Source organism: Globicephala melas, chromosome 12, assembly GCF_963455315.2.
Source record: "Globicephala melas chromosome 12, mGloMel1.2, whole genome shotgun sequence".
Lineage (NCBI taxonomy): Eukaryota > Metazoa > Chordata > Mammalia > Artiodactyla > Delphinidae > Globicephala > Globicephala melas.
In genome coordinates, this window is record NC_083325.1 from 34,904,293 (window position 1) to 35,192,650 (window position 288,358).

General features: G+C 42.6%; 2 protein-coding genes, 1 long non-coding RNA gene and 1 other non-coding gene across 8 annotated transcripts; 2 read left to right on the forward strand and 2 right to left on the reverse strand.

Annotated features, from left to right (window-relative positions):
• The first annotated feature begins 34,173 nt into the window (after window positions 1–34,173).
• Window positions 34,174–158,178, forward strand: SPRED2 (sprouty related EVH1 domain containing 2). Of its 2 annotated transcripts, XM_030877401.3 has the most exons (7): window positions 34,174–34,292; window positions 36,888–37,551; window positions 123,440–123,617; window positions 131,268–131,436; window positions 133,833–133,897; window positions 152,303–152,452; window positions 154,910–158,178. In XM_030877401.3, exons 2-7 carry the CDS (start codon window positions 37,526–37,528, stop codon window positions 155,573–155,575), a joined length of 1,254 nt encoding a protein of 417 aa, XP_030733261.1. In that variant the 5' UTR covers window positions 34,174–34,292; window positions 36,888–37,525; the 3' UTR covers window positions 155,576–158,178. The 2 variants fall into 2 exon arrangements, with proteins under 2 accessions (XP_030733261.1, XP_030733262.1); XM_030877402.2 differs by lacking the exons at window positions 34,174–34,292; window positions 36,888–37,551 and adding an exon at window positions 103,373–103,527.
• Window positions 142,910–142,982, forward strand: TRNAG-GCC (transfer RNA glycine (anticodon GCC)). The gene has a single exon. It is a non-coding gene; the product is annotated as a tRNA-Gly (tRNA).
• On the reverse strand, window positions 150,957–156,192 carry LOC138842915 (uncharacterized). Of its 2 annotated transcripts, none has more exons than XR_011377899.1 (4): window positions 155,811–156,192; window positions 154,392–154,430; window positions 153,018–153,096; window positions 150,957–151,059 (listed from the first exon to the last, which is right to left on the reverse strand). It is a non-coding gene; the product is annotated as an uncharacterized lncRNA (long non-coding RNA). The 2 variants fall into 2 exon arrangements; XR_011377900.1 differs by lacking the exon at window positions 150,957–151,059 and adding an exon at window positions 152,643–152,758.
• Window positions 158,179–213,734: 55,556 nt separating the features above from the next.
• On the reverse strand, window positions 213,735–249,227 carry ACTR2 (actin related protein 2). Of its 3 annotated transcripts, XM_060309291.2 has the most exons (10): window positions 249,034–249,227; window positions 241,742–241,852; window positions 239,670–239,684; window positions 236,008–236,223; window positions 232,276–232,348; window positions 228,956–229,092; window positions 227,460–227,609; window positions 223,668–223,813; window positions 219,465–219,597; window positions 213,735–216,473 (listed from the first exon to the last, which is right to left on the reverse strand). In XM_060309291.2, the coding sequence occupies exons 1-10, from the start codon at window positions 249,079–249,081 to the stop codon at window positions 216,303–216,305; spliced, it is 1,200 nt and encodes a 399-aa protein (XP_060165274.1). In that variant the 5' UTR covers window positions 249,082–249,227; the 3' UTR covers window positions 213,735–216,302. The 3 variants fall into 3 exon arrangements, with proteins under 3 accessions (XP_060165274.1, XP_030733258.1, XP_060165275.1); XM_030877398.3 differs by lacking the exon at window positions 239,670–239,684 and having other exon boundaries at window positions 249,034–249,225; XM_060309292.1 differs by lacking the exon at window positions 249,034–249,227 and having other exon boundaries at window positions 239,670–239,687.
• Window positions 249,228–288,358: the final 39,131 nt, after the last annotated feature.

The following is a 288,358-nucleotide window of genomic DNA, read 5'->3' on the forward strand; positions in this document are numbered from 1 at the left end:
CCAAAAAAAAAAAACAAAAAAACTTTAGTCAGGATCCTGATCTGTGCACTTCCTTGTAAAATCCAGTTTGGGCAAGAACCCTGCTAAGTCAGTTTAACCAGAACCCCCCCACCCTCGATATCTGATCAGTTTCATCATCTTCCACCATCCCCAAGTGATGTCTGGTCACCCTGGTCTGTCTTCAGCAAGAATCCTGTGAGGTCAATTTAGCCAGAACCCCCCTTACCCTTGATGTTTCCTCTTAGTAATATTTCGGCCCTGACCTCCATCCTCCTCCTTGGCTATAAATTCCCATTTGCCCATGCTGTATTCTGAGTTGAGCCCAATCTCTCTCCGCCGCTATAAAACCCAGTTGCAGTGGTCCCTATAGCTATTGTGATGGTTCTGAATAAAGCCTGCCTCACCATCTTTAACAAGCATCACTGAGTATTTTTTTTCTTTAACAATCTCCTCCTAGATCCCCGGGCTGAGCATCTGTCCCAGGAACGGTGAGCAAGGAATGAGGTTCTGCTCCTTTGGAGACACCAAGTGAACAAACTACCTCCCTACAAACTAGTTCTTCTTCAGTGAGATGACCTGTGTGTCGAACCCCACACCATGACTGACTCTAGGAGTTCATTCTTCAGCATAGGAATCTCACTCAGCAAGGCTCAAAGCTGCCATATAGGCAATTTCCCTTTTCTCTGGTGAAAATGCCCCCCACACTGGTTTTTTTTTTGTTTTTTTGTTTTTTTTTTTTTTGGTGGTACGCAGGCCTCTCACTGTTGTGGCCTCTCCCGTTGCAGAGCGCAGGCTCTGGACGCGCAGGCTCAGCGGCCATGGCTCACGGGCCCAGCTGCTCCGCGGCATGTGGGATCTTCCCGGACCGGGGCACGAACCCGTGTCCCCTGCATTGGCAGGCAGACTCTCAACCACTGTGCCACCAGGGAAGTCCCCCCACACTGGTTTTAAAGGTATATCAAGAACCCCAGCCCCTTCAACCCAAGTGTTAATGCTAAATGTTTACCAGGACCTCATATGTTACAGAAACATGTCAGCCTTTACATGGGGGTAGCACTGAATATAGACGATTCTGTGCAACGTCTGAATGAGGTAAAAAGGCCCTCATTGCCTGGATGTGAACCCGAAAAACTGGCAGGTTCCTCCCCCTAAATTTCTAAATGTACTTCTTTGAATTACTTCTAAGAAAGACTATGAACAGCTAACATCTTTTGAGGCTTTACTCTCTGCCAGGCCCTGTGCTCAGCCTTTAAAGAGATCATTTCATTTAATCCCTCCATGTACAGGCGTGGCTGGGGACTAAAGCTGTAATAGGGTCATGAAACGTTCCACAGCCCCTCAAGCTTCACCAGGAAGAGGTGGAGCTGGGATTCAAGCACCCATCTCTCTAGCTTTGAGTCCAGGTCTCTTAACCACAATTTCCAGAAAGGCACTTGTTGAGATGCAAGCGGTCCAGGGTGGCAAGTGCACAAGAATAGACATTGGAAGACGTGTGCTTGAACCTCTAGGTCGCCTCCGAACTTTTTGTATGATTGTGAGGAATAGTACAACCTCTCTGGGCCTCAGAGATGAAAAAAGGAAATAATGGTATTAGGTCAGCCTCCTTCACAAGAGTGGTGGATGGGATGGGTTTTACTGCTAATCTCTAAAGGGAGACAGAAAGGAGATAGGGAAACACAGGAGGAAGTTATCAAGGTTCCTCAGGCTTGCGATGGAAGCTTCGTAGAAAGTATCCCAGAAAGCATCCCGCGTCCCCACGGGGCTCCCTCTCTGGATGGTATCTGGAAGACAGACCCTCCCCGCAGCCTTCCTCGGGTTCAGTAGACACAAAGGGAGTTTGGGGGAAAACAACAAACTTGAAATGGGCAACTTTAGGTGTCTGGGTCTCAGAGGTTTCATTTACATATCAAGGGAAGTCACAATGGGCCCCCTTTCTGGGTGCTGGAAGCATTAAAGAGGAAAGGACTTTTTAAGGCCTGGCAACATAGTCATTTTCATTGAAATAGTACAAACAGATAAACGTCTGAGGCAGATCCTGAAGAGGCCCGATAACTGGCATCACATTTCTTTGATATTTGATCTATATCTTTTATTTATTTATTGGCTGTGTTGGGTCTTCGTTGCTGAGTACCAGCTTTCTCTAGTTGTGGCGAGCGGGGGCTACTCTTTGTTGCGGTGCGTGGGCTTCTCAATGCGGTGGCTTCTCTTGTTGCGGAGCACGGGCTCTAGGCGCGTGGGCTTCATTAGTTGTGGCCCACGGGCTCAGTAGTTGCGGCTCGTGGGCTTTAGCACACAGGCTCGGTAGTTGTGGTGTACAGGCTTAGCTGCTCCGCGGCATGTGGGATCTACCTGGACCAGGGCTCGAACCCGTGTCCCCTACATAGGCAGGCGGATTCTTAACCACTGCGCCACCAGGGAAGTCCATATTTGATCTATATCTTTTTAAATATATGCAATGTTTTCGTTCTAGTCCCCTGCATGCCCATTTATTTTAATAAAAATATACTTTTAATTACTTAGTCAAATTACTTATCTTTCCCCCCTGAAACCTTGAGTAATAAATTAGAGTTAATTATTGAGCACAGTGCTAGAAAATTTTCAGACATCATCTCATTTAAGCCTGACAGTAACCCTAATGGGGAGGTGCTATTACCCCTCCCCCTGCACAGATGGGGAAACGGTTCTCCATTTCACCGCTGCCAGCACCATGCAGAGATGTTTAGCCTGTGGTTTCTCTCTCCTTGGTGTTAGGGATGAGTGCCCTCCCCTCTTTAAGGTCATATGAAAGAGTCTTTATAATTGTCATCTTCGAAGTATAAAAGGATATATAGGAAATATTATGGTAATCATAATTTCCTCAAACTATCCACTTCTCTAAGACTAAGAAGCCCCTCCCACTCCTTCAAAAGACCTGAAACAGAAAATTCCCTCTTGTATTGCATTATTTCAGATAAAGATTCAGTTTAATGTGGTGATTAAGCTGCTTGGACTTAAAGCATGGGCTTAGGAGTTACAAATCCCCACCAAGCCACTTCCCCCTTGTGTGCTCTTGGGCTAATCATTTACTCTCAGCTTCAGTTACTCACCCATAAATTGGGGATAATAATAGGACCCACCCATGGGTTGTTGGGAGGATTCAATGAGCTAATGCACATACAGCGTGTCACAAAGTAAGTGATCGATAAATGTGAAATGTTTTTCTTATTACAGAGATTTTGGATGGAGATTGCTTTCAGCAATGCCTATTAGTCAACAATGCCTGAAAGCACACTTCCAAGATTGGGAAATATACTGCCATTGATTTCAAATTCATCCTCAGATATCAGACTGGATCTGCTGACATTCGGCTGTGAAAATGGGATTCCTGAAGCGGCGTCTCGAATTATGAGCGTGGGAGTGGCTGTGAGGGTAAAGTCTACTGACTCCTGCCACCCAACTGAATTGCTTTAGAAATCTGAAAGCCATTTACAGGGAAGGACGAATCCATAAGGGGATCAGTTAGCTAGCATGGGGTGATCCCTCTGAGACCATGTCAGCACTTGCAGATATAATGAGATCACAGCTGCCTTGCCTCAGGGGGCGGCCCTAATCGCCCTCAGCTCAGGCTGAGCTGATGGTGTCTGCCCCCAGCTGCCCTCCAGCCCGTATTCTCATCTCTCTGGTGCACTGAGAACTCACAGAGACAGGGCCAGGCAGGCTTCAGATCTGCATACCCACCCTTGGCACACGGTACCTGTCATGTAAATCCTTTCAGAATGAATTCATGGGAGGCTGTCAAATTCTCTCCACTCTTCTCTAGGGTATATCTGTGTAACCAGGGCCAGTGCTATGGCCTGTACCTATGGGTCAAAACAAGAGCCTTACAGCCCTTGCAATCTTCTTTTCCCAGACCTGGTACATACGGCTGCCCTTCAGCTAAGTGTAACCTCAGAAAGAGTCAGGTCATTCAGGCACAATCTTTATATTCTTTATATTTTAATTGCATAAGTATCTTAGTCTCCTGGGTATCATCTTTCCCAAAGATTTCTGAAGCTGGACTACTTAGGCCAATGAAAGAGCTAATCTGTTTTACGTTAATTCCGTTAGCTTTCTTGACCTAGTTTCTGAATTAGGAGAAAGATGGGGAAGGGGGCACCCTTCCACAGTCTTCTAAACCCCACCTAAGGAGAGGACTTGGGAGCTTTGGCTACTCTCCCACTCTGTCATTTGAGTGTGTGCTTGTCTCCCAACCCTGATCCTATATACGAAGATAGGAGAGAAGTAACATACTGGACAAACTTAATAAGAGCTTCCCTCCATGGACTTCATGGAGCCTGAATCCCCCACCCATAAAGAGATTAGTCTAGTGTCCTGACAAGGACCCTGGATTTATCATCATTGGCTCTGCCTCTTGCTGGCTGTGACATTTTGGATAATCATTTAACTTCCCTAGACTTCAATTCTTCATTTATAAAAGCAGGAGCAGCCTACGATATTTTTTTTTTTTTTTTTTTTTGCGGTACGCGGGCCTCTCACTGCTGTGGCCTCTCCCGTTGCAGAGCACAGGCTCCGGACGCACAGGCTCAGCGGCCATGGCTCACGGGCCCAGCCGCTCCGCGGCATGTGGGATCCTCCCAGACCGGGGCACGAACCCGTGTCCCCTGCATCGCCAAGCGGACTCCCAACCACTGCGCCACCAGGGAAGCCCCAGCCTACGATATTTTTAATGTTCTCTGTAGTACTAAAGACTAGATAGCCCTCTACAAATTCGAGGAATGATTAGTCTCCCTGGAAAATGCCTTCTTTCCCCGCAACATGAGCTGGTGGAAGGTTCTGAGAACAAAGGCCCCTAGGGAAAGAGAGAAGTTGCCAGCAAGTCACACTCAGAACAAAAAAAAAGAGAGGCTGCAGAACTCCCCAGGTTATCTCCCCAAACCTTTGTGGAGACATGAGAATCTCTCTCTGGAAGTTGCCTTTCCCATGGGAATGAATAGAAGCAGCGATTGTCCTGAAGACACATCAGTGGAAATCTTTGCCTTGAACCAGAAGCTCCTAATATATTAACTGAGGTAGTGACTGGCCCTTTTAGAGGGCAGAATACATCAAGACTTGCCTAAAGAACTAACCTGTGCTCTATAGTCCAAGGCTATTTTGGGTCTTAGAAACTATAAGTGCAATTAAAAAAAAAAATCAGTGCTCTCATCAACGGAAAGTCATTCCAGTTACTCAAAACTTCTCTCCACATATGTAGCCATGGACACTCCTGGAGTCTGGCTACAGCGTTCGAGCCTTGTGCAGACACCAAACTACTCAGCCAGCAGACAAAACATAGGGAGCTCCAATCATCCAATCAAGAGACCATGAAAATATGGGCCATAACTCTCTGGCTCTGCCACTGCTCACCAAAGACAAAGTCTGGCCACCTTCTGACCTTGCTGACGGTAGCTTCAGGGAGTTGGGATGGCCCAGGGTCCTCTTCCCCTCCTCTTTCTCTTAGTTGTACCCTAAGATTGTGGTGCACAAATAGAGAACTTTTGTTTTCTTACAAGAAAGGTATCTGTTTTCCCCAAAGTTACCTGAGAAGTTTTTACCAGTTTAGCACCTCAGCCTCAGCTTTAATCCTGAAAACTTTCCATCTCCGGACTCTCTATGCCTTTGGCCACAAGCAGGCTCTCGAGGTCGCCCCTGTAAGCCCTGCCCCAGCCCTCTGGAGCTGTGAGAGTCAGAGGACAGAAGAGCAGGGTCTGCCCCGAACCCAAGCTCACCATGGGCCTGTCCTGTGGCTGGGGCATCTTGCGGTGACCTGGCGGGGCATGAGGAGGAGGTTGTGTTCTCCTCAGGAGTTGACGGTAGGATGCTCCAGGTCCCTCAGGCTCCATCCTGGCACCACTGGGTCTGAGAGGATCGATAGCTCAGCACCAATTTCAGAAGACCAATAGGGAAGCTCTGCTGTAGACCCTCTGCCCTCTAACCCATGGTTTCCTCATCTGCAAAATGGGAGAGTAACAGCAACCACACTGAGTGGTTGACCCCATGAGATTATTATGGAGGCAAAGTGCCCAGTACAGTGCCTGACACACAGCAGGCATTCACCACTCCTGGTGCTTTTTCCTTGCCTCCACCTCCATGCTGAAGTCCCCTGCTGAGGCTGGTAAAACCATCTGATTTTCCAACTCTTGAGTGGTATGATCTATCAGTAGCCTTGCAGAAAACTAGGATGAAGAGTACCTTTCAGCGTTGCTTCCTTTGTTTTTTTTTTTTTTTTGCCAGTGTTGGGTCTTCGTTGCTGTGCGCGGGCTTTCCCTAGTTGCAGCGAGTGGAGGCTACTCTTTGTTTCACCGCATGGGCCTCTCATTGTGGTGGCTTCTCTTGTTGCGGAGCACGGGCTCTAGGCACGTGGGCTTCAGTAGTTGCAGCACACGGGCTCAGTAGTTGCGGCGCTTGGGCTCTAGGGCGCTTGGGCTCTAGGGCGCCGCCCGGGCTTCAGTAGTTGTGGTGCATGGGCTTAGTTGCTCTGCAGAACGTGGGATCTTCCCAGACCAGGGATCGAGCCCATGTCCCCTGCATTGGCAGGTGGATTCTTAACCACTGCACCACCAGGGAAGTCCCTCAGCATTTCTTCTATTAAGAAAAAAAATTATCCACTAACACAATACAGTAAGTCCCCTACATATGAACCTTCAAGTTGCAAACTTTCAAAGATGCAAACGTGCATTCACATGTCCAATCACGTAAGTTAGTTTGCGTGTTTGGCGTACATTGTCACGTGCGTGCATCCTCTACAAGTAGTTGCGCTTTTGTGTATTTTACTGTACAGTAGTGTATAGAGTACAGTAGTACGGTATCTTTATTTCATGCCCAGGATGTCCAGAAGCAAGTGTAAAAGCAGCAGTGATGTAGCTGGTACTGCTAAGAAGTGTCAGGCTGCCTGGGACAACTTCAGTCTTCTAGCTAAGAAGACTCTGGTCTCGGGTGGGAAGGGTGCAAAATAGGTGAAGGGGATTAGGAGGTATAAACCTCCAGTTATAAAATAAAAAGTCACGGGAGTGTAATATACAGCATAAGAAATATGGTCGATAATATTGTAATAACTTTGTATGGTGACAGTTACTAGACTTATCATTGTGGTCATTCCATAATGTATGCACACATAATATCACTATGCAGTACACCTGAAACTACAATAATATTTTATGTCAACTATATCTCAATAAAATAAAAAATAGGGAATTCCCTAGTGGTCCAGTGGTTAGGACTCCACACTTCCACTGCAGGGGGCACAGGTTGGATCCCTGGTCGAACTAAGATCCCACATGCTGTGCAGCCAAATAAATAAATAAATATAGAGAAAAAAATAACTTAAAAAACCGAACTCATAGAAACAAATAAACAAAAACCTCAAAGAAAACAAAAACAAAAAAAGAAGACTGGTCTCCACCGGCTGACACTTTTTTTTTAAATACGTTTATTTGTTTATTTTTGGCTGCACTGGGTCTTTGCTGCTGCGCGTGGGCTTTCTCTAGTCGCGGTCTCCGTTGCGGTGTGTGGGCTTCTCATTGCGGTGGCTTCTCTTGTTTCCGAGCACGGCCTCTAGGGCGCTGGCTTCAGTAGTTGTGGTGCACGGGCTTAGTTGCTCCGTGGCACGTGGAATCTTCCCGGACCAGGGCTCGAACCCACGTTCCCTGCATTGGCAGGCGGATTCTTAAGCACTGCGCCACCAAGGAAGCCCCCAGCTGACACTTTTTTTAAGTGTCTTAAAGATCCCAGGCCCACCTGTCTGTCCTGCTCTGTCTCCCCCAGGTTACTGGTTATGGCTCATTTCCCACAACTCTCAAAGTGCCTCATGACGGTGGCCTTGTATCTCCGGAGGCAAGGGGCGGTAAGCCAAGGTAGATGAGGCCTGATCCAGGAGACACCCGCCATCCTTCTCAGACCTACCTTCCTGGCTCCCACACCTTCATAACACTGAGGTCAATGCCTTCCAAGTTCTGGGGCCTAAGAACTGAGTTCCTCGTCAGGGCACTGGTACTGATGTGAGAGATGACTGATTAAGTGATTAACCGGGATGGTAGAAATACAAACCTGAGGCTAGTTATACATCTGCTAGTTTTTCATGTGGTTATACGCCAAACGCTTTCAAAAAGTCTGGCCCATTCATGATCCATTTACAAACTGCTACACAGACAATAAAAGCTGGATTTGAGTCTTAACAATAAAGTTAATTTTTTCAATACTTACACTCCGTTTGAAACATATGTTTGAAGAGGAATCATGTCAATAAAATAATCACTCCCTTAATGCTATGAAAGTTTTGTGTTCATTGTACTTCAGATCCTTGCCACCTAACGCAATAGCACCATTGGTGTTCCTTTTAACTGACTTTATTGTTTTGGAACCATTGAAAAGCATTTTAAAGCTTTTGATTAGTTTTTTTAAGCACTGACTAGGTCAAGCTGGTCATGTGGAAATGTGCTCTATTTGGTGAGAAAGGGGAGGGGGAGAGGGCTGGAGGGAGAGAGCTCCTGAGCAAGCTGGGAATTGCCAGGCACTACAGCCTGGTACATCCTCCTTGGGGCTGAGAAACAACTGGCAAAGCTCTGTAGGTTGAGGAATGTCTGTACGAAGCATGCATGATATATATATAAAGAGAGAGAAAGGAGGAAACCGTAGAGCTGCCGATGTAGGTAGTCCCGATTGGTATAGAGATACGGGTACATATGAGCATTTGCAGAAAGATATTAGAGTGCTTCATAGTTTTCCAAATGCTTTTACACAGCATTCCAGGAATAACACTTAGTGAGCTTCTACTATGAGCGAGGTGTTAGGTCTACAAGGGGGACTCAGAGAAAAGCCCTCAAGCAGCTCACATTCTAGTTATTAACATGTAACATCACCTATATCTGTCCTATGAAATCCAAATGAAATGTTCACTGCTGTCAATATGATAACATAGATATCATCTGTTTGCTCATTTAAATTTGGAGATCCACTTGAGAGGATATTTTATTCATCCCTAGTTAATGGAGTGACAACAGGGTGAGCAAATGGAGACGGGAAGGAGGTAGATTTGCAAGGTCATTTGGTCAAGACATTGCCCTAGAAAAATGCCCTGGCATCTTAAGGGATCCCAGCACATCCTTTCTTGGTGAGTCAGAAATTGGTTTTGCCTGGCACTGTCCACAAGTTTGTGTTCCGGCATGGTGGTGCCCACATCTTTACCCCTGCATAGTCTAACACCCCAGAGAGAAGTAGATGAATGCCATTCTCCTGACCAACTGAACCAGTTAGGAGCCATGTTAGGAAAAAAGTTTAAACACAACAACAACAAAAAACACTTCATGATGAGACCTGAAAATAGAGCTTTTATCCTTGACAGCTATCCAGAGTAAGTGAGTTCCATGGCTGGAAGCCATCACGCCATCTGTCTGATAAGTCATTCAGAAAAGTTCCCCGTCTTCAGGTCTTTAAAGAAGAATGCCTCTAAGCCCGAATGACCTCAGCTGTGTGCAGAAGCCTGAAGCGCCTCACTTCTCTTCCCAGCCCTGATGCCTCTTCTGAAGTCATCCAAGGAATCATCCACTCAATTTCCTTATCTGGAAAAAGGATAAGCCATTCCAGTGCCTTTTGTTCCCACTTATCTCCCCAGGGAATTTGTGGTATCTGTGTACCTAGGAATCCTATCTAAAGTGTCCAATGTTACGGAGACCAGCAAAATGCCTGGGTGACTGACTTTGGATTGATTGATGTTTCAAGAATTTGAATAACTGGAGGATGTGGAAGTGGACGTCAGGTCTGGCCCTGTCTTTCGTGTTTCTGAAAACCTGGTGATATAAACAAGAGAGAAAATCGTGACTCTATTCTTTCTAAAAGACACTCTTCTGACGCATCACTACCATCTTCTGGGTCCTGGACCCATACACGGCATATTCTTGCTCACTTTTATATGGAAAAACATTTCTTTCCTTTGCTCTACCCACCGTGCCCAAGAAGAGAGACATGAGGTCGCCACTGAAACCAGTGCTGCTTGAAAGCCACCATATTGTAAACCAAGGCTTCCAAGTTCTGAAGCCACAGGGTGTGTCAAGAGGCACCCGCCCACGCCTTCTTTACCACTTCAATGGAAAGAGAGCTTAGCCAGGATTAGAGGATTTAAAGCAGCCAAAGAGAGTTAAAGCCAAAGAAGGACAGACTGGCATTGTCTTAGTGGTCTGCTTTCAGGCTCTATCTATTTATACTTCCTGTTTGATCAAACAATACTCAGGTTGACAGTGATTCGGACTTTATCTGGCATCCAAGTTACCTGGAGAGCTTATTAAAATTCGGATTACTGGGCCCACTCCAGTAATTTTGGATTCAGAAGGACAGAGGGGCCTCAAAATTTGCCTATTTCCTACAGATTTGAAGGAGATGCTAGTACTGCTGGTCCAGGGAATCACACTTGGAGAACCACTGGGTCGAAAGGTACTTTCTTTTTTTTTTTTTTTTTAAATAAATGTATATATTATTTTTGGCTGTGTTGGGTCTTCGTTGCTGCACACGGGCTTTTTCTAGTTGCGGCAAGCGGGGGCTACTCTTCGTTGCTGCGTGCGGGCTTCAGTAGTTGTGACGCTCGGGCTTCAGTAGTTGTGGCTCGTGGGCTCTAGAGCACAGGCTCAGTAGTCGTGGCGCACGGGCCTAGCTGCTCCGCGGCATGTGGGATCTTCCCGGACCAGGGCTCGAATCCATGTCCCCTGCATTGGCAGGCGGATTCTTAACCACTGCGCCACCAGGGAAGCCCAAAAGGTACTTTCTTCCAGGTGAAAAATCTTATGCTCTGTGTCTAATTAGTGTGACCAGGTGTCCTGGTCTTGTTAGGATTGAAAGGTTTCCTTGAATGCAGGACTTTTCAGTGCTAAAAGTGGGATGGTCCTGAGCAAATGAGGATGGCTGATCACCCTAAAAATAGAAGAGATGGTGACAACCTAATCTTTTCAAAGTTTGGGTTAATTCAGCAGGCTAACTAGTTAGTTAAGAATTTACTCAGTCCCAGAGGCCACATCTGGGAGTATGAGACAAATTAAAGAGAATAATTGTAGTTCTTTCCTCAAAGAATTTCCAAGTAACACATTTTTATTGACTGCTTACTTATATGCTAGGTATTTGGCAGGGAGGGTACGTTGGTGAATAAGACAGACATGGGACCTGCCCTCATGGACCTGACTATCTAATGGGGAAGACAGAGAACCTGGGTGAACAAAGGTGAAATGGAAATAATTCTCCTCTTGAAGTGGAGTTATGAGGCTTAATTGAGTTAATGTCTGGAGCTACAAGAGGGAACAGTATGTGACAATTCTTATAATCACATGACCGGAATCTTCTGAAAAGTCCTGATTTATGAGATCACGTTTCCCAGTTTTTGCACGAGGGAAAAAAAAGGCCATGAAGATAGAAGTCAGAAACTCAGGCGTAGTTCTGGCTGGGCTATTCACTTCTGTCTGACCTTGAAAGAGACTTTGATGTCTTTGTTCCTCAATTTCCACACAACGTAAGAATCAGATGAAATATTATTATGGAAACACTTTCAATATCAACAAACTGATTTACTTGGAAGGCAAGTTATTTGGAAAGGTATCACACAAATTCCCTACTGTAGCCAAAGTATTCAAATCAGAATAATTTCTGTGACCTGTGGTTCTTTTATGGAAACATTTTTTAAAAATATAGAGAGCCTAGGTGAGTATAAGGTTTTCACTTTAAAGGAAGGAGCTTCCATGATTTAGGATGAGAGTTTTCTGAGGACATATGGAAAATTTTTCGAAGACTTGGAAATTTGCATTACTCTATTTGAATTCAAATTTCTAAAGCCAGAGATTCTAACATATACCTAAGTAGCTTTAGGAAAAAAAATACACATCTATTGTTGTCTCTATTTTTTCATCTCAAAAAAAGTCTTTTTTGTAAAGTTGAAAGCTATTTAAATCTATATTTCTAAGGCTTCCTTTTTTCTTCACTGGGTGTATGTATGTACAGGTATCCTAGGGGCTTAAGATGTATATCTGAGTCATGTCATCCCCTGCTGTCAACAATTTAGTAGTTTCCCAGGCCCTTAGATTAAGGCTTAAATAACCCTAGGCTAATGATGGTCAACCCTGGCTGCTTTACCTGAAGGAACCTAAAAAGAAAAAAAGAAAGAAAGAAAAACCTGTATCTAATCCCTCCTCCAGCTGAATCAGAATCTTTGTGGGTAGAGCCTGGGTACTACATTTTGTAAAAGCCATGTGATCTGGCACTCATTACCTCTCCAGTGGCCTCTGCCACTGCCCTCACCTCCCTGGCTCTGCTCAGCCTCCCTGGCCGAGTCCTTGATACTAGACATAGTCCAGGGCATTTGCACATGCTGCTTCCCCCCTCTTGGCTTAAGCATTCCTTCCCTGACCTCCCAGAACTATACCAAATTGCTCCAATGCACATTCTCCTAGCACCAGGCCCTGGCCTCCTTAGCCCACCTCACGGCTGCATTGTACACTTACTTATGAGATCCTTGGTTTCACGTCCACCTCCGCACTAGGCTATGAGTTCCTTGAGATCAGAGGCTGGTTGGTTACTGCTCAGTGTGTCTTTCCCAGTTCCAGTGAAGGGCTTGACAATAAGAGGTGCTCAGTACTTATATCAAATGTAGAAAATGAATGACAGCATGGAAGATAATCCAGTATTTTGTCACAGGTTTTAAGAGATGAAAACATACACATTTTTTTTTTTTCCTGCTATACGCGCGCCTCTCACCGTTGTGGCCTCTCCCGTTGCGGAGCACAGGCTCCAGACGCGCAGGCTCAGCGGCCATGGCTCACGGGCCCAGCCGCTCAGTGGCATGTGGGATCCTCCCGGACCGGGGCACGAGCCCGCGTCCCCTGCATCGGCAGGCGGACTCTCAACCACTGCGCCACCAGGGAAGCCCCATACACATTTTTTTAAAGTCATGTGTAAATCTAAGGAAGTAGTGTCATAAAACATTGAACCTCATTTAACCTTAGCTATAACTTCCCCAGCCAAGATTCAAAGATAAGCATCATTTGGAAAATAAAATTACAGAACTAATATAACGAGCCATATCCTGTTGAGAGTTATTTGGGGAGGTGCCTAGAAAAGGAGGGTTGTCTGCTGCCTTTTCAACGCCACGATGGGGATCCACAGTTTGAGGCCTCCCTTCCAGAGAGATATTTTCTGAAAGAAGAGTTAGGCCCCGTGGTAACTGCATGCAAAGCCTGGCTCTGCTTTCATCCTGCTTCCACTGGGGCCTCCCTGTTAGTCGGTCAGTTAGTTCATAAATAATATCTGCTCCTAAATCCAGAAATGCAAATCGACCGGACTTTGGTTCACATATTTGTAGCTCGAAACATCAGAGAGCTTGAGTCTGCCATAGCCACTCCTGTAAGCCTCTGAAAAAAGCCACAGCTGGTCATCTTGAACAACTAAACTGAAATGCGCAGTAGGTAAAGTTAAGCCACAAAACAGAGAACTGGGTTCAGATCCTGCTTCTACCCCTAATGACCAGTGAGAGACCTTATGCAAGTTACTTAGCCTTTCTGCACCTATCTGTCCTTGTCCCTAAAAGGGCTTAATATTAATAGAACCACATCTCATGGGATGGTTTGTAGTTAAATGAATTAATACGCATGACATTCTTAGAATAGTACCTGGCACACTGCTCCTAGGAGCTCAAACTGCCTCTGAGAATTCATGCTTGCCTTGAAAAGGGGAACGTGAAGCGTGTATATATGTCTGCATCTAGTAGATCCAAAAATCACCTGCCGATATTGTCAGAATGATGGGAAAACCTAAAAGTCAACTCAGCTTAGAGAGACCATGCCCACACGAACACCCATACCCTACATCTTGGGTCCCAGAAGGAGATACAGGGAACAGATCACATGCCCCAGGTAGCCACTGGTCCAAGGAGGATGAGAGACACATGAAACACAGTTGAATCCAACCTGGTGCTTGGATCCCAGAGCCAACAGCCAGCCTAGCTTAGTCAAGTCAACCTGTAGACCTATGAGCATGAGAATAAAGGATTGTTGTTTTAAGCAACTGAGCTTCAGGATAATTAGTTAGACAGCATAACTGTGGCAGTAGCAAGCTGACAACACCACTTCATGTCATAGGAGTCCAACTCTAGAAAAGGGGGAGGAAGGTAGAGGCTGCCCCTTATGAGTTACATAAGAAGTGGTAAGCTATATTGATTCAGTCATTCATTTATTCCCTCGTTCAAAAGATACCTAATGAGCCACCTACTATGTTTTAGATACTGGGGACAAAACAGTGAATAAAACAGATGGAAATCCCTGCTCCATGGCGCGTATATTCCAGTATGTGAGATGCATTTGCTACAGGCTTCCGTGAGCAGAGGAAATGGTTTTAGAGCATCTCCACTTCGGCGCAGCCAACTGATTTACATTTGTTCAGCTATTACAACACAGGCTTTTAGCCATTCATGCAACCCAACTTAGTTCCCTTCTCTACTTCTCTTTTTAAAGGAATGACTTGCCCTGAGTTCCTACTACTTGACAAGCACTAAAGCTACATTATTTTTAATCATGGCAAAATATCTAGCGCACGGTTAACAGTACAGGTTTCCCCCACTATCCGAAAAGAGAGTGTTCCTATGAAACTTTTCATATGCCGAAACGGCGTAAAGCGAAGAAGCAATTACCTTACGACACATCTTGCTAATGGATGCTCACAGACACAGTTAAAAACTATGGCAGCTGGATGTTGAGATGCTGAGTGCAGTTCCCAGGGAAAGAGCTTGGCTGTTTCACTGTTGCTGCTTGGGGTGCGCTGCCTCCAGGATGGCTCATGCAAAACCAATGCTGAAGGCCTTTTTTCACTTTCCGACTTCTTTTTGAAAAGTGAAAATCCTCTTCGGATGTCTTGCAGTTATAGAAAACACGTACTAATGCAGGTCTTTCGTAAAAGCGAAGGGGCATAAAGCAAACTTTCAAAAAGTACGGGATACATGTATTCTCATTACCTACCTTAGGAAACAGGTGAGAAAGGTGAAGTAAATTGTCCATAGTCACACAGCTGGGAAAGACCTTGGATTTGAACCAGTTATGTATAGCTACAAAGCCCTGTTTTGATGATGCCTATTGCCTCTCATAAGCCTGGCATTGCCCTGGAAGGTTTTAGATTAAAAGAAAATATTCTCTAATGTCTGATAACTTCGAGGTGTAATGAAAATGGTGGTTTCTGGAGATACCTCTGTAACTTCATCTTCTCCTTCTAAATAAATTAGTTTCTTTTTTTCTGATTCATATTTCATGAGCACATGTGCTTTAAGCCAACTAAAAATTCTTCAAATTGCTACACATCTCAGAACATATAATCCTAGTTAGACCTTCAAATTTCTGGTCCAAAATCTAATCCCAAAACTTACTCCAAAAAAAAAAAAAAAAAAAGCAACAGAAAACAACTGTTTGCCCTGGAATAATCATCTTAGAAGTCAATATAAATAATCAAATATTAAAGGTGATGGCTCTACTGACCAAACTTGAACATTAAAAAACAGTGATAATAGAGGACTATAACATTGAACAAAACAAAACAAGGAATCTAGAATTCAGAGTTAAACATTTTAAAAGGTGGGATGGGACGCTATTTTTCAACAAATAAATGATAGATAATAAATGTAGAAGGAAGGATGTAATCAGAAAATTACCATTTTGCAACCACTGATGTAATAATAAATGCTTTGAGCAAAATCACCAATAGTTGCTAAATCATTGGGTAAAAGATTTTGGGGGAACAGGATATTTCCTGCTCTCAAAGTATTACCTCTCTTTTATTCCTCACTAATGACAAAGGGTAAAAAGTACCTTTACAATAGAGAAATCTGATGGACACCACCTGAACCAAGCAGTCAAAATTAGCATCACAAAAAAAATTAGCATCACAAATAATGGGTAAATTGATGCATACCTCCTGATGACTTGCAGAGGGAAATCCCCAAAATGTCCCATGTTATATCCTTGCCAAAAAATGTTTATCCAGAGTGCCTGATCACAAGGAAACAATCTGGCAAGTCCAGGTTGGAGCCATTCAACAGGACAACTGGTCTGGACTCTTTCAAAATGTCAATGTTGTGAAAGACAAACAAGAACAACAGGTGAGGAGACTGTACTAAATGAAAGAAAACCAAAGAGACATGACAACCAAATGCAAAACAATGCAACACTTGATCCTTGACTGGACTGGGGGGGTGGAGTGGGGAGGACTTTAAAAGACATTCCTGGAACAATTGGAAAACTTTGGACTGTATTTCAGATAATACTATTTCACTAATGTTAGATTTTGTGGATGTGATATTGAGATTGAGTTGTATAGGAAAATGTCTTTTCCCTTAGGAAATGCATGATGAAGTATTTGGGGTGAAGTATCAAGTTGTCTGTAATTTAATTTCCAAAGGTTCACCATGTATGTGTGTGTGTAGATAGTGAAGGGGTTCAGAGCAAGTCTCCCCACAATGTACCACTTCGGCATGTGAATTATTTTGAGTTAACTTGAAGCTCAATTAACTTGAGCTTCAAGTTAATGTGCCCAAAGGAAGCCCAAAAGACTCAGGAAGAACTTTTTACCTACCCCTTAACTACTTAAAAGAATTTAGTTAGGGGGCCTGGCTCTGAGAGAGAGCTATTACCAGAGATAACTTTCATCTGAATGACCTATCTGTTTGGCAGGGCAGCCACCTAATTACCAAACATCTGCTCTTCTTATTGTCTTGTGACTTACCCTCACCTTTGAAGCCCCATTCCTTAGCTCAGGATGGCATATAAGCCTCACTGTCTCCCTTGCCCTTGGGTCTCAGATTCTTATGGGGGCCTCATGTGTATGTCATTCAATTTGTTTTCCTCCAGTTAATCTTTCTTATGTTAATTTGATTATTAGACCAGCCAAAGCACCAAGAAGAGTAGAGGAAAAATTTTTCCTCCCCAACATTGGATGATAGATAGATAGAGAGATAGATAAAGAATAGATAATCTCAATCATGAAAAGAAAAAAGAGGATAGAAAAAGAAAGCAAATGTTAACAACTGTTAATCTAGGTGAAGAATCTAGCAATTTCATTGCTCTTTCTTTCAACTTTAAGTTTTTAAAAATTCAGAATAGAAATTGGGGGAAGAAAAATAAAGGTGTTGGAATAAAAGGTGTCTTCATTCCTCACCTTGCTGGCATTTGAAAAAACGCCAAGATCTGAAGCAGATCATCCTGGAAGATGTGGTCCTGCCTGAATCCCTGGGTCAGGTCAACTGTCCTCACTGCAAACCCACACTGAGTGTCTGGCACTTTTATTCGGCACCCTCAGGAGCTGACCATGGGGTGATGGCTCCCCTGCTCCTTCCTTGAGTCTGGGACATTATGATGACTGTTTGGAGCTGGCTTTGATAGACAAGAGGATATTCAGGCATTGCTGGGAAAGACCGTGAAGGGTGAGTCAGGAAAAGAAGATGAGGGGGCAGAGAGACGGGATGTTCGCAGCCAGGAAGCAACTTAGGGAATGTGTGGGAAATGTGGAGGAGGGGAGTCTGGGAAAGGGTAAAGGAGCAGGGGCTTATCTAAAAACGCTTTAATACAAACGCAACATCAGAAGGCTTATTTGGTCTCGTTTATTTACCTACCACAGGTTCCCACTGAGGAGTAGGCAGGCACCAGTTACCTGCATCTCCTCATCCTGCCAGCGAGCATAATTCCTTCCACATTCTTTCACCCAAGCCCTCCTTTCCTTGCAAACAGCTGGTCTTCTTCAAGTTAATGTGCCCAAAGGAAGGAACAAAAAACTTTAGAGCTGGAATATGTGTGGAGGCAGATTGTAGGAGGGCAAGGGTAAAAACAGGAAGACCATGTTGGAAACTTTTACAGTCACCCCAGTGACGGATGATGGTGGCCTGGACCAGACGGTTACAGAGGAGGTGGTCTGAGGCAGTCGAATTCTGGATGCGTTTGCAGGCAGAAGTCAAGAGTGCTACCTTGCTGCCTGGCCTACAAACATCACTGGCCCCTCTAATGTTCCTATAGCATTCCCCATCTCTGTGGTTTATATTCTTCTTTAACAGGAGGGCTTGGTTCTCAGAGCCACAAGGCAAGTTGGAGTGTAGACCGAGGAAGGCAAATCCATCCTTGATCCTGGAAATAGGATTCAAAGGGCATGACCTTCTGATAAAGATTGGTCAGCAACATCAGAGGAAGTCGGGTCCAGCTCAATGCTCCACATTTTCCAGGAAGCCTTACTTTGCAATGTGATGCCTGCCTCCTATGAATCCAAAGGCAATCTCATCTATAGCAATAATATCCTAGCTGACATGAGTATAGCACTTTACCAATGTTTTACACCATTTGGAGAGGTCTTTCCTAATGCCTAGACTAGATTATAATCCCTGTTCTTTTTTCCCCTGGTATCTTGTTCTTTCCCTATTATAATTCTCACTATATTTTATTGTAGATTTTTGTTTAATTATCTGCCTTTCTCACTAGATTGCAAACCTTTATGAGGAAAAGACAATGTTATACCTCTGGTGCCTAACACAGCACCTCGTTCATGAAAGGAATTTAGTACATCCCTACAACTGAATGAATAATCAGTCACCCTTTTAATTTTCAAAACAACTCTTCCAGGATGGGTGTTATTGTCTCCACTTCATTGATGAGGGGAAGGATCCGTTGGGAGATCGTTGTAACAAAGCTAGTTAGTGGAAGAACTAACTGGTAGTGGTACCCAGGTCCCAGCTCTCTCCTTTATGCCCCACTTGGAACCTAGAAGAAACATCCATTCATTTAATCAGTCAACACACAATTTTTGATTATTCCCCACACATCAGGCTTTACTTAGGGAACATACACTCATTGGGGGACATACTAAAAGGAGTAAGATTTGTGTTCAGATGCTGGAAACCAGAAGCAGGGAAACGAACATGCAAATACGTAATCGCATTATAGGGTGGTGAGTACCATGGGAGCTCCTAAGAGGAATGTCTAAATCTGCCTGGGTGAGGGAAGGCTTAAATGGGTCCATTTGATCTGGGTTTTGAAAAAAAAAAAAGTACTTTTCTAGGAACAGAGCAGGAAAGGTTATTAAAGGACAAGGCTCATGGCTGGCACCTCCAAAGCTGAGTAACCTCGTTTCCGGCTCTGTTACTGACTCTCACGTCCCACCCAAGTCCCAGAAGCTGGCTTCAGGAAATGGAGGAATCGGTCCCAGGACCAGAGGCTTGCTTACCTCAAAAACAGTCAACGCAACAGGAGACCCACAGTGCGGAGCCAGGTTGCGTTGTACACATCCCTAGAGCTCACCTACCTGGGCCACCATATACAGATTAAAATATCATCTGTATGAATGGCATTCATTGGATTCAGGCAATGCTCAACTCTCACCATCGCACATGTGGCTCCCACATCTCATTTCAATCAATATATAAAATCTATTTTTGCTAGAGATAAGAGAACGATGTAGGTCATCTGACATGGAATGAAGTGAGGTACAACTTGCTGCGAGTAATCGAGCATTGGAACAAGGGAAGACCACTGGTTTATTGGAACCGAGGAAAAGTTGCCTCCTAAGAATATAACAAACCAGCCAGGGCAGTCAACAGTCCTTCTGAGATGTGGTGCTGGAGGGCAGCCAAGAGAGGAAAGTTAATCTGTGAGCATTGTCATACTGTACTAGGAATTGGGGAGGGGGGGACGCTATTACCATAAGCAGTTAATTGACAGGAATTTTTTAAATAGGAAAGCACAGTGGTCATATTTACATTTTAGAAAGATAACAGACAGCAGTATGTTAGGGGAGCAAAGGACAGAGGCAGTGAGATTGTTTAGATTAATGAAGAAATACCAGTGAGGGATGATGAGGCGTCTATCCAGGTAATGAGAATTAAGAGGAGGAAATGGATTCAGAAGCTATTTAGGAAATAGAGTCATCAAGACCTGATGACTAATGGCATGTCAGGGGTGAGAAAATAGGAGGAGAGGATGACTCCTAAGTTTCTGACTTGGGAAAGTATCTGGATGGTGGTTGGAAGAAGAGAAAGAGAGAGAGGCATAGAGAAAGAGAATCCTTAGTGTGTGTGTGTGTGTGTGTGTGTGTGTGTGTGTGTCTGAAAACAGAATTCAGCTTTCTAACTGTTGAAGTGACTGTGGACCATAGGCATAGGTTTCCAGTAGGTAGCTGGATATGTGGTCTGCAATTTAGGAGAAAATACCTAGCAATTAGAAAATAGTAACTTGAGAGTGATCAGAGTTTAAATGGTAAGTATGAGTGGATGAGGTAACCCAAGGAGACCACAGAGAGAGAGAAGGCTGAGGACCCAAACTTAGCGAACATCAACATTTATGGGGCAGTTAGAAGCAATTGCCCATGAAAAAGGCTGCTTTAAACCTTAAACACCACTGGGAGCCTTAGATGTTCTAGTTGGAATTGCATTTGGCTGCACGTAATAGAAACCTAACTTTCTCATCTAGAAGGCAGTCCAGGAAGGGCTTAATGAAGACTCAAGCTCCTTCCAGATCCTTTTGTCCTCATGGTCCTAAAATGGCTGCTCCACCTCAGGCATTAAGCCTGTGTTCCAAGCAGAAAGAAGGGGAAGGGCAAAGGGCAAGAGTCATTTGCCAAGCCTCCCCCTTTTTCTCAGAAAGATAATTGTTTTCTGAAAAGCCTCACCCATTAGGCTAAAAACTACGACTCATTGGCCAGGATTGGGGATACGAATATCTCACCCCATGGGTGCCTGGGGGAGATGAGGTGTTTTTGTTTTTTTAACTTTTTGTTTGGAAATAATGTCCAACTGATAGAAAAATTGCAAAAATAGTACAAAGGACTCCTGTATACCCTTCACCCCAAATTTTCAAATATTAACATTCACCACATTTACTTTATCATTTTCTCTGCCTCATGCATATTTACTCCTACATACTTCAGGATATGCTTCCTTAAAGTAAGGGTCTTCTCTCACATAACCATAATACAATGATCAAAATAGGAACATTAACATTGATACAATGCTATTATTTAATCTACAGCTTTTGCCAGTTGTCCCCCTCATGTGCTTTATCACAAAGAAAAATATATTTTCTAGTCCAGGAACCAACCCAGAATCACACATTGCATTTTGTTGTCATGCTGCTTTAGTTTACTTTCAACTAGAAAGTTCCTAAAGCTCTCTTTATCTTTCATGTCATTGACATTTTTGAAGACCGCAGGCCAGTTACTTGTACAACATCCCTTATTTGGGACTGTCTGATGTTTTTTCATGATTCTGGTTACATATTTGTGACCAGAATCCTACAGAAGTGATGTGGTGTCCTTCTCGGGGCATCATATCAGGGGGCACATAATCTTTATTAACTGTGATCACTTGGTTAAGGTGGTAAGGTGGTATTGGTCCGATTTCCCTACTACAAAGTTACTATTTTCCCCTTTGAAGTTAAATTAGTAAGAATGTGGGGGAGATGCTTGGCGACTATATCACCGTCATGTTTCTCATCAAATTTTCACCTGTTAATTTTAGCATTCACTGATGCTCTTACCTGAAAGAATAATAAGGTGATTGCAAAATAGTGATTTTCTAATTCTGTCATTCATTCTATAGTTTATTATTTTTCTTTTTACCCTATAGAAGAACTTTTCTTCTTCCTCCATCTATTTTTCAGTCTGAACTCATGGATTCCCAGTCTATTCAATGAGTTAAAATCAACAACCCTCTTTATATATATATATATATATATATATATATATATATTTTTTTTTTTTTTTTGCGGTTCGCGGGCCTCTCACTGCTGTGGCCTCTCCCGTTGCGGAGCACAGGCTCCGGACGCGCAGGCTCAGCGGCCATGGCTCACGGGCCCAGCCGCTCCGCGGCATGTGGGATCCTCTCGGACCGCGGCACGAACCTGCATCTCCTGCATCGGCAGGCGGACTCTCAACCCCTGCGCCACCACGGAAGCCCCGAGAGGATTGTCTTTAAAAGGGCACATTAACACCTTGATAAAATCAGGCTTCTGTTCGTAAGGAGCAAGAGGAGAGATGGAGATTGTGTGGGCAACCAGTTGTGTCTACCACACCTAGCCCCTCACCATCCAAGAGCTGGTGGATTGAATCCAGGCGGCCAACCTGGATTCTAACAAAACAACTTTGTTCTTGCTTTGTTCTAACAAAACAACTTTGTGCCCACATTCCAAAAAAGAGCCTCGAGGCCATGTAATTCCATCCATGCATTTCCTCATTGTCATCCTTTACCACCATCCTAAATGAGTACTCCTAGGGCCAGGGCCCTGTGTTGCACAACTCAGGGTTGCCATACATACTGTAGACCATGAATGACCTACCAGAGCAGGGGCCGGCAAAGTTTTTCTGTAAAGGGCCAGATAGTAAATACCTTCAGCTTGTGTGTGCCGATCAGTCTTTGCTGCAACTACCCAACTCTGCCACTGAAGTGTGAAGGCAGCCACAGAAAAAATAGGTAAATGAATCGGCACAGCTGTGATCCAATAAAACTTTGTTTATAAATACTGACATTGGATTTCATATCAGTTTCATGCATTATTGGTAAGTGCAATTTTTAAAATGTAGAAACCAGTTTTAGCTCGTGGGCTTTACAAAAATAGGCAGCTGGTTAGATATGACCATAGTTGTCCTCTCCCTGCCCTGCTCAGCCCAGAGTTGTCATATGCAGTGGCCCTGCCTCCAGCTGGGTCTCTTCTCCCTTACCCTAATCTCCAATCTGCCATCCTGCTCTGGGCTTTCTTTCCACCTTCTGCCCTCTCCTTTCTCAGGCCTTTTCCTCTATGCCCCAGAACCTCCATTCAATTGTAAATAAACTTCTTTTCACCTTTAACCTTTTAGCTCCTTCCTTGACTCAAGAGCAAAGTGAATGTATTCCCTAAGGAACTTTCTTCCTTTGTTGAATTCTGGAAAGGATACTACTCATTTTCCCACGCCCATGGGCATGGGAAGTGGTGTTGGCACTCTCCGTACTCCTCAATCCGACTTCTAAACCTTTATTCTTCCACCCTCTGGCAAAACCCCTTCCTCCTTTGAAGCTCTTATCATCCAACTCTTTGAACAACAGCTAACACACAGAGAGTGAGATCCTCACAACCTCTAGGAGATAGGTACCATTATTATCCCCTAAAGTCACACAGCAGGGCCAGGATTCTAATCCCAGCAGGCAGTGCTTAGTACCAAGATGTTACATTGCCTTTTTTCTATGGTCATGTACCATGTGGGTAACCATCCTGCATCCTCGCCTCACTATCCATTATCAGTTTGGCACATGGGCAGAAATAGATGCACACAACTTGAGTCATTTGAAGAGGATTTAATAGAGGAACTATCTATAAAAGTGCAGGCCAGGGCTTCCCTGGTGGTGCAGTGGTTGAGAGTCCGCCTGCCGATGCAGGGAACACGGGTTCGTGCCCCAGTCCGGGAAGATCCCACATGCCACGGAGCGGCTGGGCCCATGAGCCATGGCCGCTGAGCCTGCGCGTCCAGAGCCTGTGCTCCGCAACGGGAGAGGCCACAGCAGTGAGAGGCCCGCGTACTGCAAAAAAAAAAAAAAAGTGTAGGTCAGTCTTCCTCAACCTTTCTTCATTATCATCCACCCTAAAGAGAAAAATTAAATCAATTTACTAATAACTTTACTAATTAAATTAACTTAATTAATAAAACATCCAGTTCACCCCAACCCAATCCATTCTTCCAACTACAGAGGAAGTCTTCTTTCTAACTGGACTCTGTGGTTGCCTCTGGGACAGGGAACTGAAAGGCTGGAGATGGGCAAGAGGAAGACCTTTTCAGCTTTTGTTTGCTGTACAATATTCATGTATCATCTAATTTTAAAATAAAATGTAATTTAAAAAATGGATCTAAAATGCAAATACGGTCATTCTTTCCCAGGCTCAAAACACTTCTGTAGCCCATCTGCCTCCAAGTTGAAATCCAAATTCGTTCACACAAGGGCCCTCAGCATACTTCTTTAGCCACATCTGCACCACTTTCCACCTTAAACCCTGTGTCCAGACATGTGAGTTACTGAAAAGTAAATGCGTTCCCTAAGCAAATTTCTTCCTTGGCTGTCAGTTTGCTCATAATGCCATTCGGTATCAGGCATTTTTGTGTACTTGCAGTTTCTACGTCCTAGCATGCCAAGCCTCTCCATTCCCTCTTCACTTCTTCCTGGTGAATTCTTCTTCACTCTTCAAGGTCCAGCTAAAATAACTGCTCTGCTCTCCCGTGGGAACAGCCGCCGACCTTCTCCTCCATGCCACGGCTCTGCAGCCGGTGATTAAGAGCACAGGCTCTGACGTCAGACTTGTGTGGGTTCAGATCCTGGATTTGTCACATACCAGTTGGTGACTTTGGGCAAGTTAGTTAACCTCAGTGCTTCAGTGTCCTTATTTGTAAAATGGAGATTAAAATATGTAGTTCCTCTCTTAGAAGGAGAGTGTTCATTCACCAAATATTTCCTATCTATGATACATCAAAACAGAAAGAAGTTCCTGCCACAGCAGAACTTACATTAGATTTTAGAGCAGGGGTTGGCAAACTATAGCCCTTGTGCCACATTGAGCCACCTGTTTTGTAAACAAAATTTTATGGGAGCATAGCCACACCCATTCATTTCTGTATTGTCTGTGGTCACTTCCATGCCATAGTGGTTGAGATCAGTGGTTGTGACATAGATCACAGGGCCTGCAGAGCCAAAACTATTTACCTTTAGGAAAATATTTATTGTTTAGAAAAAGGTTTTAGCCCCCGCTCTGGTGAGATTGAGTTCATATATGTAAAGTGTTTAAAATTTAAAAACATTGCCTGGCCCTTGGAAAGCTCTCAGTAGATGCCAGCATTATTAACATTATTGCATACTCTTATAATAACACTTAACACAGGTACTCAGTAAAAATTTTTTGCAGAATAAATGAATAAACAGAGAGGTAAAGAGAAACAAGAAGCTGGGGTTGTGGAAGCTGCTGGAGGAGGATTTTCAAGAAGGTGGAAGTGGTCAGCAGGGTTAGGTGACAAATCAATATTGAAGGAAGATTGTCAGATTTAGCAATCAGATAAAATGACCTAAACTCGGAGCAGCTTATGTGAAGTGGTGAGGACAAAAGCTAGGCTATGGTAGGTTTAGGAGGGAGCGGAAATGAGGAAGAACAAATAGGAAAGTAGAGATTATACAGCTATGGGACAGCAAGTACTGAGATAAAAATGAACACATTTAGTCAGAAATGACTAAACCTGAATTTTTAAAAATCTGCTAACCAAAAATATCAGGTTTGATATACTGGGGTATCTGATGGCTTTTCTGCTCAACTCTAAGCTGTCTGGTGTTGGGTAAAACATCAATGGTTAAAATTCGAGTCCAGAACTAGAAGACAGACTTCAGGCAGAATCTTCAAGTCTGGACCATTAAAAGATTTATGATGATGTTGGTGATAATAAAGTAATGTTGTTTCTTTTTTCTCTTTTAAACACAACTCATTATTATTATTATTATTGTTTTATTTATTATTTTTTTGGCTGCATTGCGTCTTTGTTGCTGTGTGCATGCTTTCTCTAGCTGCGGCGAGCAGGCGGGGGCTACTCTTTGTTGCAGGACGCGGGCTTCTCATTGCTGTGGCTTCTCTTGTTGCAAAGCACGGGCTCTTTGCACGCGGGCTTCAGTGGTTGTAGCACGCAAGCTCAGTAGTTGCAGCACACAGGCCCTAGAGCGTGTGGGTTTCAGTAGTTGCGGTGTGTGGGCTCAGTAGTTGTGGTGCCCAGGCTGTTTCTCTGCATCATGTGAGATATTCCCAGACCAGGGATCAAACCCGTGTCCCCTGCATTGGCAGGCAGATTCTTAACCACTGTGTCACCAGGGAAGTCCAATGTTTGTTTCTTTTGTGATGTTAATCATTGTGTCATCTTAACCGGTGTAAAATGAGAATTTCAATGCAAACAGCGATATAAATTTGCCTACAGAATATTTATTGTAATCGCAAAACAAAAACAGTACAGGCATTTTTGTTCATTCTATAAACATGTACTGAGTACTTTGCATGCACTATGCATTCTGATAGATATAGATATGTGTTTAGAACTTAGTTAATTTGGTCATTGCTTTCCCTATCCCCTCCAGGAGTTTATGATTTAGTTGGTGAAAAAGGCTAGTCCAAATAGGTTCAATATTTGTTATAAATGCTAAGGTACTAGTTTAGATGGGTTACAGCAGGGGCTCGAAAGAATAAAATAATTTATATGAAGCTATTTTGCCAGCTGTCAACTATTTGCCAACTATTTTTACATCTATACATATGTACATTAAGACTAAAGAGAATGTTATCAACTCATAGCTGCTTTCTGGAAAACGTGTATGAGACATTTAGGATTCTGAACACATGAATATTATTACTGAGGTCTTTTTAAAGAGTCTACAAAAGAGTATGTGTAGTATGATCTTATTTTTATTACAATATACACTATATTTTAATAAAATATACACTATACATAGAGGAAAAGTCTATAAAGATACACATTCAGAATATTATCAGGGGTTATACCTGGGAGGTGGGATTACTGGGATATTATTTTCCTTGCTATACTTTTTTGCATTTTAAATTTGTTTTTTTTTTTTTTTGTTTTTTTTCTGGCCACGCTGCCCAGCATGTGGGATCCTAGTTCCCTGACCAGGGATCAAACCCATGCCACGCCCCCCACCCTCCCACCCCCCCACACACAGTGGAAGCGCGGAGTCTCAACCACTGGACCAACAGGGCAGTCCCAGGGCTTACTCTTATAATCACAAATAACAATGGAACAAAACCATTGAATTTTAACCACATGTTACGAGCATACAACTTGTGTGCTTATAAGCTAGAGGTTTTTATGTTTTTTAGATTGTCAATGTTTGGTTGTTACATGAATAGCAACAAAAATTTCTTAGCCTACAAATGTTAGCAGATGATGTCTCAAAGAGATGTGTCTGGAAGTTAACTCTGTTGGTTAGTCCTCTTCTGCAAGTGGCAAACCAACCAGACACCTGCTGTTGAAACACTGGGATTTGCTTAAAACAGGGACTTCTGTGCATACAACGAATGAATACAGTGTGAATCACTTAGTTTGACCGCAAGTAACAAGACACTGGTAAAAAGTGGCTTAAACAATAAAGACGTACTATTTCGCATCACCTAAAGTCCAGAGGTAGGTGGGTTCCAAGTCTGGTCAACTCAGTAGCTCAGAAATTCCAGGATTCTCAGTCAGCTCTCCTTTGATTTTCTTGGCATTCTCCCCCTGGAAGTGCTGAACACCACTGTCTCAAACAAGAACTTCTGAGGGCAGGCCCATATCTCTCTTTTGTTCAGGGATTCAAATTTTTTCCAGTATTTCCCTAGCAGACATCTCCTTGCATTTTATTGGTCACCCTGTGACAGTTCAGTGTAAGGAAAAACAAGGAAAAAAACAATGCTTAGTCAAAAGAAAAAACCGTGACCACCCCTAAACAAAGAACTAGAGAAAGGGATTACCGTTATTGCCCTAGACCAGCAGTGTGCAGTAGAATTTAACGGGAGCCATAATGCAAGAAAAAACGTATAGCTCCCTGGGAGTTCCCTGATGGCCTAGTGGCTAGCATTCCAGGCTTTCACCTTTCACTGCCACGGCCTGGGTTCAATACCTGGTCAGGGAACTAAGATCCCACAAGGCCCACGGCGTGGCCTACGTGTGTGTGTGTGTGTGTGTGTGTGTGTGTGTATATATTTATATTTATATTTATATTTATATTTTTATATATATATAGCCGCCTGAGTAGTCTTTGGAAAGCCAAAAGCAAGTCTTCATTTTCTCCTTCATGAACGAGCTTCAACATCGATAAGCAACAGTGCGTCCTATCACCGTAACTAGAAATAAGCCCCAAGGGTGCATCTGGTATTATTCCAACAAAGGCTCGTTAGTTATGGAATTTGGACTTTGAGTTCCTGAGGTACGGTTCTGGATGTGACCCTGACTATCTGTGTCATCTTAACGGAGTCACTTGGCTCATCTGGTCCCCAGTTTCCTCATCTTAAAACAGGTGGTCCTTTAATGTCCTTTGAACACTAGTACTCCATGATTTTATATTACTGTTCAACCGGGGACCTTCCCAGCCCATATCTGAAATCAGAAGGCTGGGCCAGCAACACACAAGAAGTCATCAGAAGGGCACTTTCTCTGATGCCATGGAGCAAAAGGCACTTTTAGAGGGAAAGAAAGAAGGCAAACCATGGTGACTTGTCATTCATTTACTCAGTAAGTATTACAGGGCACCCACTATGTGTCAGAGTGACTCTCTATTCAGTAAGAGAGACAAAGACGTGGTCTCTGCTCTCAGTGAGCTTGGGAGGGAATATAGATAGGCAGATATCAAATTACAAAAGGTGTAAAGAGCGTTAGGGTAGAAGAAGAGGGTACACGTGGGAGGCGCCCCTAGCCCAACTAAGGGGAGGGGAGAGAAGCCTCCCTGGAGCAAAGCAAGTGATACCCAACTGAGGCCTGGAAGAAGAGTACTTGGTTGCCTCTCCTGGCATCATGGGAAATTGCCTGGCCTACTGGGCGTCTCATCCGACATTTTATCTTCTTCTCTTCTCTGACTTACTGTTTTTCTGGTCCTTTCTTCAATGCCTTTGCCCAGCTGTCTGTATATCTGGGATCTGGTGAGAGGACCACAGGGAAACTCTTGCAGCAAACTGAAAGTTTCTATTTCAGATCTTTCCACCACCATCATTTCCGTAATCCCCATAATCACCTCCACCACTATCACCACACCATCACTTCCACCCCATCATTGCTATTACCTTCACCACTACCACTCAACATCTCCACCATCATTTCCCCCATCAAAAGTACCACCTCTGCTACCATCAAAAAAGTACACAAGTAAGCCTTGCTTTAATTCCAAAATGATATATAAAATCTGAGTTAATACAATGAGCAAATTAAGGGATGATTATTTGCTTTTCCAAATTATTCAGTCTATAGCAATCTTAAATAGTTAAGTTTTCCTAGTGTTTTTTATATGTGCTTTGTTTTTTTCAGGCTCAGTGGCCATGGCTCACGGGCCCAGCCGCTCCGCGGCATGTGGGATCTTCCCGGACTGGGGCACGAACCCGCGTCCCCTGCATCGGCAGGCAGACCCTCAACCACTGCGCCACCGGGGAAGCCCTGTGCTTTGTTTTTTTTAACAAATATTTCAATTGCCTAGATCTCTTTAGGAATATACCTATTTTAAGAAGTAAGGCACACCAGAGACAGGATTTTCATGCTAAGAAAGAAGGGAAAGCATAATAAGTTTGAAATGTCTCTTTCTTCATTCACTAAATTATTGAGAAGAGTTTTATAGCACGAACAAATCTATTCAACATTAAGCAGTTTTAGTTACTTTGGCCGTAAGTCAGTGACTGTAAAGGCAGAAGTTAATTCTATCAATAGTACTCCTATACTTAAATAGTATACCTATAAATATAGAATACTTATATTAAAATATATGACATACGTATATGCTTAGAGTATATTTTCTAATATATTTATCATATATTTGTATAAATAAATACATAGCACTTATATATGTGATCAATGTATATTATTACAAATATCCTTCCCTAACTGTGAAATTTGAAGTAGACTATAAAAATGGCTACAAATTCCTCCCATCCTTGTATGCACATCCCCTGCCATGTGACTCTGCTCCGCTTCTGGTCAAGAAGGAAAGTCTAATTCCCTGCTTCTTGACTTTTGACTCTGGGTTGGCTATGTGAGTTCTCTGGCTAATGAGATAGTATAAACAAATGTGATGCAAGCAGAGGCTTGAAAAATGCATGTACTTTGGGGTTTGCCCTCTTGCTGATCTGGGAACCCTGCCACCACTGCCATGTGATCTAATCTGGGCAGGTCTACTGGAAGATAACAGATCACATGGAGCAGAGATGAGCTAGTCCAGCTCAGGCCAGACCAGTCAGCCTGCCAATCACCAGATACATAAGAGACCATCCTAGATCATCTAGCCCCAGCTGAGCTGCCCAAGGCCAGAACAGTCACCTGGTCTAAAGGCCGCACACTCATGAGAGATAATAAAATGTTTATTGTTTTAAGCCACACAATTTTGTGTTTTCTTTTGTTTGTTTGGTTTTTGGCCACACAGCATGTGGGATCTTAGTTCCTTGACCAAGGATCAGACCTGAGCCCCCTGCAGTTGAAGCACCGAGTCTTTACCACCGGACCGCCAGGGAAGTCCCTTGTGGTGTTTGTTATACAGCAAAAGCTAACTGATACAGGGACCATATCTTACTGAGTTTTGTTTTCCTCTTTTCCTTTTACTCATTCCAAAAAGCTTGGGTAAAACGTTTGGTTGCCACAAACATATGATCTTTAATTTTCTTCCAATTCTAAAAGTTCATATTCTTATATTATTAAGCATCCTTTCTCAGTTATCAGCTTTACAGAAGAAAGAGGCTGGGGAATAAAGGTAGTAAAAATGAGGCATGATATTAAGAGTGAGAAGGGAGCTGGAGATGTGAAATAAGGTGGTGACAATGGGATGCTAAGGCCAAAAAGAGAGGTTGGTACAACTCATAAAATGTTGACTAACTTCCTGGGAGAAATTTGTTCTATTAAATCAGAATCTCTATGAAATTCCCTGGCACTGACCCCAGATGTCCCTATGTTAAATTGCAAACAGCAAACATACATTCTAAAATTCCCTTATGTTCCATTCCTTAGTTCCTCTCAATCTTTTTCACTATCCTAAATATGGCTTTCTATTTTGGTAGTTAGAATTTTTTTGGCTATAAGTGACAGAAGCCCAACTTGATCTAAAAAGGCCAGATCATCCTCAAGCTTCAGGCAAGGTAGAATCCAGTTGCTCAACTGATGTCCTCAGGGAACTGTCCCTCCATCTCCATCTCTAGGTTCTGCTTTCCTATGTTCTGGCCTCCCTGTATCCCTCAATCTCTGACCTATTTTGTGGGTCTCAGAGTTGAGTGGTAGCAACTGTCTATTCGTGATCAAGCCCTCCTCCTGTTACCCCGATCATGTCAGAGGCACTAAGATCCATCCAATTTCCCAAGTCAAAAACTTGGAAGTTATCCCAGACCTCTCCATTAGTCTCCATATCTAATAGCTCATAAAGCCAAGTCATTTCCATCCCATCTGTGTCTTTGGAATTAGTTTTCCCTCTCCATGGCCAATGCCACTGTGCTTTGTCATGCATTGTTATTTCTGTTGTGGAAGAAGAAAATTTCTCCCTAACCAGTCTTTGCTTTGCTTCCTGCAAACCATCCTCCATGCCTGGAGTAATCTATTAATAATGTAAGTCTGAGTCTAGCATTCCCTGCTTAAAATGGGTATGTAACTTATATAAGCCGCTGCATAAATTTAGGGTACAAACATGATCCCATTTGGGGAGTTTTCCAGTGGATCACTTGAACCTCACCTGCCCTGTTGGCAGAGATCTTAGGTTGAGTTCCCCAGAAATAGAGCCTGAGCTGGGGATAAGCGTTGTTATTTTAGAGGCCTCATTGCTTCCCTGCCACTGGGCTATGACTAAGCCCATTCTAAACCACCCTGTTTGGCCTAATTTATAATAGAGTCTTGGGGTAGGAGATCGAAGATTGGTGTCTTTCCTCCCAGGAGACCAGAGGCTCCTCATTTAAAATGCTGTGTACCTAGTGCCAAGCTCTGTCTACCTGGGGTCTCAGAGTGGGACCATGATCCAGTCATAAAGGATTCTTTTATGTCTGAGGTCAAAAACTCAAATGCCTACAGGAGCCAGAAGCCGGACAGACTCGGCAGCAACCACTCTGCTGCAATCAACTGTTACCAGGCAAGAATCTGGCACTCACCATCCCCACATCTTTGGAGTTTTTTCAGGAGGAGCTAAAAATCTTGATTTTTATGTGAAATATTCTGATTTCCAACTGTTAGCTTGATTTCTTTAAAAAAGCAGGCAAAACAAAATTTATCTGGGGCCTTATCTGACCCAGGGGCTATCAGTTTGCAAACCCCCAAACAATGGATGCCCACTTACCTTAAATTTGCATAACTATAGGGGCCCCTGCAAAGAGCTGGGACTGGACATAGCTCAGCTGTGAACCTGCTGCAAAAGGTTCCAAGACTTCAAGAGAGTCTAACCTCCTTTAGCATGGTCTCTGCTGCCTCCCTGACCTGCCCTTCTCCTCGCCTCTCTGTTACCCTGGCTCCCCACACTGTCACACCTTAGGGCCTTTGGGTCAGTTATGTACGCCCTCTCACCTTCCTTCAAGATCTGGCTCAAACACCCCTTCCTCTGGGCAGCCTTCCTTTCCCTGACCTCTGCTTTTTCTCCTGCTTACCGCATGTTTTAGAGCAGTTATGCCATTGTCCTAACGCTTTCTTCACGGGACTGTTGCCCCACCTGACTGAAACCCTAGAGGGCAGGAGGTTCATTGACCACTGTATCCCCATAGCCTCACAAAGCACCTGGCACTTTAAATGCAGGTTGGAGGAAAGGGCCTCCAGTTTGAAAAATAATGACCAGACCACTGCCTTTCACATGCCAGAAATACATCTATGAAAAACCAGTCATTTTATTTTGAGAAAATAAGTTGAAACTTGGTGTTTAAGAGAAGGGGTAAAAAACACCTCTGCATCCTGTCATCTTTAAAATGACTCCATATTTGTGAAATACAGTTGGAAAGAATAAGTGTTTATACTTCCTCATCTTTGGACATAGCTGAAGCTTCTAAGAAGAGTTCTAGAACAAGAGAATGGCTAAACACCCGTTGCACTGCTTTTCTCCCAGACCTCAAATGTCCCCAGGGCTTTTACAGCCGGGGATGTTTGCTGCCTCGGAGGGGAAAGGGAACCAGCTCCTCCGAATGAAACAGCACTTCTACAGAGGCGAGGCCTTCTGAGGGAGAGCGAGCAGCCACAGCCGAAAGGACCCTTTGCATAATCTACTCATAAATTGAGGCTGCAGAGTTGTAAACTGAAACTCCAGGGGCAAACCCTAAGCGGTTACGTTTTCTCAACGAGAAGGTTGCCCAATCCTGTCAATCATCTCTTGCTCTCTCTCTCTCCCGGATGCGAGCGCGCGCGCGCGCACACACACACACGAGGTTCGGTGGACCGCTGCCTTGACCCTTGACTTTGAGCCTCTCTCCTACTTGAAGTAGGGATTTCAGGAAGCAGCGAGGTTTCATTCATAATACATGAACTCAAGGGAGGAGGGAGGCAGGGACAAGAGCCTTTCATCTCTGCTATTTAAAATCCCAGCCTTACAGCTGAAAGGGAAAATGACCCGGGAGCCAACGCCATCGGCGATGAAGTATTCACGATAACAGGACGCAGGAGCGCGTCAGCGGCGTGCCCGCCGGCTATATATACCGCGCCGATTATGCAATCGGGCTCCAGCCATTCATGCCGGGACTGGGGCGCCGCGCGCCAAGGGTGGGGGTGGGGCATCATTCCCGGGTGCCGGGTCAGTTTCTAAGTTTGCATCATCCCCTTCATTACGAGAGAGCTTGGGTTTCCATTCCGGCCGGCGGGTCTGGGGGGAGGCAGCCAGGCTGCAAAGTCGCTTGGCACACCCTGGCACACACGACTGCTTATTTAAACAGAATAATAAAAGCACCCGGGCGCGGCCAAACTGAGCGCAGGGCTGGGCTCCCGGCAGGCCGGAAGGAACTGATAAAGCGGGAGCTAATGCTACCCGCTCCCTCCCGGGTCGGAAGTGTCTTCCGAGCGCCGGTCATTGAGAAATACCTAAGGGGCAGAATGGGGGTGAGGTGAGGACAGGCGGAACGCAGCTGCGCCCGCCTCGCGGGGCGGGGAGCGGGGGGCGCCGCGGCGGTAGGGGGGCTCCTGCGGGCCGCAGCCGGGCAGCACAAACCTTAGGGCACAGTGGAGTCCTCCCCCAATCACCCCCTATCCCACGCCCCCACACACCCGGGAGGAGAAGGGAACTGATTATCACCAGCCCACCCCGGGGAGATCTACACTCCCCGCCCTACCGGACCCCGACGGGCGAGAAGTGGGAGGACGCAGAGCGGGGGCGAAGGACAAGAAAGAGCAGATTGCTGAAAAGGAGAAAATGTCCGCTTCTCCCCGCGCCCTTGCGGGGCGGGAGGGGGCGGGGGCCGCGGCCGGCTTCCGACTTAAAGGAGACCTGCGGGTCTACTGAGCATGCCCGTCCGGCGGTCGCCGAGGGTCGCTCCGGTTCCGGGCTCCAGGCTTTCCAGGCGGCTGGCGAGGAGGATTCGGGAGGGGGTGCTCCCGGGCCTCGGACTCCGGTTGAGAGGCGGGTAGGTGGGGGTCCTGCTGGGGGCTCCGCTAGGTTAGCGTGAAGTTGTGAGCAGATCAATATTACTTTTGACGCTGTACGAGACACCTTTGGTTTGCTTTCCCTGCCCCTTGTTTCGCTGGTTGTGTGGGAGAGACCGGGATGCGGGTATTTAGCTCTGTCAGCAATGTCATTAAAGCCCTGAATCCGTGATACCCCCTATTCTGGAAACAATCCAGTAGACTTTGATAACACTCTGATAGATCAAAAAACATTTAAGTTATTCGCCCACTACCGCCATTTATTTTTGGAGTTGCCGGAGTCACAGTTAGCAATTGATGGGGGGGAACAAGAGGTGACCTGCTAGGAACATTTTCATCAAAAGGCCCCTTTTGGGTAATGAAGAAGGCAGAAGAGAATTGCAAGGTTTTCTTTAGAGGAACACAGAGGACCAGGAGCGGTGGGGGGAGCATTTGGTAATCCACAGGCTAGAAGGAAGAAATGGTTGCCATTAATCTCTTATTTGCAGAGTGCGTAACACAGCAGTGCCTTCACTTTATAGCCATTTAATCCTCCCAACGACTCTATGTTGTGGGAGTTATCCTGACACTACAGACACCGAACCCGAGGCTCAGAGAACTTAAGGACCTGCTGGAGTCTGGCAGCAGGACAACCAATTTGGGACCTGGTTACTCCTGGACCTTGGAATGCTTTGTTCCTCCGGCTGCCTGGTCCCTGGGTTGGGCCAGTCATTCACTGCTATTAGCAGGGAGCTGGATGAATGAGTTGTGATAACACAGAATCAGCTTGCCTACCTGCAGAAATTAATAATCACCTCGCCTGCCACCTTGCCATTTGAGTACTCTGAAACTGGAGGGTGGCGCCGAAGAGATGCCCATTGGGTGGATAATTTTGACATGGACAAATGTCCATGTTCCTGGAAGTTCAGGAATGAATGAGTGGGAACTCTTTCAAACATTGTTGAGAAAAGCAACAATGGGCAAAGGTGAGAACTGGGTAGATGCCTTAGCCTTACGGGGATTTGGACAACAACGAGGTCTTGCTTTGTTCAGTGCTTTCTCATAGACCCTCAACGGCCTCAAAAACAGAAGGACAAGCGTGGCCTTGTTATCTTTGTTTTATAAAGAAACTGAAGAATTGCTAAAAGCCTCACTCAGGGTCTCAGGACTGCTAGGAGAAAACCAGAACCCAGGTGTTCCTCCCCTGTTTAGTGCCCTTTTCACCACCACACAGCAGCACTCAGCATCAAGGGTGGGTGGAACCCAATCCACGTCCACCAAGATCACGGTTATCGTAAACACGAAGCCTAGGGTAAACCACTAGCTTTTCCTTGACTCAAGGTGAAATTCTGTCTTCGGAGTACTTGTGGCTGTCCAAATGCATACATGTACACTTTAGGTATACTACATTTGAGGCATATAATCTTCTCTTAATTTGTTCAGTGGTTGCTATTAAGTTAAAAATCTCTGTGTAGTGTCTTGGCAGATTCAGGAGGATAGAAAAGTACTGCACTGGGAGATCAGGAAGGGGCAGAGACTGCATCTCTTGCTCCCTAGCAAGACCCCAGAAGGAAATATCCAATAGCTATGGAATTTGTGGGACCCACTGCAGAGTAACAACGTGAAGCCCCTTGTTCAAACACCATAAAGAATTTCAAGACTGCAACAGCAGAGCATCAAGCCAAGCAAAGATCCTGTTACAGTTGTTTAGGTTGCCTGCCCATTGCCTAGACAGTGCTGTTTTAGAAAGTGCAGGCCCATCCAGGCCCAGGGTCCCAGGCCAAGGCAGGAAAAATAATTTAAAAACAAAGGGGAGGTGGAGGGGGAACAGGGCTCGAGGAGCTCTCCATCTCCCCATCTCACTGTGCCAAAGCCCAGGCAGCTGGCAACCTCTGGGCCAGGAATTGTAGCGTTCAAGGGCCTGGGACAAGGGCGATCCTCCACCAACTTGAGAGAGATTTACTGAATAATTTAAAAAACATATTTGGGTTTACCTTTTAACCTGGGAAAGTCTTTCATTTCTACTGGAATGCAAACGTTTCTGGGTTGTGTTGGATTTCTTTTTTTCAATGTACAAATAATGATTCCTTAAAATTGCCCATTCCCCTACTAAGAAAAAAAAGATCATAAGATTCACGTGAAACTGAAAAGCCTCTGACGTTCAGAATCTTGGCAAAGGCACCTGTGCCGCCCCCCACTCTCCCGCTCCAAGGTCGGGGATAGTTGATCTTCTGATCGCGAGCACCCCTCCGGCCCTCCTCTGAGCTCCTCGTCTCCCCCCGCCGCCCCCCTAGTCCTCCGATTTTTAATCCAGGGGTTTCGAAGGAGGGAGGGAACCAACCGGGAGCCAGATGTGTGCGAGTCTGAGGCTGCCGCCTCCTCCCTCCTCTCGGGCATCTTAAAACCCGGAGCGCTAACGAAGGAGGATCCGGAGTTAGACGCGGCGCAAGTAACTCCGCTCCGGGGCTCCTCCGGGAGTGGAAGCCAGGAGGGAGGGTGGGGGGTGGGGGGGAAAGGAAGCCGGGCATGCTCAGTAGACGGAACAAAGTTTTTTTTTTTCCTCCTTTTTTTTTTTTTTTTTTTTCGGTCGCAAGTAGGAAGCTTTTTGCACTCCACCACCTCTGGCCGCTGGGAAGACGTCATCGCTTCCGCCCTACTTCCTCCTCCTGTTGGCGGCGGTGAGAATCCAATATGGAGTAAATCGGCGGAGTCAAGAGATGGGGCTCGTACCGGGCGCCCTGCACCGCCTTCCAGGCGCACCTCCCCCGACCGCCGAGCGCTCCCCGGAACCGTGATTGGCCCGGTTCTCCGGGGGCAACCCCGGACCAAGCCCCCACCCGCGGCCCGCCCTCTCCTCCTGCTCTCAGCGGTCCCTGCCGCTCCACGGCGCTCTTGTTTTTCTCCTCCTCTCCCATCGCTGTCCCCTGCCCAAATCTCTCCTCTCCGCCCGCCCCCGAGCCCCCGGAGCCCCCCGCCCCCGAGCCCCTCGGCGCTGCGGCGCTCACTCCCCCCCGAAGCTTGCCTGTGCACCCCTTCCCCCAGACCTCACCCCGCGCTCCGGTCGCCCTGCTTCCCCTTCTGCCTTCTGCCTTCTGCGGCGTCCCCTTCATCTCTAGCAGCTCCCCCCAAACAAATCAGGCGATCTCCGGAGATGTGAAGAAGGGGGGTGAGCAGACAGGAAGATGAAGGGAGCAAAGCTGCCCGCCGCGGGACAGGCGTCTAGGTGAACAGGAAAATGACCGAAGAAACACACCCGGACGAGTAAGTTTGGCCGCGGGGTGGGACGAGGGTGCCCCGCAGGGGCAGCGTGGGGGCCGGGGCTGAGAACGCGGGCGGGGACTCTGGTTGGGTGAACTTGGCGTGGGGTGCAGCGACTCGCTGGCCTGTGGGCTTTGGGACGCAAAATTTCCTGCTTGTTGAAGTGAGGAGGGGGCGAAAACTGCTGCGGGCCAGCGGGGGCGCGCCTTGGGTCGGCGGGCTGGTGGCCGCTGCGGGGACCAAGGGCGCGCGGGTGACCTCGGGGCGGTCCCCGTTCCCTGTCCGGGGACTCACAAACACTCCTCCCGCCGAGATCCTCGGCGGCGGGAGCGGAAGACCTGACACCCCCGCTCCGGCTTCCCGGGGTCGGTGGGTTTTTACACGGTGACTTTGTGGCTCTCCCAACCGCCGCTAGCGCCGCGGTCCCTTCGGGAGCCCACTGGGGCCGAGGCTCCGCCATGTCGTTTTCCTGAATCGCTCTCATTTGCATACCACATTTTCATTCATAAAAAACACGGCGGAGCACAGGGAGGACTGGGCGCGGGCTGCGCGGGGGTCTGCGTGCGCCCGGGTCCCCGCGCGGGCCGGCGTGCTGGAGCCGCCCAGGGGTCCCGCGGCGTGTGTGAGTGTGTGTGCACGCGCCGGCGGGCCCAGCACAGGCGTCCCGCGGGGTCTGGGCTGCTTGCTGGGCGGATCAGAGGTCGTGCGGCGGGGGCGGGCGGAAGCGTGCGGGGCAGCGCGCTGCGGACACGTGTGTGTATGTATCTGTGTGTGTGTTTATCTGTGCGTGTGCGCGTGCACACGTGTACGTGCCCAGCCCGCGGGCCCGAGGGGAACAATGCTCGGGGCGCTTCGCTGGAGGGTCTCTGTGTAAAGCCTCCCGCGGGACCCGTGTCTTTCTCCAGCCCCGGGCCAAGGGTGCAGCTCCCTCCGGCTCCACGGTCGCCTAGTCCGGTTTGGCTTTCTCCCACCCGCGCCCGAGGCGTTTCCGATCGCGGATGCAATAGAATCAGGGCCGCCCGGCCCCGTGCCTGAGGTCGTCGGCTTCGGGTCCGAGCGGTCACCGCACCGCGGCGGCCGTCTCTGCTCAGTGGCTGTGCCCGCCGCCAGCCACTTTTTTTTTTTTTTTTTGTGAATAAGACGGTCTCCTTTATTGTCACATGATATCCCTCCCCTCCTCCCCTGCACATTCATAAATCCGGAGCCTGCCTCGGCTCCTTTCATTCAGAGCTGCCATTAGCCAAGGTAGCGGCGGCGCTGGCTGGGGCTCTTTGGCCGGGGCGCAGAGAGCGGGTCTGTAGCCGCCGGGACTTGCCTGGAGGGAGGCCCCGTGCGTGTGTGCAGGGGCGTGGGGGCTGTGGGTAGCCCCCGCCCGAGGCCCCGGGTCTTTTGCCCCCGCGAGCATTGAGACCCGGGGCAGAGAGGGGAAGTGACTCAGGGCTGGCCGGCGTTGAGGGCTATGCAGCAGGTGACAGAATGCTGTGCTCTAAGAATCTACTATTTTTTTTTTTTTTTTAAATGCCCCTTTATCCTTTGGCGTCTGCTGTCACCAGGCTGGGCGGGAGGGGGTGTTGGGAGGGTTGGTGTTTGGGAAAGGGAATTTCCTTTCTGTGGGTCCCTAGGGAGCTTTGACTGCAGTAACTCCTGGTCTGCCGGACACGCGTCCGTAGCTGGAGAGGATCCCGCCTGGTGTGCGTGTCCGCTGCCCCACCACATCTACTGGTCTTTCTATTTTAGACCTTTTGCTTTGCCTTCATAGACTGTATCTTGAAATCGTAAAATGTTGCCCTTCTAGGGCTGAAATATGGGGCAGGGGGAGGAATATGCTGCTGCGCCTTGCCCCTTTTTGGACCTGACTAATAAACAGGTATTTGTATGGGTCCTTGTTTGGCTCTAAACACACAGTTAGCGGTAGCAGCAGGGAGGGACGGTTGCCATGCTCTGGGCTTGTTGGAGATTGGTTCACCGCCCTAGATTGGGTTCCTTGGCTCCATCCCTTGGGGATACTGGCCTGGCCGCTCCCTTTTCAGGGCAGCAGGTCGGCTGTACATCCTACCCCATCTGGTATCCAAAGCAAAGGGATTTCATGTGGAATCACCAGCAAGAAATAAATCTCTCTCTTCCAGGCTTTCTGAGCAGTTCAGCATGGAACCGGCTGCCCCCACTGCTGTCAGAAGCCCAGTTGAGACAATGGATATTTGAGGACAGGTTCTGGTTTCAGTTAGAGAATCAGAAAGCTGTGGCACCTTAGCGCACTGCAGAAGTGGCCTTCTCGGGATTTCTTTTAATGTAATGACCTTGTCATGAGACAAGAAATGCCTGGTAAGAAAACGGGCTGTTCAGGCTGTAAACTGCCATTTGTGGACTCTGTCCATTATATTGGTTAACGTTCTTATGTAATGATCCCTCTGAAAAAAATTCCTTTTAAATGCTGGTGCCAGGAAGAAGGTTTCTCTCTGAGTTACAGAGCTAGCTGTGATTGCTTTTTTTTTGTTTTTGCTACCACTTTCTGGAAGCTCAGCTAAAATTTTTGCTTGATTATGGTAGCCATGTTAGCTTAGGTTTTCGCTAGATTTGTTTACTGCTCCTCTATATTCATTACAGTCTCCTATTTTCTAATGGTTTTATGTTTGAGGTCCCTCAGATAATCTTTCAGAAGTAGACAAGGTGTGTTACTTACAAGGAAGTGACATCAAACTGGAGACTTGAGAGATATATTTGTGCCTTAGGTGAAATAGATTTTCCTGATAGTCCACATATATTTAAGGTTTTTATTACACAATACAGGTGTTTAAATACGTTACATTTAGCATCAGAATACAATAACTCAGTCTTGCAACTGGTAAAATCATGCTTAATTTTTTAAAAATAATAAGTTTTGTCTTCTAATGTTCTTTTTCGTGTCAGTTTAAAACTCCTCCCTAGGGAATTCCCTGGCAGTCCAGTTTTTAGAACTCTGTACTTTCACTGCTGTGGGCCGGGTTCAGTCTCTGGTGGGGGAACTAAGATCCTGCTAGCCGTGCAGCGTGGCCAAAAAAGAAAAGAAAAGAGAAAAATAAAAGTGTTCTCTAATAAATACATGCTCATAAATTTAGGAATGCTCTTTTCGCTGATGGTCCTAAACAACAGCTTCCATATAGAAAATACCCTGATCCTTTTTTGATCCCACTCCAGATAGAAATGCATGTTAAGATTTACAACTCCACAGATCTGCTTTTTAATAATTGAAAAATTAACGAGCATCAATACATTATTGAAAGTGGTCTTTTGTATACAGGGAGTGGAAAATGTTTTTTAAATCATATGTATTCCGTCTGTATTCTTAAATCATTTGATCATGGTTATAAATGATTTGGAAATTTGCAGACAAAATGAAGAAACCCTTCTCAAGCAGGAGACACCTGGCTACCATTCAGCTTTCTATTTTGTTCATGAACTCTTCTCTGCAACACACATCTTGCTGAGAATGGATTTGTAGCTCTGCCCTCGCACATATTTTCCCTAATGTTGGAAGATTTCCCATTTTTTTAAAAAAAAGGCTCTAATATTTTTGCTGAACCATTTCAAAGAAATTAGACATTAGAACTCTCATATCCAATTACTTGAGCTTACTTTCCAAAAGACGAGCATACTATCCCGTGAAACCACAATACCATGATCACACTTTACAAAATTAAGAATAATTCCCTGTTGTCTTTAACTCTCAGTCTCAACTGACTGAAAAATGTCTTTCTAACTGGTTATTTCAGCCAAGGGCTGAAGATCCCGCTTTAAATGCATTTGTAACATATTCTTATGGCTCAAGGCTTAGCCATTTGGTCACTTTCTGATCTAAGGCAAGTTACTTATGTATCTCACTTTGCTTTTATCTGAGTGAGTAAAATGGGAATAAATATTACCGATTTCGTGGAGTTGCCGTGGGAATTAAATGAGCTAGCCTGTGTAAAGCTTGCAGCCCACACTAGGAATAACAGGTGTCTGGTGTCGGCTCTGTGCTGGGCACTGAGATAGGTTTCTTACAGGCTCACTTTCAAATAACCGTGTGAAGGAGGTATTACCCCATTTAACTGATGAGGAAGCTGAAGAGAGCAAATAACTTTTATAGCACTTTACTCATTTAGTCTTCTCAACAATTCTATGCAGTAGATGGTTTTATTACCTCCATTTATAGGTGCGGAAATCAAGGCCCAGAGAGGTTAAGTAACCCCAGCAGCCTGGCTCAGGAAGGACTGTGTTTTTAAAGCACCATGAGGTACTGTCTCAGAAGGGGAGAGGGTGGTCAGCCTTAGTCATTCTGACTTCAGAGCTCACACTGTTTCTGACAGTCACGCTGTCCCTAATTCTTCTGAATTGATGACAGTCTGTCATTGCCATAATTTCTTTCATTTCCCTTATCTTCCCTGAAAATGCTATGAAGCACATACTGAATTAAAGTGAATTTAAATAGACTTGGGCTTGAGCATTCTGTGATACACCTTAAGATAATGGGAGGAGTGTGAATTCAGAGTTGATTATTACTGGAATGTTCGCTCTACAGTCATTGAAATAAGAGTTGTGGTAATTAGACCCATTACAAGTATTGATCTGTTCTCTATGCATTAGCCTTAAAAAAAAAAGGGGTGTGTTTCTACTCTACCTGAATAGAATCCTTAAATGTTGAAAACAGAGTTGACTATGCAGAATTGGAATCTTGGTCTCTTCCTTAGAAAATCTTGAAAGCAAAACAAAACAAAAACCTTGGAAAGACCTTAACAAGCTTATAAGCCAGGACATTGTCACTGTATAAAGACTTTGTCATTGTATAAAGTGCCTACTGCAAGGCTGTATGTCTTGTTAGGTGGTGGGCCTGGACTAACCTCCATCTGTTGGGTTTATTTCCACAGGGATCTTAACAAATGCTACCTTTTTTCCAGTCCCTTTAACCAAAAACATGTATAAAAAGTGGATCAGTATCAGTACCGATACTATTCTGCTCAACAGTCTCCTTGCTTGTGCTGTTTATTCCGGAGTCATCTTTCTTCCTTTCCTTCTCCAGCAAGTGAAATTCTGCTCATTCCCCCCGCCAGCCAGCTCTGAGTCATTCCTCTTATGAGGTCCTCCTAGACTTTCCCCACCTCGACTCCCTAAGTCAAAACCGTGGGCTCTTTATAGCATTTTCCTCCCACACTGTGTGACAGTTATCACCATTTAGAGTTGGACTTACACCCAGCTAGATTCTGTCCCAGAACATGAGCTTTTGGGATTTAGGGTTACCTCTTAACTGCCTAGTTTTCTAACTGTTGTCCCAATACCATTGGGCACATTGTGGTTGCTTTTAATAAAGATCTATTAAATTAAAAAATGGATTTGATTATTTTAAAATGCTGTTTTGCCCCCGCAGACTAATGCAATAATTATAGTTGTCCTATTTGGTTAACTTAGGTTGTGTATAAACCTCCTTCTCAGAAACTCCGTGTTCACCTGAAACATGTCTTGTGGCAATTGGGTGCAGAACTATCTGGTGGTGGTGATCTGTGATTGACATCTCAAAACCATTTTGATTCCAATCACTGCTGTGAGAACTGGGAAGTAGAACGTCTTAAACACAATAAGCCAGGGCCTGTGTTTCTGCCTCTGCAGGAGAATCTCGGCAGAAATCACAGTATTATCAATTTGCAGTAGCTATAGGGTTCTGATGGAGTCTTCACACTTGAAGTTGGAGACAGCTGTGCTGATGAACTCCACTATTGGCAGAGTTCCTATATTATGGGGATGAACACAAATACACAATCTAACAGCAAAATCCTCAGAAACGGAACAAGATGATAACAGAGGCAGAGCAGGAAGTTTTTGTGTTCGGTTTTGGCTTGTTTTCTCTTAAGTAAATTGGGCTGATTTTTTTTTTTTCAAAGACCCAGTCACATTGATAAACTCATTAACTATTCTTGTAAATGTTTCTTTTTGATCAGTATTTAAGGCTAGAACACTGATGATTTTTTAAGGCATTGTCTAGGGCTTTTAGTCACTGGAGTCGAAGGAATGTTTTGCACTGGTGCACACCGTGCTCTGTGAAATGCGTTTTCTGTGTGCTTGCCCTAGTAGGCATAGAAGATTGTTACCACAGCTTGGTGTACCCTGTCAGGGAAAGGAAGTCAGGCCTGGATCTTAGTAAAATATTTGATATTAACTGGCATAGGAGTTGACTAAATTAAGAACCAACTGTTTTGTAACTACTCATTTCTCAGGTAATCTTTTGTCAACAATATGTTCACAGGGGGCACATGATAGCAAATCCTGTTTATGTTATTTATGCTACTTTCAAAGGGTAGTTGAAAATTTACTTGAAAACAAAATTTCTATGTTGACTTGCACTAAGGAGAAATGGATTTTGACTTCACCCTGGCATTTAGCAGTTGTGAGTGAAGAGATTGAAACAACACGGGCAGCTTCAAAATGTAGGGCTTTGGCCCCTCCTCTTTGTACTGAAATAACGACTTTTCAGATCTCGTTGTTTCCATTCTTAGATTTATCCCCTGTGGTCATTCATAAACGCTTAAAACTTAATTAGGCTAAGTTTTTTAACTTTTTAAAAATTATTTTTGGCTGCGTTGGGTCTTCGTTGCTGCACGCGGGCTTTCTCTAGCTGCGGCGAGCGGGGGCCACTCTTCATTGTGGTGCGTGGGCTTCTCATTGCGGTGGCTTCTCTTGTTGCGGAGCACGGGCTCTAGGCGCGTGGGCTTCAGTAGTTGTGGCTCGCGGGCTTCAGTAGTTGTGGCTCGTGGGCTCTAGAGTGCGGGCTTCAGTACTTGTGGCTCACAAGCTTAGTTGCTCCGCGGCATGTGGGATCTTCCCGGACCAGGGCTCGAACCCGTGTCCCTTGCATTGGCAGGCAGATTCTTAACCAGTACGCCACCAGAGAAGCCCCTCAGGCTAAGTTTTTTAAATTGTCTTTCCTAGTTCATCTTTGTGTTTCATTTTCATTGTTTATTCCTCTTATTTCTTTTTCTCATTGCTTTGGCTCTGCCTCCCTTATTGATTTTTCAGATAAGCACTGTTTGTTTTGTAATATTTGCATCCCACCCTAACTGAGAATGCACCCAGAAGCTTGGCCCGTCTGCCCTTCCCGGTGTGGGAATAATAGCTTATTGACCTGTATACCACATAGCCTGGCAGAGTGCTGAGCCCATAGTAGGCTTTCTGCAAACATTTATTGATTGGTTAACATAAATGTTCATTAATTGAAAAATAGTTTTACCTTATCTAAAAAATTAAATGACAATTCACATTGTACCCACATCCAAAAAGACTTTGAGTTTTATTGTTTGTTTGTTTTTGTTTTTTTCAGAACTACTGCGAGGGGCAGATTGTCATGATGGTAGTGGAAGAAACGTGGGCTTTGGGGTCACACTCTGCCTCTTCCCGCTACAGACTCTTAACAGTCAGTGTACTTATCTATAGTAGCATATAGTTGACTCTCTTGCCATCCCTGTCTGTGGTCTAGAAATCATATTACCAATAGCGTTCAAATTGTCTCTAAAACAAGAGTCAATAGGCTTGGTGGAAATGAGTGAGGCTGAGAGTTCTCTTAGGAGTAAGCTGGCTTATGGCTTGTTTTGTCTACTTGCGTGCCGTGTTGGTGTTCGCATTTTATATTTCCAGCCAAGGAATAAAGTGGATGCTGGACCAGAGGTTTAATTTAATCGTCAGCATCCCAATAATTTTACTCATTTTTACAGACCTTTGGAAGCTGGATAAGTGTGAATATAGTCTTAACATAGTCATTACATTTCTCTCCTTTGCTTAATAGTTTAAATCATATCTGGGATTTTTCTCACTCTCCAAATTCCAAAACCAGCCTGCTGTGCCAGGATGGTGTGCCCTGGCTCAGTGTTACTTTTCTGGCCCTGAAGGCTTAATGGTGGCCTTCTCACTAATCTGTGGGTGAACAGGTTTCAGATGAGGAGTTTGCTGTCTGCAAACCAGCTTTGAGGCCCCTACCATCCGTTCTTAGATGTCTTTTATGCTAAGGAAAATGAGTAGATTTGCTAGATTCCAGGTGTCCATTTGGAGTCTAGTATTCTCTGAATCTAAAGAACTTGACTTTAGAGCATACTTGGATCCTAACTGCAAAACCATGTATAAATTATTTATTGGCTAAAATAAAGAGCAGTGGGGGTGAGGCTGGAGGAAAGGGAGAGACTAGCTGTGGAGTGCCATTCACTTACTGCACCCAGTGTTCCAGACACCTTACCTGTCAGGCAGGAGCTGAGCTGTGACTCGGAAGCACCCTCTGCCCTTGGGGAGCTTACATTCTAGCGTGCTAGACACTTCCATGTGCCTTAGGGGTGTGAGGCCAGTGTGGTCTGGATCATGGACTGACCGGCTGCCAGAGGTGTTTCCTCTCTTCTTCCTCTTCCTCTGCAGGGTTCCCCCCTCGAGCTGCAAGCATTGGGATTCCCAGATTTGGGGTGGAGGGAAGTCTTCCTCCAGAGCATTAGAGGAGCTACATGCCCTTCCTAGAATCCACTAACAAGTTCTTCGAGTCATTTTTAGGGGGAGTGTGTGTGCGCTTGTGTGTTGCATATACATAAACTCACGCACTCATACGTGGATGGACTGTGCCCAAGAGCCAGAAGGGTCCACAGCTGCAGGCAAAGAAAAGATTCAGCCAGGTTAAGCATCTTGTCTGAGGTCACAGAGCAGGATTTGTTATTTTTACCCACAGTCTTTGACTTCAGATCCCGTGTCTGTAGAACAACATGACGTGTCATGACTTCACAGAGCCTCAGTTTTTGCAAAGAAACTATCGCGTGTACAGCTCGATTGACATTACCGTTGAGCGAATGAAGTTAGAACTCGTTTAGAATCCTGGAAATGCCTCGGAACTATGAGACGACATTTCTTCCTTGCATTCCTGTTCAGCTCTGTGGAGTAGGGGACCAGTGCCCACTGAGGTGGCCTTTTCTGTACTGATACAAAGAGCAGTTCCACGGAGACCTCTTTTGGAAAGAGAACCGGCCACCTTGCCCTTGATGGAGTGTGTGTGAGCAGGACGGCAAACCAAGCACGCTATACTCCTGGACCTGCTTTTTAGCCTAGCTGTTTTGAGAGGAGGATTAAACTTGAATGTGCATAGGAATCACCTGGGAATCTTCTAAAATGAGGATTCTGATTCAGTAAGGCCAGAGACTCTGCATTTTTAACAAACTTCCTGATGCTGCTGGTACTGCAGATCCAGGGACCTTTGAGTAGCAAGAGCCTGTCTGTGGCTGTGATGATGGTGAGCTCCCGGCTGCCAGGTTTGTGTCTTCAAAGGTGACCTCACATACTTGGCATTTGGAAGCTATTGAAGAAGCTCATTGGACAAGAAGGTGGTGCTTCCAGGCGGAGAGATATCATCAAGGGCCTGCCCTTCCCCATTCTTGGCAGGACCTCCAGCTTTGAGGTATAGCTTGATTTTAGATGCGAAGGTGCTGGAAGAAGTTTTTCTTCTTCTTATGGCTTAAAAAAAGTTCTTGGTGCATGCCAGGCGGCCCGAGAGATCCATCGCTAAAAGAGAAATAGGAAGTCCCAGCTCTTTGTGTGTAATGTCTGTCAGCTGGCATTCTGCACCTTCCAGACAAATCAGTCTCCTATGGAAAGCCAGCCGCCCTGGGAAGCAGGCACACTCAGCCCTAGAAGAAATCACAGGAAGTAATTAAACTGAGAAGGTCAGAGAAAGAGGAAGTGGTTGTGTTGTTTCTGAAGCGAATAGCATTGTTGTTCCTGGGGATCAAGATGATGATGTTTAAGTCTTCTGGAATGTGACTGCTTGGGGACTTGATTGTATTTAAATTGTAGCCCTTTTAGTTTATTCTTTTAGACAGCAATCTAGTTAGGAAATGAATTGCTTTTAGGTCTTATCAGGAATCCCCACGTGCTTAAGCAGAAGTCTTAGGCAGGGAGTTGCTTATAGCTTGGCAAATTGCACTTAAATGAAATGAATGTCAAGACTATTAAAGGTTAATTTTAGGTGTCTGGAGTTCTCCCTAATTCTCCTGATTAAACACTTGAACATAATAGTTTCCTTAATTGGAATAATGATAGAATATTAGCATGCATATTAAACCATTTACCCAAATTTGAATAGGGTTAAAATGCAAATGATCAATCACTTGTCAGCACTTACTCTTTAGAGATAATTCCTGGGGAGAGATGGGAAAGAGCCCGGAATATGAGTCGGAAAGTGGCTTTCTACCTGAGGCAGCATTGCTGGGAAAGCCAAGAATAGACCAGAGGACTGAAGTAAGACCCTTTGTTTCCCCCGCAAAGAGGTACTAAAGATACCAACGCCTGTGATAAGTAATAACTCCAACAAGAAGGTAGATGGAGTGAGAAATCTGAAATGAGCTGATTGTGGACCCTCGTTGGCCTATCATATTTTTCTTTCAGAGGAAGAGGTCCCTCCCCAGCATTTAGGTACCCCCCCCTCTGAAGTTTTGAACTGATGCCACCACCCAGGAGTTGCCCAACAAGTGACTGGGGACCCATAAGCACTTCAAGTGTTGTTTGTGAAGCGAATATGTACATAACATCCGCCATGTACATGTATGACTCTTTCAATGTATGTAGCTACATTTATAGAATCATCAAATACAACCTCAATAAAATACTACTGTACTGAGTTCACGGTGAATGTTTGTGATATTTTTCTCAATTCACAGTTATTTAAAAATACAGCTCTAATCCCTGGGGAGGAGGGCCGAGCCCTGAATTTTCAACCTTTGAATACTTACTCTTAGAAAGTTGGGAATCGCTGCTGTGACCCTCATTCTGGATGTAAGAACACGAGTGTGGTCATTCTGTAGGGGATGCGTATGCAAAGGGTGTGTTTATGCTCTGGGCCGTTTGGGGATTGGTTGGAAGGTCTGAAGGAAAGCAGAGGGCATTGGTTAGAGGTGGATGGGAGGAGTTGAAAATGAGTCAGGACATCCCCCCACAGAGACTTGGCACAAAGTTGGGTCTCCTCCTAAGAAGGGGTTCCTGGGGGAGTGTATCATCTGTCGTCCAGCTCTTCTCCCTTTCCCCTCCTGCATTTGCTGAACACCTGTGCTGGGCAGCACACAACTCTGTTGTGGAAAAGAGGATATACTCAACACTAGAAGCTCTTGAATGGATACCAAGTAGCAGAGAACATGGTACCAGGTTGCCATGTACAGTAAGTTCTGGGAGTCAGGAAACTTAGGTTCCCATCACTTCTTTGCCACTAAGCTGCCCTGGGACCTTCGGCAAGATGCCGAGCTGCTTCTCTGGACTTGGCTTTCTCATCTCTAAAATAAAGGGATTGGATAGTAACAGAATATTGAAGAACTCTTGTAGCTCCAAGTATTGTAAGTAGAGTTCTTGTTTTAAGAAAACTTTTGTTCTTATTTATAAGTATAATATTCTTTTTAAAAATAGAGAGAAATACAAAGAAGAAATTCAAGTACTTCTTGCTGCAGTAGCCAGGGGAGAGTTCACTTTCGACCAGGTGGGACTTGAGTTTTAGAGAACTCAGATAAGGATGGTGGCGGTGATGGTGTGGGAGAGTGGTGGGTCAGGCAGGTTGGAGAGGAGGCATCTTATGTCCAAAGGTTTCTTCCACAGACGAGGAAACTCCACCTCTGGGTTTGTGCTTGGGGAGCTCAGAGAAAGCTGGTCCAGTCGGGCGAGGCTAAATTTGAGTGGTTATCCCCTGCCAGGCTAACAAAATACGTATTTGAGCTTTTGTTTCTTAGGTGGAATGGAGCTGTATAAAGTTTTGAAGCAAAGAAATGATAAAATGATATGTTGGTAAATTGCAACTAGTTGCAGGCTAGGCTGGAGTTAGGGAGGCCACTAAGAACCTGTATCTGGGCAGGGCTTTCCTTCTGGCTCTAATGAAATGCAGTAGGCCCTGCTGTGGGAACCTTTGTTCCAAAGAGGTTGTCGTTACATTTATTGGAAGATAGGGGGGGTTCTGAAATTCAAAACAAAATTAACCAGCTTACTTTGTAGATCAAACTTACAGGCTAGTAATAAACCAGGTGAGGGGTTTTGTTTTTTGTTTGCTTTTAGCATTGTTACTTCTGCAGGAACACAGCACCACTCAATTGAAATTGCCCTTGTGAAGTGGAGAATACGTTGCCCTTTCTCGATGAAGTAAAATGGTTGCAACTTGACCATAAAATTATAAAACTGGAGAGTATCTTAGGACAATGCCAGCTCCCTTCTTTTACGGAAAAATTGCAATCCAGAGAGGTCGAGGGAGGAACCCAGGGTCACACAGCTAGTTGGTGGCTTGGGATATATAAGCAAGCAGATGTCATCTGGCCTTGGTTCCAGTCCCATTTTGGGTGCTGTGTTAAACATTCATGACAATTGTTACCCTGAGCTGTTGAACCCTCCAGAGACAGGAAAAAGATGGTGGAAACCTGTTCAATTTAGATAAACATAGCCCGTGTTGATGAGGAACCATCAACATTGAACAGAGTGTCAGCCTCGGTCAGCCCCTGTACAAGTTGAGAATAGGTGAGCTGCCAGACGCTGTTCCTGCGTGGCTCACCTTCGGGTGGCAGGTAGGGATCCCCAGGGGTGGCTTCCTCATGTGTGTTTCAGGAACAGGAGGGTAGGGAGTGGAAGCAGAGAAGGGCTACCCTCAGCTCCCCATTCTGGGGGAGAAAAGATGAGCCCTTAGATGAGAAGTTGAAATACATGTGACCAAGGTTTTTGCACCTGGGCGCTAGCAAAAAAGTCTATGAAACGTTACCTACGCTTGTCTTTCCTCCCCAGCTCCAGTGCCTTCTCTTCTCTTCGTGTGTTTGCTTTTGATGTTAACTGCCAAGGCGGTGTGGTCATAGACAGCAGGAAGTAATATTTGATATGCAGGTTTTGGGGGGTGGGGGAGGTGGGAGGTCGGTGGGAGGTCGGTGGATGCCAGCATGGGAAGGGTGGCGGTTTTGGCGCACTAGTGTGAGAACTCCGAACATTTCTAAGCCAACAGGTGCTGTTACAGCAAAGAGAGGGAGGGAAGAGTTGACCAGCTGGTCATATAATGAATATTTTTTATGGTATCATTTTACTTTCATTTTTGTAAGGCCGCTGCCCCACAGGTTAACTCCAGATAAAGTTGGGATTATCCCGTGTACCAGACCACATAGCTAAGTGTGGTGGCTGTGTAGAAACCTAGGCTTGAGGAAGAATAAAAACAATCCCTAAACCAAGACACACTATCCGCAAGAGCCCACGGTCCAGCAGACAGGCTGGGAAGGCACACCTCACCTTCCTTCTCTTGGGGTTCTACGCCCCCCCCCGTTTTAATCTCCATCAGCTGGGCATCCTTCTTACTCATAGAGCAAAGGATCCCTTATGAGCCTAAAGATTGCGCTGTGGGGTTTCAGGTTCCACGTCCCAGTGCTTCTGGATCATCCAGATGGTCAAGGTGGTTTGGTTATAAATGGTTTACCTGCAGATCCCTCCTTTCACATTCCTCGTGTTCCGCATCTAGCAGTACAACAGTGACAAGGAGAACAGACAGCTGTGGTCCAGCGCCCACCCGTGGCATGCAGCCTGAACTAGAACTCCTCCCCTGACTGTCCTAATAAGGGCAGTTTATCAGTATATCAAGAGGCCCCAGGTGGAGCATATCCGGGTTGGTTTGCCATGCTTTCCTAGGACACAACACCTGTCCGTCATTCCACTCTCACCTTTCTCCTCCCTAGACCAATTGAATTAGAATTTCACCCTCACACCCTGTGTCAGTATTTCGAAAAATCTAGGAGATTCTACCGTATCTTGGACTAATCAGGGTTTCGAAGAGGGGAATACCACCAAACCTAGAGGGTTGTGACCAACCAAGATGGCAACACCCAAGGAGCATTACTCACTGTTTTTAAAGACCCCCCTGGGTTATGGGTGTTAACTAGACTTTATTGTGGTGGTCATTTTGCAATAGCGAATCATGTTGTACACCTGAAACTAATGTTATAGGTCAGTTGTAGCTCAAACAACAAAAAAATTCCCCTATCACTGCCCCTTAATTTATCCTGAGTCATCTGTCATACAGGAGGGGATTCAAAAGGTCACACACATCCATATTAGGGAAGGGGACTTGCTCTTTCCCTTCCCGCTTTTTCTTTGTGGTTCCATCTCATTAAAGTTAGTAACAAATAATTTCTTAGGGAGGAAGATACCAAATTGATGTTACATGTAAAGTGAGATCATAAGACACAATACAAAATAAACTCTAATTGTTGATCCAAGAGGCCTTCTATTTAATAAAGAAACATTCTAAAGCACACCAAAAAATCACCTACAGCTGTCCAAAATACGACTTTTTTCTCCTTTGCATTGGTTCGTTTTTTTTAATTTAATTTAATTTTTTTATACAGCAGGTTCTTATTCGTTATTCATTTTATACACATCAGTGTATACATGTCAATCCCAATCTCCCAAATCATCACACCACCACCTCCAACCCCCGCTGCTTTCCCCCCTTGGTATCCATACGTCTGTTCTCTACATCTGTGTCTCAATTTCTGTCCTTCAAACCAGTTCACCTGTACCATTTTTCTAGGTTTCACATATATGTGTTAATATACGATATTTGTTTTTCTCTTTCTGACTTCACTCTGTATGACAGTCTCTATATTCATCCACGTCTCTACAAAAGACCCAGTTTCGTTCCTTGTTATGGCTGAGTAATATTCCATTGTATATACGTACCACATCTTCTTTATCCATTCATCTGTCGATGGGCGTTTAGGTTGCTTCCATGACCTGGCTATTGTAAATAGTGCTGCAATGAACATTGGGGTGCATGTGTCTTTTTGAATGATGGTTTTCTCAAGATATATGCCCAGTAGTGGGATTGATGGGTCATATGGTAATTCTATTTTTAGTTTTTTAAGGAAGCTCCATACTGTTCTCCATAGTGGCTGTATCAATTTACATTCCCACCAATGGTGCAAGAGGGTTCCCTTTTCTCCACACCCTCTCCAGCATTTGTTGTTTTGTAGATTTTCTGATGATGCTCATTCTAACCGGTGTGAGGTGATACCTCATTGTAGTTTTGATTTGCATTTCTCTAATAATTAGTGATGTTGAGCAGCTTTTCATGTGCTTCTTGGCCATCTGTATGTCTTCTTTGGAGAAATGTGTATTTAGGTCTTCTGCCCATTTTTGGATTGGATTGTTTGTTTTTTTAATATTGAGCTGCATGAGCTGTTTATATATTTTGGAGATTAATCCTTTGTCCGTTGATTCATTTGCAAATATTTTCTCCCATTCTTAGGGTTGTCTTTCCGTCTTGTTTGTAGTTTCCTTTGCTTTGCAAAAGCTTTTACGTTTCAGTAGGTCCCATTTGTTTATTTTTGTTTTTATTTCCATTACTCTAGGAGGTGAATCAAAAAAGATCTTGCTGTGATTTATGTCAGAGTGTTCTTCCTATGTTTTCCTCTAAGAGTTTTATAGTGTCTGGTTTTACATTTAGGTTTTAATCCATTTTGAGTTTATTTTTGTGTATGGTGCTAGGGAGTGTTCTAATTTCATTCTTTTACATGTAGTTGTCCAGTTTTCCCAACACCACTTATTGAAGAGACTGTCTTTTCTCCATTGTATATCCTGGCCTCCTTTGTCATAGATTAGTTGACCATAGGTGTGTGGGTTTATCTCTGGGCTTTCTATCCTGTTCCATTGATCTATATCTCTTTTTTTGCCAGTACTATATTGTCTTGATTACTGTAGCTTTGTAGTATAGTCTGAAGTCAGGGAGTCTGATTCCTCCAGCTCTGTTTTTTTCCCTCAAGACTGCTTTGGCTATTTGGGGTCTTTTGTGTCTCCATACAAATTTTAAGACTTTTTGTTCTAAGTTCTGTAAAAAATGCCATTGGTGATTTGATAGGGATTGCATTGAATCTGTAGATTGCTTTGGGTAGTATAGTCATTTTCACAATATTGATTTTTCCAATCCAGGAAAAATCTCTCCAACTGTGTCTCTCCAACTGTTTGTATCATCTTTAATTTCTTTCATCAGTGTCTTATAGTTTTCTGCATACGGGTCTTTTGTCTCCCTAGGTAGGTTTATTCCTAGGTATTTTATTCTTTTTGTTGCAATGGTAAACGGGAGTGTTTCCTTAATTTCTCTTTCAGATTTTTCATCATTAGTGTATAGGAATGCCAGAGATTTCTGTGCATTAATTTTGTATCCTGCAACTTTACCAAATTCATTGATTAACTCTAGTAGTTTTCTACTAGTAGCATCTCTAGTAGTTTTTCTACTAGTAGCATCTTTAGGATTCTCTATGTATAGTATCATGTCCTCGGCAAACAGGGACAGTTTTTCTTCTTTTCCAATTTGGATTCCTTTTATTTCTTTTTCTTCTCTGATTGCTGTCACTAGGACTTCCAAAACTATGTTGAATAATAGTGGTGAGAGTGGACATCCTTGTCTTGTTCCTGATCTTAGAGGAAATGCTTTCAGTTTTTCACCATTGAGAATGATGTTTGCTGTGGGTTTGTCATATATGGCCTTTATTATGTTGAGGTAGGTTCCCTCTATGCCCACTTTCTGGAGACTTTTTATCATAAATGAGTGTTGAATTTTGTCAAAAGCTGTTTCTGCATCTATTCAGATGATCATATGATTTTTATTCTTCAATTTGTTAATATGGTGTATCACATTGATTGATTTGTGTATATTGAAGAAACCTTGCATCCCTGGGGTAAATCCCACTAGATCATGGTGTATGATCCTTTTAATGTGTTGTTGGATTCTGTTTGCTGCTATTTTGTTGAGGATTTTTGCATCTATATTCATCAGTGATATTGGCCTGTCATTTTCTTTTTCTGTAGTATCTCTGTTTGGTTTTGGTATCAGGGTGATGGTGGCCTCGTAGAATGAGTTTGGGAGTGTTCCTTCCTCTGGAAATTTTTGGAAGAGTTTAAGAAGGATGGGTGTTAGCTCTTCTCTAAGTGTTTGATAGAATTCACCCGTGAAGCCATCTGGTCCTGGACTTTTGTTTCTTGGAAGATTTTTAATCACAGTTTCAATTTCATTACTTGTGATTGGTCTGTTTATATTTTCTCTTTCTTCCTGGTTCAGTCTTGGAAGGTTATACCTTTCTAAGAATTTGTCCATTTCTTCCAGGTTGTCCATTTTATTGGCATAGAGTTTCTTGTAGTAGTCTCTTAGGATGCTTTGTATTTCTGTGGTGTCTGTTGTAACTTCTCCTTTTTCATTTCTAATTTTATTGATTTTCGTCCTCTCCCTCTTTTTCTTGATGAATCTGGCTAATGGTTTATCAATTTTGTTTATCTCTTTAAAGAACCAGCTTTTAGTTTTATTGATCTTTGCTATTGTTTTCTTTGTTTCTATTTCATTTATTTTTGCTCTGATCTTTATGATTTCTTTCTTTCTACTAACTTTGGGTTTTGTTTGTTCTCTCTCTAGTTCTTTTAGGTGTAAGGCTAGATTGTTTGAGATTTTTTTTGTTTCTTGAGGTAGGCTTGTATAGCTATAAAATTCCCTCTTAGAACTGCTTTTGCCGCATCCCATAGGTTTTGGATTCTCGTGTTTTTATTGTCATTTGTCTCTAGGTATTTTTTGATTTCCTCTTTGATTTCTTTAGTGATCTCTTGGTTATTTAGTAACGTATTGCTTAGCCTCCATGTGTTTGTGTTTTTTACGTTTTTTCCCCTATAATTTATTTCTAATATCATAGCGTTGTGGTAGAAATCATGCTTGATATGATTTCAATTTTCTTAAATTTACTGAGGCTTGATTTGTGACCCAAGATGTGATCTATGCTGGAGAATGTTCCGTGTGCACTTGAGAAGAAAGTGTAACCTGCTGTTTTTGGATGGAATGTCCTATAAATATCAATTAAATCTATCTGGTCTATTGTGTCATTTAAAGCTTGTGTTTCCTTAGTAATTTTCTGTTTGGATGATCTCTCTATTGGTGTAAGTGAGGAGTTAAAGTCCCCTACTATATTGTGTTACTGTCGAATTCCTCTTTTATAGCTGTTAGCAATTGCCTAATGTATAGAGGTGCTCCTATGTTGGGAGCATATATATTTATAATTGTTATATCTTCTTCTTGGATTGATCCCTTGATCATATGTAGTATCCTTCCTTGTCTCTTGTAACATTCTTTTTGTTTGTTTTGTTTTGTTTTGCGGTACGGGGGCCTCTCACTGCTGTGGTCTCTCCCACCGCGGAGCACAGGCTCCAGGCGTGCAGGCCCAGCGGCCACGGCTCACGGGCCCAGCCGCTCCATGGCATGTGGGATCCTCCTGGACCGGGGCACGAACCCGCGTCCCCCACATCAGCAGGCAGACTCTCAACCACTGCGCCACCGGGGAAGCCCTCTTGTAACATTCTTTATCTTACAGTCTATTTTATCTGATATGAGTATTGCTACTCCAGGTTTCTTTTGATTTCCATTTGCATGGAATGTCAGTTTCCATCCCCTCACTTTCAGTCTGTATGTGTCCCTAGGTCTGAAGTGGGTCTCTTGTAGACAGCGTATATATGGGTCTTGTTTTTGTATCCATTCAGGGAGCCTGTGTCTTTTGGTTGGAGCATTTCATCCATTCATGTTTAAGGTAATTATTGATATGTATGTTCCTCTTACCATTTTCTTAATTGTTTCGGGTTTTTTTTTTTTTTTTTTTTTTTTTTTGCGGTATGCTCGTCTCTCACTGTTGTGGCCTCTCCCGTTGCGGAGCACAGGCTCCGGACACTCAGGCTCAGTGGCCATGGCTCACGGGCCCAGTCGCTCCACAGCATGTGGGATCCTCCCGGACCAGGGCACAAACCTGTGTCCCCTGCATCGGCAGGGGGACTCTCAACCACTGTGCCACCAGGGAAGCCCTCAGGTTTGTTTTTGTAGGTCCTTTTCTTCTCCTGTGTTTCCCACTTGGAGAGGTTCCTTTAGTATTTGTTGTAGAGCTGGTTTGGTGGTGCTGAATTCTCTTAGCTTTTGCTTGTCTTTAAAGCTTTTGATTTCTCCATCGAATCTGAATGAGATCCTTGCTGAGTAGAGTAACCTTGGTTGTAGGTTCTTCCCTTTCATCACTTTAAGTATATCATGCCGCTCCCTTCTGGCTTGTAGAGTTTCTGCTGAGAAATCAGCTGTTAACTTTATGGGAGTTCCCTTGTATGTTGTCATTTTTCCCTTGCTGCTTTCAATAATTTTTCTTTGTTTTTAATTTTTATCAATTTGATTACTATGTGTCATGGCGTGTTTCTCCTTGGGTTTATCCTGTATGGGACTCTCTGCGCCTCCTGGACTTGGGTGGCTATTTCCTTTCCCACGTTAGGAAAGTTTTCGACTATAATCTCTTCAGATATTTTCTCGGGTCCTTTCTCTCTCTCTTCTCCTTCTGGGACCCCTATAATGTGAATGTTGTTATGTTTAGTGTTGTCCCAGAGGTCTCTAAGGCTGTCTTCATTTCTTTTCATTCTTTTTTCTTTATTCTGTTCTGCAGTAGTGAATTCCATTATTGTGTCTTCTAGGTCACTTATCCGTTCTTCTGTCTCAGTTATTCTGAGGCAGAAGATTCCTTGTAGTGTATTTTTCATTTCATTTATTGTATTGTTCGTCTCTGTTTGTTCTTTAATTCTTCTAGGTCTTTGTTAAACATTTCTTGCATCTTCTCGATCTTTGCCTCTGTTGTTTTTCCGAGGTCCTGGATCATCTTCACTATCATTATTCAGAATTCTTTTTCTGGAAGGTTGCCTGTCTCCACTTCATTTAGTTTTTTTGGTGGGTTTTATCTTGATCCTTCATCTGGTACATAGCCCTCTGCCTTTTCATCTTGTCTATCTTTCTGTGAATGTCCCAACACTCTGTCCAACTTCGCACAGCCAACTGGTAGAACTGGGCTTCAAATCCATGTATCGGGACTAAGAACAGAAGGGTTGACTGCTAAGCTGCTAGTGTTGGAGGGTCTCCTGCAGAGGCGGGGGGTGGCTATGGCTCACCGTGGGTACAAGGATAGTGGCAGCAGTAGTTCTGGGTAGTATTCCTTGGCATGAGCCCTCCTGGTGTCCACCATTAGCACCACCAAAGAGCCTCACGACTGTTTTTTATTAATTTTTTGAAAGGTTTGACTGAATCTTTAAAATCTCTAATAATTTTTTTTGGAAGTTTTCCTTAGTGATGTAACACAGATGCTTTTGGGATATGAATTTAGCTATTTTAATAAAGTAGTAAGTATAAGAGTTTTAAAAATTTTGTCTCTTTTTGGGGGTGATTCGGGCCAGTTAGTTTACAGGAATCAAGAATAGTTCTTGAATTTTATCTTTTTTTTTTTGGCTGCATTGGGTCTTCGTTACTGCGCACGGGCTTTCTCTAGTTATGGTGAGGGGGGGCTACTCTTCGTTGTGGTGCACGGTCTTCTCACTGTGGTGGCTTGTCTTGTTATGGAGCACGGGCTCTAGGTGCGTGGGCTTCAGTAGTTGTGGCTCACAGGCTCTAGAGCTCAGGCTCAGTAGTTGTGGCGCACGGGCTTAGTTGCTCCACGACGTGTGGAATCTTCCCGGACCAGGGATGGAACCTGTGTCCCCTGCATTGGCAGGTGGATTCCTAACCACTGCACCACCAGGGAAGTCCCTTGAATTTGATTTCTGACAAACCTTTGTTAATGTGGGACCAGCATCTGTTTGAATTTAAAGGAAAACAGCTATAGAATCATATGCTTTTACCTAGAAATGAAAATACATTGACTTAAAACCAATGTCTCTAACAAAAACTGATGCCAGATTTTAAGACTGTAGCTTGTCACCCAGAAGTGTGACACCACATGCAAATGAGGGAAAGGCTGAAAAAGCGTTTTAATATCTTAGGAGAAAATGTGAAGGGTGCACTTGAAAATGGGAGTCTTGCACAATAATATGAATGTACTTAATGCCACTGAACCATACACTTAAAAATGGTTAAAATGGTAAATCTTATGTTGTGTATATTTTGCTACAACTATAACAAATTTTATTTTAAATGGGACCAAGTCAACTAAGGACTTCGTAAGATCTCAAAGACTTCTTTGCAGAAAAATGGCAGCCTGAACACAACTGCCTGGGTCCACAGGCCTCAGACACCAAATCTCCTATTTCACATCCTCATTTGTAGATTTCCAGCTTCCTGTCAATCTACGCCTAGTCCCCTTTGCTCCCCTCTTCTGCCCCTCCCTCCAAAAAAGCTCCCTCAGGAAGCTGGAGGCAAGATGGACCTTGAGATGAGGCCAGTGGTACCCAAAGTTGTGTATCTCCTAAAGGTTCCTCCAGTTGACTGTGTGTGTTTCTTTCTAGACTAGTGTGTCTTGACAAGGGGTTGGAACCTCTGAGAAAGCTTTAAAGGTCTAAACAGCTTTGTAGGAGAGCTAACAGCAGAGCTGGTCTTGGTTGTAGGTGGTGTGGGTGACGGGCCCTTCCCAGGCAGGGAGACCAGGGTTGAGGGCAGGCTGGCACAATAGTGACCAACAAAGCAGCCTTGGGCAAGCATTTTTACATCCAGAGCCTCGATGGTGAAACCATATGGGATGATAATGCAAAAAAGTGTAAAAACCAAGGAAGTGTGTCGGCCCTTCCGCCTTTCCTCTGTTTGGAAATGGGAGGACTCATAACCTGGAAGGTGAAATTACGAATCACTTAATTTAAACAAACGCATGAGAATGAACGTGTGCTGAGGCCATGCCTGTGAGAACAACAACTCGTCTTTTGAAAAGGTTAGGCCTTTTTTTTGTTTCTTTTCGTAGGACTTGCTGTTTCCCTCTTTAAGTCGTTTTACTAGTAGCCTGTTGGTGGAAATTGGATCGTTAGAGCTTCTGAGGTGGCACACACCTCGAGTGGGAAGATTAGCAACTTCTTCTATAGCTTCTGTGAATTTTTCAAAAAAACTACACACTCACTGTTGTCCGCAAGTACTCATTTTGGCTGTTGAAAATCTATACTCCTTCATAAACTGTTTATAGATCTGACACTTTCTGGCATTGGGAATACTCAAGTCAGCACATTTGATACTTAGTTTGGCAGTCTCCATGTCCAGTAGAAAAAGCAAATGCTGTCATGAACCACTGTGATAAGCTTTGGGGAAAGGGTTACTCGTGGCCGGGGGCACATTTGTTCATGTGAAAGCACCCCCCGAATCCCCACCCCACCTCAGGGATGGAAACACGGGATCTGTAGATCCTACCAATTCAGGGAGCTGGGAAGTATGCGCCGTTCTGACACCCCGGATGGCCCTCCAGCTTCTACTCTGACACTTCTGAGATAAGGAGCCCTCATGCCTGGGGTGACTCGGGTATGTGGCCCTGACTGTCAGCAAGTCCCTCTATGGAACCACTGTCCTCTGCGGCGGCGACAGCCAGTTCCCTGCCGTTCTGACCGCCCCGCCGATACAGGACGGCAGCTTCCGCTGCCCAGACACCATCCCGGTCTCCTTATCAGTGTTCACGTTCAGCCGAGTCTCCTGTAAAATAGGGGTCCAGAGCTGGAGGTGCTTTTCATAGATGCTGTGGATGGTGGCCTCTCCATGTAGTCTGGGGTAGCGGGGCGCTGGGGTCAGTGCAGGGGCACCAGGCTGTTTGCGTGGAAAATGCGTGCTGCCCATGCTGAGCCTGTACCCTTGATTTTCTGTGCTGCTTTCAGCTGCTCTGGGCTCTGTAGGAGTAGCTCCGTCTCCCTTTCAGAGGCATAAAGAAGGCTTTGCCGGTGCCAGCCTGAGTACTTGCTGGGCATCGGTTATTGGCTCTTGCTGTGCTGGGCAGGCCGAGGAAGGGAGTTCCCTGCTGCTCCAAAAGCTCTCTCCACTTCTGAATGAAGGACTCTAGTCTTTTGTATTCCCGGGGTGGTATTCTTTGGAAGCAGTGCGGAAGACCTGGTGAGAAAAGGTGAGTGAACTGCTTAGAGCACTGAAATCATAGTTTCTTGAAGCTGGTCCTGGGCCACCTACTCAGCGTGGTTAGTCTAGAGGGCTTGTTAAAATACGGATGTCAGCGGCCACCCAGACCTCCTGGATCAGCCTCTCTGGGCGTGTGGCCCAGAGAATCTGTATTTTTGAAAAGCTCCCCGAGTGATTCCTCTGCCTGAAAGCCAGAGTTTGAGATCTATTTCCTAAATTGTAATTACATCCTCGATGTTCGTTTTCTGAACCATCCAACTACTGAGTACTCAGGAATCTTAAAGGCCGCCTTTGTGCCTTTACTCCAGCCACCCAGTGCTTTTAATACTTCCTGAGTGTGTATTTACACAATCTGCATTTTATGAAGTCCATAAAGACGTATTTACCCAACAAGTCACCGGTGCTCCAAAGGTCAGCTGCCCTCGATTTGTATGAAAGGCTCTTAACTCAAAGTCAATTAACACCAAGATAGAAGCCGCTTAAAGCAAGGAAGTGACCTGTTCAGGCCGCAACTCCATCCCTAACTTTTCTCCCCTGTTGTAGTTTAGTTTTACAAGTCCCTTCATGCTAGTTAACTTTGCTTAGCCTATGCATGTGTGGCCCGGTGTAGCACACAGGTAAAGTACCATTTGACAGGTCATCATGTGAGAGTGCTGTTTAAAAGCAAGTAATTGAAGTTGCTATTAAACGGTGCCGTGTTAGCAGTTTTGCAACTGACTAAATCACCCTCCCCACTGCAAGCAGCGGGGATAATCCTAGGAATGCTGGGGAAGAAGGGCAGAGAGACCCAGTCTCCCTCAGTGTTGCTTTCAGAGCCTGCTGTTGGATAAGTCTTGCCTAGGTCTAGAGCTGTGATTTCCTTGTTTTCAAAGAGTAATTCCTCAAAGACTTGCTAGAGGATTAAATGAGATAACCTGGGTTGTGTGCTCAGCTGTATGTGGAAAGCAATCAGTTGTAAAAGAGTATCTGCTACAGCTGATGGTGATGATTATAGTATAAAAGTGGAAAGCCCTCAGAGAGGACGAACAGTTACGGTTAGCAGTTGCAGGAGGCCAAGAGGTTCAGCTGGTAGGCCTTCCATCGTGAACGCCGGTGGAGCAAGCAGCCTCAGGTCCTGCTGCACCGGCCAGGACCCCAACCACACACCAGCCAGCCGGCCGGGCGCACTGCACTGAGACACACTCCTCCAGGGAAAGGTATGGGCCATAACTCCTTCTGGTTTTTACTGTAGACCCTGTGCCTGACATTTTTCGCCTGACTTCTCATATGTGAAAGCCTCTTCCTTAAGAGCAAAAAGCTAGGTCCTCTTTTGGTTTGATTTGGGAACCATGTTGTGGCATCTCCCGTTGCGGAGCACAGGCTCCGGACGCGCAGGCCGAGCGGCCATGGCTCACGGGCCCAGCCGCTCCGCGGCATGTGGGATTTTCCCGGACCCGGGGCACAAAGCCGTGTCCCCTGCATCGGCAGGTGGACTCTCAACCACCGCGCCACCAGGGAAGCCCCTGGGAACCATTTTTGTCTGTCAGGGTTAAGAACCAGGATGGTGAGTACAACTACCGATAAAAAGGAGGCTGCCTGAGAAGAAGGTATGATCAAACGCCAAGAGTGTGCTGAGGGGCTTCCCTGGTGGCGTGAGCCATGGCCGCTGAGCCTGCGTGTCCGGAACCTGTGCTCCGCAACGGGAGAGGCCACAACAGTGAGAGGCCCGCGTACCGCCAAAAAAAAAAAAAAAATTAAAGTCTTCATCAGGAAACAAAATTCTTGTTACCATAAGTGAGGCTGTCAAGGTGGCTTTATTCTTTTTTAAATAGTGTGCAACGTAAATTGCTAAGCGCCGCGTTCTTGTAGGGTGGTAGTAGGGCTTTTTAGTAAAGACCGTAGAATTTAGACCAGTGCAAATACTACAGGAGGCACATAAGTAATTGAAAATGTTCTGGTAGCAGTGTTTTTGTTTTGTTTCTTTTTTAAGTAAATAGAAAACAGATTAATTTTAATATATTTTAATTCAACATGTCTAAATCATCATTTCAATATGTAATTGATATTAAAAATTGTTAATGAGATATTTTGCATTTTTGGTGCTACGCCTTTGAAAGGCAGTGTGTACGTTACACTTGTAGGCATCTCATTTGGACCAGCTGTGTTTCAGTAGCCCCAGGTGCCTCCTGTATTACACAGTACCCCTCTAGACTAAGGCAGGCCTGGTGTCAACTCCTCTCTGCTGCTTGTTAGCCATGTGACCAGGGATAAATCACCTGAACCATTCAAAACCTCACATGTAAAAGAGGGACCGTAATATCTATTTTTCTGGGCTCTTGTAAGTATTAAGTCAGATGATGTATGTACATAAAACTTTGGGTCCACAAAGAGGTGCTCTGTAATTGGCATCTGTGATTTTGAGATATCCACTGTTAACTGCATAGGGTTTGGATTAAAGGATGAGGGTTATGATGAAAGCCAGTATCAGGGCAATGCTTACGGGCTGAAGAAAAACTCCAGAGGGACTTCCCTGGTGGCGCAGTGGTTAGGAATCTGCCTGCCAATGCAGGGGACATGGGTTCAATCCCTGGTCTGGGAAGATCCCACATCCTGCGGAGCAGCTAAGCCCATGCGCCACAACTACTGAGGCCCACGCGCAGAGAGCCTGTGCTCCGCAACAAGAGAAGCCACCGCAATGAGAAGCCCGCGCAGCACAATGAAGAGTAGCCCCCGCTCGCCGCAACTAGAGAAAGCCCGCGTGCAGCAACAAAGACCCAATGCAGCCAGAAATTTAAAAAAAAAAGGGGGGGGGAAGCCTATAATGTGAGCAAACAAGATAAAATGTTTAAAAGAAGAAGAAGAAAAACTCCAGAAAACCTGACAGATTCCTGGGACTGGAGACTGGGATTTTGTACACAAGCCTTGGAAGGGGGCTTTGGGTCTGGCTGAGCAGTTTGCCTGGAGCTCTACCACCAGTTCAGAGAAGGTGATGTACAGGGAATTCCTATAGGAATCACTGTGGCATCATAAATACAGTCTCCGCCTCGGAGGCAGGGGAGCTGATTTCAGATTTGGACCCTGTCTCTTGTATTGTATATTTATCTTCCTAGACTTTGGCTTCCTCATCTGTCAGCTGGGACTAATTTTATGAGGCGTGTGAGGATTCATTTAGACCCAGCAGTGAAGGTGCTTGCTGCAGTGCCCGTCATGTTTGAGCCAGGTGAATGTTTCTGGCATCTGGAAAGCAGTTTCAACTTAGAGCCTTGTTGAGGGGGCGTGAGGTGTAGACAGAAGGGACAGATCATGCCCCTCTGATAAGCAGCCTGGAAGATGGAACCAGCAAGAGAGGAGAGGGGCCCAAGAGACTGGATTTGCAAAGAACTCTCTCGAGCTGAAAACAGACCAATAAATCCTGTCTATGTCAAGTGAATGGATGTGGGGCGTCTAGAGCCCCTCACCCATTTGGTTCATTGAATACCAAGATTCTAGACTGCCAAGGATCTGTGACTGTGCAGGGTGCCAGAGGGGACTCTGGGAAAGAACTAGGAAAGAGGAGGAACAGAGGCCTGGCCTGGTGGCATATTTTGGAGTTACCCTCCACACGCAGGCTATGTCATAAACATTCTGATAACATTCTTTTTTTTCTGCCCTTTTAGTCCTCTGACTTCCTTTCCCAGCTTTTGATATTTTTATTGTTTCTTCTGGAGAGCAAAATTATCACTAGGGCGTCACACCCTTTTGTGTTAGTAGCAGTATTTTAAGACACTCCCAAGAGCCCAAAAGGAGAACTGTCCTCCAAATGGAGTTCTGGGAAGTTACCTGTGCTCCCGTGGTGAAGCTTGAGCAGATACAGTGTCCTCACAGGTAAAAGGACAACGTGATCCAAATACAAGTTGATCTTTTGATTTAAGCAAACCAGACACCAAAATCTAGGTTTGCAGAGCACGTGAACTCGGGTGTATGTGACAGTCAGTGTACACAAAGACTCGGCACAAAATTGCTTGAAATGAGCAGCATCCCCCCAGCCTGGAGCAGAGAGAAACTCTGCAGGCCGTGCACCCACACCTTTGATTTACCAACTTTTCTCCTGCATCTGTGGCCAACACAGCAACAGATTCGAGGCCACTCTCACTGAATCTGTACTTGATGAGGACAATTTAAATGTCTCTAAAGATTGTCATTTGATGGGTTTTCACTGCATAAGGTGTTTCCCTTGAACTCAGGCATAGGCATTAATCACCCTCCCCCCCCCACACCCACCTCAAGTTCTTGTTAAGTCATTGTGATTTGGGAGTTTTTCATTATTCACATTAGCTGTGAGGTCCGAGACTTTCTCTCCTGGGACGTTTAGCCATGAATAAAGTTGCTGAATGCCCCCATTTGAGGAAGAGACTAAACTTTCTACTGCCCAAGTAGTGTCCAGTGACTTAGGGCAGAAGCCCGTGTGAGTGGAGGGCGCTGCCTCGCCTGCGGGTCTGAGCTCTCGGGAAAGGTGGATCTTATCTCTAGGGAAGTGGCGGCTCGCTTTATCTGGCCACTCTGGCGGAACAGGTTTGCTCCCAGCGAAGGAGAACTTGATGTTAACTCTTTCTGGCCTGTCTCGAACCTGCAGCCAGGAGGGCTGGTTTGTCGAGCAGCCTGAAGTCTGTGTTGCCACCTGCCCCTGACCTCCTCCTTGAATAGAAAAGATCCTCCCCAGAGATAAACAGTCAGGACATCTCAGGCATGGCACACAGAGAGTGTAGTGACCGGCTTCATTTCTGCCACCACCTGAGCCCCCTGTCACATTCTCTCTAAAAGCTCCTTGACACCTTTGAGACAAATGTGGGTCCCACCTCTCACCACTAGGCTCTTCGACTGGGGGGCAGGAGAGGGGGTGGGCACTGGTGTCGCTTTCTGTGTTTTTAACATTTTGATTCATTATTCTTGACGGCTCTGGAGAGTGAATTCTAAGAAGGAGGGTTGGAGGACTGGAAAGTGTGTGGGTGGAGGTTTGGGTGAAGAGGGTTAGGAAACGTGCTTTCTTGCTTTTTCTCTGGGGGGCACAGGCTGAGGGATTTACTGCCTCTGGGATGGTGTTTGTGGCCCTGGGCATTTTGCCCCGGCTCTAGAGGGCCCTGCCACCTCCGGGTGGTTGCTCCTCTAACCTGAGGGCTGCGTCATCAGCTCCAAAGAGTGTCCACCAACAACATCTAGGCCAGAAGCACCATTTAACAGATGAGGACACCGAGGCCTGGGGAGTGGAGCCCCAGGTGACACAGTTGGCTAGCAGAGAGGTCTGGTTGGCTTGGTGGTCATCTTTCCCCACCGGGATCATTCAGATGAGTGCCAGAAAGAAAGGGGGGTGTGTGGTGGGGGGGTGCTGCCCATCGCAGGCGGTCAGCTTTTTCCGCAGGATTAGTTTTGAATTTAAAAGAGTGCCTGCAGGGAAGTGGGGGCAGTCCCTGGGCAAAAAGGTGCTAGGTCTTCTCAGACAGGAGTGCTCTGGGGAGAAGGGCGGATGAGTGTGAGGACTTGTGGAGGGGCTCAGATGTAGCTGCTTAAATTAGTTAAAAGTGAGAAATGTAAATTACTATACTTGCTCAAACCAAATGTCTGAACATTGTTATAAAATGAGGTGAAATCACAGAAAAGAAGATTGCCACGCAGCATTCCTCCCACAAAATGGCTTTTGTGTTCTCGAGAGCCCTGCGGCGCTGATCAATTGCTTGGGGGTTTTGAAGGCCTATTAAGTTCAGGTGTGTGTAATGGACTTTATTGGCGGGTTTTCCTCCTGCTTATTTGGACAGTCATTCACAGTTACTTTGCACTTGTAACAAAGCTGTGATGAAGTGGGAAAAAACCCCTGTTAAACATTTTAACTCGGGAGTATTTGGAGTCAGAATAAAAGAAGTAAGCAAGAGGAAAAACAGGATTTATGGCACTGGCCCTTGTTAACTGCTGTTGGAGTGATAAAAGGAAAGATGAAAAGGATATTTCAGTAACTACCTGAAAAACAGCTTTCTCTGTCTACATTTTTATGTCGATTCTGTACTTTTCTCCACCAAGCTGAAAAGTGCTCTAAGAAGGCAGTTTGAGTCCTGATTCTGCCATTTGTTAGTCAGGTGACCTAGAGCAGTTACATAAACTCTAAGGCCCTTAGTTTTCTCTTCTGGAAAATGGGCTGATGTAGGGACACACCTGGCTCAGAAGAAAGCATGCAGTAAATGTTAGCAAGCTGCTGTTGTCATCACCATTATTGTTTCTAATCATGTTTATAACACTGTGTCCATACTGCCCCGAAGATGGGAGAGAAGTGGGGAATGAAAGTGAGGTCTGCCCACGGATGGTGTCCTGGGCCAGTTGTTGGGCAGGGAGGGATTTATTTGGCAGAAGGGAAAGGATGATGTCCAAGCTGGGGACCTGTGCGTGGGATGACTGAGCCATGCCTGCATCTGTAAGAAGCAGACACGCGGTTTTGTAGACCCCCACCTGTACCCTTTGCCTGCTCAGTGGCTTCCCCCAGACCTCGTGTCCCAGACTTGTTGGGGGCGGGGTGTTGACTCTCCAGCTCCCAGAGACCCCAGGTCCACTCTGCACAATACGGTTTAGTTCCAGGAGAGCAGGACGTTTGCCTGTTTTGTTCATTGCTGTGTTCAGTGCCTGATATGATAGGAGCGCAAGCAGTATCTGCCCAATGAGTGAATGGGGCCCAGTAGGAATAAGTACCTATGTTAAATTTATATGTGTTCCTCAAGAAAACGCCCCAAGAAAACTGTCACTATTGAGACTGTTTAGTTGTCTAATAAAGAGAAGAGAGAAACTTTTAAAACAACTTGGTTTGGTTAAAGACACGTTGTATATACTTGTGCTTACCTAGTTCCCATGTAGTTCATTAATATATTTAATATATGTGATTAACTTTGTGAGTATATGTGATTACAGATTTTAACTTTACATGGTTGCCTGCCTACGCACAATCCTTAGGACAATTACGGGGAATATAATTAGCATGAACATTCCTTTTTTGAAAACTGACTATGCTGCTGCTTCTGGAGTGAAGTGTTTAAATGTCCTATTCACCTGATTATTGCTGTCACCAGCACAGCACCAGCAAATGCCCTGAGGTCCAGGCCTCCTAGACCAGGACTTACATGTGGGTGTGAGTCACCTGGGGCGTCTTGCTAACTTGCAAGTTCCCATTCAGCAGGGCTGGGCCCAGGGGCTGAGAGCCTGCATTTCTGTTAAGTTTTCCTGATGCTGCTGGCTGCTCTGTGGACCACACTTTGAGTAGCAAGGCTTTAATTTGTCTTTAGTTTTTTGAGGTTTCCCTTTGTGTTCTAAAGATGACTAGTGGGTTTCCCTGGTGGCGCAGTGGTTGGGAGTCCGCCTGCCGATGCAGGGGACACGGGTTCGTGCCCCAGTCCGGGAAGATCCCACATGCCGCGGAGTGGCTGGGCCCGTGAGCCATGGCCGCTCGGCCTGCGCGTCCGGAGCCTGTGCTCCGCAACGGTAGAGGCCACAACGGTGAGAGGCCTGCGTACAGCAAATGAAAAAAAAAAAAAGATTAAAGATGACTAGTATATCATATTCTAAATGTTGACTTTTCTATACTTAATCCCTTCTGGAAATAGTTGTTTCCTTAGGAGGGCCATTGTTTGGTTTGCACATGGCCAACACAGTACTGCCAAGTATAGCTGCTCCTCGAAAAAGCTTGGACATTTCAGGATTCACTGTGGACCTTGAGTGAAGTCTGATGCTTTATATTTGGCTTTTGGGAATGTATTTGGGATTTTGGATGTAAATCAAATGTTACTGGGTTCAGTGTTGGCTAAAAGAATTGTGCCAATGAATTCTTTGGCAGAAGTGTAAAATGTCCCAACGTGTAGATTCGTTTCTCAGTTTGACTAAATGTGCTCATCACGGTCTAACCCTTTTTTTTTTTTTTTTTTTTGCGGTACACGGGCCTCTCACCGCTGTGGACTCTTCCATTGCGGAGCACAGGCTCCGGACGCTCAGGCTCAGCGGCCATGGCTCACGGGCCCAGCCGTTCCGCGGCATGTGGGATCCTCCCAGACCGGGGCATGAACCCGTGTCCCCTGCATCGGCAGGCGGACTCTCAACCACTGCACCACCAGGGAAGCCCCTGTCTAACCCTTTTTTGCTTAATACTGAAGCGAACCTTCTGCCGTCCTGCAAAGTAAAGACCTTGATTATGAGTCTTTGTGTATCTGTACCATGCCTATTGATTTAATAATTTCTGAATTGTCAGAATGTCTTCAGATGCAGCTGCTTTGCAGAATTACATTGCTGTAATTCAGGCAGTAATATAGGTGTGCGTTTAACATCTACTTTGTCTTAAGATGCTGTGATTGCATAGTGAACTCTGATGGGAATTACTATGTGTTTACTAAGGATTCACCTCCTTAGGTGCTTGAGCACCCCCTTCTCCCCTTTCTCTCCAGGCCTGCCTGGGTACCATCTAGTCCCACGGCTTTATGTACCATTCTGTGTGCAGATGACTCACAGGTTGATTTCTCCAGGCTGGCCATTCTCAGAACTCCAGATTTGTGTCAGTATCACCACACGGACATCTAATGTGCATCTAAATATTAAGACGTTTTGGACATTAAATGTCCAAAACAGAACTTCCGATCTCCTAAAGGGGGGCAGCGCACTCACCTACCCTTCCCTGTCTTGACAAATGACACCACCATTCACTCAGTGGTCCAGCTTTAAATCTGTGTAGGATGTACCATGGTCTGTTGATTTATATGTTCATGGTCAGTCTCCCTGTATGTAAGCAGGAACTACGTTTCTCTTTTCTCTGGTATACACTAGTGCCACCTAGAAAGTACCAGGACACAGTATAATCTTAAGTATTTGTTGAATAAATGAATGACTTTATCTGGAATGCAAAGAACTTTAGAGTTCTGCCAGCAGTTGGTATTTATTCACGACTGTTTGGACAAAAACTAAAATAACAAACATTATTCCTAAAGATTTTCTGCTTTGTTTTGTATTGTAAAGAGGCCATTTCTACTGTATGTCGGAAAGTGAGGTACTCTAGTTGTGTTCGAGTTTCTATAAAACCCAAGTGCCTTTAGAATTACCTAAGAAAAATGCACAGGTATTTGTATGTTTTAATATTCTGATTGCTTTACCATTTATAATCTGAGTGGTCTAATTGTTAGCATTTATTTAATTAAATTATTGACCCACCGCTATTGGCAAATACTTCTTGAGCTCTCACTACTTATAAAGTCTTTGTACTTGATGCTAGAAGGGAAAAAAATGGTGCAAGACATGGTGACTGACCTTGTAATTCTGTTTGTAAACATTCAGTCCTTGATTTCTGGTTAGATGCAGTAAATTGAACAAGTGTATATATCTCTGCTTCCTCCCAAAACTCTAATAAAATGACAGTAAGGAATGAAAACAGAATGAACCCAGAAACCTCCCAGAGGGATAGCAACCATATTTTGCAAGATGGAGTGCCAGTGTGTGAATGTTGGCTTAGCAGAGAAAGCTGAAACCAAGCTGCCTGCTGCGTGGGTGGTGCAAAGTTGGGGGTGGGATAGAAGGCAGTTTCTGCTACAGAATCCTAAAGCCTAGGGTTCCAGATGCAGTACTGAACCAAAAACAGGGAGTGAGAGAACATTCCATCAGAGCATGGGAGAAAGAAAGGGAACACCATGAAATCCAGGAATCCAGCGCAGAACAGAAATGAAGGGAAGAAGCCACAGCCATGCAGCCACACATGTAGGCCCTGAGAACAGCCAGTCCACATGGGGGTGGTGTAGGATGGATGGTCTCAGAAGGGATGGCCTTCGGAGCAAAAATGCTTTTGATTGTATTGAAAAAATGCTTTTCAGCTCTGGCCCAGGTTGTAGATGAAATAATAATTGGTGCACTGAAAAGTAAGCAAACATTTTAAAAGAAGGCTGTTTTTAATGCAGGAATAAAACAAGCTTATAAGAAAGATAGCCATCACATTTTATAAGATCCACTTTAAATATTTATCTAATCATACCAGTGTACCACCAATTTTTTTTTTAATTTTATTTATTTTTGGCTGTGTTGGGTCTTTGTTGCTGCATGCGGGCTTTCTCTAGTTGTGGTGAGCAGGGGCTACTCTTTGTTGCGTCGCACAGGCTTCTCATTGCAGTGACTTCTCTTGCAGAGCACGGGCTCTACGGCGCGCGGGCTTCAGTAGTTGTGGCTCACGGGCTCTAGAGCGCAGGCTCAGTAGTTGTGGCACACGGGCTTAGTTGCTCCGCGGCATGTGGGAGCTTCCTGGACCAGGGCTCGAACCCGTGTCCCTTGCATTGGCAGGCGGATTCTTAACGACTGCGCCACCAGGGAAACCCCACCAAATCTTGATTTAATTAAAATGTCATATAACTACTTCAGGAGGAGTGAGGAGTGGAATTGTGGAAGGTGATATAAGAGAGCTAAGCCTGAGGAAGCCAGTGGATAATCACTAAAATTGATGGCAGAAGGGTTGTGCATCAGTGGTTTCACTGGAGAAGTATTCACACCTGCATATTCTCTACAAGGCTGCACGTAGCCCTGTCAAGTGCTTTGGAGGAAATGACATGTCTAAAGACGTCTAGCTAAGACTGCTGTCTTCAAGAAGTTTGCCATCTAATTAGAAAGGCCAGAGTCTGTGAATTAAATATAACTCCATGTTACCTTGTATTATGAGCAAAGAGCCAAAAACATTGTAGGAATTTGATGGGGGGAAAGGGGAGATTTATGTTGGTTTTTAGGCAGTTAAGAGAAGCTTTGCAGAAGAGAAAGGAATTCAGTTTTGCCTTGAGAAGATTGGTACAGTTTGGGTAAAAAGGAAAAGAAAGATGTCCTAAGCCACAACCCAACCCAGTTACCAAAGAGAAGAGTTAATAATGGCTTATTTGTTCAAGATGGTGGCACTGAGGGCTGGGTTTATCACTTGGCACTGCTGTTGGCTGATTTCCGGCAGGCCTGGGTCATCTTCAGGATTTTCATCAGTGTTGGGATAAGGATCTCAGAGGCCGGGCCTTGTAAATCATATAAGCCTGGTGAATGGGGTGTCAGGATATAGTGTGCATCTGTTTCACTATCAGAATTTTTCTACTTCAGTATTTCATTCAAAACAAAGAAAAGCCAAGTGTTTTTCCTTTTTCCTTTTCTTACGGCCATGACTGAATTTTTCTTGCATGAACGGTTCTTGTGTTCTTATTTAAAAGAAGAATTTGGCATATGGCAGACCTCCTCAAGCTATCTTTAGTTGGTTGTGGGGTGTAAGTGATTAAGAAGGCAGCTGTACTTGCTACCAACACAGGCTTTTAAGGAGTGAACTGCTAAGCAGACAGGCCTGGTTAGAAGTTTAGAATAGCCTCTTGGGATCAAAGATCTAATTTTTCAAGCAGGGTATCTGCAAGAGTCCCTCCCCTCAGGATTGAAGCCTGGAGGGCTGTTTATGCCCAGAAGCAGCGGGACTTATTTGTTTAAATGGCGGCCACTCTTGGCTCTGGAGAGGCAGCCAGGCTTCCCTTGGAGTAGACAGGAGGAGGCTGACTTCACTTTACTTTGTGTAGTTTGGCTTCAGTGCTCCTTTGGAATAAAACATTCTTTACTTCTCCGGTGTGTCCCAGGACAGATCCATCTCTGTCCTGTTGCTCAGTTACACTGTGGTGCTGGGTCCTTAAGTCTTCAAAGCTTGGAACTCCCTCTTGCCTTTCCTCCAAAAATTTGTTCTTTCACTCAGCAAATATTTACCAGTGTTCTGCCCTATCCAGGACTGTGTGGCTAACACAGAGATGAATCAGACGTGGGGCCTGTCCATAAATGTCGTCAGTCCAGGCCAGGACATCTTGCAGTGGGGCAGGTGCCCAAGAGTAGGGCCACGTGCTGCAGGGATTTAGAAGGGGAAGGTGATGAGTTAGATGGCTGAGTTGCAGGTAAACCCGTCATGGAGGAGGTGCCATTTGGGTTGAGCCTTGCAGGACAGGCTTAGCCATGCAGAGAGGGAGGTGTTTTAGGCCGAAGTATTTAACAAGGATTCAGACTACAAAGCGAGAGGAGGGATAGGGACCCTGAAGAAGAGTAATCAGTGCTTATTGAGGGCTCACTGTACCCCAGGCGCTTGGCCGAGGTATCAGCCTCGTTATCCCATGTAATCCTCATAGCAGCTTCTTTCCTGCTAACAAAACTAAGGCCTGGACCCCTTCAATAACTTGCCCAAGGGAGCTCAATAATAGGTTAGAGTGGAAATTTGAACCCAAGACAGTCTGATTCCACGTCTCAAACTGTTGACCTCTTAAGACAGAGCAGGTATTGGCCACAGCAAAAGACATCTGAGGGGAAAAGGAGTAGTTTGAAAGGTAAGGTTTAGAAAAAGTGGTTTGGGGCAGATGGAAAAAAGAACCTTGAATGAGGAGCTAATTACTCTGTAAATCGCAGGGAGCAATGGAAGGTTTTTCACGGGGCGTGAGGGGACCCCAGCAGGGCTTCCAACTGTAAGGCAAAAAATTCGAGTTCATCACTAGGTGCCTGACACCCCTAATGTCTTTCAGTCCTCATAACAGCCCTATGCGATGGTGCTATCCAAGCCCCCTTATACCAACAGGGAAACTGAGTGAAAGTTTAGAGAGGCTAAGTGACTTGAGCCAAGTGGAACTGGGATTTGAGGTGAGAGGCAGAGAGTTCAGGCCACTGCGGGAGCCCATGAGAGACGGTTGGTGATGCACGGACTGGAAGACAGGAAGCCCGGATGTGGGAGAATTGGGGGGCAGCTAAAGGGCGTGTGAGTCCAGTGGCAGAGGTTTCCGACTTCCGTCTTGCGGGGTGCAGGTGTTGGAGGGAGCCCTGGGGAGTGCGTGGGAGAGGGCTCTGGTCGGCTTCCTTTCACCCCCCAGACTTGAAGGAAGGGTCGGGACGCGAGGTTCTGCTGCAAGTGGGGCGAGGGCTGCGCTAGGTGACGGACGAAATCCTCTGCAGAGGGTTAAAGTTGGTGAGAGTAGAGCATGGGGAGGAGGGGGAGGGGCCGCAGACTGAGCAACGCTGGACACTTAAAGCCCAGGCCGGAGAAGAACCTGGGATGGAATGAGGGACGTCGAGCAGCGGTACTTGGATGGGCGGCCAGTGGGCCGGACCCCTCTGGGGGAGCTGGTGATGGCGGGAAATTGCCAGATGTGGCAAGTCCTGCTGACCGGACAGCTCTGTACTCATTACACTTGTGGCTAGAGTCAAGCCCAACGAGAGCAGTCACGTTTTCCTCGTTTAGAAAATGAGTAAACATCGCTCGGATTGGCATAAACTTACCTAAAATGAGACATGGAAGTAGCATCATGTGAACATATAGTGGTTTAAAAAAAAAAATTCTTTTTTTTTTTTTTTTTAACTTCATATAAAAGGAAAAAAGACTGCTGGCCAGTCTTGAATATCTGCCTTCCACCTTCTTTGAGCCTCACTGTGCTCAGAACTGGGCTTGATGTACCGGGATATTGAGATAATAAGCAAGACAGCTCAGGGCTCCTAGCAAGCCTGCTATCAGAAATGGACAGAAGTGACAGAGGAAGGAGCCCTGCCCCCATGCGGGTTCAGTAAACACTAGGGGAGTGTGCTTCTTTCTTCAAGTTCAAGTGGGTCTGGTGAATGTTTGTTGAATGTCCGTGAAACATATTGATAAGAAGTCAGTCTTCAGATAGTGTGTGGTCTTCAGTCAGATTGGCTCAGAGGTGATCCTCAGTTTGGGGGTTTATTGAAGCTGCTTTGCAACAGGAGGTCCATTAAGCCCTGTTCGTGTCCATTCACAGCGGCTTCCTGACAGACAGAAGCCTGTGCAGGGTGCCAGCAGCCACCTCCCATCCATGACCAGCCTCTAAAAGCAGCACACTTTGCCAGAACGCCTGTGAATTTTAAAAGCAGGGGTTCATCTGCGGAATCATCTTTCCGAGCCTAATGACGTGTAATTGCTTAGTTGTTGAACTGTGGTTGATCTATTTCTAGCAGATTAGCTACCTGAGAGGAAATGAGAATTTAAATTGTTCGCTGGACTTTAAAAAATTTACATCGGAGGAGACATCTGATCCACACATGCATGTGACACGGGGAAAGCTTTTTATTTTTTTCCCCAGGTAGCAGCCACTATTGACTCTGCCATTTTACAATTTTCTTGCCTTCTTGTACTTCTCACACACTCTACTGTCCTCACGGTAGCCTTGTGTGGTTTAAAACCCATTTTAGAGATGAGGAGCCCAGGTTCAGAGGTAAGTAGCTTATCAAGATCATCCCGAGGTGGCAATTGCGGGAGCTGGGATCTGGAACCCAGATGTCTCTGACTGCACCATGGCTTTCTGCTCCCATCATCACGAGTAGCCTGTCAGTGAGCAATAACAATTATTGAATGAATGAATAAATGAATGAATGACTTCTTCAAAAAGAATAGTCCATATGCTCCCCAGTACAAGAGGATATTTGAGATGATTGTTTGGAGAAGGGGGCCACAGATCAGGAGACACCAAAAGATCTCTTTTCATATCTGGTAAATCCCTTTATTAGGATTATTAAGAAGGAAAAAACTGATTATTCAACAAATAGGTATTGAGTAAAACTGCACTCTCCAGCTCTGGATTTGGGGTTGGAGAGCCAGGTGGAAGGGCAGGCTGGGGAGAGGTGCACATTCCCCACATAGTGTGCTTCCCACAATAGGACTGCATTTCTGTGCAGGCGGCTAAGAGGTGGCTGGATGCTATATTCGGCATTTTTTTTTTTTTCTTTGCGGTACGCGGACCTCTCACTGTTGTGGCCTCTCCCGTTGCGGAGCACAGGCTCCGGACGCACAGGCTCAGCGGCCATGGCCCACAGGCGCAGCCGCTCCGCGGCATGTGGGATCCTCCTGGACCGGGGCACGAACCCGTGTCCCCTGCATCGGCAGGCGGACTCTCAACCACTGTGCCACCAGGGAAGCCCTCAGCATATTTTGAATAACATGATGCTGCCTTATTTTGATCTCTGTAGCAATAAATTTGTATAAGAACAATAGCTAGTTCTGTGATCTTTTACCTTTTGCAAAGGAGAGATCTGTTTTAAACTCCTAACAAGCTCCTCCTTATTTCCTTATTTCCTGTTATTTAGTAGCAGGTAGAATCTCTCATTCTTTGGGTTCTGGAGCCAGAAGGGCCTGAGGGACCCCCAGCCTGCCCTTGTTATTGTACTGCCCTCTGCTTTCATCCCTCATCTTTTCCCCTCAACTCCTGACAATCCACTAAAACAACACTCACTTAGGAAGACTAGGACTGGCGAAGGAGGAGGATGGAGTGTCCCTGGCATGTTCTGCTTGATCCTGTTCATTGTCGAGTACTGCTTTTTTTTTCTTTTTAATTAACTTTTATTGGAGTATAGTTGCTTTACAATGTTGTGTTAGTTTCTACTGCACAGCAAAATGAATCAGCCGTACATACACATATATCCCCTCCCTTTTGGACTTCCTTCCCATTCAGGTCACCACAGTGCATTAAGTATACTTCCCTGTGCTGTACAGTAGGTTCTCATTAGTTATCTATTTTATATATAGTATCAATAGTATACATGTGTCAATCCCAATCTCCCAATTCCTTCCACCCTCCCCTTCCCCCCTTGGTATCCATACATTTGTTCTCTGCATCTGTGTCTCTATTTCTGCTTTGCACATAGGATCATCTATACCATTTTTCTAGATTCCACATATATGCGTTAATATGATATTTTTTTTCTCTTTCTGACTTACTTCACTCTGTATGAAAGTCTCTAGTTCCATCCATGTCTCTACTAATGACCCAATTTCATTCCTTTTTGTGGCTGAGTAATAGTCCATTGTATATATGTACCACATCTTCTTTATCCATTACTCTGTTGATGGACATTTAGGTTGCTGCCATGTCCTGGCTATTGTAAATAGTGCTGCTGTGAACATTGAGGTGCATGTATCTTTTTGAATTATGGTTTTCCCTGGGTATATGCCTGAGTACTGCTTTTTTTTTTTTAACATCCTTATTGGAGTATAATTGCTTTACAACAAAATGAATCAGTTATATATATACATATGTTCCCATATCTCTTCCCTCTTGCATCTCCCTCCCTCCCACCCTCCCTATCCCACCCCTCCAGGCGGTCACAAAGCACCGAGCTGGTCTCCCTGTGCTATGCGGCTGCTTCCCACTAGCTATCTGTTTTACGTGTGGTAGTGTATACATGTCCATGCCTCTCTTTCGCTTTGTCACAGCTTACCCTTCCCCCTCCCCATATCCTCAAGTCCATTCCCTAGTAGGTCTGTGTCTTTATTCCTGTCTTACCCCAGGTTCTTCATGACATTTTTTTCCCCTTAAATTCCATATATATGTGTTAGCATACGGTATTTGTCTCTTTCTGACTTACTTCACTCTGTATGACAGACTCTAGGTCTATCCACCTCATTACAAATAGCTCAATTTCGTTTCTTTTTATGGCTGAGTAATATTCCATTGTATATATGTGCCACATCTTCTTTATTCATTCATCCGATGAAGGACACTTAGGTTGCTACCATGTCCTGGCTATTGTAAATAGTGCTGCTGTGAACATTGGGGTGCATGTATCTTTTTGAATTATGGTTTTCTCTGGGTATATGCCTGAGTACTGCTTTTTAATGAGCTGATTCATTACTGAGAGTAGATCTCATGCAAATCTCGTTTGTATCCTGCAGATTTAATTTCTTAACAATTTCCTCATTTCAGCATAACTCCATTGTACCATGGGTTTTATGATTTCCTTTGAATGTAGAGCCTCACCTCACATTTTATTTCAAAACTGAAATAAATATTTAAAAACTGAAAACCTTAAAAAATAAACTAGAAGAACCCATAGGTAGATGTTTAACTCATCTCTACGAAAAGGATTGCCCACACATAGACGTACTGGAAGAAATTACAGAGGAAATCACTGATATCACTAACGTTTGTATGATAGCACAGATAATTTAACAGACAAAATTGCAAAAAAAAAAGTTTGCCTCACTTGTGATATATAGAGTTAATATAAAACTCTGAAGAGTTCAGGAAATTACAAAAAGAGACACTAAGGAAACCAGTAGAAAAATAGACAACTTAATACTTTAAAAAATACCAAGCTAACTGGTTAAAAGAGAACAATGTAGTTGGCTAAACATGGAACAAAATAGTCAACCCACGAATTATTAAAGAAATGCAGCAGAAACATAATAGCAGTTTCACAGCAGTTATTCCCCCAATTAGTAAACTAATGCAAATGAAACAATAGCATTTTTTCAACTGTTATTAATTATCAAACAGAAAAGTATTTTTTAATGCTGGTATGGCTTAGTCGGGGGGCATTTTTCATATACTGCTGTTGGGAGTAGAATTTGGTGTACCCTTTCTGGAAAGCAATTCGGTGATATATATATATCAGTACATTTTTTTTTTTTTAAAGTTCATCTTTATCCAAAAGCCCTCTTCTAGAAAGTTAAAGATAATAATCAGGTGAAAACCCACTTATGGGCAGTGGTGTTTAAAGTTATGTGAGTTGAAAATGTCGATAAGAGAGCCTAGGAGAGTGGGTAAGCCACGTGGAACATCCGTATGACCAGATAGCATGCAGCCTCAGAAAGCAGTACTTTCAGGGAATTACTAATAATATGGAGAATACAGCATTGGGTGAAAACAGGATGCGGAACTCTGTATCTACATATCAGGATCCAAATTTTGCCTGAAACATGCATAGCAAGAGGACCGGAAGGAACTACACCAGCCTGTTAAGTCCTGCTGTGGTCATCTCTGAGCGGTGGTGTTACAGGCATGACTCTTGTCTTCTTACTTATACTTTTATGTGTATATTAAGGTGACTAACCATTCTGGTTTGCCCGGCACTGCCCTAGTTGTAGCACTGAAAGTCCTACCCTGGACAGTTTGTCACTCTAGTATATACGAGTACGTATTGAGATGAGTTTGTGCCATTTGGCAGGAAGAGCCAAAGATAAAGGACAAGTGACAAGCTGATGGGGCCTGGGGAGGAATCAAGCAATGGAGTTTCTAGTGGTACAATTAATATGACTTATTTTAGAAAGTGTAGGAAAAAATAAATACCCAATAACTTAAATGGTGCTCACGTGTGGCCAGTATTGGTCTACATGCATTTCTTGGCTAACTCTCTTTAATCAACCAACCCTATGAAAGAAGTACTGCTATCACATCCCCCTTTACAGAGGCATAGAGAGATTAATTTACCCAGGTGCCCCTAGCTCTTGACAAAGTCTGGATTTGAACTCGGGCAGTCTGGATCCAGAGTCTGGGCTGTAAACCACCACCTGCATCTCTACAGTTCCTCCACTCCAGCCACTCCCGTTGCTGCCCCTCTTGACAATTACATTATTACTGCCTATAGCAGGCTGCTGAGTTGGCCATGTTTGACTTAGTGCTGCTTCACTCCAGCCCCTGCCGTGGCCGGGACTGCCTTTGACATCCAACAGAGGAAACACCTTCCCCCCATCCGGAGCCCGAGGTGGGGATTTCCATAGTAGAGTCGCTGGCCTCTGGTGATAGAGTTTTTTCAGTTTTGCCGCATGATCTTGTGGCAAGGGCTGGGTCCAGGTGCAGCTTTGGTTATTTCTGGAAACACTTCTCCTTTTCTTTTATTTTGTTAAGATTGCCTTACCAGTCGTCCTCTCTGAAGGTGATTTTGGCTCTTCTCCCCAGACCATCAGACATTTCTGTAGGTGTTGGAATCTTTCATGATGGTTCTGGACTCTGCAAATTTCCAGATGAGTCCAAGCATGGGGAGGGGATGATGTGTATATCAAGGTATCCATCCTCAGCTTTGTCCAGCTAAGACCCCTGTGATTGCAGGTTGCTTTATCGGCAGTGGTGATCTCTAGGTGGTGGATCACAGGTAGTATTTATTATTATTATTTTTTGGCTGCATTGGGTCTTTGTTGCTGCATGCGGGCTTTCTCTAGTTGCAGCGAGTGGGGTCTACCCTTCGCTGCAGTGCGCGGGCTTCTCATTGCGGTGGCTTCTCTTGTTGCGGAGCACGGGCTCTAGGTGCGCGGGCTTCAGTAGTTGTAGCACGTGGGCTCGGCAGTTGAAGCATGCGGGCCCTAGAGTGCACGGGCTTCAGTAGTTGTGGCGTGTGGGCTCTAGGGTGCACAGGCTTCAGTAGTTGTGGTGCACGGGCTCAGTAGTTGTGGGTTGCGGGCTCTAGAGCGCAGGCTCAGTAGTTGTGGCCCACAGGCTCAGTTTCTCCTCGGCATGTGGGATCCTCCCGGACCAGGGATCGAACCCGCATGCCCTGCATTGGCAGGCGGATTCCCAACCACTGCGCCACCAGGGAAGTCCCATTCTTTTTGCTTACTTGCTTTAAACATTTCTTCAACAAACTTTCTTTACTTTCCAGATATTAAAAATGTACTTCAGGGTTTTTTTTAAACTTAAAATGAAGTTTTACTCCTGCAGAATTTCCAGCTCCTTCAAAATCTGTGCATGGCAAAGAGCTTCTTAACCCTCATTCAAGTTAGAGCAACTCCATTTCTGCACCAAAAAGAAATGCCTTCAGCCGTTGTCTGAACTTGTACCTTGCTGAGAACTCTGCCAGAATTTCTTGTTAATTGTTTGTTTTGCCACATTAATGCAACAATGAGAGGGCACTGGCATTCCTCACCCGAGGTTGAAGCACAAAATCGACATTTCTTTTTAGGTGTTGGTTGGGGGGAGGGATTTTTTTTTTGCTTTCAAATCTTAGAAATCTGTTATTTGACAAATAACAAAAAGTTTTAGGTTCTTAACTTCTTTATGGGGACTGTGATGTTTAGGCGAAAACAAAGTTTAAATGTGGACCTCGTGTGTTACATTTCCAAAGAATCTGTGTTTCCTTATCCTCTTCCTTGCAAAAAGTTCAAAAGTATATATTGTCACCCTCCTTCCCCCAACACACTTTTTTAGGCGGTAAGAGGGAAGTAATGTAGCAGAATTATTCTTAATTGTAAAAGTAGAGTGTCTTCAGGATTTTTAATGTTCAGGGGAAAGACTATGCTTCCCAAGGCAAGATGTTCCCTTTTGCGGGGGTGGGGGGAAGACTAATATATCTTTGTATTGCTGCCTGTCTGGAAGGGGGATGAAGCATCTGCTGGGGTGAGAAGAGGGGAGGGTTGCCAGGTGGATTCCTGACGCTGGGGCAGAACTGGGAATCAAAGGGCCTTTTCACCCTTCAGAGGCAAGAGGGGTGGGGGCCTGAGAAGCGAGAGCGAGGGGACAGGCTGGGCCAGTCGGGATTTCCAGGTGCCTCGTGCCTACAGCTCCCTGCACAGGGCCAGCGTCCCTGCGGAGCTGTTAGAAACGCAGGATCCCGTGCGCCCCTCCCCAACCAGCGGCAGCTCCCCCAGATGGTTCGCCTTTAGTGCCTATGGAGACTGGTTGAATTGGTGGCTTGTGTGGCTGCCCAGGACAGCAATTTCCCTCTCAGCCTCCCAGCCAAGGAGACTGGGAGGAAGGTGGGTTGTGAGCTAGACTGAGGAAGATCATATAATTAAAGTTATAATATGATAATGTATTCTGAATACATAATATTAAAAAAATATAAATGTATAATATTGGACCACACGCTCAGAGTTTGGGTTTTGCTTTGGGTACCTAGGAAACGACCAAGAACACAACTGCAGAGAGAGGGGGAGAGAGAGAGAGAGAAGAGAGAGAGGGGGAGAGAGTGAGAGAGTGTGTGTGTGTGTGTGCGCGCGCGCGCGCGTTTGGGGAAGAATTGCTTTCTTACCACCCCCTCACCTCCCACTGGTTTTGATCCCTCGTCTGCGCTGGTAGAGCCTGTGGAGGGGACCTAGGGACTTCCTATGCCATTGATAACAGCCCCTAAGAGCACACAGTAAACCCCACAGTGAGCGGACCAGGCCCTCCCAGCCATCCTCACCAAGAAAGACAGTGAAAGGCCTCATTATACTCTCTGGGCTCAAGAAATCTCCAGCAGTGGAGTCACAAGCCCATGGCATGGACCTTGGCTAATCTGAGCACCGCCCAGGATGGATGGGAGTGGAGACCTTAGCTGGGAGGCAGGCGCTGCGCGGGCAGGCAGGTGGGGCAGGCTACCCAGACGGCGCCCTGGGCTGGCATTACCTCACCCTTCTCCTTTGTCAGGCACTGATAATGTCTCTGGCCCTGCCCCTAATGGGAGACACACGATCCTTGCCTCGAGGGCTCAGATTCAGAGTTTCATAAGCTCTGGATTGACTCAGGTTAAACCTCTCCCCTCCAAACGTTGTACTGAAGTACGGGCCTAAACACAGCTCCTGGGTAAGGCTGGCTAATGCACTGAACATGGCCTTGACACGAGCCTCATTGCTAACTCAGGGTGGCTTTTAGATATTTGCTCTCCCTAGTTGTTCAGTGTTTGTTTATAAGTTCCCTTTTTTGCATAAACTTATATGTTTGGGTTAAATTTTGCATTTTTAGTTAATAGTCTAGACAGATCTGAATTGGAAACAGCTCTGCCTTCTGTGTTGCCTAGGGCTAATTACTTTAATATTTCTGATTTTGTTGAACCAAATGCTACAGTATCTTCACTCTGGAGTTTACATGTGCACAATTACTGAACCTTTCCTGCTTAAGTCGTGTTTACTTGAAATATAATTTGGAAGCATTTACCCGGTATGGTTGAAAGTTTTGTATTATTTTTCGCTTACTAGTATCAGAATTGAGTATGTTTAGCTGTTGCTGTCCATTCAGTAAACTGAGACCTGAGTGTGCTTGCCATTATTTTGTGCAAAAACTAATTGATCAGGGTTATAAATTATTAGATAAGAAACTCAGAAGCCCCTGTTAGAGTTCCCACTCCCTTTTCCATGGTCACAGCTGGAGAATGGTATATGTATTCCTTATGCAGAAAGTACAACCAAGAGCCTCAGGTGCAGACTAAGGAGGAGATAGTTCTGGTAGCCATTTGGAGCTTGTGTTACCTGTGTTCTGTGATGACAACTGGGAGAACCAGCACCGACTGAGTCCCAAACACATAACCCACCCCACAGAAGCCTTTTAGGGTACTCCCCGCAAAATCACCCTGTCACAGTGCGAGAGCCCCCAGCCCCTACCTTGGGGTTTTAGGTACTCAGACTGTTTGCTGAATTTGTATTCATAATCGAAGTATTCTTCTATAATAGTAAAACCAGCTTCAACTTAAAAAAAAACAACAAAAAAAGTACCTGTTAAGGAGCCATACGTGGAGACTTCCCTGGTGGCGCAGTGGTTAAGAATCCGCCTGCCAATGCAGAGGACACAGGTTCGAACCCTGGTCCAGGAAGATCCCACATGCCACGGAGCAGCTAAGCCCATGCGCCACGACTACTGAGCCCACGTGCCACAACTACTAAGCCTGCTCTCTAGAGCCCGTGCTCCACAACAAGAGAAGCCCCTGCAATGAGAAGCCCACACACCGCAACAAAGAGTAGCCCCCGCTCGTCACAATTAGAGAAAGCCAGTGTGCAGCAATGAAGAACCAATGCAGCCAAAAATAAATAAATTCATTAATTTAAGAAAATATTTTTTAAAAAAAGAGCCATACGTGGGAGATGTTTGCTGGGTGAGACGTGGCAGCGAAAGCGGGTCTCTCCAAAGGGACATTGTAAAGGATGCAAGGCCTGGGACTTCTGAAACAACAAAGTGCTCTAAACCCACAGAGTGGCAGCTGAAGAGCCCAAACCTGAAATGTCCTTCCTCAGACACCCTGAGCCTTGATTTCTCTTCCTCTCTAAAATGGGAACCAGACTGTAAGGGTGGAGATATCTTCTTGACAAATCCATGATGACGTTGACCTTACTAGGCTGGCAGTGCTGTTCTGGGTCTTGGGTGATCAGAGGGGACCTTACCTTCTTAAGAGGGAGCTACACAATAAGCAGGGCAACCAGTAAACAAGGAAGGTACAGATGGTCCCAATGCCAGGAGAGATGTGACTGAGAACAACTGGTCCAGCCCTCACCCCATGATTAACCTGCTCAATGATAGCTGCTATTGTTACTATGGTTACCGTTGCTGAACGGCCTACTGCGGGGGAGGAGGTTCCTCGAAGATCTTCTAATACCAGAGGGTACACAAAGTTAATACCTGTGCTTTCTGGTACAGTATCCCCGCCTTTCTTGGCCTCACCATCTCCCATGAGAACAATCAGTTGACAAATGCTGGAAAAATCAACTTTGCCTGAATGTCTAGAAAGGTATTTGGGATTTCCAATATTTTTCTTCATGAAGAATAAGAAAGTGGGTCTACATTGAAGGGGTGGTGGTGAACAGTGTTCCACTCTTCTGCTCCCTAGTCCCTACCTCATTCTGCTTCTTTGCTCAGAAGGAACTTAAGGGCTCATAAGCATTTTCCCTGAGAAGGTCTTCACGTCAAGGGAAATGAGAAATCGTTTAAAGTTTCTAGGTGAGAACCCAAGGTTCTTGTCTTGAACCTACTTCCCAATGGCAGTGATAGGGCATTAAATTACACATGGCTCCCCCTCTCCCCCCTCGGGCTCTACCCACCCCTGTGCCGGGCAGGGTAATGTGAAAGGTAGTGCTGGCACTGCTGTTTTCCTATCCCTCTACCACGCTCCCCATGGTCCTGGCGGCAGCCAGCAAGGTGGTGAGATTTCTGCCACTGGGCCACCTGTGAAGCAACTGCCGAAGTCAACATGTGCAGCTTTGGTGTCTGGCCAGTAGGTTTCATAATGGTGGTTAATGGAAGTTCCTGTTCGGACGCCCTCAAACTCGTGTGATTCTGTCTCCGGAGGACCTGGGCATCTCTTGCGCAAAAGCAAGATCTCTGGGGAATTTTTAAAAATTTTCCTTTTACCAGTTACTTGGCAAGGTCATAGGAGGCTTTGTAAGTGGCCGTTAGAGGGAGAGAGCAATATTCCTAGCGGCCATTTAGTAGAAATGTATAGAGATCTAATGTGTACCGAGTTTTGTTCTGGAAAGGTGGAAGGGAAGGGCACAGTAACGACTAAGCAATGAACCCAGAGCCTTGGGACTCTTGGTCTAATTAAGGTGTGTGGAGGTGAGACAGATAAATTAAACCATGCTATCAACCAGGACCAGAGAACTCAGTGGAAGGGGCATCTGAACGGGTTACCTGAGAGGGTGGAGGCCCATTTCCTTGTCTTGAAGTCTTTGAGGGGAGGGGTGAGTTTCAGTGAGGGTGAGGCGAGGTGAGAAGGGTTCTTAGTGGTGGCAGCGCCCACTGCCCTCTGGGGTCGGTCTGAGGGAGGCGCATGGTAGGGGCCTGCCTCGTGGGTGTGAGCCAATGCCTTCACATGCAGCCTCGGCTTAGAAGGTCCCTACCACACATGGTTTAATGCTCTGCTCTTGCCATTGTGAAATTCTTAATAATTTTTGAACAAAGCGCCCCACAAATTATTTCCCTTTTGCACGGGGCCCCGCAAATCACAGAGCCAGTCCTGCATATATTGAGATAGGGCTGTAAAGATGGGGTTGGACCAGGTTGTGTAAAGCTCTGTCTATCAAACAGGAGAAGATTTGGCTTTTCTTCTCGAAGCAGTGGGGAGCCATGGAAGGTGTGGTGACGGGGGTTGTAGGAGAAGTGGAAAGGCTGGTGAGGCCAGGGAGGCTGGCAGTCTGTGGAGGAAGGCTGATCAGATCATGCAGGAACGGACGTAGCAGGAGCCAAGAGCTACCGGTCATGCACCTGGGGGAGATGGGCCGGCTTCGGGCCCTGGGGACGACGGCAGAGAGGGCTGGTGGCGATGCCTGAGCTTTCTAGCCGGGCTGAAGAGTCCACTGACCGGCAGGAATGCGGGAGGAAGGAGGCCCTGAGCAGTGGCAGCAAGGCAGATGTTTTGCAGGAGTGGGGCGAGGCCCTTTCCAGAAAGACCCGGAAATCTCTGGTGGGACAGCTTGTGGAAACACGCACTGCAGCTGCTCCGCTGCAGCAAATGACCTGCAGGTCAAGGTTTCTGTCAGGATCGAGAGCTTCACTAGAACAAATATTCATCCAAAAATAAACTTCCCGTTCTTCCTGTTTTTATAACTTGCCTACTTCCTCCAAGTTTGAGGCTGGTCTCCAGTTCCGTGGGTTATTAATCTTCAGAGGATCAAGACCTCTATAGAAGTATTTCCTGTACATGTTTATCTACCAAGCCCTAAATTATATTTTCCAAATGATAAGAGGACTTTTCCATACTGATGCGTCAGGCTTTTCCTTTGAAGGATTTCGATTTAGGCACCCCAGCCAGTAAGGCTTATCCCAGCACACGGGAAGCCCTGTGATTGGGAGCTGCAGTGGGCGTTGATGGGTGTGCTCAGCCCACCTCCGCCAGGCTAAAGGTGGTCTCTTTCTGACCAGAGCCCTAGGGAGACAAAGTGACAGCTGCAGAGGGCTCTATGTGAGGACATTTTAAACGCCCTACTGAATATCCACAGGGGAGTAATAGCTCCAGAAATGTCTCCACCCGCCTTAAGAGTTCAAAATACCCTTCATAGGACCATACTTTGTTCTTACATCTTACAACTTCCCGCTTCCTTTCGCACACGCGGTATACATGGTGCTCGTGACTGTGCACAAAGAAAAAGAGCCACGTTGAAGCTTGGGGCCAAGTTCAGACCCAATAGACAGATAGACCAGCGTGGCTCAGTAGGAGTGGACACCTTACTCCTCGGCCCAGTGAGTCCACCTGCCTCTGGAAGACTTTTTCTGGTCTCCTACTTTTTGTGCTTCACCAATCCCAGGCTAGCATGCTGGTGGGTATGTTTTATTTTATTTTTATTTTTTTCAAAATAAGTTTATTATTTTATTTATTTATCGTTTCTGGCTGTTGGGTCTTCATTGCTGCGCACTGGCTTTTCTCTGGTTGCGGCGAGTGGGGGCTACTCTTTGTTGCGGTGCGCAGGCTTCTCATTGCGGTGGCTTCTCTTGTTGCGGAGCACGGGCTCTAGGCGCGTGGGGTTCAGTAGTTGTGGCACGCGGGCTCAGTAGTGGCTCATGGGCTCTTGAGTACAGGCTTCAGTAGTTGTGGCACACGGGCTCAGTAGTTGTGGCTCACGGGTTCTAGAGAGCAGGCTCAGTAGTGTGGCACACGGGCTCAGTAGTTGTGGCTTGCGAGCTCTAGAGCGCAGGCTTCAGTAGTTGTGGCACACGGGCTTACTTGCTCCGCGGCATGTGGGATCTTCCCGGACCAGGGATCGAACCCGTGTCCCCTGCATTGGCAGGCAGATTCTTAACCACTGTGCCACCAGGGAAGCGCTGGTGGGTGTATTTTAAATGTAAGTCTTCTTGTATGACTCTTACAGAGAGGCGGCGGGGACTGGGCTGTGTGGGTGGCGGCTTGTGCCTCAGCAGAACCTGGAAGGCTGCCAGTTGCCTCTCCTGAGCCCTTCCGAGGTGGGGTTGGCATGTCATGTTCTGCACAGGGCACCACCCCTCGCCCTTGGCAATTCAGGTAACCAGATTGGGAATGGCCCACTGCTCTAGACCCGCACTGTCCAATACTTTAGCCACCTGGGCTGTTGTGCACTTGAAATGAGGCTAGTATGAACTGAGATGGGCTGTAAGTGTACAATACACTTTGGACTTTGAAGCCTTAGTACCAAGAAAAAGAATGTAAAATATCTCCTTAGTAATTCCTTCATCTTGATTAAAAATATTATCCAAGATATTTTAGATATACTGGATTATGTCCACTATATTATTCAATATTCTAATTAGTTTTGCCTGCGTTTTATTACTTTTTAATGTGACTACTAGAAAAACTTAAATTGCATGTGGGGCTCACGTTACATTTCTATAGGACAGTGCTGTGAGCTCAGCTGCCTGTTGTGGCTTCGAGGCGAATACAGGTCACAGAGGTCCCTCTGCCTGGTGGCCTGGCAGAGCGGTGACCCAGCCCTAACCATAGACTGCTCAGGGCAGTGGGTGGGACAGCCTACTTCCAGGCAGAGGGTTAATAACTGAATAAGCAGCAGCAGGAATTTTTAAAAATCCTTTCAAAAGTACCCCTCCTGGCTGAATTTTTTTTTCCCTTAGCCTCTTCCCCCCCCCCCGCCCCCCACCGATTCAGAACTCTTCGCCTCAGTCAGCTTGGGACATGCAGGGGTCGTGGTGTTCAGGGGGCTTATTGTTTTGCTTTATTCTCTTGTTTAGATTGTTCTTCTGCCCCAGGTCAGGCTCCGGTAGCTGCCAACTCAGGAACTCTCCGGATGGGCCTGGGAAGCCACTATTTGAGACCAGTCCCCAGGTCCGTCACCCCCCACCCCTCCACCGCCTTTGGAGTGGTTATGCAAGTGTAAACATATCTTGGGAAAACGCAAAGTGGATGTGAAGCTTCAGAAAGCCCTGCTTTGAGAAGTACAGAACCACAGCCGACCTCCTAATGTCAGGTTGGCCTTTCAGGAAAAAAGGGGGGAAATTCCAACTGGTGTTTGAAAACCCCAAGTAATTCCCTGTTACAAGGAGTTTCATGTTGACTTCAGAGGTCCAGGAGGAACCTGATGGATTGTATAGTTATCATTTGCCAAAGGATATGACACAGTCAAATTTCTCTGGGCACCTGTGCTGACCGGCAGGGTGGCGGCGGGGGAGATCTGTCATCAGGCAGCAGAACAGCACTGCATCAGGGCACTCCGTAATTTTGACCACCTTTTGTCCACATAGCTGTCTGTCGTATACTTAAGCTCTGCTGGAATAATTGACATAAGAAATCGCATTTTTTTTAAAGTTCTTGCTCTGTGCGATGTGCTTTATTACATGTACACTTAATTGGCATCACAAACTTTGAGATACCCCAGAGTAGGCGGCCTTGTTTCTCCATTCTACAGATGGAGAAAACGCACTTTAGAAAGACGAAGTAAGTTGTCCGAGGACTCATAGCTGGAAGTCGATGGGGCGGGGAGGGCAGCTCGGACGGTGCGACTCCAGATCCTGGTGTTTAACCGTAGGGTGTCACTCGGCACTGCCAGACCAGCCCATGGATGTATTGCTCCATTCTGCACAAGCATTAGTTTGTTATCGAAACGTTGACGGCACAGGCTGGGACAGGACACCAGGGGAGGGTTCAGTCCTGGGTTGCTGAACCCTCTGAGCTAAGAATTGAATACTGTGGGTGCTTCTGAGCTTTGCTGGGAGGACACCCTCTCACCTGGCTTTTTTTTTTTGGTGGGGGGCTGGGTTGGGTCTTCGTTGCTGCGCGCAGGCTTTCTCTAGTTGTGGAGAGCAGGGGCTACTCTTCGTTGCGGTGCGCAAGCTTCTCATTGCTGTGGCTTCTCTTGTTGCGGAGCACAGGACCTGGGCATGCAGGCTTCAGTAGTTGCAGCACGCGGTCTCAGTAGTTGTGGCGCACAGGCTTAGTTGCTCCGTGGCATGTGGGATCTTCCCAGACCAGGGCTCGAACCCGGGTCCCCTGCATTGGCAGACGGATTCTTAACCACTGCGCCACCAGGGAAGCCCTCACCTGGCTTTTGAAATACTGTGTGCTACACAGCCTTCTCCCCATGTGTTTTTGTGGTGGAAGGTCCAGGGCCGACTTGCAAGATGTTCCATTTGCATCACCAGGGTGCTCTGCTGCTGTTGTATTGGTGCAGAAGGGGCAGCTCCACCAGTGGCTGGCTCACCTGGTGAGGTTTGGAAATGAGCCCAGGGGTTGAGAGCTGTATGCCCCGGAGTCCGACTGCTCTTTTGGTTCTGCCACCCAATGGGTTCATAGGGCAGGTTCTCCATTCTCTGGGTGGCAGTTTCCCCACCTGTAAAATGGGGATACTCATAGGCCCTGCCTCAGGTAACTGCTGTGAGATTTCAAGAGGACACAGAAGGCATAGTGTCCTTGGCACATGTTAGGTCAATGTCAACTAACATTTCATTATGATTATTATTAATGCCATTTAATGCTGCATGATGGATTATAGGCACATATAAAATGTACCATAAGATATCATGTGGCTTGAGTTTTTTGTTGTTTTAAGGCAAACAGTATCAGAGTATGTACCTTTGTATCTGAGTCCGTACACCTTGGTACTTGAGTGTATCTTTCAAAGCTGTGATCTCAGGCACCTCCATGCCCATCTCCATCTCCTAGCTATTTGCTTGAAACATTTTCAGGAGCCTTTTTGGAACTCTTCAGAAGAAGAAAAGGTGGTGATATTAAGTATTTCTATTGTAAAGCTAGATTTTAAGTTTGGAACTGGCCTTAAGTTCATTAGAGGTAAGTCTAATGAATAAGTCGACAATAAGCTTTGGTGATGGTTCCACTATAAGTTAAGAAATGGTGCTTAACTAAAAAGTAAGGATTGATTTTTTTTTTTTAAATTTTTAATGGCAGACTCATTTATTATAAGACTAGCCTTGGGCTTCCCTGGTGGCGCAGTGGTTAAGAATCCACCTGCCAATGCAGGGGACATGGGTTCGAGCCCTGGTCAGGGCAGATCCCACATGCCACGGAGCAACTAAGCCCGTGCGCCACAACCACGAAGCCTGCGCTCTAGAGCCCGCAAGCTACAACTACTGAGCCCGTGAGCCACAACTACTGAAGCCCGCGCGCCTAGAGCCTGTGCTCTGCAACAAGAGAAGCCACCGCAATGAGAAGCCCACACACCGCAACGAAGAGTAGCCCCCGCTCGCCACAACTAGAGAAAGTCCACACGCAGCAACAAAGACCCAATGCAGGGCTTCCCTGGTGGCGCAGTGGTTGAGAGTCCGCCTGCTGATGCAGGGGACATGAGTTCGTGCCCCGGTCCAGGAAGATCCCACATGCCTCGGAGCGGCTAGGCCCGTGGGCCATGGCCATGGCCGCTGAGCCTGCGCGTCCGGAGCCTGTGCTCCGCAACGGGAGAGGCCACAACAGTGAGAGGCCCGCATACCGCTTAAAAAAAAAGACCCAATGCAGCAAATAAATAAATAAAATAAAATAAAAAGACTAACCTCGAAGGCAGTTCCAGAAGAAGGATTCCAGGCAGCTTTGACCTGGGACAGCATCTTTGGAACAGTAACAGAGTCTCCTAGGACCAAAACTTTAAAGGCAGGGGTTTGATGGTAAGTGGGCAGTACTAAGACCTATAAGGTTGTGTTTTGGGAGAAAAAATTAGCCTTATGTACACCTACTGGATTAAGTACCAGCTGAGTTGGCCTTTCATTTGCCACTTGTGTAGCTGCTGCTGAAGCTCATAGCAGGAGGTTTCCTGCATCCAAGGAGTAGAGGCCAAAATCTGGCTTTGGCCCTGGGTTGACTTGTGTTCCTGGTGTGTTTACCCCTTGTGACGTACAGAATTCAAATCTGAAGGTGGGAGTGTGTGTATGTCTAGTGCAGGGCCCTCAGCTTGCTGGCCTCTGCCAGGACTTTAAAGCTGGACGTTTGAGAAGGACTCCTCCCTCCTTCCGGATTCCACGGACTTCTGAGTGGCTGGAGAGCGGCACTCAGCTGGGGCTCACCAGGGGTGGAGGACAAACGCATGTCCCCATGGAATGATGGAAGAAAGTTCAAGGGTTTGGTGTCTATAGATGCTCATGATGACTAATAGGTTCATCCAGGAAGGCTGGGCCACCAGCAACCTTTGGATTATTTTCTATGGGTGGATGTGAGAGGTGCCACGTTCAGTTTATCTTGGAGGACGTGGCTGTGGAATTTGTTTGGTCGAACTCCAGCTCTGCTGTCTATTGCCAGGTTGACTATGGCGTCATAGCATTGCCTGGGCCTCGTTTCTGTCCTGTGTAAAGTGAGAACACAATAACACTTCAGGGTGGTGGTGAGAGAGGGTCAGAGGGGTTCCGTCTATGAGGAGCTTTGACAGATGCAAGCTCTCCACCTCTCCCAGGGCCCTGAGAATGACACCAGAATTAACCCCATTGCCACAGAAATGTGGGCAGAGACCCACAGTTGTACATCAGAATATGCCACCTGTCACAGGAAAACTTCCCCAGTCCCTCTGTGAGGTGAGGCTCATACTCCCAAGAGGAGAATTGCCACTTCCTCTCTGCTTTGAATAAGGTCAGCTGTTAGGGGTCCATTGCCCAGCAGCTCTAACCCATTAAGCTGCCTAAGACCCACCGTCTCCTCTTAGAACAGGCGCTTTTCTGTGGTAAACACAGTGTGGCCTCAGCAGGGTGCACATTGGCACTTAATTAATGCCCAGGTGAGTGAAGGTGGACAGTCATGTGAACTTCAAGCCTGATGTTGACAACAGGTCGTCTCTTGTTTGGATTTAAAGTAGGCCCAGCTTCTGGCTTTCATCTATTTGCCAAGTCCCTGGTTGTACTGTATAGCTCTAGTGTCCTCCTTAATTGCACCAGTAATTCAAGGAAGCTTGGCCTGGACCCCAGACTTGGGGGCCCTGGACCGACAGCTGAGTAGACTAAAGAGGTTGCAGGTAGACTCGAGCAGAAGGTGTCTAGTTTCCACTGTCCTCAACACTTACCCCTGACTTTTTCCTGAACCTCGCTTTTAGGTTTCTGGAGCACTGATTCTCAAACGTTGCTGTCCGTTAGAATTACCTGGAACTTTGAAAAATCTAGAAATCCAGACCATGCCCTCAAACAATTAGGTTAGGCACCAATTTGAAAACACACACACACACACAGAACTCCCAGGTGATTCCAATGTGCAAGTTTGAGAACCAGTGTCTTACTTGACAGGAAGAAAAATCTTCTGGTGCAGTTACTTACTGAGTTGACTTGCTTTCGTGGGGTCACTAACTCTATCATCTGGGGCCAAGGTGTCCGTCCTGGGGGTTGAACTGCCTGTCCTCCTCAGTAGTGAGGTCTCAGTGGCATATAGCTATTAAAACAACGTGTTTTCTTATGAAACATTTTACATATTCTCAAAGGTGAAGAGGGCAGTATAGGACTTCCCTGGTGGCGCAGTGGTTAAGAATCCGCCTGCCAATGCAGGCGACACAGGTTCAAGCCCTGGTCCGGGAAGATCCCACATGCCTCAGAGCAACTAAGCCCGTGTGCCACAACTACTGAGCCTGCGCTCTAGAGCCCGCGAGCCACAGCTACTGAAGCCCGTACGCCTAGAGCCCGTGCTCCACAACAAGAGAAGCCACCGCAATGAGAAGCCACGCACTGCAAGTAAGAGTAGCTCCCGCTTGCCACAACTAGAGAAAGCCTATGTGCTCCAGCAAAGACCCAGTGCAGCCAAAAATAAAAATAAATAAATTTATAAAAAAAAGAAAAAAGAGGGCAGTGTAATGGAACCCATGTCCTCACCATTCAGCAGTCATTCACCACACACTTTTTTGAAGAGATGGGGTGGGTTGTATTTTAAAGCAAATCCCATGCATCATTTCATCCATAAATACTTCAATATGTATCTCTAAGAAATGACTTAAAAAATATAACCACAATACCATCATCACACTTAAGAAAATTAACAGTAATTATGTAATCTCATCTAATAACAAATCCATGTTCAGTTTTTTCCTATTTGTTTTAAGAAATGCTTTTATACATTTGGTTTGTTCCAATTCGTGTCCAAACAAGTATAATTCATTTTTAATGTTTGGCTTTAACCCTGGGGTAATTAAGCCATCGCTGTGTACAAACACAGGTAATGATGCATGTGGACCTCTGCAAGGAGGTGTAAATGGCATTTGGTCTCCTCCATACTTTTCTTAGCCCTTCTGGTGGGACCTTGACCTGTCACAGAGGAAATGCTCATTGAGGCCCCAGCCGCAGCCACTTCTGTGCTGTTCTGCTTCTGCCTGAAGGCATGTTCCCTTTGGTAAACTTAGAATAGAACCTTCAGGATGCTTGTGAAAAGAGAATTATGAGTCAGTTCCGTGGACAGCTTAGAATTTCCTGCTCCTGTGCTGGAGGCGGTGGCTGGGAAGGGCTAGGACTGCCTCTTGGGCCCTCTCTGGGCTCTGCTGAGGGGTCCTATTAGCTGTTTACTTCTGGGGGTTCACCTGGGACTGAGGCTCTGTTGCGGGGAGCAGCCTACAGCTCAGCCCTGCCTCCCCAGGGGTGCAGCTGGCTCTGGGTGCCTTCACCTCCAGCTGGACCTCTGAGTTTAGGTTCAGATGATGACCAGCGACAGAGATGGTTACCTTATGCCCTCTGAGGCAGCACTAGACACCTCATAGTCATCGCTTCGGCACAACGTCTATGAGATAGAATGCTGTTAGAATTTCTTAAAGGGGCAGATGCCTGGGTGTCTCCTAGGATGGATGGGTGCTGAGGCTTTTGGGGGGTGAGAAGGAGAAGAATGATAATTGAGTTATCATTAAATAATAATTGAATAATAATAATTCTGAGGGGTCAGAAGTTAAAGAATAATTGAATAATAATTATTATTAAATAATGATAATAACTGAATGCTGTCTCACTCCTTCTACAAATGTCGACGGAGTGCCTACTCCATATGTATCAAACCACATCAAAATCTCCTTTTATATACTTCCAAAATATGATTTTTTTCTGAAGTCAAGATTTCAGATGGATTTGTAGTTGTAAGATTTTCTTCTTTCTATCTCTGTACCATGATCAGGTAGTTACAGAGCAGTAAGTAAACATCTTAATATATAAAAGCAACTCTAATATATAAAGTTGTTCATCACAGGATTGTTTTCAATGGCAAAAGGTTTAGAAGAGCCTAAATGTTCATTAATGAGGGACTGGTTAAATAAACCATGGTGCATCCTTATGGTCGGATATTGTACAGAGGTAAGGAGGGAATGAATTAGTTGTCTATGTTTCCATATGGAAAGATCTCCAAGGGATAAAAAGCAAGGTCCAGAACATGTGACTGACATGCTACCTTTTTTGTGAGAAGGGGGGAGAATAAATGTATTTGCATAAACCCCAGAAGGATACACAACTTTTAAAAGGTGGTTACTGCTGGCTTGTCGGGTGGGAGAAGAAACAGGACAGATGGGATGTGTTGGGAGTATACCTTTTTATACTTTGGTTTATAAATCATGAATGTGTTACCTAAGCAGAACAATTAACTGAATTAAAAGGGATAAATACATCTATACTTACATTGTACAGATAAATTGATTACTTGTTATGTCCCATCTAATCTGTTTTGCAAGCTTCTGACCGCTGATTACCTGTACTTAAACATGCCAGGTCTGTTGTGAAATGGACCAGTGAAGCTCTGGCCAGCCCAGGGAATGTGTGGCATGTTCTTCCCGTGATGCCTTGCTCAGTAGTAGATTATAAATATTTGGTGCTATTCTGCAGCCCATAGGCTTTTTCCCTTCCTCATCCTGAGATCCAAAGTTGAACTGTAGGGGACAGGGAAGGTGGGCTGCCTGTGTCCTCCTGCACATTTAGCTGCCGTCTTCTGAGGAGGAGGCGTGGTGGGTGGAGCTGGGGAGGGTGGGCATGGCTTCCTTTCCCATTCTAGTCCCTCTGTGCAATCTTTTGCTTATGCATTGGCATCCTGTGTGCCATATTGTCTATGTTTATATTTATTTCAGCTTCTCTTGAGTGGTAGCAAAATCCCTCTGAGCTGAACTGGTCCCACCCTAGTAGCATGGGATGTTCTGATGTTAAGACTTGCTCTTCACATCCGGCATATTCTCAGTATCAGGTAATTCCTCGGGGCTCACAGGAAACAAACAAATGAAGTCCATGGAACAGTTTTCTCCCCCTTGAGTGGAGAAAGAGGTGCAGAGAGAATCTTTGGGGAGACTTCAAACACAGAACGTGAAGGAACAAGCCTTGTTTAAAAGCACTCTGAAAGATGAAATTCAAGGACACTGAGGACCTATTCTTCTTCTGCTCTGCCACAAATGTACCTTTTATATTTTATACCAGTTTGTGCATTTGGGGCTTACTCTTTGGTTTTTCATCTATAAAATAGGTGGGACCCGTGTTCATTGTCCGTTCCCCCTCATTGTTCCCTCTTAGCCATCTGATACTTATTTTAATAAAACTTGAAGACTGTCGTTTTAAATGGCAACTAAGTGAAGAGAGTGAGTAAGCCCTCCTCTGTCCCTGTAGTAGATTATAAATATTTGGTTCCTGAGAAAGGGGGATGCTTGAAGCAAGTTGTATGTTCACCACCTATGCCTTCCCTACATAGAACTCAAGAAGCTTGTGCCTATGGCAGTGATCTGTAATCTTTATCTGATAGTTTGCAGTGTATTGACTGGCAAGCCCTAACTCGGCTTCACTGGCCCATTTTAAAAATTTCTGATAGAACTTAAATGTTGATGGCAAAGTCAGAAACACTTTTCAGAATAATGAGTAACTTTGGCTACCCTTCTGATGATTTATTTAACCTGGTACCTGAGAATTCTAGTGCAGGTACATATTCTGGACACCGTCATCAACTTTCTTGTTTTGGAATCATCTCTGATTGCTTTTCCGAAACCAGAAGTTAACAATGTGACAGAATTTTGGGATGATTTTGGTTTTAGCTAGGTAGGTAATTCTCAGTAAAGAACAATGGACTTAGTTTCAGAAGTTTTAGGCCCAGTTCTTTCTGGCTGCTACAATTGAATTTGAACAAGAAACTTGGCCAATGATCTTAGTTTTCTCATCTGTCAAATGTGGTTGGTGTAGAAGCAGATATTTCTAAGGTTCATTTTAGAATTCTAGGCTGCTCTTCTGGTTTTTAGTTAACAGTTAAGGCCCATAAGGTGCTAAACCTGTAAATCACTTATTTGCCACTAGGGGGTGCTGAACTAAAAGACGGAACAAAAAAATCTGGCTAAGCCCTACATGCAATATCTTTTGTTTTTTTTAAATCAGAAATGAATAAATAGAAAAATGGGGAAATATTATTTCCCAATTATTTTTAATAGGTTTCAGATAGTGGCAAAGAATACATTAAATTTAATCTAACCCACACATTTAAAAGGATGCGGATCTCATGCCAAAGCTTGAATTGACTTTTCCTTACAAACATTAGTCAACAATAGCAGTTAATCTCCACCCCCTATTTAAGCCAATAAAGGTTAACCTGCATCTGTTGAATGAATGGAAGAAACTCAGTCTACCAAGGGTTTACCATTTGCCAGACGCTGAGCTACAAAAGTGAAAAAAAACTTTTCTTAAGAGTCTCAAGTCCAATGGCAAAGGTAACGTGCAAATCATAGCAAAATGCTGTCATTGTGGTACTGATAGCCATGAAGACGGAGAAGAGGGTGTGCTAGACTGTTCCCCTATCTCTAGTTTCTGTCTGTGATTAAAAGTCCTGTGAGATTGTAAGGCTCAGCACCTGCCTATAATACAACCATGGCTAATGTTGACATTAGCTGCTATTGTTGACTAATGTTGTTTGTAAGGAAAAGTCAGTTCCAGCTTTGGCATGAGATCCTCATCCTTTGTTTGTGTGTGTGTGTGTGTGAGAGAGAGAGAGAGAGAGAGAGATTTATTGAAATATAAACATTTGAGAACATGTAAGACAGAAAATAACCACAACATATATAGACACTTGCTGCAAGAGGACTTCTGAGGTATTTATCCACTGCCTAGGCTATCCATGTGCTATCACATTTTTTCCTGGTTAAATACAAGTAAGATGGGGAGGGGGAGGGGACAGAGCGACCCTGGCCAGTGGCTGCCATGTGACCTCAGGGCTGCACTGTCAGGAGAGCTCCTCTTGGCCCAGGGCCCCATTCTGGGGGCACCTGCTGGCGCTCCCACCCTCGGACTTGCTATTGCCGTTGAGGGCAGCAAGGGCTTGCTGAGAGGGCAAGCTGGGCAAGCTGCGAGATCTGCATCCTTTTAAGCGTGTGGGTTAGTTTAAGCTGGCCTCTTAGATCCAGGGTCGGGAACATAGCTCTGCCCCAACAAGCCCTGAGTCTTGAACCAGCACTGCCCAGCTTTCCTTCCACTCCACTCTCTCCTCTGTCTGCTTTCATTACTGGGCAGTTTTCTCGTTTAGCTGTTATCAATCCATTCTTTGTACAGTTTTGGAGCTTCAAGGACTGAACTAGTTTAAGCCCTGCGTTTTCTAGACAAGGAAATTGAGGCACAAAGAAGGGACTCTGCAGCCCGAGGTCACATAGCTAGTGGTGAAGCCAGGCCCAAGCTCCTGCCTCCCAACAGAATAAATCTGCAGGATTTTATCAGATTTATCACGTGTGCTGTATACGTAGGCAGATGATTAAAGAGTACTCTTGGGAGTTCTCAGAAGAGATTTTTATTTCCACAGCTGAATACCTGCAGAGCCACCTGACAAATAGAGGTGACTACCATTGTCTTGCATATGTTTTTAGTGACCAACAGCAGTCAAGATGAATGGTAGGCTCCTCTTCTGAAGACTGTCCCTGCAATTATGCAGCATTTGAGTGGCTTCGGGTCTAATTCTGGCCTGAAGTTAGGAAGACAACAGATTGGACTGAGCTAGGCTGATGACAGATTCGGGTCTAGTATGCTCAGTCTGTGCCGTGATCCTCATGATAACGAGTGTACCTTGAGGAATAAGCTGTCCAACCTTAAGCAGATGTCAAGCAAAGACCTCACTGTTCAGCCTGGCAGATGTTCATAAGTACAGAAAGAGTCACCCCTTAGGCGCTCCCTATGTGTGTGTATGGGGACAGAGACAGAGAGAAAGAGGGTCTTTCCGGGTCTTGAGGCAACCTCATCCCTTGAACTTGAAGTTTCACCCCTAGATGTAGGTTTGGTTTCTGTCTGCAGCCCAGGTCTCTGAGGCCAGGCCCTGTCGCCCTGTTTGCTCTCCAGGCTGGAAGCGAAAAGTGATCTGCTGGACGCCTGGCCTGCAGCTCGGCCATAGACCCAGAACCCTGAATGCTCTTACCTATTCCTTGCTAATCAAGTCCATGGTTCCTTCTGTAATTTCCCAGGGTGACATTCCCATATTTCTGATGTATTTCAGACTCCTTCTTCCTCTTTTATCAGTCTTGTTTGTGTAACATCCTGTGCCGAAAAATTCAGACTATCTAGCCTAAATCGACCTAGTAGCTCATTCCTGTTTTCCTCCACACAGGCCAGGAACAAAATTTGCGGGTGCATTAATATAGCCCTACAGAGTACCCCACACAAAATGGGCACCGGGTGAATGTGAGTTCCCGTTGCCTTTCCCTAAAGAAACCTGGCTGAATCCACAAGCCCAGCTCTGAAAGGTCCTCGTATCATAGGGACTATTATTAAAAAAAAAAAAAAAACAAGATCTGCTTAGCTTAACAGCTCATATGCATTTAATCATCGCAGGTCTTCTGGCTCTGGCCGAGCTGAACATCCCCAAATTAACCGCGAGCTTTGGAGAAAGCCTTCCTTTACCCCTGTGCTAGACAGTTACACCTTAAGGAACACAGCTGAAAACTGAGTTGGCTGCAAGTGCGATTTGCCACTCTGCGTGCCATCTGAAATCCTCTGCTTCCCTCCTCTTTCTTGACCAGCGCTCATCCTTCACTTTAGTATTTAACACAGGCGGTTTTCTATTGGATTGACGTCGCAAAGACGTTGATGTATGCCGGGAAGGCAAGTGACCACCAGAAAAACTGGGTGTCTAAGTAGCCCCCAGATTTCATCTCTGTCAGATCAGCTGGCTAAGACTTTTTTTTTTTTTTTTTTTTGATAAGAGAACTAACTGAAGGCAGTTCGAATGGTTTCTTTTGTTCAAGTTTCCTCTCACAGAGACCAGTCCCAGGAGTCCCTTCACCTGCATTACCCATTAATACTGTGGGTTTATTTTCCCCAAATAAACAAGCGTTCCTGCCAAAGAAAATAGGCAGCACGACTGGATGCGGGGATGAGTCTTGGGACCTGCCTTTGAGGCGTGTTCTTCATTTTTCTGGGTTGGCCCCAGGCTCCTCACAGGACTCCTGCTGGCTGGGGCAGTGTTGCAGCAGCCGTTGTTTCTGAAGGCCGCTTGTGCTGTATGAATCCTGCCCATGGCTGTCCAGCCCTCTTGAATGCACCCTTCATTTCTTTTTGCTCAGTTTCCTAAATGCCTCTTCCAGATCATCTTTCACCTCTTGCTTGAGGCTCTGGGGACGCATGTGGTTTCGACATAATGCACAGATGTGACTTGGGGGAGGGAAATTACAGCTGTGGAATCACATCAGCTGCGGTCGCTGGACTCTGAAATAGGGGAGGTCAGGAAGGAGGGGAGGCGGAAAGACCAACAGGCAACCTCAGGCTCTGTGGATTTCTCCACCCACCATGAGACAGCACTGTGGTGTGTGTTTTGCATTGTAAGGAGAGCATGAGCTACACAGCTCGTGTGGACCAAATCACCAGAAATAATGCTTGTGTATCTGATTCTAAATTGAGATATTAAAGTAAGGGAGCAATGACCAAAACTTCTATAGGGAAAAGACCTGGTTCTTTATCCACCCAGACGTTAATCACCAGGGGTCGAAAAACTTTTTCTGTAAAGGTCTGGATAGTAAATATTTTCACCTATGGGGACCATATGGTTTCTGTCACAACTGCTCAATTCTGCGTTCGTAGCTCTAAAGTGGCCACAAGACGATAGGCCACAGACCAGTGTGGTGGCTGGCCGTGATTTGCCCACGTCTCACAGTCTAAATTCATAAAACTTGCAAACGTCCTCATGGTTGTTGTTTGCATGAATTAACGAGTGCTCGGTAGGTGGCCAGGCCCTATACTAAGTACTTACTGTGAAAGATCACATTTATCCCATTCAGAACAATTCTCTGAGGTTATTAATAGTATTATACCCATTTTACAGACAAAGAAGCAAAGGCTTAGGGAACTTACATAACACAGCTAAGGGCCAGGCTGGGTTTTGAACCAAGATAGCTTAACTCCAGGCTCAAGCTCTTTACCACTGCACGGCACAGCCTACGGTACCTACATCGTTGGCGTTCACATTTGCTTTTATGCTTTTAGATCTTGACATTAACCAGTATTGGGACTTTAGCCACCCTCTCCCCCCCGCCCCAAAATACATGCAAAGAGATAGTTGCTGAAAACTCTTGTATAAATTAATACATGGCAAGAATGAAAAAAATAAGAGTCCTTTAGCGAGTTATAAGAAATTGGAAGCCATGTTCTGCTGTGCTTCCCAGGGAGTTCTGCTTCTTGACACCCAAGGATCAGTGCTGGGAGATGAATATTTAAAGGCCTAGGGAATTCAGAAGCCAGAGACCTCCAGGCTGATTTTCACATTCCAAGACCCAGTGCTCTAAGGCTGGCCAGGTGGAGCTGGGCCCGGGCAGCTCTTCTGGATGGCCTCAGCCAGGGCCTACCCGCTCTTAACAGAACCACCAACACCAGCATGAGCTGTTAACCTGCTGTGCCCAGGTGCAAGGGTCCTCGACTGGCACTGATGGTGGCGAGGCCATTGTAGCGTGGTCAGGGCAGACTGCTGGTGGCCATCAGTGTGCAAGTCAGCCAAAAGGAAATCTCCATTACAAATGGCAGAAACCGAGTCTGCGTGTCTTTTGTTCTTATAGTAAGTGAGGCGTGTTCCGAAGAAAACTTAGAGTAAAAGATCAGGAAAAAAAAGCATTCCGTAACCCATTAACTACAGCAGTAGTTCCCAAAGTGCTTTCTTCAGCTCATAGGAATGGGAATGGGTGAGGGGTTACTGTGGCCAGATGAGCTTGTGAAATGCAACACTAAACAAACGGCGTTCTCAAGGATGGAGTATGTTGTTTTCCCAAAATGTTTGTTCAGGGGGCTTTGGTTTTGCTTTGTTTTTGGAGCCTCTTATAAAATTGTTTGCAAGGAACACCCTTTGAGAAACCCTAACCCAGAGAGGCTTTCCTAACGTTTACATTTTGGTAAATTTCCTTATGGTCTAAGATTTTTTTTTAATGAGTGAGGGGAGCAGCAGCAAAACTGTGGTGGCTATTAAATCCATAAAAATCTTTTTTTTCTTTGTTTTTGTAACAGGGATTTTGTATTTTCTTGTTTCTGTGTTTATTTTGAAACTTGCAATTTTTCTGTAAGTGAGAAATGAATAGTGTGAAGGATTCCTCTATATCCAATTCCCCATTTGTTAACATTTTACCGTATTTGCCATATTCTCATTCCTTTTCTCTGTGTGTATGTACATTATTATTGCTATTACTCTTGTATTTTTGAAAAAATATTTATTTGGTTGCGCCAGGTCTTAGTTGCAGCTCACAGCCTCCTTAGTTGCGGCTCACTGGCTTCTTAGTTGTGGCGTGCGAACTCCTGGTTGTGGCATGTGGGATCTAGTTCCCTGACCAGGGATTGAACCCGGGGCCCTCCTGCATTGGGAGTGCAGAGTCTTAAGCACCGCACCACCAGGGAAGTCCCTACTCTTGTATTTTTTAATTAGTGAAATATGAGTTATACAGTTCTTTAAAGAAGTATGGATTTATTTCTTAAATACAGAAACTCAAATTAGGCTAGAAGTTCATTAATTCCTCCCATTTCTACCTGTTGCATGAAGGTCAGTTATACTTCGCAAGTGTGTGGAAGGTTATTTTTAAATTTCAAGGGGACATTTTGATAAGCCTGTAGCTTACAGTCCAATTGAGGAAAGAATCTGTCAAAACCAAGGAAGGCTTCAGTTCCGGCCCACACAGTCCTGAACAGTCTGGATTCGTAAGGGTCACTTGATGTGGTGTGAGGACATCACAACCGTTTGCAGCCAGTTTTCAGCCCTCTTTGCCCAGTCCTTTGAGGCTGGTTGGCTGGTGGCTGACGTGGGAGTCTCGACCTGACACTTCCTCCTCTCCTTCGGTGTCAGCCCTAAAGGGAGCAGTCCCGAGGCCCTAGGCTTTCATAGGACCTCTGTATTTCCAGTGCCCTGTGATGACTTGTCACACTTGGAGAACATACCTACCAACACAGATGGCTTTTTAAACATCTAGTTTCAACAATGATTTCCTTTAACATACATTGGAGCTTCCATATATGGGGTTTCTCTTGGCCATAAAATCAAAGCTGTCTTCCTCCTTCAGGTGGTTTAATCCAATTTGAGCATAAAGCGAGTCGTGCAAACGCCCTGCCACCTCCCGGTGAGGTTTGTTGGTGTGAGAGGACTTGGATGGGACTTCTATAATCTCTCATGGAACCTTTCCAAAACCATATAAGGAAGCTGGAGTCACCCATCCCTCGTAATGTCAACATTGAGCTCACGAGTGAAGTCCTCAAAGAAAGCCTGTGGAACAACCACCAGACAGTCTTGGGAGGAGAGGGCACCAGGCATTGATGGGTCCAGGGGGTGGGTGCACCCTCACGGTGGCCTCAGGACACGTGTATCGTACCTTCCAGCTGGCACTCCCCCACACCCCCAGGGCCGCTTGGTTGCCCTGCGTGAATGATGCCCCCATTCACACATATGGTGAGTTCTCACCTAACTAGAAAATTGCCTTGTGTCGGTACGATTAGCCCATAGGACTGAATTTTTTTTTTTTAATTTAAAAAAATATTTTGTTGTGAAAACTGTCGAAGCTACTCAAACGAAGAGGGAATAATATAGCCAGTTCCCATATACTCACTACACAGATGCAACAGTTGTCAAGATTTTGTCACATTTCTTTAAACTTCCCCTTTTTGGGGCAAAAGTATTTCATAACAAATCCCAGATATTATAGCATTTCATCCCTAGCATACTTTTTCTTAAAAGTAGACATTTTATAAACCCAATCCCACTATCCCACCTAACAGATTTATTCCAGGGACAAAATTTTGATGTGTATTTTTTTTTTTTTAAACAAAGCTCTTGCAACTAGGTAACCTTACAACATAAGAACCAACATACTGATTTCACTGATAGTTTAAAAGAGGAGGGAGGGTCCTTGCTTTCAACTCGGAACAAAATTATTTGGGGATGAGGGTGGGTAAACAACTTGCCCTTGTGGTTGTATAGACTGTGATCTGGGGTACTGAGCCGTGCCATTTGCTCCCTGTGCATTTCACAGTATCATCAATGACTGATCATCAAAACTTAGAGGAATTTTTTTTAAACAACATTTTAATTGGAAAAAGCATCTGTCAGCTGTCAGACTTCCAGCTTCCACTTTTGAGAAGCAGGATGTTGAATGTGAGTAATGACACAACAGGCCTATAAAATGCGGACTAACCCTCAGATGACTCATCCAGTGCGATGCAGTATATTTGTCAAGGAGACTGAATCATGTATGGGGGAAACCACTTCTCAAGCAGCCAGCTGGTTCTCAGGTCCGCAAGAGCCGATCCATTTTTCTCGGAAGCTCTATAGTAGTAATAATGCTAATACCCAGCACTTGGGCTCTACAATGTAGCGGAAATGGCATCGCCTTCCAGGTATGTGCTTACTGTTTATACGAACTTCATTTTCTTGTGGTTCTCCTCTGCCTAACCTTTCTGGTGTTTGCTTTTAACATTTTTTAAGGGAGGGGAAAAAATTATTCTAATTGTGCAGAACTGAAGCGTGTGTGTGTGTCTGTGTGCATCCACGTGCGAGGACAGATAGGTAACCACTGGTCTTTTGATTGACACAGAGCTCTTGTCCACTCATGTTCCTTTCTGGAAACAGATTTCTCCTTAGACGTTCAGATAGAAGTGGTGTTAACCCATCCCTTTTATTAAGCCCTGAGTTTAAAAGATACTGCCTAGGAAACAGCAGAGGTGGTATACCTTTTTGGGGGGAGTGGGGTAGCTTAAAACTTTTTAAAAAATGAATAAGCAGAGATGAACTAAGGAGGTGGTCTAATGGTAACTATTTTATTTATTATGTTGGATTTTTTTTCAATATTGTGCTTTTTCCTACCCCTCCAAGATGGATGACTTAATGCCAGAAAGCTTTATTCCCCGACTAAGTGAATATTTTTTTGCAAATCATAATTTGCTCATACTGAATTCATGCATTAACTTTTTCTAGGTGGGAGAAAGGGTGGTGGAGATTTGGTAACAACATTTAATTATAGCTTTCACATGATCTGAAGGATTGTTCTGCATAATTGGGAGGCTGTGTCGCCTGTCTGACCCTCTCTTCACTCACTAAATTTAAACAATGCCTGGCTAGTTAAGGCACATATCTTGTTTATTTGAGTGTATTAAACATTCCTCCAAGTGTTGACAGTCCATTCAGCGTCTCCTCATGTTTTTTAAAAATACTTTTTGTATCCTACTTGTTAGGGACAGATGCTATAGTTAGTTTATAGCAGTGCTATTTATGCTTTTCTGGTCTGTCTGTCCAAAATGGCTGGGTCAGGGCCTGTAACACAATTGCCCACAAATTTGCCTAAGATTTAGCATTTGTGGAGCAGCCCTGTCTGTGGTGGTAAATTTTGTTATCACTCAGAGAGCATTAAACAGATCTGAGGTTACCAAGCTGGAAAAACAGGCAGTCTTTTTTTCTCTTCCCCTTTCTTGTAAAGTCCATAATAATGACTTGTTTTCCTTGAGGTATGTGTATTCTAAACTGTCAGTAAATGTATTAAATTTATTTATTAAAATGCATTCAGCAGTTCCGATGATATGGTGAGCCAGCATGAAATGAGTTTGTTTGGTGTGTTTCTGTTTGTTTTGTAGATTAAGGGGTACACTATTTTTAGAATGGCCAATTTGTTTTTGGAGACAGGACCATCTCCAAATTTCATTAATTTTGCATTCTATAAATGAAAGCCACCTGTTAGGCTGTAACATGCTAATTATGGTAGAGGACAATAATGTGGAAGAACAGTATTTGAAATATGTGGGAGTTTTGCTAAGAATTTTCCTGCCCACATCTGTACTGCTTATTTTTATATGTGTGTGTGTACACACACATATATAGTGAATGTTTAATAATAGCACTTGGCGATATTAAAAAAAATACTTCAGATTCAAAGTGAGAGTCCTCTTCATTCCTTCTCATTAACATTTTTTTTTAAAGTCATGGAAGAAAAGCTACTTTAGAAATGTAGCTTGAACTAAAGCCCGAATTTTGCCGTCTTACAGTGAACGGGGGTCTCTTGGAGCTTTGGTGGATGCCACACTCAGCCCAGGGCTCATTTTGTCAAAAGTCATCAGAAAAATAATGTGACTAAATAATGTGAATTAAGGGGAGATGAGCTAATTTGCCCTGATTTCGCTAAAATCTTAGGGTTTTTTTTTTAACATCTTTTTTTAGTTTTTTTTACATCTTTATTGGAGTGTAATTGCTTTACAATGGTGTGTTAGTTTCTGCTTTATAACAAAGTGAATCAGCTATACATATACATATATCCCCACATCTCTTCCCTCTTGCGTCTCCGTCCCTCCCACCCTCCCTATCCCACCCCTCCAGGTGGTCACAAAGCACCGAGCTGATCTCCCTGTGCTATGATCTCCCTGTGCTATGCGGCTGCTTCCCACTAGCTATCTATTTTACATTTGGTAGTGTATATATGTCCATGCCTCTCTCTCGCTTTGTCACAGCGTACCCTTCCCACTTCCCCATATCGTCAAGTGCGTTCTCTAGTAGGTCTGTGTCTTTATTCCTGTCTTACCCCTAAAATCTTAGGTTTTGATAGCTTGTTTTTCCTTGAGGCCTACAGAAAGTATTACAGGCAGGTATATAAAAACATTTCATTTAAAGTTCTTGATTTATTGGCGTTTTTCTATGTCTGTGAAAAGGCCTTGGTCTCCTGTGATTGGTGCAGTTGAGGCTAACTCAGGTCCTGTCCGCATTATTTCAGGGCAGCGTGATTTCTTTCGGTTTTGGTTACTTTTCACCCTCAGGGCATATTGATCTCTGTAGTCACCCCTGGGGTTGTGGCAGCCTTTGGGAGCCCCTTGGATGTAAGCCCCAAGAGCCTCAGTCCAGAGTGACCACGTGGTTTTCAGATTCCTTCTTTTCCTTTTGAGGGAGAGGGGATACAGAGCGCAGTTGGTACCGTGGGTTTCCCATCATTCAACTTGGAAGCGATTGATAGATATTGAGTGAGACGCTGCCCTTGTTCAGAGCTCTGCGCTGGGTAGTGTCACATTTGAAAATGCTGTGATCCGGGCCCAGCCCTGTCCTTGCTTTCATTCCCTCTTCAGTGGGGATCCATCATTATAGGCAACAGTTTCCTCCTGGGTTTTTCATTCATGGATTAGCCGGAGCCCCTGATGGTTATTTGTAGAAGCAACTTTTAGCTCTTCCCTTCTGGTTCTTCCGAATCTATCATTTCTTGGACGGCTCTCATATCAAAGAAAGAACTGCCCTACTCAAAAATTCATTTGATAGTTTCGGTGGCCGCGTCTTCTGAGCCAAGTAGACCGACAACCTGGGACAAAGGATTTTTCCCCCTTCCGTCCTTGCGGGGAGTGGCAGTCAGGGAGGGTGAATCCTGAAAGCTTAGAGCGTCCTGGAATATTTTAGTGGCACAGATTAGTAAACACCAAGGACAGTCTTTGTCAATCTTTGAGTTTTGAAGACCCCTCCCCTTTTTAGCATCGGCTAAAATTATATTCTAATGACTCAAGGCTATAATGAATTCAGTAATCCTTTCAAAATACTATACGTTATCTATCAACATTTAAAAATACTTATTTGTATTTAGAGAGACCTGTTCAGTGAGTTTGCAGTCTGTCCTTCTGTACTTGGTGGATGGTTTATGGATGCGTGGTTGTAACCGTAGCCCCCGGGGGAGAGCTGGACCTGTCCGTTGCCTGTTGTCCTTTGCCCACTGTTCTGCTGTTACACTGTCCTCCCCACATCCGGGGTTTATGGCCACTCTGCCTACACAGTGGGTGGGATTAATAGCACTTATAGATAAATCTTGAATCGTTATCTAGGAGTATCAACTTTCTCATGTGGCTCAGAAAAGCCAGAGACAGGTACAGAACAGCCTTAGGGCATCAACCCCTGCTCTTAAGGACATGTGAACGGGGTGAATGACCACTCTCTTATCAAACCAGTATGGACTCTTATTAGTCCTGAGCATTCTTCCAGGTATAAGTTTGCTGACAACCTGTTTGCATTGTCATCTATGCCCAGATTGCCTTAGGACAGATGAGGGACAGTTAATGGAAGCCATGCCCATTCATAGTTGGATTCTTAATCACCAGCATTTCTTCATGACTGATAATCACCAAAGAGCAAGCAAATGCCTTGGTGCCAGGATGGCAGTTCAGCCCTCTTAGAAAGCTGCTGGCTTGCAGGATAGGCTGCCTTCCTTGAGCACCCTCTTGAGTGCAGCTCGGGGAGTTTGCTGCACTGTCTTCACAGAGCTCTGTGCAAGGAACCACAGCCAGATACTATCTCTTTCCAGATTTCAACCCAAGAGATGACTTTTCATTTTCAGTGTTAATTCATAGAGTTGTAAAGATTTTCAGATTGGGGACGTACAAGTTGGGTTTGGCTTTTTTGTGGTTTTCTTTTAAATACTCATTCCTTGTGCCCATCCAGTGGAAGAGATGGGTTGCCTGCCATTGCTCCGGCCCCGCGGGGCCTGCTGTTTGACTGGGCCTCTTGAATTCCATCAAATGGAGTATAGACAGCATGTGTCATAGAGGCTGCTTGGGAAGAGTGAGGAGCAGAATTAGTGTCTGTGGGTGGGCATGTGTTCTCATCACATTGCCAAAGAACTGCAGTGTGCAAAATCTGGCAGGAGCTCATTCCAAAGAAAAAGAAAACAGCCCCTTTTTCTGCTTTGAAAAACACTAAAAAAAAAAAAAAAAAAAAAATCACTAGCCCCCGTGTTGAAGAAATGGAACCATTAGAAAATCCTTGTGAGTGTGTGTGTGTGTGTGTGTGTGTGTGTGTGTGTGTTTTAAATAATTTTAAAAACTGAGGCTGGTATAGAAGAAATAAAAAGGTACTAATCATAAAAAATATTTTTAAGAGGGAAGAGATATGGGGACATATGTATAACTGATTCACATTGTTATAAAGCAGAAACTAACACACCATTGTAAAGCAATTATACCCCAATAAAGATGTTAATAAATAAATATTTTTAGAGATTCTGTCCTTATAACTATATTAGTGATAAGTGACAGAATCTTTTATAGTTACCGTGAGAAGGTCTTGTAGTTTGTTAATCATTCCTCACAGTATAGAAGAATATTTCTTAAATCAAAGCGTGGTTATAATGTATGTAGTTTGCACAATGGACATATGCTACATTCATCATTAGAGGAGAGTTTTGTGGTTTTTTTAAAATAGAGGTAATGTTTACCTAAGGACAATAGAAATGTTCTTTAGCCAAAGTCCCAAATTTATGAATTTGGGGTCCTTCTTGAGTATACCTATTTCAAGTGGCCCCTTTTTATTTCTCAAATTAATTGACTTTGTGTGTGTGTGGCAAAAAACATAGCATAAAATTTACCATCTTAACCATTTTTAAGTGTCCAGTGTATTAGTGTTAACTACATGTACGTTATTGTACAGCACATCTCTGAAACCTTTTCATCTTGAAAAACTGAAACTATACCCATTAAACAACTCCCATATCTCCCTACCCCAGCTCTTCACAACCACCGTTCTACTTTCTGTTTCTACGAGTTTGACTACTTTAGATAATGGAATTTAAAAGTGGAATCATGCAGTGTTTGTCTTTTTGAACTGGCTTATTTCACTTAGCATAATGTCCTTAAAGTTCATCCATGTTGTAACATACGACAGGATTTCTTCCTTTTTCTTAAAGCTGAAAAAGGTTCTGTTGTATGTATTTTCTTTTTTCATCGTCCCCTGATGGACATTTAGGTAATTTCCACCTCTTGGCTATTGTGAGTAATACTTCAGTGAACCGTGGATGTGAAATTAATTGCCTTTTGAGATAGGAGTTGACCTTCAATAAATGTGAGGGTTAATTCCCTATATGCAAACACACGAGAAAAAGTGTCATCGTGTCACATCACTCTGTGTTTAGCCTTTTCAGTTCACCCAAGAGCTTCCATATACTGAGTTTCTCACTGTGGGAATTTGCTGGGTGTGGAGCAATTTTCAGTCCAGGTGGCTCCCTTCAGGGATTGTGACTTCCCTAGGGGTGGGCTTAGTCCTGAGAGGCTGCTGAAGCACGCTGGTGAATGAGCTGGGCTGTGAGTAGTTCCTCTCGATCAGGCATTCAGACAGAAGCCCTTTCATCCTTCCTTCCTGATACTAGATGGCAGCCTGCAGCCACAGCACGGCTTCGTGGTAGTGTAGTTGCATCTGTTGGGCCACACAGACCGCCACCTTGCCTGTAAAGCTCGCTGCTAGAAGTGGGCCCTGGCTGCTGGATTGACTTCCCTCAGGCAGTGGTCTTTAGCTACCGCTGAACGCATGACCAATAGCTTGGTCGGGCTCCCTGGAGCAAGCATGTTGGTGGTAGCCAGGAAAGTCCATATTCAGCAGCTTATTAGCCTCCGAGGCTCTCGATTATCCGTGAAGATCATGAGTCTTAAAATCAAATGGCTATTAGTCTTCCTAATTATCTCTCATGTTCCTTGGAAGTTCTTTCTGAGATCAGACTAGAATACTCTCCTACAAATGAAACAACATTTTAAGAAGATGGTGTGAAACTGTGAGCCAGCTTCCTAGCTAGTTGGCCTACACATTCTCCTTACCCCCCAGTTCTTTTATGGCAGGAGAGAAACTAAATGGAAGCACGTGTACCAAGAGGATGGCTCTGTTTTGTAATATCTCAGAAGGAAATTGCCCTCGTAGGTCAAATCCTGTCCCTCTATGTATCAAGAACTAGTCGCGTCGCTGCTGCGTGTTGATCCTGTGAGCCTTGCCTTGTGGCTGCCTTTCTAACTGCTCACCGGCAGTCATCGCCATCATAAAAGAACAGGGTTTCCCTGGTGGCGCAGTGGTTAAGAATCCGCCTGCCAATTCAGGGGGACATGGGTTCGATCCCTGGTCCGGGAAGATCCCACATGCTGCGGAACAACTAAGCCCGTGCGCCACAACTACTGAGCCTGTGCTCTAGGGCCCGCGAGCCACAACTAGTGAGCCCGTGTACTGCAACTACTGAAGCCCACGCGCCTACAGCCCGTGCTCCGCAACAGGAGAAGCCACCGCAGTGAGAAGCCCGTGCACTGCAACGAAGAGTAGTCCCCGCTCGCCGCAACTAGAGAGAAAGCCCGTGTGCAGCAACAAAGACCCAACGCAGCCAAAAATAAAATAAATAAATTTATTAAAAAAAAAAAAAAACAGTTTCCCCAGGGACGCTTGTTTGGCATTCCTAAAGCACTGGTACTGGTACCATTGTCACACTGCATTTAAACCAGTCATTGTGAGTTTGGGTACCTTACGTGCTTTCTGTTTGGTTTGTCTGCTGCTTGCATAGATGTAAAGATTTCTCAGCCTTATTAGCAGGCGATCGTCAGGCTGGCTCTTTTCTGCCCTCTTCAAGATCCGGTAGTGCCAAATTCCAGGGACCCAAAATGCAGCCAAAATGAAGAGTTTAAGAGCTTCTCCTTGCTTGCCCTTTCTCCTGCACCCCACACCCAGGGAGGAAAACTCATGGCAAAACCCAGCCGAAAACTGGCTGTTCCACCAGAGGAGGGAAACAGGCTTCTGTTGAGATGGTCAGCGGGCAGTCAAAACCATTTGGGAATAGGCCTGTGATTCAGGTATTTTAGGAATTGATTAGGCTTCCATGGACCGAATTGGGAATCCTACTGCTCACCCTTTTAGGTTGTTCTGTGGGGAAATCACGTTCTCGTTTCAAACAACTGATTTACAAGTAAACTTTTTTTTTTAAGATGTTGGGGGTAGGAGTTTATTAATTAACTTATTTACTTTTGCTGTGTTTGGTCTTCGTTTCTGCACGCGGGCTTTCTCTAGTTGCAGCGAGCGGGGGCCACTCTTCATCGCGGTGCGCGGGCCTCTCACTATCGCGGCCTCTCTTGTTGCGGAGCACAGGCTCCAGACGCGCAGGCTCAGTAGTTGTGGCTCACAGGCCTAGTTGCTCCGCGGCATGTGGGATCCTCCCAGACCAGGGCACGAACCCGTGTCCCCTGCATTAGCAGGCAGATTCTCAACCACTGCACCACCAGGGAAGCCCCGACAAGAAAACTTTGACCAGAGCTCATTTGTGACATTGAAGCAGCCTGGACCCAATGGGAAACCTGAAGTACACAGAGTTTCTTTATCAAAGGCCTACGAGTAAATGTCTCTCCCCATTTTTAAGTTAAGCAATTGCTTCATTGCTTTTTCTTAACATTTTCCCTCTTTCTCTCTGAAAGTAGTGAAGATTGGTACTGGAGTGGCTGTCTTGAGTCAAATGATAAAGCTTATAGGATGAACTGTTTGGGAGAAAAGAGACAATTTCTCTTCTCTTTTTTGCCTGAATTTGCTCCATAAGTATGTCTTGGCGATTTTCTTCCATTGTGGCTAAGGAGAATCTCGCATTTGTGGATGTGTAATCCCAGCCGGATGGCTAGGTTGTACCTATTTTGTTCAAAGGAACTTATTAAAACGCAACTTTCATCATTTTCTTGCTTTTCTCATAGTACTTTGATAGCCCAGCTTTGCTCCTGGGAGCTTTATAATTGCATAATACCACTTGCACTGAGGGAGCCTATCTGTTAGTTTGTCATGGTTTCAGGTCTTTGTGGTTTCAGAGTTTTTCTTCAATTCGAAAGATGTTTTCGGTTGCATTTCACTGCTGAAAGTTTTCTGATATGCTTTTGTAGAATATTTGCTAAGTCCTCTGGCATGACTTTACGGCCATGTGGTTTTTTTTAACACAAAGTTATAAAGAGGCCAAAGTTGAAAAGGGACCTCAAAGGTCATTGGGCCCCCTCCCTCATTTTATACATGAACGAACTGGGGCTTAGTGGGTCTGGGGTGTCTCAGCCAGGAGTGAGAAGGAGTTGTGCCACAGAGGTCAAGTCTGCTGACGTAGGGCACTAGCTACACCCTGTGGATCCAAAAATGAGGATTTGCCTCCGTTGGTGTGAAACTTTGCCAAACTGGGGAGGACTTCCCAGCCCCACCCCCAGCTCTGCCATTTTTGCGCACGGCTATGTTAGTGATACTTGCTCTTTGATTCCTTTGACAATCAGTTGTCCATCCAGTACCTTTTAAGAGACCCATGAGAATAACCTCTCTTATATCCTCTGGATGACCTAGCTGAGATATGAGACCTGGGCCACAATTCTGGACCCCTTTAAAACAAAGCGTGGGGAGTCTGGGAGAGTTGTTTGGAGATTGGATCTTAGTTCTTTATCTGTCCCTAATGCCAGTGACCTTGAACAAGTCCCTTCTCCGGTCTGTTTTTTTTTTTTTTTTAAGAAGATGTTGGGGGTAGTTTGTTAATTAATTAATTAATTTTTGCTGTTTTGAGTCTTCGTTTCTGTGCGAGGGCTTTCTCTAGTTGTGGCAAGCGGGGGCCACTCTTCATCGCAGTGCGCGGGCCTCTCACTATCGCGGCCTCCCTTGTTGTGGAGCGCAGGCTCAGTAGTTGTGGCTTACGGGCCTAGTTGCTCTGCGGCATGTGGGATCTTCCCAGACCAGGGCTCGAACCTGTGTCCCCTGCATTAGCAGGCAGATTCTCAACCACTGCACCACCAGGGAAACCCTCCAGTCTGGATTTTAATTCTTCCATCTGAGTGCGGGGTCTGGAGTAGATAATTTCTACGATTCTTTCTAGCTTAAAAAGCGAGTAACTAACTTGTGTGGCTCTTCACCAGTGATAACTGAAGACCTAAGCTCTCCGTGCAGGCCTTCTAGTCTCTGCCTGGGAAAGGAAGAGGTCCAGAATTCTTCAGGGAGAACAGATGCTTCACATGTGCTTTATTTGTTTGTTAAGCTTTTCATCTCTGATGAGGGAGGTGGCAGAATCCTAGAAGAAAAGAAATTAAATGAATTGGTAATTCTTGCCTCCTGAAAGGGTGTCCGTGTCCAGTAGATCACGATCCAGTCAGCCTGTCGCTAACAGGACATGCTGACCTTCCTCCCTGTGGGCGAAATTATCACCTCCTTTTGAGAACAGGTCTTATTAAAGACTGGCTTGTAAAGGATTTTATAGCTTTAAAATTTGGTATCAACATAGGTTGATAAAGTAGTTTCCTAACCTTTTGACCATGGTTTGCTTTGGAGTGGAGGGTGGTAGGTGACAGGTAAAAAAATGGAAAATGTGTCCTGGATCACGTGAGGAGAAGTAACCAGACTTTTCAGTACCTTTGTCAGCATCTTCTAGGTTTAGTGTTGATCTCCATTTAGAATCTAGCACTAAATTTTCTCTTTCTCCTTATATCTTCAAGTGTTCAGAAAAGTTGAAAGAAGTATATGGTCAACACCCACCAGCTCCAGCCTGCAAACTAGTATTTTACTTCGACTGCTTTATCACCCACATAATCTATCCATCCATCCCTCGGTCCATCTGAGACACCCTGTTATTTTTTTATGCATTTCAAAGTGAGTTGCAGATATGGTGTGCTTCTCCTGGATCAATTCAGCATGTGATCATTAATCACTCTCTTCCTTTTTGTTTTCTCTAATTTGTTAGAAAGCGAAGATTTCTGAGATAGTCAGGCGCAGAAGTTCAAGGGCTGCAATTTAAAGACCTGAATTGGAGATTATTAACTTTAAACAACTCCCTTTGCCGTTTGTGTTTTGAAGTACCAATTTTTCTATTACATGTGTACTTTAATGTGGTGAGAGTTAATTTTGTTTAGTAATCTCACATTTCCATTAGCTGGCCTTTGGGGGTTTAAACGTGGATCGTAAATACCATTTTTGGAAGGGTGTGTAAAACAGGGAAAGTCAAAGAAAATGAATTGCTTTTGGAGAAAAACATAGGGGAAGAAAGGGTTCTTTAGCTGTGGGTTATTTTGTTTGTTTCAAGTTGGTAATCCTTTGATCTTGATTAATTATGAACCCCACTGAACTCTGGGCTCAGCAAAGCAGCAGACAATAAAAGCAAAATCATAAACCTAGAGGCAGACTTTGGCCTCTCGCCTACCAGGACTCCTGTCCCCACTTCGCACTGTGTGATCACCCTGAAACTCGCCCTTTAGGACAGAACCATTTCAGTCTGTAAGAAGCAGATTCATTCTATCTTGGTTTGAATAAGATAAATTTCATTTTTTAAAGTGGCTTATTCATGTCAAAGTTGTTCGTGTTTTGATGATTTTTGAGAATAACTCAGAAATCTCCCATCGATTGCCTTTAATGTTAATGAACTGTTGTGATAAAATCTTACTGTGATTTCCTAAAATGTTTTAGGTGATCTTAAAATATCCATGTTAACCATGTTAGAGAATCTGTGTATAAGTCTATGGTAGAATTCACATTAAAATAAAACACAGATACATGGATATATTTATTTGTTATTTCAGTAACTGTCTACAGCAGATATGGTTCCTGGATGTACAGGTAAAAGGAACGAGGAGTGGAGGCAGGATGCAGACACGTCTAGGTGGGTCTGGCAGCCTTGCCTGGTGAAGGAGATTTGCCTTGAAAGGAAGAGTCTAAAATGGAATTATCCCCCTTGTGCTAACATAATCCTCATCTGAGGCACTGCAGAGAATCATTTGATGCTGGGTTTTTAAAAAGAAATCTTTTCCAAAAATTTTTTTAACTTTGTTGAATTCAGTGGGATTGTAAATTAAAAATTTTTTTTAATTGTATTATATTTACTTCCAAATCGAAGGATTTTTGTTCGTGGTAGAGGGTCGTGTGAGTTAGTTTTCTGGAGCCAGTGTTTTAAAACTCAAAAATAATTTTTTAAAATTAATTAATTAATTTATTTATTATTTGTGGCTGCGTTGGGTCTTTTGTTGCTGAGCGGGGGCTACTCTTCTTTGTGGCGCACGGGCTTCTTATTGCGGTGGCTTCTCTTGTTGCGGAGCATGGGCTCTAGGCGCGCAGGCTTCAGTTGTGGCTCGCAGGCTCAGTAGTTGTGGCTCGCGGGCTCAGTAGTTGTGGCTCGCGGGCTCTAGGGCGCAGGCTCAGTAGTTGTGGCACACGGGCTTAGTTGCTCCACAGCGTGTGAGATCTTCCCAGACTAGGGTTCTAACCTGTGTCCCCTGCATTGGCAGGTGGATTCTTAACCACTGCACCACCTGGGAAGCCCCTAAAACTCAAAAATAATTTAAAATGCATTCCAGAGCCTCCTATTAAGGTAATTATCCACTGTAGAGATACTTGACAAATAAGGATACAGAGGTCCGGAGTGGTCTGTCAACCAGGAAACCCACCTAGGATTTAAGGGGCCCATATGCCCAGGAATCTCCAGTTCCCTGGATCCACAGGGTGGGGAAATTAGGATTTCTGCTATTAGTAGAGATTAGAGCAAGTAATCTTCAGATTTCAAGAAAAAATGATTCCTTTCTTCACCAATTGTACAATAAGCTACCATGCCTGTCCTGCCCTATCTCTCCAGGCTTGACCTCAGCCGGGTCTTGCTTCTCCCAACTGGGTCCGTTACTCACCTCAAGAGATAGTTGCTCGGGAAAGTTATATTGACACAGGGAGAGTTGCCAAAGAGCCATTAAAAAAATCTGTCTTAGACACAACTTCTAAAATTGCCTTCGGGTGCTAAGATTTACTTCAGCCAACACTTCATTGCCCAAGTTTAACACTGCCCGGTGTTATGGTTTTAGGTTGTACATTAGCATAACAGCTCTAATGCCTTTATCTTTATTGTGCCCCAGTTATAAGTGATCCATCATTGTGGATATTATATATTTATCAATAGTATTCTTGTGGTTTCTGAATTTAAGTTCTGAATTTAAATGTAGGTAGGAAAGGGTTTTTTGTTGAAGAAAAAAAAGAACTGTAGCTCCATCCTTAAGACATTGGATATATTAAATAAGTAAAATCAAAAGGTTTTGGTTAAACGATTTTTCCAAAAGGGGAAAAAAAAAATCGAGAGCAACAGAAGTATAATCTAGCTGAATCACTCTTTTCCTGTGGAGGATTTATGCTTGTTCAGACTACAGGTGAGGAAAGATTAGAGGTTAAATTTTAAATTGTGGGTTTTTTATTATTTTGGGGGGGGGCGCTGCATTGGGTCTTCGTTGCTGTGCGCAGGCTTTCTCTAGTTGCGGCGAGCGGGGGCTACTCTTCATTGCGGTGCATGGACGGCTTCTCATTGCAGTGCATGGGCTTCTCGTTGTGGTGGCTTCTCTTGTGGCGGAGCGTGGGCTCTACGCGTGCGGGCTTCAGTAGTGCACGTGAGCCCAGTAGTTGTGGCACACGGGCTTAGTTGCTCCACGACATGTGGGATCTTCCCGGACCAGGGCTCGAACCTGTGTCCCCTGCATTGGCAGGCAGATTCTTAACCACTGCCCCACCAGGGAAGCCCTAAATTGTGTTTTAAAGACAGTACAGTGGAGTGATTCTAATATAACTTTGTAAACCTTGCTGAGAAGGAAACCCCAAAACCAGTGTTTTGTAAGATAACCTCCAGCGTACCTGGGCGCTGCCGTGGGTATCACCACCTCCCGTTCAGCGTGGGAAGGTTTGCCCTTGGAATTGGGGCTGTCACTGAGGTGAGGGATCGGGGGCCACGAGAAGCTCTGACTTGCCTCGCCAGCTGTAGGTTTTTCTAGCTCACCAGAGTGCTCCCTGGTCAGTGTTTCCAGGCTGTGGGGATGTCAGAGGACCCCTAACTGCCTCTGGTATTTCCTCAACTATTTCCTCACAGGCCTCTTAAGCATCTGTCAAGCTTACATGTTTAACTTCCAGCCCTGATCTTTATTCCTTTGTGTCTTGGCTTCATTTCCTTTTCTTGGCCATTAAGGGTCACAGGACCCATGAACAGCAAGTACCCTCCACTTGGGACAGCTGGCAGGGTGTCCATTCCCATGGACGTCTGCAGGGTGTGTGTTTCAGCTCCACGTGCCAGAGAATGATTTTCAGTGTACATGCTACTCTGGCTCTTGTGGCCTGAAAGGAAGCACTTGGAGATTGGAAAATGCACATTGTAATGTAAAGGAAAGTATTGTACATAATATTATAAACAAGGTAGGGGCATTTATTTTGAATCATGGAAACAGTAGCTCATAGAAACGAGTTTGCAGTGGTTATTCTAGAGGAGAGTTTTTGTATTAAAGTTTAAGTAGGAAAATAAAAGTACTAGAGGCCCATGTCTAATAAACTTCAACTTCCTAGGATTGGTTCTAAGGAATTATTTATAAGTTATTAAATTTAAGAATCATTCCTATTTCAAATATCAGTCATGCTGGCAATGTCCTTCGTAGTAATGGAGAAAACAACCCCTTTTGATACATGCACTATAGAATAGTGTGTGGGTGAGTAGGTCTATTTATGTGCTTCAGGGTAGCTAGGTAGCCTGAACAACAAAGATGCTGGGCTTATATGGGGCATGTGAGGATGAGCATAAGCACGCCCCATGCCTCCCCCTCTGGCTCAGGGTGGAACTTGGACAGGGAGGGCTCTAGTGACCTTGCAGGACAGCAGAACTTACTAGCTGTGATGCAGGATTAAAGTGGGGATTCCTAGGGAATTCCCTGGTGGTCCAGTGGTTAGAACTCTGCACTTTCACTGCCAAGGGCCCGAGTTCAGTCCCTGGTCGGGGCACTAAGATCCCACAGGCCGTGTGGCATGGCCAAAAATAATAATAAAGTGGGGATTCCTAAAACATTTTCTAGTTATCTTCACTCCCAGATTCTGAGCCCAGCACATAGTAAAGGAGGAAAACCTATTCACACTCCACAGTATAAGCAGGAACCCCTGCTTTCCGCCCAGTTAGTTTCTGGATGAAGGTTACATCCCCAGTCATTGCAAGGCAAGCACCCACCACCTTCCAGGTACCATGTTATATATTGGGGTTCCATTCTGAAAACTCATTACATGCCATTTTAAAACTGCATAAATTGATCACAAAGGTAAAACACATAAAAGCTCTGCTGTATCGTCTGGGGGAATGACTCTGCATGGGCAAGATGAGCTGCAGCATCTCAGAAATGCAGGGACACTATGAAGATTGGATGAAGAGCCTGCTTTCTTCTCTGGGTGAATCTGGTCCCTGGCAGAGGGCCTTGGTGCCATGCATGCGAAGTTATGGTGTCAGTACCTGTTCGAGGTACCTGGATGCTCTTACTAGCAGATATGGGGGTAGGGCTGTTTCCAAGACCACTCTCCGTCAAGTGTACTTCATGGCTGATTTCATGGATGTTAAGTTAACTGTGGGGAAGCCTTTTTCTTGAGTGGTCTTAGCCCACTTTTTAGCTCCCCCAACTCTGATATCATGCAAGCCAGTTCTCTTTAAGAAGCAAACACTTGATGTTCAGAAAAGTCCTTCTCTGCTTCGTAGTGGCTGCTCATTTGCATTTGAGAGGAGAGCCAGGTGCCTTCACCAGAACTGGCTCCTGTGGGGTCTCGCACGTCTAGATGCTCTTCTTACCACTGTTGCCCGTAATGGCCTAACCATACAAACAACACACATTTTGTTTGACAGGAAGCGGGCAGAGCTAGTGTTCTACCTGTAGGGGCTTGTACAGAGCTGAAAACCACGTTTCCACCATGCATAAAACTCCATTATGTACAGCTTTCCTTTCCAAACTTTATAAAGTTTGGATTATATAAATTTCTAAAACCAGCGCAGCCTACTTAAAAAAAAATTCTTAAGTAGTTGATACCTACTAAAACTCAAGAAACCACCACCCTTTTAAATAGAATACGACCAGTCTCTTTGGCTCCTCAACTCATTTGATTCTGCCGAAATATTTTGTTGATCCTTTTTAAAAAGATGACAAGACACATATATTTCACACACATACGTTTTACACATACATGTAATACTTTATATACACATAACAATTTGATTAAATCAAAGAGCTTTTTGAAATCTATAGGCTCAAGGAAGACTGGGGGTGGGCCGGGCGTGTGATTACAGTGAAGAGTGGTCCTCGTCCCCCTGGAGGACGTGGTGTTATATTTGGCTCAGCTGGCGGCTGGCGGTTGTGCTGGGACCAAAAGGGAGCCTGACAGGCGGCGATCTGGACTAATCCCTCTCAAGGTCTGGTGACGTGGAGAAGGATGGAAAAGAGGCCTGGGAGGAAGTGAATGTAATGTTTAGCATAATGGAGAGAACCCTGTGATCAGATAAGGGCTGGCTGCGTGGGGGCGGGGGCGGGGGCGGGGGGAGTATTTATGGCGGATGTCAAAGTTCCAGGCTCTATCTCTGAAGCCAGTGGGAGAGCCAGAGGAGCAGAGCGCCAGTTCCCACATGGCAGACTGACTGCTTCCCTACAGGTGTGCCTGAAATGTAGGCTCAGACCTGTTCTTTATAAATCTGCCTTGCATTAATCATTGCTGGAGGTCCGTTTTGTATGCTCTCCTGCTGTCCAAGGCCCGACAAGCCTCCCTGCCACCCCGTTCTCCGACAGCTAAAAAAGGCAGGCAGTCAGGAAACCCAGTCCTCATGGGCCAGAAAGGCTTGTCTTTAAAGGACCTGCTTTTGTAATTAAAGTCAGCCTTTCAGCAAAAATAATTATGATGGCTACAGTTGACCAAGCTTCTTTGTATCAGGCACTGGACCTCAGTTACTGCCTTTAACCCTCAGGACATCCCAGCACGGTGTAAGCTGCTTCGTGTTTTGCAAATGAGGAAACTGAAGCTCAAAAAGAGGCTTCTTCAGCTGCTGAGAAGGTCAAGGCAGTGCTGACCTGTCTGGCTTTGAACATTCTTTACAGACACAATGCTGCCTCATCACTGTTTCCTACAATCCCTTTGTTTACTTCTGTAACGTGGCCCAGACAGGGCCTGGTTTGAATCTGGGGAGAACAGCTTAGAACATAAATGCCTGAGATGCAAAACTACTTGTGCCACCTTGGAATCAGCACCCCAAAACAAAAATCTAGCTTTAAAATTGTTCTTTCTCTCCCTCCCCATCCTGCCATGGGCTGTCACCGACCTCTGTTGCATGTTGAGTGATTGCAGGACAGCAAGTCCTGTTTTTACAAATAAGGCTGCATGTGGGGAGTGCAAAGCTTTGTCCTTCAAGGAACCACATTTGGCCAGATCCCCAGCCCAATTTGAAAAAGCCAGTTTTACTCAAAATGCATATAAAGAATGTAGTGGTGTTCAGGTGGTGGTCAGACACCATTTGTAATGACATTGACTCTGAGGGTCAGTTTAACTCAAGTTCAGACACTAGGGAGGGCTCCATTCAGTTTGTGTTTGGACCCACGCCTGGAACTTCACCAGGTCCTAATCAGTTACACCAGTTGAACAGTTGAAACTTTCAGAAGCATGAGGTGATTGTTGTTGTTGACAGTAGCGTTTGGGGGGATTTTCTAACGCGTACCTGCAGCATTTTTCTTGTGCACATGAAGAAGTGCATCTGCTTTAGCCTCTCCTGCTTCATCCCGCACCCCACAGACAAACCCCCGCATCTGGCTTAAGCATGTTGTTTAATTCTTTCCAGAAAGAGGCAGGGAGGGTGGGAAGGGAGTTTCTTCCTTCTTTATACCTTTTTGGTAGTAGAGTTCATTGTCCTTTCTGTTCTGGGCGGGGTGAGTGCCTGAATAACGTAAATATACCGCGGATAGGAAGCAGTTGGCATGCGGCCATGCAGCTGGATTATGCAGACACCCGTCGCAGCTTTCAGTGCAACACTTTATCCCCCTGCCTTGTTTTCAATAGTCACTTGCCTCAGTTAATGCTGGCGATTGGGGTTGCTGCCAGAGGAGATGGGGGTCTTCTTTCCCCCACTCTCAACACCAGGTCCTAATCGGTTACACCAGTATTAACAGTTGACCTGGTGTTCAGCTGTTAAAACTGGTGTGACCATAGAGAAGCGCACCACAGAGAAGTCTGTGCCCTCGGGAATGGGCATGGAAGGAATCAGGGCAGGAAAAGAGGATGCTGCAGACCACAGTCGAAGGCCAAAATGAAGAGCCCCTGTCGTCTGGAAGCCAGGGGCTGGGGTATTTGTTTGAATCTCTAATAAATGATACTCTTTGGAAATAAGTTTATGGCACCAACATAAGTAATGCAAACTTCCCTTTTTCGTGTTTACTTAATCCCTTCAAAGGAAGGGAGAAGAGCACACAGCCGCAACAAAAAAAAGTAAAAGCATGTTTTAGCAAGAGGCGTGTAGAGTTTCAGTTACTCACCTTGGCCATTTCCTGTTGGGATGAACCCACGGTACATTCACAGACGATTTGAGAAAGCTGTGTTTCATACTAGAGAATTACACATCCTGGGAACCCTTAGTTTTTCTAGAATAAATGGGGAATGTGGGGGAAGTGTATTCTCAAATTGTGTGTATGTAACTAAACAGATATTATAAAATGTTCTTAATCTCTCTCATCTAAAGGAATATGCATGTTGAATCCTGAGGTGAATGGATTAATGATAGAAACCACGTGACTTTTTAAATTCAGTTTTCCTGTTAATGAAAAGGAAATCTTTAGCCTATCCCAGTTAAGCCGTTGTGGCTCATAAGCAAATGAGTATTGAACACTATATTTTCTCAGAGATTTTCTTAGCTACAAATAATTTTTTAAAACCTGTTTACAAATATTGTCTATTTAACCCATTCATTCCTCGACCTACTACATGAAAGACATCACTCTAGGTTCTAAGGATATAGCAGGAAACAAAAAGGGCAAAGTCCCTGCTCTCATGGAGTTTACATCCTGGTTGGGAAAAGTGGGCAAACAGGGCAGATGTTGATTTAGTAGCATGTAGAGAGACAAAGCGCGGTGAGAAGATGTAAGAGGGATGGAGGGTGCTGCTTTATATAAAGTGGACGGAGAAATCTTCTCTAATGAAATAACCCTGGACAGAGACCCGAATGAATTAAGGAAATGAGCCTGGTTGGTGTGTGGAAAGAAGAGTGGGAAATGGGGTTTGAAGAGAAGGAAATAACGAGTGCAAAGGCCCTGAGGTAGGGTGCTTAATGCAGAGGACCATCAAGGCCAATAGGACTGAAGTGGGATGAGCAAGGAGGAGAGTAAGATATGCACTAGATTTTGACTCTTACTCGGAGTGATATAAGAAGCTTTTGGAGAGTTTGAATAGAATGTCGTAATCTGACTTACCTTTCGACTTCCTTAGAAAGTTGGGCAGGTATGGGAAGTAAGGAGGCCAGTTAGGAGGCTGTTGCAGTCGTCAGAGAAGTGTTCTGGATATATTTCAAAGGAAGAGCCAGTTGGGAATCACGAGTTCAGTCTTAAACGTGTTAACTGAGGTGACTACTAGATGCCAAAGCAGAGAAATCACACAGGCAGTTGGTTTTACTGATCTGAAGCTTAGGGAAGAGGTCTGGGTGTGTAAATGTGAATTGGGGCACTGTTAGCACATGGAAAATATTTAAGTGGAGTCGTTGGCCCTGGCTTAGATCATGGATCGTTTAGGCACAGTTAAAGGAGGGGAGGCAGCAAATACTGGTACCAAGTAGTAGGCGTGCTAGTGGGCACCGGTGCAAGGTCTCTTCTGAGTGTGTCTGTTTTCTCAGTGAAGGCTCTGAGCACTGGGCCTGGGGTGCATAGAAAGAGAGGGTTCTATGTTACTCTGCATCTTTGTTTCCCTAGAATCTGGTACAGTGCCTGGCATGTAGAAGATGGGGATGTATGTTTGAAGGATTAAAAAAAGCAATGTTGTTCCAAGAAAGAAAACAGCAAGTGAGAATTTAATGGCCTTGCCGAAAATCCAAATACGTTTCGGAAAAGTGATGAAGAACGAAAAGAAGCTAGAGTTGGTCTCTGGAGGGGAAAGAGGATTTTTGGCCAATGTGCAAAGGAACTTATTGCGAAATCAAAGTTTAGACTGGAAAAAATAAAATCATAAACAGAAGGCTACACATGTGTAAAGGGTATTTGAACTGAAATATAAATGATCGCACCGTGAATTTGTGATTTAGGAGTGGGCTATCGTCTACTTAACGCTAAATCAGAAGATTATTATCCTTATAAAATGTTAAGCCTTGGTCATTCATTATAAACCAAGTTTTAAGGGTTGAAACCATAATGTCCTCTTAAGTTAATAGATTCGTCTTTCCGAACTTATAGATACCAAACTGTAGATAGAAGTTCATTCGTTTTATTATTAATATGTCCACCTAGAAACTGGAGAATGTTATGCTTGCATACATTCTCAAAGATTCACAAATATTTTTTAATGACTGGGCGTCTTTTTTTTTTTTTTTTTTTTAAACGTACTTTTATATTGAGTTTAAGAGTTTGGGTTTTTCCCTGAACATTGATACAGGCTATCTTTTAAGGTTGCTGCCAGGCGTAGATTTTCTTTTGATGAGTCCCAAAAATGCTGGCTATGGTCCCCTTGCACTGTGAAACGTGTCCTCGAGCTCCAGACCATTGTCATGCCCCATTCTTCTTGTTGTTGTCGTTTTAGTGACAGCTATATTGTGCGCGTCAAGGCTGTGGTTATGACCAGAGATGACTCCAGCGGGGGATGGTTCCCACAGGAAGGAGGCGGGATCAGTCGCGTGGGGGTCTGTAAGGTCATGCACCCCGAAGGCAATGGACGAAGCGGCTTTCTCATCCATGGTGAACGACAGAAAGACAAACTGGTAATGGCAGACGTGCAACGCGTGGGTTAAATTAGCAACGACTGATTTCTTGACATTAAATCATAGCCCTTTTCCTGTAGGTATATTTTTCCTTCTTTCTCTGACTTCAGACTCTTGCAAAAGCTTCCAAAGTTAGAATTCACAGGGCTGGCGCCAAATTGCAAAACCTAACCTTGGCTTTTCAGTGAAGTCACTTTTTACTACACACCGTATAACTCAGATGCTTAGAAGCCGTGCATTTGGCTGTCTTATTTGCGTCTTGATTAATTAAGCTGTCTTGCTGTCACTGTAACAAGATGTTCAAAATGAAAGTACGCTCTTTATTATGAATCACATCGTAGTGAGCTGTAAAGTCAGAGTTTTTTTAAACATTGGGTTTATTCATGGAGCATGCCATCAAGGTTTGGATGGTGAGAGATAGAATGCAAAGAGGAAGTGTCGTCTGACGTTACTTCTAAATAAATGTTTATCTCAAAAATACTGCAGCTTCTATTTCATAAGCTAATAAACAAAACACTTTTGGGAAAAGAAAGTAACAAAAAGCAGCGGCATTACACTCCTGTGTAATAATTCTACATGCTTAAAAATAGGCACTTTGGAGAGTAATCATTATCTCACAAAGATGGGGGCGTTGATAGTTTATAACATAGTTTCATGGAGGGACTGGATGTCCAGTTCTTTGTTATGAAGGAATCTATGATACGAAGGAAAATTGTCTATTTTTAATTGGTGGCCTTGAATCTGGGAGAACATGCTCCTATCTGTATTCGATCCTGGAATGTATACTCCAAAGCCAACCATTGATTCAAAATGTGCAGGATCTCAACAGAGAATATACAAAGACACCACAGGAATAAGTCAGTGGTACATTTGAGACTCTTGACAGCGGCATGTGTTGAGTTTTATGTGCTGAGTATACAAACTTAATCTTCTTCTGCAACCACTTCTTAATGTTTATAAAGGTTACAAAATAAGGCAGAACAATTTCTAAATGTTATATATGGATTAACAGAAATGGTATTTTCACACTTGATTCATTTCTGAAAATGAAATGAATGAAAATTTAAAGGGAGAATATAGCTCATTTTAAGAAACATGGCCATTCAAGAAATTCCTTACATAATAGTCAAATAATTAAAACATTCTTGTTTATAAGATATTCACAATAAAGGCAATGTAACCACACTAAGAAGGAAAAGTAAAATAACTACCTTTTAGCCAGCATTTACCTAAGGGCTGAGTACAATGCTAGCCCTTTAGTTGAGATGTATCATTGTATCCTTACAGTAGCCTATATAGCTATAACTGAAGAAACTAAGATTCAGAAAGACTCCTTGTTCTGGATGACCCATCTTGGGGGCCGGGAACCAGTATTTGATATCCTGTCACTCTGACCCCAAACTGAGCCAAAGTCGCATGTGCATAACCACCTGTAGCCCTTTGATATAGTTTTTTTTCCCTTTGTGCGTATTTTTATTTTTACCTAGCTGTAATCAGAGCTCGTAAACAGTTTTATATCTGTGTGTGTGGTGTGGTTTTGTTTTGTTTTGTTTTTTTGGGCCACATGGCATGTGGGATCTTAGTTCCCCGACCAGGGATCGAACCCTTGCCCCCTGCAGTGGAAGTGCGCAGTCTTAACCACTGGACCACCAGGGAAGTCCCTAAAGTTTTATATCTCATAAGATATTCTCATAAGAAATTTTTCATGTTGCTGGTATCAGGTTGATTTTCCATTGTATATTTGAGGATCTCCTTAGTGTCATATGTTAAGATTCCTTCCCTTCCCACTACCCCCAGTATTATCTACCTGCATTTTCCACACTTATTATTTACTTGGAATAATTTGAGGGGTCAAATTTTTATGACTTTTGATACTTGTACAAAGAGCTGCTACCAGCATATATGAGAATTTTCTTTAACACACTGAGGGTCACATATTTTAAATCTGTACCAATTTGATTAGAGTAACAGTGGTATCTTGTTGATTAATAATGAGATCAAATGTTTTTCTGTTTGTTAAACAGTCTTAACTGTGAATTATCTGTCAGTGTCCTTTGTGTATTTACCTTTTGGGGCCTGATTTTTCTCCTTGATACGTATGCCTTCTGAGTATAATAAAGATACTCATCTTCATCTATATATTTGCAGATATTTTTATAATCTGTTGCTTGCCTTTTTTATTTTAGTTGGGGTTCTTTTCCTACAAAAATTTTGCTAGAAAATTTTTTTTCACTTTTTCCCCTTTTATTTTTATTGCTACTACTTTTGTGTTAGCAGATTATTGTACCTGAATGGTTACATCTTTTTAGGTCTATTTTTTCCTGGTATTTCTGTGGTTTGTCATAGAATATGTCAACCTGAAATAGCCTTTAGATTGTCTAATTCAGCCCTTTCATTTTATAGATACATTTGTAAACTTGTATCGTACCACCGACTTGACCATAGTAATTGTGAGCGTCTACAATTTTGTTTGAGGCCCTTTATGTAAATAACCTCAGTTAAATTCCTGCAACATTCTGAAGGAGGAGGATACTATTGATATTATCTACACTTTGTAATGGGGAACCTCAATTCTCCAAGAAGTGATCCATTTCCCCAGTCTGGGGCACATAGTCATTAGCAGAGCCAGCACTGGGAACCATTTCATTGTGAAGCCAAAACCTGGTCCCTTCATACCAGCTCTGCATGGGAATAGAACAGTCCTGGCTGTGGACCAGCTTCTGTTGTGTGTTGCTGTTGAACAAGGATCGTGTGCCTCATCCCCTCCCCTGTCATGTTTCTCCATCACCTTCTCCCTCTTCTTGTCCCCCTTACATTCTGTGACTACACTTCTGGACTTTTATATATTATATCCACTAGTAGTTAAATCACACACCCATACACCCAGATGTGCTTCTGCATCTTTCCATCCCTCACTGTGCCTGTTTCACACTCCGGTAAATCCGGGACTCCTAACACACAACCCCACACACACTTACGGCAATATGGTGACTCCTCCTTTGGCCTCCAAGCTTACGTAATGCAGCATTTCTGCCCACTGGAGGGTATGAATCCTCCTGGAAGCTGTGCAAATGGGGTGGGGTTGTTGAAGGACACCCCTCCCCCTCAGTGGTGGAATGGCGAGGAGAGGGTGGAGATCATTTTGGGAATACAGAGAACGGATGGTATCAGAGTTCCCAGTATTCCAACCGGGACAACCAGCCTTTTCTGATAGAAACTGTTGTCAGTGGTTTTTCCAACGTAGTGCAGTTCTAGAATTCAGCACATTGGTTTTTGTTGTTGTTACTTGACTTCTGTGTTGACGCCTGTGAACTTAACTTCCATTGTTTCTACGGGAAAAGTCTGTGTTCCAAATATCCATTCACAAAGTCGTTATTTGGATAATTTTTTGTGAGTCGGAGACAATCAAGTTTTCCTGAGAAATTATATGTAATCTAAAAATTTCTGAGTTGAATCTTATTTTAGATAGATTAGAGGATTTTACTTCTGAAATGAATCCTGTGAGAAACTACCTTATGAAGGTGAATCACAAAATCTAAAAGGTTGCATTCCAGTGCAGGTCTGTGAGCGCTCCCACACACATTTGGTGGGAGTCACAGCCGGCAAAGCTCTTTGAAAGGCAATTTGGCAGGATATGAATTTAAAATGTGTATTCCTTTTTACTTGGCAGTTCCACATCTAAACCCTATCCTATGGAAATAGACAGCAGAGCTTTATGGATAGCTATCGGAGAGTTTTGGTCTCAGAATCCCTTTACCCTCTAAAAATGTATTGAGGACCCCAAAACGCTTTTATCTTGTAGCTTATAGCTACTAATATTTACCATACTAGAAATTAAAACTGAAATTGTTAAAAAATCTTAATTAAACAGTAGTGTTAGCATAAATGACATTCTTTACAGGCAAGAATAGGCAAATAACTATATAACTATTTTCCAGAAAAAAAATAATTAGAAGAATAGCGTTGCTTTGCATTTTTGCAGATCTCTTTATTATCCGACTTAATAGAAAATAGCTGGATTCTAATGTCTACTCTTGCTTTCAATCTGTGGCCATATGTTTTGGTTGAAGTACATGAAGAAGATCCAGCCTCACACAGATATGTAGTTGGAAAACATAGAAATATTTTAATAGCCTTTTCAGACCATCGTAGATAGACTTCTTTGATGCTACACCAAAACTCGGCTTGTAGTAGTTTCTTAAATGTGGACTCTGAAACCATATCAGTGACCTTTTTATACTCTATTACATTAAAATCCACTGGTTTATCTTTCTCTTTGCATGGATCTTTTACTCATTCCTGATTTTGTAACGTCATGCATTGGTCATTTGGAAAATAATGGTTTACTGAGTTAAACAGATCTTCCAAATGTTGATACATTTAATTCTACAATATCAAAAAATCACATTTCTTAATATCACCACTGATCTCATTAGAAAAGTCTTAAGTATTGGGAAGCTGTCCAAAATTCTAATTTTCACTTGAAAGTTGAAATTTCATTATTGGCAACAAATATCTCCTCATTCTCCTTGAGGTGACAGGCTCGCTGTGTTCATCTTCAAGAAAATGTCGGCCAAGTACCCAAGTCTGAATAACCGTAGTTCACCTGTAGGCTGTTCTTTCAAGTAAACCTGGCGATCCATGAGGAAAGTAGTTAGTTCAACTCACAACTGCAGCAATTACACACCTTTTTCCTTGAGACAATCGTCATTCTTCCCCATGCAGTAGAAGTAAGAAGGCTATGAGAGATACTCTTCCCTTTTCTAATTACACATTTGTGCAAAGCCAGAGTTTCTTCCCATACTTCAGCCAAAGCGACGTATTACAGCGGATCAAATGCAGAAGCAGATATGAGAATCCAATTATGTGTACTTCCCATTTCATCACACGAGATGAAAGATGTGTATTCACAGGTCAAGATGTAATAATTTTTAACTGCTTCATCAAGTACAGTCCTACGTAAGACTGGCCTTTTTTACTTTGACCATGTGACAGTGGTGAATCCGGTGACTTTGGTACTGTTTGGTGCCACTGCTTGGCCTTGATTCATGCCTCAGCACAGCAGTTTTACCCACCATTCCTTTTGCACCATTAGCAGAACTGGCAACACGATGAAAAAGCAAAAGTATCTTAATATATGAAAATAGTTTTGCCATCCCAGACCCCGTGAAAGGACCTGGGGGTGCAGAGGGAAGGCTCCCAAGAGACCAAACTTTGAGAACATGTTCAAGGATGTTCATTCCAGCATTAGACAGTGTAAAAGCAACCAATTAGAAATGACTTAAATGCCCATTAGTGTGGAGAATGGCTGAATAATTTTAATATAGCTGTACTGAGGAATATTATTTATGCAGCCACTAAACAGAATCCTTTTTACCTTCCTGTATCTCCAAGACACGTTTTTGGGAAAAAGGCAAGTTAAAGACCAATTTATAGGCTTGGCTACATTGAAACAGACTCACACACACAAACTTACATGCATATGTAAAGAAGCTGCAGGAAGGGAACTGGAGTTGTGTCTACCATACCGACAGTGGGCAGTTCTGGAGAAGGGAGAGGCGTTGAGGGTAGAGACGGTGAGATGGGCAAGAATGGAATCTTCATGGACTCACCTAAATTACTTAAATCTTCTACAATATGGATTTCTTGTATCGATTTTTTTGAAACCTCCAACAAGAATATATAATCACTTTTTGTCTCCCCACGCATCTGATTTAAAAAGCTATTTTTAAAAGCCTTTCTCAACTTTTAAGTCAATGCCTAAACTTCACTTTAGAAGATTGATACCTATTATGCCAAAACTTCACTAGAGGGGTTATACCTGTTAGGAAGATGAAAGCATTTGAACGTTTTCGTTCTTGTCATTAAACTTAGATAGGTAATGATGTAATTTTGTTTAAGAGAACAAAGAAATGGTATCTGGCCTCCTCCCCCTCACATAATTTACGTGGCTGAACTTTACTTTTCTAAGAACTTATTGCACTTCTCTAGGAAGATGTACCTTTGGAATAATCTTAAACACAGAAAATGTCGACCAAAGACTAATTTTTTTCACCCAAAAAACAGGGAAACATCTAGAAGTCTTTGTTTTTACAAAAAAGTTTATTTTGAGACTTTGCATTGAGACTATTAAATTCTAAAATAGATAACATTTGTTAGTTAAAGCCTTGGTTATTTGGATATCCCCAATTTGGAATGGGGCTGGGCTGACATTTAATCATTGTGCTATTCTTAGGGGAAAATGGCCATAGTAAGCAATTTAATCATAAATAGAACTGTGCGAGGGGACTGTTGTCTTCATTCAATACAATGGAATAAAGTTAACTGGGACTGCTATTTGATATGCCAATTTGACTATTATTCTCATCTATTAAGTTAGGGAACATTTATTAGGCAATGTTTAATTTCTGTTTGCCTAGATGTATTCTTGAAAGTTGTGCTCATTTAAAGATATTCTCTCTAATTGGAATTTTTATTAATTTAGGCAGGCCTTGATTCTTTCACTTAGTTAAAAATTAATAAGATCTCATTTTGTTAAATGTAGAACTTTGCCAGAACAAGATCAAAGCTAGTAGAAGTTAGCAAAATCATTTTGATATATATATAATGGAACCAAAGAAATAAATATTGTCAATATTTTGGAGCTTTCTATGAATAAAGACTGGAGTTTACGTTCGCATGATTGCAATGCCTCTTTTATTCTATAATCTTAAACTCTGGTATCTCTACCCGCAGTAGCACTCTACACACAGAGGGAGTTATTTTATAAAACATCTTGATCTTTTACAGTCTAGTTAGGGGAACAAAACAAATGCACACGAAACTGGTAGAGAATAATATGAAACCAAGTACTAAATTGTGAAGGTGACAAAAACGGAAGTAAATAAAAGAGTGAAACATAATGCGATATACTGGGAAGCGTGTGTGACCCTGTTAGGTTTCTTACTGTTTGGTGTTTTCAAAGCATGTTCATGTGTACGTTCATTGATAACGTTGGTGTTGCTTCCGCTTTAGAGATAAAAAGGTCAAAGGTCTAAGCCAATCTGCTCAAAGTCATAGCTTAGTCAAAAGGCCGTTCTGAGACGGGATTGCTAGAAATTTGGAGATTGTTCTAATAATCCAGATAAAAGGTTAGTAGAGACCTAGATCACGGTAGTAGCAATTGAAACAGGGTTGATACAAAAGATGTTGAAGGAAAAATGAAATGGACTTGGTGAATAATAATACGGGGGATAGAGAAAGCCGAAGAGGCAAAAGAAAACCACAGAGATTTGAGCCAGAGAGAATGAAAAGAGAGGGGTTGGCATTGCTAGATAAGGGGAAGTTACTAGGGGCAGAATTTTCAGAGCAAGTTAGTTATTTTCTCAGCTTGTTGAATTTGAGGTCACTGAGAGACACGCATTAGGACAGGAGAAGGAAGATTGAGAATCCACCAAGGGAGGACCACCAAGGGTACGGGGTAGCAAGGAGTGCATGGTCAACAGAGGCAGACAAAGCCTTCCTCCAAGAGGCCTTCAAAGATACGTGAAGGCAGAGGGGAGGGTTTTCGTTAGTTGCCACCAAGGACGATGGTTCCTAGTTAGCTTTTTGTAACCAGACACAATCATGACGATTTAACAAGTAACCCGCCTGTGTGTTTCAATCCTTCAGGTGGTATTGGAATGCTATGTGAGAAAGGACTTGGTCTACACCAAAGCCAACCCAACCTTTCATCACTGGAAGGTCGACAATAGGAAGTTTGGACTTACTTTCCAAAGCCCTGCTGATGCTCGAGCCTTTGACAGGGGAGTGAGGAAAGCAATTGAAGACCTTATAGAAGGTATTGAATTTATTACTGCATCCTCAGCGGGACTATGGGAGGTTTCCAGGTTCTTTTTAATCTGAATTGTCTGCCATCATATATTTGTGGATTATTTGCAGGAAGGTTGGGGGCCAGGTCAGTAGAGGCCAAAACTTTAGGAACATCCAAGGAGAAAAAAACTTTAAGTGACAGTGCAGGGGAAAAGGAGATGGGTTTCAGAGTAACGAGTGGTTCCAATTGGTTTTTAGACTCTGCTCTGAAAAGACAAGTTCTAGACTTCCATGTGAATGACTTTTTGATGTGTTTTACCTTTCCCTGACTATTGAGAAACAGCTTTGGTCAGATTTGGTCCAGAGGTGGAGAATAGATTCTAATGGGCCCAGAAATCTCCATGCCTTCCCACTGTTGTGTAAGGAGAGCCCAGGGGGTACGTCTGCTACTGAAAAGGCAGAGGGATCTGTGACTCCTTAGTCCATGGGTGAGCAGCTGGTAAACACTGTGTTGCATTTAATCGTGGCCTGGAAGGCTCTTGGGCAGTGAGTTCTCGTGGGCTTTTCTAGAATCCACAGAGTCCAAACACACAAATTCTCCACTTCGACACATTCAGTTATCAAATCAAAGGGTTCAAGCTTCCATAGCCAGGGCCCTGTGAAGAAAGGAATATTAAGCAAGGCACGGTAAAGCCAAATTCAGAATTTGGGGAGATTAATCACAAAAGAATATATGTTTTATTTGTATATGAAAAAATATGTTCCGAAGTCATTTTCTTCATTGCGGATTTGGGGGAAGAGAGAAAAGCAAAAGAAACATCTCTTAACATCAGCAGGGAGACAGTTCTGGCTGGAACACGAATCAGGGAACTGCAATCCCAGGGTGGCCAAAATGAGTAACAGCCAGTGTTCACATCATAGATCTGACACAAGTGGCAAATGTTTAAAATCTTGTTATTAAACATAGCTTTTAAATGTTTAGAAGAGAAAGTATCCTGTATTATTGGTAGAAGCAGTATGTCCACGCACTTAGTCACTGAAGCTACACACAAAATTTGATTCTTTTGTTATTTTTTTCTCTGTATACACTCTACCTAGCTCTGTTCTACGAACTTGCCTTAAACGTTGATTGACTAGAGTAATTCAAATAGTAGAGAAAAATCCTCAGAGATCAACAGGAATTGCACACAGGGTATTGTGGGACTTGTTTTTCCTCCTGTGATCCCTCATTGGAAATGTAAATGTTTCTCATTTCTTTCTGAGCAAGTCTTTTGATTTCAGTTTCATGTAATAGCAAAATATTTTCCAAATGTACATTTTGTAAGACCTAACGAAGAAAAGGAGAAGATAGAGACTAAATTTCCCTTTTGGTAGATCTATCACTTGTGCAAATTTTTTTTTTTGCGGTACACGGGCCTCTCACTGCTGTGGCCTCTCCCGTTGCGGAGCACAGGCTCCGGACGCGCAGGCTCAGCGGCCGTGGCTCACGGGCCCAACCACTCCGCGGCATGTGGGATCTTCCCAGACTGGGGCACGAACCCGTGTCCCCTGCATTGGCAGGCGGACTCTCAACCACTGCGCCACCAGGGAAGCCCTACTTATGCAAATTTAAGTATGTTTTTCCTTTTGGCCATTAACAGCGTCAGTTGATTTGATCCACACATTACGGAGTGGTATTAGGAAAGAAAAGGGGAAGTTATAGTGATTTGCCTACCAGAATGAAGAAAGCGTTGAACAGATAAACCAGTTGAACCCTAAATGACCATTTTTTTCCCTGATGGAATAAACTGGGTTTTCTGACATGAACCTAAATGAACCTAAATGTTGGCCCGCAAAGACGAAGAAAACTCATCGATACCCTAGTATTGCAAGAGAAAACCTCTTTGCCCAGGTATCAGCTTAGAAGGTGGCTCCCACAATCTGGGGTTTAGAGTACAGTGTCTGAATTTCAGTACAGGAAGCAATCATACTAGCTACTTAGTCAAATCCCCTCGTGAGTAAATGAAAAGCCCTGACCTCTAAGTCCAGTTATGCAGTGAGATTGTGGCCCGTCCAACCCGGAGTTCTCCATCCATTGCTTTTCCCACTACACAGTGGGGGCACGGGGGTCGCTGGTGGAGGCCGGTCATGATGCTGCTGGCCTCTGTGGTGCCTCTCTGTGTACTTGGTCTCCAGTGGCCAGTGAGGGAGTTTGAGGGATTGATTTGGGAACAACAGTAGGCAAAGTTCATTTAGGGAACATGCTGGCTAAAGTCAATTAAGAAGGGTAAATTAAAAGCATTTAATTCCCAGGTAACGTATTTCTGCTGGTGATTCACATGTGAAAGGAATAGGATGTGGTTTATTTAAATATACTTTTTTAAATGATTGGCTTTGACTTATCCTCTTTAGAAACACCTTTTTGTGATTTTTGTGTCTTTTTAGGCTCAACAACATCATCTTCCACCATCCATAATGAGGCTGAGCTTGGTGATGACGACGTTTTTACAGTAAGTTCCCATGGTCCTTTGCTTTCCAGATGAGTTGGTGAATAATCAGAGAGAGGTTCTGTTTAGGGGCATGAGAGACACTTGGCAATTTGGTATTTGCTGTTGCTGTTGGGATGCTGTCAGGGAGATCTCTGCCTTGTCATAATTTTCCTGCCCTGGGTCTTCCCTGGTCCCTCATGTTGCCGTGATGCTACAAGACACATAGTATTGGCTCTCCTAGAGCTGTCCAGGGTGCGCTCCCGGTCTTCCTTCACACTTAAGGTGACTAGCCATCCTGGTTTGCCTGGGACTGTCCTAGTTTTAGCACTGGAAGTCCCTAGTCCAGCAAAATACATACTTCAGTCCCAGGCAAACTGGGACAACTGGTCACCCTACTCTCAGAGTTTTGCATTAACAACCAGCTCCCCCAACCTCCCTTGCGCGGTGGGTGCGGGGCCGGGGAGTAGCCTTCCTGATGAGTAATTGAACATCTGATAAGAGTCCTGAAGGTGGAGTTGAGGTTAGAGCCAAGTGTGCTAAGGCAGGAAATGGCTTGGATATTTTGACACAGCTTGAGTTAATGGGATGTAACTGGAGACAAAATGATTTCTCAGCTTGCCCCTTCACTAAAATTCTGTGCTTTTAGAAGTTAATTAAACAAACAGTTCAGTGTGCACCTGCTGTGTGCTTGTGCCATCAGGAGCTGTAGGGCAGCATTTCAAAGTCTCGGCCTTGACCCACAGGAAGAAATACATTTAAATTGTAACCTAGGACACACATCCATAGACATCCCAAACCAGATCGTATTTCATGCCCTGCGTTGTGACTTTTTTCTCTTTTTATTTTCTTCTGCTTTTTATTATGAAACTTTCCAAGCATACAGGAATATTTAAAGAATACTACAGTGAACACCTGTATACTCTACACCTAGAGTCAACAGTTGTAACATTTTGCCCCATTTGTTTTATCTGTGCATGCGTGTGAACTTACACACACACGCACACACACATAATTTTCCTGCTGATCCAGTAGAAAGTAAGTCGCCTCTAAATACGTGAGCATGCATCGTGTAAAAATAAGGCGTTCTCCTATACAACACCATTACTGGACCTAAGAAAATTAATAGGAATTTCATAATATCATCTAATAGTTTCCTGATAATTCCTCAGTTGTCCCAAGAGTATCTTTTATAAGCTGTGTTTTTATTTAATATTTTAAATATTAGTTGCAACCCTTTAAACTTGATTCCCGACCCGCTCATCCTGCAACTAGTAATTTGAAAAACACTGCTTTGGGAAGACAGGTGTGTGAACCCAGCTCAAGCCCTCATGGAGGTAACTGGGTGGTCTGGACAGCAATGAGATGGGCCTGTGAGAAGCTTAGAAGCCAGCACAGACTGTAAAGTGCTCTGGCCCAAGGTCCTTTACAAGGAGGGTTGTGGGGGTCAGAGAAGACCCCTGGGAGCTGAGGCTGGACCAGACCTCAGTGGCATTGGAACAGGGTTTGGGAACGGGCTTCGAGGCGGGGAGTGAAGGTGGCAGCAGGGATGCATGTACTGAGTTGCCTGAGCATTGCAGACCCCGACCTGACATGAGTAGAGAGTGCTTGGGACGGGGGCAACGGTGTGTGTGCGGGGGGGATATGTCAGGAAATGAACTCAGTTGTGCCTCCGCACAGCGGCTGGTGTAATGTGGCTCTGAGCAGGCTTCCTATAGCGCTCCAAGCAGATCCTCTCGACAGTTGGCATGTTGCTTACATCTGTTCCTTTGTCACGTTTTGAGAGACAAACAACAGCAGGCGGGTTAAAAGGTGGCTTCCTGTGCTCCAGAGCAAAACTGTCATTCGCAGCTGCTTCCCAGCTACCTGCCAGAAGTGATTTATGGAAGCAGGAGAGGGCAAGAGGGAACAGGCTGATGATGGAAGCCAGCATCCCTCCTGGTTTTGTCCTTTAATCCACAGGGAATCAATGTGCTGCTCTAGGGTAAGGCCGAATGCCTGGAAGGAAGTATGGAAACAGCTCCGCTGCTTCCAGACACTCGGAAACTCTCGCTGCAGGAGGAGTGCGACTTAATTGCATTCCCTGTGGGCCCTGATGTCTATGATCCTTGCCTTCCTTCCACTTGTTTACAAACAGGGGCCTATTAATAATACTACCTCCCTTCCCCAAGACAAGCCCAGTCATTAAGCCATTGACTATCAGCAACATCCCATGTAAGGATGGGAGTGTCGTCAGGGACTAATGCGTCAGGTTTCCTGTTTGTTCACGAGCTCCCTGTCTTGAGACATTTTGACCTAAGAAATCAGGGAGATTTCTGAAAGCTGGAGCCATGGAAGAGAGCAGCTGCGTTAACTCCTGTGTAGCCTATAGCTTCCCAAGGTTTGTTGCGTTCTAAAACTTATATTGGTAAGACAGATGTTTAGAACTTGGAACTCATTTATTATAGAAAGAGTATAAATGGTGATAGACCCTCTTACAACTTTTGACGAGCCAGAATGAGAATTTTCTAAGAGAACAGCGTATGTGGGAGAAAACCTTTAGAGGCATAACTTGAGGAACCAGGAGGAGGTCTTTTGTTTCTGCTGCTGGAACCAGGAGTTTCCCTCTGTTTCAGGGCATTCCTTGGGACCGGGAGGAAAATAGGACACTGGACAACATATGGATGCATGTTCCACGTTGGGGGATGAAGTGGAGGAAGGGGCACCCCCATATCCACCGTGGAGAAGTTGTTGGGCTTGGGTGCTCGCCAAGCATGGGCTGTCTCATACTTTCCTGACTCTCGGCGCCTAAACCAGCCTGTCCCCCTGACTTCTCAGGATGGTAATTAGCATCCAGCTTGGCATGTGTGCACGCGTGTGCAGACACATACCCACGTACTCTGCCCATGCGTCTTGCCAGTTGCCAACACATTGCCTCTGCAGTCATCCCACGCCTCTCCTGCCACCAGCCTGGTGTGTGTCCACATCTTTCCTGATGGAACCACCACCAGAGACTCCAGATTAGCCACTGCTCTGATTTTCTGAGTCTTGGGCTATTTATCCATCTATGTGTCTTAGTATTTCTCCCTGAACCAATTATGATTGTTCTCTCTTCTTTCAAATCCCATAGTACTCTTGTTTATTTCTCTCTTGCTACTTGAAAGCCTGCCACTTTTTTTGGTGTTCGTATTTTATCTGCTGAATGAATGACTCTTCATCTAATTAGAAGCAGTCCTCATTATAGTCTCTACAACCTTATAAAGCTTTGCTGTATAGGTGCTCAATAAATGGGTGCTCTGAACCCCAACATAGTACGTAACAATCATAGGGTTTCGTATTTTACTCATTGGCTTTATTGCTATCCTGGGGGACCATCTAAAGGTGGGTGAGTTTGAGGGATTCTCAGTAGCTTCATGTCATATTTTTCTTGCTGTGTTTTCCGACGCATCTACAACTAGGAGACGAGCTCCAAGCATCATCACCCACTCTAAGCCTTTGGCCGTTCATGTTCCTTGTTGCCTTCCACCCCGCACGGTCTCCTCTGCTCCCTGGGAGACCTCAGATACCGTGATCCATCCAGGTGCACGCGAATCCCTAGGTGGCCAGGGTGTGCCCGGCATTAAATACGGATGTGGGAGGGAATTCCAGTGCCTGAGCCATTTGGTACAGATTTGTAAGATGAGTAATGGAGAGGGTATAAAGCAACGACAACAGAGGCTAGTGTTCTGTGGCTGGCATTTGGGGGCCCCGGTGAGAGTCAGCCCGCTCTCATCCGTGCCTCTGGCAGACAGCTTTTCATTTCTCTCCCCGGAGCCGGAGAGCCTTGAGAGGGACAGAACGGAAGGACCCTCGAGAGTCTATCCCTCTGTTGTGCTTTTGTCTTGTGGGGGAGACACGTGCTCTGGCGTGTCTTGTGGAGGAGGCCCACGTGCCCTTGAGAGATGGACAGTGTAGCTCCGCGGGGAGGCCGAGCTGCTTTGCTCCCCAGCCTAGGACTGACGTTCTCCTGGAGCCCTACAGTTGAAGACTCTGGGCCCAGAGGGTTTGGGGCCCACAAGGAAGGGGGGTCATCGGGGATGGGGAGGCAGTGAGTAAAGGGACTATATAGAACTAGAGAGGCTCTGGGTTTTATAGTCATTTAATGAACAATTTTTCAAGTTCCTATCTTGTAGGATTGGATCCATTGAAACCTGGTGCTTTATTTACTGCTGCAGAGCTCTAAAATCATTTACAAATGGTATTAGCATCTTCGTAGCTAGACAAGGAGAATTTTAATACGATCTTGGGAGAATGCAGCTGCAGGGTACACGTACTTCCAGAGCAGGCTCGTCGAGAATCTGTGGTCAAGTGCTGTCGGTGCTTCAGCTGTCATTGTGCTGAGTGGCTGGATTCTGTCTCTAAAGCTGGGGGATTAGGGAAATATTTGCTTTATAGAAAGATACTTGGGGTGTAGAAAATAGCTAAGTCTTCATCTTCCATAATAAGAAGGCCTTAAATAATATCCAAAGCTACAAATCAGGAAAGAGTAGTATTAACAAGATGCTGTTAAAAAGATGGAGAGAGAAATACAAGGAGAAAGAGCCGCAAGAATTGAAGGTTTATTTCTCTGGGGAGTGAGAAGCTGAGATGGGGAGGGGCGAGATCGCTACTTGAGCTATGAAATGATATACACGTATTGATTTTTTTTTTAAGAAAGAAAAAAATAAGAGGGAGTTTGCTCAAAAAGGCGGGGAGGGGGGTGGTCAAGGAGGAGGAAAGTGTGTCCACCGTGGAAATAATGGCACATTAAAGGTAGGAGACCTGACAAAAGAGTTAGCTGGAAATGTTTGGCTTGCAAGGAGGTGAGAATACCTGTAGACGTGCCAACTCCTCAGCATTCTAGGTCTTGGAATTGGAAGGGATTTTTTCATGTCAGCTGAGCCAGCCTCCTTCCTTCTGGCAAACAAAGTAGGATTTGCCTCATTTTATAGACACAAGTCGTACAGTCAGATGGGCGACTTGCCTAAGATGACACAGCCAGTTCATAGTGGAGGAGCAACGAACACCATCTCCTCGCTCATCCCGTTCACCACTGCCGTTTTGCTCTACATTTGTTGAATAATTATATTTATGGTATTTCGGCTGCTCTATTTTTTATATGTCAATCTTATGCAAGAGTTACGTTTTAGGTTCTCCTGGACCCAAGTTGGAAAGGGGAGAAGAGATAAGAGGATAAATATGTAACCAGTGCCCCGTGTGGCCCATTCATGTGACGGACTTGGAGGCTGAGTGTGTGTTACAGCCTAGAAGTCCGCAGAATAGCAATAGGAAGTCCGGCCCTATATGAGGTTTTTTTTTCTTTTTTATTTATTTGGCTCTGCTGGGTCTTAGTTGCGGCACACAGGATCTTTTAGTTGCGGCGTGTAGGATCTTTAGTTGCGGCATGTGGGATCTTTAGTTGTGGCATGCAAACTCTCAGTTGCGACATGTGGGATCTAGTTCCCTGACTAGGGATCGAACCCGGGGCCCCCTGCATTGGGAGTGCAGAGTCTTAGCCACCGGACCACTAGGGAAGTCCCTATAAGGTTTTGATTTATTTTCCCACCTCCAAGGTTTATTCTCCCACCTCAGTATTGCTTCTGGATTTGGGCAACACTTCTCAATAGAGATTCCTAATGAACCCCTCACACTTTACAGCATCCATCCTATGTAACGAGTTAACTTCTCTCTTGTGCACCTAGAATAGCACTAACTGTGTACCGTCATTTGCAGAATCAAGAAGAATCATTCATAGCATTTTGTGTGGGTCGGAATTCTCTCCTAGAACCCAGTTAAGAAAGGCTGGTTGGGATATATGTATACATATAGCTGATTCACTTTGCTATAAAGCAGAAACTAACACACCATTGTAAAGCAATTATACTCCAATAAAGATGTTAACCAGCCTTTCTTTTTTTTTTCTTTTTTTGTTTATGTTGTGGTGTTTCATCGTCCTTTAATTGTTTAGGTACGCAGTCCTCCTTCACGTAGGAAAAATGTCTTTTACAGCATTGTCAGATTTTAACCATGTTTTTGCCCAGACTGGAAAACGTGGTTCTTCCTCATGCCCTACGCTTGAACCCTTGATATCCTGTTCCTCACAAGCTGCATTTGATTACTTTCTGGTTATTCAGAGCAGTTGCTCCTAATGACATCTCCAACCCCTCCCGTCCACTTCAGGTATTTTCTAAAGCGTGGCTAGAACATGTGGTTGAAACCAAAGTATGAAGCAGCAGTTTGTCTTAGGTGAGCTTTTGAGTCTTTGCAAGTCGTGGTTATTTTCATTCTTGATTAAGTAGAAACAAATGAATTTGTGGAATTCTGTAACTATCGAGCTTTCACTTATAGGAGCAGAAGACTGCAGCATACCACAAAATTTTCCTTTTCTTGAAGAGTTTTTTCCACCTAATCCATCCCCAACACACATTAAAACTGAAGGCAAATCTACCAGTTTTGTAATAAATGGGGTTCGTTTACTGATTTTCTGAGAAAGGGGATGTTTTTAAAAGGTAAAGTGGCATATGACTCCTGTTTGTGCAGAGTTTGGAAGTTGGGGGGAGGCCAGGAGTCTAAACTTGGTTCTGCCATTAATTAGCTGTGATCATTGATCCTTTTGGACTCAAAACCTTCCCAGGGTGAAATATTTCCTTTGAGTTTCTGTTTGCTGGCCCAAGGGGAGGAGGAGGAAAGGCACTGTGGCGTGGAGCTATCCCTGGCACTGTGCCCTGCACGTTCATGTACGTTACTGTATTTGGTCCTCAAAGCTGACCATGAGGTACTTATTGACACTTCCATTTCTGCAGGTAAAGTCCCCAAGGCTCAGAGAGGTGAAGCAACTTGTGCTCAGTTCCATACACTGTTCACCTAGAATGCAAACCCCAAATCTGCTTGCTGACTTTCAGAGAACGTTAAGAAAAGGAAATATTTATTCAATAAGTTTCAATAGATTTCGCATATGAAATATACCAGATTCTCATCATTGCCAAAGAGCCGCCTAAATGATGGACTTTTCAACTAGTACATTGGCTTAAAACCTCAACTGACTTCTTCAGTGGCACTATGGGGTTCTCTTGTGCCCGCCTGAGAGCCCCAGTCACATTTTAGAAGATCAGTTGATCAAAAATGTTTCTGTTGGGCTTCCCTGGTGGCGCAGTGGTTGAGGGTCCGCCTGCCGATGCAGGGGACACGGGTTCGTGCCCCGGTCCGGGAAGATCCCGCATGCCGCGGAGCGGCTGGGACCGTGAGCCATGGCCGCTGAGCCTGCGCGTCCGGAGGCAGTGCTCCGCCACGGGAGAGGCCGCAACAGTGAGAGGCCCGCGTACCGCAAAAAAAAAAAAAAAAGTTTCTGTTGTCTTTACCCTTGGAATTAAGGGATTGGGATAGAGTGGTGCAGGAACAGAATAAGTAAAAGAGAAAATAGGTTGAAATGTAAATTACCTCTACAGAGTTTGACTAGTGGAACTAATCTATGGCGGTTTGTTAAGAAAAGCAAAAATGTTTTGGGGGAAGGACAGCTATGCTTTGTGGGTGACACCAGGGAGCGGCGTCCCATTAATGCTGCTGGCTGAGACCCAGCACTGCATGGGGTGGCATGGAAGTTCTCAGAAGATGGGTGGGAGCTGCTTTATCTTCTGAATGCCAGTAATTATCAAGCTCACATTGCACAGTAAGAGGAGGATCTTTTTATTCAACACGTAATACCTACAGTGGCTAAATTAAAGCAATTAAATGTCTAAGGTTCAAACAGAAGCTTTGAGATGCTCTCAATTTCAGGAAGCCCAAAGGCATTTTGGTAGTCCACCAATTTGTGTCTTTCTTCACTTACACATGTATCATCTCATCTTTTTAAGCTGTGGATAGTAATATACTACTATTTCCATTTTATTAATTCATGCAGAGTACATGTTCAAGGTTACCTGAAACCCGCTTCCTGATCACAGCCCTGCCAGTGAAGCTAAGCTGTGGGTTTATCAGAGTCCTTTCCTTTCATGTCCAAATTTCACCTAATTTCAAAATTTAGAAACATAAAACTGTTTTTCCTATAAATTTATTTATTTTTATTTTTGGCTGCGTTGGGTCTTCGTTGCTGCGTGCGGGCTTTCTCTAGTTGTGGCGAGCGGGGGCTACTCTTCGTTGCAGTGTGCTGGCTTCTCGTTGCGGAGCATGGGCTCTAGAGTATGCAGGCTTCAGTAGTTGTGGCGCGCAGGCTTAGTTGCTCCATGGCGTGTAGGATCTTCCCGGACCAGGGCTCGAACCCGTGTCCCCTGCATTGGTAGACGGATTCTTAACCACTGCGCCACCAGGGAAGCGCCAAAACTTGTGTTTTTTTGTGTGGGGGGGAATTTTGGTTTTGTTGTTGTTTTTCACTGTAGAAGAATGCCCACTTTATCTATCCTCCGGGTCCTGGACAGAATAATGTCTTAGAGTCTAGGACAGAGTCATCTCCTTTCCCCCCACCAGCAGCCTCTTAGACCCACACTGCCTGCTAGCTGGAGCCGTAAAAGATTTCCTGCTCTGCTTGCCTCTTTGAAAGAGGACACCTGGAACCAATGTAGGCCCTGAGGACAGGTGAGCCAGTGCGACCTGTTGACAGAATGGGGGACAAGTTCCTGTTTACCAAAGGGAAAAGGATTAGCCATAGGCCTGCCAGTCTAACAGCTACTGAGGGGAAAGGCTTGCTTTACTGACGAGTTAGAAACGACAACTCAGCGCCAAACCACCGGAGCCGGCAGTCTCCTGACGCCCAGAACAGTTTACTGTCTTCTGAGAGGCAGAAGATGCCCAGACTTCCATGAGATCAGTCTCATCTCCCAGCCCGAGGCTGAGGAGAATGCTATATACTTATATATAAATGCACATGTGCATACATGCTTTTTAAAAAAATAAACTGGAAGGCCCTGCAATAGGAAGAATATTGAATATTGCTTTGGTTGTATCAGTGGCTGAAATCTATTTTGGTGGTAGATTGCAGTAAAAATAATACAAATTGGGGTCATAACTACTAGCTAGCTGTCTTTAAAAATTCAAAACATCGGGAATTCCCTGGCGGTCCAGTGGTTAGGACTCTGCACTGCCACTGCGGGGGGCCCAGGTTCGATCCCTGGTCAGGGAACTAAGATCCTGCACAGGGCGCAGGGTGCGGCCAAGAAAAAAAGATTCCGCAGCATCTACAAGACAGGGCAGAATTCTGCTCTTGTCAGCCTGAATTAATCCTGCAGCTTTTTTTCCTATGTGGTGATGACTTCTTATTTTATTTACTTTTTATTGAGGTATAGTTGGCATCCATTCTGTGGCTCTCGAATCAACTAAGCAATAGTCTTAGACTCCTCTGTAACGTTCTGAGGAGGAAGCCAGAACGATTACACAGAAAAGTTTTAGAACTCAAACAGACCTTGGAGATCATCCAGGGCGACTCCCTCTTTTACACATGAGGACACTGCGGCCCACAGAGGTTAACACCTGGCCCAAGACACGTGGCCTAGCCTGGCCTAGAGTCGAGGTTTCCCAGTTCCCTCCGAGGAGTGCTATTTTGCTTAACGTTTCTGTATGATTCCTGGATAGCGCAGATTAGCTCCTTAAAAGAGTTTCTTCACTTCGTTTTCTATGCCTTATTCAAAACACATAGTGACACATTTCTGTCACTCCCCAGAAATGGCTGCTCGGATCAGGCTTGGCTCTACAAGCTGCGTGTTCACAGCAGCTCATGTGCTCCTGGGGATACAGAGAGGATCAAGCAGCTGTACTTGTTTGCTTGCCTCTCTGGAGGTGGCATCCGTCCCATGTGTCTCCATCCCCAAGAGAGAGAAGAAAATTAATGGTTGGTTGCCAGCCTCCCAGTGTTTTCCCTACCAGTGTGGACTTGATCAGGCTGGTCATGTCTCTATTTTATTAAGGTTGGAGGGGCCCACTCTTTCATGTTAGTGCCCTCTGACTCTTGCTTCCACCTCCTTTCCCTTTCTTTTCTCAGCCTCCTGTGCTTCCTTATTAAACTCTTGTCTCAGATTACTGCCTTTAGGACCAGGCCATGCAAAGCTTATTACTCAAAATACGTGTTTTAATATAACCACAGAAAAATTTGAAAATGTAGTCAAAGGTATACCCCTTAAAAGGGGGACCAAATTTAGGTGGTTAAGAAACGTAACTCCCATACATAAAATAGATACACAGCAAGGATGTACTGTATAGCACAAGGAACCATATTTAATATCTTGTAATAACCTATAATGGAAAATAACCTGAAAAAATGTATGTGTCTGAATCACTTTGCTGTACACCTGAAACTAACACAATATTGTAAATCAACTGTACTTCAATTTTTTTTTTTTAAAGAATTTCCATGTTATAGATATTGTTCCAAAGTATAGAAAAAGGTAGAACACTGCCTAGCTCAGCTGACAGGACTAGCGTAACCCTGCTGCAAAAATTAGCAAGATGAGCTCAAGTAGAGGAAAAACAGGGGCCAAACTCACTTATGAATCTAGACGTAACGTTTTAAAGTAAAATATTACCAAATCACATCAATATTTATAAAACAAATGTAATGAAAGACCAGTAGAGTAGATCGTATCCCAGGCATGCAAAGATGGTTTATATTCGCAAAGTTTAACTGTTTGATTCATGCATTAATGAAACAAAGGTGAGAGACTGTAGTCATCTCAATAGACACAGAAAAACCATCTGGTTACATCCAACATCTTTTGGTGAAAACTCTTAGCAATCTAGAATCCGAGGAAACTTTTGGAACTTTATAAATTTATTTATTTTTGGCTGCTTTGGGTCTTTGTTGCCACACACGGGCTTTCTCTAGTTGCGGCAAGCAGGGGTTACTCTTAGTTGCAGTGCACGTGCTTCTCACTGCGGTGGCTTCTCTTGTTGCGGAGCATGGGCTCTAGGAGCATGGGCTTCAGTCGTTGTGGCATGAGGGTTCAGTAGTTGCGGCTCGCAGGCTCTAGAGCGCAGGCTTAGTAGTTGTGGCGCACGGGCTTAGTTGCTCCGCGGCATGTGGGATCTTCCTGGCCCAGGGCTTGAACCCGTGTCCCCTGCATTGGCAGGGGGATTCTTAACCACTGTGCCATCAGGAAAGTCCAAAACTTTGGGAACTTTATAATCACTCCAGTTATCTGGAAACATTATATATAACAGAGAATCATTAGAAGTCCCACCAAAGTTAGGTTCAAGACAAACAGAGACATTCTGGTTTTCCATATCATGCTGGAAACCCTGGCAAAATGTAGTAAGGCAAGAAAAAGGTGGTACAAATATTGGAAAGGAGACCAGGCTACCTTTTGTGGGTGACAGGATTTGCTTAGAAAAGTGCAGAGAATCACTGGATAAAGCATTTGAATTTTTATGAGTTAAGCAAGGGGACCCGATCACAGGATCAGTAACTTTTCTATATAATCAGTAGTGACTGTTTAGAAAATGGAAATGCTTAATCTCATTTCGTTTTTGCAGTAACCCTGAGGACAATTTTTGCTCCATTTTGCAGATGTGAAAACTGGAGTTAGAGGTCACCTTGACCAAAATCAGACAACTTATAATTAGCAGAGAATTGATTCAAATCCAGTCTGCCTGGGCTGAGACCCTGTTTTTTAGCATTATAACATTCCATCGCATTTCTGTTGTTCAGTGCCTCATGTTAGGTTACAGCCTTCTTAATTGGACATCTTTTTAACAGAGCATTGACACTGAGCTGGAGTCGAACGCAAACCCGGAGGCGAGTTTTTTTGGCGGGTACATTTGCAGGTGACAGTGGTTGTGTGCACTGCTTCCGGTCACACGGGACCTCCTACAAGTGGGCGGCGCCGCAGTGGCAGTGTCTGGCCTTGTTCACAGTGGGTGGCATCAAAGGCTGGCACTGCCTGCTCTGACTCAAGGAAGCCTGCCGCTGAAGCCACCCCACTAAGGAGCCTGAGGTCCCCAAGCACAGAGGACCTCTGCTTTTGTTCTTCTTGAGCTCAAACCTGCAGCACTTCCGAGATTCCCTTGCCCCACCACCAAGGCGAGCTGAAAACGCAGCCAGTCTTTCCAGGTGGAAGGTGAAGCTCTCCGATTGGTAGGTTGGTGGGTGTCATTAGCTTGTGCACACAAGTAACAGAGACATGTTCTAGAATCTTGCTTGTTGATGTGCGGATGTGCACAGCCTAGTGGCTGCTTTTCTCCACGAGCAGAGAAGGGGGCACCAGTCCAGAGGTACGTGTGATGAAAGGTTTTTCCTCTCGCCTCTCTTGGAGATACCCTGATAGTACATTCCTTCTGTGGGTAGGTCACTTGAGCCTCTTGACAAGATTTATCTGATAGCAGAGATGGGAAGCCTCCGCTTCCGATGGAACCTCTCCTGCGTGCTCTAAGCCCAGAGCAGGCTGGCGGCAGGAGGCTGTGGGCCGGGCTGGGACCTCCCCGCAGGAGGCGGTAAACTGGGGGCACACCTCAGCCTCTGGCTTCACCGCTCCTCTGTACAGATTTGTTTCAGAGTAGGAGAATTCGAAAGGCCTTTCTCAGTCTCACGTTCTCTGAATTGTCAGAAAATTGTCCAGGAACTTTGCACTTTACAGTGGGAAGAGGCTGGCCGGGGCTGGGGAGGAAAGATGGGAGCATTGGAAGGGAGAGTCTGATTGGCTGAGGAGTACTAGGAGTACTAGGAAATACCGGATGTGCCTCATTTCTCAGAATAACTTTCCCTACATTGTTAACCTGGACACAGGTCACAGAAAACAGGGTGGATTCAGGTGACTAACACCAGGTGAGGGATGTGTTAACTGAGTTTCCGAGAACTAAATGGCAAGTGTGTATTACAGTGCTTAGTACGAGGGTAGCTTCTAACCTAAGACGTGCCTGGCACACGGGTGTTGGATAACAGTTTAACCCTTGAGATTTGAATCATACTGAAGGGCCCTTATCTACTGATTCAGAAAGTATTTATTGAGATCTGTAGAAACCTTTGTATTCTTAACATCTTTATTGGAGTATAATTGCTTTACAATGGTGTGTTACCTTGTGCTTTATAACAAAGTGAATCAGTTATACATATACATATGTTCCCATATCTCTTCCCTCTTGCGTCTCCCTCCCTCCCACCCTCCCTATCCCAACGCTCCAGGCGGTCACAAAGCACCGAGCTGATCTCCCTGTGCTATGCGGCTGCTTCCCACTAGCTATCTACCTTACGTTTGGTAGTGTATATATGTCCATGCCTCTCTCTCGCTTTGTCACACCTTCCCCTTCCCCCCCCATATCCTCAAGTCCATTCTCTAGTAGGTCTAGTAGGACACAGTCTTTATTCCTGTCATACCCCTAGGTTCTTCATGACAGTATGTTTTTTCTTAAATTCCATATATATGTGTTAGCATACGGTATTTGTCTCTCTCCTTCTGACTTACTTCACTCTGTATGACAGACTCTAGGTCTATCCACTTCATTACAAATAGCTCAATTTCGTTTCTTTTTATGGCTGAGTAATATTCCATTGTATATGTGTACCACATCTTCTTTATCCATTCATCCGATGATGGACAATTAGGTTGTTTCCATCTCCGGGCTATTGTAAATAGAGCTGCAATGAACATTTTGGTACATGACTTTTTGAATTATGGTTTTCTCAGGGTATATGCCCAGCAGTGGGATTGCTGGGTCATATGGTAGTTCTATTTGTAGTTATTTAAGGAACCTCCATACTGTTCTCCACAGTGGCTGTATCAATTTACATTCCCACCAACAGTGCAAGAGGGTTCCCTTTTCTCCACACCCTCTCCAGCATTTACTGTTTGTAGATTTTAGATGATGGCCATTCTGACTGGTGTGAAATGATATCTCATTGTAGTTTTGATTTGCATTTCTCTAATGATTAGTGATGTTGAGCATTCTTTCATGTGTTTGTTGGCCGTCTGTATATCTTCTTTGGAGAAATGTCTATTTAGGTCTTCTGCCCATTTTTGGATTGGGTTGTTTGTTTTTTTGTTATTGAGCTGCATGAGCTGCTTGTAAATTTTGGAGATTAATCCTTTGTCAGTTGCTTCATTTGCAAAAATTTTCTCCTATTCTGAGTATTGTCTTTTTGTCTTGTTTATGGTTTCCTTTACTGCAAAAGCTTTGAAGTTTCATTAGGTCCCATTTGTTTATTTTTGTTTTTATTTCCATTTCTCTAGGAGGTGGGTCAAAAAGGATCTTGCTGTGATTTATGTCATAGAGTGTTCCGCCTATGTTTTCCTCTAAGAGTTTGATAGTTTCTGGCCTTACATTTAGGTCTTTAATGCATTTTGAGCTTATTTTTGTGTATGGTGTTAGGGAGTGATCTAATCTCATACTTTTACATGTAGCTGTCCAGTTTTCCCAGCACCACTTATTGAAGAGGCTGTCCTTTCTCCACTGTACGTTCCTGCCTCCTTTATCAAAGATAAGGTGACCATGTGTGCGTGGCTTTATCTCTGGGCTTTCTATCCTGTTCCATTGATCTATATTTCTGTTTTTGTGCCAGTACCATACTGTCTTGATTACTGTAGCTTTATAGTATAGTCTGAGGTCAGGAAGCCTGATTCCTCCAGCTCCGTTTTTCATTCTCAAGATTGCTTTGGCTATTCGGGGTCTTTTGTGTTTCCATACAAATTGTGAAATTTTTTGTTCTAGTTCTGTGAAAAATGCCAGTGGTAGTTTGATAGGGATTGCATTGAATCTGTAGATTGCTTTGGGTAGTAGAGTCATTTTCACAATGTTGATTCTTCCAATCCAAGAACATGGTATATCTCTCCATCTGTTTGTATCATCTTTAATTTCTTTCATCAGTGTCTTATAATTTTCTGCATACAGGTCTTTTGTCTCCTTAGGTAGGTTTATTCCTAGATATTTTATTCTTTATGTTGCAATGGTAAATGGGAGTGTTTTCTTGATTTCACTTTCAGATTTTTCATCCTTAGTGTATAGGAATGCCAGAGATTTCTGTGCATTAATTTTGTGTCCTGCCACTTTACCAAATTCATTGATTAGCTCTAGTAGTTTTCTGGTAGCATCTTTAGGATTCTCTATGTATAGTATCATGTCATCTGCAAACAGTGACAGCTTTACTTCTTTTCCATTTTGGATTCCTTTTATTTCCTTTTCTTCTGATTGCTGTGGCTAAAACATCCAAAACTATGTTGAATAAGAGTGGTGAGAGTGGGCAACCTTGTCTTGTTCCTGATCTTAGTGGAAATGCTTTCAGTTGTTCACCATTGAGGACGATGTTGGCTGTGGGTTTGTCACATATGGGCTTTATTATGTTGAGGAAAGTTCCCTCTATGCCTACTTTCTGCAGAGTTTTTATCATAAATGGGTGTTGAATTTTGTCAAAAGCGTTCTCTGCATCTATTGAGATGATCATATGGTTTTTCTCCTTCAGTTGTTAATATGGTGTATCACGTTGATTGATTTGCGTATACTGAAGAATCCTTGCATTCCTGGAATAAACCCCACTTGATCATGGTGTATGATCCATTTAATGTGCTGTTGGATTCTGTTTGCTAGTATTCTGTTGAGGATTTTTGCATCTATGTTCATCGATGATATTGGCCTGTAGTTTTCTTTCTTTGTGACATCCTTGTCTGGTTTTGGTATCAGGGTGATGGTGGCCTCATAGAATGAGTTTGGGAGTGTTCCTCCCTCTGCTATATTTTGGAAGAGTTTGAGATGGATAGGTGTTAGCTCTTCTCTAAATGTTTGATAGAATTCACCTGTGAAGCCATCTGGTCCTGGGCTTTTGTTTGTTGGAAGATTTTTAATCACAGTTTCAATTTCAGTGCTTGTGATTGGTCTGTTCAGTCTTGGCAGGTTGTGCGTTTCTAAGAATTTGTCCATTTCTTCCAGGTTGTCCATTTTATTTTGAAACCTTTGTATTCTGAGACACCATCCCGTTTTCTCCTGAGTTTGTATGAGTCAGGGCACACTGTCTTACTTGGAATAGTTGTACTCGTATTAATCTCACCAAGATTAACACAGAGCAGGCACTGGCGTGGGCTCTCCAGGGTTTGCAAAGCAGCGATGTGGTGCGTTGAGATCCCAACCGCGCTTGGAGGGCAGGGTCTGCATTTCTGTCCAGCTCTGCCAGTGGTTGCCTGCCACCGGTCGGCAGGATCCCGAATTTCTCCGAGTCTCTGTTTTCCTGTGTGTGATGTGGAGACAATATTTTGCCTGCAGTGGTGTTCACATGTAGCCAGGGCCTGGCACATCATAAGCCTTCACATAATGTGAGACTGTTAAGGGTTGTTTGCTTTGTCGTGCTGTCAACTTACAACCACCGGTGTGTTAAAAGAGGGAGGCAGGATCTCCGAAGACATAAGGAAAGGGTGGGTGAGACTTGGAGGACAGACCAGAGTTTGGAAGAAAGTAAAAATTCTTGTGTATCAGTCTGGTCTCTTTCAGTTGCTGGGATTTGAGGGGTAAATAGCAACTCTTTCCTATCTGAGTTCTGAACCGATTGAGAAAAAACGATAGGAGCCCTTTCTTTACTGATGAGGTTAGTGCTGGCTTACACCTGTGGGAAGTGGACATTCCAGGAACGGACCCCAGGATTAGACAGACCTGCCCCACCAGGCACACGTGCGCTGGGGTCTCCACACCCTCCCCGCAGTGGGGTGGGCCCTCGACCTCCAAATAGACCGCACTGTCCCAAGAATAGTTGCCAGCACATGCAATTTGCCAGTTGGGTGGCTCCCAAGAGGTAGAGGAGGGAAGTAGCAGGCTCTGGACACCCTGTTCCATTCCACCTGCTGCAGAGGAGTGAGGCAAGAGAGAGGCCAGGAATGGGATGCAGGTGGAAGGCTGCCACAGAGAAGGAATCGGGAATGGGGGAAAGGTGCACCCAAGGGACGAACCCAATGCATTCTCGGTTAAATTATCAAAGGGAGTTGGCTCTTACCTTTGGGACATCTTAGGGTGGATCAGGATTCAGGCTTGGAGGGATCTAGAAGCTCAAGCGGTGTCTGCGGGGGCCTTCTTCCCTTGGTTTTGCCTCACTTCATCCTCACACAGTTTCTTTCCCTGCTGCCTCACCAGGATTCCAGGCTTACAGGACCCTTAGCTCTTAACTTCAGAGATAGAGACAGACAGCATCTTTTCTGACCTCTCCATCAGAAATCTCTCCATATTGCCTCAGGGAGGACTGTGTGGGTGTCCATATCTGAATTAGTCACTGGATTGTGGAACTGGAAACAGCATCAGCCCTGCAGCACATGAACCAAACAATCAAAGAAAAATCCAGGAGGCTTGGGTTTCCCAAGGCATGCTGCACGTGTCCACCAGGTTTTAAAAATTAACATCAGTTGTGCTGCATGATGGAAATATGGGTGTCTTTTCTTTTTCCTGGATACTTATACTCCCATTTTTCTAAGCATTTATTACTTTATAAATGGGGGGGGATAACTTTTATAAGTCTATTTGTTTCAACCTTACCTTGCTCTTTGGAGGATCTATGACACGAACAAAAAACAGGAAAATAAAAGGAGATAAATAAGCAAATACGATAAGGGGAATATAAGAGTGAGAAGCAACAGCAAAGGAGGAGTTCCTAGATATTTACCAGAAACAGGACACCTAGATATCAAGGAAAACCTTTGCATTTATTTGCGGGAAAAAAAGGGGCGGGTGGGGTCCATCACTCTAAGGAAGTAGAGGTGTAGTGAGAATTCTGAGGGGCCCTGGTTTTAAAGGCAGTTGTCAGCTGTACTTGACAAAAGTCTTTATGAGACCGTCACCTGGGGTCACCGGGGAGCATGGAGCACTTAGGTGGTGGGCATACAGGGAGGCGAGAGGGCCTATGCTCTGTCCACAGCCACAGTCCATTCTGATAGCTGATCACCTTCCTAAGACACCATCATGCAGGCTCCAATCTGAACTCGTCGCCTCTACTGGGAAAACAGCTCTGCTCTCCCTCTCCAGAGATGGTGACCCCCCCCCAGGCTTGCCTCCGAGCCGAAGATTACAAAATTTCTTCCTGGAAAGCCAGTGCCTATGATACCCCTGAGGTATCCTTCATCTCTGAGACGTCCCCAGGCTGGGATTAGCCCCACAAAGGAACATATGGGTTTGATTCTTGCCTGTTTGCATCTCCTCTGCTTACCCGAGGACCTCGCAGCCAGGGCCACAAACAGGTGACCATTCTTGATCCAGCTGGAGCGCACCAGCAGCAGGCCTGGTGCGGTGAGCCCTTCCCCAAAGCCGGTCACTGCTCCCACAGTTTGAGAAAACAAACCCAGCTTTCCAGGGTCTGTGGCTGGGTTTCTCTGCCCGCCGTGTTTAAACAACCTGGCCCTTCAGGGGTCCTCCGGCCTCCCAGAGCCAGGATAAACTCAAGATTCTGGGGAATCCAGCGAGACGCCACCAGTGTGCGTAGACGGTGTGTTAGGTTTTTGTGCGGGTTTGGTTTTTGTTTTTTTAATTAACTCACGGCTATCTCCTTCTACACAGACAGCTACAGACAGTTCTTCTAATTCGTCTCAGAAGAGGGAACAACCTCCTCGCACAGTCTCCTCCCCCACGTCCTGTGAGCACCGGAGGATTTATACCCTGGGCCACCTCCACGACCCATACCCCACGGACCACTATCACCTCGAACAGGTGAGTGGCGGTCTCGTTCCTGGGGGGTCATGGGGTGGGCGGCTCCTGATCCCGGAACAGCCTCCTTCCCCTGGCGTTCAGCCACACGCCAGAGCCTAGGCCTATTCTCCTACTTAGTACCTCCGCCCCCATATTGGAGGTGGTGCAGGCGACTCACCCTCAACGCAGTCTTCTGTGCGCCGGGCACCTCGCCAAGCCCTTCATGTGCTTTATCTCCTTTAATCCTCACAAATCACCCACAAGCAGGTCTCCGCATCCCCAGTTGAGAGATGGGGACGCTCGAGGCTTAGGGAGACAGAGTCCCTGCTGGAACAAGATGCAAATGCAGGTCTCCGCTCACGCAGGACACTATGCTACCTCCTGGTAGCATACTGTGCATTAGCATACGCTAACACTATGCGTTCCTGTGTCCAAAGGGCCTCCCGGCTTTGTGTGAAAGCACAGGACTGCGATTGGGACCACAGAATACTGTACACTTGGCTTGAGCACCCTGGCATCGCGGGCTGCAGGCCCAGGCTTGCTTGGGGAGCTGTAGCTGGAATTCAGTAATTCAACAAATATTTACCAAGCGGCCGTTTTTCGGAGCAGGTTCTCAAACTGGGGTGTGGGCGGGTGCCCACGTGGGTGATGTGGCCACCAGTCTGCTTTGAAAAGAGAAAAAGCATGAGGCACTGAGGTTTTATAACATAGATTTATAGAACTTTTTTCAAAATCCATTTTACTGTGTGTGCTTCCTAATATTTTTGGCATTAAAAGTTCTTTTTTAAAATCACATTATGGGAGCAATAGATGGGAATTGACTTTTTGATTCTCCTTACTTTGCAAAATAAATTATTAGCAAAGTCTGTGTCAGCTCCCAAGATTTGTTTTGAAATAATGAAGGATTGTGATTTTCCAAAGTTGGGGAAACTCTGACATGAAGAATCTGGCAGGAATTAGGGCAAATCAGAGCCTGTGAGACGTGGCCCTTGCTCTGGTGGGAAGTGATGAGTAAAGCTAATCACCATGTGATAAATTCTAGGACAATATTATAATGACAATATTGGCAACAGGTACCAAGCACATCCTGTGTGACCGGCCCTATGCTGACACCGCACAGATTCTTTCTCTCATTCTTTCAGTAGCCCTATGCAGTTTGCTCGTCAGGGAAACCAAGTCTGAGGCTTAGCGACTTGCTGGTAAATTTCATGGTCCGAATTCCACTCCAGTGGGTTTGCTCAGAGCCATGCTCCTCATCCCTTAAAAAGCCTTCATGCTCGGGGCTTCCCTGGTGGCGCAGTGGTTGAGAGTCCGCCTGCTGATGCAGGGGACACGGGATTGTGACCTGGTCCGGGAAGATCCCACATGCCGCGGAGCGGCTGGGCCCGTGAGTCATGGCCACTGGGCCTGCATGTCCGGAGCCTGTGTTCTGCGGCGGGAGAGGCCGCAGCAGTGAGAGGCCCCCGTACAAAAAAGCCTTCGCGCTCAAAGGGCGTCGAAGGTGGAAAATCTCATTGTTTGCCACAACTGGGATGCCCTGTGCAAGGCAGGCTTACCTGCATCAACTCAATAACTATGTATTCAGCACCTGCTCCTCTGGACAAGGCACTGATGCAAACTGTAACGGGACAACCTGCAGAGATGACTATTCCTCCCTAAGGGATGCAGGTTGGGTTTGAAGGCTAGAGGGTGTGGCCCTGGGTTGGGCCATCCTGGGCTCAGATTCCAGCTCTGCTGCTCACCACCTGTGAGATCCTGGCAGGATTCAAACACAGTTAGCCTCTGGAGCCTGTACTCTTACCCTTTGCATATCTCAACATCTTATCTTCCCAGCCAGATTACAAGGTACTTCTGAGCCTCATAGTTTGCTGTTTTGCACATGACCCACAGTGACACATGCGTTTTATATCATGGCCCAGTGGGCACATGTTATGTACACAGAGGTAACAAGGGTACTTACCTTGTAACATGCAGTGCACTCCAGTGTTCTGCTGTTTCTCTGAACAAAAAAGAAACCAGTCTTAAAAAAGAGAGCATGCTGTACAAAAACAGGTGAAACTAATCTAAGCTGTTAGAAATCAATGTTCCTTAGGGGTCACTGTTCCTTACCTTAGGGGTGGGGGTCACAGAAGGGAGGTTGAGGATATTCTAGGGAGGCCTCAAGTTCTGCTTTCTGATCTGGGCATGTCCAGCTTCTGAAAATTCACTTTACTCTTACGCTGTGTATACTTCCCCCCCATATATGGTAATACTGCAACAGAAAGGGGGGAAATGCTGGTCTCCACCCATTAAATTGACTTCCTGACCCAGGAAGGGATTGGGACTCACAATTTGAAATACATCTTTGACCCACAAGCTGTTCAGTAATTACAGGATGGGTCAGTTCCTTGAAGCAATGCCTTTGCCAAGGTGAAAGATGCATATCGGAGGTTTGTTTTGCCACTGCTATGAAGTAACGCCTCCTTTTTCCTGGGGCAGCCGATGCCAAGGCCCTACCGCCAGGTGAGCTTCCCGGACGACGACGAGGAGATCGTGCGCATCAACCCCCGGGAGAAGATCTGGATGACGGGCTACGAGGATTACCGGCACGCGCCAGTGAGGGGCAAATATCTGGACCCCTCGGAGGACGCGGACTCCTACGTGCGCTTCGCCAAGGGCGAGGTCCCCAAGCACGACTACAACTACCCCTACGTGGACTCCTCAGACTTTGGCCTCGGCGAGGACCCTAAAGGGCGCGGAGGCAGCGTGATCAAGACCCAGCCCTCCCGGGGCAAGTCCCGGCGGCGGAAAGAGGACGGGGAGCGCTCTCGGTGCGAGTACTGCCGCGACATGTTCAACCACGAGGATAACCGGAGGGGCCACTGTCAGGACGCGCCCGACTCCGTGAGAACTTGCATCCGCCGGGTGAGCTGTATGTGGTGTGCGGACAGCATGCTCTATCACTGTATGTCAGACCCCGAGGGGGACTATACAGACCCGTGCTCGTGCGATACTAGCGACGAGAAGTTTTGCCTCCGGTGGATGGCCCTTATCGCCTTGTCTTTCTTGGCCCCCTGTATGTGCTGTTACCTGCCCCTGCGGGCCTGCTACCACTGCGGAGTGATGTGCAGGTGCTGTGGCGGGAAGCACAAAGCAGCTGTGTGACTCAGTTTCCCTCCCCACCGCCCTCCATCCACAGCCCCAAGGGGACTTGTCTCCTCCATCCTCTCATCTCTGCCCGCTCCTGGGTACCCAAGGCGCCGTTCCAGCCTGGGGAACCTGCCTGGTGGACTCTGCACCCCTGCATCAGTCTCACCCACGTGTGCGCACACAGTGTTCTAAGGCGAGGAACCGCCGCGTAGACCCTCGTGTATTATTAACAATCTGTAATCAAGCTAACCGTCTCATCATCCAGGTGTTGATTTCATGTCCTTCCTGCCCACCTCTTCCAGTTCCAAGGCACCTTCAGTGGGAACTGCTGATTTTTGGGTGGGTTTTGTCGTTGGTTTTTCCAGGAGCTCCGAAGACCATCTTTCTCTTGGTTGAGCTTGCCTGTGGCTGACGAGTTTGCTTCCTCAGGTTCCTGTGGAAATGGAATGTCAGAATGATGAAACCCTGCCAGATGTATTTTAACCTGCAGTCAGTGATTATGTATAGGAGGTGAGCTAGTTAACAAACTTCTACCACAAAACGAGATCGCTTTAACTTTTCTAAAGCCAAACTTCCCATGTAAGCTGCAGTTTCTCCCTTGAGCCCATCATCATCTTCTGTCTCCACACCCCTCCCCCCAAAAAAGTCGGTCAGTTACTCACTGATGCAAAACATTCTCTCGTAAAATGACTGAGAACTGAGCCTTAACTTCAGATTAACTTGCGAGAATCAGGAAAATTCTTTAAACTGCATCGCATCCTCTCAGACCAGGGCTAGAAAGGGGATTCCAGGTTTCTCCGAGCCTCCCTGGTTACCCCTAAAGGAGAACTTTTTAAAATTATGTCACCGCCACTTGTAAAAATTTAGCAATATCAGAAGAAACCGCTAATGAAGTAAGGAATTTTGCTCATTGTTTTGCAAACCAAATAGTCTCTTCAAACCAAGCCAGTGTTCTCCCGAACACGGTCCAGTTGAGAAACGCTAAAGGTTGTAAATAAAACTTATGGGAGCTTTTTTCCCCCCAGTGGCTATTTTCTATTAACTGGGGGAAATTTTAAATGTCATCAATTTGAAGAGTGGTGGGTTGCATTTTGTTCATGGGTTTGTGTTTTTGTTTTCATTTTGGACTCAATTTCACGTCACCAAATTCTTCGTTTACACTTGGGAAAAAACAAGGCCATATGTAAAAACCCTTCCGATGCCTAAGTGTCTTTCTCCTGCAAACCCAAACTTGCCACTTTGGGTGCACGGATGGTTAGGTCAGCAGGCTGGGTCCACCTGTCGCCTTGCCACGTAGGAGGCTTCTAATTAGCTGGAAAAGAGTATTTTTCTAATATATTGCAAGGAATGCCAAATGTTATTGCAGAAAGAAGAAAAGTGAAGAGTGGTTACCTGTACCTAGCATAGTACAATCAGAACGCCGTGGAGACCGTAGCGGACAGGCTTGTCAGCGCTGGCTCTTCCCACCATGATCTTCCTGTGATTATTGCCAGCTGAGTGCATGGCCTCCTTCCTCTCTCCCCACTCCCCCCATCCCTTCTCAATTGCACACAGGACATCAGTCTCCAAGGAAAGGGACTTTTTTTTCTAGTCTGCCAATCATATTGGGAAAGTGCTAGCCACACTTACCTTCCTGGGAATGTTTTCAGCTCACCTGAGAGCCCTTTGCAGTTCTTTATCAGATCACCGATGTAAATACCCAGTGTGCTTATGAGTTTGTTGGTAGACGTTTTCATTTGTCGAAGTGACTGGTTTGGGTCTTCCAGTTTGGGAAAGGAGCAGAGAGCTGTTAATCTGGTGATGCAAGAAAAGAGCCACTTCCCAGCCTGGAGAACATCTAGAAACCTTCAGCCAGCCTCCAAATGCTGTCGAAAGACCATCTTCTCCCCCGTCCTGAGGCATTTTCTCAGGGTCTTTCTCAAGGTCTCCTCTCTACAAAGCACAACACTAATGTATGTTTTGTTAGACCTCAGTTCAAGCGTCCCTATTTATTTCAGTAAGAATATACCTATCCCAGACGCTTTTGTTTGCCCTCTGTTTATTCATTATCTGTTTCTATCTTCCTTTACCCCTTGTCCTTTTCCACCCCTTCGAAGAGTTAACGCTAGTGACTCTTACTCCGCGTATCCTTTTTGGTTTTTGTAGAAGGTACAAGGACAGCCATGGGGACATTTATGTAAATACGTCTCTCTCTAATTGCCACACTGCAGCCGAACAGTGTGTAGTATTTTCCCAGTCAGCTTTGCCATACTGATGTCAACCACCTAAGAGAAATTATTCAGATTTTATTTTTGTATCTGTGGTAACAAAACATTAACCAAAAGAGTTTGTTTGGAAGCTTTCCCCGAACCTCCCCCCCACCCCCCCCAAAAAAAACCACCAAGCTATTTGCTCACATTAACAAATTAAAGTGCCTGAAGCATAATTCATTCTTTACCTGTATACTAAAAACCCCGTTGTATTGATTTTTTTATAATAAGCCTTTTTACCTCTGTGTAAAAAATATATATACAAGTGTATGATGTACATTTTAGTTCTTAACTTTTTTTTATGGTTTCTAATATGTATGACCAATGTAGCCATTGCTTTAAAATGTACCGTGTAAATATAAACACATCCTATGAGATCGCTGGCTTTGGGATGTTTGTCTGGAGACGGTGGCGTTCGAGCCTCTGCGGACGTGGGAGCTCTCGCACACAGGATGGGAAGGGGTTTCCTTTTGAGGAGGATGTGTGGACACCGGTCTGTTTTTGAGGCCCTTCCCGCCTCTGGTTATGTCATATTCCCCGGGGGAGACTGCAGCTCCTTGGGCTCAGATGCCTCAAGTGAAAAGAATGCTGTATCACCGCCCAGGGAACACCCCCTCTTCCTCGGCCTGGCTTCCCCCAAGCGTGCTCCACGGAGGGAGCCGCTGTACTTCCTCTGGGTTGTTTCCCACTGACTCCTGCTGAACCTTAAGAGTGTGTTTGTGTGGAGTTTGGAAGATAGTTTCTCACAGAACACAACTGTTAAAACTCCAAGATCCTTGGTCTCCTCAGAGCGGTTGGATTTTAGTGATATTTGGCCCACTTTCAGTTCCAAATGGGATCTTTGGATACGCAAATGTTACAGTGACAAAGTGTGGAGTCCTTTAAGGGTAACAGAAGAAAATTTCAGCTTCTTCTCTAGAGAACCAAGTAGGGGCCTTAAAAAGAGATGTGCAGAGGGGTCCCTTCACATTAGTCTTGACTCTTGCCAAAAAGGGTGACTTTTCCAAACCACTGGCAAAGGTGAAAAGCAACAGGAGATGCTGGGAATTAGAAAGTGAATGGAGAGAAACAAGCCGTGAAGATTGGTAATTAAGAGATGATTAGAGAACTTCATAAGAGCTCTTTCATTAGACTGGGAGGGGCACAAACCAGGTTAATAGGGGGTGAAGAGTCAACATGGAGTCAATAAAAACATCAAACGTAAAACATGTTTTCAAGAAGTTTGATGGTCAAGGAATAGGGGGATTGCTCTGAAGGAGAATTGGTGAAGTAGAAAAATAATATTTGCTGAGACAGTATATATTCATTTACTGATTATGACAATCCTGAATAAATGGCTCTGATTTTTAAAAAAAGAGAACTTGGAAGGCACGTCCAGAGCTTCAGGGGGCCCGAGATCTGACCTCACGCCACCCTCCAAGGCACGTCCCTCCTGTCATCCCTATTTGAAGTTGAGGAACTGAGGCTTAGAAGGGGTAAGTAACTAAGGTCACCTGTGGTCTCATGAGGCAAGGACCAAACCAGATGACTGACTGCAGAGCCCAGGTCCTTGCCAGCCCTCACTGATAGCTCTGTCCACCCGCTCCGTTTGTGGGCTTGAAAAGTGGGCGCCAGGAAGAGCCTTGCCCAGTCCGGGCTGCTACAGGATTCATCTGTCATCTGGTGCCCTGTGCGCTCAGCCAGGAGCTGGGCTCTACATCCGTCATCTCCTTCAACCCTCTTCGGAGTAGAGGGTTCATTTCCACTTCACAGGTGAGGAAGCAGGGGTAGAGAAACACGTTACTAGTCATTAGATAGTTACTAGCCGTTAGCCCTTGGGCAAGTGATGTCACCCTTCTGAGCCTCAGTTTCCCTGGGTGTAACAAGTGGGATAGCCACCCTCAGCATGTCATGAGGCTCGATGATTACAATTTACACTATCGTTACCGTGCAATACGCAGGAGGTGCTTCAAAAATGCTCCTTCCTTCCTCAATTCCTCCTCTATTCTGGGACCCTAGGAAACACCAAGAACTGGAAAGGACAGCATCTTTGGAAGTACAGGAGGCCGAAGCCATTGTGGATATTTTGTGAGTATGTAGACCTACAAAATGTGTGTGTTGGGATTTCTTTTTCTGAACCTCTCTGCAATTCTAAATTAGGTTTTTCTTCGCTGCTGGCCCTCCCAGATCCCTTCACAGCCCTCGAAGGCTGCGGAAGGGCACAGGGCTGGCTGATTCCTTAGGAGCCAGTGCACACAACCTGCCGTACAGAGCCGCCTTCCTCAACCTCCAGCTCCGCTTCTGCGGCCTTTGGGGTGTGAGTCGGTGGCCTCATCTCCTGGGCCTCTGTTTCTCCCTGCTGCACTCCCGTTGCTAGTTACCACTCACCCTTAATGGTGGGCGCCCCCCAGAAAATCAGGAGATCTTCCCAGGGGACAAAGTGTTGTCACAAGAGTTCTGTTTCCCAGGGATTCAGGGTGGTTTGTTATTTGAGCGTGGCTTTCAAACAGGCTGCCACAGCGCCATCCATGTGAACAAGGGGCCAGAGCTTGTAAAAGTGTGCCGGCTGCTTGCAGGCACTCTGATTGCAGGCCTGTTGGGCTTTCTGATTTGTGGGGTTAGCTGGTTAGAAATAGCACACTTCGTCTGTTTGTTTAGGCCCGAACCAGATGGGTGGAGTGAAGGGAGAGGACCCTGGTGACATCTTGCACCACCAGATACCAGTTGTGACCTTGCAAATCAGGGCCCTACCATCTCCTCAGCTAGAGCAGCCCCCTGTGTTAGTGGTTCCTTCCAGGCAAGCTGACCCCCTAAAGGGCAGTGTTGGGGCCAGGGCGGAGGTGGGGTAGAGGGTGGAGAGTAGGAGGAGACAGGCTCTGTAAATTTATAAAGGAGGAATAAAGCCAGTTACGTGATAGTCATGCCTTGTACCCTTTTCCTCTCATTGTGTCTTGCCCTCTTATTTTTTTTCCCCAGTTTTGGGGGAGGGCTGTGATTATTATAAAAGTAATATACATAGTCATAAAAATGTCATACACCACAGAAGTTTAAAAAGGTGTGTCTCCTTGTACTAGTTTGCTAGGACTGTTCACATCAGCTTCTCTGTGTATCTCTGTGTCCAAATTTCCCGTTTATAAGGATATCAGTCATACTGGATTAAGGTCCACTCTAATGGCTAATTTTAACCTGATTATCTCTGTAAAGACCTATCCCCAAATAAGTTCACATTCTGAGGAAAGAGATTAGGACTCCCTATGAATTTGGGAGAGACACAATCCAACCCATAACACTCCTCTGTCCCACCCAAAGTAAGCACTGTGTGTCCTTCCAGATTTTTCTATACATTTATACACAGATGTGTGTATGTGTATACATTTGTGTGTGGATGTGTGCATGTGTTTTTCTCTTTGGAGAGGAAAAAAATACAGCTATGCATCTACCTATACTGCTCTGAAACCTGTTTTTTTTGTTTTTACTTAAAAATACATCTTCAGCCATTCTATGCATTTTGATTGGAGCCTTTAGTCCATTTCCATTTAAAGTAATTACACACACACACACACACACACACACACACACATTGCCATTTTGTGAATTATTTTCTGACCGTGCTGTAGTTTCTCTGTTCCTTTCTTCTTCTCTTGCTCTCTTCCTTTGTGATTTGATAATTTTCTTTAGTGGTATGCTTAGATTACTTTCTCTTTTGTATATCTACCATGGGTTTTTCTTTGTGATTACCATGAGGCTTACATATAACAACTTACAACAGTCTATTTTAAGTTGATTACATTATGTTCTAAAGGTCTACATTTTTAATCTCCCCCCACTTCATTTTCTGTTTTTCCTGTCATACTTTACTCCTTATCTTTACATACTTTACTGTATCCCTTAACTAATTATTGTAGTTATAGTTATTTTTACTGCTTTTGTCTTTTAACCTTCATACTAGCTTTATAAGTGATTAATCCACCACCTTTACAACATTCGATTATTCTAAATTTTACCATATATATATATATATATATATATATATATATATATATATATATATACCTTTACCATTGAGATTTATAGTTTCATATGTTTTTCTGTTACTAATTAGTGCCCTTTCTTTTCAACTTAAAGAAGTCCCTTTAACATTTCTTGTAGTGCTGGTTTAGTGATGATGAACTCCTTTAGCTTTTGCTTGTCTGAAAAATTTTCTCTGTCCTTCAACTCTGAAGGACAACTTTTCTGGGCATAGAGTATTCTTGGTTGGTAGTTTTTTTCTTTTAGCACTTTGAATATATCTTGCCATTGCCTCTGGCCTGCAAAGTTTCTGCTGCAAATCAGCCGATAGTCTTATAGTAGTTCCCTTGTATGTAACAAGTTGTTTTCCTCTTACAGCTTTTAAGATTCTCTTCTTGTCTTTAACTTTTGACATTTTAATTATAATGTGTCTCTATAGAGCCATCTTATGTACTGCCTATAAGAAGCTCACTTCTGATGTAAGGACACACAGAGACTGAAAGTGAAATAATGGAAAAAGAGCAGTTCTAAGAGGGAAGTTTATAGTGATAAATGCTTACATCAAGAAACAAGAAATATCTCAGATAGACAACCTAACTTTATACTTCAAGAAACTACAAAGAGAAGAACAAAGGAAGCCCAAAGTTAGTAGAAGGAAGGACACAACAAAGATCAGAGTGGAAATAAATGAAACAAAGACTTAAAAGGCAATAGACAAGATCAAGAAAACTAAAATCTGGTTCTTTAAAATGATAAACAAAATTGCCAAACCTTTAGCTAGACTCACCAAGAAACAGAGGACTCAAATAAATAAAATCAGAAATGAAAGAGGAGACATTACAACCGATACCACAGAAATACGAAGGATCTTAAGAGACTACCGTGAACAATTATACACCAAAAAATTGGATAACCTAGAAAAAAATGGATAAATTTCTAGAAACATACAACCTATCAAGATGGAATCAGGAATTCCCTGGTGGTCCAGTGGTTAGGACTCGGCACTTTCGGTGCCATGGCCTGGCTTCAATCCCTAGTCAGTGAAATAAGATCCCACAAGCCATGCTGTGTGGCCAAAAAAAAAAAAAAAAAAGAAAGAAAAATTAATACTAATCCTTCTCCAGTTCTTCCAAAAAATAAATAAAGAGGAGGAAACACAAATTCATTTTACAAGACCAGCAGTACTCTAATACAAAACCAGACAAGGACACCACAAGAAAAGAAAATTCCAGGCCAATAAGCCTGATAACCATAGGTGCAAAAATTTTCTACAAAATATTAGCAAACCAAATTCAATAATAATTACAAGAATCATACACCATGATCAAGTGGGATTTATTCCAGAGATGGAAGAACACTTCTGAATCTTCAAATCAATCAATGTGATACACCACATTAACAAAATGAAGAACAAAAATCATTATAATCTCTATGGATGATACAGAAAAAGCTTTTGACACAATTCAACATCCGTTTCGATTTTTTTTTTAATCTCATTACAGTGGGTTTAAAAGGATAGTACCTCACATAATAAAGGCCACATATGACAAGCCCACAGCTAATATCATACTCAAGGATGAAAAGCTGAAAGGTTTTCCTCTAAAATCAGGAACAAGACAAGGATGCCCACTCCCACCGTATGTTTTAATCAACATAGTACTGGAAGCCCTAGGGAGAGTAATTAGGTGAGAAAAAAGAAATAAAGGCATCCAAATCAGAAAGGAAGAAGTAAGACAGTCTCTATTTGCAGATGACATGATATTATATATGTAGAAAATCCTTTATAAAGACTCCCCCCCAAAAAAAAACCTGTTAAACTAATAAATTCAGTAAAGTTGCAGGATACAAAATCAATATACAAATGGCTGATGCATTTCTAGACATTAATAATGAATTATTAGGAAGACAAGAAAATCATCCCATTTACAATCACACCAAAAAGAATAAAATGCCTAGGAATAAAATTTATCCAAGTAGGTGAAAGACCTATACACTAAAAACTATAAGACACTGATGAAATAAATCGAAGAAGATGCAAATAAATGGAAAGATATTCTGTGTTCATGGATTGGAAGAATTAATATTGCTAAAATGTCCATACTACCCAGAGCAATCTACAGATCCAATAAATCTCTGTCAAAATTCCAATGGCATTTTTCACAGAAATGGAACAAGCAATCCTGAAATTTGTATAGAACCAAAAAAGACTCTGATTAGGTAAAGCAATTTTGAGAAAGAAGAACAAAACTGGAGACTCCCTGATTTCAAACTATTACAATCTTATAGTAACAAAAACAGCATGGCTTCAGCATAACGTCAGACACATAGATGAATGCAACAGAATAGAGAACCCAAAAATAGTTCCGCACATACACGGTCAATGTATTTACAGAAAAGGAGCCAAGAAATGTACAATGGGGAAAGAATAGTCTCTTTAACAAATAGTGGGGGGAAAACTGGATAGCCACATGCAAAAGCTGGACCACTATCACACCATACACAAACGTCAAAATGTACTAAAAACTTGAATGTGAGACATGAAACCATAAAAGTCCTAGAAGAAAACATCAGTGAAAAGTTCTTTGACATTGGTCTTGGTGGTGATATTTTGGATTTGACACCGAAAGCAAAGGCAACAAAAGCAAAATTAAATAAGTGGGACTACATCAAACTAAAAATCTTCTGCACTGCAAAGGAAACCATCAACAAAATGAACAGGAAACCTATGGAATGGGAGAAAATACTTACAAAGCATATATCTGATAAGGGGTTAATATCCAAAATATATAAAGAACTCATACAACTCAATAGCAAAACCACAACAATCTGATTAAAAAATGGGGAGAGGAAATGAATAGACATTTTTCCAAAGAAGACATACAGATGGCCAACAGGTACATGAAAAAGTGCCCAACGTCACTAGTCATCATGGATTGCAAATCAAAACCACAATGAGATATCACCTCACCCCCGTTAGAATGACTATCAATCAGACAAGAAATAACAAGTCTTGGCAAGGATGTGGAGAAAAGGGAACCTCGTGCACTGTTGGGGGAAATGTAAATTGATGCAGCCACTATGGAAAACAGTATGGTGGAGGTTCCTCATAAAATTAAAAATAGAACATACGATCCAGCAATTCCACTTCTGGGTGTTTATCCAAAGGAAATGAAAACACTAACTCAAAAAGACAAATGCACCCCAACGTTCATTCTAGCATTATTTACAGTAGCCAAGACACACACACTGGAATATTACTCGATATTATAAAAAAGAAAGCTTGCCATCTGTGACAACATGGATGAACCTTGAGGGCATCATGCTAAGCGAAATAAGTTGGAGAAAGATGAATACTGTATAATTTCACTTCTATGTGAATTCTGAAAGGAAGAAAAATGAACTCATAAATACAGAGAACATATTGGTGGTTGCTAGAGGGAGGGAGCGTGGGGTGGGTGAAATGGGTGAAGGGGATCAAAAGGTACAAACTTCCAATTATAAAATAAAGTAAGTCCTGGGAATAATGTACAGCATGGTGACTATAGTTAATAATCTGTATTGTATATTTGAAAGTTGCTAAGAAAGTAAATCTTAGAAGTTCTCATCACAAGAAAAAAAAATTTTTAACTGTGTGGTGATGGACTTGCTGTAGCGATCCTTTCACAGTATATACAAATACTGAATCAGCATGTTGTACACCTGAAACTAGTATGTTATGTCAATTATGTCTCAATTTTTTAAAAGCTCTGAGAATACAGTTTTCTTTCATTTAGTCAGACATTAAAGAGACTTGCAAAATATAAGCCAGTGACTCTCTTCTCACTATTTTTTTTATTTGGAAAGCAGTTTTTCATTAAAAATGTTATTTATGTTAACATGCAAAGGGCTTATTATTTAAAATAAAATTTTAATAAATAGTTTTAAATTTCTCAGTTTTAGTTTCTAATGCAGTCATATCAATAACTGTACCCTACTCAGACTGAAGCTCTTTGGGGTCCTCAATAATTTTTGAGTATAAAGGGATCCTGAGAACAAAATGTTTGTGACCTCTTCCTCTCTTTGGTCAACAGGCTGCTTCTTACTCAATTCTGCCCTTTTTCTCTTCAAATGCAGTTTTAACTCTGCCTTTTCTCTTCTGGGTACTTTATATTATCTTCTTATTTTCACCAGCTCTCTTTGTATCTCTTCTTATATCTCAGACTGTTTTGTTCCTTCTAAGTTCCTTCTTCGGCCAGTTCCATTGAGACCATATCTTCTTGCATCTCTCAGAGGACACAGCGCAGCTGTTATCTAAGATCAGCCTCTGTTTCTTGTAGAAAAATCAACAACAGTCATGTTCAGAGAGATCTGCTATTTCCAAGTCTTGAGGACAGCTTTTCTCTCCTTCAGGCTCTACTGTCTTTTCATTGGCCCCTTGTTGGTACTTTTTTTTTTTTTTTAAAGAAGATGTTGGGGGTAGTTTATTAATTTATTTATTTTTGCTGTGTTGGGTCTTCGTTTCTGTGCGTGGGCTTTCTCTAGTTGTGGCAAAAGGGGGCCACTCTTCATCGCGGTGTGCGGGCCTCTCACTATCGCGGCCTCTCTTGTTGCGGAGCAAGGCTCCAGACGCGCAGGCTCAGTGGTTGTGGCTCACGGGCCTAGGCGCTCCGCGGCATGTGGGATCCTCCCAGACCAGGGCTCGAACCCGTGTCCCCTGCATTGGCAGGCAGATTCTCAACCACTGCGCCACCAGGGAAGCCCGGTACTTTTCCATCACATGGAGAAGTACCCCTCTATCCAGGCTCAGTCTTGCCCATCAGATGAGGTAAACGCAGGGTCCTTAGCCTCCCACTTGGGTGCTGGCAGCTTCTTCTCGGGGATAGGAGCCTGCCTGGCTCAGACGCTCATGCTGGTGGGCATTGTCTGGGGTGTCTCTGAGCCAGCCTGGGGTGGTTGTCCTGCTCAGCTTTGGGGATCTCTGATTAGGCTGGAAAACCAAATGTAGTTTGCAGACCTCTGAGCAGCCACTCCCAGCACCTTCCCCTTTTTTACCACTGTTGATGGCAATTTCTCTAGCAATTAAACCTCTGAAGATGGTGCACACCTTCAGCCATGCTTCTCTCTCACACGCTGTATTGCATGCTGGGATCTGTACTCTGTCATTTAGAGAGAGGCAGAAAAGGAGGATGAAACTACTCTCTGTCTGACCTCGAAGATAATTCCTGCCTGCCCAGGTGGAAGATCATCACCAACGAAGGAACTGAGTAAAACGAAACTATTTCCTTTCTTCTTGGGGACTGTCTGTCCCATTCTGGCTCAGAGGGGGCAACACAAATGGTGCGAAATCCAAGAATGTTCTTCTGAGTGCATCCCAGTGGACAACGTGGTTAGTGAAAAATCTGCCTGGAGTTTGGCTCCCAGCCTCCCCTTTTGTCATAGGGTTGTTGCCAGGTTTCACATTTGTGTGGGACTTTCTGGGAATCTTAGGGAGATGCTGCAAGGGGTATCATGTGTGTCTGGTCTGCTTCTGCACTCACCTGGGGGGGGGGGGCGGGTCTTTGGGAGTCATATTTGTGGCTTGGTGCAAAAACCGTCTCGCGTTTTTGTCTTCTTTTGTCAAGCCTGGGTAATAACTACCTCTGTCTCATGCTCGCCATGCTCCATTAGTAACTATGATTGCCTTCTGAGCGTCTTCCAAAAAAGCCTTTCCTTGCCAAAAGAGACAAAACTGATCATGTCTGCCCAGCCTGAAAGCTGACATTGTAGGCCATCACAAAACCAGCCTGTGCAGCGTGCAGTGGAGGAGAAACACGGGACCCGCAGCTGTGGTCCTTTTCTGAGTCTCCCCTCTGAGGCCAGGAAGTTGTGGTGTGGTTCCTGCATGCTGCTTTTGAATGAACGTCTTTGCTTCCTTGCTGCCTTGATGCAACAAGCAGAAGCCACTTTGAAGATGCCTCGCCCCAGTGGGGCCCAGATATTTACATAGTGGCCTTTCAGCCCATGAGCAGTGTGCACCTCTGCAAATATTTTAGGCCTCCCTGCATGCTTGTGGCCCCTAAGTGCCATTCACCAGCTTTTAAGTTTGTTCTGCAGGCAGTGAGTCACCGAGAGGGAGGCCTGACTCAGAGCACAGCGGGCCCTGGCTGTCTGCCTCCGCCACCTCCTACCGCTGCAGACTTGGCGGGGAAGGAAGCAGTGGGTTTTACAGCTGGTGTTTTTGGTTTGGAAAAAAGAGAGAGAGAGAAAAGAATTTCTTTTAAAAAATACCTTGCACATGTAAAATGACACTAAATGTAAGTATATATGCAGTATTTTGAGACGAGAGAAACGGCGTGGTTTGCATGATTCATCACTCCTCTTGATGACAGCAAAGGAGGTTTGCATTCAGCCTCTGGTATTTTGGAAGTTTGTTCCAAATGCTCTGAAAAGAGAGAGAGGAGGACCAGCTTCCTCGACCCTTCCTCAGAAAGAGGGTCAGGTCTGAGCTAGATTAGGGCAGCACAGGTTTGCTTCTGTTCCTCTCATCTGACTGAAGATTCTCATTTTTTCTATCAAAACCTGGGTCAGCTGCTTCTTCATGGGTGCAAGGGGGCCAGGGTGTGGGGACAGGAGAAAGCCATACTTTCCCGAGTCTGACTTGAGCCTAGAAATATATGTTGACAGGGCCAGATGGGAGCGTCCTGCCCTTGCTGCCTCTCAGCAGGTGCACTGGGCTCCCCAGAGGCAGGCCAAGCATCACCAAGGTTGGGCGGCCAGTGGCCGGGAACACGCAGTCTTTCTAGGATTCGGCCTTTGCGAGTTACCAAAACATGGTGTGCTCCTCTGAGGCTGACACATACCTTGGCAGGGGCGTTGGGATTCCCGCCCAGAGCTGGGAGTCCCCGAGGTCAGGCTGGCCTCCAGGCTGCAGTTTGGAGGAGGGGCCTCACGGTGGGTGGGGTGACCTCTGTGGATGGACGCACCGCCTGGGAGCACCGTGGCCACAAGAAGCAGGCTGACCCCGGGAGCAAGGGCACAGTTAGGGCACCCGGGGAGAGCCTGGCAGCAACACGCCCAGGCGCTCCACATCCCCGCCCTCACATTCACCACGAGAAGGGAGGACCTCCTCGCTCCCTCCGTCACAGGCTCACTGCAAGTTCATTGTCGGGATTAAGCAGCCCTCAGCATAAAAGTGGACCATCGTACCTCTGAAATTCAGAACTTCACTTTTCCAAATCTGCGTTACACTCAAGTTTGGCGAAACAGAGTGCTTAGTCCAAAAAATTTTTTAATTAGCTCTATTGTTCTGTTTCTTGCATTGGGAGGCAGTTTCAAGAGTATTTGCCTTATCAAGAGACCTTAATAGACATTTCTCCAAAGAAGACATACAGATGGCCAGTAGGCACATGAAAAGACGCTCAACATCACTAATTATTAGACAAATGCAAATCAAAACTACAATGAGGCATCACCTCACACCAGTCAGAATGGCCATCATTAAAAAGTCTACAAATAACAAATGCTAGAGCAGGTGTAGAGAAAAGGGAACCCTCCTACACTGTTGGTAAAGCCATTATGGAGAACAGTATGGAGTTTTCTCAGAAAACTGAAAATAGAACTACCATATGATACAGCAATCCCACTCCTGGGCATATACCTGGACAAAACTATAATTCAAAAAGATACCTACACCCCTATGTTCATAGCAGCACTATTCACAGTAGCCAAAACATGGAACCTAAACGTCCATTAACAGATAAATGAATGGATAAAGAAAATGTGGTACATGCATACAGTGGAATACTACTCAGCCATAAAAAAAGAATGGAATAATGCCATTTGCAGCAACATGGATGCAACTAGAGATTATCACACTTAGTGAAGTGAGTCAGAAAGGGAAAGACAAATACCATATGATATCACTAATACGTGGAATCTAAAATATGGCACAAATGAACCTATCTACAAAACAGAAATAGACTCACAGACATAGACATCAGATCAGACTTGTGGTTGCCAAGGGGTTGGGGGGAAGGAGAGAGATGGACTGGGAAATTGAGGTTAGTAGATGCAAACTATTACATTTAGAATGGATAAACAACAAGGTCCTACTCTATAGCACAGGGAACTATATCCAATCTCCTGGGATAAACCATAATGGAAAATAATATTAAAAACAAAGAATATATATAGGTGTGAGTCACTACAGCAGAAATTAGCACAACATAATAAATCAATTATACTTCAATTAAAAAATTATTAAGACAAAGTATTTCTGTCATAAAATATGACATTATCTTCATTACACTTATTGTCATGTAAAAAGCAACCGGAAATTGTATTAAGCCTTGAAAATGTGCCAGTGCACCACAATCAGAAATAAACACAATCCATACTGAAGGCATAAAATTGACCAATACTAATAAATTTCAATTAATATAGAAAAAAAAGAATATTTGCCTAATAATAATTTTCTAAGGTTCAGCTCTGCGTTTGTTGTGTGGGGTTTTCTGTACGTGTGTTTTATTTGGCAATAAGACAGTTAAGTCTACCTGGGCTCTTTGGTGGGGCTAATGGCAGACTCTGGGAGGGCTCACGCCAAGGAATACTTCCCAGAACTTTTGCTGCCACCGTCCTTGTCCCTTGGTGAGCCACAGTTGCCCCCGCCTCTGCAGGAGACCCTCCAATACTAGCAGTGATATCAACTTGTGAAAAGGCCTGGCCAGTTGTCATGCAGAAAGTCTCTATTCTGTACTGATCTCTCTATTTTCCCATGGCGTGAAATTGTCTATGCGCTGGCTTTCTTATAAACTGGAAGATACACCAGAAATACATGTACACGTGGAACAACTCCTACAGAACACCTACTGAATGCTGGCAGAAGACCTCAGACCACCCAGAAGGCAAGAAACCCCCCACGTACCTGGGTAGGGCAAAAGAAAAAAGAATAAACAGAGACAAAAAGATAGGGACGGGACCTGCACCAGTGGGGGGGGAGCTGTGGAGGAGGAAAGGTTTCCACACACTAGGAAGCCCCTTCGCGGGCGGAGACTGCGGGTGGCTGAGGGGGGAAGAAGCTTCGGAGCCGCAGAGGAGAGCGCAGCAACAGGGGTGCGGAGGGCAAAGTGGAAAGATTCCTGCACAGAGGATCGGTGCCGACCGGCACTCACCAGCCCGAGAGGCTTGTCTGCTCACGGGCCGGGGCGGGCGGGGCTGGGAGCTGAGGCTCAGGCTTCGGTCAGAGCGCAGGGAGAGGACTGGGGTTGGCGGCATGAACACAGCCTGCAGGGTGTTACTGCGCCACGGCTAGCCGGGAGGGAGTCCGGGGAAAAGTCTGGACCTGCCGAAGAGACAAGAGACTTTTCTTCCCTCTTTGTTTTCTGGTGCGCGAGGAGAGGGGATTAGGGGCGCTGCTTAAAGGAGCTCCAGAGACGGGCGCAAGCCGCGGCTAAAAGTGCGGCCCCCATGCAGGCATGAGAAAAGTGCGGGCATGAGACTGCTAAGGCTGCTACTGCCGCCAGCAAGAAGCCTGTGTGCGAGCACAGGTCACTATCCACACCCCGCTTCCGGGAAGTCTGTGCAGCCCGCCACTGCCAGGGTCCCGGGATCCAGGGACAACTTCTCTGGGAGAATGCACGGCGCGCCTCAGGCTGGTGCAACGTCACACTGGCCTCTGCCGCTGCAGGCCTGCCCCACACTCCATGCCCCTCCCTCCCCCCACCCACCCACCCCGCCCCGGCCTGAGTGAGCCAGAGCCCCCGAAGCAGCTGCTCCTTTAACCCCCTGTCCTGTCTGAGCAAAGAACAGACGCCCTCCGGCGACCTACACGCAGAGGCAGGGCCAAATCCAAAGCTGAGCCCCTGGGAGCTGTGAGAACAAAGAAGAGAAAGGGAAATCTCTCCCAGCAGCCTCAGGAGCAGCGGATTAAATCTCCACAATCAACCTGATGTACCCTGCATCTGTGGAATATATGAATAGACAACGAGTCATCCCAAATTGAGGAGGTGGACTTTGAGAGCAAGATTTATAATTTTTTCCCCTTTTCCTCTTTTTGTGAGTATGTATGTGTATGATCCTGTGTGAGATTTTATATGTATAGCTTTGCTTCCACCATTTGTCCTAGGGTTCTATCCATCCGGTTTTTTTTTCTTAATAATTATTTTTATTTTAATAACTTTATTTTATTTTATCTTATTTTATTTTACTTTATCTTCTTTCTTTCCTTCCTTCCCTCCTTCCTTCCTTCCTCCCTCCCTTCTTTCCTTCTTTCTTTGTTTCTTTATTTCTTCTTCTACTAATTCTTTCTTTCTACTTTTTCTCCCTTTTATTCTGAGCCGTGTAGATGAAAGGCCCTTGGTGCTACAGCCAGGAGTCAGTGCTGTGCCTCTGAGGTGAGAGAGCCAACTTCAGGACACTGGTCCACAAGAGACCTCCCAACTCCACATAATATCAAATGGCGAAAATCTGCCAGAGATCTCCATCTCAACACCAGCACCCAGCTTCACTCAACAACCAGCAAGCTACAGTGCTGGACACCCTATGCCAAACAACTAGCAAGACAGGAATACAACCACACCCATTATTAGGAGAGAGGCTGCCTAAAATCATAATAAGTCCACAGACACCCCAAAACACACCACCAGACGTGGACCTGCCCACCAGAAAGACAAGATCCAGCCTCATCCACCAGAACACAGGCACTAGTCCCCTCCACCAGGAAGCCTACACAACTCACTGAACCAAACTTAGCCACTGGGGACAGACACCAAAAACAACGGGAACTACAAACCTGCAGCCTGCAAAACAGAGACCCCAAACACAGAAAGATAAGCAAAATGAGAAGACAGAAACACACAGCAGATGAAGGAGCAAGATAAAAACCCACCAGACATAACAAATGAAGAGGAAATAGGCAGTCTACCTGAAAAAGAATTCAGAATAATGATAGTAAAGATGATCCAAAATCTTGGAAATAGAATAGACAAAATGCAAGAATCAGTTAACAAGGACCTAGAAGAACTAAAGATGAAACAAACAATGATGAACAACACAATAAATGAAATTAAAAATACTCTAGCAGGGAGCAATAGCAGAATAACTGAGGCAGAAGAACGGATAAGTGACCTGGAAGATAAAATAGTGGATATAACTACTGCAGAGCAGAATAAAGAAAAAAGAATGAAAAGAAATAAGGACAGTCTCAGAGACCTCTGGGACAACATTAAACACACCAACATACAAATTATGGGGGTTCCAGAAGAAGAAGAGAAAAAGAATGGGACTGAGAAAATATTTGAAGAGATTATAGTTGAAAACTTCCCTAATATGGGAAAGGAAATAGTTAATCAAGTCCAGGAAGCACAGAGAGTCCCATACAGGATAAATCCAAAGAGAAATTTGCCAAGACACATATTAATCAAACTGTCAAAAATTAAATACAAAGAAAACATATTAAAAGCAGCAAGGGAAAAACAACAAATAGCACACAAGGGAATCCCCATAATGTTAACAGCTGATCTTTCAGCAGAAACTCTGCAAGCCAGAAGGGACTGGCAGGACATATTTAAAATAATGAAGGAGAAAAACTTGCAAACAAGATTACTCTACCCAGCAAGGATCTCATTCAGATTTGATGGAGAAATTAAAACCTTTACAGACAAGCAAATCTGAGAGAGTTCAGCACCACTAAACCAGCTTTACAACAAATGCTAAAGGAACTTCTCTAGGCAAGAAACACAAAAGAAGGAAAAGACCTACAATAACGAACCCAAAACAATTAAGAAAATGGGAATAGTAACATACATATCGATAATTACCTTAAATATAAATGGACTAAACGCTCCCACCAAAATACACAGATTGGCTAAATGGATACAAAAACAAGACACATACATATACTGTCTACAAGAGAACCACTTCAGACCTAGAGATACATACAGACTGAAAGTAAGGGGATGGAAAAAGATACTTCGTGCAAATGGAAACCAAAAGAAAGCTGGAATAGCAATTCTCATATCAGACAAAATAGATTTTAAAATAAAGACTATTAGAAGAGACAAAGAAGGACGCTACATAATGATCAAGGGATCGATCCAAGAAGAAAATATAACAATTGTAAATATTTATGCACCCAACATAGGAGCACCTCAATACATAAGGCAAATACTAGCAGCCATAAAAGGGGAAATCAACAGTAACACATTCATAGTAGGGGACTTTAACACCCCACTTTCCCAAAAGAACAGATCATCCAAAATAAAAATAAATAAGTAAACACAAGCATTAAATAATACATTAAACAACATGGATTTAATTGATATTTGTAGAACATTCCATCCAAAAACAACAGAATACACATTCTTCTCAAGTGCTCATGGAACATTCTCCAGGATAGACCATATCTTGGGTCACAATTCAAGCCTTGGTAAATTTAAGAAAATTGAAATTGTATCAAGTATCTTTTCCGACCACAATGCTATGAGACTAGATATCAATTACAGGAAAAGATCTGTAAAAAATAAAAACACATGGAGGCTAAACAGTACACTATTTAATAACGAAGTGATCACTGAAAAAATCAAAAAGGAAATAAAAAAATACCTAGAAACAAATGAAAATGCAGACACGACGACCCAAAACCTATGGGACACAGCAAAAGCAGTTCTAAGAGGGAAGCTTATAGCAATAAAACACTACCTTAAGAAAATGGAAACATCTCAAATAAACAACCTAACCTAGCACCTAAAGCAAATAGAGAAAGAAGAACAAAAACAACCCAAAGTTAGAAGAAGGAAAGAAATCATAAAAATCAGATCAGAAATAAATGAAAAACAAATGAAGGAAATGATAACAAAGGTCAATAAAACTAAAAGCTGGTTCTTTGAGAAGATAAACTAAATTGATAAACCATTAGCCAGACTTATAAAGAAAAAAGGGAGAAAACTTAAATCAATAGAATTAGAAATGAAAAAGGAAACGTAACAACTGACACTGCAGAAATACAAAAGATGATGAGTGATTACTACAAGCAACTCTAGGCCAAGAAAATGGACAACCTGGAAGAAATGGACAAATTCTTAGAAATGTACAACCTGCCAAGACTGAATCAGGAAGAAGTAGAAAATATGAACAGACCAATCACAAGCAATGAAATTGAAACTGTGATTAAAAATCTTCCAACAAACAAACAAAAGCCCAGGACCAGATGGCTTCACAGGCGAATTCTATCAAACAATTAGTGAAGCTAACACCTATCCTTCTCAAACTCTTCCAAAATATAGCAGAGGGAGGAACACTCCCAAACTCATTCTACGAGGCCACCATCACCTTGATACCAAAACCAGACAAGGATGTCACAAAGAAAGAAAACTACAGGCCAATATCACTGATGAACATAGATGCAAAAATCCTCAACAAAATACTAGCAAACAGAATCCAACAGCACATTAAAAGGATCATACACCATGATCAAGTGGGGTTTATTCAAGGAATGAAAGGATCCTTCAATATATGCAAATCAATCAACGTGATAAACCATATTAACAAACTGAAGGAAAAAAACCGTATGATCATCTCAATAGATGCAGAGAAACCTTTCCACAAAGTTCAACACCGATTTATGATAAAAACCCTGCAGAAAGTAGGCATAGAGGGAACTTTCCTCAACATAATAAAGGCCATATAAGACAAAGCCACAGCCAACATCACCCTCAATGGTGAAAAACTGAAAGCATTTCCACTAAGATCAGGAACAAGACAAGGTTGCCCACTCTCACCACTCTTATTCAACATAATTTTGGAAGTTTTAGCCACAGCAATCAGAGAAGAAAAGGAAATAATAGAAATCCAAAACGGAAAAGAAGAAGTAAAGTTGTCACTGTTTGGAGATGACATGATACTTATACATAGAGAATCCTAAAGATGCTACCAGAAAACTACTAGAGCTAATCAATGAATTTGGTAAAGTAGCAGGATACAAAATTAATGCACAGAAATCTCTGGCATTCCTATACACTCATGATGAAAAATTTGAAAGTGAAATCAAGAGAACACTCCCATTTACCATTGCAACAAAAAGAATAAAATATCTAGGAATAAACCTACCTAAGGAGAAAAAAGACCTGTATGCAGAAAATTATAAGACACTGATGAAACAAATTAAAGATGATACAAAGAGGTGGAGCGATATACCATGTTCTTGGATTGGAAGAATCAACACTGTGAAAATGACTCTACTACCCAAAGCAATCTACAGATTCAATGCAATCCCTATCAAACTACCACTGGCATTTTTCACAGAACTAGAAAAAAACATTTCACAATTTGTACGGAAACACAAAAGACCCCGAATAGCCAAAGCAATCTGGAGAACGTAAAACGGAGCTGAAGGAATCAGGCTCCCTGACTTCAGGCTATACTTAAAAGGTACAGTAATCAAGACAGTATGGTGCTGGCACAAAAACAGAAAGATAGATCAATGGAACAGGATAGAAAGCCCAGAGATAAAGCCACGCACACATGGTCACCTTATCTTTGATAAAGGAGGCAGGAATGTACAGTGGAGAAAGGACAGCCTCTTCAATAAGTGGTGCTGGGAAAACTGGACAGCTACATGTAAAAGTATGAGATTGGATCACTCCCTAACACCATACACAAAAATAAGCTCAAAATGCATTAAAGACCTAAATTTAAGGCCAGAAACTATCAAACTCTTAGAGGAAAACATAGGCAGAAACTCTATGACATAAATCACAGCAAGATCCTTTTTGACCCACCTCCTAGAGAAACGGAAATAAAAACAAAAATGAACAAATGGGACCTAATGAAACTTTAAAGCTTTTGCACAGCAAAGGAAACCATAAACAAGACCAAAAGACAATCCTCAGAATGGTAGAAAATATTTGCAAATGAAGCAACTGACAAAGGATTAATTTCCAAAATTTACAAGCAGCTCATGCAGCTCAATAACAAATAAACAAACAACCCAATCCAAAAATGGGCAGAATACCTAAATAGACATTTCTCCAAAGAAGATATACACACTGCCAATAAACACAGGAAAGAATGCTCAACATCATTAATCATTAGCTAAATGCAAATCAAAACTACAATGAGATATCATCTCACACTAGTCAGAATGGACATCATCAAAAAATCTAGAAACAATAAATGCTGGAGAGGGTGTGGAGAAAACGGAACACTCCTGCACTGCTGGTGGGAATGTGAATTGGTACAGCCACTATGGAGAGCGGTATGGAGGTTCCTTAAAAAACTACAAATAGAGTGACCATATGACCCAGCAATCCCACTACTGGACACATACCCTGAGAAAACCGTAATTCAAAAAGAGTCATGTACCAAAATGTTCATTGCAGCTCTATTTAAAATAGCCCAGAGGTGGAAAAAACCTAAGCGCCCATCATGGGATGAATGGATAAAGAAGATGTGGCACATATATACAATGGAATATTACTCAGCCATAGAAAGAAATGAAATTGAGCTCTTTATAATGAGGTGGATAGACCTAGAGTCTGTCATACAGAGTGAAGTATGTCAGAAAGACAAAGACAAATACCGTATGCTAACACATATATATGGAATTTAAGGAAAAAAAGTCATGAAAAACTTAGCGGTGAGACAGGAATAAAGACAGAGAACTACTGGAGCACAGACTTGAGGATAAGGAGAGGGGGAAGGGTGAGCTGGGACAAAGCGAGAGAGAGCTATGGACATATATACACTACCAAACGTAAGGTAGATTGCTAGTGGGAGCAGATGCATAGCACAGGGATATTAGCTCAGTGCTTTGTGACCGCCTGGAAAGGTGGGATAGAGAGGGTAGGAGGGAGGGAGACACAAGAGGGAAGAGATATGGGAACCTATGTATAACTGATTCACATTGTTATAAAGCAGAAACTAACACACTACTGTAAAGCAATTATATCCCAATAAAGATGTTAAAAAAAATAACAAAAAAATACTTGCATAAAAAAATAATCTAGATACAATAAATGCTGGAGAGGGTGTGGAGAAAAGGGAACCCTCTTGCACTGTTGGTGGGAATGTAAATTGATACAGCCATGGTGGAGAACAATATGGAGGTTCCTTAAAAAACTACAAAAAAAAAAAAAAACTACAAATAGAACTACCATATGACCCAGCAATCACACTACTGGGCATATACACTGAGAAAACCATAATTCAAAAAGAGTCATGTAACAAAATGTTCATTGCAGCTTTATTTACAATAGCCCACAGATGGAAACAACCTAAGTGTCCATCATCCGAAGAATGGATAAAGAAGATGTGGCACATATATACAATGGAATATTACTCAACCATGAAAAGAAATGAAATTGAGCTATTTGTAATGAGGTGCATCGACCTAGAGTTTGTCATACAGAGTGAAGTAAGTCAGAAAGAGAGAGACAAATACCGTATGCTAACACACATATATGGAATTTAAGGAAAAAAATGTCATGAAGAACCGAAAGGTAGGACAGGAATAAAGACAGAGACCTACTAGAGAAAGGACTTGAGGATATGGGAGGGGGGAAGTGTAAGGTGTGACAAAGCGAGAGAGAGGCATGGACATATATACACTACCAAACGTAAGGTAGACAGCTAGTCGGAAGCAGCCACATAGCACAGGGAGCTCAGCTCGATGCTTTGTTACCGCCTGGAGTGGTGGGATAGGGAGGGTGGTAGGGAGGGAGACGCAAGAGGGAAGAGAGATGGGAACATATGTATATATATAACTGATACACTCTGTTGTAAAGCAGAAACTAACACACCATTGTAAAGCAATGATACTCCAATAAAGATGTTAAAAAAAATAGAAGGAAAAAAAGGGAGAAGACTCAAATCAATAGAAGTAGAAATGAGAAAGGAGAAGTAACAACTGACACTGCAGAAATACAAAAGATGATGAGTGATTACTACAAGCAACTCTATGCCAATAAAATGGACAACCTGGAAGAAATGGACAAATTCTTAGAAATGCACAACCTGCCAAGACTGAATCAGGAAGAAGTAGAAAATATGAACAGACCAATCACAAGCAATGAAATTGAAACTGTGATTAAAAATCTTCCAACAAACAAACAAAAGCCCAGGACCAGATGGCTTCACAGGCGAATTCTATCAAACATTTAGAGAAGAGCTAACACCTATCCTTCTCAAACTCTTCCAAAATATAGCAGAGGGAGGAACGCTCCCAAACTCATTCTACGAGGCCACCATCACCTTGATACCAAAACCAGACAAGGATGTCACAAAGAAAGAAAACTACAGGCCAATATCACTGATGAACATAGATGCAAAAATCCTCAACAAAATACTAGCAAACAGAATCCAACAGCACATTAAAAGGATCATACACCATGATCAAGTGGGGTTTATTCAAGGAATGCAAGGATCCTTCAATATACACTAATCAATCAACGTGATAAACCATATTAACAAACTGAAGGAGAAAAACCGTATGATCATCTCAATAGATGAAGAGAAACGTTTCCACAAAGTTCAACACCGATTTATGATAAAAACCCTGCAGAAAGTAGGCATAGAGGGAACTTTCCTCAACATAATAAAGGCCATATAAGACAAAGCCACAGCCAACATCACCCTCAATGGTGAAAAACTGAAAGCATTTCCACTAAGATCAGGAACAAGACAAGGTTGCCCACTCTCACCACTCTTATTCAACATAATTTTGGAAGTTTTAGCCACAGCAATCAGAGAAGAAACGGAAATAAAGGAATCCAAAACGGAAAAGAAGAAGTAAAGTTGTCACTGTTTGGAGATGACATGATACTTATACATAGAGAATCCTAAAGATGCTACCAGAAAACTACTAGAGCTAATCAATGAATTTGGTAAAGTAGCAGGATACAAAATTAATGCACAGAAATCTCTGGCATTCCTATACACTCATGATGAAAAATCTGAAAGTGAAATCAAGAGAACACTCCCATTTACCATTGCAACAAAAAGAATAAAATATCTAGGAATAAACCTACCTAAGGAGAAAAAAGACCTGTATGCAGAAAATTATAAGACACTGATGAAAGAAATTAAAGATAATACAAATAAATGGAGAGAGATACCATGTTCTTGGATTGGAAGAGTCAACATTGTGAAAATGACTCTACTACCCAAAGCAATCTACAGATTCAATGCAATCCCTATCAAACTACCACTGGCATTTTTCACAGAACTAGAAAAAAACATTTCACAATTTGTATGGAAACATAAAAGACATTGAAGAACCAATGCAATCTTAGAACGAAAAACGGAGCTGGAGCAATCAGGCTCCCTGTCTTCAGGCTATACTACAAAGCTACAGTAATCAAGACAGTATTGTACTGGCACAAAAACAGAAAGATAGATCAATGGAAAAGCACAGAAAGCCCAGAGATAAAGCCACGCACACATGGTCACCTTATCTTTGATAAAGGAGGCAGGAATGTACAGTGAAGAAAGGACAGCCTCTTCAATAAGTGGTGCTGGGAAAACTGGACAGCTACATGTAAAAGTATGAGATTGGATCACTCCCTAACACCATACACAAAAATAAGCTCAAAATGCATTAAAGACCTAAATGTAAGGCCAGAAACTATCAAACTCCTAGAGGAAAACATAGGCGGAACACTCTATGACATAAATCACAGCAAGATCCTTTTTGACCCACCTCCTAGAGAAATGGAAATAAAAACCAAAATAAACAATGGGACCTAATGAAACTTCAAAGCTTTTGCACAGCAATGGAAACTATAAACAAGACCAAAAGACAACCCTCAGAATGGGAGAAAATATCTGCAAATGAAGCAACTGACAAAGGATTAATCTCCAAAATTTATAAGCAGCTCATGCAGCTCAATAACAAAAAAACAAGAAACCCAATCCAAAAATGGGCAGAAGACCTAAATAGACATTTCTCCAAAGAAGATATGCAGATTGCCAACAAACCCATGAAAGAATGCTCAACATCATTAATCATTAGGGAAATGCAACTGAAAACTACAATGAGATATCATCTCACACCAGTCAGAACGGACATCATCTAAAATCTACAAACAATAAATGCTGGAGAGGGTGTGGAGAAAAGGGAACACTCTTGCACTGATGGTGGGAATGTGAATTGGTACAGCCACTGTGGAGAACAGTATAGAGGTTCCTTAAAAAACTACAAATAGAACGACCATATGACCCAGCAATCCCACTACTGAGCATATACCCTGAGAAAACCATAATTCAAAAAGAGTCATGTACCAAAATGTTCATTGCAGCTCTATTTACAATAGCCCGGAGATGGAAACAACCTAATTGTCCATTATCCGATGAATGGATAAAGAAGATGTGGCACATACATACAATGGAATGTTACTCAGCCATAAAAAGAAATGAAATTGAGGTATTTGTAATGAGGTAGATAGACCTAGAGTCTGTCATACAGAGTGAAGTAAGTCAGAAAGAGAAAGACAAATACTGTATGCTAACACATATATATGGAAGTTAAGAAAAAAAAATGTCATGAAGAACCTAGGGGTAAGACAGGAATAAAGACAGAGACCTACTAGAGAATGGACTGAGGATATGGGGAGGGGGAAGGGTAAGCTGTGACAAAGCGAGAGAATGGCATGGACATATATACACTACCAAACGTAAGGTAGATAGCTAGTCGGAAGCAGCCACATAGCACAGGGAGCTCAGCTTGGTGCTGTGTGACCGCCTGGAGGGGTGGGATAGGGAGGGTGGGAGATGCAAGAGGGAAGAGAGATGGGAACATATGTATATATATAACTGATACACTCTGTTGTAAAGCAGAAACTAACACACCATTGTAAAGCAATGATACTCCAATAAAGATGTTAAAAAAAAATAGAAGGAAAAAAAGGGAGAAGACTCAAATCAATAGAAGGAGAAATGTAAAAAGAGAAGTAACAACTGACACTGCAGAAATACAAAAGATGATGAGAGATCACTACAAGCAACTCTAGGCCAAGAAAATGGACAACCTGGAAGAAATGGACAAATTCTTAGAAATGCACAACCTGCCAAGACTGAATCAGGAAGAAGTAGAAAATATGAACAGACCAATCACAAGCAATGAAATTGAAACTGTGATTAAAAATCTTCCAACAAACAAACAAAAGCCCAGGACCAGATGGCTTCACAGGCGAATTCTATCAAACATTTAGAGAAGAGCTAACACCTATCCTTCTCAAACTCTTCCAAAATATAGCAGAGGGAGGAACACTCCCAAACTCATTCTATGAGGCCACCATCTCCTTGATACCAAAACCAGACAAGGATGTCACAAAGAAAGAAAACTACAGGCCAATATCACTGATGAACATAGATGCAAAAATCCTCAACAAAATACTAGCAAACAGAATCCAACAGCACATTAAAAGGATCATACACCATGATCAAGTGGGGTTTATTCAAGGAATGAAAGGATCCTTAAATATACGCAAATCAATCAACGTGATAAACCATATAAACAAATTGAAGGAGAAAAACCATATGATCATCTCAATAGATGCAGAGAAACGTTTCGACAAAGTTCAACACCCATTTATGATAAAAACCCTGCAGAAAAAAAAAAAAAAAAACAACCCTGCAGTAAGTATGCATAGAGGGAACTTTCCTCAACATAATAAAGGCCATATATGACAAACCCACAGCCAACATTATCCTCAATGGAGAAAAACTGAAAGCATTTCCACTAAGATCAGGAACAAGACAAGGTTGCCCACTCTCACCACTCTTATTCAACATAGTTTTGGAAGTTTTAGCCACAGCAATCAAAGAAGAAAAGGAAATAAAAGGAATCCACATTGGAAAAGAAGAAGTAAAGCTGTCACTGTTTGCAGATAACATGATACTATACATAGAGAATCCTAAAGATGCTACCAGAAAACCACTATAGTTAATCAATGAATTTGGTAAAGTAGCAGGATACAAAATTAATGCACAGAAATCTCTGGCATTCCTATACACTCATGATGAAAAATCTGAAAGTGAAATCAAGAAAACACTCCCATTTACCATTGTAACAAAAAGAATAAAATATCTAGGAATAAACCTACCTAAGGAGAAAAAAGACCTGTATGCAGAAAATTATAAGACACTGATGAAAGAAATTAAAGATAATACAAATAAATGGAGAGGGATACCATGTTCTTGGATTGGAAGAGTCAACATTGTGAAAATGACTCTACTACCCAAAGCAATCTACAGATTCAATGCAATCCCTATCAAACTACCACTGGCATTTTTCACAGAACTAGAAAAAAACATTTCGCAATTTGTACGGAAACACAAAAGACCCCGAATAGCCAAAGCAATCTGGAGAATGAAAAACAGAGCTGGAGGAATCCGCCTCCCTGATTTCAGCCTATACTACAAAGCTACAATAAACAAGGCAGTATGGTACCGGCACAAAAACAGAAAGATAGATCAATGGAACAGGATAGAAAGCCCAGGGATAAACCCACGCACATATGGTCACTTTATATTTGGTAAAGGAGGCAGGAGTGTACAGTGGAGAAAGGACAGCCTCTTCCATAAGTGGTGCTGGGAAAACTGGACACGTACATGTAAAAGTATGAGATTAGATCACTCCCTAACACCATACACAAAAATAAGCTCAAAATGCATTAAAGACCTAAATGTAAGGCCAGAAACTATCAAAGTCTTAGAGGAAAACATAGGCAGAACACTCTTTGACATAAATATCACAGCAAGATCCTTTTTGACGCACCTCCTAGAGAAATGGAAATAAAAACAAAAATAAACAAATGGGACCTAATGAAACTTTAAAGCTTTTACACAGCAAAAGAAACTATAAACAAGACCAAAAGGCAACCCTCAGAATGGGAGAAAATATTTGCAAATGAAGCAACTGACTAATCTCCAAAATTTACAAGCAGCTCACGTAGCTCAATAACAAAAAAACAGGCAACACAATCCAAAACTGGGCAGAAGACCTAAGTAGACATTTCTCCAAAGAAGATATACAGACTGCCAACAAACTTAATCATTAGGGAAATGCAAATCAAAACTACAATGAGATGTCATCTCAAACCAGTCAGAATGGCTATCATTAAAAAATCTAGAAATAATAAATGCTGGAGTGGGTGTAGAGAAAAGGGAACACTCCTGCACTGATGGTTTGAATGTGAGTTGGGACAGCCACTATGGAGAGCAGTATGGACGTTCCTTATAAAACTACAAATAGAACGACTATATGACCCAGCAAACCCACTACTGAGAATATACCCTGAGAAAACCATAATTCAAAAAGAGTCATGTACCAAAATGTTCATTGCAGCTCTATTTACGATAGCCCGGAGATGGAAACAACCTAAGTGTCCATCATCGGATGAATGGATAAAGAAGATGTGGCACATATGTACAATGGAATATTACACAACCATAAAAAGAAACGAAATTGAGCTATTTATAATGAGGTGGATAGATCTAGAGTCTGTCATACAGAGTGAAGTAAGTCAGAAAGAGAGAGACAAATACCCTATCCTAACACATATATAAGGAATTTAAGAAAAAAAAAAGTCATGAAGAACCTAAGGTTAAGACAGGTATAAAGATACAGACCTACTGGAGAACAGACTTGAGGATAAGGGGAGGGGGACGGGTGAGCTGTGACAAAGCGAGAGAGAGGCATGGATATTTATACACTACCAAACGTAAGGTAGATAGCTAGTGGGAAGCAGCCGCATAGCACAGGGATATCAGCTCGGTGCTTTGTGACTGCCTGGAGGGGTGGGATAGTGCGGGTGGGAGGGCGGTAGACGAAAGAGGGAAGAGATATGCGAACATATGTATACGTAAAACTGATTCACTTTGTTATAAAGCAGAAACCAGCACACCATTGTAAAGCAATTATACGCCAATAACGATGTTTAAAAAAAAGAAAAAAAGGGAGAAGACTCAAATCAATAGAAGTAGAAATGAAAAAGGAGAAGTAAAAACTAACACTGCAGAAATACAAAAGATCATGAGAGATTACTACAAGGAACTCTATGCCAATAAAATGGACAACTTGGAAGAAATGGACAAATTCTTAGAAATGCACAACCTGCCAAGACTGAAATAGGAAGAAATAGAAAATATGAACAGACCAATCACAAGCAATGAAATTGAAACTGTGATTAAAAATCTTCCAACAAACAAAAGCCCAGGACCAGATGGCTTCACAGGCGAATTCTATCAAACAATTAGTGAAGCTAACACCTATCCTTCTCAAACTCTTCCAAAATATAGCAGAGGGAGGAACACTCCCAAACTCATTCTACGAGGCCACCATCACCTTGATACCAAAACCAGACAAGGATGTCACAAAGAAAGAAAACTACAGGCCAATATCACTGATGAACATAGATGCAAAAATCCTCAACAAAATACTAGCAAACAGAATCCAACAGCACATTAAAAGGATCATACACCATGATCAAGTGGGGTTTATTCAAGGAATGAAAGGATCCTTCAATATATGCAAATCAATCAACGTGATAAACCATATTAACAAATTGAAGGAGAAAAACCATATGATCATCTCAATAGATGCAGAGAAACCTTTCCACAAAGTTCAACACCGATTTATGATAAAAAACCCTGCAGAAAGTAGGCATAGAGGGAACTTTCCTCAACATAATAAAGGCCATATAAGACAAAGCCACAGCCAACATCACCCTCAATGGTGAAAAACTGAAAGCATTTCCACTAAGATCAGGAACAAGACAAGGTTGCCCACTCTCACCACTCTTATTCAACATAGTTTTGGAAGTTTTAGCCACAGCAATCAGAGAAGAAAAGGAAATAAAAGGAATCCAAATCGGAAAAGAAGAAGTAAAGCTGTCACTGTTTGCAGATGACATGATACTTATACATAGAGAATCCTAAAGATGCTACCAGAAAACTACTAGAGCTAATCAATGAATTTGGTAAGGTAGCAGGATACAAAATTAATGCACAGAAATCTCTGGCATTCCTATACACTCATGATGAAAAATCTGAAAGTGAAATCAAGAAAACACTCCCATTTACCATTGCAACAAAAAGAATAAAATATCTAGGAATAAACCTACCTAAGGAGAAAAAAGACCTGTATGCAGAAAATTATAAGACACTGATGAAAAAAGTTAAAGATGATACAAACAGGTGGAGCGCTATACCATGTTCTTGGATTGGAAGAATCAACACTGTGAAAATGACTCTACTACCCAAAGCAATCTACAGATTCAATGCAATCCCTATCAAACTACCACTGGCATTTTTCACAGAACTAGAAAAAAACATTTCACAATTTGTACGGAAACACTAAAGACCCCGAATAGCCAAAGCAATCTGGAGAACGTAAAACGGAGCTGAAGAATCAGGCTCCCTGACTTCAGGCTATACTTAAAAGGTACAGTAATCAAGACAGTATGGTGCTGGCACAAAAACAGAAAGATAGATCAATGGAACAGGATAGAAAGCCCAGAGATAAAGCCACGCACACATGGTCACCTTATCTTTGATAAAGGAGGCAGGAACGTACAGTGGAGAAAGGACAGCCTCTTCAATAAGTGGTGCTGGGAAAACTGGACAGCTACATGTGAAAGTATGAGATTAGGTCACTCCCTAACACCATACACAAAAATAAGCTCAAAATGCATTAAAGACCTAAATATAAGGCCAGAAACTATCAAACTCCTAGAGGAAAACATAGGCGGAACACTCTATGACATAAATCACAGCAAGATCCTTTTTGACCCACCTCCTAGAGAAACGGAAATAAAAACAAAAATAAACAAATGGGACCTAATGAAACTTTAAAGCTTTTGCACAGCAAAGGAAACCATAAACAAGACCAAAAGACAACCCTCAGAATGGTAGAAAATATTTGCAAATGAAGCAACTGACAAAGTATTAATTGCCAAAATTTACAAGCAGCTCATGCAGCTCAATAACTAAAAAGCAAACAACCCAATCCAAAAATGAGCAGAAGACCTAAATAGACATTTCTCCAAAGAAGATATACACACTGCCAACAAACACAGGAAAGAATGCTCAACATCATTAATCATTAGCTAAATGCAAATCAAAACTACAATGAGATATCATCTCACACCAGTCAGAATGGACATCATCAAAAAATCTAGAAACAATAAATGCTGGAGAGGGTGTGGAGAAAAGGGAACACTCCTGCACTGCGGTTGGGAATGTGAGTTGGTACAGCCACAATGGAGAGCAGTATGGAGGTTCCTTAAAAAACTACAAATAGAACGACCATATGACCCAGCAATCCCACTACTGGGCACATACCCTGAGAAAACCATAAGTCAAAAAGAGTCATGTACCAAAATGTTCATTGCAGCTCTATTTACAATAGCCCAGAGGTGGAAAAAACCTAAGCGCCCATCATGGGATGAATGGATAAAGAAGATGTGGCACATATATACAATGGAATATTACTCAGCCATAGAAAGAAATGAAATTGAGCTCTTTATAATGAGGTGGATAGACCTAGAGTCTGTCATACAGAGTGAAGTATGTCAGAAAGACAAAGACAAATACCGTATGCTAACACATATATATGGAATTTAAGAAAAAAAAAGTCATGAAACACTTAGGGGTAAGACAGGAATAAAGACAGAGACCTACTGGAGCATGGTCTTGAGGAAAAGGAGAGGGGGAAGGGTGAGCTGGGACAAAGCGAGAGAGAGCTATGGACATATATACACTACCAAACGTAAGGTAGATTGCTAGTGGGAAGCAGATGCATAGCACAGGGATATCAGCTAGGTGCTTTGTGATCGCCTGGAAAGGTGGGATAGAGAGGGTGGGAGGGAGGGAGACGCAAGAGGGAAGAGATATGGGAACCTATGTATATGTATAACTAATTCACATTGTTATAAAGCAGAAACTAACACACTACTGTAAAGCAATTATATCCCAATAATGATGTTAAAAAAAATAACAAGAAAATAGTTGCATAAAAAAATAATCTAGATACAATAAATGCTGGAGAGGGTGTGGAGAAAAGGGAACCCTCTTGTACTGTTGGTGGGAATGTAAATTGATACAGCCATGGTGGAGAACAATATGGAGGTTCCTTAAACAACTACAAATAGAACTACCATATGACCCAGCAATCACACTACTGGGCACATACCCTGAGAAAACCATAATTCAAAAAGAGTCATGTAACAAAATATTCATTGCAGCTCTATTTACAATAGTCCGCAGATGGAAACAACCTAAGTGTCCATCATCCGATGAATGGATAAAGAATATGAGGCACATATATACAATAGAATATTACTCAACCATGAAAAGAAATGAAATTGAACTATTTGTAATGAGGTGCATCGACCTAGAGTTTGTCATACAGAGTGAAGTAAGTCAGAAAGAGAGAGACAAATACCATATGCTAACACACATATATGGAATTTAAGGGGGAAAAATGTCATGAAGAACCGAAAGGTAGGACAGGAATAAAGACACAGACCTACTAGAGAATGGACTTGAGGATATGGGAGGGGGGAAGTGTAAGGTGTGACAAAGCGAGAGAGAGGCATGGGCATATATACACTACCAAACGTAAGGTAGATAGCTAGTGGAAAGCAGCCGCATAGCACAGGGAGATCAGCTCGGTGCTTTGTGACCGCCTGGAGGGGTGGAATAGGGAGGGTGGGAGGGAGGGAGACGCAAGAGGGAAGAGATATGGGAACCTATGTATATGTATAACTGATTCACTTTGTTATAGAGCAGAAACTAACACACCATTGTAAAGCAGTTATACTCTAATAAAGATGTAAAAAAAAGAAAAAAGATGGTTAAAAAAATAAAAGTCCTCTACAGAAGAACTATCAATTGAGTAGCACCTAAAAGCTACTATTGGTCCCCTAGTCTACAATTATTAACAATAATGACTGCAGGCCCATTCATGTAGCCCACATTCACGTGGCCCTTGGCAGAGATGCGTACTACTCAGGGTTACCCATGTGGCGCTCTGCCACTGCCTGGTCTCTTGCAATTAGGTGTGGCCATGTGCCTATTTCTGGCCAGTGGGCTGAGTGGAAGTTACCTAGAGAGGCATTTAAGAGTCATCTCTTAGTGTGACCCTGCTGCATTCTCTCCACACAACCCCCAAGCACTGTACACATCGCCCCCAGGGCAATCATAGAGGCCACGCACTGAGGTGGAAAGCCACAGGTGAAAGCAGATGGGGTCACTGAGTCACTACAAGATGAACAGCTGACATGGGGGAGTGGCCTGGATCAGGAAGTGAATGAATAAGGAAAAAAATAAATCTTGGTATTCAGCCAATATAATTTTGGATTTGTTTGTTACCACCAAAGACTGTCCTGACTGATACAAATATGGCAGCAGTTAACATAAGAAACTTCAGCATGAGACAAAAAGCCAGCTTCATTCAGTGAAGGAAAGGCAAAAAGGTGAGAAGACGACACCCTCCCCCTTGCTAATCAGTCCTGCACACTCTCCCCTGAGCCCGGGACGGGCTTCAGGATCTTCTCAAGACTTACTAAGAACTAGAGAAGAGGCAAACCTCTGTTGAGCAGACCTTCTTGAGACATGAGGAGGCAGGGGAGAGGGCAGTGCACGAGGAGATGCAAGACACGGCCCCATCCCACGGTCCACCCCAACATGTATGCTGTGTGACCTTGGGTAAGCTGCTTCACCTCTCTGTACTTCAGCCCATGCCTCCTTAGGTGTGACAGGTCTCCACCTGCCTGGGTTGGCCGGCAGAACAATTGACCTTTACTGCTCCAAGTGGGATGGGATGAGATGGTGGCTGGAGAGAGGAACCTTTGCTCTCCACATTCTTGTTCTCATTGAGAAATGTCACTGGGGCACCCGGCAGTGCTGAAGTCTGTTACTATCGAAACTGGAGGGCAGTATGGATGGGATGTCCCAAAGCCAAGAGCCTGCATGGCCCCCTGGGTGCCATCCCCAGCACCCTGGAGATGAGAGAAGTGCAATCTCTGCTTCAGCAACCTGGGAGGGACCCCAACTGTCCCTGGATGTCATCTTGCTCTTGTGATCAAAAGCACACACAACGTTGCTCTCACATATGTGCAGGGGCATTTGCCTGACGATGCTTACTGAGACATTGTTACTGATGGCAAAAATCTAGAAAGGCCAAGAAAAATCTAGAAAGTCCTAAATGTTCCTAAAGAGTGGACTGGTTAAGTTTTGATATATCCATACTATGAATTATGCAGCCATTTAAAAGCCACGCAGGTGTCTCTGTACTGACGTTAAAGACTTCCAAGACATATCAAGCCAGGTGCACGTAGTGTGGAGAGCACACAGCCATTTGTATACACACACATTTAAACACACAAGCATGTACACGTCTGTGTGTGTGTTCTATACAGCTGGAAGGCAACACAAGAAACAGCTAATGGTGGCTGCAGTGGACTGGGGTCTGGTGAGACAGAATTAATTTTCATTGTAAATTCTTTTGTACTATCTTTTACCATATATGGATATATTTGGTTTTCCCTAGAGTTTTTTGTCAAAGAAGTAAAGAAAGGAAACACTGGCTTTGGATTCCAATCCTAGATTTCAAGCCAATCTTCACGTCCTCATAACTGTGTGATCTTGGGCAAAGCTCAGTTTCCTCATCTGTAAAATGTGGATAATAGTAGTGCCTCCCTCACTGGACTGTTGTGAGGATTAAATGAGATCATATGTAAGAGTTTAGCCCGGGGCCTGGCACCCATTAAGCACTCTTGGCAACCATTCATGGCGCCCATTAAACTATTTTTGATCAAGCACGAAGCTCACTGTCCATTTCACCACGGGGCCCAGATATCTGACAGTATCATTAAGACCATTCCTTGAAGAGTGAGTGTTGATATTAGTTTTAATATTTTATCACCTGGCAGCATCTTGTAGAAAACACTCATTTGCCTCTTCCTGTGCCCTGCCCAGCCTGCTATTAACAGTCTCCAAAGCCTTCTTTTTTTTTTTTTTTTTTTTTTTGCGGTCGCGGACCTCTCACTGTTGTGGCCTCTCCCGTTGCGGAGCACAGGCTCCGGACGCGCAGGCTCAGCGGCCACGGCTCACGGGCCCAGCCGCTCCGCGGCATGTGGGATCTTCCCGGACCGGGGCACGAACCCGTGTCCCCTGCATCGGCAGGCGGACTCCCAACCACTGCGCCATCAGGGAAGCCCCCAAAGCCTTCTTTAAAACTGTGCTCCTCCATATGGTTTCCCCAAACTCCTGCTCAATATACAGGGTTGCTATATAGCTGACTGAACATCCTTTTCTCCTTGAGCTTTTACGGAGGATGTGAGGGAAAGGGCTCTTCTTACCAAATAAGGGAGAAAAGTCTCTCGAAGCCATTAGGTGTCTGACACCGATTCAATTACCCCATCCGTGCCCTTTTCAGCTCAGCACTTCCTCAACTTCATTAGTGCTGTAGCACTGCTGCCATCGACCCTTCTCTGAGAGCGTCCTACAGAGCAGAGGACAAACTCCATCACGGCAGATCACTGCGGCACTTCTGCTTCCTGAACAAAGGACTCTGGGGGCCTCCCGGGCTGAGAGGAGGGCCCAGATGAGGTTGTAGGGCCCAGTACAACCTACGCCAGCCTGGTTCACATCACCCAGAGTTTCAAGTGATCTTAAAAACAACCTTGGTGGGGCTTCCCTGGTGGCGCAGTGGTTGAGAATCCACCTGCTAATGCAGGGGACACGGGTTCGAGCCCTGGTCCGGGAAGATCCCATATGCCGCGGAGCAACTAAGCCCGTGCGCCACAACTACAGAGCCTGCGCATCTGGAGCCTGTGCTCCGCAACAAGAGAGGCCACAATAGTGAGAGGCCCGCGCACCACGATGAAGAGTGGCCCCCGCGCGCTGCAACTGGAGAAAGCCCTCGCACAGAAACGAAGACCCAACACAGCAAAAATAAATATTAAATAAATAAATTAAAAACAAAAAAAAACCTTGGTGCTCCCAGGTTGGTGAACACATCCGCATGAGGGGAGGGTGGGGCACCCTGGTTCCCTGGGGACAGAAGCTCCTGCATTCAGCACCCTTCCGGACCTTGCCCTGGCTGTTCATCTGTATCCGTTATAATAAACTGGTAAACAAATTTAAAGGGGGTAAAGAAAGAAAAAAGGAGAGTCAAAGAGTGAAAAATGAAGAGAGTTGAAGGAGAGAGACATTTTCCCTAAGTAACTAGGGAATGAAGCAAAAACAGAACATACATGAATACGCAAAGGAAATTCTACTCAACTGGTTATTGTTTCTAGTAAAAGACTGACTGTGATATATGGTAAATATCCTCTGGAGTAAAACCAAGACATGAGGAAATTGAGGCTTGGAGAGGGCAAGTAACTTGATGAGGTTAAGGGACTAACCCAGTTTTCTCATCTGGTCTACATGATCCCTGAAACTCCTTCTACCTCCAAGAAAAAGTAAAAACATAAACTTCTGTTTTTGTTCTACAGTCTTAAGAAATACAGCATCTTTCCCAAGAACAGAAGCAGACTGTTGTACGCCTTCCCTTGTTGCACAAAACTGAAAATGAATAATTTTTGTATTAATCACATTAAAAACTGAACATTACACTAAAAACAAACAAACAGAAAAACAACTTGGGCTACCCTGGTGGCACAGTGATTAAGAATCTGCCTGCCAATGCAGGGGACACAGGTTCAAGCCCTGGTCCGGGAAGATCCCACATGCCACGGAGCAACTAAGCCCGTGCGCCACAACTACTGAAGCCTGCGCTCTAGAGCCCGAGAGCCACAACTACTGAGCCTGCGTGCCTAGAGCCTGTGCTCCACAACAAGAGAAGCAACCGCAATGAGAAGCCCACGCACCACGACGAAGAGTAGCCCCTGCTCGTCACAACTAGAGAAAGCCCACGTGCAGCAACGAAGACCCAATGCGGCCAAAAATAAATAAATTTATTAAAAATAAAGAAAACAACTTAAGAACTTGGGTTCCATAGCCTACTTCGGCTTACTCTTTGTAAGCAAAATAGCTGTAGTCTATCCTACGGCTCAACAGAGCCCAGCCACAACTGCCTTACTTGTCTGTTGGACCAAAGGTTATAAGAGGCTTGAGGAAGGGGACTGCTTACGTACCCACGAAGCATCCATTGATGACCTGATCGCTGAGAGTGGGAAGCAGATCCCAGGGAGACTGCGTCCTTACGAGCTGTAATCACGGAACCAAGGAAAGCATCTTGAAAGTTCTAGTTGGCACAGAGGGATGGAGCTGCTTGTCTTTGAAAATATCACTGGGCTTGGACCATGAGCATCTTGGCGTCATCCATGAGAGACTGGAGACCAGAGGCCCTTCCCCTCCCAGGTACCTGTAAGCTACTGGATTCATACGGAACCATAGAGGAAAGGGAGAACATCTGCCTCCTGAAATATGACTGAGATGGAACTCCTTGCCACCACGGCCAGTGGAAGCTTGGAGTCCTACTTAATTAGGGGTACAAAGTAATTGTGATGGTTTTGCATCAATAGTCGGGAACTAAAAGTCATATCAACTATATTTGTATCTCTGGTGCCTAGCAGAAATGTTGGCACATAGTAGGTGTATAATGAATGAATGACCAGTCCTGAGGCCTTGTGAGATCTTCAGTCATCAGATGAAAATTCAATTACTTTTCATAAGTTCTGCTATTCTCAAAGGCAGAGAGTGGGCTCTCACCATGTAGAAAATTGTTCACCCCATGAGAGAGCAGAAATCCTCCCTAGTGTCACATGCCACTCTCCTGCTCCCTCCCTCCAATGGCTTCCCATCTCACTCTGAAGAAAATCAGTTCTTACCATGACCTTCACAGTCCCACAAGATCTGCCCCCCCCATCTCTCCGACCTCATCGCCTAATACCCTCCCCGTCTTTTACTCCCTTAAGCCACATTGGCCTCCTCGTTGTTCCTCAAGCATGCTCCTGCCTCAGGACGTTTGCACTTGCTATTCTAGCTGCCTGAAATGCTCTGCCTTGAGATCTAGGCATGGCTTCATCCTTTACTTCCTCAGGTCTCTGCTCAATGTCACCTGTTTAGAAAAGCCTTCCCTGGGAATTCTCTAGTGGTCCAGTGGTTAGGGCTCGGTGCTTTCACTGCCTGGGTTCAATCCCTGGCTGGGGAACTATGATCCCGCAAGCCGTGCAGCACAGCCAGAAAAGAAAAGCCTTCCCAGATCACTTTACCCCTCTCCATCCCCCCATCCCACACTCAGTGCTTATACTACTTTATCTTCATAATATTTAGATGACAAATATATGATACAGTTATTTATCTGTAGTTCTGTTTCTCATGAGAGTAATAAGAGAAGAGATCTTATCTGATTCCCTCCTGAATCTCCCATGCTTAGAACAGTTCCTGACACATAATAGAAACTCAAGAAATCTTTGTTGAATAAATGAGTGAAGTTAACCAACAAATTTGACCAACAAATGGCCTAGGCTATCCCACCCCCTAGGTATTCTCTCCAAGTGAGATTTAACTGGCATGAATTTCAGAAGGAGAATGTTAGAGCTGGAAGAGCCCTTGAGATGGCTGACTTCTGCCCTTGTGGGACCCTGCAAGGGCCGGGGTGTAGGCGCCTGAGGCCTGGGGCTTTCCTCTGATGGTAAGGAAGTCACCTTGATGAGGGGAGACTCCCAACCCGGTGCTCCGTGGTGTCTTCTCCAATATCACTGGGCTCAGGGCAAGAGGGAAATCCCAGGGATGGTAAGCACCATCTGAGAAAATACATTTGGGAAACCCTGGGTGAAACCAATCTCCTTACTTCCCAGGGCCTAGGTAAGCTTCTGTGCCTTGTGGTTCTCCAAGGTGGGGCGACAATAGATTGCATTTCTCAAACTTTTTAAACCCTTTTTCTGGAGAACTGTTTTTGTGGGATTTGTGTTCTCTGGGACACAGCTCGGAAAACACTGGTTTCATGCTTTCTTCCTCCTGAAGAGCCATCTGAAGGTGTGTGGGAAGCTGCGAGAAAGCCAGATGCTTTGCTTACCTAAAGAAGCCAGAGATGGGAGTTTCCCTCAGCACAAAGCCAGGCTCACCAGCATCTTGCATCTCTCGGAGGAGCCCTGAAGCACGTCGCTTTCTACACTCTGCCTCCTCTGCGACCCCCTAGACCTGAACAGGCTCCCTTCAGCATCTCTGTGCTCAAGCCCTCCACACGTTTCACCAGGCTCATCTTTTCCCCTCCAGGTGTCATCTTCACCTGCCTGCCTTCCACCTACCTCCTGAGGCTCTGCTGGGAGAACTTCCTGGAAGTGCCCCTCTTCCCTGCCCTTTGGCAGCCCCCTTGCCGAGAGCCACTTAAATAGCTGGCCAGCATCGTAAAGGAGACAAGCGGTTTCCTGAACAGTATGTGCATGATCCAACTTTGTAAAATAAGGACACACGTTGCAGGCATGTTCATGTCCATCTACACAGAGAAAGAGGAGGCTGGGAGGTGTCCTCCACCAGGATGACAGTAGTTATCTCTGGGCAGCTTTTCTGTTTAGCTGTACCCTTAAATTTGATTTTCCCACGTGTGTTTAAAAAGAAAAAGAAAGCTCATGGAAGTGTCACAGAATCTGCTGCTGTCATTCCACTCCTCACTAACCACGTGACCTCAGAGCACACAACCTCTCGGGTTCCTCATCTCAGAGATGCCCCACCTTGTTCCCTCTCGGAGGTTCTCCGGGAACCGTCTCTGTTCTGTCACTAGACTGCAAGCAGTTGGAGAGCAAGCGAGCGTCCCCTGTATCACACCTCCTCGGCATCCTTCCGCAGGACCGTGCGGTGCCTTGCACGCTGCAGTGTTGTTATTTTTTTATTACTGCAGGTGCTAAATAAATCCTCAGTGCCTGAGCCCAGAGCCACACACATTTATCCTTGTCATCGCTCCAATTCTATGTGGCTGGGACAGAGCCGAAGGCGCTGGAGACGCAATAAATCTGCTCTTTGGGCCCCACCCACTTCTCCACCAAGCGGATGTGGTTGCTAGGAGCCAAGGCTGGAGTGATGGGCTGAGGCCCTGTGAGTTGGGAGTCCTGGAGAAGGGCTGGCTGGCTTCACAAACTCCCCTCCCAAGAGGTGTGTGAGGGCTTTGGGCAGTGATTTCCCCAGAAGGAAGGAATGAGGCCCTGAGCAGGCGCAAAGGCAGCAGGTAAGAGCCATGCCTGGGTTTAGTCCCGCCTCAGCCCTCTGGTCCCCACCACCTTGAGCCTGGGCAACTCACATCACTGCTCGGGCCTCACTTTCCATGCCCATTAAATGGGACAATAGCTCCTATATTTTGGATTATCATGAGAATAAAATGAGAGTCGGCACATAGCAAGAGCTTATAATGATCAAGCGGTACCTCTTAAGATGGTTTCAGGGTCCAAAGACAGTCCGAAGTGAGTAAGTAGCTTTTAGGTGGCTTAGAGTTCAGGGCTGGCTTCCTGCCTGGACCCTTCCCCAGTGCTACCCAAGCTGCCGTGGATATAACTCACTTAAAGCAAGCTCCAGTTTTGACAGGGGGAGGGCCCATCTTTCCCCTATGCTGTACAGCCTTGAGTGGATTTATGAAGCAAAAGCAGCCCATGGTGTATCTTTTGTGTGTGCCAGGCATCTGCTAGGTATTCCATATCCCCTTCCTAGAGAGGACATCCGTCAGGGTGCAGAAGAATAAGTCTGTGTCCAAAGCCACACAGTATAATAAATGGTGACACGGGGGCCAAATGCTGCCAAGTTACTCCACCGGAAGAGAATCAGAACCTCCTACAAAGTCTGCTCACCCCTATTTTGTCTTGCAGACTCTGGAATTTTCCATTCCATTTGTTGAACCCCATTTGTAGCAAAGACGTCTCAATGCATCTTGGGAAGGAATGTGCTAATGGTACTATATACAAACTCACTTCTCCCACATCTTAGCCACACCAAGTGCCACGCCTTTAAACAATGCTGAGACATTCTTCTTAGGATATTTGTGGCACAGGGCGGAAGCCATTATTGCCTCCTTGCAGCTGTGTTCCTCTAGGTTAGGGACTGTGATAGAGACCCAGAACTAGGTGCTGACTGAAGGGGAAGTGCTTCTACCAAATCCTGTGGGTGACCTGGGGCCTCTTGAGTGTTCCCTAAAAACTCGTCGTCAAAATGGGAGGGGAGAAGACTAGAGCCACCAAGTGCTGAAGAAATGTTTCCTGGCACGAGGATGCTTGGTGACAGTCACTTGAGGAACACAGCTGGGGGGTGGGTGCTCAGCCATTTAGACACACTGGGGTTTCACATTTGACCTTTGGCTTCCACACGAGATTAAGGGACAGAAAACTTTTCAAAGTCATTTTCTATTTACATAACTAGTTCAAGGGTGATGGTGGAGGTGGGGAATCCAAAGTCTACCTAGACAACTTCTGCTCTTTTTTTTTTTTTGCGGTTCACAGGCCCCTCACTGTTGTGGCCTCTCCCGTTGCGGAGCACAGGCTCCGGACGCGCAGGGTCAGCGGCCATGGTTCACGGGCCCAGCCGCTCCGCGGCATGTGGGATCCTCCCGGACCGGGGCACGAACCCGCGTCCCCCCCATCGGCAGGCGGACTCCCAACCACTGCACCACCAGGGAAGCCCTGCTCTTTTTTATTTATGCCAGGGGTTTATATGTTTAAGTTTCGGTTTTGTTATAAGGTTTGTTTGTATGACAAATGAAGTTCATGGATCATATAAGTCATCTATACACATTTTTAAAAGATTAATGTAATACCCTAACTCTAATACAGAGTTTTTAACGTGAGAACTACTGATATGGGGCCATGTAACTCTTGAAGTGCTGTCCTGTGCACTTGCAGATACTAGCAGCGTCCCAGGCTTCTACCCACAGACCTGACAACCAAAAAGTTCTCCAGATATTGCCAAGTGTTCCCTGCGGGGAACAAAATCATCCTCCATTGAGAACCACTCCTCTAACATAAAGGATAAATAAAAAGGTGATAATGTGTAATAAAGTAACATGTATTTCAAAATATAAATGCCCACGCATGGCTGTACTGGGAGTCGCAATGAAGCAGCCACCTGCTGCACCTGCTGATAGTGAAGGGGTTTGGATTTAAGAGAAGTAAGAAGATCAAGAGCTCTTTCTATAAGAAGATCAGGAAAGTGTAAGGGTAGAAGTATGGATGGACACTAGAAGAAAAATGAGTGTTAAGCTAATAATAGAGAACACTTAACTGTACGTACGTGAAAGAATAAAATTACTATAATTAAAATAAAGATAGTATACTGAGATCAATAAGACTCGATCATAAATGAGCTGGGACTTTTTTATAAGTACAGTATCAGGGTAGTTCCCTACTTTATGACCAGGGGTGTCACTATAGAGACAGAATCCCTGGTATTTAACAAGAACTTGGGGCTGTATCCTGTGAGAGGACGGACTGAAAGAGGCCAAGTGGTAGGAAGACCTCTGAGGAAGGAATCAGAATAGTGTTGAAAAAGAACAGACCAACTGAAAAACAATTTGAAAGTGAAATTCTTATAACCTAGATTTCTTATCATTGTGCCTATGTGTGTGTGTGTGTGTTTGTATGAATAGAGATGGCAATATTATAACAATATTTTTAAAAATAACAATGAAATTCAATGAGATCCTTGTATTACATGAGCCTACAAATTTCTATCTGGTTCAAGATCTATTCAAAGGAATCTCAAATCTCTGTTACATATTTTCAGTTGGTTTCATTGCACAGTACTGCCCTACTGCATTGAAACACTTTTCAGGAAAATTTGTAGTTAGAAACGCTTAATGTGTAGAACCAGCAAGTTGCACAGCATGAGTAAGTTATACAGTCATTGCCGGACAAGATCTTTCTTCCGTTGAAGTTTCTTTCCATGGAATGATCTTCTAAATTACTGGACTTTTCCAGTAACGTTTTAGAACTTATGTTCAGAATTATCATGTTCTAAGTATTGCTGATGTACATCTGTAGTGAGTTTAATCTGGGAGAACATTCAAAAGTCACGTGGGACTCTCCCAAACACTGCAGGACATCTAACTTCCTCCTCATCCCCAGATGCCAATGGGCATGTCACCCAAAAACTACACCCATCAATTTCCAAAACGCCCCCTCTGGGACACCACAGCTCCTGTAGATTACCCCAGACTTATATGACCACATCCCAGATGTGGGTCACTGCCACCCAAGACCTCATTGACAAGCATCCACTATATGGACACAGATTCAAACGTCCCTCCCATCAGCTGGTGTTTGGGGCACAACATAGGTACTTCTATTATCTCCACTGCTAGTATCTTTACTACCTGTAACACTTCTATGCAATTTTATTAATCATAACTCAATGACACATTTGATGAATGGTATTAACAAGGTAAATGGGTAACATCTGTTGAGAGTTCACTCTGTGTCAGACCCTGGGTGTGTTAGCTTTGTTACTTCATTCAAACTTCACAGTAACCCTATGAAGTAGATACTATTATTAGACATATTTTACAGGGAGAGTTTCAGAAACTGGTCCAAAGTGACCTAATGAGTGACAAAATCAGAATTTGAATCCTGGCTCTTACTCTATTTGCTATACTATTTCCCCACAACTGTCTTCTCTGTATTCAATTTAAGCCAAAGAAGTAAATGGCAAACCCACACACCTACGGTCAATTAATCTTCGACAAAGGAGGCAAGAATATACAATGGAAAAAAGACAGTCTCTTCAGCAAGCGGTGCTTGGAAAGCTGGACAGCCATATATAAATCAATGAAGTTAGAATACACCCTCACACCATACACAAAATAAACTCAAAATGGCTTAAACACTTAACCATAAGATGTGACACCATAAAATTCCTAGGAGAGAACATAGACAAAACATTCCCTGACCTAAATCATACCAATGTTTTCTTAGGTCAGTGTCCCAAAGCAATAAAAATAAAAGCAAAAATAAATAAACTAGACCTAATCAAACTTATAAGCTTTTGCACAGCAAAGGAAACCATAAACAAAATGAAAAGACAACATACAGACTGGGAGAAAATATTTGCAAATGATGCAACCGACAAGGGTTTAATTTCCAAAATATACAAACAGCTCACATAACTCAATAACAAAATAAACCAAATGATCCAATCAAAAAAATGGGCAGAAGACCTCAATAGACATTTCTCCAAAGAAGACATACCAGATGGCCAACATGCCCATGAAAAGATGCTCAACATCGCTAATTATCAGAGAAATGCAAATCAAAACTACAATGTGGTATCACTTCACACACATCAGAATGGCCATCATTAAAAAGTCCTCAAAGAATACACAACATTGTAAAACAACTATAACCCCCCCCCCTCAAAAAATCTACAAACAGTAAAAGTTGGAGAGGGGGTGGAGAAAAGGGAATCTTCTACACTGTTGGTGGGAATGTAAATTGGTGCAGCCACTGTGGAAAACAGCATGAAGTTTCCTTAAAAAACTAAAAATAGAATTACCATATGACCCAGAAATCCAACTCCTGGGCACATATCTGGAAAAGACAAAAACTCTAATTCAGAAAGAAACACCCCAATGTTCATAACAGCAATATTTACAACAGCCAAGACATGGAAGCAAACTAAATTGACAGATGAATGGGTAAAGAAGATGTGGGGTGTGTGTGTGTGTGTACACACACACACACACACACACACACACACAAAATGGAATATTACTCAGCCATAAAAAAGAGAAATAATGCCATTTGCAGCAACATGGATGGACCTAGAGATTATCATTCTAAATAGAGTCAGACTGAGAAAGACAAATAGCATATGATATCCCTTATATATGGAATCTAAAATATGATACAGATCAACTTAGTTACAAAACAGAAACAGACACAGAAATAGAAAACAAACTTATAGTTACCAAAGGGGAAAGGGAGAGGTGGAGTGACAAATTAGGAGTTTGAGATTAGAAGATACAAGCTACTATATATAAAATAAACAACAAGGTCCTACTATATAGCACAGGGAACTATATTCAGTATCTTGTAATAAGCCACAATGGAAAAGAATCTGAAAAAGAATATATCTTAATCACTTTGCTGTATGCCAGAAACTAACACAACATTATAACTCAACTATACTTCAATGTTTAAAAAAGGAAAAAAAAGAAAAAAGGGACTTCCCTGGTGGTGCAGGGGTTAAAAATCCACCTGCCAATGCAGGGGACACTGATTCGATCCCTGGTCCGGGAAGATCCCACATGCCATGGAGCAACTAAGCCCGTTCGCCACAACTACTGAGCCTGCGCTCTAGAGCCCGCGAGTCACAACGACTGAGCCCATGAGCCACAACTACTGAAGCCGGTGCGCCTAAATCCTGTGCTCTGCAACAAGAGAAGCCACCGCAATGAGAAGCCTGCGCACCACAACGAAGAGTAGCCCCCACTCACTGCAGCTAGAGAAAGCCCGCATGCAGCAATGAAGACCCAACGCAGCCAAAAATTAATTAATTAATTAATTTTTTAAAAAGTAGCTAGCCACAATGCAGACTTTTTTTTTCCCTGCAGTATGCGGGCCTCTCACTGTTGTGGCCTCTCCCGTTGCCGAGCACAGGCTCCGGACGCACAGGCTCAGCGGCCATGGCTCACGGGCCTAGCCGCTCCGCGGCATGTGGGATCTTCCTGGACCGGAGCACGGAGCACCCGTATCCCCTGCATCGGCAGGTGGACTCTCAACCACTGCGCCACCAGGGAAGCCCACAAAACATAGTTTTATAAAAATTTGTATGTTTTTATACCCAAAGTTTATTGAGACTCAGTATACATGTGGCACAGCCCCCTACACCACCTGTTCAATAGTCCTGTGCACTTGGAAGAACTGGAGTCGAGGAAGGGCTGATGGAATGTTGCCCTTGAAGCCCTGAAAGGTACCTGGTTATGAAAGAAATATCGAGCTAAATTCACCATACCCAGAATGGCAGATAGGATTCATCTCAAGTGTCAGCTGATTGATTGGTTGTGGCTGCTAAGGTTGAGAAGGACTTTTAAGGCAAGTTGCAGGTGTCATCATCAATTAGTAATGTCTGCCCTGGCTCAGGAAAGGGCATGCAGTAGCCCCCATGTTAGGGAGTTACTGTCCCTGTTTCCCTAGGCAGGAAACTGTACACTTTAGAAAAGTTTTCAAAACTAGGAATAAAAATGAAAATAGAAAAGTTTTCAAATATAGGAATAAAAATGAAAAGGAATCTTTGGTGCAGTTCTAAATTAACCAGAAGACTCCAGTTCCTCAGAATATCCTTCTCACATAGCCATAGAAACATCAAGGTAAGAAGGACCTTCACAATTAATTAGACTTATTCACTTTAGAAATGTTTTCAAAAATAGGAATAGAAACGAGGAGGAATTTTCGGTGGTGAATTCTAAGTTCGCCAGGAAACTCAGTTCCTCAAAATATTCCATTCAAGTATTCATAGATACTGGAGGCTAGGAAGGACATTTGAGATTAGTCCTGTGGTTCTCAAATTTGGCTTACGGTGTAATCACCTGGGGAACTTTTGAAAAATTCTGATGTCTGGGTTCTGATTTCATTGGTTTGGGGATGGGCCCAGGAACTGGCATTTTCTTAAAATTCCCCTGCTGGTTCTCATGCCCAGCCTGGATTGAGAACAACAGATTTCGTCAAAACCCCTCATTCTACAGATAAGGAAATGGAGGCTGAGAGCAGAGGGATGGTTTTCCCAGGGACTCCAGGGACACAGCTTGTGGTGGGGCGCAGAGCAGATTCTGGTCTGGGTGTGGGGTGAAACCCCTGGGTCCTTGAGGTTGCAGAGCTGGAGTCCTAGAGCCCAAGTCAAGTCTCATAACCTGAGTCCCACTGGCCACTTTCCTTATAGCTGACTCTCCAGCTGAGTGTGACCACGCACCTCAAGACCGCCGTTTTTTTGCTCCCTCAACCCCTGCTCCTGGCACTCCCGAAGAGAAGTCCAGACATTTCCCCCAGGCCTCTAGTGCATATCTGGTGTTTCCTGCCTCTTGCCATATGTGTCGCATTGTATGTCTTGCTTGTCCTTGATGTCCCTGGATAGCAAGTGAAACAATAGTGAGATCGACAAACCACCGCCCTAAAGTAACCTTTAAAAGGCTACTTTTAAAAAGTTTAAAAGGAGCAAGGGAAGGAGAAGTGCGCTAATGTTTGTGCAATGCCTCCCGTGGGCCAAGCACCTTACATATTTATCCTCTTGACAACGCTGGACGGGAAATATTATTACTCCATTCTACAGATGGGGAAAGGTGGATCTGAGAGGTTAGGTGACTTGCCCAAGGTCACACAGCTAGCAAATGGCAGTCAGGATTTAAGCCACTTCTCATCATTGCCCTCTGCAACCTCCTCCACTAATGTGGTAGTCCCTTAGAAGACAAGGTATATCACCCTACAGATTGCTTATTAGTTACAAGGCAAAGATGGTAACTATGCAGGAGAGAAGCCTGACCACGCATGGACCAGGTGAACTAAAGGAACCGTAGGTGGACATCACCCAACATCACTTACGTTGTCTTTTGGCCAAGGCTACGTAACCTGAACCTAGTCACTAGGAAACATCTGAGGAACCCAAATGGAGAACAGTCAATAAAATCACTGGCCTCTATTCTTCAAACATTTCAATGTCAACGTCAAAGCTGAGGAACTGTTCCAGAGTAAAGAAACAAAAGAGACAAGACATCTAAATGCCATAGGTGGTACGGGATTTGATTCTTCACTGGAATGGGGGGAAATGCTTTGCAAGCTTGTTGGGCCAATTGACAAACTTGAATATGGAGTGTAGAAGAGAAAACATTGTGACAGTATTAGATTTCTTGAATTTGATCACTGTACAATGGCTCTGTAAGAGAATATCCTGTTCTTAGGAAATATACACTGAGGTACCTTAATACCTTTAATACGAGATAAAGGGGCACGATGTCTCTCAAATGTTTCGGGAAAAATAAACATTGCTGCAGTATTCCTTAGAGTAGCCAGCAGAGCAAAGCCCATAGTAGACAGTGAATTTTGAATCTTTGTTTTTATTTGATTAAATAATTCTCCAGTTTCCTGACAACAAGGAAAACACTTTGCAGCGTGGCTTTCTTGGTTCCTAACATTTCTGCTTGATTTTAGAGGAGGGACAAATACAATTCTGATGCTTCACCAACCTCCTCCCCACTCTACTCCCAGCTCCTCTGAGGAAGGGGGAAAACACTGTGAACTTGTCTTATTTTATGATCATTTATAAATTCCTCCACATTTCCTGAAAATTTACTTGGGATTTTATTACTCTTACCATATTCTTGGGGTGAAAAACATAAACTCAGCAGGACATAACTGAGTACATTCTCTGCTCTTCTTCTGACCTTCCGCTCCTATGAAAATCGTTAAGTCAGATGCTCACTCTACCAGATGGAGGGGGACTGAGTGGGGCCTCTCGCTTGAAAACGAAAGTCATCTTTAGTTTGACAAATATTGAGCCAGCCTCTACTCTGCGTGGTATGCAGAGTTCTTATCTCAGACATTTAAAGGAATGAACACATGCTATTTTACTGAACTAAATGTGTCCGAAATACCTCCTGTGTCCTTCGTTGCAAAGCACCAGTTTCATTAAGACAGAATTGCGGGACTTCCCTGGTGGCACAGTGGTTGAGAATCCGCCTGCCAATGCAGGGGACACGGGTTCATGCCCTGGTCTGGGAAGATCCCACATGCCGCGGAGCAACTAAGCCCGTGTGCCACAACTACTGAGCCTGCATGCCACACCTACTGAAGCCCGTGCGCCTAGAGCCCTTGCTCCGCAACAAGAGAAGCCACCGCAATGAGAAGCCTGTGCACTGCAACGAAGAGTAGCCCCTGCTCTCCGCAACTAGAGAAAGCCCGCGCACAGCAACAAAGACCAAATGCAGCCAAAATTTTAAAAATAAATAAAATTGAACCTTTAAAAAAAAAAAAAGACAGAATTGCATCCTGGCCATTTGGGACAGGAAGTACGTATACTAGTCAGGGTCTTAGCTGCGATCAGCGTAACCTGCCCTGGACGGTTTTAGCAGAAAAGAAGAGAAATTACTAAGGGATACGAGGGAGCTCACTCAGTTACTAAGGAGAGCCACCACCTCCCCTTGTGGACACAGCCTCTGCTGCCCACACCTCTTGACACTGGGCACTGGAGAGCAGGGGCCCTGCGCGGCCGCACTCAAGAGCCCCAGGCCTGTGCTGCTTCCCACCCCCTCGGCAGGAACCCATTCCTCTGGGGGTCTGCTTCCCAAGTGGAAGTGCCTGATGGGCACACCGAGCAGTGACTCCTGTCTCAAGGAGGCAGCACTTAACGATGTAGAAAAACCCCTAAATATGGGAAGAGAGTTCCACAGAAGCTTGGTGGCCACAGTCATCAATGACCACATCCACGAATACAGCACCAACGAGGCAACCAGGGAAAACGCCCAGCTTCTAGGTTGTTTTCACGCTCACTAGGCTCCTGTACTTGCTTTTGCTGTCACCATCTTCCCTCTGTTGTTCTGGCATTTCAAGGCTTATTCTGAATACAAAAAATGAAATCTGGAAAATCCTCAAATCTTAGTTCTAAAGTGAACCTTCTGAGGAGGAGACTGGAAGTAATAACTATTTCAAGCACCTGGAAACCTGCTGTTTCCAGATGAGAAGAAAGGGGTCCAGGAATGTGGGATGTGGCCACCGCTACTGTGTCTATGCTGCTGGCCAGGACCATGATTTTCCAGAACGCGCCTTGCGTAGTGTTAATAGACGCGTGGCCAGAGAGAGGAAGGAGGCAGTGATTACGAGAGGGACTTTGCGCCGGGGAAATGAAAGTCCACTCCATTTCCTTTCTGTAGGACTTCCCTGAGACTACTATGCTGCAAGGGAGGTTCATGCAGCGATGCCCTAACTCACTGGACCACAGAGAGTAAGGCGTCTTGCTTGGGTTTCACCAAACACTGTTAGGGAAATTACCCCAGGCTGCCTCTCACCCAGGTTAGAGCCCCAGAGAACAGTTAACTTCTTCAAATTCAAGACTCAGAGACTTTCATGCAAATACAGTGATTTTAAACGTCACTGGCTTCAGACCAACTTTGAGGGCTACTTTGAAAAGGGCAGGAGGGATGATACCTGCAGACATTTAGCCCCTTTCAAGTTCTGTTGAATGACTAGGGAAGTTACTTTACCTCCCCACCCCGCCGTTTGATTTAGGAAATGCAGCTTGAAAGCTTTCAACCACGGGACCCCTAACCTTACATGCAAGCTTTAAGAGTCAATGAGTGTAACTAAAACAGGCTAAATAATACAGGCTAAATAACACAGGCTAATAATGTTATCCAGTGAGGGAAAAAAGGTGTTTCCTACAGAGTCAGTTCAATACACAGGAACTTTCAAATGTGCTTATCCTGCACAAACTGAAACGAACATCGTCATGAGTTGATTTTGTTATTTTTTTTTGTTTTGGTTTTTGGCTCACTGTCAAGTTCAACTTGACAGATCACCTTCAAATTAATTTAACACATATACGTGTACAAAACTTGCAAAAACTTTGGCTCCCACGTGAGCTGGCCCTCAAGCCCTTCACCAGAACAGCTGCGTTAGGCTGACCACTTCCAACTGCAACATACCGTTTGGTTTAGTAATCCCTGGCGCACCTCATAATGAGATAATTTAGCAGCCTATTAAAATGTCCACCACTCCTGCTTCTTAAAGGTGTTTGTTTGGTTCTATCCAAAGGGCCATTAAGATATTGGGGAAAAAAACCATCTCTGAGGTGTGGCCCACAGCATCAATCCCGAGGAATCTCTCCTTTGATTATAAAAGCACTGAATTGTGAAGGTCACCAGGCAACAGCCCAGTTACTCTAAAATAGTTGCTGCTGGAGACTCCTTCATTTGGAATGGGTTTTGATGAACACCCAAGAGATCATTTCATACTTTTTATCCGTATATTCACTTCTTTTAAACCATAGTTTTTTTAAAAAAGTGATCAATTATTTTCAACCAAATCTCATAAAATGTATTTCATCCTCTCATGGAAAACTGAAGGCAGACTGGCAATATAAATTGCTTTATGGGATAACCTGCTACATATATTTTTAAACAATTTATGTATAGGACTTGATGTGTCTAAATATCCAGAAACATAAGAGGAATCTGTTTCCAGGACCTCTTTAAACCAAGTCAGGCCCTCCAACGCTGGGTTGCTTTTTTCTTGGTATTTCCATTCCATGTGAAAACATTTAAACCAGGTCCTAACCCTCAGCTGTCCCACGAGTACGTGAATTACAGATCCTTGCACATCTGAAGTACTTTCTTGCCGCTTTTTTTGGTTTTCTTTTGTTTTGTTTATGCTACACAACTTCCCTCCTTCCTTCCTACCCTTGGCTCCCCAGGGCTTTTAGAGATGGGCTAACCATGAATCATGTCCTCCTGCAGCAGCGATGGAGACCCAGAGCCAGGACCCTCCCTCTGCTCCTGGCCAAAGGGGATGAAAGCAATAAAGGCCATCTTAAACAGCACTGCTGTTCACGGCGCAGAGATCTGGGAAACACCCTTGAATTCAGAGAGCGAGCAAATTTAGCTGCTGCTTAAGTGACACACAGCTGCTCTGCATGGGAGTAGAGTCACTGTCTCCCAGAAGGCAATGGTCCTCCACAGTTTAGCCTCTGCAGATGGCCTCCCATTAGGTTGTCCCCCATGCATGACAGTCACTCTGAGAGCGTTGCCCATGCACTCGCCACCCTCAGAGCATTCCATACAGGGCAAGTCCTTAGCAGATTTAAGTGATTCAAATGTTTCCCCTCCCCAAGTGTTCTTTTCAAGGGCCATTTGGATTCCAGGGGCCACTGCTAACCTTAATAACTGACATTCTTTCCATTTCTTGCCTTCCTGTGATGAGTGGCAATTTTGAAATCTCCACTGATGAATTTGTCAAGTTCTGATCTAAATTCAGGGCCAGAATGAACACTTGGTAGGCAAAAACTAAGCCTCCCCCGAAAAAAAGTTTGAGCTTGATAAATCCTCAAAGTGTGACAAGCCCCTCTGGATTTAAATGCCTTTGCCCAGCAGACCACTGACGTGTTTACTCCCAGTCTCCACTTAATTTTTTTTCATGGGAATGATTTGCTATAAACAGAAGAGCAAGCTCTTATGGGGCACTTCATATCAAAGCGCTTTTTTAATGGCACTTGGGATGTCAACCACTCCGGGCTGGGGCACTTTACTCATGGGCTTGAGTTAAATTAAGGCACACAAGAGACAAGTGCTTTTCCCAAGGCCTCTGAGTGGAGGGTGGAGTCCAGGCGAGGTCCTAAGCTGGTCGAGGCTTAGAGAGACAGAGAGACTCGGATGACCATCACGCAGAAACATGACAGGGTGTTGAAGCCAAGGTTGTGAAGCCAGAGAGGTGCTTGAGTTCAACTCCGCCTCTGAATTTCCTAGCTCTGCATCCTTGTTCCAGTTACTTGACATTTTTTTTTTTTTTTTGGTCACACCGTGTGGCATTTGGGATCTTAGCTCCCCGACCAGGGATCGAACCCGCACGCCCTGCATTGGAAGTGCGGAAGTCTTAACCACTGGACCGCCAGGGAAGTCCCCACGTTACTTTACCTTTGCAATCTATTTTCCTATCTACAAAGTGAAGGTAATAAATCCGATTTGAAATACAAGAGAATGCTGGTAAAGTGCCCTGAGGGACAGCGCCTGGTTCTGAGTGTGTGCTCAATAAATGGTGACCATTACAGCCTTCTGTCGTGTTGGCATCCTTGTCGCTAATGCTTCCTATGTGACTCCGTTAATGAATGTAGAGCCTGAAGACCTCTGTTGGCTCAGCTCACAGAAAGTCAAGGAGCTTTAAAAGTTCAAAAAACACTTGTTTAAGATGCATTCTTGTTCTCTGAAAGGCAGTAAACCAGGAAAATGTGCTCCATTTCCAAAAGGGATTTCAAACAAAGGCCCTTTGAAACAGATGAGACTGGCAACACTTTCCTTTGTAAGTAAAATTAAGGTACAGTGATAACGGAAGCCGGTCTTCTCTAGTCTTACAGGAGGGGGAGGGGAGAGAGGGAGGGGAGAGAGGGAGGGGAGGGGAGGGGGGGAGGAGAGATTAACCGGGAATCCAAGAGTCCCTGGTGGTAAATTCTAGGCGGGAGAGCCTTTGTCTTCATTCTGTTAGAAAACTCCCAATTAAATGAAAGCTTTGGAAAAACACACCCAGGTTTTTATCATTGAGGCTGTAGCTTAATTTTGAACAAAACCCCCTGGGTTTCTGGTTCATGTTTTTCTAAGTGTAAATGAGCCCTTCTGAGAGTGCCACCACCTCAATTTCGGGAAGTGGGGCCAGGTATATGCGCCATAATTAGCTCCCCAAGAGATTCTCAGGCACCCCAAGGTTTTAGAACCACCAGCCTGAACGTCCTAGGAGAGGAAGAGGTGGGAGAGGGAACACCTCGGAGACTCGGAATTCCCTCTTGGTCTGAATGGAAACAGTTTACACTGACATTGTCACAAATCCAAGAGATCTGGGGTAAACGGTTTCCTCATTTCTCCTCCATAAATCAGCGTGGAGGTTCTTGGCCAGCTCTCTCCTTGCGGGGTGGGCAGCTGTGAGTCAGCGAGGGGCTTACCTCCTCATCTCCTAAACTCGTCCTGCCTTTTGCAGATGCAATTCTTTCCCTGTCTGCCTCACACATAATTATTTTAGCAGACAAGCTCCACACCTGTAGAAAACAGGATATATTCTTGAAAGTAATTATTGTACTGAAATTTAGTGGGAAAAGGCCCTCCTTCGGTGTGAGGTTTTTGAATCAAATCAGCTAGTGAAGGGGGCTTCCATTTAGTTTAGTTTGCCAGTTAGCAAAGCTTGAGCTATAAGAGTTTAAGATGTCATTTCAGAGAATGTGGGAACAGCAAAGGTTTTTTTTGTGATCCAGGCCATATTCAGAAGTTTTCGTCTCAGTGATTTGACGGCAGAGATGGGGGTGGGAGTGCCACAAATCTAAGCTTCTTTAGACTCTTAAAACATGGGCATTTCATTACATAAATCTTTCCCCTCATATATTTGTTCGAAAGACCCACAAATGCAACAAAACAAAGAAAACTTTCATTTAGAATGCTCAAGGAAGCCTTTTCAATTTTTTTAAAAAAACAAATACCTAGGAGAAGATTTCCATTGGCTCACACCACAAATCTTAGCTTCCCTTGAATGGTATGAAGAGAAAAAATGTTTAAGGCGTAAGAGTGCTGCATATATAAAATGGAAGAGAAAGATAACTCAGCCATCTCTTTTCTGAGATTAGTAAAATTATCCAAAACTTAAAAAAAAGACAACCATGAAATTGTCACACCGCTTTAAAAGAGTAATAGCTTAAAGTCAGAAGATAGTTTTCCTAGCACAGCCTTCACCTGTGTGTTTGAGAAAAGGCAAGTCGGAAACACTGATACCCCCCAAATCCACATTACGAACAGCATTCTGCTTTAGGGGACCTTGTGATTTTTCAGTCAGTTTTCATGTCATAAGAAATGTATTGATAGCAGTCATTAAAGTGACTATTGGACATCATAAACATTTCCACTTTTGGACAAACTTTGCGTCAACACGGCGAACAAAGAAGGCTCTAAACATCTGATACACATTTTTAGCTAACTGTACTATCAGAGGTGGTGCTTAAAATGCTGGAGGATATTTGCTGTGTGCTCCAGGGTGAAATGGAAAATTTAAGAGAAGCTTAAAACAGTAGGAATGAGATATGCAAACAAATAGCAAGAAAATGCATCCAGCATCAACCACACACTTTCCTTCTACAGAAAATGCTAAAACTTACTTATATGAGCTATATAAGAATTAGGTTCAGAAGATAAAAGTCACTTCCTACTCACCCAGAGGATCCACCAACCTCCTCCTTGGAGAGCGTTTCTGCACTGAAAACTAACCACCTCCTCACCTGCAGCTGGTTACTTAATTTTAATATGTAGTAGCTGCAGTGCCCCGCCCCCCTCCGTGCAAATCTCTGGCTACAATTATTCCTGCCTAAAAGAGCAAATGCAAGAGTAAGCTTTTCTCTCTCTCTCTAGCAGCTATCAACTAAAATAATAAAATTCCACAAACTTCCAAATTTTATAACGAACTGAGCTTACAAAAAAATCAAAACTTGAATCAATTGTATATAAGTGGTCTCCACACTGCATCCAAGTTCGCTTGTATGTTAGTTGCATGGAACTTGAAACAGATATTTCCTCTCCAGAAGTAAAGCTACATCTGGTAGGTGGGCTCCTTGCAGACTACAAATCATTTCAGTCAAGTGCCTGGATCGTAGTACTAGCTGTACTACCTTGAGTTCAGGGAGCTGGGAACCATGCAAGTCAGAAGGGAGGAGAAAACATCTCTAAAAACCACTCTGAAATAAGCAGTTTGCTCTGGTCACTTCACCACTTCCAGCACCCAACTCGCATCTACAGGGGCCCCTAAAAAGTGAACTTACCCTCCTGACTTTTTTACTCTCCTCAGGATCCTGCCTGTTTTCACCAATGGACTCAGGTGAAACTTAGACCTTCCCTCCACTTAAATCACAAAGAGCTGCTAATCTTCACTAGGTGTCAGTCTGAGTCACTGGACTTCCTTTTAACTCACACCAACCTGTAAATAACTGATGGTGCTTTAACCTTCCCAGAAGAATTTGCATTTTGAGCAAAGGATAGTATCACCACCTGAACTGAGGATTTGTTTGGGGCGGTGGGGTGGAGGTCAGCATCAGTTTCCAGGGCTTGTTGACTTCTGAACCTATTTGCTGAAAGCTCTAGAAGTTTTCAGAAGAGCGAGACAAGGGCATGCAGGTGTGGGCCCTGGGGCGACAAGGGCATGCAGGTGTGGGTCCTGTTTGTCCTGTTAATATCCTACAGCAGGGGAGTGAGGGCTTTGGCGGGGATCAGAACCATCAGTGCAGTTGGAAAACAGGCAAATCCTCAGGCCCAAGAGTCAAATTTGGAGGTCCAGAGTGGGGCCCAGGAACTTGCGCTTTTAAACACTCCATCTGATTCTGACTTCAAAGACATTGAGAGGCAATGATCTGAGTATTTTAAAAATTATATAATTATACTCTAGCTACATAAATTTTCTGTAGGATACTTAACATATTAAATTCTACCTAAACTGCTAAGTAAAAGCAAAACAAGCAAAATGGCTTCCCTAACTGATCAAGATCCTTTGAATTGTACCTAGTCAGTAGTTTTAGGTTCCAAACCAACATTCCTTCTCAATAGTTCTTAAATTGAATGCCAAACACTTTCACATGTAGATAGATCTAAGAAAACATATACAAACACACACACACATTTGGAGGTACACTGAAGATTTCAAATTAAGGGGTCAAATGTATATTATCAACTTACTACTTTCAACATTTGAACCTCAGTTAAGGCCCAAATTTCTCTTTTAATTTTTTTTTTTTTTTTTTTTTGTGTTACGTGGGCCTCTCAGTGTTGTGGCCTCTCCCGTTGCGGAGCACAGGCTCCGGACGCGCAGGCTCAGCGGCCATGGCTCACGGGCCCAGCCGCTCCACGGCATGTGGGATCTTCCCGGATCGGGGCACGAACCCGTGTCCCCTGCATCGGCAGGCGGACTCTCAACCACTGCGCCACCAGGGAAGCCCTATCTAGGTAACACATAGCCTTCACATTGTGTTATTATAAGTAGTCTAGGAATGATTTACAGAATAGAGGAGGACGTGTGTAGATTACAGGTAAATACCATGCCATTTTATATAAAGGACTTGAGCATCCTTGGATTTTGTTATCCTGGGGGGGACACGTGGGTAGTGTCCTGGAACCAATTCCCTGCTAATACTAACTACTAAGAGCTGCCTTATTTACATCCCAACTTTATTTTTACTCTGTAGCTAAAGTAACTGCAATATGGCAGGGTTAAAGTCAGTAATTTGGCCTTTACAAAGCACTCAACACTTGCAAATATACTTTTCCAGGTCCTTCCCCCACCTCCTCCACTTACCTCTGATGTAGCATTTTCAAGCTTCTAAATAGTTCAAGAAATTTGAGCTGGAGGAAAAAAAGTGATCCTACAAATACCCCCAGGTACTGTGGGTAGTTGGCCAATTAGTCCAAGGTTAGACAGCATGTTAAATATTGAGCTAAAATCAATCCTTGAGTTTCTGGTTCACTTTCGTTGGATACCCTCTTCGATAGTTCTAAAATTAGTAGTTAATAACCACACTCAGTTGTACAGTGGTCAAGGTTTGTGGGTGAAAAAAAGAATGAAGAGCACTGAGTCATTCATGCCATCAACAATGACACCTAATACAGTGCCCCTCTGTAACATGGACATAGCAATCACACCATTCTTCTGGTGACCAGGAAGAGACTGGATAAAAGACACCAGAGGAGAACCTCAGGAAGTCCTGAGTGACTCTGGCCGTGAAGGGAGCAATGAGGTTCAAGCACACAGTTCATGGAGCAAGAAAAACAAAAATCCTCACATCTGCTCCCCAGACCCCATCCTCAAAGGTTAGTATAAAAGTAAGAAAGGGCTGGGTCAGCTTAATAAATTTTCATGTGTCTTTAGTTGCTTTGTTAAAAATAATATGCCTAGAAGTCTGCAGATGAGGTAAAATGTTGTTGAAAAGAGGCATGTTCCATATAGATCTCTCGAGCATTCCTAACACTGCCAAAGCCTCCTTAAATCTTCCGGGAGACAAAACAGTCTCCTAGAGGGAAAAAAGTCTAACAGAGCTGTAGCTGTGATTTGCTTTTATTCCTAGGGTTTTCTTCCCCCCTTAGGTATTTAAAATCATATCAGAAATAAAGATCATACCAAAAATAAATTATTGTTCGTCATATAGTAGAATGTCACTGAACTGAACTTTGCCTAACAACTAGCATAAAGTTGTCGATCCGTCTTGCATTAGCAAAAATGAAAATATGAATAAAAATAAGAAAATGAAACCAAAGAGAAATACTATTAAGAGGAAAAACAAAGACAAAATTCAAATTTACTTTGAAAAATCTGATTTTATTTTCTGAATCAAAAAGAAGTGTATTCATGTTAAATTTAGAATGTTTAACTTTCCATTGATCTCTCAAAATACTTTCCAAATATTGTTGACAGTGCTCAGAACTGTGTAAAAGTTAACATCCAATACCACATTTTTTTTTTCCAATAACACATTTTAAAGAAAAAAGTTTAAATGCAGGACCTATTTCTAAGAAACCCTTCTCAAAGGTCAAGGCATTGGCAATTCTAATTTTAAAAGAAAAGAATTTTAATTATTGGAAATTTAAGTGACAAAGGTTTTCAAGAGCTATACATCAGATCTCTTTTAAAACCGAAAAAAATTTAATTTCTGAGGGACTCATACCTGACAACTCCAATTAAACATGATACTTCCCCACCCCACCCCCAAATTACTAAATGCGTTATTTCACCTTGGAATAGGAAAATTATAAAATGTAATTTAAAAACTATACTCTTTCTATATATTAATACATCATTTTAACTGTCATGTTTGCTAGCAGAATTATAAAATTAAAACCAAATTCTACATTCAAGGGACAAATGACAAATGCTTTCATTGCTTTATTTAAGAGTCTATCCCATTCTTTGTTGTCTTCTACCCCCATATTTTAAAATCATGACCAAAGGTCAGAAGTCAATCCATTTACCTGAAATGAACTAGTAGATACTGGTCCTACATCTGTGTCCTTTAACAACTCAGTATTCAAAAGGCTGGGGTGGGGGGGATTTATAAGAACATGACTTAGGAACACTTTAGAATTCCAAAGTGACTCTGATACCCACGTCCCTAAAATCTAACAAACGTTATTCATAGGCTATTCACGTGTACTGAAGCATGTCCAGCATGCAGGCGAACTTCTTTTACTTGTTCAAATTGAGGTAAAACAGACAAAAAATACACAATATTAACAGAAGCTGCATAATTAAAACTAACCTTCTTTTGCTGCTCATTTCATATAAACTGATTTTTAAGTTTCTTCACAAAAAAAGAGATGCTATAGACAATAATTTCTCCAATTTCAGTCACCCAAAAAAGTACGCTTCTTCTTTCAAAGTCATTATTAGTAAAGAATGTTTTGAAATGAAGAAAAACATTTTTCTCCAGAATGTGCATTTTGTACTTAGAGTGATACAATTTCTTATTACTTTATTTTTCAAATTTAGAAGGAATTCAAGTCTGGGTACTATTTGATATTTTTTCAGATACCAAGCAATACCAACAGGATTCATAAATATGGTTTTCTGACAGGTAAATCGGCTAACATTTACAAAATACCAACAATTCTTCTTTCAAGCTTAAGATGGCTGAGATTTAGTAGTTATGATTAGTTTTTCAGTACAAATATGCATTTAAATCTTGATTTCTTTTTGGCCAACATTTTAAATAGTCAAATTTTACTCCACTTCCAGGTTTTAAATGAAAACATAGCAACAAAAAAAAACTAGTGAAAATTACCCAACTGGCACAAGTCCCATATTTCAATGTTATTTTTAACCCAATAATTATAACCTACTGCCAGTAATTATTTATATGTATCTACTTGTTTTTATTAAATAAGCACTGGTTGGTTATATAAAAGAATTTTGCAAGAATGGTACTTGGCACTGGGTTACCTTAATGCTTCTGGTATTAACAGAAGCACTTAGAAAAATACCAGCTCTTAAGCACTTTTTGTCTGTAATTTGAATTTCCAAAAGCTTTTTTTCAGTGTTACTTTTCCATTGGTAGATTCTAGGGAGTCTACTCCCAGCTGATCTGGTTGATTTTAAAAAACAAATAAAAAATCCCTAAGTCACATAATAATGGGACACTACACTTGCTTTTTACAGCATATGGAAATAGTTCCAGGCAGACCAAAAGTAGAAAACCTGCCAAATCAAAGTATTGTAAATAAAGTTCATCTTACGTACCCCAGAGCAGAAAAGCTCAAAAATCAAAAAAATAAAATCAAACCCCCCCCCTTTCCTCCAAGCAAAACCCCACCCCAAACGCTTTAGTTCTGAGCCTACCATTTCCCTAAAATGTTAATACCAGAAGCTTTAAGGTACTTAAAGCTGCAGCAGTAACACAGAAAGCGCCACACCACAGGGGAAACGCTACAAAGGGTTCAGCAGCCGCCCACTCAGCCCTCACCACCCTACCCCAATAACACATAAAAGCTCCTGTGGAAGTTGTTTTTTCTTATGCTAATAAAGGCATACCACCTAGTGTGCTAAAGACTAAAAACTAGCAGCATTAGAACAGGAAAGTGAAAATAGGAAGGCTACAGGAATGATCTAAATGCCTACTTAGGAGAAACAGAGCAGCAGACAGGACCCCGGCCCTCTAGTGTTTGCAGGGAAGTGGTGGAATTAAGCAGTCAGATTTACCCACATCAACACAAATTTAACAAAACTTCTGCAAGACACCAGAATAAAACCTGACCTTTCCAGTCAAAGGGCACAGAGAGGCCTCATCCATGTCCTGGAGTTGAATGAGTTCAAAGATTGGCAATAAAGGAAAAAAGAAAGCATTAGGGGTGTGATGGGAACCAGCTTCGCAGTTTATCGAACCGTCACCCCAAGTTTCTCCAGCACACGAACACCCTTCTCTTGGTATTCCTGTCGGGTCATCCAGAAGTTGTCTTTGTCCTTCATGATGTCCGCTAGAACTGCGCCACCCAGGAATACCATGTGCTTTCTGCGGGGTGGGTCTTCAATGCGGATCTTGAATTTCTAAAGGAGAAAGAGATGATAAAACGTCACACGTGTGGTGCTTTCTGCTTTATGAAGATGACTTTTTCTTATATTCTCTTGTTGAATTCTCACAGAGGTCTTGTGATGTAAGTATCTCAGTTAGAGAGAGAAATTTTGTAATTTGCCCAAAACTCACAGCCAGGAGATCACACATCCATCCCAGTGTGCTCAGAACAGTCGCAATGTACACCTGTGGCCCCATCGTTAACTACACTCCTTGTCACTCTCAAAAGCAGCCTGATTTGAACAAAGAATTCCATGTTCGCCCTACCAACAGCCCAAGTACCAGAGCCCTGTGACAGGTTTCCCACTAATGGGCAAATCACCTGGCCAGCTGTCAAATGAAGAGTTGGGATAAGAGGACTGCTATAGTTTCTTCAAGGTCTCACGCCCCTATGATTGTAGTCCCATGCAATAGAGTAAGCTTTAAGTTCTTTTCTTATAAGCAAAGCTCACTTTCTATTCTCTCAAATTCAAACGAAATGTTCTCAAAATAAACAAGGCCTAATACGGTCAAAATAAATTATGAGGATGTTGGAAAAAATGAACACAGTAACCAAAATTAAAGACAAGCAGGAGCCACTATTAACTGTCTAACAAAGACCTCCATCTGTAGGTCAGTCAACACCTGAAAGAGAAACCTCAAAATGAAACAGCAGTTTTATTTACAAAGTCACAAATCCCACAAAAAGACTCAAAATAACTATGTCATTCTACATTGTCTTTACGTCACATAAATGAACCGTAGGATCTGTCATAACACATGACATAGAAAAACATCTGTTTACTTATTAATTCTGAGGCTAACCTACTGTTCTAACTGTTCTAGTTACTTTTTTACTCTTTGGCAGGGGTCAGCAAACTTTTTCTGCAAGGGACCAGAGACTAAGCACTTGAGGCTCTGCAGGTCTCTCTGGCAACACCTAAAGGCAGCCAGAGACGATATGTGACAATAGGTAACATATTATGTGACAAAAGAATGGGTCTGGCTGTGTTCCAAAAAACTTTATAAAACAGCCAGGTTTGGTCCAGGGCTATGGTTTGGCAACCCCGCTCTCGGGGACACCTGGCTAGCCCCTGAGGACACCACTGCCCCTGCAGCTTTCTCAACTGGCTGCTATTTCTCTCTCTCTCACTACCTGACTAACTCTGGAGGTTGGTAACAGTAATTCTTGTTCACTGTTCTCTCCCTCCTCCATGCAACTCCACAGCCACTCAGAAACTCACCCTATCTGACTATTCCATCCACCACCCCTCTTTGCCCAGGGCAGCTATAGATGCCCAGGTTATTCCTCCTCATACCCGCTCTGTGGCACGTGTGCGTGCTCTCTCCACCATGTCCTGACATCATCCTCAGTGATTCTGTCTTTCTCTCCCTCACTCGGCAGAACACCAACTCGGGTTATCAACTCTCTTGCTCTGCCCCTGCCTTCAAGCAACTGAACACGTGTCGGAGAAACTCAACATCTAGCTTTAAACGTTACCTCAGCTGAGCCCCTCAGTGCTGCTCGGCAATCCCGTGACATTTCTCTTCTCTCTTGCACTCTGCAAGACACCACTTCACACCTCCTCGTCTATCTTATAAACCTCTCCCAGCTCCTTCCTCCTCTCAGAGCCTCCTAACCTGTCTTGTGATTTCACCTTTCCTCCTCCCTTCCCTCAACAATCTATTCACCACCCAGACTTAATGATCCTTTAAACAAGTCAGATCCTACCATCTCTGCGCAAGATCCTCCTTTCTCAATAGGAGGAAAGCCAAACTTCCCCGTGGCTGAATAAGGCTTACATCTTATCTCACGGGAGTACTTCTCTGATCACACTACACAAAGGAGCACACCGTCTCCCCCAATCACTGCCCGCTCTCTAGCCCCTAACCTGACTTCTCCATAGTGCTTATTACTACTGATATATTATTCACAGACTAAAGGCGGGGATTTTTGGTTTTGTTCACCACTGTTTTGTTTCTCCCACCATCTAGACAAGTGTTTGGCACCTAGAAGGAGTTCAAGAAGCATTTGCTAAATAATCATCTGAGACTGATTTTAAATTATATGTATACTCAAAGTCAGACAAATGAGTGAAGTACTTAGACAACATGGCTCCTTTTGAGTCTTTTAATTTGTTTAATGTATGAGTCCACACACAATTTAATTTCAACAATTCGAGTCACAAATGAAAGATGTGACGTAGTGTCTCTAATACATACAGCCCTCTGTAGGATGTAATCTCATTATATAAACTGATCAAAGTTGGTGAGATGAACCTCAGAGATTAATTAGAATTAAACGACTCTTAATTGAATGCATAGTATGTATAGTATACTTCACACAGTCCAGGGTTTGTAGAAAAAAAATCAATGCCAAATAACCACCAACTGTTACGTACTAGTTTAAAAATTTCTTCCTACTCTACACACCAACAACTACCAACTAAAGTCTGTTTCAAGAGCTATGATAGTTGACGGGGATGCAAAAGAACTGGAGACACGGTGTTGTTTACAATCTGATTGGGGAGATAAGACATATGCAAGAAACAGCCAGAAAATAACTCAGTCAGAAACATGAGACAGTCCAAGAGTAGCACTGAATGCTGACTACATATTAAAAAAACAAGTTAAAAAAAAACAAACCCAAAGGGGTCTTTCTCTCCCCATAGTACGACAGGTTCTTCCCATATACTTACAGGCACCTCTGGCTCCAGACTGTTTGTTACAGATGAACCAAAATACCTGGCCCTGGGCCCAGGTGCCTCGATACACTGAATACAGAGGTGCCCCGGCACTAGGACCGCTCTGAGACAAAGCTCATCTTGAACCATTTACTTCTTCCTACCTCTTCAAGGCTACACTAGACTGCATTAGGAATTTGTTTAGAAAGACTTCTTGCTCCCTCTGGTGGCTGTCAAGAGTCACAAACTATTTTACAGGGTTTTAAAAGTACGTTAACAGTTGGATTATTGATAGATACTTACAGAAAGTTTTTCCACATCTCCCTTCAACACTCGTTCTAAGTAAAGCTGTTTAAGCTCTCGTTCCAACCGTGATGGCAGCCCAGGGTACATAGTAGACCCTCCAGAAAGCACAATGTGCTTATAGAATTCAGATCTAGAAAAACACAATAGGTATTCATTAGGGGTTTCAGATTAGGAAAACAGTATCTCAGAGTTGCTTTTATTTACATCAGCCTCAGGTGGCTGCTGGGAGAATTAAATAAAATTCAACATGTAAACCACAAGGCTGAATGTTTGCTATTACTACTGTTAATAGATAATAAACCCTCTTTATATATAAAATTATTAGCATTTTGATAACAGTACTTCTAAAGCACATAACATTTTCTTGCAAATGTAATTGAGTCTTTTAGTAATGACCAGTTTACATTACTAACTTGCAGTATTTGGACTGTGCTATCACAGTGCTTCCATGTAGCCACTTAGATGTGGTTGTTTACTATAATTAACCATATTCTACCACGATTCCAGTTCTTGCTTTGCTCCTTTGCTTTGAGGCCGTCAGCTACTCTTTTTGGTTAGATTGATGTGCTTGCTTCTTCTTAGAGCAGTCCTCGCTTTCTTCCTTAAATATGCTGTTGGTCATGATACCAGATAATCAAATCTAAAATAACCGCATATGTAGTAAAAGTAACATCATCTGAAGTGAGGGTCTGAGGAACTCTTCTCCTAGTAAAACTCAGGAGCTAAGTCACATCCATTTTGGCCTCATTCAAACTCACTTCCAGGTTTTTACTTACTTTCAGGTTCTCAAAGGCTCAGGCTATTATAATTCTAGCTTCTAGAATAAGTTCTGTATTGTATTTAATTGCAGAAGTATGCACATGAGTGTGACATAAACTAAGTTGTTGAGGTATAGCTACATGTGGTAAGTGCCCATGAGCATTTATTTTTATTTTATTTTTAAAATTAATTTATTTTTATTTATTTATTTTTGGCTGCACTGGGTCTTCGTTGCTGTGCACGGGCTTTTTCTAGTTGTGGCGAGCAGGGGCTACTCTTAGTTGCGGTGCACGGGCTTCTCATTGCGGTGTCTTCTCTGGTTGCCGAGCACAGGCTCTAGGCACGCGGGTTTCAGTACTTGTGACTCACAGGCTCTAGAGTGCAGGCTCAGTAGTTGTGGCGCACAGACTTAGTTGCTCCACAGCATGTGGATCTTCCCAGACCAGGGCTCGAACCCGTGTCCCCTGCATTGGCAGGCGGATTCTTAACCACTGCGCCACCAGGGAAGCCCCCCATGAGCATTTACATGTATGCTTTCAACACACAGGACATGCAAAACAAAATCTGAGTTGTGCTGCTTTCCAGAGCTAGCAACGTGGAGAGGGTACTGAACCTCACTCCATTGCTTTAGGAACACCAAAACTTTAATCACTACCAATAGGAATGCACTTTGAAATATAATTTTGCTATTAGTGATCATTAAATCAAGGGACAAAAGCATCTACCCAATCCCTACCATAAGAATTTATCATAATTATTAAGTCTAGATGAGATTTTTGATCATCTTCCATTAGATTTACAGCTTTTTATAAGCCAACTGCTATTTTTATTAATTTCCATTACCAGCCTGTTCCCCAGCCAGCCCACAAAAATTAGGGGGTTATTTCATTCAGGGTTAAATAAAGAAGTAGGCAAACACTTGCTTAATAAAACGCTTCTGAGTGAATTTCTCAATAACTTGAGTACAAAGGAGAGCTTTCTAAACTATGACTCAAACTCTAGATGCAATAAAAGATTATAAATCTTTTTATGTAACTAAATAAAAACAAAATTTTGTATGGCCAAAAACACCATAAGAGACAAATGAAAAATGACAAACTGTCTGCAATAGATATCACAGAGCTAATATAAAAAGAACTTTTTCAAAAACTGAGAGAAAACATTTTTTTTAATTCCATAGAACAGGCAAAAGCCACAAACAGATAATTCACCAGGATAAGATATAAAAATGGCCCTAGACATAGAAAAATATATTCAACTTCAATCTTAAGAGAAACGCAAATTAAAACTACATTAAGATATCATTTCTCACTCATTAGACTTGGCATAAAAGTAAAATGCTGAAAAACTGTGTGAACAAGCTGTTGGGGACACAGGTGCCCTCATATATGACTGGTGGGAAAAAGAAAGGGTACAACTTTCATAGAAGGGAACTGAGCAATAACAAAACCACACACATTTATCCTTCAACCCAACTATTCCCCCCAGACATTTTTCAGAATATATATGCCCAACAATACAAAGATACAGTGTGCACAAGGTTATTAAATGCAGCATTATCACTGCATTATCACACTGGAAAAAAGAATGCAACTGGAACAAAGAATAAGGACAACCCCTAGGAAGCGGCAGATGTAGAGAACAAACGTGTGGACACCAAGGAGGGAAAGCGGGGGCAGGGCAGGGGATGAATTGGGAGATTGGGATCGACATACATACACACGTGAATAAAACGGATAATAAAAACCTGCCGTATAAAAAGAAGGCAGTTTTAGACATTAAAAAAAAAAGCTTGTTTCAAATACATTAAGTGAAAAAAGCAAAGTGCAAAGGAGTATTTACAGTATGCTACCTTTTGTGCAAGAAAATAAAAAAGAGGGAGGAGGACTAGGGTGAAAGACAAGGGGTGGGGAGAGTAATACTTCTGAGTATACTTTTTTGTATAGTTTTCACTACCTATTCAGAAAACAAAATTAAAGATGAGCCAGGAATATCCTGTGCCACAAAACAGAATGAAGTAGAATGTGCTCAAAAAGAGATGAGGGCACATCAAAGGACACAGGAGCTTGCTTGAAGGGGCTCTCACAGGCGATATCAGGAACAATTTAGCACCAAAATGAAATAAGGCAGTAATAAATTATAATCCACCAAATAAAATCATGAGACCATACTGATAATCAACAAACAAAACAAGGGAGAAAGGAAAAGGACTTCTTTATGCTAGAATGCCAACTAATAAATACAGAATGACAGAATGAGAAAAAATCACCTTTTTGCAACCACCACAATAAAAATGGATTTAGGCAAGAATCATCAACAGATGCCAAAAGGGGTGGGGGCCAGAGTTTGATGAGGAACAGGAGATTTACACAGTCTCAAAGATTTTCCCACAAATTACTTAAAAGTCAGGAAAGGAAAAAAAAAGAAAACGTACACAGTGGAGAAAATAGGAAACTTCATTAAGAGTTTAACACTAATATCACCAATTCGGAGCAAACAGACATCACTCTGAATGTGATAACCTGAGAAGGACACATCACTTAAGTACTGTTCTAGCCAAAAATGCACAATCTAAATCTAATCATGAGAAAACATTCAAACCCAAATTGTACTCTGCAGAGATATCAATGTCATAAAAGACTGAGGAACTATAATAGATAAAAGGTGACTAAGAGACATGACGACTAAATACAATGTGTGACCTTAGATTTGATCCTTTACTGGAGAAAAGAAAAACTGTATAAAGGACATTATTGGGACAGTGAACAAAACTGAAATACAGATGGTAGATAAAAGTATGTCAGTAATCAATCCCCAGAACTCAATAATGCACTGTGGCTGTAAGAGAATAGCCTCATTCCTAAGAAATACAAAGTGAATATTAAGCAGTAAAGAGGACTTATGCATACAACCTACTCAAATGGCTCAAGAAAGAAGAGAGAGAGAGCACACGAACATGCAGAATGTTAAGATCAGTAAAACTGAAAACTGGATAGTGTATAGGAGTTCTCTATCCTATTCTTGCAACTTTCAACATTTAAACTATTTCAAAATAAGATTAAAGAGGCACCTGAGACACAATGACACACCTGACACAACAACCAGTGTCATCCTATCAGAAACCTGAGTGAGACAACAGACAACTTGGTCATTCTAGCTATTTATATTCCGTCTATTTCTTTTCTTTTTTTTTTTTTGCGGTACGCGGGCCTCTCACTGTTGTGGTCTCTCCCGTTGCGGAGCACCAGGCTCCAGACACGCAGGCTCAGCGGCCATGGCTCATGGGCCCAGGCGCTCCGCAGCATGTGGGATCTTCCCAGACCGGGGCACGAACCCGTGTCCCCTGCATCGGCAGGCGGACTCTCAACCACTGCACCACCAGGGAAGCCCTATTCCATCTGTTTCTGATAAATAACTTTGAAACAACAATTTCTAATGTACCTGGTATCGATGTCAGCTGCCTGGATTGTGTTAAAAAGCAATTCAGCAACACCTACTCCCTCAACATTGATCAAGTGAGGCTGAAACAAAGCTTCTGGTGCTTCAAATCTCTCTCCCCCAACTTTGATAATGCGGCCATCTGGGAGCTAGAAACCAAGAACAATCAGGTATCAGCAAAAGATTTTAAAAGTTCCTAGTGCTCTTTAGATGTTAGTACTTATAAACTTATAAACACCTGTTCTAGAACCAAAATCATTATCAGCAATATATTTCTCTGAAAATACATTTTTGAAAAAAGACAAAAAAGGTAAATTAAATACATCAAAATAATTGTTTTTATTATCATGCTATGTTCTGCTTTTAAAATGGTATGTCACGGCCCCAAATAGGAGGAATTTCTTGGAGGATTCGCCAACGCACGAGTGTGTGATGATCCACTGGTGTGTGCAGGTGAGCACTACAGGTGGCGCTAATCGCCCATGGCAATTGGATTTTTGCTGGGGTCAGTGTTGCTTATCATTTTAACACATTTGTGAGTTTATGGTTATTTTTACCATGGAGCACAGACAAATTCAATTAAAAATTTTAAGTAATTCCTTTCACCAAATAATTACTCTGGGAAACTATTATTTTGTCATCAAAACACTTTATATCACATGTGAAACTTCTGTCAAATCATTTAATCTAAAAAAATTGTACGATCAAGAAAACTTAAAGAATATTGACCTAGACTATTTATTGGGCAATTCTGTTGTATCCTACTTACTAGGTCCTATTAAATTTTAAATGATAATGAATAAATATAATTTTAAGAAAATGAGATTTAAACAACTGGTCAGATACCATTACAACATGACCTTGTGCAGAAAACTCTTAAGTTACATCATGTTTATATTTAATTAAATGAGAAATGTTAAACAAAAACTCCCTCACAATTCACTGAATTGACCTAGGTAACAAGCATGCTTGTATACGCTGGCATTGGACACATTTTTGTATGACATACCAGAATTAGTTTTACATTAACATTTCTAACAGTATGTTTGTTTAAAATAACATAATTAAAATAATTATCTTTAGATTCCAAAACTGACTTTCCAATATGACAAAGCATGATGAAGCAAGTTCCTTAAGACATTTACCCCCGTTTGCTATGATTGTTTACAAGTATGTGCAAAGCAATCACTCCAAAATTATCTTTTTATAAATCAAATCAATGTCTTTAAAAAAAAATTTACCCTTAAAAAAAAATAAACTTTAAAACCCAAACTTGAAATCACCCCAAGATACATGGAAAAACTTCACATGGCACACTACTGTTACCAAAACCTCTGTACCTGGCCCTTCCAGCCTCTGATGGTGTGGCTCTTCTCAAAGCTCTATTTGCAGGCCAGCCTGGGGCCACCTACCCTAGGAACTACCTCTTGGAACTGTTAAAACTGTATGCTTCCCATTTCTTTGCACCAAATCTTACCCTTTCCTTTATTTGTCCACTCTTATCCCTCTTCATTTACTCATCAGTTCACTGTTTATTTGTTGCATGTATTTTTGTAACCTACCTCAAACTCTCTGAGAAAGGAGAATAAATAAATAAAATATGTCTTACACTTCTAGTTCCCTTATGCTCTGCCTCATGACACTTTCTTCCAAAGTCAGGTAGGTGACAAATTATAAATCTAGGGTAACTGCCAAGAAGGCTTCAGGAAAGACTCCCCAGAGCAAATCTGGAGATCATTAAGTTGCAAAGTATCGACTTATTGACTATTTGGATCAGTACCTTCTAAAATTAAACAATATAACTTATAAAAATTTATAATTATTTTTATTCTTTTTTTTTGATTTATTTAGTTTTGGCTGCGTTGGGTCTTCACTGCTGTGCGTGGGCTTTCTCTAGCTGCGGCGAGCGGGGGCTACTCTTTGTTGCGGTGTGCGGGCTTCTCATTGCGGTAGCTTCTCTTGTTGCAGAGCACGGGCTCTAGGCGCACGGGCTTCAGTAGTTGTGGCACGAGCTCAGTAGTTGTGGCTCAAGGGCTTAGCTGCTCCGCGGCACGTGGGATCTTCCCGGACCAGGGCTCGAACCCACGTCCCCTGCATTGGCAGGTGGTTTCTTAACCGCTGTGCCACCAGGGAAGTCCCTATTCATTTATTTTTGTTTTTGTTTTCTTTTGGCTGTACCATGTGGTATACACGATCTTTAGTTCCCCGTCCAGGGATCAAACCCATGCCCCCTGCAGTGGAAGCGCAGTCTTTTTTTTTTTCCAATTTTTAAAAAAATAATTTTTATTGGAGTACAGTTGATTTACAATGCTGTGTTAGCTTCAGGTGTACAGCAAAGTGAACCAGTTATACATATACATATACCTACTCTTTTTTAGACTCAAGATCTTACCGTATAGGTCATTACAGAGTACTGAACAGAGTAGCCCATGCTATATAGTAAGTCCTTATTAGTTACCTATTTTATATATAGTAGTGTGTATATGTCAATCCCAATTTCCCAATTTATCCCTCCCCCACCTTATCCCCTGGTAACCTTTTTTCTTTTTTTTTACATATCTTTATTGGCGTATAATTGTTTTACAATGTTGTATTAGTTTCTGCTGTACAACGAAGTGAATCAGCTATATGTATACATATATCCCCATATCCCCTCCCTCTTGATCCTCCCCCTCCCACCCACCCTATCCCACTCCTCTAGGTCATCACAAAGCATCGAGCTGATCTCCTTGTGCTATGCAGCAGCTTCCCACTAGCCATCCACATGGAAGCATGGAGTCTTAACTGCTAGACCACCAGGGAAGTCCCTATAATTATTTTTTAAATGACTATTATGTACATATTTGTGATAGGTTGAGTTTACATGAATCAAATGGTTTAAGAATACTTGCTTTTATTGCCTATCACTCAATTTCATTTTAATAACTACTAGATCCTAGCAGCACCAATGACATATTGGACCTTACAATTCTTAGTTGCAGGGGATGCCCTGTTCATTGTAGGATGTTTAACAGCCTTCCTGCAAAGCTGTAACAACCAAAAAATGTCTCCAGATGCATTGATCAAAGATGCAATGTGGAAGTACTTTATACCCAGATGAATGACAGACTTAAAGACAGCAATACATTAAAAATTCAGGGAGGATCAACTCCCCTAGTGTAAACTATAACTAGGTTCTAAGTCTCATCAGTTTCAATTTCAAGTTAACATTTGTTTTGAACATCTCATTAAGAAAATACTAAGTCAGGAAGACTGCCACCTACTGAATTATAAAAGCCATCCTATAGGATGACCACTTCCCAAAGTATCTCAGAACACCAGCCCCATGAAATGCTGAGGAATTACTGCAGTCATGTACAAATCAGCATATCAAAGGCTCTGAGAAGTCCTTTAATAAAGTGAAATCAACTCTCTCCCAAACTTACCTGAAAATTAGCCCCCATTTTAATTTCTGTGAAATACCTATTAACATCTCACAGAAATAACATTACATGAAACCCATGCTGAAAAATGCTATTCCAGGTACTAGAGTCTCAAAATAATATCTCACATCTAACTGCATCCTAAAGTAGAAAAGCAATACATGATTCTTGCCTTATTTCATGTTATACGGTATCCTAAAATAATTAAATCATAGAATCATAATGTAGAAAGACATCAAAGATCACACATATACATATTATAACAACCCAAACCAAAAATACTGGATTCCAAGAAAACCTCCTTAAGCATACACCAATAGCCAAAGTTGTCCATTTTAAAACCACATATATATTATACACTGGAAATACTTACTGTGTAAGATTCAACTAATACTGTAGTTTCTAAGGCCAGTTTCTGCTCTTGCTCAATATTATACCCCACATAACACAATTTTTCTTTAATCATGCGAACTGTTTCAAAATCAGCAGAATGGTTGAAGGCGTAGCCCCGCAACAGAAGCAGCTGGTACAAAAAAATAGCAGTAAATCCACAAGTAATCTGAATAAGTTCAACTCTGCAAAAGCGATTAATGCTCTCTAAATATGTCACATCAATACCAAATGCAATGGGCAGTGAAGCCTTAGCTCTTACTGAGTATTTCAGAAATGGGAATATTACTTGCCATAATAGGATTTATATTTCAGTTTCACAGAGAGACAGAATTAACAGTTCATGAATAATAAATGGCCAAAATGAGCAAAATATCTATTAATAAATAATATTTTACACTGGACTCCTATAATTCTGCAATTTGCTCAATCAATACCATATTCATGAAATACCCCAGGTCTTAACGAAGTTTTATCCCTAACTTCTATTATGTCTGACACATATTAGATGGGCAATAGCATTTGTTAAAAACAAAAAAACCCCACATAATATGCATCATAAACAACATTTTCATATAAAAACTTAAGAAAACAAATCCCCTTATCTTTGGGCTTATGTTCAAAAGAAATCCCTTGGGCACTCCTTTGGTAGTCACCTTCGAGTAGAATTTTGGCTTAGAATGAGAGTATTATAATTCTCATTAACAATCTTATTATTACTTTAAATGAGATTAAAGGAACCCAATGTCAAGGTGAAGACTTAATGCAACCTAATTTATTGCACAGATTTCATCCTAGAACAGTCTCTTCACAGCAGCACCAATGACATATCGGACCTTACAATTCTTAGTTGCAGGGGATGCCCTGTTAATTGCAGGATGTTTAGCAGCCTTTCTGCAAAGCTGTAACAACCAAAAAATGTCTCCAGACACTGCAAAATGTCCCTGGGGGGTAGCATCATCCCTGACTGAGAGCCACTGACTGACCTGGAGAGAATACACTAACTACAGAATTCTGGTACAGACAACATTCTAAACCTTTTTTTTCCACATTACAAAAAACCCACATGCCTCCAAATAGTGGCCTTATATACTTTATCCAGCAATGTTTTAAAGAAAATTATAACTAATTATATTCACAAGTACACTTTATCATCCACCTGTTCAAAGGAAGGTCTTATGGCAGAAAGGTTGCCTAGGTTGTTCAAGGAAGTTTTAGAGTCTTCCCCCATCTTTGAAATACCTCTCTACCCATTCCTTGGGAATAGTAAATATAATTACGTAATGATGAACTCTCATTAGTATACAAGAGATCACGTGTGTGAATCTCATATGGATTTTATATGAATAATGAACTGGGCCACTTCTCTGGTGGTGCAGATTAGCTAGAATCCTGAGATGATACATTCAATTTTGTGTTAAGTTGGTACACACAAAACTACAAAATCTAATTCTATCATTTTTTTTTTTTTTTGCTTACCTTGATAAGATATCTGGTAATATCCCTCCCAGCAATATCCAATCTCCTGGTAAGGTGAGGGAGAGAAAAGCCTTCATACACTGGGCAAATGTGAGTCACACCATCTCCAGAGTCCACCACTACTCCAGTTAATAAACCTGTGGAAGAACCATGAGGTTGTAAATAAAAAGCCAAATCAGAAAAATCAAAGCCAGCAAATTTCAAATATTGGTAAAGAAACCAAACAGAATGGTCTAAAAGCCAGCATTTCTTTATTATTTATAAATAATTTTATAAATAATAATTTTATAAATAATTTATTTATAATATTTATTATTTATTATTCTTTATTATTTGCTTATTTTGCAGCTTATTTCGAATACACCGACACTAAAGTCAGTGTTCTCTCACATGCCTCCTGTGAGACTTTTAGTCTAATCATGGGCTACCCCAGGAGATAGCCCTAGGACTATTTTTCAGACCTAGGACGGAAAAATACAACATGGTCTTTATTTTTCCTTCCAACTTAATCTGGATCCCTGAATTCCCTTAAAGTAAAATTTTCTAGAGCATCATGGATAACTTTTACGAAAACCATTGTGAAAGGTAAATATTACACAAGTTGATAGTGAACCTGTTGAAATAATCTAGTTCTTTGTTATTATTTTTGTCATATGACAAAACTGTGTTTGGAAAATTTGTTGATACTAGATAGCTAGAAATCTGAGAACAATTCATCTTGACTAGCCGAAGGATCATTTCAATTATTCACCAGAAACCAAAAAGACAATGTCAGTTAAACCTCTTAAAAAACAGCAAAGAAGCTGCCTTGTTTCTCATATGTGCTGTTTAAAACTATAAATGGCTGCAAATTACTGTTTCACCTTTTGTGTCAGGGTTAATTCAGGAAAGACAAAACTTTTTCTGACTCATGTTTTCTAGTAGTTTTTAATAGTCTAATAATATTTTTAACAACAAAAAAAATTTTAACCAGAATATGCATTATCTACAATTTGCTCAAGCATTCTTTTATCATTGTCCCATCCCCGAGTAGGCACTCTCCCTCTTTCTCATTATGCACTAAGTAACTGATTTATCTTGGAATACGTTTATTCATACCACCTCCTACTGAAGTTCATATAATCTGTTTTTCCTTGACTGATTTTTTAAGTTTCATAAAAATCATACACTGCCTCTTAAGGTTGCATTCTTTTAAACAAGAGACTTTCTATTGTAAAAAAGAAGAATCCACAATATCATTAATTCAAAAATACTCCCAGTAATATCAACTAAAGCAGCAATTTACATATTTTATTTTCCAAATAGACCTTCCCATCCAACCTCACCTTATTTTCTACACTCCCACTAGGTTACATACTGGCCTTTCCCTTACGTATTTGACCGGATTCTAGTACCACACCCTTCTGTCACTGGATTATTCATTCTTTCCACTTCATTCCTAAGGATTCTTTAACGCTCAATCTAGTTCTTACCTTTCCATTTATACCTTCCCTGACCACTTTAACTTCCAGCCCAGACTCCATGATTTGTTATTCCCCTCAATCCTGTCTGCAAAATGCAGTCAAACATACTTTCCTGAATCAGTGTGTTACCTCTCTCTTATTCAAAAACCTTCCCTGGCTCCGAATGCTGCTTCTTACTTTTTTTGGTTTAACTGGTTAGCACTAGCCACCTTGTTTAAGAAGGAGAATTTTTCCACGGCTTAGAGTTCTTTTGATTAGTATTACTGGACTATCATTTCTCAAAATTAAGAATTCAACAGGTAAACAAAAATAGCTAAGTATCAGGAATTAAAAGAGGGTATCTTCTCCTTGGACAGAAATAAATTTATGAATACTGCCAGAAAAATCTGTTAAGGTAAATTTCATTCAATTAAAACAAAATATCATTTCAGCAGAAGTGTCCAATCCCCACCCCCTAAATGGAACTATTATCACCAATTTCAAAGCTTAGATTCAAAATTTTTAATATCTATTTTCCAAAGTATTTTCTAAAATAATTTCTGAAATTTACTTTAAAAAAAATGAAACAAAATTACCTAGGTGCACACAAGCACTAATCACTCACAGCTGGGCTGTAACTGCCTTAAGGACAAGGAGACCACACGTAGCTTACGGAGTAGCTTACTTTACTCACTGCCATATCCTCTGCACTAAACAGAAATCGAGGCACATGCTACACTTGGTGAATGAATAAAGCCTATTTAAAAATTTAATTCTCCCCAAGTACTTTCTTAGTATCTATATGTAGTAGTAAAGACAGTTTAAAAACCCAGCATGTATTTTGAAAAGTGATTTTTACTCATACACGTGTAGAATCAGATGGATCACGACAATATTAGTTTGTTTCCCAAGTACAACTGACCCCTGAACAACATGGGGGTTAACGTGCATATAACTTATAATTGGCCCTCTGCATCCATGGTTCCTCTGCATCCCCAGATTCAACCAACCACGGACCATGTACTGCAGTATTTACTATTAAAAAATATTCATGTATAAGTGGACTCATGCAGTTCAAACCAGCATTGTTCAAGGGTCAACTGTATTGTCATACACTGCTTAAGTACTAAGGCTTGAGACTTAATTGTCATCTCCTTCAGAAATCTTCTCTGACATGCTGAATCAATTTCTGTATCTTTTCCCCATTAGATTCTAAGTCCTTGAGGCATCTTTACATTTTAAGTGCCTAACAAACTCTGTAGCACATATCTGATGGCCCCTTAAGTTCTCAATAAGACCATCAGGATATAAAGAGTTCTCCCTACATGGCTACTATTTTATTCCCAATGGACAGCAAGGCAGTTACTAACGGCAGTACCAAGAAAACACAGTAGCTCCCCTCCATTAAATCCACCTCAAAAGTTAGGAAGGCACTCTCAAATGTCTGCCTTTTCCTTTGTATTTAACCTATTATGTATTTGACAAACATGATTTATACTAACATTTTGGCTCTATTTCTTTTTAACTGCCAATTCTGAGGACAAATTCCATTTTCATTCTCCACTTTATAAAACATTTTTAACTTTAAATAGCCTAAAAGAGGGAACCTTCTACTTTTAAAAAAATTGAGAAGTTTCTTTTTCCTAAGTCTTTCATTGTTTAGTAAAGAAAATAAAAATGTGTATATTTTATTTGACAAATTTTAGAAATTGTGGAAATATCTGAATAAATACTTAAAATATTTGAATAAATATAAATACATATATATTGTGCTCTTCTGGGACTTACAACTTACCGAAAAATCAAACTCCTCTGACATCAAACATATTTAATAAATATTTGCTGAACTGATTATACTAAAAGTTAAGCTTCACCTACCTTGAGCATACAAAGTCAAAACTGCCTGGATGGCTACATACACTCCAGAAAACTGGTAAGTTTCAAACATTACCTGAAAATGCAAAAGGAAAGGGAAAAAATTAGTATTTAGAAATTACATAGTAAGTATGTATAAGGTTTCTTGATGGTCAGAGTGGATTAGCTATCCAAAATAGAATCAAAGAACCCAAAAGAATCCTCCATTCTCTTTAGCTCTTTTTGCCTCTACTGAAGTCCTGCTGTCACAGAGCTCCAATTTTGGGGACAGATTTTTGAATACACACTAAGTCCCCAAGCATTTCATAAGTGCTACAAAGCAAAGATTTCTGAGTGTTTTAGTTAATGGCTAATTAGAGTGAAAGAAAGCATTCTGCTTTTGAACAAGCCTTTCTTCTCAACTGATGTCCCTTAAAGGAAATATCTTTTAATTTAAAGACAAACTATAGAAATTGCTTAACTGCTTACCTTCTCATCCCTCTCCCTCAACCTGGGCCAAGAAAGACTGTGTCTCTACCTCCAGCAGTTAAAAAAAAAAAAAAGGTAATAAAACAGTAGGGCAGGAAAACAAAAATAAACACAGCAACTCCTGAATGCTGGCAGATCCTGAATGCTCAGCAGCTGAGCCTGCCCTCCCCACTGGAGCCAAGGCTGCATTCCACTCTCTGCCAAGGTACACTGCAGGGAGGAGTTCCCTCATGCCCTCTCTGCTCCCAACCATGCTCATTCTCTGTAGTGTAGGTTGGCTGGGAACATCCTATAGGATTTTCTCTGTCATCTACACTGAGCATTCCTTGATTGGCAGTGCTGACTACCGCTATGAATATCTCATATTTAGAAATTTTACAACTGACCACAATAAGAATTATACAGAATTTAAATTTTACAACTCTGGGGAATTCCCTGCAGTCCAGCAGTTAGGACTCCGTGCTTCCACTGCAGGGAGCACAGGTTTGATCCCTGGTCAGGGAACTAAGATCCCGCATACAGCGTGGTGCAGCCAAAAACAAAACCAAAACCAACAAAACTGAATCACTGTGCTGTACACCTGAAACTAATACAACATTGTAAATTAACTATACTTCAATAAAATTCAATTAAAAAATTCTAAAATACATACATACATAAATAAATTTTACATCTCTGAAACACATACTCATCAATTAAGCAACTAGATATTCTAAGTAGTATTCTACTCCATCATCCTTTATTCCCCCACCACAGGGATGAAAATGGAAGAATAATGCTATACAGTTGACCCTTGAAAACACAGGTTTGAACCGTGCAGGTCCACTTAATTGCAAGTTTTTTTCAGTAAATAAATACTATACCACTACATGATCCAAGATTGGCTGAATCCAGTGATGCAGAACTGGAATAAAGAGGGCCAAATGTAAAGTTATACACAAATGTCTGACCGAGGGGGGTTGGCACCCCTAACCCTGCATTGTTCAAGGGTCAACTGTATTTGCATTTATCAACTTGACAGTCTGTTAGAATTTGTTTTTACTTATAAGATCATTAAAAAGTATCTGTAGTTCTAATACAACTTTCTGGATGAGATTGAAGTAGGGCATTATCAATCATAGCCAAATTTGCACTCATGAGTAAAAAAGAGCATTAAACTAAAGATGAGACCTTAGAGTGCAGTAAGACTAATTCTTGTCATTTTTGCAGATTAAAAAAATATGTGTCCTAGTCAAATAGCTAGTTAGTGGATGACACTATACCTGTCATCTCCCTAACTTTTCATTTGAAAGAAAACTTGGTTTTCATTCTGGTATTGTGTTACTTTCCGAAAGGTTTCCTTGTGTAGTAACCTTTTGATTTAATGCAAAAATATCTCTTCACTCTGATTTTGTAATGAGCTGCTAAAAATAAATAGCAATTACAAATGACTACTTATCCATCACAAAGTATTAGTGATTGTAAACCATTCAGAAAGTGTACAATGGGGCTTCCCTGGTGGCGCAGTGGTTGAGAGTCAGCCTGCCGATGCAGGGGACGCAGGTTCGTGCCCCAGTCCGGGAGGATCCCACGTGCCGCAGAGAAATTACATAGAAATTACATCCCATGAGCCATGGCCACTGGGCCTGTGTGTCCGGAGCCTGTGCTCCGCAGCGGGAGAGGCCACAACAGTGAGAGGCCCATGCAAAAAACAAAAACAAAAAAAACCCAGAAAGTGTAAAATGCAATTAAAATATGAGCTAATACAATAAAGCCCATCTTTCATAGTTTTAGGGGTGGCTAGGGGAAAAAAGTAATAAAATACGAACCATAAGAAATGATATGGATTCTGTAGCTAAAACCATGATCTCAAAATTTTAAAACACTTAATATAAAAATTCTAAATCTCTTCCAAACTTTCCATAAACATCTAAAGATAGCCACTGAGTAAAACAAGATATTTACATTAAGTAGTATCTGGAAAGCTACTAAAATACAAAGCAATTAAAGGTTTCTATCTCATATATAACAAAATGAAAGACAACCTTGAAAAGTTACCTATCTAAACTATTAAGAATGTAGACTTTCTGCTCTCTGTAACTGCCTACCTCATTAGCCGTTTCAACCTCCTTTCCCAGCTCTCCTCTATCTCCCTGGCCCTTCGCTTTCTCACCTCTGTCTACTATCACTTCTTTGGTGAACCATATTATCTATATCCTCATGACTCTCCCAAGTTTTTATCCCCAGTCCCAGACTTTTCTCCTGAACTTGATCTTAATAACCATCTACTTGACATTTTTGCTTGGATGTCTAATGAAGACCTAACATGTCCAAAACTGGACTGCTGATCCATTTCCCTCCCAAATCCTCTTCTACTATCTCAGTCTTTCCCCATCCTCCAGTTACTCAAGCGAAATCTTTGCCGTTATCCCTCTATTACCCACATCTAAGAAATCAGAATATATTTTGGCCCTACCTTCAAAACAGAGCCACAATCTGGCCACTTCTCATTACCTTCTCTGCTACTACCCCTAATCCTAACCATTATTATCTTGTGCTTAGGTAACTGAAAAAGTCTCCAAACTGGTCTCTCTTGTACCCTTGCCTCCTTATGTTCTATCTACATTCAACACAGCAGCCACAGGAACCTAAATCTGAGCATGTCCCTTCCTTGTACATTTCACTTGGAGTTTAAATCTAATTCCCTATTAGAGCCTACACGGCCCTAGATTGCCCCATTACTTCTCCCACCTCGTCTCCTGCTGCTCTCCCACACTGGCTTCCTTGCTGACTCTCTAATATGCCAGGCTTGCTCCCATTTCAAGACCTTTACACTGGCTACTTCCTTTGCCTGGAATGTTCTTCCCAAATATATTCTGGCTAACTCCCTTTAAATATCACCTTCTCACAGACACATACTACCACATTCTATGAAAAACGCAGCCTCCCTACATTCCCCATCCCCCTTAACCTACTCTTTTTTTTCCCTTTAGCATCTATTATCTTCTAACAAACCATTCAATTAACTCACTTTTTGCTCTTTTGGTCTGTTTTCCCCTGCTAGAGGATAAACTCCATGGCAGCAGGACTTCGCTTTGTTTACTGGTATATTCTACTTATAAGTAATGACTAACATAGTTAGGTGCTCAATAAATAGGACCTGGGAGAAAATAACAATTATTCTTATTCCTTTTATTCTTAAGGACAACGGTAAGATAAAAGAAAAAACATGTGCTTTAACATCACATCACAGAAACACATATGTGCGCAACCCATCTAAAAACTTACCTCTACAATCTTCTCTCTGTTTTTGGTTGGGTTCATAGGAGGTTCTGTGAGCAAGATTTTACAATTCCTGGTATCTATGTTAAGTTTCTCTGGTCCAAATGTATAGTCCCACAGGTGTTTCATGTCATCCCAATTTCGTACTATGCCATTTTCCATTGGGTAATTAACTTCTAACATTGAGCGTAATTCACTTGCCTCATCACCAACCATAAGATCCTAGAAAATTATAATATCAAAGCTTTAGACCAAATTTTTGTATAAAATACCTTCAGAAAATTATCCTCCCATAATATTTTGGAAAACTTGGGAATAATTAATTTTAATCTTTCTGGCACTTTCAGACAAAGTTCTTCATTCCACAAGTTAAAAAGATCTTTTCTTTCATGAACAATGCCTTGCAAATCTTAATCATGAATAATAAATTTTTATGTACAGCGTGGTTTAAATCAATAAATTGACCTTACCTTTAATACATATGTTTCCAAAAGAAGAGCATTAGCACAAATAAACCCCACATTTTCATATTTTGGAGGGTTTTGTATGAGGTTTCATCTGTTTCTTTTGCTCAAATGTTCAAAAAATAAGGCCTGTGATATGTGAGATAGCACATCAGGGAAAAAAAAAAACTTGTAGAAAAATGCTCAATGCATGCAGCACATTTCTTTGTACTAAATATCAAAATGATAAGTGTAACTACTATAAAGCATAATGAGAAGCAAAAAATAAAAGGATGTTTTATTACACTGTAAGAATGGACATATGCACCACATAACTTGTAAATTTCACAAACTTCTACCTATATATGCCTCAATTAGAATTGAAATTAAGTTTCAATATATGCCTCACCAAGATGAATGATAATTTGTAGAGATACAAAAAATTAAGACAAAGAGAAGCAATTCTTCTTTAAAATTATCTCATGAGCGACATCTTCAATCTTAAAGTACAATACTGGAAAACTGCTATTACACACGAAGCAGAATACTCACAAGTCTTGTCTCCAATGACAGCATACTTAAGATGACCCACATTTCAAAAGTCAAATTTTGTGTGTATAAGGCTAATGATGTCCCAGAATTTAAATTTATTTTAGAAATCAGCTAGTCAAAATGCTAAATAATCTTGATTTCTACATATACTGATGAATTCAATTAAAAAAAAAAACCCTAGTATCAGAAATAGCTATTTGCTATAAGACCTTAGGATATTTTAAAACAGAAGTTTAAATACATGTATGACTTTAAAACTTTTAAAAATAACTATTAAAAAAAAAGAGAAGAGATAAACAAGGGTGAAGACTCTAAAAACAACAACAATAAAAAAAAACCAAACAGATTTCCAGAAAATCCACTGAAAGCAACAACAAAAAGGAAAAACAAAGTTAAAGCACATGCTAGAAATGTTCACTAAAACTTTTCTGTTGCAACTAATTTTGTATAAAGTTAATTTACCATAACTTAATACTCAAATTGCTTAAATATTAACTATTTAGAATCATCTGATAGGAAAATGCAAAACTAAAAATCTGTATTTGTGAACTCTAGTAACTGACATGCATTTGTTGAATTACTTATGGAGAAGTATACTGATAATTTCAAATACATCAAAAGACAAGATACACTGATGGACTGACAGATGGATAAATGGATAGATATGTGATATATCAGTATAGTAAACATTAATATCAGAATCTAGGTGATGGATGTATGGGTTTCACTGCAAAATTCCTCCAACTCTGCTGTGTATTCTAAACACTTCTTAATAAAATGTTAGGGGGAGGAATTTATACCTCCAAGTACATATATTACTTTTGGCCATCAATATAACTTAATATACAATTTTGTTACTTTCTTCTAGAATATATCTTTCTTTGTGTTATACAAGGTAATAACAGATCAGATAATTAGATGGTTTATATCATCGATATATATTCACAACTACATTTCAACAAATTTAGTATAAGTCTGGTCTGATTTCATCAGACTGTTTAGTTTTTATTCCATGCAAGAATAGGGGCTTACATATGCCTGATCTGATGCCAACTCAAAATAAAAGTGTCATGGATCTACTTCTAGGGCACACATACCATAAACAATTAACTGAAAAAAACATCTGGCATTGAGTATCTTACCATCCCTCTGAACAAAGAGGACATTTAAAATGGAAGAAAACGAGTATTAACTTATCAAATTAGTGCAAATAGTCTTGACTAACTCAAGCTACCTAATTTAAAAACGTATCGATATCTAAAATTTTATTTCAAAAAATCCTAAAACATATAGTTTTCCTTAGAACATTTTAACTTCCAAAACCCCAAAATGATAAAAGGTTATGTAACTTGCCCGCATCCCCAAGACCAAAATTATAAGCCATCATATCAGGCCTTAGTTTTTTACCACCCACCTCATCATTGGACCAAGCCTAAACCATCACCTATTACCTGAAAGAATGAAAAATTATAGTAACTGTCTGAGATTTTGTTATAAAAGCATTTATATTTTATGAAAAGCAGGCAGTGTAGATGAGATTTGCCAAGAATCATTCTGAACAATGTCACCTCAAATTAAAAGTAGAGCAAATATACTTTAAAACCACAATTAAATTCCTAGAACAAAATTTCATAAAAAACATTAAATTAAGCCTACACTGTTCTCTACAAGTGCACTTTTTTCTTAATCTCCTCCAGATTTTAAGACAAATGCATGATCTTTTATTTAGGATAAATGTAGGAATTTCCACTTTTAAATGCTTTTGTTTATTCAAAAGAAAATTTCACAAAGTTACTGTTACTAGTTAAAATACATATCACTAGAAAGGCCTGATATTAATCTCTGTCAAAGCTGCTTACAAATAATATTAAAAACAAACAAACAAACTTGAAAATATCTACTACAGAAAGCACTTTGACCACCACAGAAAAATATGGTGAAGAGTCAATTGCCTGGGATGCGCCTGGTTCTAGTTCAAAAGAAAAAGGTGCCACACAATGGTATTTATTTAGAGGAAGAATCTATTGTCTATGCAAAAGTCTTACAAGACTTCCACTTTTTTCTTATTTATACTCAGATAATGCAAAATCTGCTCATCGATAAGGATAATATAGGAAACAAGTCAATCTCTTTTTCTCCCCCTTTACTATTTATAGTTCATTTGCACATTAAAATTTTACTCAGTTTATTAAATACACATATGATACTGTACTGGATGCAAATATATACACATATATATAGAGGCTATGACAGGCAGTGTTCAATTTAACAATGGTCAATAAAGTGGATTTATCCAAATGCAACAACTTCACCCCAATTTTCTGGATCACACATATTCTAAATAAAGCCACTTGGTTTCTAATAAAATGCACACCACATTCCATTTTAATCGTAACATTCATCTACAAAAAACACAAGGAAAACAATTCAAAACTATGTTAGTAATTAGTTCTGATTTGGTCCATTGTATGCAATCAGGAAAGTATAGGACTTAATTAGTTGCTACCAAATTGAAGCAATGAAAAAGGTTAAAAATCAAAGTACTTAAAAATTAAAAAATTAAAATATGGAATTACCCCCCTCCCCAATACCAAAGGGACACAAAACAACAACTACTGTCCCACCAAGCAAAAGTGGAAAACAAACAGAGAGCATGTGTGTAACCTCACTTACCATCTTTTTGTTATTCTACTTCAACAGGTCAAGAAAGGTGAAGAGAGAGAAGGTAGAAGTAAGAGTCAGAAAAGGCCTAAATAAAATCCTCACTGAAATTTTTAAACATACAAGCAATAGAGACAAATTAGGTCGAGGTCAGATGCAGTACTACTACAGTTTACGGAGTTAACAATTAGGGCCGAATTAGCATGGACAGTTATTACTCCTGAATGAAAATAAACTCATTAAACAATTTAAATTTCCAGTTTTTAGTCTACCACATTTTAGCTAACAAGACACAAAAAGTATAAATCAATCCACTAGGCATAGGAATTCCAAAAAAGTCATATTTCTTTAATTCATTATTGAATTTAAGAACCTTAATTAAGGAAAATAAATAGCAGAAAAGGTCTAGCTGAGTAAGTAAAGGGTATTTAGAGTTGACTTTCCAAGCTCTAGTAGTCAAGTTAAATTTGACACAGGTCTGTTTTCTTTCACTGTTTTCTACTGGAAGACAAATTAACTTGAAAGACTTAAAAGATTAAGCAGATTGAACAGAAGTGAGCCAATCGAACACAGACTGACAAACCATACAAGCAAATGCTACTGGGGAATTCCTTAGCAAAAACGTCTTATTAGGATATCATCTAGTTTCATTTCTATCACTTGGCCTTAAAAAGCAAGAAAATGGTAATTATTGTGACTATGCTGGTCAATAAAAATAGCTGTATGTATCTTAATACCTCAAAAATGTTATTATCCATAAAGTATATAAAAAAGCCATTCTTCTTTAAAAGGCTGATACTGAATAAAAGTGTGACTTCCAACATCATTAAAAAGTTTATCCTTATCACTATTATTAGCTAAATTTTAAGTTGAGTTCATTTAAGATTGAATTCAATCAGAATGAAAGGAGTTCACAAAAAGAGAATACAGAATTCCACAAAATTCCCAAAAGACCCTAAAAAACCCCCAAAACAAAAACAAAAAACCTCTCATATTGAGTATCCCTTCTGATTGTAACATAACAAAACAGAGGCCAGAATCATTCACTCTTTTAAGTCTTTAAAAAATTAACACAGAACCTAAGTTTCAGTTTGTACTTTTATTCATTGTGTAATTCAATTCTCTAGTCCCAACAGCAGAGAGCCACCAAGTAGCAAACCTCTACCACCTACTACCACCTTCCTAGACATCTCAAATAAACGTTTCCAGAGAGGCACACACTAACTCACACACTAACAATTCAGTGAAGTCTTGCCAAGGACTGTCCAGATAGGACCAACAATGCTGGTCCGTTCACAAATGATTCAGTGAAAGGGCCCCTAAATGTTACTGCATTTTGTATAACCTGATCCCTAGGCCACCTGAAAAATGTAAGTCAATTGGTGACCACTGACTTTTGATTCTTTTTCTTCCACAGTATTGTAACTCCCACTTGATTTTCAATCCCTTTAATAGAAGATAAAAATCTATCACCCTTAACATCCAGTTACTCATGTTAAGTACAGCAGGTAGGCAATGACAATATTCCCTTCCCTCTCCTCGTGCTAAGATAAATACAAGGCCAAATAAAGACTTGCACAGCTTCCTCCTGCACACTATGGAAATCAGTTATACTGGTGAAAAGAGGAACCAATAAGATTTATATCCTGTGTTTCCTGATTAGCTACATAAAAATGTAGGGGGATCAGGCCATGAGAACATGGGAAGGAAAAATCTTAGGTCCCAAAGAGACACTAACATAGAAAAATATATGGAACTGAAAGACATAAAAATACCAGGCTGATTTCTTTTAAAAATTATATTAGGTAATAGGACTTTAAGTCACTAATATAGTATTCACATCAACATAAAAATCTTACTAAGTATTTTACTTCATTCAGAGAGTGATGGCATCAAGCTATACTTAAAGTCAGATGAAATTAACTTCAGTTTCTGGTGCCTTTCTTCAGGTGTTGATAAAAATTTTAAATATAAGAAATTCGGCCCTCCTCCTTTGCTTTTCAAGGCATCACATTTTAAATCTACTTAATTCAAAGAACACCTCACAGGTTTTGCTCCTCATTTATCAATAAATAAAATATTACCTTGATTTCAATGTTTCCCACTTTGGTGGTCGATCTGATAATAGGTCTTCCAACCAAAGCTGGGAAGATGTGTTCTGGAAAGTTGGAGCCTGCATATCCACACTTCACAAACTGGAAAAGAACAGTAAAAGTGGGTTAGTGTCAAGGTATTTATGATATTATCCTTTTTGTTTTGTTTTCATTTTGGTTTTGCGGTACGCGGGACTCTCACTGTTGTGGCCTCTCCCGTTGCGGAGCACAGGCTCCGGACGCGCAGGCTCAGCGGCCATGGCTCACGGGCCCAGCCGCTCTGCGGCATGTGGGATCTTCCCGGACTGGGGCACGAACCCGTGTCCCCTGCATCGGCAGGCGGACTCTCAACCACTGCGCCACCAGGGAAGCCCTGATATTACCCTTTTAAAAACTGTATCTGAAAAGTACCACTTTGCATTTATATAATATTTTAAACTTTTGTTGCTTTCAAATTACCCAAAGTAGTCACCCCATCTATCATATCCTCCATTTATTTCCTTTATGGCGCTACTACCAGAGTTCCCGTTTCCTTACTGGTTAACTGCTTATTTAGTGCCTAGGTCTCCCCACCACAGGGAGTTAAGCTGAGCAGTTCATGCTGGAGCCCACTGCCTTGATGCACAGAGGGGAAGGGACAAATTCACTCAACAAATGCTAAGGATTTTTAAAAGAGAAATGTCAGAAAATGAACAGAACTAAAGCAGCTTTTCATTCATGTCTGGCAATTCACTTAAGCAATCCCATTTTTGAAAATGGGAAAATCAAATGGCATATGGACTAGCATCAAAATAAACATTTATTAGGCATTTTGGGCTATTTACATCTTTATATTTAGACAAACGTATTCAGTAATAACAAATGACATAATTTCATATTCAGATAGTGTACTTCTCCAATGAGGACATATCACTGACTCTAATAATACTTCCATTTTATGAATAAGAAACTGATGTACTAGGAGATTTAACAATCTACAGTAAAACTGAAAATAGAACCAAGGGTTTTTAGTTCTTATACCAATAATACAGTCTGTTTAGACTTATCTTTAAGAGCAGCCATTACAAGGAAAAGGCAGTTTAAAACTTCAGGGTGGGAGGAAGAAGCTATAAAAGAAAGGAAATGCAATCAGTCTCTACCCTCTCTCTTACCAAGCCTTTATTCAATGTATGGTACACTGTGCAAGGATTTTTGTGTCTATTGATGAATCCCAAGCACCTAGAACAGTGTCTGACACATACTAAATGCATATTATTTAACTGATCAATAAATATTAGAAGTTTTGCTGTTGACCCGTATGATACTATGATTATTTTAACCTAGAGAATATGTTTAATATTGAGAAAGTCTATTGTTCCATGGCTTCAGCTACCATATTCTCTTAGAAGAATTAAGGAGAAAAACAGTAACTGAATGTGATGCATGATAGTAATAACACAGAAGTGGAGAGAAAGCTGTTACATACAAGGAACTGTTTTGTTTGACAGTGGTAAAGGTTAGCAACTACCTGAAACTCACTGACTTCTGACTAACCCTCCAAAATATAAAATTTTTCTACTGCAAAGACAATCTTGTTGGAAATGATGTTGATGAACCGCATTTAATTATAAATAGTCTAGAACATTCTGCCATGCATAATTTCAAGTCTTTTATATATAGAGCTCTTAAAAATATGTTGAAGTCATGTCTTTAGCAGACTAAAGCTACTGGTATGAAAAATATGCCTAAAATTTTAAAATTGCATATTTCCAATACCACCTGAATTCGTATCTCCTCAGTTCACGTTTACATTTTAGAACCTACATAAAACACACTGCTCAGACAGGTTTTCTTCCAAACTCACAAAACCTAGTCCTGCTTAGTTTACCATTCAGCCACATACCCATTTCTAAAACTATGATACAATTCTGACCGGATTAGCTTCCAAGGCAGAAGTTACTGTGATATGATGGCATATGCAATAGATTACCTGCTTGCTCATACCTCTCTCTCCATTTGAATAGTGGTTGATAAAGAGCAATACACTTCCCACCCTAAAAAAGTGTTCAACAGAATTCAGAAATGTTATTCCATTTTTCCACAATGTCTTCCCAAATAATTTAACAATGTGACCCAGAAAGAGTTGGAGTGACAACTGCTACAGAGGAAAAGAATAATACTTACTATTTTCTAGTCTATTCAAATTAAAAGAAAATGAAAAAACCTCTCACACGCTTCTCTTCTAAATCAAACTCGCTTTTGTCCTTAAGTCAAAAGCCAGCTCACTTGACGTGAACGGAAATCAGATGCAAAACCAGAGAATCTCTTCTCATTACCCCACCATATCCAAATTTCTACATAAATAAAATCTGTCATGATCACCAGCTCTAGTCATAATTTATACATATGTTCCAAATATAGAAACCAAATATAATGTAGACATTAAATTCTTATGTATTAACATAATGAACAGATAAGGACACTGGGTGGGTCAAAAGTGTCCATTCACCAGACTGAACATGCTCACATGGGTATAAATGTTCTTAAAAAAAATGACAGAATGAATGAAAAAAGAACCTACGAGTTTGTAAGGGCATTTTTAGCACATTAAATGTAAACAAATGATTTAAGTGAGAAATCGTAACACAAGGTAAAGGTGGGGCAGGAGCCTGGGATGGGGCGTAAGCCAAGTCCTGGTGCAGGGAGGAGGCTGCGAAGGTTGACGTGCCTCCCCTCATTCTGAGCCAAACACACTGGGAAACGTGCAACACGGTAAATCCATAATCACATCACTCAATGTTTACTGATTATAACCTGAACAATTATAGACGGGTAGTTTGCATCTTGAAATTCTTGTCTGAGCATACTTCACGGGACAAAATATTTGCCAAGTGCCTGAGGCAAGATGACAAAATATTAAGAACTCCTGAAACTATAAAAATAATTGTAAACTACTATTCCTGTGCTTTATAAAAAATGGAAATTTGGCTTTTAGTTCAAATTAAAGATACCAATCACTTATTAATGAAATCATTTATTCTGCTTAAGCAGTAGCTTACTGGAAGTAGATGCTGCCATCCAGTGCTAGCATTACTACAGGGTACTATTGTTTGGTCAAAATGGCAAGTGCTGCACTATTTCACATTATTTCAAATGTGAAAGCATTAATAGTTATAATAACAAGAATATAATTACAATGATGTATTTCTCAATAACATATAACCAACAGACAACCTGCCATTTCCTTTCTTGTAAAAAGCAAGTATTTTTTAAAAGATCTAAACCACGATGTAATAAAATAGAAAGAAAATATTCTTTTTTAAATTATTTGTTTGGTATCATTTTTAATCCTGGAGATACCTCCCCCCATTCCAATCATTTTAAGACTTGGTGGCTTAGTTCTCTCATTGTGTGCAGTAAGGCTGTGTTTAAGAAATAGATTTTACCATATATAGTTTCCTCTTCATAGCACTGTGGTTTAAACTGGCTCCCTTACTTCCTACTGAGTCATCAAATGGTAAGAACATGAACAATATAATGTTCTTTCAAGCAACAAAAAAAAGCTCATCTACATTTGCTCTAAAAGTACCTTTCTCCCTCAAAAAATAAATTGGGATTTATAAAGCCTCATTTGGACTTATTTAATTTGTATTTTTCCTTTATTAATTTAAATTGATGGTATTGACATATTAATTTAATTGCATAGTGATTATTCTGATCTTAGACCACCAAAATATTTATTATATTTATTCCAAAGCACTTTTTTTTTGTTTTGTTTTGTTTTTGCGGTACGCAGGCCTCTCACTGTTGTGGCCTCTCCCGTTGCGGAGCACAGGCTCCGGAAGCGCAGGCTCAGCGGCCATAGCTCACGGGCCTAGCCGCTCCACGGCACGTGGGATCTTCCTGGACCGGGGCACGAACCCGTGTCCCCTGCATCGGCAGGCAGACTCTCAACCACTGCGCCACCAGGGAAGCCCTATGCCAGAGCATTTTATAGGGTGAAACCAAACCTGTTTCTGATTTGTTTCTAATTCAAACACTCCTAAATTCATTATATAAATCTGTATAAGCCTGATAAAGGCCATAATACTACAAATGTGAATTGTAAAAGTATAATTACCTAACACTATAAGCTACTTTGTATCACTAGACCCTGAAAATTATACCTACCAGTCACACAGTAGGCACGCCAGAAGTCTTCACTGTTGGTGAACTAACTCAATGTTGATGAAATCACCCAAGTTTGGTAAAAGAATATACAACACCAGGGGCCCAGGCCCCACTCTTGCAAGGCACCCAAGCCTAAGCAGATCTCCACATTTTCACCTATCTGGCCACTTTCCGCAGCTCTATTTTAGGTGCAGGTTTGGACGAAGGCTCCATTTTAGGTTTGAATGGTTATGAAGGTGAAATGCATAAAGTACTGGAAATGGATGAGCTTTTCCTCCTCTAGGAGGAAAAGAGACAGTGGTCAGCTTGGGAGCTAGTGAGGAAGAAGAGCGGGACCAACATCTGGCATGTGATCACAAGAACTCACCTACTCTTAGGGCATTCGATTCAGGGCCTGCCAGAGGGGCTTAAAAAATCAAGTTCTCAGGACTTCCCTGGTGGTGCAGTGGTTAAGAATCCGCCTGCCAATGCAGGGGACACGGGTTCGAGCCCTGGTCCAGGAAGATCCCACATGCCATGGAGCAACTAAACCCGTGTGCCACAACTACTGAAGCCCGCGCGCCTAGAGCCCGTGCTCCGCAACAAGAGAAGCCACCGCAATGAGAAGCCCACGCACTGCAACAAAGACCCAACACAGCCATAAATAAATAAATTAAAAAAAAAAAATCAAGTTCTCAAATACCTATAATTTTAACACCTAAAATGTGTAAGAGGCAAATTGCTTTGGAGTAACAACTATTTCCATAAGTTTTTAGAAATTTAATTTTAATATCTTCTTTATTTAATCATAGAGGAATCATTAGACCTTCAGGTACAATCAGGTAAAATCAAAATGACTATGAAGTATAACCATAAGAAATACAGAATCTAAGTGGTTCCTAATTCTCTAAATTTTCAGAAATATCACAGCATTCATGACTACATACCACATCAGAGCTGTTTCTTCATTTGAAGTCTACCATGTCCTATAGAAAATCTGATAAAAATTTTAGAGTAACTAGAAACATAACACCAAATATGTAAGTTTTTGTTTGAATTAACTACACTTTTCTATTTATGTCATAGTAACTGATCTTTTGTCTTAAGAAGCAAGATTCTTAAATTATGGATTAGACATAAGACTAATCAATAATATACAATCAGTTTTCTAACACAGATAAACTAATGAAATAGTAACATAAAAACTAAATATTATGGGACTTCCCCAGTTGTCCAGTGGTTAATACTCCGCGCTTCCACCTCGGAGAGCGCGGGTTCGATCCCTGGTCGGGGAACTAAGATCCTGCATGCGGTGCAGCCAAGAAGAAAATTTTTTAAAAAAAGAAGAAGAAAAAAAAAACCTAAATATTATGAGAAAACATACACTACAAAAACAGGGTTCACTGTCCTTCAAAGAGGAGGAATCCATTAAAACATAACTGACTTCAATTTCTAAAGAAAAAAGCTGACATATTCACAAAACAAAATATATTAACATCAACTTTTAAAGATTTACATTTATTTAGAGGTCAATTTGAGACTACAGTGGGAATCAGGCTAATATTTTTTAAAAAGCACCTTTAACTGAGTTTTAACTGTAAAAGTAATACATGTTTATAGTTAGTTTCATTTAAAGATAGTTTAAAAATACATGGTTTGTTAAAAAAACAAAGAACAGTTTTTCAATAATTCAGAAGGGTGATGAAGTCCTTCCCACCTTACCTCACTCTTAGCCCTAGTCTCACAGGTAACCACTATGAACATACATTTCTTATGAATTCCGCCAAAACTTTCATATACACATACATTTGTAGACACATAAATATCTTTAATAAAGATGGAATTGCTGTAAAACTTTTTTTTAAACTTAACAATAGATCTTAAAAATGTTTCTATAGTGGTGGACCTGCCTCCTTTTCTTTAAGTACTATTCCATTTTGTATGGATGTCTTCTTACTCTCATCCGTTTTTAACTTAGGTCAGATAAAGCTAATATCATCACTGCTTGTAAAAGTCTAACAAATTCAATCAAGGGCAGCATATTATAGCTGTGAATATCAGCTCTTTTTTCCCCTCAACAATCCAGTTTCCAAAGGGCTCTAAAGTTCAAAAAAAATCTATTTTAATTCATCTATCACATTTATGGAAGGAAGGGGATAAAAGTCACAAAATACTGCAGCTCCAAGATGGTTAGGACTTGTTGTAATGTAGGGGGAAGTGATCACTACAGAACTCATCCAAAATAAGTAACACTTCTGTCTTCTAATTTGCTGACTTTGCTGCCCAAAATACATTTTTTTTAATGGGGTGGGGGGGGGCGATTGAAAGAAACAACCTTCAAATAATTTCTATATCAGTGTTTTACTCAGATTTTTACAATTATTTGCATTTTAGAATCTTAAATACTAACATTACCTGTATTCTGCAAGTAAGGAAAAAAAGGAGGAGGGGTACCCAAACTGATTAACTTCCCCTAAGGTTAGTGGAATTAACACTTGGGCCTTAAAGGGTGCGAGATCAACCACTGGAACACACTGGTCTCTGCGGGGCTGCACCTGGGCCAAATTTCCAGCATGCAGAACAAAAAGTAAATGACGCGCTGCCGACCTGGTCTCCCTTCCCCTCAAAAAACAAGAAAACAAAAAAACAAACACTGCGAAAGGACTGAGGCTCACTGCATGACAGCACTTCCCTTTTTTCTTTAAACCCGCTTCCTGCCTCCCGTTCTGTATCTTCAACTATACAGGAAGAGGAAGGCCTCTTGATCTTCTTTTTACACACCGGCAACCCTGGGGAATGGAGCCCTTCTGGAACACACAAACCCAGCCTTTTACTCCTCCGGCCCTTTAGCCAGCCAGAATCCCGCGGCTCCAGCGCGGGGCCGGCCCCGGCCGGGCAGCAGGTGGGAACCCCATCCAGTGCCGGCCTCGCCCGCCGTCCTGACCCCGAACTGCGGGAGTGGCGGGCTCGGGTAAACTAAGGGGCCCGACCCTCTCGCGCGCCACACCCACGGAGGCGGGAAGCGAGGCCCTGGCCCCTTGGCCCCGGGGGCCGAGGGCCCAGGGGTGCAGCCCCGGGCGCCAAGGGCCCGCGCGCCCCTCGCTCATCCCCTGCCCGAGCCTGTAGCCGCTGCAGCCTCCCCGCGAAGCGCTTACCCCGGTGCCGTTGTCGCACACCACCACCTTCCGGCCCTGGCTGTCCATAGTGCGCCCGTAAGAGAGCCGGAGCCGCCGCCACCGAACAACCTACAACCGCCGCCGTCCGTCGGTTCCTCTTCCTCCTCCTCCCTCTTCCCGGCCCCTCCCGCGGCCCAGCTTGTTTCTCCCACCCGGAAGTGGCCGTCCGCCCCTACCCGCCCCTGCCCGCAACCTACTGACTGCCGGCGCGGAAGAGGTGAGGACGGGGGGGAGGAGGCAGAGACTGGCAGCGCTGAGCTCCAATAAGAAACAAAGGAGCCCGAGGTCCCGCCCACGGCACCGTTTCCGGCTTCGGTTCCAGCTCCGCCTTCAGGGTCGCCGCCCATGCAGGTTCTTCCTGTCGGCGTCTTGTCCCCGGCGGTTCACCGGGTGTAAATGGCCGCCGAGGTGGTGGCCGCTGCGGTCTTTTCCTTCTGCGGTCTTTTCCTTAAGGCGTGGCAGGAGTTGGGGGCTCCGCTTACCCGGCTGAAGGAGGCGCAGGCAGATGAAAGCTATCTGGTCTGTGGCGAGACCGCAATGGAATGTGACAGAGAAGCCTGCCGGGAGGGCGGGAGGCGGCAGACACCCTTGCTAACCCCACCATTGAATGAGGCTTGGTGTATCATTGCTTGTAAGCCTTTTCAGTGGGCAGAGCTGCGATGGTACAGACACGTGAAATCGCGCATTTACACCGATTCCTCCAATTCCAGCCCAATCTGTCTTTGCCCGGTTCGCCCTTAGTCAAGTGAACAAGAGTAGGTGCTTAACGATTCCAGCCTCATTGCTCACCACTTCCCTTGCAGCAGCATGATGTTGCTTCACACCTCTTCAGTATATGTACCTATCTGAACCCAGACTCTGTGCTTTGAAATCAGACAACCCCAGTTTCAAACAAGGCCCCGCCACTCAGGAATTCTGTGATCTGGGCCCACTCTACATGAGCCCTCAGTTCAATATTATAATACCAGACTGCTTTTCAGTTTCACTTTGTTTTTTTATTAGACAGTGGTTTACAAACCTTATAAAGGCATAGAATGCTTTATTCAAATTTAATCTTATATGGAAACCCAACATATAAAAATAGATCAAAGTATGGGAGCTCCCTGGTGGTCTAGTGGTTAGGATTCCTTGCTTTCACTGCCAAGGCCCAGGATTCAATCTCTGGTGGGGGAACTGAGATCTCACAAGCCGGACAGCCAAAATTTAAAAAAAGAAAAGAAAAAAAAAAAAGATCAAAATAAAGCTGCCATAGTTGTTGGAAGTTTGAGAAGTTAGTCTGAGTAGGAGGCCTCGGGGGAATCTCTTCCCTGCATCTGCTTCAGTAGTCATTGAGGTACCTCAGCCTGCTGAACTTTGCAGTAGTTCATAAATTACATGTCTTACTTTTCTGGACCCAGTGCCTAACACTGTGTAGTTTTCATGGAATTATATTTAATTGGTCTCAGCAAATTGAATTCAAGCATTTCTGTGTCCTTTTACTTTTCCTCTTTATGAAATTAAATGGATTACTAATTTTTACTTTTTAAGAAGTAACATTTGTTTTCTTCTAATTATAAATCACCACATGCAAATGATAGGAAATATCAACAAACATCTATTTGCTACACTAATGAAAATGCAGCAAAATGCCTTGATTATGCAAATACAGATATAATGCTGTTGGCAACTGTTTCCTGCCAGAAGGCAGGCTTATCCTGGTCATTTCCCTTTCCCCAAAATAATGTGACCTCACATTTTAGGTTACTGAATTTTTTTGTGTGTGGGAGAGCTTCATTTCTAGCCTTCTGCTGAAATTGTATGTATATTATTCTGCACAAAATCTTGCTAGGCAGCTATTTCCTTTTTACATATGACAAAACGGGGGCTTTAAAAAATTAAGTCTAGGGCTTCCCTGGTGGCGCAGTGGTTGAGAGTCTGCCTGCCGATGCAGGGGACACGGGTTCGTGCCTCGGTCCGGGAAGATCCCACATGCTGTGGAGCGGCTGGGCCCGTGAGCCATGGCCACTGAGCTCGCACGTCTGGAGCCTGTGCTCCACAACGGGAGAGGCCACAACAGTGAGAGGCCCGTGTACTGCAAAATAAAATAAAATAAAATAAAAAATTAAGTCTACCAAGAACTACATGCAGAAATCAATATATTTATAAATGCCAACAGCTAACAATCTGAAAATTAAGTAAGGAAAACAATTCCATTTACAAGAGTATCAGAAAAATCCAAATAAATGTAACGAACGTAATGCAAGACCTATACGCTGAAAACTACAAAACATTGCTGAGAGAAATCAAAGATCTAGGTAAATAAACATACCATGATCATGGATTGAACATAAGTTGACGGTTCTCTCCAAATTGATCTATAGGTTCAATATAATCTCTACCAGAATGGACTTGAGGACATGGGGAGGGGGAAGGGTAAGCTGTTGTGAAGTGAGAGTGGCATGGACATATAACAATGCCAAATGTAGAATGGATGGCTGGTGGGAAGCAGCTGCATAGCACAGGGAGGTCAGCTCAGTGCCTTGTGACCACCTAGAGGGGTGGGATAGACAGGGTGGGAGGGAGACAAGAGGGAGGGGATATGGGGATATGTGGATATGTGTGGCTGATTCACTTTGTTATACAGCAGAAGCTAACGCACCATTGTAGAGCAATTATATTCCAATAAAGATGTTGAAAAAAAATATATATATATATAATCTCTACCAAAACCCCAGCAGCCCTTTTTCTTTTTAGAAATTGACAAGTTTGATTCTAAAATTTATATGGAAATGTAAAGGAACCAGAATAGCCAAAGCAATTTTGAAAAAGAAAAGCAAAGGTGACAGACTTCTGCTACCCGATTTGAAAAGTTATAAAGCTACTACACTAATGAATACAGTGTGGTATTGCCACAAGGATAGACATATAGATCAATGGAACAGAATAGACAGCCCAGAAATAAACCTTTACATTTATGGTCATTTGATTTTCAACAAATGTGCTAAAACAATTCAATAGGGAAAGACTAAAAAAATTTTTTAACACAAATAGTGCTAGGACAATTGAATATCTGCGGGGGGGGGGAGAACTTTGACCCTTACCTCACACTATACATAAAAATTAATTCAAATGGATCATAGACCTAAACGTAAAAGAGCTAAAAGTCTATAAATTCCGGAAGAAAACAAAAATCTTTTGATGTTGAGTTAAAGATTGCTTAGATATGACACCAGAGTCATGATCCATAAAGGAAAAAAATTGACAAGTTATACTTAATAGAAATTTAAAACTTTTAATTCATGTATTAAGAAAAGATAAAGACAAGCCATGGAATAGAAGAAAATATTTGCAAATCATATATCCAACAAAGCACTTGTATCCAGAAAATATTAAGAACATTATAAGAAGACACATTAGCTAATTTTAAAATGGGCAAAAGATTTGAATCGACATTTCACCAATGAAGATTTATGAATGGCTAATAAGCACGTGGAAAGATGCTCAACATCATTAATCATTTAATGCAAATTAAAATCATAATGAGATATCACTTCATACTCACCAGAATGCCTATAATCAGAAAGAAAACATAACAAATGTTAGCAAAGATGTGGAGAAACTGGAACCCTCATACATTGCTGGTAGGAACATACAGCGCTGCAGCAACTTTGGAAAGCAGGTTGGCAGTTTTTCAAAAAGTTAAACATAAAATTACCATACCCAGCAGTTCCACTCCTAGGTATATATCCAAGAGAAATGAAAGCATATATCCACAGACTTGCGTACAAATGTTCATAGTGGCATTACTCATAATAGGTGAAGAGTAGAAACAATCCAAATATCCTTCAATTTGTAAATGAGTAAACTATGTGGTATATCCATACAATGGAACACTGTTTGGCAATAAAAAGGAAACTACATACCATAACATGGATGAAACTTAAAAACATACCAGCTGCAAAAGACTATGTATTGTATGGTCCCATTAACATGAAATTTCTAGAAAAAGTAGATTTGTAGATATGGAAAGCACATCCATGACTGCTTGGGCTGGGAGCCACGTTTGGCTGAATATAGGCATGAGAGAACTTTTATGGAGTGATGGAAATTTAATACATTTTATTTATTTATTTATTTTTGGCTGCATTGGGACTTCACTGCTGAGTGGGACTTTCTCTAGTTGTGGCGAGTGGGGGCTACTCTTCGTTGCTGTGAGCGGGCTTCTCATTGTGGTAGCTTCTCTTGTTGCTGAGCACAGGCTCCAGGTGCGTGGGCTTCAGTAGTTGTGGCTCATGGGTTCCAGAGCGCAGGCTCAGTAGTTGTGGCGCACGGGCTTAGTTACTTCGCGGCATGTGGGATCTTCCCAGGCCAGGGCTCAAACCTGTGTCCCCTGCACTGGCAGGCAGATTCTTAACCACTGTGCCACCAGGGAAGCCTGAGTGATGGAAATTTAAAACTAGACTTTGGTGATGGTTGCACAACGGTATAAATTTACTAAAATCATGAAACTGTACATTTGAGACCTGTAAATTATACCTTGTAAATTCAACAGAGTTGTTTTTAAAAATTGTTACCTGCCCAAATTCATCAAATTATCATATATCAGAACTAGGAATAGTTATGGGTATGCCTGACTCCAAAGTTCCGTTTACTCAGGATTTTGGGGAACTTTAGATCTGTCATGAAAACCTGAAGCTTCAGTTGGCATCCCAGTTGGAGATGACTTCCTTAGCATTTCACTTGGACCTGATTTAGCTTCTGTCCTCAAATGGAACAGTATGTTTTTATGGTTGCAGAGCAATACAATGACTGTTAAAATACACTCCTACTCATTGATATGTATTCTACTTAAGAAGGAAAACAATTGAAGTAAGGTAATAAAAATAATTAACTCTTTTCTCTCCAGAATTTATAGATAAGAATGATTTCCTTGGAATCTCTTAAAAATGCAGTTACTTGTATCTACAGTTTCTAACTTAATGAGCACAAAGTCACCTTGGGAATGTTTTGAGTAAAACTTTAATTCACTCCAAAGGTGTTCACTCATTTTAGAAACTGATAGTATTACCATGTATATTACACCTTATTCTGTACCTGAAGAACTCAGGAAGAGGACATCCATATCATTTATTTGGTTGATATGTCTCTTAAGATTCTTTTAGTCTATAACACTTCCCCATCTCTTTTTTATACTATATTTTGGGTGAATAAACTGGATCATTTGTCCTCTAGATTTTCCCACATTCTGGATTTAGCTGATTGTATCCACGTAGTATTGTTTTTCTTGTTCCATGAGCCTCCATAGTTTTTGTAAACTGGTAGTTAGATCTAGAAGTACGATTAGATTAAGGTTCAATTATCTTGGCAAAAGTATTTCATAGGCAGTAGTATGTACTTCCTATTGCATCACACTTGAAGAAACATAATGTCAAGGTATCCCATATTTAGTGATGTTAAGATTATTCACTGGAATTTGGTGTTACCAAATAATCTATTACAGAGTTCCCCATAAACTTGTCACTTAGGACTTGAAGCAACCATCAATGATTGTTGCCAGATTGGACCAAAAAACAGTCAAGTACTGTTTGCCTGACCCACAATTTCTCATTTCCAAAGCTAAGAGGTTTTGACCTAATTAGCTGCGGCAGTTGCTTTCAAATAAGAGTTATAGTTTTGAAACTAGGCTAGTTAAATGACTTTTAAAATAAAAAAAACAAATCTCATAGGCATTAAGTGTACAAAGTTAATAATTTTTTTTTTTTTTTTTTTTTTTTTTTGCGGTACGCGGGCCTCTCTCTGTTGTGGCCTCTCCCGTTGCGGAGCATAGGCTCTGGACGCGCAGGCTCAGTGGCCATGGCTCACGGGCCCAGCTGCTCCGCGGCATGTGGGATCTTCCCGGACCGGGGCACGTACCCGTGTCCCCTGCATCAGCAGGCGGACTCTCAACCACTGCGCCCCCAAAGCTATAATTTTAGTTGGCATTTTAGTTGTGATATTCCTCGCTCAAAAGGTTAATCTCCTCCCACCTCACCATATATAAAAATTAACTTGAAATGGATCAAAGATGTAAACTTAAGAGATAAAACTATAAACCTCATAAAAGAAAACTGGGGGTAAATCTTCATAACCTTGGATTAGGCTTTGGTTTCTTCGATGTGATGCAAAAGCACAAGCAACAAAATAAGAAATAGATAAAACGCACTTCACCAAAATTAAAAAACATTTGTGCTACAAAAGACACGAACAAGTGACTGAAAAGACAACTCACAGAATGGGAGAAAATATCTGCAAGTCATATATCTGATAAGGGACTTCTATCTAGCATATTAAAGAATTCTTAAAATTCAATAATAAAAAGACAAATAACCCAATTTAAAAATGAGAAAACGGGGTTTCCCTGGTGGCACAGTGGTTGAGAGTCCGTCTGCCGATGCAGGGGATGAGGGTTCGTGCCCCGGTCCGGGAAGATTCCCACATGCCGCGGAGCGGCTGGGCTCGTGAGCCATGGCCACTGAGCCTGCGCGTCTGGAGCCTGTGCTCCGCAACGGGAGAGGCCACAATAGTGAGAGGCCCGCGTACCACAAAAAAAAAAAGAGAAAACGTTTTTAATAGACATTTACACAAAGATATACAAATGGCCAATAAACACATAAAAGGAAGCTTAGCATCAAGGAAACCATGAAGTAAATGCAAATCAAAACCACAGTGACGGGCTTCCCTGGTGGCGCAGTGGTTGAGAGTCCGCCTGCTGATGCAGGGGACAAGGGTTCGTGCCCCGGTCCAGGAAGATCCCACATGCCGCGGAGCGGCTTGGCCCGTGCGCCATGGCCGCTGAGCCTGAGCGTCCGGAGCCTGTGCTCCGCAACGGGAGAGGCCACAACAGTGAAAGGCCCGCACACCGTAAAAAAAAAAAAAAAAAAAAAACCACAGTGAGGTTCCACTTCATACTTACTACGATGGCTATAATCAAAAAGATGGAACATAACAAGTGCTGACCAGGATGTGGAGAAATTGGAACCCTCATGCATTGCTGGTGGGAGTGTAAAATGGTGCAGCTGCTTTAAAAAGCAGTATTTACCTTTCTCAAAAGGTTAAACATAGAGTTAACGTATGACTCAGCAATTCCACTCCTAGGTATACACTAGAGAAACAAAAAAAATGTCCACACAAAAACTCACACACAAATGTTTACAGCAGTATTATTCACAATAGCCCAAAACTGGAAACAATCCAAATGCCTATAAACTGAAAAGTGGATAAACAAAATATAGTGGCATGTCCATACAGTGCAATAATATTCAGCCATAGAAAGGAGTGTAGTACTGCTACGTGCTACAACATGGGTGAACCTTGAAAACATCACACTAAGTAAAGAAGCCAGTGACAAAAAGCCAAATATTGTATGATTCCATTGATATGAAATGTCCAAAATAGGCAAATCTTTAGAGACAGAAGGTAGATTAGTGATTGTCTTATGACTGTCAGGGGTTTGTCAGGGAGGAGCAGAGAAATGCAGAATGAGTGCTAATGGATATGGGGTTTCTTTGGAGGATAATGAAATGTTCTAATATTGCTTGTGGTGATGGTTATACAACTCTACTATTATATTGTTTTTTTTCTAGTTTTATTGATATAGTTGACATATAGTATATACTTCAAATAAATGAATTGTATGGTATCTGTATATCTCAATAAAGGTTTGTGGTTTTTTAACTTTCAGGATAAAAGTTAAAGCAGTTCACTCAGAGACAAACTGCTCTACTGTTTATGATGGACTAAAACTTGAATTCACTGATTCTATCAGTACTCCTTCCAATCCAAAAGCTATTCTTCCTACCAAATACTCTAATTCCGTCACTGAATAAACTCCAGGTCCTAAATGCTGTCTTGCTTCACCAAATAAAACTGAGATTTCTGGCATAAATAAATAAATTGAATAAATGAATGGATGGATGAATGAATGAATGTTAGTATTCTGCCTAAGTCAGTTGAGGGAATATGCTAACATATTAGGACTATAAGACTGAGAAGGATAGCCGTGGGGGCCATTTTAGTGGTGGGATGGTGTAAAAGTTAAGGGTTAAGAATCCAGCATCATAAAGACTTGGATTTAAAATTTGGTCCCCCTGCTTCCAGGCTCTCTCCTTGGCAAACTGCTCAATCTCTTGAATGCGTTTTCTCACCTGGTCCTCACAGCAGTCTTAAAATATAGGTATTGTTAGTCCCATTTTTTTTTTTACCAGTGAGGAAACTTAAGCTCAGTAAATTAACTAGTCAAGTTCACTTTTCTATAAATGGTAAAACTGATATTCAAACTTTTGTCTGCCTACTTTGAAAGCTGTGCCTCCTAACCAATCATATACCACATACCAGTTTATTAATTTGTGGTGGGAGACATACCTTTCTCTTGACCAAGAGGTTTAAGTCATCTTTTCAGAGGCTAATTTTCTAGTTTCAAACACTTGGGACATTGAATTAGTAATTAGAAAATTGATACATGAGTGTGAACTCTGAGCAGAGAAAATTGAGGATGTCTTCCGTGCAAAGAGTCTAGAGAATTCTGCCTGCTTTCCTAATACCAGTAGGGCTCTGACCAGACTGGGCATCGTTATTCACTCAGCAAATATATTTAGAACACCCACTCTATGTCAGGTCCCATTCTAGGACCTGGATGCGGTCCCAGCCTTCATGAAGCTTACATTCTAGTTGGGAGAGACAAATGTTAAACAAGTGAACTTAAAAATACGATAAATTCAGATAACAAGAAGTGCTATAAGGAAAATAATAGAATATGACTTGGGATGGGGGACACCACTCTAAGAAGGTGACACTAACCTGAGCCTTTGTGTCCATTAGGATTAGATTCAGCTGTAAGCGACAGAAAACCTAGAACAAAGTGACTTAAAAATGGTGTTATTTCTCTGCCACATAAATGAAGTTTGTAGGTTAGCATTGTAGGGCTGAATGACACTCTACAGCAACAGGGATCTAGTCTCCTGCATCTTGTTTGCCCCCGCCTCCATTCTAATTCATGGTTGGTTGTGATCCAGTTACCATTTCCACATGCCAGCCAGTAGGAAGGAGGAAGGCAGGTCAGGGGTATGGAGATGGTCAAGAAAGGCAAGCATCTTCCTTTTAAGGACCCTTCCTGAGAGTCCCATATACTATTTCAAGTTCCATCCCACTGGCTTGAACTTGGCCAGCCATATCTAGCTGTTAGAGAGACTGGAAAATGGAGTCTTTGTTCTAGATGGCCATGTGCCAAGCTAAAAACGGGAGGTTCTATTTCCAAGCAAGAGAAGAGAATGGACGTTGGGGATGACTGGTGGTCTTTGCCTTATATGATGAGAAGAACCTAGCTATGTGAATATCTGGGGGAAGATCTTTACAGGGAAGGTAACTGCAAGTACAAAGATTCAAAGGGGAAAAAAGAAAAGAAAGAAAGAAAAAATTTTAAATGAGGTTGTTGGACTTCCCTGGTGGCACAGTGGTTAAGAATCCACCTGCCAACGCAGGGGACACGGGTTCCATCCCTGGTCTGGGAAGATCCACATGCTGCGGAGCAACTAAGCCCGTGCACCACAACTACTGAGCCCGTGTGCCACAACTACTGAAGCCCGTGCACCTAGAGCCTGTGCTCTGCAACAAGAGAAGCCACTGCAATGAGAAGCCCACACACTACAACGAAGAGTAGCCCCCACTCGCTGAAACTAGAGAAAGCCTGTGTGCAGCAACGAAGACCCAACGCAGCCAAAACTAAATAAATTAATCAATTAATTAATTTAAGAAAATTTAAAAAATAAATAAAATGAGGTTGTTGTGTTAATTCAAGGAACAGAAGAAGGCTATTGTGACTGGAGCACAGTGACTAAAGGGAAGAGGGTTACATGGAGGGCTTTATAGACTGCGGCAAAGAAAGTAGATTTTATCCCAATCTCAGTGGCACACCCTTGAAAGTTTTGAACATTGTGGAAGGTTTTGTTTTAAAACTGAACGTGGAGAAATGGTAAGGAAATCAGTTAAGCATGACACATTTTCTCCACTTTCTCCCTAATTCCACTAAAATGACACAAAATGGTTTTTTAAGCATAAAACTCACAAGACAAAAAAGGTGGAAAACAGATAAAAGAAAGCTATCAACAAATATTTGTAAGCTGCAGAGCAGATGGAGGAATGATAGTTACTAAGCAAAGCCTAGAAAGCCGAAAACTTAATGCCTGAGGTTGAGATGCGGGAAAAGAAGCAAGTCCATCCACGAGAAACCTGAAAAGGAACTGACTGAAAATAGGTTAGAATCATTTGACCCCTAAATTTCCTCCTTCACCCCTTCCAGTCAGATGATACCCTGCCCTGCACCACATACCTCTCTACCTACCACAATCCCCCCCATCCCCACCCCCCCAACTTCTGTCATGGAATGGAATGGCTTTACTCTAGAGTGAGTTAAAGCCAAAGGGACTCCATTCTCAGGGACAGGCACTGCTGAGGATAACAGGGAGGTTAAGGGAAAGACTACATCCAAAAGAGTGAGACCCAGCCTCCTTCTGACTGAACTGCAAACAAGCTGGTAATCAGTTTTGCATCTCTATCCTACTCACTGCCCACTCTGCTCTTCTTCCTCTCCTGGGAAAAAGCAAAACCTATACAGAGGTGAGACGTACAGATCCTGACAGCTTGGAATCCTCTAACAAAAATAGCCAACCTCTGCTAGATCACATTACAATGAAACCCAATAGTCAGCAAGACTCAGCACCCAGCAGACAGCTTCCAATAAGTTTTTAGTGTTTCACTCTTAAATATCATTGGACAGGCTAGGATCATCAGACAGTTGAGGAAAATGTCTAACACCTAAGACAAAAACCAAAACAGTGACAATGTAGAAAGCAGAAGATAATTTTTTTAAAAAAACGTCATTATAGTTAATATCTTCATATCCCCAGAGAGATAACATTTTAAATATGATAGAAGAAAAATTTCAATAGAAAAGTTAGAATATAAAGTTCAAGAAAATTTCCAAAAAGTAGAGTAAAAAGACAACAGAATGGAAAATAAGAGAAAAAATTAAAAAATAGAGGATCGGGACAGGAAGTTTAATACCAGAAAACAGAAGGAAAATTATTTCAGAAACAATACAAGATTATTTCAAAGAACTGAGAAACAATTTTCTAGACATGCTCTATTTCTCAGGAGGTTACTAAAGGATGTACTCCTGGAAAATGAAGGCGTTATTCAAGAAATATAAAATCATGAGAACTAGGAGACCAGGGATTGGGGACATGAGAGAAATAAGAATTCCATGAATAATGGTGGGACAAAAATATCAAGTAACAGGACAAAGTACTTCAGAAGGGAAATTATCTCTCTCTCCTGCCCACCCCTCCCCCCAACACACTCAAGTTTTCTGATGTATTTTAAGTGTTTGAGAGATATATACTTCTAGTGGAGAGTTTGGTAATGAATTAGTTAAAACTTCTTTAAAAAAGGAAAATGAAGCAATGATTAAATCCAGGGAAAATTTTAAAAATTGTAATACAAGGAAATGTCATCAGGTATACTACAGGCTCAGTATGAATATAAATACTAAATAATGGTCTAATCAAATATCATGATATGTTGATGTTAGGAGGATAAGGAGTAGGGGAGTATGTGTGTGTTGGGGAGGAACTGTATGAGAGTTAAATGATCTTTTACCATAGTTGGTTAATAAATGATGTCTAAAGTGAGAAAGATCAGGAAATAGCTGAAGAAACATGTTCAGAAATAAGGAGCTAAATATCAGAAGAAACAACTAAAAGAGTTGAAGGTAGTTGCCTTGGGGAGGCAGAAATTGAGAGTAGATGTTCATCATTAAAAGCTTTTTTAAACCGTTTGACTTTTTAACGTGTGTGTGTGAGGCTGTGTGTTGATGTAGGTGGAACACTCGGTACCAAATAAACCATGGCTGATTTTTTTGCTTTTTTTGGCTTTCTTTTTATCAAGCCTTTATTACTTGATGCAATATAAATTGCAAGATTATAGTGTATCCTGCTTAAATTAAATTTTAATCCTGGATTTGGGAGCTTCCTTAGGCTTTTAGATAAAATATGGAAGACACTCTACCATAATCTCATCAGCAGCACTTTTACAAATTTTGAAACTTCATTATGTACGTTGCTACCTAAACTCAGCCACTTACTGTTGATTCTTATAAGCTTCTATCTCCAGGTTTAATTCTCTGTCCTTGAGGCTTGCTGACCGACAGGTACGCAATGACTCTTTTGTTGTATAAGTTTTATTACAAGTTGTATAATAAACCTATACTATAATGAAATGTATATCACATATATAACGCATATAAAAGTAAAATATATATGTGATAAAACTATACAGTGTATTACAAAATGATATATAAGTTAGTGACAATTATTAAAGTTTTCTTAGTGATATTGTTGATACCCTGTATTACTGAAAGAAGCAATGCAAAGTCTATTAATCCACACAGTTTTAAAAAGATCACAGAGGGACTTACCTGGTAGTGGCTCAGTGGTTAGGAATCCTCCTGCCAATGCAAGGGACATGGGTTTAAGCCCTGGTCCGGGAAGATTCCACATGCAGCAGAGCAACTAAACCCGTGTGCCACAACTACTGAGCCTGTGCTCTAGAGCCCGCAAGCCACAACTACTGAGCCCATGTGACACAACTACTGAAGCCCGCGTGCCTAGAGCCCGTGCTCTGCAACAAGAGTAGCCATCGCAATGAGAAGCCAGCGCACTGCAATGAAGAGTAGTCCCCGCTCGCCACAACTAGAGAAAGCCTGTGCGCAGCAACAAAGACCCAACGCAGCCAAAAAAATAAATAAATAAATTTATTAGGAAAAAAAAAGAGCACAGAGCTTAAAATACACACACAATGATACTATACATATTCTTTGTCCTTACTTAGGTATATAAATGTATGTAAAAAGGATAAACTGATACTCTCTTGGGAGAGTACAAGATTTGAAAGGGATGAGAAAGGATTTACCCTAACTAAAATAGTCCAGTTTTCTTTTTTTACAGAGGGGATGTTTTCATGTATTTCCCATGAGTTTAAAAATGAATGTTTAAGTAAATGTATAAAGTTTAAAATAAATTTTATCGAGGTATAATACACATATAGAAAAATGCACAAATGATATTTTAATGGCCCAAGACGTTATCACTAAGTGAACACAGCTATGTAACCACGCCCAGGTCAAGAATGACAATACTGCAAGCACCCCAGAAGATGTCCCCACACCTGCTTTCCATCACTGCCCTACCTCTCCACTTCAAAGGAAAACATTACTGACCTTCTAACAGCATAGATTAATTTTGCCTAGTTTTGACTTTGTATAAATGGAATCATGACACTATATATTCTTTTGTTTCTTTTGCTCAACATTTTGTTTGTGAAATTCATTCATTCATGTCATTGCTCTCAGAATTTAACTATTAATAGATGACTTTTAAATAAGGATCCAGTACCACCAAAAAGTTTTTAAAATAACCAAGTAGGTTTGAGTTTCCCTTTTCACATGATTTAGGGGGAAAAATGTGCCTGACATCAGTATCCAACATCAAAATGTAAGCTCCCGACCTCCAAGTGATCTGTCATCACTGAAAGAAAAGTAAACTCTCAGAACAGCAAAAGTTTCAATTTGAGAATCATTTGAATTATCTACATAAAATGTATAAAATTTGGTTAAGTTCAGAATTTATCTATCTTTAACCTAAATAAGATACTCTGTTACCTCAATACTGTGATTAAACTCTGATGTTAATAATTTGCTATTGAAAAGAGAAGAAACACAATGCTGGTGGGGGCAGTGATAAATTTAAATTTCTAATGAAAGATGAAAAAGGAGTATGTTCCATGGCCAAGTCCCCCAACAGCAGCGTGCAGAACAGCATGAGCTTTTGTCACAAGCTGTCAGGGCCTTGAAGCTTAACAAATGAGTCTAAAATAAAGATATGTAAGTTTATGGAAATAAAAATAGAACTTAATAAGACAAAGCTCGAGCCCTGCCTCTTCCATTGGCCTGGAGGTCTAGGGTCAGCTTCTTCCACCTTCCCAGGATCACTTCTTATCTGTATTCTGGTCTTTACGAGTCCAGCTGAGATCTCTACCTACAACTGCCAGAGGAAGCCATGAGCCCTCTTCAAACTCTGACTCATCTCCTAGTCCTGGCTTTCAGAGAAGGCGTAGACAGAGAGAGGAGTGAGCGGGAATTAACTCTCTTTCTGCCACTGCTAAAGCAACATAGCAGTCTAGTTCAGTGGTTTCCAACCTTCCCAGCACGAGAACCCCCCAGAGTGCACTTTGCTGTTTAATTTTGACTGTTGCTCTGCGCTGTTGCCAGACAGAGCACATCCTCTATTTGCTCACCGTGCACAGGTGACTGTCTGACACATGCTCCAGTAACTTGTGGCATACCCTGAAATAATCAGTATCACTGCCATGAAATAGCAGTATCACTGATATTTGGCAGAATATTGAAAATAGCCCACAGATGCCCATGATTACCTTCAGACTTGTTACCACCCCTTTCTTTTAAAGATGAGTAGACTGAGGTACAGAGAAGTTAAAAGATGGAATAATGGATATAGGTATACCATGGAATAATGAATCTAGTGGAAAGCATCCTGAACCATGAATAAGAAGACCTGGCTTCTAATCTACATTTTAAGAAGATTTAACTTTGTGATCCTGACCAGACTTTTTAAGCTTTTCTCACTTTACACAGTTCAGTTTGGGTTTTTTACCCCCAATAGATGCATTACTCTGTGAATTTATAAAAAGTATTATTATTATTAGTTATTTTACAAATCACAAGTTATAACATTGAAATTCATGTTCCCTTTTATTTTTTCATTGGGTGAGCATTAAGACGATCAGATAGGCTCACCTCATATGCTTGTTCCTTATTCTCCTTCCTACGTTTCCTTTTTCTCCTTAATTATCAGAACAAGATTCACCACGTTCACCCCCCATGACCTGTATTAACATTTCTAGAAATACAATCAGTTCTTTATGTGTGTTCAGGTAAACATAGGTAATTGACACGTGACACTTGAATTGAATTCACACTGTAAATGAGAAATGCAACGTGTTGTCACCTAGAAGAATGTTGGCATTGATGACCAGACATCAACAGTGGCAGAGAAACCTAAGTGTGCTAACGTGGACTAATTCATGTTGGAGAGCTGTCACTTAATTTTGGTGACATGGCACCGGCATTTATCACATAGTGCAGAGAGCTTGAGTTTCTTTTGAATATCTGGATGAGATTTCATCTTGGAATGTAAAGTTGCCACAGGGAAACAGAACTGTGCAAACCTGTTTGGGCATTGTTAAGGATAAATGATCACTCTTTACTCTTTGGTTAAGATTATGGGACAGGGATACTTGCCACGTTGATTTGTTCTGACAATTACACTGATGTAGAAAAAAGGCTTTGTTAAACATTATAGATATTTTCGTAAATTTCGAAGACCTCAAGGAAAAGAGTTTACTAGGGATTTGCTAGTGTCAACTTTGTACAACCTAAAAGCATAACCTATTACTCATTTAGGAAGCATGGAATGAAATCACTAAGCATGTTACAGCATGATACTATTCCTGAAAAATGAACACTAGTCCATTTATTGGAGGATAAGTGGAGTCAAAGGTCTAAATAAATTAAACACTAACAAAGTCTCATTCTTACTAGGAATAGTAGCTTACTGCTACTTACTGAGCAACTCTTTTCTGCCACACATTATACTAAGCCCTTTTAATATATTATCTAATTTAACAAATTCCTCATGTCAATCCTATGAGGTACTATTATCACTACTTTACAGTCAAGAGAAGTAAGACTAAGAGTTTAAAATCAACTACCTAAAGTCTCACACTTGGTAGGAACATCAGAATTCAAACCCAAGTCTCTCTGATTTGTTTTTGTTTTTGTTTTTGTTTGTGATACGCGGGTCTGTCACTGCTGTGGCCTCTCCCGTTGCGGAGCACAGGCTCCGGACGTGCAGGCTCAGCGGCCATGGCTCACGGGCCCAGCCGCTCCGCGGCATGTGGGATCTTCCCGGACCTGGGCATGAACCCGTGTCCCCTGCATCGGCAGGCGGACCCTCAACCACTGCGCCAGCAGGGAAGCCCAAGTCTGTCTGATTTGAAGTCAGAGTTCTTTCCATGATAAAATACTGCTTCTGTTTTTTATTCTGTGCTTTTTTGTTTTTAGTTAATAATTAACTACATAAATAATACATGAATTCATTCTTCTCTTAAAATATAACACATTACAGGTACACGTTAAGTCTCTCTTAATACTCATCATTAACCCCAGTTCCTTCTCACTTTCCCAGAAGTAATACTGCTTTAAGTTTTGGTGGATCCTTAGAGATTATTTATTTATTTATTTACTTACTTATTTGTTTATTTACTGGCTGCATTGGGTCTTCATTGCTGCATGCAGGCTTTCTCTAGTTGTGGCGAGCGGGGGCTACTCCTCGTTACGGGGTGCAGACTTCTCATTGCGGTGGCTTCTCTTGTTGCAAAACATGAGCTGTAGGCGCACGGGCTTCAGTAGTTGTGGCTTGCGGGCTCTAGAGCGCAGGCTCAGTAGTTGTGGTGCATGGACTTAGTTGCTCTGCGGCGTGTGGGATCTTCCCGGAACAGGGCTCGAACCTGTGTCCCCTGTGTTGGCAGGCAGATTCTTAACCACTGTGCCACCGGGGAAGTCCGAGATTATTTTTTAAATATCCATTAGATTCACAGGAAAAGATATTCAACATCATTAGCCATCATAGAAACGCATATTAAATCCACAATTAGATACCACTACATACCTATTAGAATATTAAATGACTAACATAAAAGATAGTGATAATATCAAATGCTGTAAGGACGCAGAAACTGGATCTCTCATACACTGCTGGTCAGAATGTAAAATAATACACTCAGCCTGTAAATTTCTTATAAAACTAAACGTCACTTACCATACAACGCAGCAACTGCATGTTTAAGCATTTACCCCAGAGAAATGAAAACATACATTCACAAAGAAACCTGTATAGGAATGTTCATAGCAGTTTTATTTGCAACAGCCCCAAACTGGAAACAACCCAAATGTCCTTTAATGAGTGAATGATTAAACAAAATGTGGTACATCCAGATTATGGAATATTACACAGTAATAAAAAGAAACTATTGGTACACACAACAACTTGAATGGATCTCAAGGGAATTATGCTGAGTTAAAAAAAAGCACTCTTAAACGGGTGATATACTGTTTAATTCCATTTATATAACATTCTAGAAATGACAAAATTTTGGAGATAGAGAACAGATCAGTAGTTGCCAGGTGTTGGGGATGGGTATGACTCTGAAGGTATAGTTTGAGAGATCTTTATGATGATGGAGCAGTTCTGTATCTGGATTGTGGTGGTGGTTACACAACTCTATATAGATGTGATAAAATTGCACAGAAGTACACTCATACAGAGACTTCCCTGGTGGTCCAGTGGTTAAGAATCCACCTTCCAATGCAAGGGACTCAGGCTCGATCCTTAGTTGGGGAATTAAGATACTACATGCTGCGGGGCAACTAAGCCTGCCCGCTGCAACTACTGAGCCCAAGTGCCACAACTAGAGAGAAGCCCGCATGGTGCATCGAAAGATCCCGCATGCTGCAACTAAGACCCGACACAGCCAAAAAAATAAATAAAATAAAATAAAAATTTTAAAAAATACTCTGGGGGAAACAATAAAGAAGGCTAGATTCAGCAAATGGGCAGAATCTTGATAATCATTGAATCTGGAAGATAAATACATAGGAGTTCATTGTACTTGTCTACTTTTTACTATTTTAAGCAATTTTATAATAAATTTTAAAGTGCTTTATTATAAAAGTAATAGAAAACATGGAAGGAGGAGGGTAAAGCTTAGAAAAGTAAGAGAAAAAAATAGAGCTCATAACCTACTATCTAGAGACAACCACTGTTAAAATTTAGGTGCATTTTCTTCTAGTATTTTTCTGTGTGAATTTTGATTAGGTTTTCATAATTAAGATGGAAATCTGTATGTAGATTTGTGTTCTGCTTTTTCCCTTTACATATATAATCATTTTTAATACCATCACGAATTTTCTTAAGCATAGTATTTAATGATGGCATAATAGTCCATTGAGTAGTTAGAGCTAAGCTGCATTTGCGACCTCTCCTCTGGGCTCACATGAAGATTTCTAATAAGGCATTTATTCTGTATCACATTTTTGTGGGGAGAGGTGCAGTTTCCTCCTGTATACCAAACCTAACACAGTGCTTAATACATACTAGATACTTTATTTACATAAATTAAATGAAAAAATTGATATTTTTTTTTGATTATTCAATTAGCTGCACACAATGGCCCATGTTACTTTATTTTACCAAGCAAAATATCACGAAAGACCATGTTGGTGTCCTTATTTGAATTGGCATTTTACTGAATTTCAGAATATTAACCCACTCAAAAATTTAAGTGACTTTGCTTAATAAACCTCTACTGGTTCTTATTGCCTACCACCCGATCTTAGAAGAACTTACCAAGCATTCATATAGTAGTCTATTCTACAACTGTGCTGGAGATCAACAAACTTGTCTGGCAGCAAACTGGTATTCCATGAATTCTTCACAAGAGTACCACAAAATCTTAACTAATGTGAAAAATTAATACTTTCCATAACTGAGTATACACATGGTCATGGTGATGCCTGTCTCCTACGACCTGGAGCTGAGAAGGTGATGTGATAGAGCACAAATTGGCACCTCATTTGCTTTGAGGTAATTGCCTTATAATGTGACAAAAAACAGGCAACAAAGAAAGTTTGCTTGTAACCTAGAACATTAATAAATTAGCTGTGGGAGAATAAGATTGTCAGAAAAATCAAAGAATAATTCAAAGAATTAATTACTAGCATGCTTTTTTATTTGTATACTAGAAAGATAAACTGATTGATTCTATCTAATGAAAATGAGACAGGATTCATATAAGGAAAATAGGAAAGAGGTGAGAAAAATTACAATCTGAGAACAGTGAGCTTTGTTTTCCTTTTCTTAGCTGTGGAATATTCACTGATGGACCATTGTAACACAGAAGAGCAAACTTGACTCCATATTAAGTCTATTCCTTTAGCTCTAACGCGGGTGCTCTGTTGCCTGTGCTTAGTCATGCTGGCTCTGCACCTTTTGTAAAAGAATGTTGCCTATAGCCTGAAATATACATGATAGCACATTCTGAAGGCTCTGAACTTTAAAGGTGTAACACTTTTCCATTCATATGGAGATAAAAAGTTACAGAACAGAGAATAACATTTGTCTTGTTGGAGGTTTATAGGAATATCGTGACCAGACCTGCATAGACAGCTGCAAGAACATAGGATTCCAGCACCAAGAAGTTTGCAACAAACAGCCACACCCCCTCCCCTTTCAGTATAAAAGAAGCCTGAATTCTGACTTGGGTATGGTTCTTTGGGACCCTACTCCACCATCTTCTTGGTCTGCTGGCTTTCTGAATAAAGTCACTATTTCTTGTCCCAACACCTCATCTCTCGATTTATTGGCCTGTTGTGTAGTAAGCTGTATGAGCTTGGTAACACTGCGTGATGTCTACCTGTATCCTTTATTAGCGCATTTTGTTCATCTTAGTTAGCCCAGGTCTACACATCAGCATTTCTCCAGGGTTCACAAGTCAGAAGAGTAAATGGTTCTACTCAAATAGGACACAGTACTGAAGAGTAACCAAGCTAAAATTTCATAAGAGAATTTTCTCTAACAAGTGATTGGCTTAATTAAACTAAGTTAAGCCGGCTTAATCAGAATATGAAATTAGTTGACTCATGTAACTGAAAAGTGTAGGGGTGGACTTCAAGCATAATCTGATCAGAAACTCAAATAATGACATCAGGACTCAATTTCTCTTTTCCCATCTCTTGATTACATTGCTATTGTGTTGGCTTTATCTCAGGCAAGCTTTTAGCTTGAGATGGTAAGATGGTGTCAACAGTTCTCCATCCTATATCATTCTGGGTTCAAAGTCAGTTGAAAAGAAGTCTTTTCCCGTGACTCATCCTGATTAGGCAAATTTGGTCAAATTACCTCCGCTGAACTAATCACTGTGACCAGGGAATGGAATTCCAACACTTGGCCAGTCCTGGTCACATGCTCAAGTCTTGATGGAGGGACGGTACCCATTTGCTGCACCTGGACCAAGAACAGGAAGAATTCCTAACAGGACACCAGAGTGAGGTTACCAAAAGAAGGGGAAATGGATATGTGCCGAACAACCAAAAAGCCACAGGAGGCCTCCACAGTGCAATAATTATATGTATCAGTTAGGACTTTTTCTGACACAGATGAAGTAAAATCACAAATTTTTCTATGGCGGGCCAATCAAACTAAGACAGAAAGAAAAAAATAAATAACGCGCCCCCTTTGTGTTAGGTCTTTCCCAACGTAAAACGTGCATCTGCATTATACATTAACCAGACCACCTCAAAGCAGGAGCATGTAATCAACCTTTGAGAAAAATGGTATTTCTTCAGATACCAGCACTGTAATTTTTTTTTAAACTTATTTATTTATGGCTGCGTTGGGTCTCTGTTGCTGCGTGGGCTTTCTCTAGTTGTGGCGAGTGGGGTCTACTCTTTGCTGCGGTGCACAGGATTCTCATTGTGGTGGCTTCTCTTGTTGTGGAGCACAGGATCTAGGCGCACTGGCTTCAGTATTGGCTTTTAAAAAATAAGGAAAGGGGACTTTTCTGGTGGCCCAGTGGTTAAGAATCCGCCTGCCAATGCAGGGGACACGGGTTCAAGCCCTGGTCTGGGAAGATCCCACATGCTGCAGAGCAACTAAGCCCATGCACCACAACTACTGAGCCTGCACTCTAGAGCCCGCGAGCCAGAGCTACTGAGCCCACATGCCATAACTACTGAAGCCCGCGTGCCACAACTACTGAAGCCTGCGTGCCTAGAGCCCATGTTTTTGCAACAGGAGAAGCACCGTGATGAGAAGCCCGCGCACTGCAACAAAGAGTAGCCCCCGGTCGCTGCAACTAGAGAAAGCCGGCACGCAGCAACAAAGACCCAATGCAGCGAAAAATAAATAAAATAAATTTTTAAAAGACAATAAGGAAGGCATTTATTGAGTTCTGTTCAAAAATTTACCCAGGATTTGTTTTAATCAGGTAGGGTAAGACACGCCCACATGGAAATGATTGTCATGAAAGAAGAAGTTTATACTCACAGATCCCTAGAAACAGGAGGCCCAGCATGCCACACAGGGCCACGTGGGAAAGGACCAGGGTTGGTCAGGGGGCAGAGAGGATAGAGAGGGGAGAACATGGCCCAGAGCCATTAAAAGGGTTTTGATAAGAAAGAATGGGTGAAACAGGGTAGGTAACCGAGTAAGTTTAGGATTGGATAGTTGACTTATTCCAGTAGGCTCTGGGCTGTGGGATGGTCTCTAGCTGTCTGGTACCTGGCCCTGGGTTGATTTAGGGCAGGGGGAATATTGGCTTGGTGTGTGAGAGTTTGATAAAGGAAATCATTGGGGAGCTTGACTCTGGATTCTTTGGTTTGTATGTCAAAGGCACGCTCTGGGTGTGGGAAAGGGAACGAGCAGGGAGAGTCGTTTGCTATCTATCTCTAAGAATTAGCTAGCCCTGGGAGGGGGAGTCTTTCCAGGATCAAGGCCCCAAATGCAAGAGCATCAAGGATATAGAGAATAAGAAGGTATAGTCAAACACAGCTCCCATAACTGAAAAGTTCAGATAAATAAATTTTCCAGCATAGCTAGATATGGCACATAAAATGTTATCTCTGGGCTTCCCTGGTGGCGCAGTGGTTGAGAGCCCGCCTGCCGATGCAGGGAACACGGGTTCGTGCCCCGGTCCGGGAAGATCCCACCTGCCACAGAGCGGCTAGGCCCGTGAGCCATGGCCGCTGAGCCTGCGCGTCCGGAGCCTATGCTCCGCAACGGGGGAGGCCACAACAGTGAGAGGCCCGCGTACCGCAAAAAAAAAAGAAAAAAAAAAAGTGCTATCTCTGCATTGTGCTCGGGCTCCACCTGGTGGTTCCAGGCAGTTACAGACTCCACTGCTGCCTTCTCCATACCCCACTCCATGATGCCTAAAAGAAGGCAGCAGCTCTTTCCAACATCCTTTCTGCCTCAAATCCAGAAGGAAAGAAAGAGCTTCTTTCCTCCAAGAACCAAACAAAAATCCTGGTCCTCGTTCTAATTGGTCAGGTTTGGACCAATCACTGTGGCCAAGGAGATATGAAGTGTTTATTGACTGAGGGAGCCCCAGTGCTCCAACCACACCGATTGAGAACAGAGAAGAGGCGGCTCTCCAGGGATGTTCTGGTGTGCTATTTTCTCTGAAGAGTGGGGAATGGATGCTGGGAAACCAAAGCAACAGCTGTTCACTACGCAATGAATCTCAGACATGTTTATCCTCGGGTGGCCAGTACCTTGTAATTACTGCTGACTTGTTTAGTGAAACTTTGAGTCTTTCAATCCAGTCACATGTGCCATCAAGAACTGTAGTATTTAAAAATGTCTCATTGACACTCAGGAGTTGAGAATCACTGTCTTAGAGTTAGTTTAAGTTGCTATATTAGTTGACAAGAGTTGATCCTCCACCTAACCCTCACCATCCCCCATTTTTTTTTTTTTTTTTTTTTTTTTTTTTGCGGTACGTGGGCCTCTCACGGTTGTGGCCTCTCTCGTTGCAGAGCACAGGCTCCAGACGCGCAGGCTCAGCGGCCATGGCTCACTGGCCTAGCCGCTCTGCGGCATGTGGGATCTTCCCGGGCCGGGGCACGAACCCGTGTCCCCTGCATCGGCAGGCGGACTCTCGACCACTGCGCCACCAGGGAAGCCCAATCCCCCATCTTATAATACTGTCTACATATGTCTAGTCTTTTGGTATTTCATTTGTTCTTTAAGATTTTTCAAATCGCTGTTAGCAGTTCTGTGATCACGTCTGCAAATTCTTTTATTGCAATACGATGCAATTTCTCTTGACATTTGAATTCTGCTATCATCGGCTTTAATTTCATCTTTAAGATATTCATTCTACCAACATCCATCCACTCCTTACAAATAATGTAGCAGCTATAAGACCCCAGGGGGTGTATTGACAGATCCCTATCCCCGGCTTCTAGGGAGAGCTCTGATGGGTTTAATTCGATCAGTGTAATTCCCTCTCCCTTGCAGCATCATGGGTCTAGGTAACCTAAATAGAAGCCCGTTGCATGGGATTGGCTGATCTCTAGAACTGGGTCAGAACTGGCCTGATGAAGGAAAAAAATTTTGTTCAAAGATTTAAAAAATCCTATTTATTTCTTATTTGGATAGTATTGTGTCTCTACTTTCACTGAATTTATAGTATAGTGTAGAAATGAGATATAGACAAGTAATTGCCCCTGATATCCCCTCTGGAGGATTCTCACCCTCCTCTGATTGAGCTGCCTGCCCTGCTCCCATATCAGTTTAGATGGTGGTCATGGAGAAAGCCTCCAAAAACTACAGAACACTGTAATTCCTTCTCAATTCCAATACCAGTATATTTGAGCAATGCATTGATACTTCTGTCTTTAGGAGCTCATACAGCAGTGTGTGTGTGTGTGTGTGTGTGTGTGTGTGTGTGTGTGTGTGTGTGTCTATATAGCTATATCTTTGTTAGTCATTTTACGATTGTGGATCTAAGAAAGGTCATAATGATTTATTTTCATTGGCAAAGTAGGAGATTTTTAACCTATAGATAGAAGTTTATTAAATAATGAATGTGTGCACAGATTTAGCTGCAAAAAGATGCTCTTTAAAGTGTTTTTAGAAACATTTTATAAATGTTTTATTAGAATGTTGCAATAAGCATCTTTAGTAGTTAAATCTTTGTATACATAAATATCTCCTTAGAATGTAAATGCCCAGAAGCAGAATTCTTTATACACAATCTTTAAGACCCCTATTCTGAACTACAAGCACCTTAGTTTTCTAACTCGTTTTCTTGCCTCTGATCTCTCCCTCCATTCTGTCTTTCACTGGTAAATGTATCTTTCTAAAATATTGTGCTCATTACTTTAGATCCTTACTGAAAACCCATCCTTTCCCCTTGCTGGGGCCCAGTTCCTTACCCTGATATCTGAGGACTTTCACAATCTGACTCTGCCTCAGATTTCTAGGCTTTTCTGCTACCGATCCCCTGTATAAATCTTCCATTATAACTGAAGTCGTCTACTCCCTACCCACCATTACACTTTGCAACTTCCTATCTTTGCACATCTGTTTATGCTTTTCCCACCTCCTGCAAGAAAGGAGGTGGGAATTGTACAATAAAGGAAATGTTAGAATTAGGAACGAGTAATTCAGTTTATCACAACCCTCTATAAACCTTTCCCCCACCCACTTTTCCCCACTTGACCCAAACGGTTGAGTTGTCCTGCCTTTGGTGCTGAAAACATCAAAGTATATGTGTTGATCCTCCCTTCCTTCCTGTTCATCCCCGCACCCTCCCCAGAGCTGAGGGCTATTCCACTTGCTGCCTGAGGGTTCCACTTCTTTTCCTTTCCACCATCAGAGTCTGGCCTCACCCTCCTCACCCAACCTGCCCTCTCACTTGTTCAGGTCCATCTCCACCTGATTCATCACTCCCCTGTTCTCCATCTATAGCCCTCTGGGTTCTGCAATTTTCTGGCAATTTCTAATCTGTGTTTCTGCTGCTTACCACTCTCTCTCTCTGGTTCCCTTTTCTTCTTTCATTATGTTTCCTGTCTCTCAGGTTGATGCTTCTTAGCTCCTGTGTGAAGAGACAGGCCTTCACGGTGCCGAGAGCATGCCTTTCTATCGTTTTCAATAATTGTCTTCTCAGAGTCCATCAAGCAGAACTGCTTTTCCATCCTGCTAGGCTCTTTTCATCATGGCCTTCCTTCCTTTCCATTCCTTCCTTGTAGACGATGCAACTGTTCCTGACACCTGAATGCCCTGGCCAAAGTCATAGAGACCTAAACCTCAGCAGTGGGGAGAATTGAGAAGATGACGTATAATAACTACAAAAGTTTTAAAGACGGAAAAAAACATTATTTGCTTCATAAGTTTTTTCAATCTCAGTTTTGATTTCTACAGCATATTATAAAAGAAAGCATACATAAATTCTTGAGTATTATTAGAGTCAGATGAACAGCTATAAATAAACTTAAAATAAAAAGGCTTACATAAAGCACAGCCAAATTGTTAACAACTCTGGAATTGTGACAATTACTAATGATAAAGAGAGAGTTTAGAAATTAAAAAAGACTTAATTTAGTTAGAGAATTTAGGTTTAACCAAAGGAGACAAATACATAATTCTCAGACAGTACAGACAAACGGGTTTTGAAAAATAATTTCCTTAACTTCATTTGACTGTCTGGGGTTCTTATTCCCAATAAGAAAACAAGTTAGAGATAAAACAAGTGAGAAAACTTAGACTTTTGTATACATGGTAGGTTATAGGATTAAATGATGGAGACCTATTATGTTCCTTTTAGCTAGAATCATTTTTCATATTATACCAATTTGTAACAATTTAAATTTATATATGTATATGTAATAAAATAATTTTTATTTCATTTGTTTCTATGTCCTTTGTTCAGAGAGTTCTAGTTGAAGCGAAAAGAACTTTGAAATCAATATAGTATAAGACGTTCAAAGACATAAAAATGTGATTTCTTGAGAGAAAGAAAAAGGGCAGAGAGAAAATAAAGTAGAAAAATATCATTCTCAGTATTTGTAATATCCTCATTGTTCAAAGATCTTACAGGATTAAATAATAATTTGTCAAATCTTTGCACGTCTTTTAGGTAAGGTTACCTGAAAGAGCTATTCTTTGTTATTTTGAATTATCCTTTAATTAACATCCTTTTAGAAAACTGTAACTCATTTGCTTTTTCTTTAAACAGCTTTGTTGAGATATAATTTGCATACTATGAAATCTACCCACTTATAATGTACAATTCAAAAATAAATCAATAGGGACTTCTCTGGTGGCGCAGTGGTTAAGAATCCACCTGCCAACGAAGGGGACACGGGTTTGATCCGTGTATATTCACCAAGTTGTGCAACCACCATCACAACTAATTTTAGAATATTTTATTACCTCCAAAACAAACCCTATACCCCTTACGTATCATCCCCAATTCCCCCATTCCCCCCAGAACTAGGCAACCACTAATATACCTTCTACCTCTATAAATTTGCCTCTTTTGGATATTTCATATAAATAGAATCATACATTATATGGCCTTTGTGACTAGGTTCTTTCATTTTGCATGTTTTCAAGGTTCATCTATGTTGTGGTACATATCAGAACTTCTTTGCTTTTTATTGCTGAATAATTCTATTGTATGGGTATACCACATTTTGTTTATCCATTCATCATTTGATGGACATTTGAGTCATTTCAACTTTTTGACTATTATGAATAATGTTTCTATAAACCTTTAGGTACAGTTCTTTGTATATAAGTACAAGTTGTGCAAACATATATTTTTATTTCTCATTCCTTTTAGGTAAAACCTAGGAGTGGAATTTCTGGATCACAGAGCGACTTTACGTATAACATTTGAGGAACTTCTGGACTGTTATTTAAAGTAGCTACACCATTTTACACTCCCACCAGCGATGTGTGAGGGCTCCCATTTCTCCGCATCCTTGCCAATACTTGTTATTATTTGTCTTTTTGATTACAGCATATCTCATTGTGGTTTTCATTTACATTTATCTGATAGCTAATGATGTTGAGCATCATTTCATGTGTTTATCGGTCATTTATGTATTTTCTTTGGGGCACTGTCCATTCAGATCCTTTGCTCATTTTTAATTGGGCTACTTGTCTTTGTTAAGTTGTAATAGTTTTTTTAAATTAATTTATTTATTATTTATTTTTGGCTGTGTTGGGTCTTCGTTGCTGTGCATGGGCTTTCTCTAGTTGCCGCGAGCAGGGGCTACTTTTCGTTGCGGTGTGCAGGCTTCTCACTGCGGTGGCTTCTCTTGTTGCAGAGCACAGGCTCCAAGCGTGCAGGCTTCAGTAGTTGTGGCACACGGGCTCAGTAGTTGTGGCTTGCAGGCTCACTAGTTGTGGCACATGGGCTTAGTTGCTCCACAGCATATGGGATCTTCCCGGACCAGGGCTCAAACCTGTGTCTCCTGCATTGGCAGGTGGATTCTTAACCACTGCACCACCAGGGAAGTCCCAAGTTTTAATAGTTTTTGATATATTCTAGATATAAGTCTCTATCTTTTGTTGCTTGTGCTTTAGATGTCATACCTAAGAAATCATTGCCTAATACAAGGTCACAAAGAGTTAAGCCCATGTTTTCTTCTTAGAGTTTTATAGTTGTAGCTCTTACGCTTAAGTCTTTGATCAATTTTGTGTTAATTTCTGTATGTGGTTTGTGGCAGGGAATGAACTTCGTTATTTTGTGTGTGGACATCCAATTGTCCCAGCACCATTTGCCAAAAAGACTGTTCTTTCCCCATTGAATTGTCTTAGCATTCATGTTGAAAATCAACCAATCATCAGTGTGAGACTCTCAATTATAGTCCATTGATTGACATATCTATCTGTATGCCAGTACCACAATGTCTTGATTATTGTGGCTTTGCAGTAAATTCTGAAACTGGAAAGTGTGGGTCCTCCAACTTTGTTATTCTTTTTCAAGATTGTTTTGGCTATTCTGGGGTCCCTGAATTTTCATATGAATATTATACTAATTGATTTTTGGATGTTAAATCAATCTTGTATTCCTGGGATAAACCCCCCTTGGTCCTGGTGTATAATCCTTCCTATATATTGCTGAATTTAATTTGCTAATCTTTTGTTGAGAATTTTTGCATATATATTCATAAGAGATATTGGTCTGTAGTTTTCTTTCTTGTGATGTCTTTGGTTTTCATATCAAGGTAATATTGGCCTCACAGGATGAACTGGGAAGTGTTCCCTCCTCTTCTATCTTTTGGAAGAGTTTTTAAGAAGTTGTATTAAATCCTCTTTAAATGTTTGGTAGGATTCACCAGTGAAGCCAGCTGGGCCTGGGATTTTCTTTGTGGGTAGGTTTTTGGCTACTAATTTTTTTTTTTTTTTTTTTTCAGTACGCGGGCCTCTCACTGTTGTGGTCTCTCCCTTTGTGGAGCACAGGCTCCGGACGCGCAGGCCCAGCGGCCATGGCTCACGGGCCCAGCCGCTCTGCGGCATGTGGGATCTTCCTGGACCGGGGCACGAACCCGCGTCCCCTGAATCAGTAGGCGGACTCTCAACCACTGCGCCACCAGAGAAGCCCTTGGCTACTAATTTAATCTCTTTATGTATCATGTTTATTGCCATTTTCTATTTCTTCTTGAATCAATTTCAGTCATTTGTGTCTTTCTCGGAATTTGTTCATTTCAGTTGTTACTTAATTTATTGGCATACGGATCATAGTATTCCTTTGTAATCCTTTTTATTTATGTAAGATTGATAGTCCCGTCTTCCATCTTTAAATTTAGTAATTTATGTCTTCTTTCTTTTTTCTTGGCAATCTCGCTAAATTTTGTCAATTTTGTTGATTTTTTAAAGAAAGAACCAACTTTTGGTTTTGTTGATTTTTTTCTATTCTCTATTTCATTAATTTCTACTTTAATCTTTATTATTTCCTTCTTCCTTTTTTGCTTTTGGTTTAGTTTGCTCTTCTTTTTCCAACATCTCAAGTTAGAGGCTTAGGTTATCAATTTGAGTGCTTTCTTCTTTTTATTTTTTTATTTTTTATTTTTTTGTATTTTTTGGCTGCACCGTGCAGCATGCAGGATCCCAGTTCCCTGAGCAGGGATCAAACCTGTGCCCCCTGCAGTGGAAGCATGGCATCTCAACCACTGGACCTCCAGGGAAGTCCTGAGACCTTTTTTCTTTTTAAATATGGAGCATTTGGAGTTATAAATTTCCCTCTAAGCACTGCTTGACTGAGTCACATACATTTTGGTATGTTGTATCTTCATTTTCATTCATTCCAAAGTATTTTCTAATTTCCTTTGTGATTTCTTCTTCGACCCTTTGGTTATTTAGAAATATATTGTTTAATTTCTGCATATTTGTGAATTTCCCAAATTTCTTTCTGTTGTTGATTTCTAGTTTCATTCCCTGTGGCCAGAGAGTGTACTTCATATTATTTATATCCTTTTAAATTTATTGAGATTTGTTTTATTGCCTAGCATGTGGTCTATTTTGGAGAATTTTCTGTGTGAACTTCAGAAGAATTATATTCTGCTACTTTTGGATGGAGTGTTCTATAAATGACTTTTAGATCTAGTTGGGCTTTAGTGTTTTTAAGTTTTTTATTTCCTTGTTGATCTTCTGCCCATTGTTCTTTCCATTATTGAAAGTAAGGTATTGAAGTGGCCAACAATTATTGCTTTTTGTTTTTTGGGTTTTTAAAATAAATTTATTTATTTTATTTATTTTATTTTTGGCTGTGTTGGGTCTTCGTTGCTGTGCATGGGCTTTCTCTAGTTGTGGTAACCGGGGCTACTCTTCATTGCAGCATGTGGGCTTCTCACTGCAGTGGCTTCTCTTGTTGCAGAACACAAGCTCTAGGCACACGGGCTTCAGTAGTTGTGGCTCATGGGCTCTAGAGTGCAGGCTCAGTAGTTGTGGCGCATGGGCTTAGTTGCCCGGTGGCATGTGGGATCTTCCCGGACCAGGGCTTGAACCCATGTCTCCTGCATTGGCAGGCGGATTCTTAACCACTGCACCACCAGGGAAGTCCCCAACCATTATTGTTGAACTGACTACTTCTCCTTTCATTTCTGTGAGTTTTGCTTCATATATTTTGGGGTTTTGTCATTAGGTGCATATAGGTTTAAAATTGCCATATTTTCCTGATGGATTATCCCTTTTATCATTATAAAATATTCCTGTTTATCTCTAGTACAGCTTTTCTTTTGCCTCAAAGTCTATTTTGTCTGATATTAGCATAGCCACTCCAGCTTCTTGTTTGTATCTTTAAACCTAAAGTTTTATACAATATAGTTGGGTTTATTAAAAAATCCAGTCTGACAATGTCTGCCTTTTGATTAAATCAAATCAAGTAATTTGATTAAATAATGACATTATTATTATTAGTGACACATTTGGATTTACATGTGATGTTTCACTTTTTGTTTTCTATACATTCCTTGTCTTTTTGTTCCTGTAGTGCTCCTTTACTGCTTTCTTTCTATTTTTCTTATTTTTTTTGGTGGTGGTGGTGCTGTGCGGCTTGTGGGATCTTAGTTCCCTGACCAGGGATTAAAGCCAGGCCCTCAGCAGTGAGAGCACAGAGTCCTAACCACCAGGGAATGCCCATCCTTTACTGCTTTTGTTTGCATTGACTGAATATTTTCCATTGTAATATTTTAATTATTTAAAAAAATTTTTTAGTTATTTTCTTAATGATTGCTCCAAGGCTTACTATATATACCTTATCAGAATAAACTTCAGACTTATACTAAATCAAATTCAGTGAGATATAGAAATATCATTCATACATATCTCTAATCTCTTCACATTTTTGTAATATTATTGTTATACATATTGTCTATATGTAACTGAAAATGCATTATTATAACTACTGCCTTATATAATTTTATGTCTAGTAAGGAAGCTAAGTGAAGAAAGGAAAGTATATATATATATACACACACATATACATAGAATTTGTTACATTAACCTTCCTTTTTTACCACTTCTGATCTCTTAACTTGTTCCTGTGGATCATAATTACCATGTGGTGTACTTTCCTTACTCACTCCATATAGCTCCCACCATCTCCTTCATGTTGCTATTGTCAAAGATAATACCTTTCTGCATATTATGGGCTGAACAATACAATTATATACATATTGTTTTATACAACTGCTTTAAAATAAGAGGAGGTGAATAACATTATGGTATTGGCACAAAAACAGACACATAGATCAATGGAACAGAACAGAGAGCCCAGAAATAAACCCACACACTTATTGTCAATTAATCTATGACAAAGGAGGCAAGAATATACAATGGAGAAAAAAAGTCTCTTCAATAAGTGGTGCTGGTAAAACCGGACAGCTACATGTAAAAGAATGAAATGAGAACATTTTCTCGCACCATGTACAAAAATAAACTCAAAACTGATTAAAGACCTAAATGTAAGACTGGGAACGGTAAAACTTGTAGAAGAAAACATAGGCAGAACACTCTTTGACATTAATCGTAGAAATATTTTTTTTGGATCTGTCTCCTAAAACAAAGGAAATAAAAGCAAAAATAAACAAATGAGAAATAATCAAACTTATAAGCTTTTGCACAGCAAAGGAAACCACCAACAACGAAAAGACAACCACTGAATGGGAGAAAAATATTTGCTAATAATAAGGGGTTAATATCCAACATATCTAAACAGCTCATACAACTCAACATCAAAAAAAAAAAAACCCCAATAAAAAATGGGCAGAAGACCTGAATAAACATTTTTCCAAAGAAGACATAAACATGCACATGAAAAGATACTCAACATTGTTAATTATCAGAGAAATGCAAATTAAAACCACAATGAGGTATCACCTGAAACCCATCAGAATGGCTATCATCAAAAAGAACACAAATAACAAACGTTGGCCAGGATGTGGAGAAAAGGGAACCCTGGTACACTGTTGGTGGGAATGTAAATTGGTGCAGTCACTATGGAAAACAGTATGGAGGTTCCTAAAAAAACTAAAAATAGAACTACCATATGACCCAGCAATTCCACTCCTGGGTATATATCTGAAATAAACAAAAACACTAATTCGAAAAGATGTGTGAACCCTAACGTTCATAGCAGCATTATTTACAATTGCCAAGATATGGAAGCAATCTAAGAGTCCATCAACATATGAATAAAGATGTAGTATATATATATACAACAGTATACTACTCAGCCATAAAAAAGAATGAAGTTTTGCCATATGCAACAATATGGGTGGACTTGGAGGGTATTATGCTAAGTGATATAAGTCACACAAAGAAAGGCAAATACTGTATGATATCACTTATATGTTGGTATCTGAAAAAAAAAACTAACTAGTGAATATAGCAAAAAGGAAACAGACTCACAGATATAGAGAACAAACTAGTGGTTACCAGTGGGGAGGGGGAAGTGGGGAGGGGCAAGTCAGGGGTAGGGGATTAAGAGGTACAAACTATTATGTATAAAATAAATAAGTTTCAAGGATATATTGTACAACACAGGGAATATAATCAACATTTTATAATAACTATAAATGGTGTATAACCTTTAAAAATTGTGAATCACTACGCTATGCAGCTGTAACTTATAATATTATACAACTACATATTAATTTTTAAAAGTAAACAAAAAGTAATGTAACTTAAATATAAAATACTACATGAATTTGAAATTAAACAATTCAGCCAACTTAAAAAAAAGACAGGTGAAGAAAGATGCATTTATACTGTTTTAAAATAATTACATAATTAGATAACTACCTTTACCAGTACTTTTTTTTTTTTTTTTTTTGAGGTACGCAGGCCTCTCACTGTTGTGGCCTCTCCCATTGCGGAGCATAGGCTCCGGATGCACAGGCTCAGTGGCCATGGCTCACGGGCCCAGCCACTCCACGGCATGTGGGATCTTCCCGGACTGGGGCACGAACCCGTGTCCTCTGCATCGGCAGGCGGACTCTCAACCACTGCGCCACCAGGGAAGCCCACCAGTACTTTTTTAAAATATTGATTTCAAATTACTGTCTGGAGTTACTTGCTTTCAGCCTAAAGAACTTCCTTTAATATTTCTTGCAAGGTGAGTCTGCTAACAAGGAATTCTCCTAGTTTTCGTTTACCTGGGAATATTTTTATTTTGCCTTCATTTTTGAAAAACAGCTTTGCTGGATATGAGATTCTTGGTTGACACTTCCAGCACTTTGAATATGTCATTCCAGTACCTTTTAGCCTTCATTCTTTCAGATAAGAAGTCAGTTTATAATTGTTCTGCTTCCTTTACTTATGATTAGTTGTTTTTCTTTTGTTGCCTTCAAGATTTTATCTTTGTCTTTGCTTTCCAACCTTTTCACTATGACGTGTCTACATGTGGATCTCTTTGAGTTTATCCTACTTGGAGTTTACTGAGTATCCTGAATGTGTAGATTACTGTTTTTCCTCCAGTTGAAGAAGCTTTCAACCATTATTTCTTTGAATATTTTTTCTGGTCCTTTCTCTCTTTTTCTGCTACTCTCATTACACATATGTCAGTGTGGTTGTTGGTGTCTCATGTTTTTCTGTGGCTCTGTTCATTTTTCTTCATTTTTTCCCCTCTCTGTTCTTTGAATTATACAATCTCTATTGATCTTCCTTTAAGTTTGTTGATTCTTATGACAGTTGAAATAAAGTTAGTTCCTTTAGAGAGAGCTTTGGAACTCTTTGCTCTTATAGACCACCTCCCACTGGACAATACCTCTGATCCACTGCTCTGAAGCTGGAGTTGGTAATGACTTTTAACTGCTTTACAAACATCTGGATAGGGGTGGTAGCCCCACGTATCTTTGTTTTGCCTCTTCTGGTGTGGAAACCTCCACCTTTCAAGTAAATTGAGGCAAGGGCAATTGGGGGCCCAGGATTCTCAGTCTGCTGTGCCTGTGGTAGAACCTCCATCATACGAGTAAGAGCTGGGTAGAGGAAGTGAGACTTCAACTTCTTGGCCACACTTACCAGGAATCTTGCCTATGCAACTCAAAGATGGAGTAGATGAGAGATGCTGGTGGCACCTCCTGATGATATACCATATCCGTTGACTAGGAACTAAGGAGAAAGGAAGCCCTATCTCTCTGGACAAATTGCTTGGATTGGAGCTTCCATCAAGCTGAGCTGGAGTAGGGGAGAGAGAGCAGGTTGTAGCTCAAGTGTCACGGACTCTTGTTGTTCATACTGAAATTTAGTAGATTTCCTTGAAAAAATATTTCTTCATTTGCTGTATGAACTTAGGACAATTTTCAGAGATTTTAAATGGGTGTTTTTATAGTTTTCACCAGTTATAGTTATTTTGCTGGGGAACAGATCCACGGAGCACCTCGTGCTGTCATTCTGGAGATAGAGCCCCTTAAATTTTAGTTTTTGAAAGAATCCTAGAATAATTAAAGTATCTGAAGCTTTTTTGGGGAAAATATTCTTATTTATAAATAAATAACTCCTTATTATATGCTCAGTTCTTCTGCAAATAATTCTATTGGCTAGATTAATAAGAATTATTTTTTTTTAAAAAAGTGTTCTTTTTAAAGTTATAGTTCACTGCATTCATATTTACAAACTCCATACACAAACATGTATTCCTCCTTTATTAGGTGGACTTAAACAGATACTTAAACATGAAGGCAGTGATGATTATAAAACACAATGAAACTCTAAGTTAAGGCTTTATATTTGTTTTAAAACCCATATTCATAGATAATTGTGTCCAAATCAAACCTTCATCTACAAGATTGAGCTCATCTGTGTTTATCTGGTACCAACAATTCCTTTTACTGGATTGTATGAAATATGAATTAGTAGTAACCACAATCATCTCACTTTAATGAACCGTTGGTTCCTTTCTTAGGTTTTGGTCCTTAGTTTGATGATTTAGCCTTTAGTAGCATAAGCATGTGCAACAGAATGAACAGAGCATTTCTATGTAAACTTAGAAAACCTACAAACTGTACTAATTCTTATTCTCTTGAAAGTTGGCCAACAGTGAACAATTCAGGACATCCTAAATACAGAAAACACCAAAACCATATTTGACCACTCTCCCTTTTCAAAACATAGAACATGTTAAGGTAAAGGTGGCAGGATTTCTTGATGGATAGAATATGAAGTGTGAGAGAAGACAGAGGATGATCTGATCGATGGCTTTGGGCCTGAACAACTAGAAGAATGGAGTAGCCATTAAATGAAGTAGGCAATTCTGTAGGGAGAACAAGTTTTTTGGGGGGCGTTTATCAGAGATATTTTAGTAATTAAAATATTCAGGGTATGTATTAATCACAACTCCAGCTCTTACCTCATTTGAACCTCTTCCCTTCTCTCAGCTCTGGCTTGCTTTAGGCTGAGGGGGGTTTGGGAGCAACAGTGGGGGAGAGGGCATGGTCAGCTCTGAATCTCTTTTCCCACTGTGGTTCTCCTTTTCTCTCCTGGCCCTCACCAGGTTGTCTCTGCTCTTTTTCCAGGACAGGAAGGGACAGAAAAATCTCACTGACAGGTGCCTTATGAAGGTGCCCTCTGGGGCAGGCAGACCCCCAAGGCTAGATCTTCCTCTTATGGGCCCTTCCTTGAGTCCCTCAGAAATTCCCACGCTGGGCTCTTTGATGACAGTTCTTCTGACTCTGGCCATGTCCCTCCTCTAACTGCCATTCTTGACTGCTCCCTTTTGTCTTTCAGGCCACCTCTCTGTTGGGATCTCATGGCTGCTAAGGACAGGATCCAAGAGGGACCCAAGACCTGCATTTGGTCCATAAGAGCCATCCAGCTTTTGCCCTGCCCTCAGAGGGAATGTCACACATTAAATGCAGCCCTCTGTACTCTGCCACAACCGGCCACTTTGGCCTGGAGAAGTTTTTCAGAACTAGGTTTGGCACTCACCTCTGTACCACACCAACTGCAAGGGACACGGGTCAAACTCCAAGGGGTTCTCTTGAAGTCTCTTCTTTATACATTAGAATAAAAAAAAAACACCTAACAACACCAAGTGTTAGCAAAAATGTGAAACAACTGGGATTATCATATACTGCTGGTGGGAGTGCCTCTTTGGAAAACCTTTGATAGTATCCACTTAAAGTGACCTGGCAATTCCATATCTAGTTATACATCTATCATACATACATACAATCAACAGAAGACATATATAAAGGGATGGTCATAGCAGTGTAAAATTCATAAACTGAAAACAACCTAAAAGGCCATCAGCAAGAGAATGGATAAATAATAATGGTATATTTTTAAAATGGAATTTTTAAAAAAGGAATGAACTACGGCTACATGCAACATGGGTAAATTTCACAGGCATCCGTTAAGTCGAAGAAGCAAAAGTACAAAAGGGTACATACAGTTTGATTCTATTTATATGATGTCCAAGAACAGACAAAGCTAATCTATGCTGTTAAAAGTCAGGATAGTGGCTAGAAGTTAGGATAGTGGAGTAAGTAGTGACTGGGGGTGGGCAAGAGGGAGGTTTCTGGGCTGCTGGAATAGTCTATATTTTAATTATATTTGTAATGTAATAGGTTTATATATTTCTAAAATTTCATCTTGCTTTACAGTTAAGATTTGTGTACTTTATAACTTGTATGTTTCACTTTATTAAGTTAAAAACAAAATTTAGAGAGAAACTTGTGTCCTCCAACTATTCATGCATTGCATTTTCATTATTTGATAACATGAGCCCAGGATTATTTATAAAGGGTGCTTCAGTTGTGAGGACATTCTGAGCCCAAAATCCCTGGCAGAGACATTTTGAAAAGTGAAAAGGTCATGTCTAAGTAGAAGCAGCCCTCTTCCTTTGCTGCCGGCGGCTACAGTTTTCACTGACCTTCTGGTTCGACTCAGCCAGCAGCTGGGCTTCAGGGCTTCTACCAGAATTGACCAGCAGGGTCAGCCCTATACAAACCCCTCAAGCTTGAGCCTTCTGGGAGCTGAAACTTTTCTTCCCAGGTCAGTCAAGTGATCCTGGCCTTTTAGTTTTCTCACTTCACATCTTCAGCCACATTTTCCTCTACTCTGTCACCACTGCCCACTCCCATGATCATAACATGGACCAGAAATTTCCTTGCATTCCTCACTCATTCAAACACGCTGTCCTATCCCTCCGCTTTCTCCAGTAACTCCAGCAACATTCTTTTCACCTTTTACCAAGCCCTTCAGGTCAGTGACCAGCTGTCTTCTCTCCATCCTGCAGTCCCACCCTCTATTCGACCCCTCATCCAGCCCTGACATCATGGGTCATCAGTGTAGTCACTTTTGCAAACACCTTCAACTCTTTGACCATGCCAGGCCCCCGCTTTTAACCCACTAATGATTTCCCATTGCACTTGGGATAAAATACAAAACCCACTAGAGGGCCCTCATGCCCTAGCCCTAGGCTGGTACCTCTCCCACCTGCCTCATATACCACACCCCCTCAACCATACTTGCTTTTTTTTTTTCAAATTAAAAAATATATATATATATATTGGAGCATAGTTGATTAACAGTGTTGTGTTAGTTTCAGGTATACAGCAAAGTGATTCAGTAATACATATATGTGTATCTATTCCTTTTCAAATTCTTTTCCCATTTAGTCAACCATACTTTCAATTCTTCTCTCCACCAGTATGAAAGACATATCCTTCAAGTCCATTCTTTTGTTCTCTTTCCTGACAAGGTATTTATTTCTTTTAAAACACAATTTAAAAATTACACCCATATTTGTGTACTTGCTTATTTAATGTTTGTCTCTGATTTGAGACTGGGCACTCAACAAAGGTAGTGATCATATCTTGTTCACACACCTTTTACAGAAGTAGTGCAAAGCATTTTTTGGGTCCACGGTAGATGCTCAATCTGTTGAATTAGAATATCAATCCAGACCTTGACCCTACAAAGACAGGGACAGATGGGGGCCCTCTGTTGCTTTAGAAAAAACCCAGCACTTTATTATTTGTATAATATTTGTCCTTTAAAGCACTCACAGTAATTACTGTAATAATTGCATGATAGGTTACGTAAGATAGACATGTTGTGATTCTCATTTGATAGATGAACAAAATGAGGTACAAAGAGAATCGACTAAAATGTCAGAGTAAGTACTAAAACCAAAATCTCTCACCTACCCATCTGCACGTCTTAACTAGGATACGTAAATGTTCTGATTCTTGACCAAACCTGCAGTAGAGAAGATAGCATAATAGTTAAATGCTCAGGCTCTCAGGACAGACTGTTAAGTTTCCAAACCCAGATCCAATACTGAACTTGCAGTGTGACCGTGGGCAAGTTACTTAACTTCACCGAGTTTCAGTTTCTCCATTTCTAAAGTGGAAATAACCATACCTATATGAGGAGGTTGGAGTGAGGTTTTGATATATATGTATAAGATACACACACATAGAGCTGAACATGGTACATGGGAAGCACTTAATCAAAGTTAGTCTTTTGAGAATAATGATTATGTTTCATACTCCTCGGTAACTCTAACAAGAAGTACAGAGCCTTTCAAAGTGATGTTTAATACAAATGTTTGACATGTCCTTCTGGCAACAATGGGATTTCTGTTTTCTTGAATTCACCCTTATCTGTGAATACTGTTGCCTTTGAGGAGTGAAAAAAGTGTTGTATGTACCCTTGGTGTGACCACTCCCATGTGTATACCCTTTAAAACCAATAATTAGGAGCAGACTTCTAGACGCCTGTTTTCTCTTAGTTCACTCATTTTAAAGTCCATTTTCCCGTCCTTCTTTGAAAGAGTGTAATTGATATAACTTACATCCTCAAACCCCCTTTATTCTGGAATGGGTCATATACTATAACCATGGCAGTTACTGTGAATTGACCTAATAATGCATTGAGCAAATTGGGTAATCTCCACCCACGTAGGACAGGATAGAAAATTATAGAGTAGGATGCAAAGTAGGTAGTTTTCATGATGGTATTCTAAAGAAGTTTATTAGAATGGAAAAGTCACATGCCATTTGAAAAACTGCTTTATGCAGGATAAAGTGATAATTTAAAATAAACCTACAGACAGAAGTAAAGTTCATGACATTTAATTTAATTTGGTTGGTCCTTTTAAAAATATGTAATGCTGTAATATTTTTGTCTCCTGCAGTTTTTAATATAAATGTATAGGAATAATGGCCCACAATGGAACTTGTGAAACATACCAGTGCAAAGTTAAATGGAGATGTCCCTGTAAAACTAACACAAATGACTAATGGGTTGCAATCTGTTAGAACAGACTAACATGTACTGTTTAACTATGTATGATGACGCCTCTTCCTCTCTATCTCTGTCATCATTCATTAACGTTTTTACATAGCTAACTGGGGTTATGAATCTGCAGTAAAAATTTGTTAAAAATACAATAAAAGCATTCTTACCCACTGTTTCTTTTACAGAATTCAGTAAACTATGAACAGCATAGAACAGAATGATCTCCATCGTAATGTTCAAGGATCCAAGGTAACAAGGTCCAGCCTTCCAGTTTTAGCTGAAAAACTACAAATTAATTAGCTTCAACAGGTTCTCTTGTATTACAGTCCATTTTT

Bases quoted from the DNA above. Each gene is read 5' to 3' on its own strand.
- SPRED2 (XM_030877401.3), top strand. From the start codon at position 37,526: ATGACCGAAGAAACACACCCGGACGA. The intron at 131,437-133,832 runs GTATTGAATTTA...GTGTCTTTTTAG, and splicing joins AATTGAAGACCTTATAGAAG to GCTCAACAACATCATCTTCC. The intron at 152,453-154,909 runs GTGAGTGGCGGT...TTCCTGGGGCAG, and splicing joins ACCACTATCACCTCGAACAG to CCGATGCCAAGGCCCTACCG.
- ACTR2 (XM_060309291.2), bottom strand. From the start codon at position 249,081: ATGGACAGCCAGGGCCGGAAGGTGGTGGTGTGCGACAACGGCACCGGG. The intron at 232,349-236,007 runs GTAAGTTTTTAG...TTGCATTTTCAG, and splicing joins ACAGAGAGAAGATTGTAGAG to GTAATGTTTGAAACTTACCA. The intron at 223,814-227,459 runs GTAAGTATTTCC...CTTGGTTTCTAG, and splicing joins TATTAGTTGAATCTTACACA to CTCCCAGATGGCCGCATTAT.